The sequence below is a fragment of the Chanos chanos genome, chromosome 2, assembly GCF_902362185.1.
Source record: "Chanos chanos chromosome 2, fChaCha1.1, whole genome shotgun sequence".
Classification (NCBI taxonomy): Eukaryota; Metazoa; Chordata; class Actinopteri; order Gonorynchiformes; family Chanidae; genus Chanos; species Chanos chanos.
The window spans coordinates 15,622,923-15,911,280 of NC_044496.1; the positions used below are offsets into that span (position 1 = coordinate 15,622,923).

The 288,358-nt window shown below is 38.9% G+C and overlaps 12 protein-coding genes across 21 annotated transcripts; 7 read left to right on the top strand and 5 right to left on the bottom strand.

The window, feature by feature from the left end:
• The first annotated feature begins 354 nt into the window (after positions 1-354).
• On the top strand, positions 355-12,818 carry abhd2a (abhydrolase domain containing 2, acylglycerol lipase a). Of its 3 annotated transcripts, none has more exons than XM_030766231.1 (11): positions 355-540; positions 2,177-2,267; positions 2,340-2,693; positions 5,146-5,321; positions 5,753-5,920; positions 6,033-6,216; positions 6,802-6,894; positions 7,129-7,230; positions 7,582-7,651; positions 7,761-7,845; positions 9,565-12,818. In XM_030766231.1, the coding sequence occupies exons 3-11, from the start codon at positions 2,485-2,487 to the stop codon at positions 9,765-9,767; spliced, it is 1,290 nt and encodes a 429-aa protein (XP_030622091.1). In that variant the 5' UTR covers positions 355-540; positions 2,177-2,267; positions 2,340-2,484; the 3' UTR covers positions 9,768-12,818. The 3 variants fall into 3 exon arrangements, with proteins under 3 accessions (XP_030622091.1, XP_030622093.1, XP_030622092.1); XM_030766233.1 differs by having other exon boundaries at positions 2,454-2,693; XM_030766232.1 differs by having other exon boundaries at positions 2,478-2,693.
• A 1,089-nt stretch (positions 12,819-13,907) lies between these two features.
• On the bottom strand, positions 13,908-17,914 carry rlbp1a (retinaldehyde binding protein 1a). The gene is made up of 7 exons (XM_030766786.1): positions 17,906-17,914; positions 17,465-17,593; positions 16,556-16,760; positions 15,439-15,617; positions 14,644-14,802; positions 14,336-14,446; positions 13,908-14,054 (listed from the first exon to the last, which is right to left on the bottom strand). The coding sequence occupies exons 1-7, from the start codon at positions 17,912-17,914 to the stop codon at positions 13,908-13,910; spliced, it is 939 nt and encodes a 312-aa protein (XP_030622646.1).
• A 4,614-nt stretch (positions 17,915-22,528) lies between these two features.
• On the bottom strand, positions 22,529-25,053 carry slc39a1 (solute carrier family 39 member 1). Its single transcript, XM_030766147.1, has 4 exons — positions 24,754-25,053; positions 23,781-23,911; positions 23,358-23,654; positions 22,529-23,005 (listed from the first exon to the last, which is right to left on the bottom strand). Exons 1-4 carry the CDS (start codon positions 24,866-24,868, stop codon positions 22,652-22,654), a joined length of 897 nt encoding a protein of 298 aa, XP_030622007.1. The 5' UTR covers positions 24,869-25,053; the 3' UTR covers positions 22,529-22,651.
• Positions 25,054-27,842: 2,789 nt separating this feature from the next.
• Positions 27,843-40,030, top strand: LOC115804595 (stereocilin). The gene is made up of 28 exons (XM_030765106.1): positions 27,843-27,888; positions 27,999-29,135; positions 29,582-29,606; positions 30,542-31,028; positions 31,131-32,018; positions 32,143-32,205; positions 32,455-32,580; positions 32,677-32,843; positions 32,927-33,113; positions 33,204-33,316; positions 33,405-33,534; positions 33,658-33,840; positions 33,921-33,959; positions 34,904-35,080; positions 35,626-35,775; positions 36,108-36,166; positions 36,566-36,689; positions 36,802-36,884; positions 37,058-37,193; positions 37,509-37,705; positions 37,906-37,996; positions 38,107-38,266; positions 38,419-38,588; positions 38,665-38,820; positions 38,917-39,059; positions 39,157-39,305; positions 39,456-39,553; positions 39,854-40,030. Exons 1-28 carry the CDS (start codon positions 27,843-27,845, stop codon positions 40,028-40,030), a joined length of 5,661 nt encoding a protein of 1,886 aa, XP_030620966.1.
• Positions 40,031-40,435: 405 nt separating this feature from the next.
• On the bottom strand, positions 40,436-43,374 carry LOC115830123 (creatine kinase U-type, mitochondrial-like). Its single transcript, XM_030794170.1, has 9 exons — positions 43,226-43,374; positions 42,891-43,089; positions 42,533-42,628; positions 41,959-42,180; positions 41,768-41,853; positions 41,453-41,576; positions 41,124-41,258; positions 40,661-40,786; positions 40,436-40,549 (listed from the first exon to the last, which is right to left on the bottom strand). Exons 1-9 carry the CDS (start codon positions 43,372-43,374, stop codon positions 40,436-40,438), a joined length of 1,251 nt encoding a protein of 416 aa, XP_030650030.1.
• Positions 43,375-47,715: 4,341 nt separating this feature from the next.
• Positions 47,716-110,477, top strand: furina (furin (paired basic amino acid cleaving enzyme) a). Of its 5 annotated transcripts, XM_030764971.1 has the most exons (17): positions 47,716-47,893; positions 48,325-48,392; positions 51,968-52,289; positions 76,860-76,958; positions 83,200-83,295; positions 84,658-84,786; positions 84,891-84,967; positions 92,195-92,283; positions 94,728-94,900; positions 98,689-98,901; positions 99,811-99,911; positions 100,462-100,565; positions 100,808-100,925; positions 102,028-102,207; positions 102,613-102,737; positions 103,491-103,619; positions 106,176-110,477. In XM_030764971.1, the coding sequence occupies exons 3-17, from the start codon at positions 52,113-52,115 to the stop codon at positions 106,775-106,777; spliced, it is 2,412 nt and encodes an 803-aa protein (XP_030620831.1). In that variant the 5' UTR covers positions 47,716-47,893; positions 48,325-48,392; positions 51,968-52,112; the 3' UTR covers positions 106,778-110,477. The 5 variants fall into 5 exon arrangements, with proteins under 5 accessions (XP_030620831.1, XP_030620832.1, XP_030620830.1 ...); XM_030764972.1 differs by lacking the exon at positions 48,325-48,392; XM_030764970.1 differs by lacking the exons at positions 47,716-47,893; positions 48,325-48,392 and adding an exon at positions 48,510-48,590.
• Positions 110,478-112,008: 1,531 nt separating this feature from the next.
• fes (FES proto-oncogene, tyrosine kinase) lies at positions 112,009-120,633 on the top strand. Its single transcript, XM_030765107.1, has 17 exons — positions 112,009-112,233; positions 112,651-112,824; positions 113,979-114,075; positions 114,439-114,622; positions 114,807-114,944; positions 115,103-115,222; positions 115,787-115,909; positions 116,413-116,596; positions 117,369-117,449; positions 117,605-117,841; positions 117,971-118,093; positions 119,046-119,099; positions 119,340-119,458; positions 119,539-119,633; positions 119,716-119,839; positions 120,050-120,207; positions 120,500-120,633. The coding sequence occupies exons 1-17, from the start codon at positions 112,009-112,011 to the stop codon at positions 120,631-120,633; spliced, it is 2,370 nt and encodes a 789-aa protein (XP_030620967.1).
• An 11,666-nt stretch (positions 120,634-132,299) lies between these two features.
• Positions 132,300-136,754, top strand: rhcga (Rh family, C glycoprotein a). Of its 2 annotated transcripts, none has more exons than XM_030792945.1 (11): positions 132,300-132,525; positions 133,418-133,610; positions 133,855-134,005; positions 134,125-134,272; positions 134,466-134,632; positions 134,749-134,886; positions 134,979-135,115; positions 135,343-135,467; positions 135,679-135,762; positions 136,023-136,089; positions 136,721-136,754. In XM_030792945.1, the coding sequence occupies exons 1-11, from the start codon at positions 132,300-132,302 to the stop codon at positions 136,752-136,754; spliced, it is 1,470 nt and encodes a 489-aa protein (XP_030648805.1). The 2 variants fall into 2 exon arrangements, with proteins under 2 accessions (XP_030648805.1, XP_030648812.1); XM_030792952.1 differs by having other exon boundaries at positions 135,679-135,752; positions 136,016-136,089.
• Positions 136,755-184,054: 47,300 nt separating this feature from the next.
• kif7 (kinesin family member 7) lies at positions 184,055-196,349 on the bottom strand. Its single transcript, XM_030766360.1, has 19 exons — positions 196,293-196,349; positions 194,278-194,684; positions 192,806-193,006; positions 192,336-192,723; positions 191,686-192,226; positions 189,638-189,781; positions 189,350-189,547; positions 188,919-189,076; positions 188,617-188,732; positions 188,290-188,451; positions 187,893-188,095; positions 187,489-187,686; positions 187,255-187,380; positions 186,495-186,671; positions 186,032-186,247; positions 185,400-185,606; positions 185,049-185,247; positions 184,611-184,772; positions 184,055-184,523 (listed from the first exon to the last, which is right to left on the bottom strand). Exons 2-19 carry the CDS (start codon positions 194,603-194,605, stop codon positions 184,132-184,134), a joined length of 4,116 nt encoding a protein of 1,371 aa, XP_030622220.1. The 5' UTR covers positions 194,606-194,684; positions 196,293-196,349; the 3' UTR covers positions 184,055-184,131.
• A 9,025-nt stretch (positions 196,350-205,374) lies between these two features.
• Positions 205,375-208,250, bottom strand: mrps11 (mitochondrial ribosomal protein S11). The gene is made up of 6 exons (XM_030766529.1): positions 208,087-208,250; positions 207,786-207,878; positions 207,434-207,532; positions 207,135-207,264; positions 206,139-206,204; positions 205,375-205,651 (listed from the first exon to the last, which is right to left on the bottom strand). Exons 1-6 carry the CDS (start codon positions 208,173-208,175, stop codon positions 205,544-205,546), a joined length of 585 nt encoding a protein of 194 aa, XP_030622389.1. The 5' UTR covers positions 208,176-208,250; the 3' UTR covers positions 205,375-205,543.
• A 288-nt stretch (positions 208,251-208,538) lies between these two features.
• mrpl46 (mitochondrial ribosomal protein L46) lies at positions 208,539-210,298 on the top strand. Its single transcript, XM_030765109.1, has 4 exons — positions 208,539-208,781; positions 208,980-209,181; positions 209,448-209,618; positions 209,869-210,298. The coding sequence occupies exons 1-4, from the start codon at positions 208,539-208,541 to the stop codon at positions 210,114-210,116; spliced, it is 864 nt and encodes a 287-aa protein (XP_030620969.1). The 3' UTR covers positions 210,117-210,298.
• A 16,205-nt stretch (positions 210,299-226,503) lies between these two features.
• ntrk3b (neurotrophic tyrosine kinase, receptor, type 3b) lies at positions 226,504-278,823 on the top strand. Of its 3 annotated transcripts, XM_030764941.1 has the most exons (17): positions 226,504-226,748; positions 235,487-235,561; positions 236,759-236,830; positions 248,163-248,231; positions 249,088-249,242; positions 249,559-249,701; positions 249,810-249,951; positions 251,352-251,660; positions 251,856-251,870; positions 252,698-252,753; positions 253,288-253,390; positions 265,464-265,652; positions 272,069-272,199; positions 273,043-273,215; positions 275,093-275,336; positions 278,251-278,409; positions 278,638-278,823. In XM_030764941.1, the coding sequence occupies exons 1-17, from the start codon at positions 226,504-226,506 to the stop codon at positions 278,821-278,823; spliced, it is 2,466 nt and encodes an 821-aa protein (XP_030620801.1). The 3 variants fall into 3 exon arrangements, with proteins under 3 accessions (XP_030620801.1, XP_030620802.1, XP_030620803.1); XM_030764942.1 differs by lacking the exon at positions 251,856-251,870 and having other exon boundaries at positions 251,352-251,666; XM_030764943.1 differs by lacking the exon at positions 251,856-251,870.
• The last annotated feature ends 9,535 nt before the right edge of the window (positions 278,824-288,358 follow it).

Sequence of the window (288,358 nt, forward strand, 5' to 3'; positions counted from 1 at the left end):
CTCAGCAAATGCCTGCTGCAGTCTTACGTGCGCTGTGTTTTCGTGTCTGACGTTTCTCATCCATCTTTTGCGAATATCGCGCCACCTCTGTCCTTTTCAGACCAAACACATTGCATCGTGAATCGAAAATACGAAATGTGCGGTAAAAGAAATTATATGTAATCTGAACTACGCGTAATATGTAGCTGCAGAGTTGAGAGTTGCATTCATTGCCAGAATTGGTTGATAAACGGCGCTCAAAGCCGGAAGTAAACAATACGGTTTCCCCTTTCGATTACGTCAGGTTTGAGATAGAGTCCATTGTAACCCAATGAGAAATCATATGCAAATCACCTCTCCTACAGTAGGAAGTGGAGTTCGAATTGTCTAGTGTGCGTCTGTAGTTCTCTGCATGTATCGGGGATGAGAAGGGAAGAAAATACTAGAAAGCGACAGCGGATAATGCATCTATAAACGTTTATTGGATTAGTATATGGAAAGGCTCCGTCAGACAAAAGCAAGAAAAGAGACCGATCTTGATCGCGTTGGGCATCCAGCAAGGTATATTGTTTTTCTTATGTATGATGTTTGTTCTGCTTTGATAACTCGGAATTTTCTTTGCTAGCTCATTGGCTGTGTCTCTGGTTAGCCTATCAACGGGCTGTTGTCATGCCCATGTATAAACTTACTATATGCTGTGTTTTGTATTAACTCTCCCTCTTTGTAAAATGTTAATTTGTAATTTATCTCAAACATGTGCCGAAGATGGCCATTCCAGTGTGTCAAACGATTGACGATGGTGCGCAGCAAGCTGCTTTTTGGGCCTTTTTTATCAGTGACGAGCGGGTTAGTTTTTGTGATGGTAAAATGATTAATTTAATGCTGTGTAGTGAAGTATTCTACGTGACATATATAACGTTAAAACTGTAGGTCTAAGTTAACAGAAATGCTATGTCAGTCTGTTGACAAGAATGTAATTTCACCATAGAAATACTCAGTTTCATATATAAAATAGCGAAATACAGGGGCACTCCATCGTAAGTCCCTCGTTTTCCTTAGGAATAGTCCTATATGTGTAAATTTTTTAAGACTACAAAGTAGATTTGAAGGTAGTGGCACCACCCTTTTTTGTGTGACAGCTACAACTGCCTCAAATGTCCCCTTGCTTAGTGATGGAGAGTCTGTTAAGTCTGCTATGCAGTAGTCAGGACGAGGAAATTAAAATTTCAGTTCCGTTCTCAACAAATGTCTGCTTACGGAGGAAATATGTCCTGTGGTGGTAACTGCCGAATATGCGCTATAACTCCAGGTAAAGATTAACGTCTTTTGTTGAAATGTTTGGCCTCAATACTGATAGGCGACATTTAAATTAAATTCGTTTAAGAGATAACCATTAATGTACGGATTACATATAATTTCTTTTACCGCTAGTACTGTACGCTTTGATTAAATGTGTCTGGATGGATTTATATGATATGTATTTATTAAAAAGAACAGGGACATGTACGGTCAATTTCTAATATTACAGATCCTCTTTTTCAATTGAAGTAACACATTTCTAAACGGATGCTCATAGATCTTTAGTCTTCATATTAAAATAAAATATATAGACATACTGCGAGACTATACTACTTCCATCCTCACCATATTGATCATGTATTCGTAGAGTGCTGTATCTATTTTCTCGTTCTCCGGGCATTTAGTGGCAGTATGCTTGTAAAAACCGATGAAGAAATAGTTTTCTGGTGAAGAACTGTTTGCTCTTGTTTGTCTCTTTTAATCTTTTCGTATTTTGCCCCTCATAATGAAGTTGCTCTGCTTCATCTGATTTTGTCACTAAGTGTTATTGTATTATGCGGGCTAAAATCACAATGAGGATGATGCATGGCAGAACCAATCTCAACTTTGTTGAGAGTTATGTAGTCAGTGTAATGGTTGGGTCATATCCCTTTCATATCCCTATCAACTGTGGACTTCAAACTGTAAATCTTTTCTCCTAAATTCTGTTCAGGAATAGTTACAGGTAATGCAGTGTTTGTCTATGTGCTTAACAGATTAATCACTTAAATCACTGTCAGAATCCCTAGTGTGTTGCATAATGAACTATGGTCATTAACTCTATTAGGCTGCACTTAAAAAAAGAAGACAGATCTAACCAGAAATGTGTGTTTGTGTGTGCGGGTGTGTTCTTTTCTAGAACTGACCAGATCACTGTGACCTGAATGTAACACACATAGCGTAACCTGATCAAGGATCATTTTTTTTCATCGAGAAGACCAATCAACAAAGTAAGTAAATGTCCACATAAAATGACCGGTGATGTTTCCTTTCAATACATTACTTGTTGTGGTTTATTTCAGAGAGACTCAAAAGCTGATGAAACCCGTCACATGTCACGTCTATGAATCCCCCTTTCTGTGAGTTAGTTCCTTTTTGTTGCTGACTTGTTCTTCAGCAGAGGTTATATTGTTCAGCTTCCTGCCTGTTGTATCGATTAGAGCAACTATGAGTTCTCACGACTCGGAGGTGTACACCGTGGCTCCGGAGATGCCGGCCATGTTTGACGGGGTGAAGCTGGCTGCAGTGGCCACTGTCTTATACATTATTGTGAGGTGCCTGAACCTGAAGAGCCCCACCGCTCCCCCAGACCTCATCTACCAGGACACAGCCCTCAACCGCTTCCTGCTTAAGTCCTGCCCTCTCCTGACCAAAGAGTAAGTACAGACCCTCCTCAGCCTTTTCATAAGCGTCACAGGCAGCGTGTGTACCTGAAGAATGTTTTAGCAGGGGGAAAGAGTTCGCTCAGACTACTTTACTGTTTACAAGTGCTCTAAATGTGAAAGACAGCTACATGTGAAGGATTTTGTCTAGCATACATACCGCGAATACCAGCATGTCCTAAACTCAAGTCACTTTATAGTACCAGCTGTATCTCGGCACCGAGTGTTTACATCAGCACATATTATTGAATTTAGTTAAATATTCATTTGCTTTTTTGTGTTCAGCTGAGGACTTTGGGTTGCTTAAGAAGATTTTTTGTGCATTTCATCAGTGGTATCACTCCACTTCTATGTTGTGAGTAATGTGTGCTTTTTGTACTGTAACCGGCTGCAATATTTGCATAGGTTGGGTTTTGGGTGGAGGCTTGGTATGTTTCATCACTGTTTCTGCAACCTAAAGCTTGTCTGTTTGGGTGTCAAATTCCAAAAAAGTGTGTCAAAGATCACATTCGTCACGTTGTGCCTTTTACTCCACCGCTCCTAAGAAGCATTAAGAGCAAATGTCCTCCAGTGGTCTTGATGGTAGGGTGTTTTTGTAATACAAAGTGACACACAATGGATTATGTAACATTGTTTTCCAGCACAATTGCTACACAGGGGACTATGGGATCAATCACCAAAGGGAGCTCAAAGTCGCTGGCACTGCATCAGTCCCGAAGCTTATCTGTTCAGTAGAACGCACATGCCTCTCTTCCGCTGAGTCTGGTGCTCCTACTTGGGAATGTTCTAGAAAATGGTCCTCTTAGAAAATATTGCATTTTATGGAGGTCGACATAGAGAGCAAATCAAGAAACATTTTGTACTATGTCACATTTATCAACAGAGGAGATGAGTACATGATGGTGGGTTTGACCTTCAGACTGTTGAAGCTGTTTGATTCCAGCTCTGGCCTACTGGGCTGTGTTTCCTGTCTACTTATCAGTCACCACACAATGCAGTTCCCCGATAGGGCAGCTAAGGCAAGGCTTGTTTGGATGTTGTAAGTTCCTAAAACAAATCCTGACTGAAAAAAAGCCACCAAAAGAATGTTTTTGTCACCCTGTCTGAGCAGTTATTTAAAGGTTGTCTCAGTATGTTTTTGTTATTGTTGTTGTTTTTCTTGTTGTTCTTGCTGCTGTTGACATTACCTGCAGCAAATTTAGCACTTCTGGTTGTTTCTTAACTGTCAGTGTCTACAACTTGCCTTACAGAAGAGCAGTCTTTAGCTGATCCTTTCGACCTTAAGTTATCCTGTGACAGACCAGATTATAATCTAGTTCTTTCTATCTTGTACGTCAGTTGCTTAAATGATACCAAGAAGTAATTGCAATATTAACCGCCATCCAGATTTCGTTAGTGATAAGATGTTTGTAGTTACTCCCCACTGTTCAGGTTGTGGCTATAGATTGCACTGACATAGAGAAGGACTAGAAGGATGTCATTGTGTAACAGTTGATGATGCTTTGGACTTTGGTACGACTGATATTAGCTCTACTAGACTGCTTATTTACACTCTTGCTGATCTCAGTTGCCCCTGGCTATCTCTACAAACAACGACAGCTGCCCACTTATTTTGCTGCAGTTGACATTCCATGGAAACAAGCACCCATGAATGTCACTTCTGAGTACTGTCAATAGAAAATGAGCCTGTATTGTTTAGTGTACTCAAGGACACATATACTTTTCAAAATATATATTCTAGCACAGTAGTGGCATTAGTTGTCTTGTCATGGCTATGGTTTTACGATGTAAATGCATTTACTACATCAAAAAAAAAGAATTTTATCTTTTTCACGTTTGCGCTCCTAACCGATTCTGACCGACATAAACATTTTTTTTTTAAATGCGAATTATGTAACATATCTCAGTGGCATTTCAGATGAACGAATGTACAAGTAGATGGGACGGTGGGATTGAAAAGCAATTTTTATAAAGCTTAAACCGTTAGAACGAGGGCTCGAAGCAGCTAAAGCTGTGTGACGTGTCCTTTGTGCCGTGGGACGAGCTGTTACATAAGTGTTTACCTGTGCAGTGCTGGATGGTGTCAGCAAGACTGTGATCCTTAGAGAGAAAACACCCACTGCTGGTATCCCAGGAATTTGTTTTGCCTGCTGCAAGCTATTAAATGTGAGTTTGTTCCTCGCCTCTTACTTAGGAAATGCTGCGTTAAGAACAAGAACGGGGAGCTTCTCCGTTGTTATGAAATAGGGACATCGGCATAATGGACTGGTTTTGAATAATTAGTAGCTGAATTTAAAGTGGCTTTGCTAATCATAGCGATGACTAAACTTTTAAATCTGTCTCTTTTAATCAAGTGCTTGTTCAAAAAGATCTGAGAGCGGAAATGAAAGCATAAGTGCACATCGCATTAAAGAGACAATTCTCTCTTTTTTTTTTTTTTTTTTAGGTACATTCCTCCTCTTCTGTGGGGGAAAAGTGGACATTTACAGACGGCCTTGTATGGGAAGATGGGCAGGGTTAGTTCACCACATCCAAATGGCCATCGCAAGTACCTTCCCATGCATGATGGGGCCACAGCCACCTTTGACCTCTTTGAGCCCCTGGCAGACCATCAAACTGGAGGTTAGCCTGCTCAGTTTTTTGTTGTTGTTGTTGTTTTGTTTTGTTTTTGAAATTGTATTGAATTCTTTGAAGTATTTAAATTACATTCACGTCTAAATGAAGTGTGGAGTTCTTATTACCTTAAATTCGCTGACGTTTATGTTATGAATATTCAGTAATGAACATGTGGGATTAGACAGCTCTGTATTCAAAAGAGGCCTCTGATCAGAGGAAACCACAGTGAAGATTTAACAGGCAAAGTGGCTTGACACGTCTGTTTAACTTAGTTCTTGAGAAATATCAGTGACATCACTGTTACAAAGGCCTTGCTGTAAGAGTGGAAGATTTTCATGTTATCTAAAGCAGACTGAACAAGTATGTCTACTATTCCTTTTGTCCAAATGCAAATGTTTTGTGATGCAGCTGTCAAATGTTTTTGCCTCACCCCACAGATGATGTTACCATGGTGATATGCCCAGGAATTGGAAACCACAGTGAGAAGCACTACATCCGCACTTTTGTAGATTATTCTCAGAAACAGGGCTACAGATGTGCTGTGCTCAATCACCTAGGAGCCTTACCAAACATTGAGCTCACATCTCCACGCATGTTCACCTATGGTAAGGCCCACGAATGCTTTGAGAAAAACACAACTTTTTGTTATCATAGCTACAGTATATGTTGTGTTATAAACAGGTTATTTTAAACAGTGCTGTATGCTCTACACTGCAGGCTGCACCTGGGAGTTTGCAGCCATGGTGGGCTACATTAGGAAGGCTTATCCCCAGACCCAGCTTATAGTGGTGGGGTTCAGCCTTGGTGGGAACATTGTCTGCAAGTATCTGGGAGAGAGTCGTGCCAATCAGGAGAGAGTGCTGTGCTGTGTTAGCGTCTGCCAGGGCTACAGCGCACTCAGGTAGGCCTCGTACATCAGTGCTCAATACTGTATATACACACCAAATTAGTATGTACCACAGAACAGTAACCACATTTGAATGTTTCTGGAAAGAGTTAGAGGCAGCTGTGGAACTTGATGAAGCTTTGACATTAGGCCAGGGGTCAGCACCCACTGGGCAGATAGTCATCTGGGCTTTCCCTTACTGTCTGTCTGTGAACATGATCTGCCTGTAGGTTGTGGGCCTAAGTTAAACTGGCCCTCTTTAGAATTTGTTGGATTACAGCGTCTGTGCAGGTCAGAGACTCCTTCAAAAGCTGCCTGTTTAGTGATTCTCTGAAAAACAAGTCATATGTCTAGGTTAGAATTTTTAAGATGTGAAATGAACATTCTCAATAGTTGGTTCCCTTTTAGTTTGCAGTTTGTTTGTTGTTTGTTGTTTAGTTTGCAGTTCCGTCTCTGGCCGACGGTCTGTTGCTAGCACATGAACACTCCGACACAAACACAAACAGCTTGACTAGACAACCTCATTGATGGCTGGATTACCCTGCATTGTGAGGAAAGCTGACCACAGATGTCTGACATGGAGTTATTGTTCTCTTGTAGGGCACAGGAGACATTCCTGCAGTGGGATCAGTTCCGACGCTTCTATAACTTCCTGATGGCAGACAACATGAAGAAGATCATTCTGTCCCACAGGTATTGTCCACTAAACCTCTGATAAGGAGTAGAGGAAGTGGAAAAAGTCAGACTGACCTAGCCAATCAGAATGAGTCTCATCTCTGATATGATTTGTTGAAAGGACTTTGCTAATGTGTTTGTAACGTTTGCAGATTCAAATAGTTTCTCTCTGTGATTTGAGAGAGAGAACTATACTTTGCTCTACTCTGGTGTGTTAGCTGGAATGTTGGATGTGTGTTTCTTGTCTTTTAGGGATATGTTGTTTGGGGCATTTTCCAGTAAAATATCAGATATAGATCTGAGTAAGCTCTACACTGCCACATCCCTTATGCAGATTGATGACAACATCATGAGGTAAGCATTAGCACTCTGACAGAAAGGCCTAGTGTTTACGTAATAAAATTAAGCACATATCGTCACTCCCTATAGTCTGGGGCGGCTTTCTTATGTCTTTGCTTAATCCTTTATACACCTGGTCTTGAGAAATGCCATCTGTGCAAAAATTCCACATTGTCATCTCTTCCTTTGACCATATGTCATGTTAATGTCTCTTAAGGGACACAGGATTTTTTTTTTAAAAGCAACGATGATAACGCATTAAAGCTATGGTAAACATCGAATTCCAGACAAAAAAGTGTCTTAAGTCACTCCATCCACCAATAATTACTAAACTATGTCATTTTTTTTTTTTTTTTACATTTATAGGAAATTCCATGGGCACAATTCCCTAAAGGAGTACTATGAAAAAGAAAGCTGTGTGCACTATATCCACAATGTGAGTATGAAATATTACATACGTGTCATTGTCTCAGCAGGTGAAGAGCACTTCACAGTCAGTTTGTGGGCTAGAAAGACTAAATAAGGCTTTACGTTAATTGTTGTAGGTAAATGTTCCACTGCTGCTGGTGAACTCAGCTGATGATCCCCTCGTGCACGACTCTCTGCTCACCATCCCTCGTACTCTTGCGGGTAGGTGTTACTGCACTTCTTTGAAAGTGTCATCACTTTGTTTTGGATGTGTTGCAATGTATTTCCTCCGTTTCGACCTTCCGGACTCTACGGAAATTTGCCAATGCATTCTCAGTGTGCTCTTAGGCAGTACTGAACGCATAAGTATGTCAAGTTCCGGATTGACCCTAGTCCACCTCAGGACAGGACTATTCATAGCTTGGTAGGTGTGCTGGATATGTCTGGTAGTGGTCATTAACTTGCATACAGATGGTTACCGATGGTCATCTGAGGTCCAAGAACGCTCTTCTTAGGGTCATACTTTTAGCCAACGTATTTAAAAAAGATCTCTTTTTAGCTTCTCAAATTACAGTAGACTGAGCATGCCTACCCTGTGTTTGTCATGTCTGTAGATGGATATAAGTACACTTGTAAAGATTATAAAGAATTATATTTGCTTTATCAGAGCCTGGACTCCTGGCTTCCATAGAAGGAGTATGTCTGATCTGTTGCACAGCCACTCCTGAAGAATTCATGAAATGTTGGCCGGAAAACACTGGGTTATGTAAGCCTTCTCTGAGGCCTAATGGGCAACGATATGAGGCCACTTCCTCCGTTAGACTGTGCTGATTTATTGCTATCTCATCTGGTCTCTGGTCTCCTCATGACACAGGAGAATTTGCTAGAGTATTTGACCTTTGCCCTTGAAAACTCTACAGTTACCATAGCATAGACCTGCAGACACATACGGATCAGTATTAGGGGGGGAATTTATGAATGAACTAATCAAGTCCCCTTTGTCATCTGTATTGTAATTGGAAAAAACATTGAGGAAATGGAACTGAAATCAAATTTAAATAATAAAAAGTCAAAACAAATTCTTAATAATAGTGAATCTAGTTTCAGTATGAGGTTTTGGATGGCCTCGTGTGCACTGTGTTTCTGTACGTTAGCTGGTTGCAGATTCATATTCCAGGAGCCCCAACCTTAACATAAGCATAGGTTTGCTTGTCTTGTCATGTTATTGTAAAAAAAAAAAAAATCACAAGAAAGACAAGTTGGAATTTTAAAAAGCATCAGATAAAGTGTAGGGAGAACAGTTGTAGCTACATAATCAAAAGATATATAACCTTGATTGATCATTTCATATCAAAATGTGAGACCCACTGGCTCCGTACCCCAAATGGTGTGGAGGAAATGTGATTGAAAATAACTCCAAGTCTTGCTCAAGTACACAGCTTCTTTACAACAGTAGTTGTCTGTAGGCTGAATATGCTCATCATGCAAAGTAATTGCCATGTTCCATATCTCACCACTATCTAATGTCATAAAATGGAACAAAAAAACAACCCAAACCATCAAGTATGCAAAGGCTTATAAGGGATGACTCTGTTCCCACAGATTAGATAGAGGAATAGTACACACAGTGAATAAGGACCTGTGACTGCTGACGTTTACCACACTTCTCTTTTTTTGTGTGTGTGTTAGAGAAATAGGGTTTGTTATCTTGCGGGCGTGTTTGCAGATGTGTGACACTTGCTTTAGTTAGTTTGAGGTCACAAGGACACCAGGTTTTGAATGTTTTAATGACGTGCTATTTGAGTTCTGCTAATTACTGATAGGATAGGATAGTGATATAACAATCCAGTTCTGAGCAGCCTAAGTGACTTCTGCTCTCTCTCTCTCTCTCTCTCTCTATCTCTCTCTCTCTCTCTCTCTCTCTCTCTCTGTCCTTTTTAGAAAAGAAAGAGAACGTTATCTTTGCTCTGACACTCCACGGTGGGCACCTGGGCTTTTTCGAGGGTGCCGTGCTATTTCCTCAGCCACTCACCTGGATGGACAAAGTGATAGTGGGTTATGCCAATGCCATCTGCCAGTGGCTGAAACAGAAACCGGCATGCCAAAATGGGCAGTCCAGCGAGAAGCAGTGCCCACAGAGTTAACCTTGACCTCGCCCTTACTTTCTACACTGTGCCACTTTCCCAAATTCACCACATGGACCACCATCATGACCACCACCAAACCTTCCTGACCAATGCCACCTTACATTTTATTGTGTCAGTGCATTCACCCTTACAGAAACAGTTCTATACTGGGGAACAGTGTACAGTTTACACATACACCAAACGATTTAGACATTACTGAGCGAGAGACTTGAATAAGCGACACAATGACCAAAAAAAAAGAGGAGGTAATGTGTTTAAGTTTAGAGGAAGGCCATCTTTGGCGTACTTTTTCTTAAATAAACAACAGGTGAATTAGATCAGTGTATCTATCTTACAGATTAAACTGTTGAAAAAGGGAACTATGCTCAACTTATCACTGCTTAGTAGAGGAGAGTCATCACAACTAGCTATAAATATAGTGCTTTTTGCATTGATCTATGTAATCTCACTCTGTGGAAAGTGACTGTTATGCAGGCACTGTGTGCTTATTGCCATGAAAGCTAAGTTGTTTGAGGCTGTTTTGCTTTAGCGGAAAAGTTCTTTCACAGGTCTGGTCACGTAGTCAGAAGAAACCAAGTCATGTCTCTCTGCCAGGAATACTTAATGATTTAAGGCACTTAAATGATGAATCCTGCAGATAAAGAAATCAGATTACTCTCAACTTGATTCTGCATACCAAATCAGTCATAAGTTGGATCCAAACACATTCCTATGGTTTCCCCAGTGTGATAACTTTTGTTTCCTTGTTTTATTGAAGCACTTTATACTTTTGCCATAATATTTTTTTTTGTAAGATTCTGAGTTTTGAGGGTTTTGACAATGCTAGATAGAGTAAGAGCATTTAGGAGGGAGACGTTGATGACTCTTCAGTTAAATGACTCAGTGATCCCTCCTGTTGACCAAAGTACGTTCATTTTCTTCAGTGGTGCATGTGTAAATGCTCTTTTTTTTTGCATGTACATTCCATTGAAGTCATGTACACCTTTTATTTGGTCCCTAGAGTTAACAGAATAACATCAGGAATTGATTTGTCACTGCTTATACTACACACATTTTTTTTTTCTTTCTGTTTTTACTAGATGGGGACCCAGTGGGAGACACAAGTATCAAAGCTCATGTCTGTGAAAACTGGCTCTTAGCTGCCTTTGGCACTTGTTGTGTTTTTGTGTTAGCTCTGAGCCGTACCGTGCACTGAGTATCTAGGTTTTTACACGTGTCATATTGTAATATAGCCCCGTTGGACTTCGGTCCAGGTTCTCTTGTGTTGTGACAGGAAGCTGTACTAGGACCTTTGGGACATGATGGTTTATCTACAGATGAGTTGAGATGATTTTCTCTGTATGCGTCATGCAGAGTAACTGTTAGAATAGGATGACAGCGGTGGAATACCGACAGCAGTAGCGAGATGACAGCAGGTTCGAAGCGAAGACTTTTGCACGATAAGGTTATACAGCTGTGCTGTGAATATAGTCACCACCCACGTTCTCAATTGTGATATTGACTTTAAAGGCAATTATGTGTACTAATTATCTGTTACTACATGCATATTTTGAGATCTCTCACAAATGAAGATATCCTTTGACAGACTCAGATAGGGGGAGTTTTTTGAAGCAGAAGTAGGAGACTGACATTCAAGATACAGTGTAAAGTTATTCAGAAATGATTTGATGGTTTCACTTCATTATTGTATCAAGTCATGAGCTCGCCACACTCATTTTGTAGTTTTCTGTGGAAACATGTGCCCACAGTCTCGATAGCAGTGATTGTCTTCCAAGTATGGTTGCAGCACAGAGTCTCCTATTGCCTGACTACATACACCATACTTCTGTGATGGTTTGGACATTTTAACGTGTGAGATATTGCCCTCACCCTAACTTAAATTCCTTGGGTAAGCCTTAGTGAACGTGATTTGTAAATTTAAGAGAAGAATCTGAGTGGAGTCGACCATTCTATGATTTGTTGTGTCATCCCAAAACTATCATTTTGGGCACCTGACTCATTTGTATAACGAGGACCCCTACTGGTGACTTGATATGGGAGCAACATTGCTTTGAAGAATAGGACAGTTTTTACGTTTGCTGTTGTGAAGATCAGCTCTGCTGAGCTGCCATAACAACCACACATAGTTGAATTCTATCAGACCATTTGTTGCCGTTGATTCTAAGTGTTGTATCTTAGAAACTGAAGCCAGCACTATGTCATTTTAACATCACGGGCACCCCCTGTTGTCGGACTTTTGACATTACACAGTACCTCTGGACTGGAAATAGGCCTAGGCCTACATGTTTGATCATTTGTGTCTTTGAAATCTAATATTCAAGGACCTGTAACAACACAGGGCATTTGCATGGAATGTGTATTTCAACACTTTATTGCATTGATTGTGACAGGGTAGTGAGGCCGGTCCATGGAGATTATCTGTCTATACCTGATCTATTTGGCCTCAAACACCAGCACAAATCTAGATTCTGATATAACTTGATCAAACAAGTATGCCTTCGTAGTAATAGAGAGAGGTGTTGTGTCAAAATGAGAGTATGGTGAAGGTGCAACTTTTCTGTTTTCTAAAACTGTTTTTGAATTTTTTTTTTTTTTTTTACTTCAAATCCTAATTAGCAACTTTTTTGTCATATTTAGTTTGAAAAGGATGTATTATCTGCATATTTATATGATTTTTCTTTTGCCCTGGATGTAAAGGGCCATGTAATATAGCAGTAAGTATAGTTTGCTTGTGTTAAAGAGAATCTCTGTTGAGCTATGGGTGGACCCTGTCCACACCAACAGAGCTCACGATTCAGTAATGACCTAGAGACACTGGGAGCCCTCACTGAACTCAGCCTAGTAATCAACTCATTTATAACAGGCCGATGTTTTCAATGAGTGAAAAAACCTTCATGAAACTTTTATTTTGGCACTAATAACAGCATAATAACAACATGCCGTAAAACGAAATGACAAGTGTGTTTTTGTTCATGAAAACAAATGTTGTGTGAATAATTTATGAAAATACGGTTATTGTGTTCCAAAAATAAATTATTTTCTCGTAAACCTGTGGTATTTCTGATGTGTTTTTTTTTTTATTATTTGAAATGGTTTGTGGCATTGCAATACTAAGCTGTGATTATGTAGGCATCTGGATAACAACTAAAGGGAAAGTTATACAGTTTTCATAACATCCAATGGAATTTGGACCTGATAAGAATTGCCACACATCTGTTGGCTCTTTCCTGTGCCATATAAGTGCACAATAATAATAATGATAAGAAGAAGAAGAAGAAGAAGAAGAAGAAGAAGAAGAAGACGAAGAAAGCAACACATCAGAGGACTTTTAATGTGAATAACACTGCTTGATATAGATCGAATGCTAAAAATGGAGCTTCCCTTAATACAGAAGTCTGATTGTTTTTCAGCAAGTGCCCTTATTGTTACTCTTGCACAGGCTTCCAGTTAGTGTGACAGGTTATGCAGTTCACAATGATCAGGAGACCATTTATTTTCTCAGATTTTATTGAAAACAATTTTAGGATTTATTGCCTTTTTAAGTGGGGTAGACACCTTCATTAGGCAAAATGAACAGATTCAGAACATATCCCTATGTTTTACTTCTATCAACAATGTCATAGACAATTACTGGCCATTTTCGATGCAAGATTTGAAGAAGACTCCACAACAAACCAAAGCTGATAAGCCTCATGTTTTTGTTATATGAGAGGAGTAATGACGCTTTGATTCTGTTCTTTTTTTCACACCACCAATGGATCGAATTATATTTTGCGCCTGGGAGGTTTATTGAGGGATTAATGACCAGACAGAACCTTGCAATACACACCATCCAGGCTAAATACCACCACACTAGCACACCGTAAGGCGAAGAGCAGGAAAAAAAATGTAGCCAGAGCATTCCTGGCCCTCTCAATTGGTTTTTCTTCATCAAATATCAGTAACTGTATGTACAGAGGAATCTCAAATGCTTTTGCAACATTTGCATGAAAAAACCTATACTGGACTACTCTGAGCTGTCTGGCACAATTCATACCTTTAACTTAAGTACATATTTTGTACTTTCCTTTAATCAGTGTCAAGTATAAATCCTCTAAAGTACATCCCTAGTCTTTCTTACTTGTGTTGTTGAGTAAGTTAAAGGGCCGTGTCTTCTGACCCAAACAGCTTTACCGCTGTTTCTCTGCCATCACAGTTTGGACCCGTCCCATCGAAGTCTGGTGGAAGGATTTCAGGATCGAAGTCCCTGAAGTAGCCATCCAGTTCATCACCATGAACAAAAACCTGTCATCAGGCATGGATTAGGATTACTTCTGTATGCTCACTGCTCAACTTCACAATAGTACACAATAGTGCACAATAGTGCACAATAACATAGATCATTTTACTGGATCCGAGTCAGTCTCGTCAATGAACAGATCCTAAATACAATTTTTGATGGATTTCTCATGCATGAAAGTTTCAACACCTCGGGCTAAAATGTTCTTCACAGTGCGATAAATTCTTCAAGTATTTTTGGAAGAAAACCCATATGGGATTTTGTAAAAGAAAGAATCTATTCTCACCCTCTCCAGCAGTTTACTCTTCATGAAAGGCTTGACTACATTGTAAGTGGTTGTGAAGTACCAGGGTTGATGAGTCACATGCACAGCCTTGAAACGGGCAGGGAAGGAATCCTGCATAGACAAGAAACATATTCATTGTTCAAGGTCAGTTCACTTCCCGGTAGGCTTCAGTTCATATGCTGACAATATTGTTTTAATTCTGATAAGCACACAAAATGGGTGAAAGTCTGACTTGGGGTTGGTGCAGACCTCAGCATATGCATGGCTGTTCTATTAATATCAGGTTTTGGACTCAAGCGTGTGCTTACCTGCAGCATGTCAACCATCTTCTTGAGCTCTGTGTGTTTGATACCAGATGCATGTTGCATAGTGAAACCCTTAAAGTTCTCTATGAGGCAGAAACCATTGATCTGGGTTTCCTCATTTTCTAGCAATTTCTCCAGGATGACACAGTATGCACGCAATGTCTGGAAAAATACAAACACACACACAGAGACATTGTACAGTGAGGAGAAGACAGCCTTGGCTTTGAAGGGTGGTCAGAAGACTGATACACAAGTGATATACTGTTAACATGTAACAGTAACAAACTCTTACCGTTATGTGTTAACAGTATAGGTAACATGTAACAAGCCTTTTAACTGCTGTGCTCCAGGGTGATGAAAAAGTAACACAGCTAGATAAAATGTTACTTTACTATCACTGAATGCTATAGATGATGATATTTCAAGGGAAATGTAACTCATCTTATTCCAGTCTAGGGCGAAGAATGAACCTCTGACTTAGCTCTGTTGTGCTTGTAATTGTATAATATAATTATCACAGTGGACATCATAAGCAGCTAAGTCAGATTACAATAAGCAGTTCAATCAGATTATGAAGCGGTGCGCAAAGCCTTCAATACCCAGATTATTCTAAATCATGGTGCTAAAATTCAATGACTTTGTGATGATGTCTCATTACAGACTAATAAAGGACACATTGCAGGTTTATCCCAATTATCAAAAATTCTTACAGATGCTATAACACCTGCAATGACAGTCTGACAATATTATCTACTTCAAAAGTTTCAAGGCTACTTTTTTCCTGTATAGATAGGCTACCTCATCAAAAGTGACCTCCTCTAAGTCCCAGTTCTCAATGTTGAAAAGCAGCACAACTCGACCAAATTTATCACGGCTTGAGAGGATTCGTGGGTAACCAGCCTCAATAGTACTGCGCACTGCCTCTGGTGTCAGGTTTTCAAACAGCTCAGGGTAGTCTTGTCTGAAACGTACATAACCTGTGGAACAATACCAAAACAAGGTCAATAAATCCAAACTCTAACACTGTACATTGAATAGGCCTGAATGCTGGCAATTACTGTACATGAGAGTACTTTGCAATGCTCTTCACAGAACAAGCAAGGCAAACAAGCACAATCAAAGGCCTGTCGTACTAGCTCTCACTGCTCACTGGTCTGATTGTTGTCATCAGCAATGAGGGACCAATTAACCTTTCAAGCAAGTGTATGTTCACGTGACATTCCAGTCTCACAGCAGAGGCTGTTACCCATGCCGACGCGGTGCAATAATGTGTGTAAGTGTAGTTCCAATGTTTCTCTGGACCCAATATGCATGTAATGTGTACATATATTGTACCTCTATTGACAGGGTGTTTGTGAGTGTGCAAGTGAGCAAGTGTACGAGTGTGCGTGCGTGTGTGCTTGTGTGTGCGTGTATGTGTGTGCTTGTGTGTTTGTGTGTGTGTAAAAAAAAACAAAAAAAAAACAGTCGTCAAAGCACACCCCATAGTCTCCGCATTCTCAGCGGGTCCCCCTCAGTTCCCTGTGAAAATAAACCAGCCCTATTTGCACACAAAAGGCCCCTTTGACCGTATTTAGAGGGCCCAATTAAAGCAGAGGATTTTGTGTCCCAGTGATAAACAGGACTCAAAGATACAAAAAGGAATACAAAGAGGATTTAATCCACCATTACGCAATGTCTTGCACACTGCACTGGCATGGAAACAACAGGGAACACCATTACAGACCCTGATCAGAAAAAAAAGCACACTACCAGCTTTCAGCGTGGAAACTAAGAAAGGAACACGATAACACTGTAAATAATGTTCATAAACAGTTGTTTATGAACATAATTTTTTAAGCTTATTTGTATGGCATGTCTTTTTGTGTGTTCAACAATGCGGCTATCCGTCCACGACTAGTTATCAATTTTTTACCCTTCATGAGCTCATGCGCTCTAGAAACATCAAACTTGCGGGCGCGGATGAACCTCAGCAACAGGGCATCAGGTTTGTCCCCAAATTTCTCTTGCACAGCCTTGGCCAAGTCGTCTTCCTCCGCTGCCTTCTCTTTGATCATAGCTCTCAGCTCCTTCACTGAGGATACACGTCTCTCTTCCGTCTCGTTTAACTCATCCTTTGCCTGACAGGAGTAAAAATGTCACAGTCGCATTATAACATCTGACCATTAGAGCATGGAATCGGTTGCCTGGCAGGCGAGCCTCAAGCAGAGCGCCTTTTGCAATTTACTACAACGACAGAAATGTCTGACAAAATAGTAAAATAATGATCTCACTGATGTAAAAATGGATTAGATGGATGAACCAATATAAACATGCAGTCATAGAAGCTTCATCAGCAGAGACCATGTTAAGGCTAATGGTCTAAGTTTGTCACAGCGTAACATATTATTCTCAGTTTATATATGTAATAAATTCTTTGTCAATGTGTGAATTATATGTGTCTACATTAAAATGATCTCCAGCAAGAATTTACCCCCATCATAACAGCAGAGAATCAATAAATGACAACATCATATGTAAATGAAGAGCAGTTAGTTACTTAAATAAATTCAATTCCAAATGTAAATGAGGATCTGAAGATTTGGCTATAATTGGTAAACATCAGCAAACCCCTGAATTATAGCACTGTAATAAAACTGATCTGGTATTGAACTACTTCTGTTGGCAGTTTCAGACATCTTCTTTCCAGGTTAATGTCTCATCATCAAGTGTTAACTCGTCTGAATGGCTTCATCTCTTAAAATAGATGAGTCCATCTGGTATCACCAAAAACATTATGTCAGTGTTAATGGTGGTGTGGCTTGATCTCTTGATAATAGTCCACCTTTTGTACTGTGTGGTCTGGCAGCTTCTTACATGGCCCATACACAGGCCCGTGGTCCTTTACGGTCAGATGCTCAAGCTTAGCGCGGAGTGCCTGCTCCTCCTCAGACACCATGCGGAACGTTCCAGTCTAATTGAAAACAAAATGCAACAACCCCATTTTACAGTCACTGAAGAATGTATGGCAGCCAAGCAGATTAAAAACAAACTAATCCCCTGTCTTTTCCACATCTCAAATACCCCGAGGACAGATCCCTCCTCCCCCCACTCCCCAATCATGCAGATCAATGAAGTCCTTGTAATCTCTCTCACATGACCCCTCAGACCCCACAAAACAGCCCTAAGAAACAACAGATTAACTCATCCACTCTACTGAATTCAAAAACAGTGGAATTAATATTTGTATCACTCATTACTCAGTTAAAACATGAAAAGAACTCACAGCGGCCATGGTTGTTGAATCTGTCAGCAGACACTGGACAGAAATGAAGAAAACTGTAAGGGGAAAAATAGAGGGGGGTAGGGGATAGAAGTGGGGTGTCAGCTGAGTTACATTAGAATAGAATAGTGTATCTATAGCAACAATCAAGATCAAAGATTTTCTTTTGCTTTTCTATTCACATGAAAACAGAAAAATTGATTCATTGATGTGTTGATGACAACGTGATGAAGAGCATGTAAAAGGCTGACCATAAATATTCTTTCATGGACCTTCACTAATCTTCAAGGACATGTATGTGCTTTCATATTACGAGCCATGATATCAACATCCTACATTAGTGGGCCATTACATTATAAGCAATTTGAAAGATTCTGTATGACAGCTGAATTCTGCAAATTCAACCAAAAAACCAGACACCAATATCCCAGTTTCCCTCCACAGAATATGCTGCAAAGCATTAACACTGCCACCACTAGACAGCAATCACAGTTCCTTGCAAACTCATCTTCTCACAACTGAGACTAATGTGTAAAACTTTGTTTGTGGTTTGTGGTTTGAGTTTAGTCCTGTACACTCACATGTGATTGATCCAAATTTTCATTTCAAAGAATGAAAAAAATGCCCAAAAAATGACCAATGTCTATTTTTTTCCAGCATTTTTGGTGGAAGTGCTGCAAAAATATTTATGAACAACCAAATAACATGGTTACATATTAGAAGACAGTCACAGTCAGTGTATAATATGAACCAAGAGTTAGTGAAACACAATCCCAATTCATTATTCTAAATGGGACTTCATTCTAACACAATGTGTCATGATTCTAACACAGATTTGATGCAGTTTACAGACACAAAGCATTTGAATGGAGAAACAAAGATGAACAGTACTTGATAAAAGCAAATAACCAACTAACAATTTTTTTTTTGCAAAAAAACAAAACAAAAAAAAACTTTGGGTTTGTCTTTAGTGCAGGACCGGTTGCAAACACTGCATCTTACGGCTATGAATCTAACATAGAATTCAATTTGTCACACTGAGAGCTGCAAGAACCTTACCTTAACCACAGAGCAACAGGGAATCGCAGGCTGCGCTTGTGAGAGAGGGACAGCTAAGCAGGAGAGACTGAAAGCAAGGCACTCAGAGGAGAAGAGAGGAACTGTGAGGCAAACAGCAGCTGAGCAGAATGATATGAGTCGTCACTCACTCAGGGATTAACCTGTCGCACTGCATAACTCAGAGCAGATTCAACTAATCTACATATTAAATGGACATGAGGGGAGGGGACGAGGAGGAGGAGCGAGAACTGTTTATTAGATGCTGTGTTTAAAGCTTCAGCGTAGAGAGGAAACTGCAAGCAAGAATGACCACATTAGGCTATTTCAGCAAAAGAAAATCATTATGAATAGAGAAATAAGGAGGAAACAGACTTTGTCATGATTATGCACACAACCATTTAGGTAAAGGGAGCAGATAGAGTTCCGCATGAACAGTTTTTCTATGCTGATTAATTTTTTCTACCTCTTTTTTAGAAGTCCTTGGGGTGATATGACAGCTCTTTGAGCCAGATGTAATATTCACATAAACTTTACATAAGCTGTATTAATATTCTTTGTATGACTGTAAACATGAATAAGATCTTCCATCTGGTACATCTGGATATATATCTGGGTATATAAATGTCTAAAGACTCTACCATTTAGATGGCTGTTATGTCTCAATTGTAGACCCCTTAATGAAAATGCAATCAGCTCCAATGCCTCAACTGGCCCTGACATTGCCCACTCATCAATGCTGGCTTACTGAAGAGTAAAAGATGATCAGATCATTCAGTCAGATTACCTTGAGAATATCATAAAGCTTAATCACAGTTGCTACCTTTGGGAGGGCTGTCAATAACATTACACTGATGAGAGATGCTTCTCAAATCGTTCACTGGCCTGCACTTCCCACAGCACGGCCCATCTGACAAGATGTAGTCAAGATGAGAGGCATGGGAGATAAAGTTGAACTCAGAGCATAAGACCTTTATACCGCCTCCCCCAACTCTGCAGGCTTTGGACCATAATAAGATAAACACTCAAGTTGAAGACTGGATTCTAGTTATACGCCTGAATCTTTGTATTAGTTAAGCAACAGAGAGATATCGCCACCAGCACGCACAATGAAACAATTCTGTTTGGGAACCGTATTAAAATTTATTTATGATTACCTAAATACTTTACAGCTCTCAACCATACCCTGAGAACAGGCAGATTTTCTGCTCTGATAGTTTTCAGCTATGTAATAAGTGACTGCTTTGTCACCCAGAATCCATTTTGTACTGCCATGGGCTTTGAGCTTGATAATCCCTGTTCATCAATCCCTAATACAGTTCTTTTTATAGACACCTGGGTAAGGGGAATGATGCATTGTTCAGTGCACTTTCTTTGATTACCAGCTACAGGGGATTTTTCAAATGCAGTTTTCCACGTTGACATGCAGTAAGCAAATCACTTAAAATAATTGCATACATCATCATATCAGTACTAAAATGGGCATATGTATTTAATTTTCAGATTGTTTTATTGTCCCGATAAACCTCTACATTTCAGCGCGGGGAGGAGGCACTGCTGCTGAAGTGATTAGTATAATATGAATGAAGGCCTAATGAAAACCATTATTTTCTGTTCTGTTTGGAGGGACGCAGAGATGCCTCCCTGTGTGATGAATTCAAAACGCCCGACCAGGAGGCGCATAATGAGCTGTGAGGAATGAGGGCAAAACTCACCCACAGTGTCCTCCTGCTGCTCCACTGCGCTCAGACAAACAGCCTGAATCACGATGGCTGTCTAAAACGCTGGCCCGTTTTCCCCTCGCCACGTCTGGCAACTTCAAACACAAGGCATTGTCCTTCTGTCAAACCTGCTCATTAGCAGTCCTCTTCAGTTGCTCTTTTTTTTTTTGGGTGCATTACAGAGTCTGAGGGGATTGAAGGAACCTATGCACCACAAAGTTTTATTTTCTAACGAGGTCTGGAAAACTTCAGATCGCCTGGAGATACACTAACATAGCTGCGGCGCTGACAAAGATATATATATATATAAAAAAAAAATAGACAAGATTTTAAAGAGCAGAGAGGCTCATGAGAATGAATTGGGAAATGCTTCAGCCAATCAGTGCTCCTGCCTCACTTTTAGAGAAACACTCCCACGTAGTGGCCAAAAAATGTATTAATTCATGATCATGTTAATCAGATCCCAAACTGAGATTTTTTTTTTTTTGTATCATTCATTTACTGTGTGTCGCTGATTATCTGAGGGGTGAGTCTTTTTACCAGCAGAAATGAGCACTTTGTAAATGAGTGTAAAAATCAGCCATCAGAGCTGAGCATGTTTAATCTCGATGACAAAAAAGTACAACATTTGACAAGGATTGGACTGGTAGGAGCGCGATGTTCCAGCGAGTGTTCCGCAGGGGTACATCACATGTTGGACCACAATGAGTTGCTGTTTTGCAATAATAAAAAGAGATGCAATTTTCAAAACGTCGATCATGAATATTTGCAGTACCTCATGTCCCGCTCTGAGTCCACCTCTTCTAAAAGTAAAGGGAGCAACGATAATAAGAATAGACTCCCCCCAAACTCCACGAAATAACCTTCAAAGACACAGTCTTTTGTGAGATTATCTCCCAAATTTATTTTAGTTACCTTACCTTAACCATTGTCATTGGCATGATACCACAAACAACAAAATGCATTCTTGTTAAGGCACAACAGACATGAATCATTGTAACACATTTTTGATCATGCACATCGTTGTCAGTAGATTAGACGATGGAAGTGCATTTAGTGGTACCATACAGACCTTAGTTTTAGAGTAAATACTCACAAGACAGTGTTTGTTTTCCTCCAATTCCACATATTCACTGACTTTATCCCATCACTTCAGCAATCATAATAGTACACAGTTCTTCACTTTATCAAAATGATACCAAGTTAAAACACAGAGGTACAGTTACAGCAGCACATAAAAACCTTTGGCTCTCGACATTTGCAAGTACATAAAAGAAAAAGCATATGAGTGATTATGATATTTAAACCTGCCACCAATTAAAAAAATAGTGTTTAAGATGGGCACATAAGGACAACAGTAAAATATCCTCTGTCCATAAGAAGAATACTTCAAAGTACAAAAGGCAAAAAATGAGGCTGGTTTTTTTACCAATTTGGCATGTTGTCCAACAAAACTTTATGTTCCTGTGTAAATAGGTCACACAATGCAGCAGCTGATATACAAGAGAGATATCTGCTTTAAATTAAAAAATTATCCTAAAATCACAACCTGTAACAGTTGAGCATGTAAGCATTACAATTTCTATTCTCATGATTATTGAAGTTAGTATTTCAATAAAATACGTGTCTAACGGTATCGCTCAGACTCTCTTGAGCTGAAACAAAAAACAAGTTTTAGCCATTTCAAAAAAAAAAAAAATAAAAGCAAAATATTGGTTGCTTTTTTTTTCTATAAAAAGACAAGCCAAATATTTTTAAAATATTTTTGTGACAGTCTTTAAAGATCTTTTTTTTTTTTTTTTTAAAAAACGCACATCATCAGTGTCAGCGAACACGTGATGATTTTAAGCTCTCAGATTTCAGAAAAATTAGGAAATACATCCCTGAGTCTCATGAGGTTAGCAGATAAAAGGAAATGGCGTTGGGGCCCTCTAACGTAATCATGGGTGTACGCTTCACTCTGAACTGTCTCTCAGCCCAGGAAGCTAAGGGCTGCCATAACAGAGAAACCTACCAGAATGAAGAGAACCTTGAGCAGTTGCCTCTCTGGGGAGTTGAGTTCATGTGGCAGTATTTCCAGGAATGTAATGTAGACAAACGTTCCAGCCGCAAGGCCCTCCAGTACTGCCTGTATCAGAACCCCGCTCTCTAGCTGAGCCTCAGTCACTAAGATACCCACAGCAATGCCCAGAGGTGACATTGCTGCAAAAATACAAACGTATCCAACCACCCACAACGGTTTAACTTGACTCTGGACCAGCTTCACCGAGAGGCTGAAAACGATAATACTCTTGTGGATTAGGATGGCGATGCAGATCTCCAGCACCTTAAGAGAAGAACACACATTAAACAGAAGAGCGTTTGCGAGAGATATACCATTACACATATGCGCATATCCGTTTACTCCTTTCTCAACAAGAATACTGAGATAAAAACATGCTGACATGTGTGGTTTATGGTTATGAGATGCCTCATTAAGCTTAAACACACTGTCTATGAACCATAAACACTTACTGTGCTAGTATACAAATGCGCATAAGTTTGGGTTAAAAGCTTTCAAATAGGAAGAACAAAGCAAACCTTTGAACTCTGAATACTCTCCAGATACTATCTCTTTAATCTCAAAGACTTGCCATTTAAGGGAAAAGTTAAGAAAGGGCTCAATAAATTCATCATACCTTTGTATCTGTGGTCTGTAAACCAATGGCCAAGCCCTCAAACACAGAATGGAGTGACAGCGAAAGGAAAAGCATGAAGGAGCGAAAGGAGGAGTGGGCATGGAGGTCTACGTGGACATGGCGTGCGCTGCCCTCCGGATCGTACACTGTGCCATGATCGTGCCCGTGGCCAGGCGACACTAGAAGAGGTGCAGACTCCTCGCTCCTCTGTGCAGAAAAACTGAGAACAGTCTTTTCCAGGATCAGAACAGCAAAGAATCCGCATGCCATTATGAACTCTGGGAGAGGGAAGTTGACCTGTTCAAAAATGATAACAGAAAAAAAGTTTTATTTGTGTAAATGTTTTACATGTAGTCATGCACTAGCCAGCAACAGAAAAATTGACCATCTTAAAAATATTTTATTGCATGTGAAGCTTCTCACATCCAGGCCTTGCGTCCGTAGTTCTTCACTCATATCTGACAGGTAGTCGGGAATGATGTCTAGGAGACAGGCAGCAAGGAAGACTCCTCCCGCAAAACAGCTGATGAGACTCAGCATTATGCGATGCATTTCTGGGGATAACAAGCAATTATCAAATTTGGGTTATTGGAAATAGGAAGGGAAAAGGGTGTCACTGATGTCCTGCACCAAGTAATAATGGTACAGTGTAGACCAATCACGTAATGTCAATGTGCTACATGCTCTGATAGTATCCACAATATAATCTTATAAGAGAAAGCACCAGATGGAAGTTGAGGGATCAGTATTTTCTATGCATTAGGTTGATGAGGAAGAACTGAAAAATGGTTTGCAGTAACCTAACAGCCTCATAATGAGCAGTGACTGGACAATAACTTGGATGACAGAAAAAAAATCACATTCATATTGATGAAGGGATATTTTCCTTGATGACTTATACAGAACTGGTTTAAAGGATGAAGTATAAAACACATTTACAGTCTCAACATTACTTTAAGCGAGTGCTATTTGAGGAATATGGTATGTTCACCAGTTTCAGTTCCACAGTCATGTGCCTTTCTGAACTGCGAGGAATGTATGCTTAACCTATGTTCACAGAAGGGAGCCTTTTCTCTATTCAAATCAGGTGACCCTCTCGCGTGATTATCTTCTACTAAACCAATGAACAAAGGCTCAGTTCAGACAACATAGTTTAAGGAAAGCTTGCGAAAGGCAAATAAGGATTCATTGTTTTCCGACATACAGAGATCCAAACAGAGACATTGGCCATGGAAGACTGAATTATCGGGGTTGAGCTGCAAACAATATGAAATCATTAAAAGATAACAGAGGGAACGAAAACAAAAATGAGTGGTGGGTGAGCAATGTATAGGCATCTGGAAATACGATGACAGTGTACTTTATAAAATCAGGTTTTAAGTATTTAATAACCTACCTGTTCCACTGGTTTCTCTGAACCATTTCAGCCGAGCTGGAATAAATCCACACAACAAAGTGAGGAGTAGTAAACCTACGAGAGCGCCAACCTTCACCTGCAGAAGATACTCCATCTCGACCCCCAAACGAACGTGTGGTAACTCGTAAACAAATATAATCAACGAGAGGGCGGATTCACGAAATACAGACCAGATAAATCCTGCAGTTCAAGAAACCAGGCATCAATACACTGATTAACGTAAACAACATATTTCGAAGATCAAGTGTTTGACATGACAGAGGAATGACCCATCTGCTTTCGGTCCCTAGTAATAACTAAGAAACATAGCAACTCACAAACCGTACACAATGTAGTTAGCGGTAGGATTCTTACGAAACTTCCGGTTAAGAGAGTTACTCTCATTAAAGACAACCTACTTTGCTCACTACAACAACCGGCAAATACCACGTCAAAGTGGAACTCACTGCAAGGTTTATCCAGTCTGCGCTGTGAAAATCGATATATTTTCAACTACAGGAACTGAGATGTTACAAAATTAAAATATTCTCCTTGGTATTAATCTATTTAAGGGTTTCTTTGGTTGAAAGTAAGGCAGTTCGTGATGCGCTGCTACTTTCACTCGGCTTTATACAAAGTGAAAAAAATAATATTTAGACAGCAGATTTTGCAAAACCATTAAGCTGAAATAATACACTAAGATTACATCCACGGGATTTTCACATCAAATGCAGCCTAAATCTATGTAGTACAATACTTAGTACAGAAGTGCGTTTCTTGTTCACGAGAGCGAGAGCTTGACATTGAAAGGCTTTGCCGGAAGTGTGCCAGTGTACCAGTCCTTTCGATAAGTGTCAGTTTATGGTTCTGTATGAGGTATGACTCATTTGTGCGTGACTTAAGTCTTGTGACTAGTAGAAGATGTTCACCTTCATTTCCAACTTTTCTTTCAATGTTATTATTGTTGAGTGCATCCCAGTTTTAATGTGCCACATAATCACCCTGAAACAAACTAGCAAACAAAAAACATTGCAGGTCAAAGTGAATCGATTTCATATATAAATGTAGTGATGAAAACCAAAGATTGACCGAGATTACAAATTCCACAAACTATTAACTAATTTCCAAACCATCTTTTTTATTTTGAATGTACATGTCAAGTCAGGAAAATGTCTGCTTTACATGAACTAAACTCAGCAAGGGGCAATTACCCTTTACAGAGGAATGCCAGAATATAAATGACTATTTGCAGAACTTGTTCAATGTATATGCCCAGAAAGAAAATCTTAAATCCTGCATTTTGTTATACAGGAGACAGCTCTTTTTCACACCTCAATCAGATTATTAATGTAAGTAGATACATCATTCAGTGCCTGTTTGTGGCTTTCAGATCATGAGCAGACAAACAACTTCATTGGACTGTGTGCGACAAGAGTGGAGTTAGACAAAGGTAGAAAGAGTAAAGTTTCACATTTTGTATTCCTGCAGTCAACTGAGCCCCACTTTGTTGAGTGATCGCTGTTCCCTTAGTCATCAATAATATAAGAGGAAGTTATTGTTCCGCCGCAAGCAACAGTTACACAGAATTAAAGGGCTTGGGGGAGGTAGTACAGGTCCTTTCACTTACTCAGCTCAGGTTTCTGGTGCTGCAGACAGAAGCAGAGAGCAAGATGATTCAGTATATTAGTGAAGGGCCTGATTGTGTGGTGTTGGTGACTTAGTGATGCTCTTGTATAATGACAGTTTCAGCAGAGCTGCTGGCTCACTCTGTATGTAAAACAACCGTCAAGGACACTGCCCAAAGTTACGGCATGAAGCATAACTGAATGATGGCTCAGTTGGAATTTAATGAATGGTGTTCATCACTCCAACAAAGGGAAAATAATTTGAAGGTTATGAATTTACATTTCCCTCCATTGGTTTAGTTAAGGAGCACTTAAATATGATTCATGATGTCTTTCGAATGACATGGCAACCTCGATTTTCTATGCCTTTGAGAAAAGAACAGTATGTTCCACATACTTACTGTCGATATACATGTTAGAAAAATGCTATTTCATACCTCCATGTGTTTCTGACAAAAGCAGAGGAAGACCATGTTATAAATGTACATCATTGTACAAAAATGATAATCAGAAGATTTCAGTTTTGACAGTTCACTGCATGCAATATGGTATGACAGTGTCTGCACAAGAATGACCACCGTTATACTGTGAGTACCTTAAAACAGTAGAATATACCTTAAAATACGCACATCCTTCGTGTTTTTCTCCTATTTCATCTTGAAGCCCTTGAGCATCTAATCCTACAAATGGTCAGCTGGCACATGATGAGTTGATGGCAGTGAAACTTGAAGCTTTAGCCTTTTGTGCATTAACTGTATCTCAAAGACTGGGAGGGGGAACCGTTTGAGAAAGTGACAACTGCATTGTGTGTGCGTGTGTGCGTCTGCATGTGTGTTAGAAAGGGGGAGAGAGTGAGAGATACAGAGAGAGAGCAGAGAGAGAGCGGGGGAGAGAGAGAGAGAGAGAGAGGCTTTCTGGAACATGCATCATATTCACATAGCTGTGGAATCATGCACTTACATTTCATGGATATTCATAATATTTGATGGACTAGTTTTCAATGCAATTTAAAGGCTTTTATGTAAGTACTTTAAAAAATCCTTTTCATTTCTACTTTGCTTTTTGTTGCCAGTGTTCTATTTGAAATTCATGTTAAGTAGCTATTGTGTTTAGTGATGGGTATAACAAACTTTACTTAAGAGACTAAAATGATGCTCATAACATTAAAAGAAAACACAAGTGTAAGAATGTAAGAATATAGTTCTGAAATGAAACATGAAATGGTTACTTTTCTCAAATCAATGGTGATATGGTTTTCTTTGTGAAGGCACAGTTGAGTGATAGAGGCCAGTCATTAACATTTCATGCCCACTCTAGATTGTGACACTATACTCCCTGAATGTGTCTCATCTAGCTTCTGAAGGATTTTTCTTGCAGGTACTGCCTTACAAAAGAAGCAATGTGACTTTGCTCATACTGGAATAAGACTAGTTCATATTAACGATGGCCAAGTTTGGAATAATCATGATATTGATTGTGTTACTGGGGCAATTTTCAGTCATTGTTGGAGGTAAGGAAACACTTTATAAGTATTGAATGTAAAGATGTGCTAAAAAAACATTTTTAAATAGTTTATTTTTCAACGTTCTTACTTTTTTATTGGTAAATATTTTATGTTAGGAAGTAAAAAAGATGATCGGCGAGAAGTCACTCTTAAAGAGCTGGTTTCAATATGGCGCAAAGAAGGAGGCTGGTATCCCCTGAGAGAACAACCAGACCCCAAGAGGTCAAAAGAACAACAAATCCACTCAGTGGTGCGGAGTATTGTTGGAGGTCTTAAGTCCCTGGGGCTCCTGTCTCAGAGGAGTGGAAGTCTGTCATCTCTAAAGAAGCCCCTTGAAAGAAATCGACTTTCGACTTTCCTTTATAACATTTCCATGTACCTCCAAGAGATGGGGGCTGAGTTAGATGATCGCCAACCATCCTTCGGGGATGATGACTTTTGGGAGAAATTACTGCAGTCTTTTTTCCAGTCAGAGGCAGGAGTTGCACTCGGACAGTGGCATGAGAGGGTTTCCCCCAGACCCAGTTTCAAGCTCCAGGATTTCTTTCTGTCCTTAAGGGGGAGCCCGCATTGGGATGGACTACTGGGGTTGGTGCAAAGCATTATGAGCCTCTCAGAACGGCAGCCTCAAAGACCCATCCTAAACTTTGTGTCACAAAACTGGAAGACCATCAGTGCTTTGTTTGAAACTGCTCTCCAGGCTTTAGTTAGTGGCACCTATGGCCAAGCCAGTGCAGGACTTCAGGGGTTTATCTGTGTCCTGAAAGGACGAAATGACTGTGCGTTCAACCTGAGTTGGCTGCAGCAACTCCTCAGTTTTTTGGAAACAAGGAACTGGAAACCGGTAGTAAGTTTGCACCCTGCTGTAAGCGGCGACCAGAGGGACGGTGCTCTCTCTACAGGGCGTTTTAAGCCTTTCAGCGTACCCCCTGAGGTCCTTCAAGAGGAACGTCTGTTCCTGAACAGAACACAGTCTGACTTAGAGCTGGGCAGCCTGGCCTCTATGCAAACGCTGCTCTTGCAAGCTCTGTCGCGGTCAGGTACAGGAGAGAGAGCAGTGCAGTTTGCTGAACGTAACCCTGCACTCCTGCAGGGCCTGGATGGCCTGAGACGTGGTCTCATGCACAGAATAGGAAGCGCCGTATACAGTAATCTGAGGAGAAAGGTGTCACATATGACAATGGTGTTGCTGGATGATGTCAGTGGCATGGTGGGTGAGCCGCAGCACAATCACCAAGGGATATGCTCTGTGGGCAAGTACACTGATTGATCTCTTTCAGCTTTAATCTGTGAAATGCCTCTGGTCAGAGGGAACTAAAGTTTGTAAAAGTGTGTGAAGGGCACTGAACTAGACTAATGTTGCCTAGAGTTCAACTGAAAGATTTCAGAGAGAATTTTCACTGTTAAATCTTTCAGTGAAAATTCTGTTTGCAAAATCACAAAGAGCATGTTAGTCATTAGGCAGATCATTGTTGCGCTAAATCCTGAGGCCTGGATAATCTTCTCTCGCCTTTGTTGATATCAGCAACCATATACCCTGGTATTATGAGCGCAGCGATGCTATTACATCAAGGCCAATTGTGTAATGCAAATGTAGCATCTCTTTTTTTTCCACCACTCATCGAGAGCTCCCTGCCATTGTCAGTGATTTACAGCAGTAGGCCATTCATCCATACCAGTCTCTACTCTCTTTTTACAGGTGACCTAAGGCAATTAATTTTGTGGTAAGTGTTAATGCAAATAGCACAGCTCATTTTAGCCTGTTGCTATCAATTCTTTTACAATACTTTAATACCGAAGATGTAAACTGCGCAGTGCAATACTGTGAGACATAAAAACATCTGAAAACATCTGAAAGGTTTTGACTTTCTCAACATATTTGGCTATTTTGATACTTGATCTTCGCTTCGGTGCTATCAACAGATTAAGGTGACACAGTCCAACACAATACATAGCATTTCAACTGGACTGAAATCTGAGCTTTGACTTGCTCATTCCAAAGCACTTTTTTCTGAGCCAGTCTGTGGCTCTGAATCTTTGGCCTGTTGCAAGATCCATATTGTGGAATTTAGGACATTTTGCACTGCAGCCAGAGAAATCCACTCTTAATCCTCTTGTGTATCTACAACACATTGTTCTGAAAGTCTTTAACAAAATTCAGTTATACATGTATATTCTAGATTGAAAACAGAGGCCTTTTCCTGCAAACCGCTCTGATATTGCACAATAACCCTTTTCTGACATATATACATCTTGCTTTTTTTTTTCTACGACCTTGGAAAACTCGACTGATCTTGCCACAATGTGTTACCACACACCTGCATGTTTAATGATTTGCTAATCATTTGTACCTGTTTTGGTGCAACTGATACTAATTGTAATTATGTCAAAAGATGAAATAGCAGGAGGCGTATTTACTTTTTCTGCCATTTAAAATGACATGTCAGCTCACTGTGACTGAATAAGCATTTTCAAAATAATTTTTTCCAGTGTTGTTGGTCACCATAATCTATTATTAGTACTGAACTTAAGATCTGATGTCTAGTACTTTAAAAAGACAGCACTTTCTAAAGGCTGTACTTATAAGTATAGCCTTTAGAAAGTGCTGTCTTACTTATTTTCTTTTAGCTCTGTTTAAGATATTCATTAATCCTCACAGGGGGGTTAGGCATAACCTGACATGGAATGCACAGGCCATGGGTTTCAGTTCCCAGGGTCCACCTAGCAGTCCGCCCTTCATGTCCTGTTCTGCCCCTGAGGATGAAAAAAAGAGCACAAAACCACGTCCATCTCATAGATCTAGACACTTCCGGTCTGACATACCAAAACGAGACCAGGGCGAGGTTGACCTCTCCGTGGAAATCCTGGAGGCTGCATGCAATGACTCCATCCCTGGCCTCACAGGAGTGTCAAACTTCACAGTGTTTTTGTACTGCAATCTCTTTGATGGAAGCGATGGATCATTGATCCCTGGATTCGGCCACGCTCGACCGGATCTGCATGTAACCTGCTCAAATGCAGCTTGGTACCTCTCTGCAGCTGAGGATGATTTCCTGTGGGTGCACGTGTGCAGTGAATTCTTTGCACATGAGTTCAACAATACTGTGTGTGCCAACTCCTCTTTCTGGATTCAGCGTGCCCATCAGGTACATGCTAAAAAGTAACTTGTTTGGTTTGTTTAAAAGTAACACCAGCTTTCTGTAGTTACAAGTATTGAAATGTTATAAACTTTGTCTGACCTCTTTTAGGCTTCTGCCACTCAGGATAATCATTACTTCAATCAGTCCAGCATTGATGACCTTTGTGTGAAGATCACTGCAGAAGTGACTGGAGGAAGTGGAGCTGATGCCAGCAAGGACTGCCTTGAACTGTTAGGCTCTAGATCTCTGAGTGCTCATGATTTCAGGAAATGTTTTCTTCCCAATGACTCTGCCCTGATCTTGTCTTTATGTGGCAATGAGTCTTTTCCTTTTCTGCAGGATGGAAGCTGGGCAGCAGAATATTGTTCTAAAATCTTCTCAAATTCTTCCAGTACTTACTACAGGGAAAAACTGTGTGACTACCAAAACTGGAGAGAACAGCATTTCATAAATTCAACCCTGCTCAAGCTCTGTGAGGATACAGTTGGCCTTAAAGATTATATTTGCAGGAATACATCCTTTTACTTTAAACTAATTCAAGAGAGCCCTTCACTCTTAGGTTATTGCACTGACCTTGAAATGAAGCATCAGAGTAAATGTGTCCTCCAGCAGATTTTTGACATGTTGCCTGCTCCTTATGATTTTGATACATCTCAGCTGTGTGGAAACCCCATACCAGTTTTGTTGGGAGCCCTGCAGAAGCTGAGTTTATGTGAAGGGGCAGCGGATGAGCGCGTAGGTTGGCTGGCCACAGTAAGCTATATGCTTCGTGTGCTGGATTTTGTTGTGGGGTTTTCAGCAGGCCATGAGGAGGGTGAACATGAGGTGCGTCAGGGCCTTGGCCAAGCAATCCTCCTCTCAAGTCTCCTCGATAACGCCTCCTTCTGGGCTGCACTACAGCCCAATGCATCCATAAGTGTTCTGCAGAGTGTTAGCATCTTCCTCAAGCGAGAGCAGAACCCCTCTGTCAAGGAAGATCTTTTGAGCTGCTTTAGTGTACGTCAAATTATGATATTCTTCTTCTTCATTGTACTGATGCATCCAATATTTTTTATGATGAAATATACCTTGTGGTGTGAAACCATTTTTTTTTACCTTGAATTTCCTTATTCCATCACAGCCTGTACTATGGGACCTCATTCAGAAGGAGGAAAACTCCTCTGCACTAAGATTTCTAATACAGGTACAGATCAGCATTTAATAATTTTCTATAGGTTCAGATTAGTCCCCTTGAGACAAGCGGTGAAATATAGCTCGAACTTTAGGCTTGTTTTTATCTTTAGGATGTATGTGTGACTAAATAGCGACAATTCTATGATACAAAAATGTGGGCAACTATGAATGATTTGATCAAGCCCTGTTGCAACACCTGATTTTTTTAACTGGTGACTGGGACATGTTTGCTTTATTGTGATTATTGCCACTTGTTTAGGAGTACCTCCAAATGCCCAAGGAAAGCATTCGTACTCTAGTACTATCAGCAGAAAAGGATGCAGTGAAAAGATTTCTCTCCCATGTGCATCAGAGCTGGGACCAGCTACAAGTGGAGAAAATCCAGGTAACTCCTAAAACCAGTAAAATGGGCATGTTTTGGAATATTACAGATTACAGTCACTTTCGGTAATCTCTCTGTTAACACCACTGTGATCCATAGGTCTCTCAAAAAGAACAGCAGGCGATGGAGACCATGACAGCTGCATTCATCCACAAATTCCCACATGTCACTCCGGAGCTATTTGTTGACCTCTCACAGTTCATCCCTTACATGTCAGTCACTGATATCATGAGCTTCCCAGCATCTCTGATGGTCAATGAGAGTGTGTGAGTGAACCAGCTGCAACTCTAATTATTGGGATTATAGGTGACAAGGGCAAAAGCATGACACATTTTTCACTATTCCTCAGGTTACTGGCTATTCGTGATCACAGCCCAGAGATGAAATCCCTGCAGAAACAAGCATTTGTGAAGCGACTCTTGCAGTCCAGTATGGTGGGAGATGTTCCTTCTTGGCCACCATACTTTCTAAATTCCATTTTGCCTTTGCTGCCGCATCTACCAGTCAGTCACTTTCAGCAGCTAACATCACTGCAGGTCAGCCAGAGAAAGACCGCCAGCGTTTTTCAAGAGTTGAAGGTCTATTTAAAATATAATGCGGCTAATGTTTATTGCCTATGTCCCTAGCTTAGCCCACTGGTGGAATTGCTGGGTAACAGCAGTTTGGATGCTACAAGGGGGCGCCATGTTCTTCGCACACTGTTCAGTAAGAGGAATTTCACAAGTGATAACTTATTGAGGTAAATTTTAGCGTTAAATCAATAAGAAACGCACAGGAAAAACTTAGTGTACAACAAAATGTAATTAGAGTTTTTTTTTAATAAACAGATTGGGAATTCTTATGTGTTATGTGAATCCAGAGGATCTGCATCCATTTATATCATCAGCACTCACGCCAGCTCTGTGGCAGCAGCTGGCTCATTGTGTCACTGAGGGACACGTCAGTGCCAGTGGAAGAGTGAGTAAAAACATTTCATTTTTATTTTATCCCCATAAACAGTTATATCTGTGCAGCCAGATTTGGGGCTCCATTCCAGACATCATAATTCTGCCTCTTAAATTTTGTTGTTTTGAACAACAGCTGTCTCACTGGCTGGGAATTGCTCTTAGACCCTTGAATGCAACTGCCATGTCTTTATCCTCACTGGAATCTATGCGTGGATTATTGCCTCAACTGGGAGTCACATTCATGCAGACAATTTCCACTCGTGAGTTACTGGAGGTATTCACACTGCCAGGTGTGCCAGCTTTACCCCCAGCTCAGGTAAATAGATTGCCATTTGATGTGTAATGCATGGGAACTGTAGTGTTTGGATTTAATGAAATGTTTACTAACCTTTACAGGCATTCCTGATATTGAACAAAATCTCTGAAGAAACAAATGTAAGTTGTGAAGCTAAATATGCATATATGTATACACACACACACACACACGAGATGTGGGTAATTAAATAATGAGACTAATGCTGGAATTCAGTTGTAATGATTGTTTAATGATGGTTTAATAACAGTAATAATGACGGTTTAATCACAGTCCCTTTATCGATCATTTCTGCAATCATTCTGATGCTGAGCCCTTGATCATTTCGAACGATTTGTTCATTGCGAACGCCAGTTCTTGTGCATGGGCGTCCATAACGTTCATCATCTTCGAGATCCAAACACACGTGCACGTGACATGCATTCTTCCCCATAAACTTCAGTTAGCGTACGAAAAGATGTGGAAGCCGTTTCGGTCAATTTTTTGAACTCACATATCAGAAAAGATACGTCTGCTTCAAGCGACGCGTAACACTGAACTGAAGACACGAGCGGACTGAAACTTTCAGGGGTTGTTTATGTCTATTCAGGGGTCAATGTATACCATGTGGTTCGACTTACACAAGCCTAGTCTCGTTATTTAATAGTCAACACCTCTTTTTTTTCTTTTCTTAGAAGTACTTTATTTGCCACACACACACACACACTGTCGAGCAGTGAAATGCAGCCTCTGCATTTAACCAATCCTAACACCAGTGAGCACACACACACTAGAGCAGTGAGCAGCCGCAGCGGGTGCCCAGGGACCAACTCCAGGTCTTTTTGCCAATGCCTTGGTCACACATCCTAGCACACATGTCCACATAGAAAGGACCTGGCAGGGCTGGGATTCAAACCCAGGGCCTTCTTGCTGTGAGGCAATATAGCTGACCACTGAGCCACCATGAAGCTCCAATATGCACACGCACGCACGCACACACACATATAATGTGCTACATTTATTTGACTGGTTATAGTGAGCCTATGAAACATTATCTTATCATCCTCAAATTGTATCTTCTTTCCAGGTCAGCGCAAACACTCTGTGCAGGTTAAAGCCATTATTTCCAGGTCTGGGGCCTTCAGTCTTAAGACGCCTGGTAGTACCTGAGTCCACAGATGCCCTAGAGTGTGAGTGCTGGAGCTCCCTTCTGTCTGAGCTGCAGCCTGCCCATCAAGCCATGATGCACAATGTGCTACTGCTGGTAAACACATGGCTGATTTCTCTCCAGCATCCACTTAGAAAAAGGATTCTCACTTGAAGCTGCTCTGCTGGTGTTGATCTCATTTAATAGGCATAAAGCTATCGGTGTGATCTATGCTGATGTGAAACCAAACACTGTTTTTTTTATTATTCATTCAGATAGAACTAAAACAATTTTTTTCCAGACTAGATGAAGAAACAATTTTCTCCAGGCGGGCAGCTTCCTCTTTAATCAGTGTGTGTTATATTACATATTTGACACTGACTTGCTCATTGCTTGTCAGCCATGAAGCTGTCACGCTATCCTACTTGTGGGAACTGACAACCAGTAAGATTAGATCATAGCCTTACTTAATATTACTGTTAAGAGCAGAGTTTCTTCCAAAATAACAAATATCAAACTCCTCAAGCATAATACATTTAAAACATTTAACGTGGGTTGGTAATAATGACCTTCATTTTCGTAGCATAGCTGCAATTCATCCCACATTCATTTACGGGATGGAGTCTTTTCTATTCTCAGTAATATGCATTGTTTGTTCAAAGGCTCTAAACCGCACATCAGCAAACATAACTCTGCACCTGCGATGTCTCCTGCCCTTTTTCTCCTTGAAGAAATTAATGACGATGCTGGATGGAGAAACAATCCTGCAAGACATTTCCCTCTACAAAGCCCTGCCCTGGTCCCATCATCAGGTACAAAGATTGTGCTAATTGTTCTTAGAAGAAGAAGTGGCCCTGTCCCAAACTTAACACATCACCTTTAGAGTGGCTTGTCAGATGATGAGAACTCGATCTCACATTTATTTGCAGATCACTCGTTATGCCTCAGATGAGCCTTTCAGTAAACTAATACTCTGTGCCTCTCGAGTGCCATCAGGCAAATTGGTTTCATTGTTGTACAATATTCCCTCTGGGGAATATGAATAAGTAATGTTCACATGAGTATTTTATTGTAACCAAGCCAAAGGTATATCACATTTAGTCTTGATAGTCCACCATCTCAAACCCATTTTTTCCCCCTATAGACCCAAGTCCTTTTCAAAAAAGTCCATCAGATCATAAACATCACAAGACAATCTGTGCAGTAAGTACATTCATTGTGTTCGAAAAAGAATAAGTCATAATAATCAAGAATATAATCAAATAATCAGTAATCTGTTGTTACTTCATGTTAAAATGGCATGTTTAATATGAAAAGTTGACTATTTAAACCAGGGGTGACAAACTCCGGTCCTGGAGGGCCGGGGTCCTGCTGATTTTTGTTTTCACCTCTTAGTTACCTGTTGATTTTCACCTTGAAAACAGGTGTGGACACTCTTCAGCCAATCACAGATTCTATTTAGTTGGTCTACAAGAAAAATAGCAGGACCATGGCCCTCCAGGACTGGATTTTGACACCTGTGATTTAAACAGTGTTTGATGGTGGAGCTTAAAGTTGTTCGTATTTCTACTGTAGAACTGTTTTCTGTTTTTCTACTTATAGGGGGTTGGGGCGTATTGCAGGTGGTATGAGCTGTGATTGGTTGAGACAGTGGACAAATGAGTCAGACTTTGGTGAACTCTTACAGTTTGTCAGTGAGTTGCCGGGAGGGCTGAGACCAGCTCTGGTGAGAATGTTGGAAACACTACCCTAAACACATATCTTACATAAACACATCATTCTGTCTTGTGTGTATAGATAATGTAAAAATACACATGTATAAAACTGACTTCCAACAGAGGAAATGCATAGTGGAGGAGCTTAACAGAAGACCCGATGTGGATGTGAATGCCTTTGATGCCTCATTTGTGGTGGGATTACCGTAAGATGGACCTTTTTATCTTCTTATTGACCCAAACTCTCTAAGAATGGGTGTTGGAGCTGGGCTGTGTAAAGACTGAGATGAGCAAGAGAAAGCTGCAGTCCACTGACTTTTTTAGAACTCTGTCTGTCTCTGTTTTCTGTATTTTACATTGTTTTGTCTATTGTTTACAGGGTGAAAATGATTGAGTACCTGTCCAACGATTCTCTCACAGTTGTCCTGAAGTACATTCAACAACACTTCATTGATTTCCTGCATATGCCCCGTCATAAGCAGATGGCTCTGGCAGACAAGGCCATTGATGTGCTAGTAAGAGAAAAAAGCATAAGAAGTTTTGTCTAAAAGCATTTGCACAGAGAACACTCAGGACAAATGCATCACTACCACTGCAGTGTTTTGCAATTCTTTTTAAATTCCCTCTCAAACAAACTGATTGTCTATATTTTAAAATTAATCACTAAACTTCTACCTAGATTACCAACAATTGAATGAATATATTATTGATTATAAAAGAATCTGTCATGTTTTGTTATACGTTTTGGTAGGTTGAACAGTACATTTCTGTGAATTTACATCCACGCACATTATAGTGCTTATAATTGTTATCTTCCTTTTCACTAATAGGGCATCTCAGAGGATAGACTCTCTGGAGCCTCTGTGGACCTGTTGGGCCCTTTTTTGCCTTTCCTGGACAGAGATGTATTTTCCCAAATAGACAGAGAAGCTCTTAAAGTCCGTCTAGAGGAACTGAGGGAGTACTGTCTGCCCTCCGACTCTCGAAGAGAAATAGCCACACTGCTTACCGACAGGAGTGTGCTGGGGTGAGGTTGAGTTTTTGATGTAATTGACCGGAAATTTAGTTAACTCTGTTAACACTTCAGTTTGATCAGCATCATTTCTATGTTACAGTTTCTATAGTAGCTATTCAGAAAATTTGCCATTCTTTCTAAAAACACGGTGTTTTCATTAACTGACTGAGATCTGAATTCTGTGGGTCTGATGAGATGCTTGATGACCGCAGAGAACCATCATCATGGACTGTAGGGGACATAGAGCGCATGGGAAGACTAGTGTTAACTTTGTCATCGAAACAGATCCGATCTCTTCCCCTGGTGAGAAGACCATGGTTTGTCACAATATCCATTCACAACAACAGTGCTACCTCACTCCACGCATTCAGACCATTTTCTGTTTGCAATACAAATGTGTTTTCTTGATCCAGGACAATTTAGGCATGGAAACAGTCGAGCAGGTGTTGCAGGACCTTTGGCACTGGCAGGACAGTGAGTTAGGTCAGGCATGTATGGACCTGAAGGACCAGAGAGAAAAGCTCAACAGTTTTCTCCACAGGATCATCAGAGGACGGAGGAGGAGGAGGAGGGGTGAGACAAGTCTGATATTTTTCAACTGATGGCCCACAAGGGGTTTCCGTGTACTCAGGGATAAACTGGTTTTAAGATATCTGAATGAAAAGAATTGTGCTCTTCTCAAAGAATGGACTTACAGTACTGATTTTTTTTTTTTTTTTTTTCAGAACCGGTACCGAGCTGTGCTGACATTAAAGGCACGTTCCCTTCAGCCTGGCAGCCATCTCAATTGAGTCGAATGGACATGAGGGATCTAAAGGAATGTGTTGAGTTTATGGGCCAAGACAGTTCTTTAAATGCTGATCAGCGCTATGCACTATGGACAGAACTCAGGCAGGTTAGTCCACTTGAACAGCAAGCTGCTTCCCAGTGCTGTCAAAGCAAACTGTATGAAAAGTTTCTTTTTTTCTAAGGTTTACAGACCAGTGAGTTTGCTAAGGCCAGAGCAGGTGCTGGAGCTGGGGTGTATAGTAACAGAGATGAATGAGAGAGAGCTGCAGTCCGCTGACCTCTCCAACCAAGCTATTGTAGCTCATCTGGGCAATTTTAACATGTGGGGCACAAAGAAGGTGAGTTTTTGTTTTATTTTAAGAAAGATTTTCACTGTGCTATAATTTTCCCAAACCAGACATGAAGGCATAGGGTAAACCTCTAGAACATTGCAGATGAGAGCAGCTGTTCTGGGTATTCTGCGCCGACGTGGGAAGAAGCCAGAAGAGCTTGGCATGGAGGACCTGGTCTCCCTTGGACACCTGCTCTGTGGTCTGACCTCTTCACAAATCTTGCAGCTAGATCCCTACAATCTAAGGCAAGTTCAGCTGTAAATGAATTAACCACATTTTAAATATTTTATTTTAAAGTCCTTTAAAAGATATCAAGTAAAAATGTTTCCATCCTCCCGACAGCTTGGCTGCTCTGTTTCTGAGGGAAACGGTTCTGCCATGCTCTGAACAGCAGACAGCGGCTCTGACTTCTCGACTATTTAGTCCTCATGCTTTCGGTCCAGTCAGCAGCTGGGGCGCAGAGGTCTTCACAGAGATTGGGACTTTGGCAGGTACAGCTTAGCATTTACTATCAAAGATTCAACAGACCATGTAAGCATGTGTCCTACTTCAGTGATGAAAAAAGCTTTTATTTTCAACATTAAAATGTCATTGGATGAGATGAAAGACAATCATTAATACAATAAATTTTATCTCCTCAGCTGGGCTGGAGGACATGGTATTGTCTGCCCTAATAAGAGAGCAAATGGAGGGACTGACTCCTGAGGCAATAGCTCTGATACCCCCAAGGAAGATGGCTGTGAGTTACTCAGCACTCAACAAAATAAATGATTATGAAGCTCTGTTTATTCATAAAAGATCTGAGAGAACCTCTCTTTATGTAATTTACACAATTTTAAAGACAACATTTTATTCACGGTATTCTTGGTGACCTTAAATAATAAGTGCCAGAACAACTAAAACAATAAAGCAAGTTTTGAGTTCATTCTTCTTTACTGGCCTTATTGGAGGTCTGCAGTACATTTTTCTGAAATGGCTGAGACAGATTCATGATGTATCTGTGAGCCTGTCTCTCTGTGTCTTACTCCAAACGTAAAAGGTGGTGTTCAGTGCGGCTCAGCTGTCTTGGCTCAGTTCAGAGCAGGCATTTGCAGTGACAGAGGAACAGTGGGCAGAGCTAGACAGTGAGCAGAGACATGCTGTATCCATGGCACAGTATGAGGGCGAGATCATGCTTGGGCATCGCGGTAAGTTGAATGAAAAGCTAAACAGCTAAATGAGTGTATTTGATGATGTCTTATTTTAATACTATTACATTTTGTAATGTTAAAGGCACAGAAGACTGAATTAGTCTATTATTATAAAGCTTGGTTAAAATCAGATCTATATTTATCTTTGTTAAAATCAGGTTTTGTCTCATGTCAACTGTTACTGTAAACTGTCTTCACAGGAAGGAACCTGGCTTCACCATCATGGCTCTCTGACAGCTTCACTGCATTCTCATTGTGTTTATTCTGTTTATTGTGGGATTTATGATAAACAGAAACATAACTAACTGTATTTATGTGCTCTGGTTTACTGCACTACTACATTTTCATTAATAAAATCAACACAAAACCTCTGCATTTTAAATTTACTCAGTACATTTCATGTTGTGACAAAACAAGTCAGAGAAGAAAGTCTATCTGAATGCTGAGATGGGCGAAGGGATACGGATATCCTGACCCCTTTCCAGCCTCTTTTCACATTCAATCAGGTAATTCACACCATCAATCACACTCTGAACCAGCTGAACCTGTAACACACACACAGAAATACACTCATTATAAACATATCTCTGAAGATGTGGTTAATATTATGATTCCATCAACTCTTCAACAACAGACAGTACGACATAAAATCTCACCTCTGATTTGCCTAGGCGATCCAGATTTGATATGTCAAAAGTACTACCCATTGCTGCTGTATCAACACCTCCAGTTCCACGCTTTTGAAGGCGAAGGTTCTCCAGAATCTTATTGAATCGTGGGTCCTATATATAATATAATAACAAGTACAAATTTTAATTCTCACTCTTGCTGTTGCAATATTAGTAGAGCTTATTTGGTCAAGAAATTCAAGCTACAACTTAAAATGTGGTTACGGTTAAGGTGACAAATTGACAATCAAAACAATCAAATAAAGGAAACTTCATATCACACATTTAGTTCACTTTTAATGCTTGAAAACAAGCTGGCAATAGGTGTTACCATTTATGCTCATTAAAACATTCCATTTGGATCGAAAAAATAAAGAAACCTATGTGGTCCATGTAGCTGAACGAGAAGACATAGTTGCACTTTGTTTCTCATGCAAAATCATGGACAAACCTTGCTTAGACGAGGTAAATTAACATGGACCCCTGCTCTCAGCCCAGTGCCAAGGTTTGAAGGGCATGTAAGGATGTAACCTAGTCTTTCATTCCACATAAACTCCCAGCCCTTTTCCTTGATTAGATTCTCCACCTAATAGTGACAGCAAGCTATTATAGTCGATACATAGCCTTCCGAGTTACTATTTTCTAATGTAATGACAGCAATTATCAAATAAGATACTCAGTATTTTGTTAAAAACTTTTCTGTAATTTACATTGGCATATTTAACCTGAAGAAAGAATACATAAATCAAATGCTCAGATAACATTTTCACTTGATTTCACCTCTTTGAGGCCTTTGCAAAAACGCTCAAAGACTCTCTTCATATTTCCTCCTTTCTCCATGGAAATGATTCGTGTGTGGTCTTCTTCATTGATCCACACCAGGAAGTTCTTTTGATTATTGTGCCTTGTGAGACAAAGGCAATTGCTGTTGTTACCAGATTTGCTACAGCAGTTGTCACTTGGTTTATTTATAAAACATTTTACCTAGGAGAAGGGGTGGGGGCATGTCTTTGATGTACAAATCTCTCACAAAGTATTTCCATTAATAATTAATTCGAGATTTTCGATTCTCTGCATTTTTATAAGCTTATTTACCAAATTCCACGTGCATCTGGCCAGTCTCGAGCCATTCCTGCACAAGTCAGAAGAGGTGACACTGGCTTATCAAAAAGGAAATGATCCTACAGGCACAAAAATAAAGATCTTTATTGAGATGCATGTGGTTACAAGAAATGTACACTGCTAATATTTCATCATGTCTGAAAACCAGGACTGAGTTTACTTGCATTAATGAGCTTTTCTTGCTCTTCTTCTGTCATGGTGGTCAAGCTGTAATAGTGGCCTTCCAGCTCACCCTTAAGCCCATTGAGGGCATCAACCACCACCCTCTCCACTTCTCTACGCTCTGCACGTGTGCAGGCAGGGGGTAAGCTCAAACCTCTAATACTCCGACCTGTCCGCACTCGTGAGGACAGCACATACCTCTCATCAAGCTGACCCACTCGGATCTGAGAAGACACACTGATAATGAAATCTTCTACTGCTAAAGGCCTCTTGTCAACTGATTTTAGATAGGGTTTATTTCTATTTAAGATTCAAGAAGATTTATTTAATCTTCTCTTTTTTTCGTAACGGAAGATTGGCAAAGTAAAAATTTCATTGTACAGTTCAACTGGCTGTTTTGCTGTGCATATGGCAATAAAACTCTTGGATCTAATGTTTGTTTCTCCAAACTGTATTTTTCAAAAGTATGTGGTTACATTCTCAGGAAAAACAAAACAAAACACAATGCCTATTTTAGCTGAGAAACATATATTGTAAAAAGTTAAGATGGTTTTGATACTGTTACATTTTCCCTACCTTGCTGGCATCCAAATCAGTAGGATGTATCATGGTCAACGGGTCATATCCATTATGCCTCTCCTTGATGACTGGATTGAAGAGTTCAGCAAAGGCCTAAAAGTGAAACCGGAGTTTGTAAAGATTCCTAAAGTTGAATTAGCACTTGACATAGTGTGGTTGATCTTTTTAAGCACCCTAGGCTATGTTAAACTAAACCTAGTTGTGAATCCTGTCTGACAAAATAAACAAAATAATATATGTATTCATGTGTTTCTGAAAAACCGGTTTAAAAAGCTTTTATTCTTTAAATTTCAGTAACACTGATATGTTTGTCTTTCTGGGTTTTTAAAAACATTATGCCCTTGTGATAGATCACCTGATATGACTCTTCATCCCCTGCTACCATGCCTACTGTCTTAATGAAAGGATGCCCTGGGTTGTCTACACCAGTTTGGATGGCTTGATCAATTGTATAGCCATTGGGTGTTGCTTTTTCTGACAATTTCGCATAGACAGAGGGCGAAAGATGGGTGGCCATGCAGTTGTTGTGCTTGCGTAAGTCTGGATATTCTGCACTGTCACAAGCAGATGATCCCAAAGTGAGCAAGAGTATGTTAACTATGGAAGTAAGTACACATGTACTTTACATTGTTCGGCAGAAATATTTAAATCACACCTACAGGTAAGGCCTGTCTGATGTTAATGATTTACCTGGCTGGGTACATCCTCCTTGTTTGAGATGCTGCACTGACATGTTCCTTATTTAGTAGAAAACCTGTTAGTATTGTTCCAGCCCCAACAGCAGACACAGCACCAATTTTTGCTTGGGGGGACAAAAGCTTGAGAAAGATGCCTGCCATATGGTCAAAGGAAATTAGTCTGTCTTCACTGGTCTCGCTACCTGTCACCGTGGGAAAGTTACCTGAGTTATTCTATCTAATAAATACCCTCCTACATAAAGGAAAAGAAAACACTTGCATTGAGTTGTGAGGTGTTTTTTTTTTTTAAAAAAAATTTACCTCACAGAGGCCAGCAAATGTATTTACAATAAACAAACGAATAAACAAATAAATAAATAAAAAGGTGAATAGAACTACCTGTTTTGCAGACCATGTGTGATCTCATGATACCCTTTTCAAATATTTGGCTCATCAGTTTACTGGCTACCTCAACTAGCTATTGAATTAGCATACAGGGTGCTAGTATCAAATTACTTTCATATAGCTCGTTAAAACACATTAGCAAAACAACCCTGTTATTAAAGTCATGTTATGCCATGAGGTTGCATAAACTTATCATGACGAAGTCTACCAAGAAAACACGGTGTGTACCACAAAATCAGCGTCTCTGCGTAAACGAACGTATTGAAGATCGTATACCAAAGACAATCCTACTCCAGTATAAACTGTCTAAATTAATTTTAATTAGCTTGTATTCAAATTAGTTTCCAAAAGGTCCTATACATTTCTTGACCATTTGTGATCAGTATTTTAGCAGTTATTTAGGCTACATAATTTTGCACTACAAATAGACTGTAGCTTACTTAGCTTACCTGATTTACCTTGTGGTTTTCTGGCCTATCCTACTTGCTAGTATAACGGTAATTTCTTATCATGCAGTTTAAACTATAATCTAGAACGCTTTCGCGCGGACGGATAATAAGCAGTCCTATCAATTGCATGTGTCTTGCTAATACATTTGGAGTTGGAACAGACATTTCACCTTTTAAGCGACACACGGCTGGTGTGTATTCTCGAGTTCTATAGTAGTGTATCAAGTGGATGTAAGTATCGATACAGATTTTTCTAATTACACATTAGTAGATTTTATCATACACTACCCCGAAAAATGGAAAGCGGGTTTGGTGAAAACTCAGTGTTAGTTAACTCAGAGTAGGTAAACCTCCTAGTAGAAGATCCCTCTTGCTTCATTCTCCTCGCAAAACAAAGTTGCAAGGGTCTTCTATTATGAGCTTTACTACTTGCTCTGAGTTAACTAACTCTGAGTTTTCTCTAAACCCGCTTTCTCGAATACCCCACATATCTTGCCGTTATCTATTTAGACTAGAATATGATAGCTAGAAATGATTTGTTAATATCGAATTACAGAAACGAAACAAAGTTTCAAGGAAAGTCATAAACAACTGCAAGCACACATGTACTTACTGCAGATTCCTTATGGCTGCGTTAATAGCGTTTTATGTACAAATCCATACTGTGTTGGGAATGCTAATATCGCCGACAATTACTACTTTATACTTGAATGAATCTTATGAGTTAGAGCATCCAAAGAGTCTTATTACAAAGTGTCTTTATATTTACAGTTTATCACCATGACGACAACAACTGATGTCACACTCACTGAGCTTCTGCGAATACACAAAGTCTTGTGATTATGCGCTGAATAAGTTTGTGATCGATTGTATGGCACTTGGTCGAGATGTTTACTTTACGTTCATGAATTAAATACACTGACCATAAAGATTTGATTAATTCGTTATAAATTCAAACGCAATGCAATTCACCTTCTCCGATCGGATGTTAGTTTTTTTTAAAATTGATGACTGAAAGCTTGATATCACAGCTTTATATCAAACGATCTTTTTGACTTGTGAACTGTTTGGATATACTCGACGAAAAACTGAAGCCCCTATTAAATACTTTTGAGCAGCGACATCTGAAGAACGCTTCAGATGTCGCCGATACTGTGCCCCGGCACAAAGCCCCAAAATATAGAAAGAACAAACATTCATTGTAATTTGCAGTTACAAGAACTCTAAACAAATATTTAAGTGGAACTCACGTAGTTTATTATTTAGTAATCTCAGTAGTAGCGTAGCATTACCAAGAAAAGAAAATATAGTAAGGAGCATAAAGTCACGTGAGCAGTTAACACTACAAGCTCTAACATCCGTGTGATAATGGAGATGAAGAAGAATTTATCGGCTGTAAAATTCAGTACTTTAAAATGCATTGCCGCACGTCACAGTGATTCACACCTGTTAAACAATTACCCTATTGGAATTTCTTTATTTCAGAGAAAGCCACTCCGACAAGAGTAGTGGTCACAGAAATATTTCAAATCACCTTTTTAGATGTACCTTTTGAATAGCCATCAAAAATGTACTAATTGGTTCTGTAAACTGGCAAGGAGCATGCCCCCAGAACAGTGAAAGTACAGATGAGTGTATGTGTTAAGGTCAAAGATGCACACTACAGCCATTAAAGCAAACAATGGTAAGGAGAATAAACATTATTCAAGGTATACAAGAAATGGACACACACTCAGGTGGTGGCAGTGATTATCAATGACTATGTCTTCATATGAAATAAGAGACTGAACATGATCACTTGCTTTTCATTGATCTCAAAATACTTTAGTCTTTGGGTCAGTGTACGAAATAGTGTTTATCTTGTTATATGTGCTTTATGACTATGTGTTTTCAAGGGCTTAAGTGCCAAAAGATGTTGATGCCCTAGTTATATTAATTGTTTTATTTCTTCCACTTGCTTCCTATTCTGCCCTTTATTCCTATGGCAGTCAGTAAACCTGCATGGTCATTTAGGCAGGCTGATAGAGATGCTGAAATGTAGCTCACATAGTCAATTTAGAGTTCATACTTGCACTCCTCTCTTCATCAGCATTTCAAACATTCATGTATTTCTTTATCAATACATTGTGCTAAGCAAATAAATAAGAACTTTACAAAAAGGACAGTGCGCTTTGTAGGTGAGTAAAATATAAAGGCTATAGGAGGCACTGCTTTCAGCATGGAGAGTAAGACAGAACATGGAAAGATGCACATCCTCTGCTTTGGGGGACAGGGAGGAATGTGATCATGCTAGAGTGCTGAACGGTGAAAAATCTTTCCTCGTTGTAAGCACTTCTGTACAGTTTTCAAATCAGCGCCTGGCTAGACTTGGAACAATCTGTAAAGTCTTTACAAGGACCAGCTCCTTTTTGTGCCTGACTCAGCTAGCTCTCAAAGTACATCTAAGTTGCCACCTTACCACCCATTGTTATACAAGGGTAAATTCCTAGGTAATTGACATCCTTGCTTTCTCATGACCTTTATAATGCCTTAACATTATAATAATTGTAAAATGTTTTTGCCGTCTTTTTTATTTTCTTTGTAGATGCTTCTGCAAGACCACCTCACACACTCTGATGAAATCTAGGCTGAAGGTTCATAATAGGTTCTGATTTAATTACACCCTATAATCCCCCCTGTACCCTGTGCTCTCAAGATTCTGGACTATTAATTGTTCCAAGAGTTAAAAAAAAAAGTCCACTGGCAACCGAGCATTTTCCTACTGCTCTCCCTCCCTCTGGAATGGTTTACCAACAGAAATTAAGGAGGCAAACTCTCTCCATATCTTTAAAACTCAACTAAAGACTTATCTATTTTCTCTGACTTATGGATAATATAATTCTGATTTGACTTTGTTATAGACATGTAAAGCCCTTTGAGACTATAAAAAGTGTTATTGGGCTCTAAATAAACTTGCATTCTTTTTATATTATTATTCTAATAGACAGGGACAAGTTAAACTGAGTTAAGATGACAGCTGTGTGGCCAAGTTGAAGGATGTATTGGATCTGATTTGTCTTGTTTATATCTCAAACCTCATAGGCAAAACAGAGAGGTATGATGAACTAGGAGCAATGATGCTCACAGTGCCCAATAATGAGGGTCTCCATATCACTGCCTGGTCAACATTCTTGACATCTGTTGCTATTTTGCACAACATTCTCTTGAAGATTTTGATATGTATGTGGTCAAGTTATTATTGCAACAACAATAATAATAATTATCATCATCATCATCATCATTACTATTATTATTAGTAGTAATAGTAGTAGTAGTAGTAGTAGTGGTATTAACAGCAATTAACAGCAGCAGCAGCAGCACCAGCAACAACAACAACAACAACATCAGTAACGAGAACAACAACAACAACAACAACAACAACAACAATAATGTAACAGTGAACCTTAATGGCTGTTCTAATAAGTTAACGTAATAACAAGTGAAGGTGGACGTAGTAGATCCAGTAGATGGAGCAAGAAAACCCGCTTTTCCTGCACAGCAGGCGTCGGCAGCTGCGAGTCATCCCTCTCCATGTTGTGACGTACTTCCTGGGAAACAGTGAGGACCGCCTCTCCAAGCTGTTCGTTAAGGGGAGGTGTACGTTGTTAATCTCGTTTATCTGTTAAATATCTCAATTTTTTAATCACTATATACTACAGCAATTATGTTGATATCTCGGTCAAAACTGGGTTCGCGACAAATGGATCACTGTGTTATTGTTTCGTCGCATATTGTGAGACGGAGTCACCAAAGCAATCGCAAAGTTTCCCTGTTGTACAGTAGATAAGGTGCGTGCACAGAGTTGTAAACTACTAACATTAACGTTTTGCCAGGTGGAGCCTAGGGCAGGGTGTCTGGACAGTACAGGGAATTAGGCTAATTGGCAGACTTAATGTGTAATGTATCACTGTCGTTTTTAAACCCAAGTGTTAGTGTACGGATATATCTTGAAGAGAATCATAAATGGATTACAGCCGAAATATGACGACGCTGCTATAGAAGATATTCGCCTCTTGTTAGGCAAGTGAGATTTGAGATGCTGTTGACATTTGGGTTTTCTTCGATCTTCCAGACTACCCCAGATTTAGTCAGGTCTCACCGTCAAACAAAAACACTTAAGAGTTGAGGTTAGAAACGTATGACATAGCGCTACGTAGCAAGATACATTGCTGCGGTATGCTGGGAAAATTCTAACCGAGTGTCCTTAAACTCTTTAAAGGAGACGGTTTAAGAATACATCACTTTAATGCCAGTAGTTCCGCTGCATAAGTTCAGCGAGGACTTGTGGTAAGTATGATTGATCATGCTCATCATGCATGTAGTAGGGTAATTTAGCTGCTCTTGGTGTTTGTGTAGTGGGACGGGGTGGGACTTCTTTGGTAGTAAAGTTAAAGGAAACTTCTCCTTTGAACAGCCTGTTTGTCTGTTTACCCAAACCTAAATTGATCGACCAGATATTGTAGACCATTGCTGTTATGTACAGAGGTACGTGTATTTCTCACGTTCGGGTCATTAAATTCACACAAACTAAACGCACTAGTAATATGTTCGGGAAGTCAGTTTGCATGTTTATGTAAAACACTAAATGCACGTCTTGGAGGTTATAGTTTGGTTTACGATGCTTTTACACCTGGGGGATTGAGTAGGTTGTCTGTTTTTAAAGAAGTTAGAGGAGAGTTACTGGGGCTTAACTATCGCATGCTACCATTCTGAAGTGAAAGTTAAATGGTTTATGATAATCTTTTTTATCAGGACAGAACAACATTAACCTCTTGTCAGTTTCATCCAGCTGCTCCTCTACTGGCCACATTTATATCGTGTTTAAGTAAGATTACCTCTTGAACTTTACCTATTCAGCCTAAAGTTGAAGGCAGTCAACTTTAAGCGTGGCTATTGTAGACAGAAAACTACAGTAAATCCCTTTTGTACGTTCACCATAATTGTGCTGATTTCCACCAGGGAAATCCATGTTACACTTAACTTTGTTCTGAATTCTTTGAAATGTTTAAATCTCATCTGTTTTTTCCCAAAACAACTCAACGTTGTTTAGCTTTACCACTCTAGGGCTTTATGGTGTAATCAAAGTGTGACTCTAGTGATGTCATAAGGGTGGATGCGGTTTTAAGTCGATGTCAGCACAGAATTAAAGGTTGACAATCGGGGGTGTTCACTTATTTGTGTCGTACCTCACCGGTACAAACAAGCGCTAAATAAGAACACAAGTGAGTATATATCCCTTTGTTTTTCACACTTATGTCTTCAGGCTTTAATTTTGTACTTTTTAAAGATTACAGCGTGACAACACATGTCTTTAAATATGTGAAATGTCTTTCTGTAACGGTCTCATTACATGTTGATCTGTGACAAAGGAGAGAATTTGTCAAAGTTCTAACACCATTTTAACTTTGATAACTTCATTAAGTCACGTGCCATGTGTTTCGTGGTCGTTGGAACACCTGTAAGTGATTAAAGGCTCACAGATAGGCATGTAGTGGCGTAACTAATTCGACAGAATGTAAATGGCCTTTGCACTGTAGTGACAACGATGGTTTTTTGGTCCAAGTGAATGAGGTGCGTAGTTTTTTGTTGCAAAAGAATAGGGTTGTTTTTTGCAATGTCTTGTGCAACTTTAGTGGTGAAACTGTTTCTGGAAAAGTTTTTGTTATCATAGTTCACCTGTGCATTTTACTTCACTGATGGGTTCATTGCTAATATGTTCCATGCGATATGAGTTTTTCACAAGAGTTAATTGAAGGTTCAGAAAAGGAAAACATTCAAGTATGTCTTCAGAGTAAGTTTCCTTCATGATGGACTATGCTTCCTGCTTTTCACAGAATAAAATATGGCCACATTTCAGTGCAGTTCTGCTTTTTTCATTCTTCTGCTGTTTGCAAAATGTTCCTTCATATTAGTGAAATTGTATACATTAAGACAATACTGTTGCAGCTGGGGGTGGTTTTTTTTCCTCCAAAAAATTTAAATTTTTGTCTTTGTAGAATAGGTTTTGTTTCCTTATTTCAGGTGAGAAAGAAAGCCTAATCCGCCTGGAAGTAAAGCAATCCAGTTGTTTGATAACTGTTTAGTATTAAAAAAAACATTGTAAGCTATTGATTAACTTCGAAGAAACAAATGTTTGAAAACCTTTTGTCATCGATGTCATATTGAGGCAGACTGTAGTTGAGACATAATTCAGTGGTTAATTTATAGTTAAGTGTGAAAATTCCATGCTTTGGGATGTCCTCCATAGATTACTTTTCTCCTGTGGCAATTGATGTCATGATTTGAGTGTAATGTAAGTGTGCCTTGTATGGTTGTACTTGATGCTTTTATTAATGATTTAATGGTCATATTGTGTAACTCTTTGCTTGAAGACTGAAGATAAAAGTAATGTCTTAGACTGGGCAAAAAACCTAAATCAACACCAACCTATTTATTTTACGTATTTAGTGTTGTAGTGTAATTTAGCCTCTATTGGGCTTTAACCTCACAAAATAAGAATATTTTACACTTGTGACAAAAGACACCCTTATCTGATCATATGGAAGATGGGATCCTTCCAAGTTTGGTGCAGATCTTTTAAACCAGCCTGTTTGTTGCTCTCAAATATCAGCAACAGAGCTTGCTCACAGCTGTTTATTTATGAACATTTATTAGAGAACCATTTCATTTCATCCAGTGTCTGTGACACACACACACTAGTGGATGGTGAATTCAGTCACTCTTTTTCTCTACCTTTTATACTAATTGTGTCTGAAATATAATATTGTTGCTGAACAGGTAGAGCTGGCTACCTGTGAAAAGCAGGATGTCAGAGCATTTACTGTAGTGTTAAGACATGTCTGCATGCTTTGAAATTGTCATGGAAAGAGTGACTGCATTTCACAGTAACTGCTGTAACAATGCAGGGAGGTTTTCTGCTATTACTTCTTCAGTATATGACAAGGGTGCCCCGTTTATTCCAAAGTAATGTCCCACCATTGAGTAGTTTGTGTTTAGATGTGGATAACTTTGTATGTTAGTTAAGAGCAATTTTTTCCCTGACAGAAAAATTGTGTAATTGTGTAGTAGAGGTTTTGTAATGTATTGTTCACCTGTCTGAAGATGTTGCCAAAAAGAGGGGGTGGGCATCAAGAATTAGTGTTTCCCTGGTACTGAGTTCAACAACATTTGACAGAGAGAGGTTTCTGAACTAATGCGTCACATTTCTTACAACCAAGATTTGTTTAGGCTACTGTGTTTTAGAGTACTTTTTACGGTCTTCTTAATAGGTTAGTTTGGTCCTGCTTTTTTTTTTTGAGGTTGAAGAATAGAATAGAATAGAATATCAGCTCTATTTGCCTAGTACATTTCCGTACTAGGAATCTGTGGTCTGGCTGAGCCTCAACATGGATTACAGAACCTATCGGACTAGATGTTAAAGCCCATAGCTACATCACACAAAGTCAGTCTCTGAAATTAGTTGTCAGTTGTACTTTTGTTTTGCCCCATTTTGTGTTATTTACTGAGGAAACACAGGAAGTATTGTGCGACAGGGGAAAACACAGTTGTTATATAATGCATGATTAGGGAGTTCCATTCGTTTTCCCTCATTGTTGTTGAGTTTGTCAGGTAGCATACTGGTTCTGACGTTTTAGACCATTAATATTTTAACTTACATGAGTTTGCTTGTTAGTTTTTGAGGCTCACATCCTGTTTATGTTTCTAAATTGTATAGTACACAGTCATGCCCTTGGCTCCTTGTATTTTTAAAATTAGTTTAAGCTTTGCAGTAGAAAAGCACCTTGTTTCGCCTTCGTTTATGTGTCTTGACCATTGCTGATTGCATCATTTTTCGCCACGATTTTCTCTTGTGCTCTTCACAGGTGATTCCTGAGCTGTGCTGATTCCACCCTGCCTCCTTTGCCTCCTTTCATGTGCCCAGGGCAGCACAGAAGTTATAGAAGACATCTGTGCTGAGCAACTTGGTCACATTAGGAACTCCAAGTCTGATAACCTCCACCATCTCTGATGGATCTCAGACTGGTTTCATTGTTACTTGCATCACTACTGATCCTTTCAAACTCTGTGACAAGACTGTCCCAGGGCCAGAAGGTTTACACCAACACATGGGCCGTCCATATCACTGGTGGAGAAGAGGAAGCTAACCGAGTAGCCAGAAAACATGGCTTCATTAACCATGGGAATGTGAGTAGTAATTTAAGTATTATTTGAGCTTTTCAAGGTTGCTGTGGGTTTGTGTGCATATGTCTGCATTTGTATAAGAGAAAAAATTGCCAAATAACCTAGGAAAACATTAAGGTCATTTTTCCAAGCAACGACTCTGTGGGAATCTTACAAGAGAATTATTTATTTAGTTATATGGATTTGCCATGGTTCGTGTTTTTGCGCACAAATAAGGTCTGGTTTCAATCAGGAATCACGGTGTCTTGACACACATTCCAAAATTCTAGATTAAAGGGATACTCCACCTAGAAGTAAAGCTGAATTTATTTTGTACTCAGCTCAACGTCTCTCACACACCATGGATCCATGTCCTCGTTATTGCTTGTCCTCAAAAGGACAAAAAATGTAATTCGGCATCCAAAACAGACAGCTAAAGGACATCAAATATCCATCAAAATCTTTGCCAGATAGCATGAAATGTTTGAGACAGTCCAAGTTGTCTGTGTCTAAATTATAGTGACATGATCTGTATAACAGGTATATGTACAAAGATATTCATTTTCTTTCTAGGAGATACTTCAGTTGCTATCAGTGTGCTCAAAACTTTATGGATTTTACGTTTTTGTGGGTTGCATAACAAAAATGTTCACTGAGCGAGATTTCACCATTATCTCTGTTCCTGGACGACACGTGATACATTGGCATCAATGGCTTCTGAGACCTTGCGTCAGCTCGTTGTACTTGCTAATCAAAATCCACCAAGCGGTAGTGAATTTGTTCCTAAATAAAGCCCTTTGCAGTCATAAAGCAGGTTATCCTTCATTGTTATTCAGAAACATGATTTTTTTGCTTGAGTTACGGCTGACCCACAGATGGAATCTGACCTGTTGTGTTGTGTGTGAGTGACAGATGCAGTCATAAAGTAGACCTAAGAAAATGTGTGTTTCCATCATCTTTTGAGCAATGTTAAGTATACTTTCACTTGGCTTTTAGAGTGGGTTTTTTTTGTTATTTAAACACACCCTTTCTTGTAATGACTCAAGTAAATAATTAGGTGGTAAAATAAAAAATATTTATTTTGCCACATGTTGAAACCAGCAGACTTGTGTTTATTGTGGCCTCAGGCTGAACTTTGGTACCGTGATGCAGAAAATGTCTGTGATGGACACTTTTTTCCCGTAATTTGTAAGTCTGCGCAGTGCCATTGTTTGAACAGTGTATTTGTTGTGCAGATGATTCAAACCTTTGACCAAGTACACAGTAGTATTAAAGAACTTTGCGCTCAGGATTACAGGACATTTTATGTAGGCCAAATTGCAAAAATTTGGAAGTTCTAGCTCTTGTTAGCAGTATTTATGGCGAGTGAGTGGGCTTTGTATTTACTTTGCATCCTTCTTTTCTTTTGTATAGGAACTCAAAGAATAAGTTATTCAATTTGTTTGAGCCATGTGGGTGGTTGATGACATGCATTAAACATTTCCTTGTTGGTTTTTGTGCCCTTGCATTCTATGGTTTTTGCCTCAGGAGCACCTTCACTGCAGCCTGGAGTTGAATGATGTTGTTTACAGTACAGTATCAGTTCTGCATCTTCCACTCATTCATCTTTTATTGTTTCCTGGTTAACATGCATCCTGATTCAGTAAGCCAGGCCTTTATTCTGGGAATGTTTAATTTACATGACTGTGTAAAGGTTAGCTTCTATGACTGTTTTGTTACCACCTAGGCTTCTTTTGTTGTCACGAGAATTATCTGCCTTTGTTCCTCTTCTCTTCCTGTTTTATAATTTTCTTTAATGAATGAATGCAGTTTTCAATATTTATTAAAGGTTTCTTTAGAGAGATGTTCATACTTTTAAGTATTTATTTCTAAAGTGTTTTTCTAGAACATCTGAATACAGGTTCCATGTGTCAGTAAAGTATTGTGTCTAGAGAGCCCAGTACATCAGCACAATAAAACACTGCTCCAGATGCAGTGGTTGGCAGTTTTTTTTTTTGTTGTAGAACTCCACACTACTGATTCATCTTTTTTGTTTTTAAGAACAAACTGGCCTTTGTATATTACGTCCAATGTCCCCGTTCCTTTCACTTGAATAATGTGGCATAATAAGTGCTGATTTTCAGTTATTTCCTCACATATAGCTCTCGTAACCCTCTGTGTGGCAGTAAGTAGAGAACTAGTTTACTGAGTCTGGTTTGTCAGAGTTTTAATTTGTCTTGTAGCTTGTCAGTGCTTGGTCCCATTTCTGTTTTATTGCATTTGTTGGGATAGTGAATTAAATTGTAGTCCACATCATGACTCAAGGTACAGTAATTCATCGGAAGGATAGGCTATGTACTTTCCTATTTTATGAAGAATTAGATTTTTTTTCCACTAAAAGCCTTTATAAGTGATTAAATCTTCCTTTTGTATTTGAGCTTTATATTTAGGACAGCGTTTGATGGCCGTGTCAGCTTCAGTTAAAATTCATTAACTGAATCAATAGTTTAATCTCAATAATATTATTTTAGCAAAGCACTACTTTTCTGCTTTCTGCGGAACCCCTACTTGTCTGCTGAATAGAAATTGCTCCTGGCCAGGATTCAGACCCTCATGGTTTAACTTTAAAGGGATGTGCTGACAACACTTGCTGGCCAAACTCAACAGTATTGTAGTTTTGTGTACAAGTACCTTGCATTTAGCTTGTAAATTTCATTTTAGTTTCCTTTAGTTGAACCAAACTTTTCTTAACTTCTAACATGGAACATAAATGGTCAGTGAAAATGTGTGATGTATAACAAGTGTGTGTACTGCTGGATTGCTGACAGATAAAATGTTTCATGGTCATATGACTGTGTGGACCTGTATAGATTTGACAGAAGCACCATGCATGCAAACCATCTGCGTCTTTGTATGGTCTACATAGCAAAGTGTCTAGAGGATGTGTAAGTGGAAGTAAAAGCTGGATGAGCTCTAGAATGTGTGGCATGTGGTCCATGGAATCTCGTTGAGTAGGATGTTTAAACTGACAGGCCACTTCGTGCCTTCTCTGTTTGTTGGGAGTGTCTGATCTGTCATGACACTGATTAGAATGTATTGTATGTCATATAGTTTCCTGGGTTGTGGCATGGTTGATCTGTTGATTTTGTGTCTTTAATTCATCCATTCCTAAAGCCAGACTTTTGACAAGACACAGAATATTTTGATTCAGACTTAAATGACTTGAATGTGTGTTTTAGAATGTTGAATATGTCATTAGTACAACCTGTAAAGGCCCCGTAGTCGATTAGACAAGTTTGCAGGCTTTATGGGCCATTTAATTTGTGCTATGAATTGGCACAGTATACACTAAAGAGAATGAAGTTGGCCAACAAAGGTTTGCCTCATGGAAAATTAGACATTGCTAAGTGAAGTGATGAACTCCCTGATTTGTCACACTGTCATGGTCAGATTCATGAGTTTGAAATCTTCTGAATAGCTACTCATCCTTCAGTGTGCATTGACAGTTACCTGTCTTAACTGTATTTGAGCTTTAGGTGTGGGTGCTGCTGCGTGGAACATCCCCATATGCTTCTGTGAATGATCAAAGTCATGGTCGTATTCCATGATACTTTTTATTATGTTTTCTTTTTTTCTTTATTCCAGTTGCAATCTAAGACATTTTATATGGGAATGAATGAATTCCAGAAATGGATCTGATCTGGAATTTAACAGCTGTGAAACCAGGCTCTTATATGCAGGTGTTTCGTTCAAACATTGAGAGAACAAGATCGCAGGCTGCAGCTGAGGGTTTTATGACATATTGGTGTCCCTAGAGATTTCCCTCTCACCATTTTGAGACACTGACTGTGGACTATGCCAGAATGTTAAACTGTTCCTTTAAAAACACAGTTGCCATTTTGAAAGAACATAATTGTCTATTTTTTGTGCTAAGGACCTAGATGTGTTGATGTTGATTAAATTGGCTTGTTGAGAGCTTGATCTCTGTGGTAGGTTTCTTAACTGCTACTGTGACTTGGCTCTTGTTCTCCGTACAGTTGATGAATTTCTGCTGACTTTCAGTTTAACTGGATGCTTTGCTTCAAGTTGGTTGTACGTGCAGAATACTGAAGCACATAGAAGGCTCAGCTTCCTGTTTTGCATGAGCATTTCTTGTCATTTACCTGCTTAGTTTGCATGGAGCACTTCACTGGAAAAGACTTCTAACGGATGTTGCATAATTTCTGATTAAATCAAGTGTTTTAACATGAATGTAGTATACAACAAGAACTAATATGCCCCTACCCTTATTTTTCTTTAGTTGCTGAGCCAGGGGTACATGAAACTATTTTCATATTGGATTTGGGCTAATCAGTGTGCCCGCATAATAACTAATGGGATTTTCCCTGACATTGTGTATTGTGATGTAGGCCTAACAAAGTTTTCAGAAATGTTTTGTGGTTTTCAAGTGGTTAGTCCTTACAGTTAGCTTTGGCATAGGTTGTTACAAATTGTGACCTTCTCTACCAGGATTTGGCACCCTGTGCTGGTGTTTAACAAAGGTTTGGACCATCAGTGCTGGTGTTTGCAGTCCAAAGGTTTGCATATACACTGTAGAATTGTCTACAAAATGTGTGGAAACAGAAATAAGATGTATATTTTGTGTACTTAGTTTATACATTTCATATAGTATTATGTTTTGGAAATGTGGTGCAGTTTTTGCAGGGCAACAACTCCTTCCTGTCTTGAATGAGGGAGAACCTTGCTTTGCATGTGCAGACACTCAATTTATGTTCTCAGTGGGGGTTGCAGCTGACCCCAGTCTCCTCTGTTCTCGCTGTTCCTCATGACTGAGATGTTACAAATCACCGTATTTGGCTAGGGCTTCACTTGTATGAAACATTTCCACCAGCTCTTCATTCTTTTCAAAGGACTGCAGAGTTAAGACCTAAATCAGTAGAGCCATATCGCTCTTTCTGCGCACTTTGGTTTGTTCAGAAAAATCGGTCTCTGTATGAGTGACTAAGTTCAGTAGGGCAAGGTCCCTCTTTGTTTTGCTTTGTATGTGCTTAACTTCTTATGCTGATCGAGATCTTTGTTCAGAGGACTGTAACCATATTTGATTGTCAAGAATCTCTGCAATTCCTTTATGAAATCCACTCATTAACATTGAACTTTAAGGAATTGTGTTTTTGGAGTCTCTTTAGAGCAGTAAGTGCTAAGCTTGGGCTGCTCTGTTGGGTGAAAGGGCTGGAGGGGAATGACATGCAACACATCAGGTCTGTCCTTTGTTGGAAATGTGCATCCAGATGCTTTGAACCATAGCTCAACATACCTGCCTAGAGCTATGCTTTGGTTTGTGAGATGTATTTAGCAGAATACTAAGACTGCTTCTCAAGACAACAGTAGCTTTGTCCAGAGAAATTCCTACTTAGTCGTTATATCTCGTTAGTCTGAGAATATTTGCGTATTAACCTGTCTCCAGAATGATGATGAATTTCTTTTTTGCGGATTCCCATGCCGCAGTTTGAACAGACAGTGTCCAGGGCGGTTTAAAAATAATTTCACAAACATGGGAACCATAACTGTGGTTCCAGACTCTTGCTGATTCTCTCAATAGCTGTATCATTGTTGTTCAGAGAGTCATTTATTATTTTTAACTCTTTAACTTTGGTCAGATTTCTTTCATTTCCTCAAACATGCAGCCGTAGTTTGTAATGTGAAACGGAAAACTTCAAGACCAAAAATTGCCACACTGAATGGTCCAAAGGAATCACAGATCATATAATTAGCTGTTCAAACGCTGAAACTACTGCCTTGAAGGCAGTGGGGCAGAAATGGCATGTTGAGCACAATGAGACTGAACACTATCAGGGCTGTTACTGAGTACAGCACAGGTGCTTCCTCCACCACTACATGCACCAGATCCCAATTAAGTTACCTCTTTTTGATCTTTTTATTTTGCTTACCCATAATAATAATGTACAATGTCTAAAATGGCCGTCCTCTTTGATATCGGCAATATGGTTGACAGCCATGTCTGTTACAGAAATGAGGTTCTGCCTTGAACAAATATTGCATCACAGTTTACTGTGTTTTGCAATATGGTACATAGCTGTACTAGCTTTGTTTATCAGTGCTTAAAAGTCAACTGTATTTACCATTCAGGCTCTGGCTTTTTTGTAACCCAGGATCACTAAGCTGTGTTACTGCAGGGTTTTCCTGCTACAGCATTTAACCTACTCATTGTTCAGATGCTGACTGGTGCCTTGATTAACCTGGATCCTGGATGCATTATGACACTACTTGTCAGGGGCTGCCTATCACAGCCTGTAGGTGTGGAGGTGCACCGATACAAATTTTGTAAAGTCGATAGAAGTACCAAGTATTTGGTTTTACTGGCCAATGCTGAGTGGTGATGGTGAATGCTGATAGTTCTTACTTTTAATCAGAGAAAATGTTTATTACCTACTATTTTGCCAGAACAACATTTTTAGCTCTAAGAAAATTAATAAATACTTAAGCCCCTGTAGTTGATTTATCCTGCAGGAAAGCAGAAATGTTTAAGTGCCTTCCCTACAAAACCTTCAGCTTCAAATAGTCTGGGTACCTGGCGATAAACATGGGAAACTTATGTAGCCTGGCTAGATAAATGTGAGGGGAAGGTTTTTCTTGATAAAACTAAACATTTCTGCTCTCTCATATGCAAGTCAGCTTTTGTTAGCAACTTGAGAAGCTATGCCAAAGAGTCTTTCACTCTTGACACTGCTACATGGTGTTGAGAGAAACTTCTGAGCTTTGGAAGACATAGGAGGGGAATCAGATTGAGTTGCTTGTCCAGTAGGTTAGGCCATGATCTGACTTTGTGATATCTGGCTCTTTGTGGTAGGTCTTCATGTATTGCTGTGCTTGTGACCACTGCCTCCATGCCTGGTGACTGCTTCCCTAGAATCTCGTTAAAAACCGCGCAGAGACTGATCCTCTACTTTTCCATGTTAACAAATGTGTCTTTTTTTCATAAAGCTGGCGTTGTACTCCTTTGTATTTGTACCACTCCTTGGAATAGTTGAGTTACAAATATTGCAATTAACTGTTTTACTTTCTTTGTACTGAAGTTTAAAGACATTCTGAAAAGCTGAAATCATCACTCCAAGTTTATGGGTGTTTTGCTATTGCCCCGTTGTTAGTTTTGCAGCAGTTTACAGGCTACGTCATTATACATCAGTGTAAACATGTCGACCCCCTACAAATACCAACGAGTAGTATTGGCACATCTCTACATAGGAATAGCCTAAGTGTTCGATTCAGAATGAAGGATTCCTGGGGACCTAAGGACCCCTTTAATATCAAGTACAACACAGATTTCTGTCTGAAACTTGTATGTATGTCTTGGACGATTGACTTTTTAAATTGGTTATTTCTTTGAAATGCTACTCTAGACCCCTTCAGCAGGCTGTTTTAGTGCTGCTGGCTTCTCTTAATCCCCCCCCCCAAACTGCCCGTCGTCACATCACAAGGCATTTGTGTGTTTTACTGCAAGCTAATGGACTATGGATATTGACTTGTCTTTAGTGCGAGGAGAGTGCAGAAAGGAAGCAGGAAATGGTGTCTGTACAGAGACGCCAAGGACACTGCTGGTGTAGCTGTTCAGCAAACACCGTTCTCTTTTGTAAAACCAACTAAGCATTTGAGATGTTGAAGATTTCAGTATACATTCGCTTTAAAGGACATTTTATTACCAACTGTATGGATCATGTATACTTCTAGAAGGTGAATATGGATCCAGAGAAAAATAAATCTGATTTGTTCTTGATTAGTTTGGAGCATTGTGAACAAGTGTTTGGTCATTTCTTGAATTTCCAAATCAGTTCTAAATTTAGTAGTTGATCAATTGAACGGATTTGACACATTTAAAAATAGAGATTAGTTCAAATTTCCTGTCTCGTCTGAATTTAAACATCAGTCTTGTTATTTTCGTGGGACAGTGCAGAAAAACAAGTAAAATAAGTCGTAATTTTAATAGACTTTTAGATGACAATTTACATCAGTTTCTCAGTATAACTGTCTCTTTTTTTTTTTTTTTTGGCTATATTCAAACAAGAATATACTTTGCCAACTATCTAGGGATGAGAAGAGAGTACAAATATTGACTTACTAACTGTATGGCATCAGTCCTGGAACGTGACACGTTCATAACATGCATGCGACCTAATGTCTATATGGTTTACTGAGTGTTTGTCTTAAGACCGGATCATTGATTACTTAATTCATGTGTGATCATGCTTGTTGCAGTAGAGAACAAGATTTGTATAGTGGCAAAATTTCGGTTCTGTGTTTGTTATAATTAAGCCACTTCTTTCACGTGGGCCCGCTAAAGGGTAAATTTTGACTCGCATCCGTATCCACGTATAACTTTTATCATTCACCAGAGCTCTGATGCATGCTACTCACCACCACGTCCAGGTGAATGTCGGCGTTGTTTATTTTTAGGTTCATTAAACAAACAGAATCGTGGTCAACAGTGACATCACTCTTCCTTTAAAATTATTGCAGTTGTGATCATATTTACATCTTGGGATCATAATAACTTTACGGATGGCGATCAAAAGGCTGTTTGCCTTCAAGCGCCCCACGTGTCCAAAAAGCATCCACCCTGCAGCAGCGTCCCTACTTTCTTACCATTCCAATCCCCACACACGCGCACCAGGGGATCCACCATGAACCAGTCAGCATCCACACCAACCTCCACTCCACAGTTGACACCCACCTCGACATGCACCCAGGCAGCACTATGAACAAAATTGTTTTAACAATATTTGGCTCTTACAATTTGGATGTCTGGATGCTGCAAAATAATGCAACTATTAAACTTGAGTAAGATGAATAATTTTCGCAGTGCTCTCTCAAGCAGTATGTGAAACAAATTCTCTCATTTGACACATGTGTTGAAACTTCAAGCCAAGTAAATATAATATGAGAAAAAACTGGCTGAGAAAAAACTGGCAATTGCTTGTCCCACCAACTCTTTCAGTCCCAATATAAGGTATCAGTTACTGTAGTACTGTGAAGACAGTGTTTGAACCGATCAGTTCAAACCAGCTGAGTCAGTCAACAGAAAATTGAGTCCCTCAAGAAGATAAACACATCTCCAGTTGTAAAACAAACACCTACTCGTGCTGGTGAAGACATGACAAGGAGAACGATGCAAATGTCTGAGGTTTGTTAGTCTTAGCCTCACCCAATGCTTTAAACAAACATTTATCCCATATTAGTGAGGTTTGTCTTTATAGTTATATGTAGTCGGTCAATAAGGAATGTTCCAGACCTAGAGCATGAAGATCCATATCATCAGACTACAGAGGCCACGAAGAAATGTCTTTATTTCAAGCCTCTTTATAAGCAGTTATTCTGGCTTTCTTAAGGAGCTTCTCCATGTGATTGCTTAGTTATCTCAGAGTGAAAGATCAGCTCAGTAATAGAGTCAAATTGTAGACAGGTCAGAGGGGCCTGTAACCAAAGCCAGATGTGTTTATAGTATGAGGTTAATGTCCCTCTTAGACAAGTGTCCCCACCATTTGCCTACCCTTTTATGGATGGCATGAATAAGTCTAAATATACAGAGAGGGAGATTTCATTACATAGTTTTTCATTGTTTCTTAATTCAAACTTCTACTAGTTCTCAAAACTAATGTGTGGTATTGGAAGAAGCATTGGTTTTACAAATGTTTGTCATTTTGTTCACGGGCACATAGTCAATAAACTGTGAAGCCTGAGGATTGACCCCACAGCCATGTGGTTACTAGGCCACTTCCCCACATCATTATTGTCCCAGTAAGGCAGGGCTCCAGACTGACTTTTTTTTTGTTTTTTTTTTTTTTTTAAGAGACGTTCCAGTACTCTGCTGAAACGTTGTGTCCGTTGTCCCAAAATGAAACCTGTCCACCCCAAATATGAAATTGTACATGACTGTTACATTTATTTCTCAGTTGAAATGTTTGTGCTTCCAGGGTGTATTATATTAACTATATTTGATATTTTTAGTTTTTAAGTTCTATCATGTATTGTATTATGCTTAGGCAACAAAATTGCTCAGACATCAATAAGCATGTACTAATATTTGAAAATGTATTGCAATTTTTCATAGTATTCTCAGGGTTTTTGATTTGTTTTTTCTTTGACTCTATGTTAATGTTACATGTACAATGGTTAACAGCAAATTTTTACTGGAAATCAGTTTAGCTTGCACTATTAATCTTTAATGTCTTTGGTAAATGTGCTAAATATTTTATCTATTTACATGCTAACTAGATGAAAAAAACAAAAAATAGTACAAAAACTACAGTATTTTATGTTCCGATGTCAGTAATCAGTTAACTCATCAAACAAAGCCAAATGCAAACTTTAATTTCCGTTCCTCAAAGTAAACACACGTTTGTCAAATTACCCTCTGAAGGGTTGAGTTGACCAAAAATATACCAAGAAAATGCAATCCATGCCGTAATGGCACAGTAAGAGCAAAACTTGGAAGATGAGATTACATTGCTAGCTGCAGTGAAAAGATCTTATTTCACTTGTTAAAAATGGGTGATCCTGTAAACATTATGTTTTGTGAGGAATTCATAACCAGAAGTTGTCTTGGCAAGTTTTTGCTAGTTGTTTCTTGTCTTATGGGTGTAGATAAGAATGTCAGACCATTAAAATATGTTTGAAGTTGCCTAACTTCATGGTTTGATATTGAGTTTCATAATTAAATCATGAAAGCTTGGTAGTTATGCACTGTTTAGCGGCAATAAAGCAGCAAGTGAATGATCTGTTAGTGCTGACTTTTTGTTTATTTTTTCATTTATAGTCCACACTTGTCTCATGGCCAACTGCCAGCCACATAGCCTCTGTGAAGATGGACTCTTCTCAAAGAACTGTTCTCCTACACCCCAAGATCTAAGTCAGCTAATTCCAAGCTGCTTGACTGTTTTTATCGAAAATTTCTAACTATATTTACATCCTGATTATGGAGTATGCACGACTTATGACAGCTACTATAGCTAATGTCTTCCCCTTAAAAGGACTTTATGTGCAAGTATCAACTTGGCCACTGTTCTTTGCGAAGCATCGGCAAACTTAAATCAGCAATTTTCTTAAGCAGTCTTCATCACTGAGCCTACTGTCAGGTGTGCTGGAACAATCACCCTTGTTTGATGTCACCAAGATCTCTTCCATTAGCCATGGTTGGTCAAAATAATGGGCTTAGTTTATATACATGACCCTAAGCACGATCAGATGTTAATCGCTTAATTAATTGAGGAACCACACCTGTGTGGAAACACCGTCTCTCAGTATACTTTATATTCCTTAAGTACTGAAGGATTTCTTTCATTTTGGCAGTTATTGCTCCCTATGCTTGTGACATCAACTTGTTTCAAATGTGACAGATGAACCCCCTTGAAGTGTGTTGGTAACACTCCAAACTCTAAATTTCTGATGCAGTCTACTGTTAAAAAGGAAGTTTTGCAATTTTAGGGGTGCATGCGTGCGTACTTGTGTGTGTGTGTGTGTATGTGTGTGAGTATAAACGACTAAGTTTATCTTAAGGGCATGCTGCTCACAATTAGGCTATACTTGAAGAATCATTGGATACTGCATTGGGAACAGTATTTTGACAGTTATAAACACAATTAGTTTGCAATTGTGTGGTCAGCCATTAGTTTCACAAAACACTTTCTGGAAAAGTCAACGCCCTTATTTTTGTCTGTGCTGTCATTGAAAGAAAAAAAAAAAACAGGAGGAAAGTAATGTCTGAAATTTGCTCAGCGTTTCACATGAAATATAGTCATTATTCCAAAGACTTTTGGAAGACTGCTCCCTAAGACAGTTTGTTCCACTTCTTCCCTAGAGTATTAGGAAGCAGATGGGTTTCATCTCATCCTGTGAATGGGAAGATCGGTAGGTCGACATTATTTGGTTTGCAAATAGTATCACCTATTTGTATATTTTCTGACACATGTAAGGCATGGCAGGTTAAGCTGTCTTTACAGGATATGTGGTTGTAGTGTAATTGGGCAAGTACTGTATCATTTTAATTCGAATCCAGTTTGTACCTGGAACAAAAACTTGTTTTTACAAGCATCAGGATGAACTTTTCTTGGCCTTAAACAACTTTTTTTTTTTTTTAAATCCATGCATGGAAGCAAGTAGATGCCGGCATAGCTTGAAGTCACACACGAGTGTATCTGCTAATCTTGTTTTTGCACAGCCAACACCTAAGACGTCTTGTGTTGCCATGATTGCACTTGGCTGATCTCTGTTCCCTTATCTGAATTTCCCTTCCTGACTTTGTGTGTATGACCACACCTGTTCCCATCTCCCTCTTTGATGCGTCTTCCCATAGCTGTGTTATGCCATCAGTCCTTCCGCTTGTCTTCTCAGGTTTTTTTTTTTTTTTTTTTTTTTTTTGCCGGTATCTTCAAGCTAGTCCAGTGATTTTAAAAAGAGGTTTATTTGTAGCCAACATATTTAAGAAAGTTTAAGAGCAATTGTTGTTGTTTTCATTTCACAAGTCACCTCCAAATAAGCCAGATGCTTTTGATCAGTAACAACCTGATCAGTAACGTAGTGCTTGTCTCAGCCTAACACTCCACAGAGACTGCAGAGACAATTAAGTCAAAGTGATCAAAACCTTAATACGGTGTGAACCTTTTAAAGGAGAGTGACCTCCTGTTACAGAGTAAGATTTTCCACCCTTTTTGTATTCTGAACTAATTGGTGTTGAATGGAGTAAGCACTTACTTTTAGGGGGGATGTGTTGTTTTGTCTGAGCTTTGGTAGGAAATTTGGAGGTTTATGGAACAGTTGTTTTTAATAAAACCTGTCTGACATTGTGGTGTTTAAAAGGTTTTTAGGACGATTTTCTGAAAACAGGAGTTAGCAGTTGGAGCTAGACCCAAAATGAGTTGGAGGTAAAGAAATGTTTGAGTTCTTTTATTTCATTCTATAGCTAGAGGGTGACCTGGCAAAAGCAAGGAGTACCATAGAATCTCAAACAGGAAACTGGGGTGGTGCTTCAGTTGTCAACATTCACCCCGTTAATCTCCTTGTTTCATCGAGAATATGTCCAGCTGTCTAAATTAGGGTTGTCCACTGCAACATTTGGAATACATCACCTTGGATATCTTTTGTCCAGCTTTGCCATCCACTACATACACATACACTTCTTCCCGAATAGTGAGTCTTTCACTCCTCTTGCTCATTTCATTATGTGCAAGTATATCTTCCTGAACCCCCACAAAAGTTCCCATTGCATAAAAATTTGCCAACAAGAAGGGGCACCATTTGTTATCTGATCTTGCATCCAGTGTGTTACAAGACTGCTGTGACAGGCTCACATTCTTGCTTTATCTAAGCCATGGCACAGGCTGATGCAATACTGATTTTTCAATGGAAGCCTCCTAGTTGACACGATCAATAATCAGTATTCAGTATCGGAGCTTATGATGTTGACTGTTGCTTCTCCCTTGAAGACAGTTTCTTTGTTCTTTTTTTTTTTTTTATAAACCAAGATGGTAATTTGGTCTTCATGAGAAATTCATTGGAGTTCCCAACAAAATTTTACATGTAACCAAGTTCTTTGCGATCTTTTTCCTGGTAATCTCTCTTCACCAAGCAGTAGGGTGGCAGTGCTGAACTGTGACCTCCAAGCTGTTACTATGATGACCGACTGACCTCTTCATGCAGCGCCAGGGTCTGGCATAGAGTGGCCTCTTGGGATGGAATGGAATGTTCTTAACTATGGTCAACTGATCCAGTGTAATGGTATAGCTCAATCTTGACCAGAACACTCTGGTCTCAACGACACATCAGATAATTCAAGGCTGAGGGTTTTCTCTGTTGCAGAACGTTCTTAGTGTCATTATTAAAATAACAGAGCAGTGAATTTATTCATAAGCACTCAAAGCAGACTGTAAATGGTGTTGGTGTTATGACTGGGATTTCTTGATTAATTTTGTACCTCAATGTGCACTTGGTTTTGATTCCGTTAACTTTGATACAAGGAAAAGATAGCAAGATATGATTATTCTCTGTGGCAGCCTCATACGCTCCCACGAAATACGCCCGATTTAAATTCTGCGATACTGGCCAGATTATTTTGAAATAGTTTTTGGATGAGTCAATAAAAATGATTTTTTTTTGCCTTTTTACGCTGCCTCTGAGTTTGACTGCTGGGACATGCTCTCACTCTCTCACATTAAACACAAGTAGAACTGTACAACTGTAGAACACAAGTAGAACAACTGTAGTGTTTTTAACCAAGGGCCTTAGGATCTGTGTTTGAATCCTTGACCTGTTTTTAGGTTTTGCAGGAAATTCAGCATTTTCTGTGTCTTCACAGACCATTTCATTTTTTCCACCCATGATCCCTCCCATAGACTTTTCTGTACCAGTTCTGTGCAAAGCTCCTTTTCAGTCATTCTCTCATACCAGTGAAGATTGTGGGAAGAAATAGGCATTGGAATGGTTGTTTTAGAGAACTTTTATATTCAGTAAGGGATATAACATTCAGAAAAAAGAACTGGTTAAAAAGTAGCCAAAAAAAGAGAACTATGTTCCCTTTTCAAATTACAGAATGACTTTTTCCCCAGTGGTGTTCCACATGAACAGCAGTGTCTGTGCTGGATTGTACATCTTGTCCAGCATATACTGTTGGAGGGTCCTTTGTTGCAGTTTGCCTCAGTTTTATGCAGGGAACTGGGTGAATGAAATGGGACTGCAGCAAATCCATGCTATTATACTTATGAATGTGGTCATTAGTGTCCTCTTGATCACTAGTTACGACACGGTGTGTGGTGATGTTAATCACACAGATAATTTTGTGTCCCTCTCGTGTCCTTTTTAAATGTTTATCCTAAGGGGTACTGTCATTCATTTGTCCTAGAGAGAGTTCTGTTTGTGAAACTTTAGAGGATTTAAATGCACAGATGTTTTTGGTGTTCCCTCAAAGGTTTTCCTTTTTTTTCCCCCCATCTGTGAGTGTGTGATGACAGACCTTTTTTCTTCTAATTTAAATTGTTAGGCTATAAGTAGCCACATTTGTGAATATGCCTTGTTGGATTTTTCCAAAAGACTCTTGTTACTACATGTGTTATAGCAGAAGAGTAAATCATTGTACACATTAGAGAATTACTGCATTCAAGATTAGGTTTTATCTTTTCTCTGTTGTTAGCTCTGTGAGATCCTAACACACAAACATATGTACACACTTACCCACACACACACGCAATATATATATATATATATATGTATATAAAACTGAGCCCAAGACTCTCAAACAGTTGTATGCCAGATGTTGTGTTGCAAAGGAACTGAAAGCAGGACCATGTGTTCTACCTTGAGGCCAGATGTGTCTGTGGGTGACTGGGACTGCTTACTTCTCCAAAGGTCAGGAGATTTTTGGACTTATGCTTATTGGTAGTGTCAAAGACTCCACAAAGAACTTCTTGGTGTAGCTGTCTGATTCTGTGCTTGAGCAGCCTGTTTTTAAAGTTTCCAACTTGCCACTGTTCCCCTGGAATGTGCAGTGATTCAGTTGATATGTAGATTACTGTAATTGATGGTTGCAGGAAGTCTTTTGTGTTCCTGGTTTAGATGGCCTAAATGCAGACATGCTCAGCCTTTTCCTTCTTCCTGGAGCATTTACCGTCTTGGACATTTTCTATCACAAATAAGAATACATCAACAGTTTGAAAATTGTGACTAATTAATACTGGCAGTTATGGAACACATTTCCTAGTCAAATGATTTGCCCCAACTACCAACACAATCAGGGTAGTTTGTCTTTTTAGCTACTTGTCTTCTGAAGCACCATTTGACAGATTTTTTGGAAAGTTAAGAAAATGCAAGATAACTACTGGCCTTTGGAGACACTGAAAGACTAAATTTAATCTTAGCCCGATTTTATCACACATTTATCTCCATGGGAACCACAATAACAAACAAGACACTGGGTCTCTGTTGTGATTGTGTAACAATAGGACTAGGTGCTCTGTGTTTTTCTTCTCTTTTTCCTTTTTTCCCCCCCTTGTATTGTCCACAGAGGAATTTCAGGAATGAGTAAGAATCAAGGGAGCATTTATCATTTAATAGATGCTGGTGACTTGAATATGCTTAGGTTTCAAATTTTTGTCACAGGGAATTGTCTCCCACTCACTCTTTTTCCTTCGCAGATATGCACTGTTGTCAGTGGGATTATGTTTAGAATATAGTCAAAGTATTTTAATCAGATTCTTGTAGTAGAGAGGAGAATGTTGCAGCTGTTTCCCTGACCACTTCTTCAGAATAAGCTTGTAGTGTTTCCTGCCTAACTAGTCCTTCGATGCACAGTAATTAGGATTGTCCTAATGGCGCCATACTTCATGCTCCGCTGCACCACAGATTTGAAAATGGAGATATTCATTATAAATGGAAGTAAGAATGGGTCTCATTACCCACAGTCTCTGTGGCTCCTATCACTGAGCCAGTATCATCTCTGCTTATGTTTGTTAGATAGCGGCATGAGCAAAACTCTTTTGGCTAATGACAGTGATAAATGAGTAGCCCCTTTGTGTGTGTGTGTTTTTTTTTTTAAATGTAGATACTAGTACCCCAGGGTAGTTTTCACAACACAACTAACTATGCTGATGTGTGTGTATATATAGCTGTAAGACAGTATCCAAATTAAATTTTCTGTTTCTTGAAAACATGCTAGATTTCCAGTTGGTAGGACGTCTGAATTTAATTACTAAGACCTATATACGGTTTCAAGCTCCTCATTTTGTGCCCTCTGTTCTCTTAATTAGCGAAGTCGAGTTCATAACACCGATCTGCCCAGTGAAGGTGCTGTCACAGTTTTTAAAGACGTGTCTTCCATTCTGCTTTTGGCAGTCGTGTTGGACAGTCTAGGCAAACACCACCGCTCATGTTCCCTTGACCAAGTGTGTGCTCAGTGCTCATGTAGTTCCAGGTTTTGTGATGTGCATAGCGCTCACCTTGTTCCACAATGCTAAACAGCTCATAATGCAAAAATACACTTAATCAGAATTTAGACCTCTGTAAGGAAGTGTTAGCTAGTTTTACTCACACAGTTTAGGAGGCGTCCATGTGAGTGTGACACTTGTGAGACTAATAATGTGTAATGCAGCACTTTAGTAATGTGTTACTCCCAGTTGTGCGGAGGAATAGAGCACATCGGTGTGGGAGCAGCCTCAAACTTAGACCTAACTGCTGTGTAATTTTCCGATTTGATTTCCATGAAAAGGATAGTTTTTTAACATGTTGACATTTTATTGGCACGTCAGAACTTTTCAGGCAGGAGAGCTTGACCGTATTGTCTTCACTCCTCCTTACTGTTTCATCTCATGCTGTGTATAATGGAAGACATTTTACAAGGGAGCAGTTGACTATGTCCTCATGTTACATCTTGTTCCAGGGCGTCAGTCATTTTTATGACATGAGAAGGAAGTGAAAAGCTAGCTCAGAGTTTACTCATCTATTACATGGTTATGCTCTGTGAATAATGATGTTTGTCAGTCTCGTATTCCTGCTTCTTGAGGTGTTTCTCAAGAGAGCAATGCTTTGGCATAGCTTATTGTTACATATGCTACACATGCTAAAGTCTCACCTGCAGGGATTCCTGGAACTTGTGTTTGCCTACATATTTTTCATGTCTGTGCATGTGGTTGTTGGAACTGAGTGATACAAAGATGGTTCAAATGTGTTTGTCATTCACTCTCTTTTTGGGGTGGGGGGTGGAGGGGGGGATCTTCACATCAAATTTGGCATGAGAAGTTCTGTCTGACATGAATATGGATCATCAGTACTGAACTGTGCTGATTTTCGCAAGAGGGTCTGAATGCTACATATAAGATTATTAGGAGGATAAGAAAACAGCACTGGTCTTTCCCAAAATCATTGATGTTGGGAAATGGGGCCTCTTAAACGAGCCCATGCCAGATGTTTGAACAGTAATATGACCGTTCACTTCGTCTGCTGCTGTGCCATGTTCTGAACAGTTTAAACTAAAATTAGCATTTCCCCTTGGAAGCCTGAGGAATCATCTAATGTGCTTTTCCCACATGTACTTGGGAAACCAAGTGCTAATTTGCTTTGCAAATTAATATACTCCTTGATTTGGTCTGTTGCGTCCCATCAGTCCAGTACTTGTCTGTCTAGACCTGTCATGTGCAACAGCAGAGTTTTATACTGACATGGAAACGTTGTGTATTCATTGTTTTAAGTTTTAAATAGTTGTGTATTCATTGTTTTGATTTTTGGGAGAGGGCAGACAAAGCACTAAATTTGACTGCTTCAGAGTACTGTTAACTCTAATGGAAAGCTCTGTAAAATATATATAAAAAAATACACCATGTAAGACTCCCTCTGCATTCTTACTATTTAATGTTCCATGCATTCATATGCTGAAATCTCTCTGGAGGTGCATACTTCAAGCATTATTTTGCCTTCTCAGATTTGTATGCAAATTCTGTGCTTCTGGCAAAATGAGTTCAAAATTAATAAATTGGACTAGCGTGGTTTTCAGATGATGGCCTGATGCTGTGGTGGTGTAGGCCAGTACTACATCAGCAATGCGGCCTTGCCTCTCTCTGGAGAAGTAAGAAGAGAAATACTAGTTCATGGTCCTGAAAAAGAAACAAATAGAACTGGACAGCATACTTTGTGTGTTACTGTGATACAAGGGCTGTCTATAGCTGGGTGGTGCTTGTTGGGGAAGCCAGACCGTGGGTAAGTTTCTTGAGTTGCCCCATTTGGAGGTCAGCAGTGGCAGTTAGGGCGGCTTGTTAACTTGCTGACGCACAGTGCTGGTTAATTGTATGGCTCGAGAAGTGGCCCTGCATCTTCTCCCACTCTCTAAAAAATAATGATTAACTTTCCAATGGTCACAACTGTTCCATTCCTGTTTTTGCCTGATTTGAATGCATGAGTGTTCCTTTCAGTAGCAAAAGAAAAAGTTGCTTTAGTCACACGCGCCACCCCCCCCCCCACCCCCCCAAAAGGGAATTCTGTATTTCTCTGGTTTTCAGCTCTTATTGATGAGTTGATGAAACACATACCATGCTGTCAGACACACTTTTCTATAAAAGCCCAGAGTGGTGGAGTCGTCTCAAAATTCGTATGATCTCTTTCCACTGCTGAGAACATTTTTGTCCTCAATTAATACAACAGTTCTCATCATTTAAATGTTTTATCGAAGAGGAAAGACAGATGTGAAAAACTTTGTCTCTGGGTTCACTTTAGGTCTGGGCTATGAATACCTGATGACCACATGCTCTTTATTATTCATATCTCCTTTATTGTTGACTTTCCTCAGGACATGTCCAAATTACATTTTAAAAAGGAGTAGTTCAGCATTACCCAACCATCTCACAATCAACTGATTTTTTTAACCGTTTCTAATTCCTTTTTTTTTTTTTTTTTTTTGGTGATGGCATGATGCTGTTCTTCGGCTGAGTGACAGTTTTTTGTTTTCCTTTGGGAGCGTCATGAAGGCTACATTGCTTGTGGTTGTATTGAACACACTGAATTCAGGTTATTCAGTCAAAGGAAGGTCCAGCTTCCCCTGGGAATGAAACTTTTATTCATTGTGACTTAAATCCCTCCAATGTCATGTATTTTATTCTGTTTTTCTGTAACTCATAAAAGGCTTTTATTTAAGATGCGGTGTGATGAGTCAATTCATGTATTCGTCAGTCTTTGGTGGTTAACAGGGCCAGTACTGGGTGCTTTTTATTAATTTTGCACAAACCTCTGGCTTCTCTAAATTGTCAGAAGACTTATGGGGACCAACCTTATGTCCAGAGTAATTAAGTGTGATATTGGCCTGTCACGAACATCCTCCATTTTACACTGCAAGTTACTCAATCCTGAACTTTACAATGCACTTCCCTTTGATGGCTGCTGTAGTGAAGATATGAGAGGGTAACTCCTGAGATGATGACACTGCAGTGGATGCAGGATCAGAGTGAAATTTAGTTGATTTTGAACACTTAACTTTTGCATGAAGTAAGGTCATATTGATTTAACCGTTTAGCGTTCCATATTGATTATAACTAATATCTATATCTAATACGTCTAATTTGCCCACCTAAAAATGATGATGATGGTATATGATGGCAAGGACTGATGGACAGGTTGCCTCATTTAAAGGGAATAAGAAAACAAAATTAATGATAGAAATAATAATTTCTTATTTTGAAGACCTCCTCTTGGTGCACCCTGTTCACGACCTCAAACTGAGATTTATCATTTTGAAGTCTAACTCTGCCACATCACTGGACAGGATACCACATTAGAAACAGAGAGGCCATGTAACAGAGAAAGCCCATGGTCTTGGGTGCTGTGTGAAGGCTCTGACTAAACTGGGTATTAGAGATGACAGAATGAAGAAAAATTCCATCTTTGGGAAATAATACACCAAGTACGGATTTTAAATTATTACTGCATTTTCAGAGATGGCCTGTTTATAAGTGGCCATATGTACTTTAGCTCTTCCACAGAGAAAAAAGCACATGTATCTATCACCTTTATGTTGACCCTGTCCATGTCAGAGTGCATTCAGTCTACTTTTTCATAAGTGGAAAATAAATTCTTTAAGTAGGTGAATGAGGTGCTCTCTGAGGCAATGGGCAGTTTTCAGTCGATGTGTGTAGAGTGCCCTTTTATTTACTCATTTAATTTGAAAATTTTGGACAGAAGTCTGTGTCCTGTGCGTTTTCCATCCTCGGGGTCTTACTGACTATGTTTCCAGTCCCTTTTATTTTATTAGTTCACCTAATGGTGAACTGTCACCTTAAACTCTGGTGCAATATATTGTGCCTGCATGGCTAACACTTTATTGACTTCGATTGGCATTTCTGGAGTTCCTCCGCTGAAGGACCTGTAACTTTTTTATGTATTTTTTCACTCCATAAACCTAAGGGGCCCAAACAAGAGGTTGTCCTCTCTTAGTCCTCTGTGTACAGGTTTCGCCTGATTCAGCTGTGCATAATGTGGACAGGCTGCTGTCCTGAGTGCTGCAGGCTGCCACTCTGCTCTGTGTGTTTCTCCTTCATCTATCCCAAGGGAGGGGGGGGGGGGGGGGGGGCACGGCTGACGGCTCTCCTGGGGCCTGTCTTAAATATGAACAAAAGCTTTTGAGGTTTTATCACCACAAAGGATTGTAGTGAAACCTTACTCAAGGCATAACAATTTCATATGAAGTGTACAGAGCAGCTGCAGAGTTGAAAAAAAATATATATATATATATTATGGGCCAAACTTTGTTTATACATACACCTGGACTCGGTCAGAGGGATTACTGGCGAGTTACAGTCTGTGCTAAGTACAGTTAAGTTTGGTAGTTCTGGGGCAGTAAGGCGGAAGGAGGAGTCAGAGATAAGGAAAAAGACTATGGGTGAAAGGAGAAAGACAAAGGAATGATGCAGAAGCTGGGAGTAAGTTGATGGTGCAGGCTTTTCTTTGCTGCTTTCTTAAGCTTTTGGCTGCATACACTGCTCTGGTATTAAGGGAAACTGCTAGTTATCTCTTGTTGCCAGTGCGGGCACTGGCTACCACCTCAGCCCTGGGAGCACAGCTGAGGTGGGGTGTGGTTCCTCAAAAACTTTATATAAACTTGGAAAAGCACTTTATTTTCTAACCAAAATCTGTAAACAGAGGGTGAAATACCATTGTTTGTATTCCTGCTCTGTCTCCATTTCTACGCCTTCAACTGTGTTGTGAAGTCTCACACAATTACCTAAACTTAATGGGGTTTTGTCCCACTGTTTTCAGACACACACACACACTACTTTTCTGATTTAGGGTTTAGTTGATGGTATGTGTAATTTATCTTGTCACTGCTGATGCTGCTTTGTTGACAGCATAGCTAAACAATGACAATATTTTTCATCTTGTCGGCACAGAAAGCTGATGTAAATGCACTGTCATGCAAATGTCAGTTCCGTTGTCAAGACGTTAAGGTGTGGCAGACACTGTTTAAAGGCGTCACCATTACCATTCTTCACTAATACTTCCTTATTCTTTTGAGATAACAAATGGCATCAGTCATTTTCAGAAGCACCTTCGCTTAGTCCACAAGTTAGGCTTGGTAGTCATGTAGGTGCCAGATAATGGATGAACACACAGAGCTGTTTTTAAAACTCGTTCTTTTGTCGTCTCACGGAGGCTGATGGATTACTCTTCCGCGGTTTTGTAATTGCACTTAGTGCTGTTGAAGTTTTAGTTTTGTCTGTGCAGTGAGTTGCTCCTTTTTCAAATCCTTAATTAGTGCCACTTCATGTTAGTTTTATTACACACGGTTTATCACAGTTTTCCAACTTGGTCTTATCTGCTACAGAGCACTTATCTATTAGATCAGTTGTGTTTATGTACTCAATTGGTTAAGCATTAAGTAATTAATTGTACTTGCTTGGCCAGATAAGGCTGCACACAACTGTAACCTTTGGTCATTTGTGGGAGTCACAAGGTTGGGAAAGACTCTTGAGTACAGAAATGGCACTGAGTTAACTGTGATGGTGGGAACAGGTGTGTTTTTTTAAAAATACACTAAGTACGATCTTCCTAATTCTTTTCACATGGCTTCACAGGGGGCCTTAGATGTGCATTGCAAAAGGATTGGCCTGGTTCCTTAAGGCACTGATCTTAAGTGTTGTCCTTAGGACTTTAAATTGATAGATTTAGATTGATAATCAAAGTCTTGTGTTTATGGAAAGGGATGTCTATACACTGATTTTGTGCAATAACAGGGTCTTTCCAGTTAAACATCACTCATGTGTGTCTTTGATCTCCCAAAGGTTTTCCATATTCTTGCTTGTTTTCCACCCTGAGATCAGTGCAGTGTGGTAGTCAGGCCAGGCTCCTCCTCCATTCATGTGGTTGTAAGGGAGGGTCTAGAGACATTTGATGAATGCAGTTCAAATGTCTTCAGTTTTTTTTTTCTTTTTTTCTTTCCTCTCAGTCACGAGTCATTTTTTTTGCGGTGGATATGTGTATTCATAGCCTTATCTAAATAAAAGAAAACAAATCTTTAATCTCTTTTTCCATGCGTCCTTGGTTGAATGTCGGTATGTTCTGGCAGTGGTTTAACTTGATAAAATCTGGTGTTGGTATGTCCACTGGCCTCTTTGCAGCCAGGATCAGTGTTCGACCTTTTAGGAGTGTTATCTCAGCTCACACAATGGACCAGCACATCATGCCATCTTCTCTTTCCCAGGGAGTTGATCTGCTTTTGTACTGAAGCATTACCACTAGCTCCTCTTTTTCTAACTCATCTGTTATCTCATCTCTCACCTCCTCTCTCTGCCCTCATGCACACTTTTTTTTCTTTCTTTTTTTTTTTTTTTCCTCCCTTCGGCCGGGTAGAAGTCTCCGCTTTCACTGAGGCGTTTGGTTGTCTCACTGAGTTAAATGTTGAAGGAGAAAAAAAAAAAAGTCCAAAAGAAAACAGGAGAGAGAGGAGGTTCCTAGGCCTTGATGTCTCTCCCCTCATGAGAAATTTTATAGCCTCATTGCCTTTCAGCGGAAGATTATTATGTCCACATGCAGTAAAAATAAAAAGCTCACGTCACATGTTGTGAAATTGAACTCTGTACATTATGCAGAAAGGGTTACGTAAGATGTTTAGTCTACCTTGTTTCTCTATATCTGACTCTTTTTGTTTTTTTGGTACCCTCTTTAACTAAGGGTTTAAAATTAGGTTTAATTTGAAAATGATACGCTTGGCATGACGAGTGATTTTTAAAATAACGAAATAAACAACACAAACCATCTTTTCTGTATCGCGTCGTTGCGGAACACGAGCGACTCCTGAGTTCCCTTGACAGTAATTTATTTATTTATCTGAAGAGGAGCTAATGAAGTCATAACTTTTCATTCCAAGGCCTTTCTGGTATATTAAATCCCATGCTGTCAGGAGCTCGCTCTGCTTTACATCCTTTGATTCCTGGCAGAGCCCCTCAGTTCCCTGCTCTGCATCAGGAGCTTCACAGAACCAGTCCTGTTTCTGATGTCGAGCCGCTATCAGAGGGGAAGTGAATGCACGTTCTTGCCTGCAGAACTGATTAGGTTGTATTGTCTTTTCACGCGTGCATTTTCGGGGGCTTCCTGTGTATTAACTGTGGTTTGCAGTGAGACAGTAGTGCGTGTATGGTCTCAGACGTGTGGTGAACGTGTGTCACACTGAATGTCTGGATGAGGCAAGTCATAGAACAAGAAACATAGGTGCTTGACTCTGACTCAGTATAGGGCAACGATTTGATCTGTACAGACCACTTGCTTATTTACAATTAGCTGGAAAAAAACGTACCAATTATCCATCACCGCAATGCATATACAGTGGTTTTATACACTCTTAGTTATGTAGGGAGCTGACTGGTATGTTTTATTCGTTCCAAATCAACAAACTACACTCTTATCTCCTGCTCATTCCTTGGTTCAGTATCTTTCTGTGGCTCGATCACTGGTAAGCGTAATCCAGATGAGTCTATTTTCTGCTTTATCTCTTTGTGGGCTAGAGGTGTTGCGTTTCATACATCTGTGTATTAAGTGCAGAACACTGATTTGAATCTCTCTTTTTTTTTTTCTTTGCTTCTACAGATATTTGGGGATTATTATCATTTTCGTCACCGCAGGGTAGTGAAGAGGTCTTTATCAGAACACCGAGGGACGCACCTCCGTCTGCACAGAGAACCCCAGGTAAGCTTTATAAACAACTACCTTTCTTTCTTTGGTTGCTTTACATGCATTACTGTTGATTCCCCCCCCCCCCCCATCTTTTTCAAGCATAGTGGCTACATAATACTCATTTTAGCAACAAATTAAGGCAAGAGATTTGGATGTTTTTCCTTGAACGAAGCCCCGGGTATTTCTTGAGCACACTTGGAACCTTAAAAGTAACTCCTAGTAAATCTGTTGTTTTATATTAACTTAAGAAACTGTCATTTAATATTTGATTTACCCACACAAGCATATCATATCAGAGGGAAGAAGTTCAGCTCAACGTATTTATTTTCTTCTATTTATTTATTTATTTAAAGTTCACCAGTGCTGAACAGTTTAGCTACAGAAATGAAGGGGCTAATTTCCATGATGCTGCTTTCCCACATGATGAAACTACTTTGTCTTCCTCTGTGAGGAGCTCATTACCTTAGATGATGGAAGAAGCTGTAGCCCTAATCCTGATCTATATCTATATTTATATCTTATATCTTACTATACCACAATGCCATTTCACTCTTTTTTTTTTGAATAGTTATTTGCAGCATTTTTACTATGGTTACAGAGGATGTATTGGCTGTACTTTTTTATAAGTTAAACTTTCACCCATCCTAACACATTCCTGTGTTATGATGCAAATTTTACCCTTTGGAAGTGATATGCATTTTTTTTATTCTTGAGTGTTTTTCGGTGATGAATAGCAGCAGTCCTCAACCCCATTCGGCTCTGTATGATTTCGACCTGATGAAAGGCTTTCAGAACTCCTCTGTGTGGCTCTCTGCCTGCTCCAGCCTCCACTGTTTCATGTTTCTTTCAAGAATTTAGAAAAGCTTTGGGTTTTACTGTCATGAATTTGAAATGTGTTTTTTTTTAAGTTGAAGTCCTACAGTGAATTGGCTGACATCTGAAATTGTTCAGAAATCCTTGAGTATTTGTCACTCACTGGTGCTCTAATCCAGATGCAAGATCTGAAGCCATGTGAAACACTAACCCACAGTTTTAATACCAAAGCTACCAGGGTTTGAAGTCTCTAACGAAAACTGCTGGCTATTACTCATCTTCGAGTGGGGGTTGAAACCTGTTTCTTTTAACATACTTACAGTACCACGGTCGACAAGCTCAAATGGCCTGCAAGGGCTGGCTGGTTTCGTCTGAGATGGAAAACCACTCCATTGTCCAGTGAACAAAAACGATGAAGTGTGTTATTAATAATGAGGCCACCTGGAACTGAGCACACTCTCTCTGAGGCTCTGCGCTGCTGTAGGTGGGCTTATTTGCCCATGCGGTGAGAGGGTGTGCCGTGTCTCGCTGTACCCATGTTTCTGGGACTGTGACTGTAAATGATTAGCCCCTGAAGTTCCACATGTCCCATTCAATTTTTAATGTCACTTACCAACCCGAGCTGGCGTAAGACATCTTTCCAGGAGCAGGAGACGGTGCTGTTGGTGCCTGTCAGGGGATGCACCTGTTTCCTAATGATCTTCAGTTGCATTGTTTTTTTTTTTTGTGTGTGTTTTTTTTTTTTTTGTGTTGCTGGCAAGAGGACTGTAATGGTACATTTGTCCACACCAAACTGTGCTCATGTTTGAGTACGTATTGTGAATCAATGATTTTCCATTAGGAAATAGTTAATATATTAAACAATCATCAGTTGTGATGTTTTTTTTTCATGCATACAGTCCAGACTATGGAATATATATGATACATTCCAATCCCCAAATGCCTTGAAAACATGAATATGTTTTTGTGTAAATAGCAAGCTGACAAGTCAAACAGGAAGACTCCCCAGAATCGTCTGTCTTTACCACAGAAAAGACAAACAAATATTTGACCTTTCTTTTTCGCCCTCAGCAAAATCACACCAAACAGAAAGTTCTGTGTATTGTTACACCCCTAATTACCGTATCATATGGTGAATGGAAAGACTTGTATATTCTAAGAGGGTGTAGAAAGATAAGAGGCTTCTAAAGGCAGGTAGATATTCATTATTAAGTGTCCTTTACCGTTTGTGTTGAGTGTTCTTACCCTCACTGGTGGTGGCCCTACCGGGATTTCCTGTTACTTCCCTACTCTGTTTCCTGTTGTTGAATTCCTTTTGCTCCCTTACCACCGTGCAGAAAGGGGTTACGCCCAGTTTGTAAATGTCTAACTTGTCATCAATTTCTATTGTTTTGAATAAGACCCTTGAATCACCTTAGCAATGTTGTTCTTGTGTTTGTGTGTTGGGAAAAGAAAAAGAACAATTTTAGAAAAGGGAGAACTGTTCAAACTGCCAAGTGCCTGAAAGGACTAAAGGAGATTCTACTAGCAGGCTGCAATATCTAAGTCATCTGAAAGCATTGGAGAACAAGTATTCTAGGTTGCCATTTTCTTGACCTTTTAATAATGACAGTTTTACACTGAGGTTCAGAAGTCCACTATCAAGAGCAGTCTTTTTCATCATTTATCAAAAACTTATACAAATGTTTGCTCAGTTGATACTTATTATTCGACAACATGTCATTTAGAAGTGATACAAATGAAAAATTTTTAGAAATGAGAATCATCTGAATATATCTGAATATCTTGATTGAATACCTTTTGCTAAAGTTCTTTTGTTCTGATACCATATATTTCATTCAAATGGTAACACGTATGCTCCTAATGCCCAGTCTGAGTTGTTTTGGACTTTTAACAACTAGTACTGGATATTGACTCAATTAATATGATCTGCTGTGTATTCTCGTCTCTACTGCTAGTGCTTTAACTTTGAAAAAACTTATGTTGAAAAATATTTTCCTTTTTTTTTTTTTTTTAAATGTCAGAGGAGCTTAGTGAAGCAGTTTGAGGCCAAATTGATCTCTTGAGCGCTGAAAAACTAACCCAGCGCCAAATTGCAGCTAAATTGAAATTTTCTAAGGGGCCAGTACAGCGCACGCTCGAGGGTTTTTCACAAACCAAATCATTTTCGTCCAAGGCAAGACCAGTCAGACCTAAAGTGACCACATCATCTGAAGATCAGATTATCAGCTAACATGGTTATGAGACAGCACAGCATCTGCATCCAAGATGCAAATACAGCTGAACAAATAATATTCACACCATTTAGGTAAAGTACAGTCAAAAGATAAGATATTGGTAAGCTGAGGCCTTTGTGAGAGAGTAACAGTTTCCAAACCACTTTTTGTTGATGACGTTAAACCAAATATGAATGTTTAGCAAGGGCCAAACAATCCTGAAATCTCTGTTTTGGAGACTAGAAGAAAGTCTTGTTTACAGTTGCAGTTGAAGAGCTTACATGAGAAGCCAGCTGCATGAGAGGTCAAAACAACAGTGTGTAAAAAACCAACAGTCAGACATGGTGGTGGAAATATTTAGATGTGAGGACATTTCGACTGTTCTTGAATCCGTGACTTGCCCACTGTCAACTGCACGTTGACCAAAGAGAGGTACTATTCTGTTCTGCAGAATTATTCCATCCCGTCAGGCTTAAGGTTGTGTGGAGGAGGAATCATTCTCCAGCAGGACAATGATTCCAAACATGCATCAAAGCTGTGCCAGGCCTATTTTAAGTCCAAGGAAGTGCAGAGTGCTAACTTATGTGGCATTCCCCTGCACAGTCACTAGACCTCAACCCCACTGAACATCATTTAAAAAGGGAAAAGGCAAAAAAAAATGTTGCATCTTCAAAAGACACTCTCTCAGATACTCCAGCAGATTGCTGTTAAAATGTGAATTCTCAAATTCCACTGAAGCTTTTGAATGCAAGCTATTATATAAGGCAAACAGTGGACATATTATATGTTGAGACATTTTGATTTTCAGTAAAAACTAACAGCACTGCTAACAATGCTAACAACAACTAACTTTTTGAGTTGTATTAGTGGAAATGATTTAATTATGTTTAAGAAATATTGTTCGACTGAAAATTTGTATTAGTTTTTAATAAATTATGAAATAACAGTTCTTTGTAGCACACTCAGGCTTTTGAACCCTATTGCATCTTCAAATTGCTTCAAATGACTGGAGCCCTCTCAATATGACACCCCTGGTTAAAAGAAATGTATGTTCTAATATAAAGCATCTAATTTTGTAAATGAAACCGTTTTAGTGTAGAGATGAATGAGCTATATAAATGCAATAATTTTCAATAATGAATTTGAGAATATATTTGCCGTTGTATTTGCCATAAATTGGGACAGTTTTGTGGTGTTCTTGAAAGGTGCATTTGAAATCCTGGACAGTTGATTTTTTTTTTTTTCCATGGTGGAGGTTATGGAATTATTTTCAATGTTTAGATGTTTGTCTCTGTCTGTTTTGACCCGCAGTGGTCTCGCGGTAGGATAAAATTTCTACAAAACGTCAGCCCTGTAGTTTAATCGTCTGGTTATAATAGTCTTTTCACACAGCCATCTTAATTGTTAGCCTTAGTATGAGGGCCAAGGGAGCAATTACACTGTCTTGTTGGGAACTGTGTTAATGCTTTGTTTGGTTGTCTGACACCAGCGTGGCACTGTTTCAGAGAGATGTGGCTTCCTTCCACCACATTTTGCAGCTGGCAAAACAGAATCTGGACTTATATTTATCATGACACCAAGATTGCTCTTCATCCAAGCAGTGAAATCATTCTTTTGCATAACTTCTCTGAAATCTCAAGTATGAATGTTGGTTAAGTGCTCGACCTCATTTCCTCCATCCATCATGACTTTTAAGTGGACAAAGAAGAAATTGTAATTGCTCCAAAACCTCATAATGGAAACCCCTTTCACTTCAGCCTAAATGTTCTAAATTTTTGTAATCTTCACTTGACAGAAAGAAATTCATGGTTCCATTTTAGATATAATACTGACTTTATAATAATATGTCCTTAGTTGGTCCACCATTGGTGTAATACTGGTTTTATGACCAGATGTAATTCATTCCACCACTGGTTTAGCATAAGGTAGGGTCATATCTCAGTTTCCCTAATTAATGCATTTGGACACAGATTACCCATGATATTAGTAATCAGAGCCTGATGTTGTACTAGCAAATATTGACTTCTAAGTTTACGGTAAAATGGGATAGTTTTGTGTAGTCCTTGAAATGCAGATGTAAATAAAAGTGATAGATCTGTCCAGAGATGACCTCTGCCCACCGTTTTTTACTTCAGATCTGACTGGCTAGTGAATCATTAGTCAGCCTCTGTTGTTGAGATTGACTTTCTAGTTGTGTAAAATATGTAATACAAATTTATTCAGGTGCTGTCAGCTCCTCTGTTCTGGGGGGACCTGCTGAGAGAACATCTGTTCCAACTGCAAACTGTATGCATCGTCCAGGCAAGCTGTTTCATCAGGAATTAATGTGAAATGATAAAATACTTGACACATGAAAGTATTCCCAAGGCCTGATTTATACCTTCATGCTTCAGTGTTTTTTACTGACCTTGTGTGTTATTTGTTAGTCGACTGTGCAGAAGCAGTGTTTTCAGAGCAGTAGTGATTCCGGTCGTCCTTCAGGATTGCCCCTGTCCTTGTACTACTGTCAGACATTTTCCTGCCACTACTGTGCTGTCACTTCTCTGTCCATTTCATCCACTTTAGTGAAACAACGTGCCATAAAGTAGGTGCAGTGCAGGGTTGTCAGTGCTGCAATCTGTGTCTCTCTGCGCTTTCTGCCAGCCTTTCCGCTGCTGCAGCAGGAGGGGAACAGTCCCCCCCCTCCTGCTATCGCAGTTTACCGTTATCTTGTCTTTGTACTGAGGCGAAGAGAGAGACAAAGACTGTATGTCTCTCTGAATGTGTTCCTCTGTCTGAGGGAGGTCTGGTTTCTCCTTTTATTGACAGCAACAGTTAAACTAGTGTCCTGTTTTGTGACTTTGAGCCTCATTTTTCAATACTGTGCATGCTTTTCCAAGGCCCTCGTAAATAATGGCTATGGTTGGTACTTTATTTTTTTCTCTTTGAGAAAGAGATTATACTTTTATTTATTTGGAACATTTCCCAGCGGCTGACAGTATTAAACAAATTAGAGAAGTTAATATTTCATTAAGCGTTACACAATGTAACACGAGCTGAAACAAACAAAAATGTGTGTGATTTTCACATTAAAGTCAACATTTGTTTTACTTCCCAATCTCTTCATGCTCAAAGGACACAGACAAGCACACACAGGCGTACATGCAAAGCATACACACACAAGCACACATCCTGCATGTTATGTGCCTGTCAATGATTCTGTGTGTTTGTTTGTTTTTCTCAAGGTAACGTGGCTGGAGCAGCAGGTGGTGAAACCGAGGAAGAAGAGAGATATTTACTCTGAGCCAGCTGACCCAAAGTTTACACAACAGTGGTACCTGGTGAGCAGACTTACTATTCTCCTCTCTTCATGCGTGTGTACGAGAGAGAGAGAGGGAGAGAGAGATCCTAGTATGCAGATGATAACGCTGTGGAACAATTCTGTGTTTGGCTTGAGAACACAGTGCTTTCCTATGAATGAGCTGTTGCATTGTTTTGGTTGGACACACAAGACTCAGTTTAGTCAGTTCAGCCCCATTAAAAAGGGAATTGCGTAAGAGAAGTGCACTCATTCACATCATCACCAGTCGACTTCATTTGGAATCGATCGGCAAAGCTCTGATTTGAAAAAAAGAAAACAAAACAAAGAAACAACAAAAAACCTGGACGCAAACAAGTTAAACCTGGGACATTGTTTCCATCCAGTGTAAACAGAACTTGCCCTTTCTTTGATTTTGCAAAATAGTTGTATAATTGCATAATTGTAACAAAAAATAAAAGACGAAAACGAGAAATGAAAGGATGCGCCCCATTCTGTTCTCATTCAACATTTTTGGTCTCTCATATTGTGAACAGATTTTTTTTTTTTTTAACCGATAAAGTGAAAAATTTGTTCAAACAAACAGCTCAGGGGTGGTAGAAAAATGTCTGTTTAACAGACCAGCACATTTGAGGGGATATGTCCATTTTGGCTGATGTTTATTCGGACGAAGACCTTAGCTATAATGGCGGATGTGGAGTGCATGGCTGGCTTGGCTAACATAGGACACAGGCGGGCTTGGCTAAGGTAGGAATACCTGGCTGCAATTGATCCATCCCCAGGGGATGTTTTTTGATGCTGGCAGCTGGAAGCAGAAGAGCTATGCTGTGAATAAAGTCAATTTTCAGCTCAAAAAAATGCAGCCCCTGCATAAGCTCTAGTATGACTGTACACGCAGTGGGAAAGAGAGAGGTCAACTCCCCACAGTTTTTGAAAGGGTTGGCAGCATTTTTGACCAGCTGAAGGTTGTCACAAGGTCGTTGGCCCTTGACTGTGGATGAGAGTAGTAATGTTTGAACAATCTCAGGTTTTAACTGTACTGATTTGGAAAAGCTGCTTGCTCTAGACTTTCCTCCCTGTCTCCAGGTCAGTAGCCACAGGAAAGGGAGAGTTTAAGACAAACTTAATTCTCTCAGACTTAATGATGTTTGCTTCATTTTTTGCTGTTATTCATTAAATTGAAAATGAGAAATTTCAGCAACTGGGTGTTTTTATTATATCATTGTATTATAGTAATGTTTGTGATACAAGCTAAATTAGTCTGAATGAAAATGGTAATTTTACAGTGATCCTTGGTAAAATTCAACCCCGTAGTTTGAGACAAAATGTTCTTTTTTTCCTGTACTTTTTAACTTAAAAATGACATCTTGTTTTCTCCCCCCAGTTCAATCCCAGTCATCGAGATCTCAATGTGCAAGGTGCATGGAAGCAGGGGATCACTGGAAGGGGTGTGGTCGTCTCCATCTTAGATGATGGAATTGAGAAGAACCATCCTGACCTAGTGCAGAATTATGTGAGTGTCACAGACACAAGACATTCTCTACCCTCCCTCCCTCTGTCTACTCATCTCAAATCTCTCTGTGAACACTTTCTCTCCATGTCTGCGTTTGTTCTCAGGATCCGAATGCAAGTTATGACGTGAATGATGGTGATCCAGACCCTCAGCCTCGATACACACAGCTCAACGATAATAGGTATGGTATCTGCGACTGAGCTCATAAGAGCTCGCTCAGTTTGCTCCTCAGTTGTTGTGATTGCAGTAGCCCTGTGTAGCCCGATTAAAGCCATCTCCTCACAGAAGACGGCCATAAGTAGCCATAATCTGTGAAAAATTCTAATTACTCATTTATGGCTCAGCAGGCGTGAACAGATAGTCCATGAAGAGGATCAAGTACAGCTTGCTCTCCTAACAGAATGTAGGGAGAGTGGTTAAAGAGCATTTAAACCCAGAGTTATTGATGTCCAAGGTGCTGTTTTTGTGCTGTTACAAGATGTGAAGAACATGCTATTTTACAGCCTGCTCATATAAATTTTCTACCAGATTGGGTTTATTGACTTTAAAAGTAGGCAAAACAAAGAAAATGTTAGTGGCAGTGTGCTAGTTTGAAAAGGTAATGGACTATATGTAATGTATGAATGAATGCTGGAAGAAGACAAGTTGCTGACAGGCAGAGGCTGTCTCTTTGCTTTGTGTGGCTGGTTTTACTCAACCATACCAATGTTTACTCATTTGAATTTCGCTTTGCATGAGCCCTGCGCACAAGCCTTGAGCCTTTCTTTTTACCAGCTGTTACTTTGCATTCACTGAACTGAATGTAAAAGTGATGTAACAACAAACCACACTTTCTACTAGCTCATGACAACAGAGATTGATTTTTGTTTTTTAGAGGTAGTCTTCAATAAATTGAGTTGTATGTGTATATAAAAAAAAACCATACAATAGAACTTGGATAATTATAATGGAAGAATGATTATTGACTGGAATGCCGTTTTAATAAGGACAGTTTGCCTGTTTGACAAACTGATAAGTACAACTTCCATGCTTTACTAATTAGTTAATGAGTTTGTCTCAATCCTAACCCTCACCACACTACTGTTTAATTAATTCACTTTAAGCTAGTGTTTTTTACAGTGCCATCAACAGATCTGATTCCATTACTGAAATGAATGACTTGATATTGACACACCCAAAATACGTTCCACTATAGGAGTCCAGCAGTTCATAATTTACAACGTTACTGTGGCAAGTGTTTTCTCTTTGCCTCACTCTGTGGAGAAATGAACTTTTAGCCTCTTCCGCTGTATGCGACTTGTCTGATAAAAGTGGTTGCCTTTTACGATGCAGTGCTTTTAGTTGTGTCCCCTAGCTTGTCTCAGCTTATTTAGCTTTCAAAGCTTTTTTTGCAGCTGTTAAGTAATTTTGTTTCGGATTGAAAGTTAATGCACTTCCCCTTAATCCAAGCAGTTTATTTGTCACATTGACTTAAATCATCCTTATGCAACCTTGGGAGGTTTTGTGGTTTAGTTAAGTGTAGGAAATCTACTGGGATTAATTAGATATAATTCTACAACCAAGATTCATTTCTTTCCGTCACACCATGTGTGTTGGGTTGATCCAGTTAAATTTATTGACAATAACAAAATGAGACACATGTCTTGCTTCAGAGAAATCAGGTTGACACTGTAGATGTTCTTGTTTTTCCTTTTCTCAATTGAAATAAGGGTTATTCCCTCAATCTGCTATTTTGTGGGATAATATCCAGCAAACCATTTTCTCTGGATGCTAACTATTATCAGCAGTGACGGGCAAAGGAGCTTGTAGTTAGGGGCAGATTGAAATCAAAAGTACGTTGCTGAGAGGCATTACTTTGTAATTTGTTGCTGGGTTGCCATTGGGCCATGGCTGCCAAATGAATGTAGACTCAGTGTAAAGATGCATGACAGTGTTAGTTTGACTGCTAAAATAGATAGTTAAGGAAAGAAGCATGCATGCATATATTGCCCGGAAAACACGCACAAGAACCAGGCTGCCTCTGAAAGTTTGTATTTCTCAGATTATCTATCTGCAGCCTTGCTGATCCTTTAAGTTATTGTTAGCTGGCTGCCCAGCTTCCCCTGACCACGGTGGTGAAATGCCCTCTGAGGGGTGGGCTCAGGGCTGTATAGGAGCCTGTTTCTAGTTAAAAAAGCCATCTCTGTTCACTTCCATAAAGCAGTCTTTCTTCCTTCATATTTCAGAGCAGCAGTGAGTGTATTTACACCATGTTTACTTAAGTTAATATCTTATTTGCCTGAATGTCTCTTCTCTGGTTCTCAAGCATCACATCACAACTTCCTTGGAAAGAGAGCACGTGGCACTGATGTGCTCGTTCTGACATCCTGTGTGGTGGAGTGTAATATGAGTAAATAATTAAACATTGATTTTCAGTTCTTCTTAATTGGGCCATGTCATGGTAAACCTTTTTTCTTTTTTTTTTTTTAGTTTTATTTTAAGAAAAATGGAGTGACATTGAGGTTGTCCTCACAGAAGAGAGTTCTCCTGAGAGACAAGTCAAATATTTCAACAGTATGAATGGAAAAAAGCGTGGGTATACCACAGTCTTTACTGATTTAGAGTTTAATTGTATCTTTGCGTAATAGCATGAAAGAACACTCTGTCTGTACTTTGAAGATGGGATTCTTCTAGTCTGGGTTGATGCTGTTCAGTGTTTATGCTGAATTATCTTAATGCATATGTCTCTTACTCCCATTTCATTTTGTACAATTAAATGAAATCTCTTTAAGCTGTCAGAGCTGAAGAGAAATGTTATGGATGAGCTCCCTGTTTTTCTTGAGGCTTTAGATTGTTGTAGACTGCATTGCCTGGTGCCTGAAATGGTCACAGTATGTTCATTTATGTTGCCGTCGGGAAACTGGCATAAAAGTTAACGGAGAAAAATGGAATATTTAACAAGTATTTAAAGGTATTTGTCTGATATGGCTTCAACACATTTTGTACTTTTAGAATTTTAGTCGGAATGTGAAGAGAAAAAGACACAGGATGCTATATAAAGGTGTTTAGTGCCCAGTTATTCAAATATTCCAACTACATTTTCCTCCAAGATCTGGTCTGGGCTGCTGGTGAATTACACCATTTCATCAGTGATTTTCAAAATGACCATTGGTATCAATGTCAGTGAAGAAAATCCCAGTGATGCTCCCATTTAGAGATTTAGAGAGATTGCACAGTTTGGAGGGCTGTGGTTTGGTGGGCTGCATTACATATTGCTTTCAATGTTTTAACGCATGCCTAACTTCAGCAGGATTCATGCAATATTACTGCAGCCACATAAACTGCAGGGTTTCAACGGTGTGTTTGATGGAAAAAAAAAAAGAAATACACGAATTCAGTTGGTTTCAGCTATTTCCCAAGTAGCAGGGCTGCCACATCTAAAGGTTTTTATAGACTTGGTCACATTTAATCTTAACGCAAAGCTAGTTTATATTCTCACAGCCAAGAAAAATACGCAAAGAGCTGTGAATAGAAATCAAGTTGATCCAGTAAATGTACTGTTTATTGGAAACGACGTGATAATAAAATAACACACCATAGGTTGCTTTATTGAGAGTCTAAATTTTAAGTCATCTGTGCTATCAAAATAAGCTCAATAACAGGAAAGGCTTGAAGTCTCAGATTTAAGAATACAAAAAATCTCTTCTCTTGGAACATGACCAGGAGAAAGTAATGCGTCATTGTTTGGATTAAAAGAAAGTCATCTAAGAAAATTTAAGGACCTGAATTAATACGCAGGTTAACCAAGTGGTCATTGAGTTGTTCAGCCAATCATCCAAACTTTTAGATGTAAGGACAACTTAAATGATTAGTTGATGACTCTATGTGAAGCCAACCAAACTCAAGTCAGTATTCAGTCACTTGCCCAGTGCTCTGAAATGTTTGTGTCCTTATGTCTGCTTAGAAGAAACAAAAAGTAACTGGTGATAGAGCTACTAATGTGTGTATACTGCTTTATGCTGAAGTTTGGAAGCAGGTGGGTTGACAGATATTTCTAGCTGAGGATGCAATTCAAAATCCTGGACACCCACCTCTCACCAAACCATTCAGTGTCCTCAAAGCTGCAGCTGAAACACTGGATACAAGTGCTTTTGAGCCATTGCCTGAGGGCTCTGATAAGCCAGCTGGAAAATATCCTAATCCAGTTTAAGATGGACATGAATCCAGCTGTATTGAATGCATTAGATCAAATGCTCAACAGTTTGTATCAAAGGCCCTCTAATTCCATTGGAATATGCTGGGATCTATGTCTCAGTGAGAAATCGTAAATACTGTTTTGCGAAGATGCATAACCTCAAGATACTCTCATTATGTGTGCGCTTTAAAAATCTAATGAATTAACTACTTATTTGAAAATAAAGAGTTTGTGTAGTGTTCTGAAATGAAGCTGATACTGGGATTTTTATATTATGCTGTCCTATACTCACATCCTCTCGTATGAAAATATGGATCTTTTGCTCTCGCTCAGTTAACTTAACATGTCTGCTATGTTTGCTTTAGACTTGCTCAGTCAACCTTTCTTGAAGACTGCAGTTGTGTAAAACTGTGTTCTGTGGATGTAAGCTTTACCTCTGGTCAGATTGAATGCCAGGGTGAATGCCAGACTGCAGAGTAATTTTTCAGTTCACTGCAGGCAGGCTATTGTGACTGCCTGTCCTAGCTACAATTTCGATGGGAAAAATGCAGATAGACCTACCGCAGTTGGTATTGGCAGTGAGCCCACAAGTCTTGTCCATTTTTAGGGGTAGTTAATGTCAGGGACATGCCATGGTGAAATCGCTGTGCCTTTATAAAGTGATATGACTAAAATGGTTCCATCTAGCCTATATTTGAATAAATGCCACTCTTACTGCTTTATTTTTGCCTTGAAAGGCTCAAAGATGTGAAAGGTCTTCACAGATCTTGACTGTCATTTATGTTTTTACTTTTCAATGTCGCGTTTATTTCAAAGCCATTTATACAGTTTAAATTTTTATCTGATCCTGGAATCACCGTAGTTTGCCGAGCTTTGCTTTGTTAATGTTCTGCCATTCTGATGCATGCACTGTCCTTTTGGTAATTATGTAATGGTCCACTGAATGCAGCAATTCAGACAGAATAATGATTGGGAGGTTTTGAACGTATCTGAAGTGGTAAGCAATCAACCAAGACGAGACTGTATACAGAGATCGTTTTTCTCCATCAGCAGAGTAAGGCAGTAGTAAATTAAGTGTGTTTGACACAACAGTGTATTTTATAGTTATATAAAGGCCTTTATTAAGGTGATTATATCTGTTCTTTTTTGTAGTAGTATTCCAGATGGTTATGTTTTTGAAACCTGTTGACTTTCTCCTGTTGGTAGATCGTAATCTCCCATGTTTTACTTTTGGCATAACTGGTAAATGACATGCATGTTGTCTTCACTTTGTAGTTAAGTTTTATACATAATAAATGTGAGATCATAAACATTAAGTAGATGAGACTCTTGCATTTTCTTCTTTCTGTGGGTGGTTTCTTCTTTCCTTGTCCATGTTATCTTTATGTTCAGAGCTTATAAAATTCTGAAACTAATGAAATGTTAATTACCACTATAATGTTTGGGCTTCTGTTAAGCGTCTGAGTTCACTGATACCAAACTAGTTACTGTATGTTGTAGGAAAGTACTGCTGGTATGGAGTGTGATGTGTCTGAGCTACATTTAAGCCTTACAATTTTCAGTTTTCTTGTTCAAATCTTCCTATCAGTGTGAAACAGACCATGCATAAACCTAATATTGAAAACAATCCCTTACATTTCCAGAGTTCTGACACTGTTCCCACACCCAGACTCCAAACACTGCTTGGCTCCTGACTGAGTTTATTGGAAAATAATAATTCTCTTATCAGATTACATGTGTTTGTAGAGACCTATTCAATTCAATAATTGACAGGAAATTAAAAATTCAGTTATTCCAGAATGGCACTTTGTGACCTTATGACGCTAGTTTGGAGTATAAATTGTTTAAGATTAACCATTTAAGATACTCAGTCTTCAAACAGGTTTGCTTTACACATTTTGCCATATTTACCTCCTTCGTCAGGCTTGTTTTTCAGTATTTTTCTACCATGCAGTGAATCACTTTGTTGGTCTTAATATGGTAATGTTTGCTATTGTATTGCATGTGTTTTTGTCATTTCTTACAGGCATAACTGTTATGAAATTGTATGTTAATGTAGGGATTGCTGCATACTATGTATTAGTTCTGTTCTGGAGCTTAATCTTGGTCCCGTGACATTTGTTATAGGCAGTTTTATTTGAATGTAGCTTTGATACTAACCTGTGGTCTTGAGCCTTCTTTGTCTTAATGCCTGGAGGGAATTTATGGATCCCTGTTCTATAGTTATTGACTCTTAGAGCTTAGCTGCTAGTACTCCCTGGGTCATTACATGACCAGTGACCTGATTTGTTTTATTGAGAGAGGCTCTAGTTCTTAGCTGAGAAAAACAGATGTTACAGATGCAGAGCTACGTATTAGCAGTTTTAAGCATAATTACCTGAAACTTTAATTCATACGGAGACTGTTTATGCCTGGTTGTTTATTGTATGTTTGGAATGGGGTGCAGAGAGCTTACACTTAGAATGTGTTATGAATGGGGAATCTACGAGAGTGAGGCCCTGAGAGAGGAGGGTGGGGGAATGGTTGGCTGTCCAGATTTGGCTTGCTTTCAGGCTTCATTAGCAATAACTCAAAAGCCTTTTGATCCTTTTGCCTGCCATTTAAGGGGCAGCATGCATTTCTGAGGCCGTGCAAAGTGCATGTCCGGCCCATGTTGTGTGAGAATGAGTTCGACTGGAATGTGTTGATCTGCCTGTTTCTTGACCCAACGGGAGGCCTATAACTCTCCCCCACAGCGTCTAGTTGGACGCAGTCAGACCCTGTGAGCAGAGGCAAGATGAAAAGCTCTTTGTGAATAAGTAGGCCTAAATCTAATTTAGCAGCTCACCGCTATGACGATAGCATGTCATCTCTTTTTTTTTTTTTTTTCTCCTCTTGGCTTCTATGGCACATGAAAGCCAGAACTCAAGGGCATCACTGGTTTAGGTGTACAATTGTGTTTCACTTGTGAAACGGCTCTCTGTATTCTGTCCAGTTTTGCTTGGTTTAAGCTAAATAGCTGGCTGTATTTTTACTTAAATATACTTACTTTACTTGTTTTTACTATGTTGTGCCATACCACATCATTATAACAGACAAAAGACTGGTTCAAGTTCGTCTTGACTGGTTCATCTGGTTCAAGTGTGTATATGCATGTGTCTATGTGCAGATGGATGCTGGGTGAATGTTACATGGAGCTGACAAATGACAGAGATGAAAACATTTTGAACTAACTGATTCCTTTGTGGTTTTCAGACACGGGACCCGCTGCGCTGGAGAAGTGGCTGCAGTGGCCAACAACGGCATTTGTGGAGTTGGGGTTGCCTACAACGCCAAGATTGGAGGTGAATTTGAACTAAGAATTGACAGTGTGGTTGTTCTTTTTTTTGTACCAAAGACAGTTTGTCATGGACTGCGAGCGATAGTGATTGTGGGTATTAGGGCTTGCTTTCTACTGGCTTATTAAGCATGAGACTTATCATACAGTGCAGCACAGGCTCTCTGAGCCATGGTTTCTCCCATAAGCATGTGTAATCCTTTTAATTGGTGAAGGCGCTGTCATCCTATTCAATGCATACTTATCTCATGACTTGTCTGTGTTCTGCCAGCTGTTGAAGAGGTCTGGGATTTTATAAATCCAACAGTTCTTGAGTCTCAACGAGTCACATCCAATCTGTTGTGTTGTCCTCAGGAGTAAGAGGACAAGGGAAGGGAGCTGTCTACATTTTGTATTCTTGAGATTCTGCTCTGCAGCTTGAGTTAGTGAAATTAAACTGTGAGGTACTTGACACAAACTCAACCACCTAGGTTTGCACTAATGGTAATTTGATTTTTTTTTCGGAACACCCAAATTCTAATTTACTATTGAATCAATCTGTATGAGTAATCATATGAGCTCTTGAATTTCAGCTCCTTCAAAGAACAATCATAGTATAATTTCTTTGGTGAACATTTGATATTTTTTTTAGATTAAAAAATAATGAGTTAATAAATCTTAATTTATTACTTGCCTAGTCTTTTGTGTTGATATTCTGTTCTGATGATTCTGACCTTTTGGAGGAAATTGTGAGACTTCGTACATGTGACATGAAAAGAGGGGGGTTTGTCATCTCTCTGTATCTGCGTGACTATGAAACACATGTTCAGTATTCTCAGTATTTCACTATCCCCTTCAAAGCTTTCTATCATGTGCTTTCTTTTTCTGACTGCTAATGTTTTTTAGTGTTAGCTCTTCACGCCTCTTTTGAGACTTTTGGTAGTCAGTTTTCCCCAAGGTTATTGGATGATTTTTGGGTTATCGTCTTTGAATCTGTTTTTAGGTCATGAAACATTTTCTTTGATGTCCATATGCTCCCCTTTTGCACATTATATACACAGTGCCAGTACAGTGCTCAAGCAGTATGGGAAATGTCCATTCGTTTTTCCATTAACAACACTGACCTCATTTTCCCCATGATGAATCTCTTTTTGAATTAGCTCTTTTAATGAGGGGCAGTGTTTAAGTAGACATCCTCACTACAGATCCACCTTGGTTCTTGAGGGAAATCTTTTTAATAAGCATCGGAGACCTTTGAAGAGGTCCTGAGAAGGAGGATATATAATATGAGAACTGGAACAGAGCAACTGAAGGCTTTAAGAGCTGACCCATAACATTGACTCTGCCTTGAAGCTGTGCGTTCTCTGTAGGGTTGGCAGAGTTGGAGACGACTGTGCTCCATTTTCAAGTGGAAATGCAGAACAGATTTATCGCCACCTCCCAGTCTTATGAAGTATAGTCGTGTACAAGAATTAGAAAAGTTAAATTTACTGTTGGAATTGCTTAGTAAGACGACTTACAAAGTTTTATTGGTGTTTGAAAGATATTTGTATTCTTGATTAGATTATGGATTTATTTAGAGTAAAATATGCTGCAGTCTAAAATACACCACAGTTTCCACAGTGCTTTTGAGTGGAACATTATAATTTTAGTTCTTTTTTCCTTTTTCTTTCAAACGTTGGGCGGTTCTGTCTTTCAGAGGATTTTGAGAATAGTTAGAACGCAAAGATTTTGCATGACAGACCTTTTCTTTGTGACTTGCGTTTCTTTGCTTGAGCTGCTTGTTGCCATGATGGTGGAAATACCATAGGCTAGTTTAGAGGTCATATGAAAACTTGAAAGACCTGCATACTGTTTGTTTTAACTGGTATGTTGGCCGCTTGGCCTCGTGATTAACGTGACCATTCATTCATTGTTGGGACAATCAACACTGCTTTGAAAAAGTTTGACTTTTTCACTGTAAATAGTTCGAATTACAACTCTGTATTAATTATGTTGTGCCAAGCAACAGATTAAGGCAGCCCCACCCCATCCCCAGCCTCCCTGACCTTTTCTGGACCATGTTTGGCATCTTCCCTGAGCTCTCACCACCTTTTAAATCCTATGACTTAGAGGAAGTAGAGAGAGATGAGGAGCTCCTTTGCTTAGATATTCTAAAGCAATGCCAGGACTGGAGGAGTACTTCACCTTTGACTGGACCCAAGATTGTAATATTTTGTTTTTTGCCTTTTATTAATCTTCACTTTACTCTCAGCACAGAATGTCCTGCAGATAGGATTGTCAGTGGTGATTTCATTCTTATTTCCTTTGGAGGTTCAATACAGTTGACTTAATATCCTCAAAGAACTTTTTTTTTTTTAATCTTGGCACTAGATCTGTCTTTGTTTTGTTTTTTTTCTAAGAAAGGGATTCAGCCTTGTCGCCACTACAGGTGCTGATAAGATTTTGGCTGTTGTTGTTGTTGTTTTTTAGGTGTGCGCATGCTGGATGGAGAGGTAACTGATGTGGTGGAGGCACAGTCCCTGAGCCTCAACCCACAGCACATCGACATCTACAGTGCAAGCTGGGGGCCAGAGGACGATGGCAAAACCGTGGATGGTCCTGCCAAGCTGGCCAAGGAAGCCTTTGTGCGGGGAGTCACTGAGGTCCTGTCTTTAATATGTTCTTCTTTGGCAGAGGTTTTAGTTCAGCCAGTGTTGTTCCTTCTAGACATATACAGTACTTCTACCTGAGATGTATAACAGTTCACAACCTTACTTGAATACACATTTACACCGATATGTCAGAGAAAATTATTTGTTTCTTTTGCTTGGATAGGAGAACGTTATTTAACTCCAGGAAGTTGTGTTTGCAAAGTCCTCGAGTTATATTAACAGTTACATAAGGCCAACATTCATTTAATTGAAATGTCAAATTACAAGGTACTTTTAGCTGAGAATCTCTGTGCAGATTTTCCACACTGTGCTTTGTATTGACAGTCGTAATGCCTAATTTCTTCATGGTGTTCTTACTAAACTGCCATAATGAAAAGAGGAGAACGGCATCAATTTCACACCACCCCTCACAGAAGGACGTGTTTCTTGAGGAATGAAATTGGCCATTGTCCAAAAGAGAGACAATGGAGGTGTTACCAGCACTAACCCAATGTGTTATATGCAGATCATGCATTTGGGGATCAGATTTAAAACTGAACTAAAAGCACTTTTGTGAAAGTGGTAATGTCGTACAGGAATACAACAGAATATAATGCATCTTAAAATGTGTCACGTACATGTTTATGGCTATTGGAGCTCTAAACATTCTTGTAAGATGTGATTTAGTATGGCATTAAGATTAACTTAAATGAAGTTGAACAAAGGGATGATTTGCCTATGCTGATTTTTTTTTTGAAGGCAACGAGTATAAAAAGTAATTAAAGTAACTTGATTTGATGCTGCAATGGGGAGTCATCGTGAAACATGTTTAGAACATCTACTGTTTACAGGTCCACTGTACTATGGTTTGACACACAGCTGTTAATTTCCACAGCTTTTCTGAGTTTGAAAGAAACTGCTGCCTAAACAGGCACCTTGCAGAAATATCCTGATGGGTTTCAATGAGGATAGTGATGTATACAGAAACAGAGACTGTCAGAAATGGCAAATGAATGTTGGGAGAGCATACAGCTCATGTGAGCCTGCCCTGACTGTCATGCTCAGAATCAGTCCTCTGTCTTCAAATGGTCACTGAAAGGAAAAGGAAACCCAGGAGACTGAGGAGAGAGAAATCTCACCAATGCTGAGAAAGGGAACCTAGAGTCTATTTGATACTACGCAGTGCTGCATTTTTTGTGGAATCTGATGTGCAATACAGAACACCAGTGAAGGCAGGTAAACACCAGTTGAATTTAATAAGTGCATGACATTTGTTAAGGATCATATTTAGACTTGTTTCTTCTGGTCAAATTATCTGTTTTTTTGTGGCTTTGCACATCACTGTTTACCTTACAGTTGCTTTTATTACAAAAATATTGCAACCTGTGCACATATTTCAGAATGCACATTTCTTCCAGAGAACTATTAAAGTATCTCTCTCTCTATATATATGTATTTCTTCAGTTTGCAGAAGAACAAAACAAAAAGTTGAATAATTGACTAAATCTTGATTTATACCACATTCATTCATTCATTTTCAAATCCACTTATCCTAATTAGGGTCGCAGGGGGATGCTGGAGCCTATCCCAATGTTCATTGGGTGAAAGGCAGGGAAACACTCTGGACAGGTCACCAGTCCATCGTAGGGCAGACACACAGACAAATACGTTCACACACACATTCACACCTAAGGGCAATTTGAGCATCTCCAATTTGCCTGACTAACATGTCTTTGGACTGTGGGAGGAAACTGGAGCTCCCAGAGGAAACCCAGGCTTACATGGGGAGAACGTGGAAACTCCACACAGAAAGGACCCTGGCGGCCCGGTCGGGGATCGGACCCAGGACCTTCTTGCTGTGAAGTGACAGTGCTCGCCATTTATACCACATGGAATCCTAAACTGGCCCAGACAATGTTATTGGTACCTTTGCATGTAGATAGAAATAATTAGATTTCAAGCAGGTGATTCTTCTTTGCATCTCGCCACATGGCAAACTCACCCGTCACTCATTCAACCATTGTTTGAATACAGTAAAGGACAAATTCTCCTTTTCATGTCGGTGCATGTACCGTGATGAACAATGGAGAAAAGACAGAAAACAGGACTGTAGCCAAGCATGGCCCACCATACATAATGTTGTCAAGATGTTCAAGGCCTTTGGCACTGTAGCCAACCTCCCTAGACATGGGCGTAAGAGAAAACTTGATAGAGGATTGCAGCAAAGGTTTGTGCAAATGGTGGGGAAGGCACTTCATCAGCTGCCACACATTCGAGCTAAACTTCAGACACAACAAACATTCAACAGTTCCAGCTATTCACACCAACTCTTGCCAACTCACTGAAAGGAGATATAGTGTAGGAGACCCAGGAGGACCCCACTGCTGCAAGAGAGACATAAGGAGGCTTGACTGTGTTTGCCAAAACACACCTGAACATGCCAAAATACTTTTGGATGACTGTCCTGTTGACAGATGAGATCAAATGAGAGATTTTTGGTTAAGCAGACCATCTTTGTGTCTACAGGAAACAAAATGAAACCTTCAAAGAAAAGAACACCTTCCCTTCAATGAAACATAACTCCAATTTTTTTACAAAAGAAATTTCGTTATTTCCAAAAAGTGCAAGGGTGCCAATGTTGTCTGCCATGACTGCGTGGACCACTACAGGATTTAGAGACTAAACCGATTATTGTTGATTTTTAACGACCCTTTACTAAATTTCGTAATTTGTTAATTCAATGCGTGATGTATTTTCTCTAAACGTCTCTAAGAATGTGCTCTTTGTGCCTTTTGTGTCTGTGAAATTGAAGAGGATTGCACTGAGCTTTTGTACTTCTCTGAGTGGCTCTACCTGTCAGTGATAAAGCACATCTTTATTGTGCTCATTACAATCCTGGCCACAGTACTTTTTTAGTGTTTGCATCATAATCATTGCATGCGGTGACCATCAGATAAGCCCAGTAATAGATATTTGATGCATATAAAAGCTTAGCCCAAATGGGACTGTGTAAACATTAGGTCTGAATGGATGCCTACAGTCCAGCAGCTGTGTGCATCAACAGCGAACTTTCAAAGACTGAGGCCAACTCCAGGCAGCTCTTAAATGCCACAGAGACTCTTTATTCTGTTATTGTTAAATCTGAGGTAGGGAAGAGGGTTGGACAAACAAAGCCTCATCAAAGGTAATGAGCAAACACCATGTGAACTGAATTATTTGTGCCAACCTTTCCTCTGTGACAGCATTGTGAAATGAAAGCTATGTGGATTCTCAGAGCACACCAACAATGCAGAACATGCATTTTTCACAAACTAATTATCGTCACAGACTCGGTTTGCTTTTCCATTACTTGTTCATCAAGAGAGAGCCCACAAAGCCCTGTGGAGTTTTTGCTTTTTATTTTTTTTTCTGAAATAGACCGACATGATTAATGGCATTGGGAGGTTAGTATTGTCCCACAAGGCCTTCTAGAATGACTGGCCATGCAATTTAATCTATAATGCCATTTCAGCAGGCTTGGGTATGTCATTCACTGCTTTGAAAAGCTTTTTTTTTTCATAGAAATGAAACACCATAACGTCGTTTATATCATCCAAAAATACTGTTCAGCTCCTACTCAGGTTTTTTCCTTCATTCCTATTCCCGGTCTTCCATTTGGCAGCGTACCACACACATCTGGTTCTCCACATGTTAATGCTATGAATGTAGCTGTGCAAGGAGGGCTAGGGGGGAAGGCCAGAGTAAAGTGCAATGCAGCTAACTCTTGCTCTCTGTGTCTATGTATACGTTTCTCTTTACAGGGTCGAGGTGGGCTGGGTTCCATATTTGTGTGGGCATCGGGCAACGGTGGGCGGGAAAAGGACAGCTGCAACTGCGACGGCTACACCAACAGCATCTATACTTTGTCCATCAGCAGCAGCACACAGAGTGGCAACGTGCCGTGGTACAGCGAGGCCTGCTCCTCCACCCTGGCGACCACCTACAGCAGCGGCGGCCTCAGCGAAAAACAGATAGTGAGTTACCGTAAAACACACGTTCGTCCATCCAAGAGACTCTGCGCTCTGTGAAATCACTAGATCATAAATTGAATAATCCTGAGTTAGCAATAAAAAAAAAAAAGAAAGTGAGTCGGGCCGTTGTTTTGTGTCTTTGAGGTCTTCAGTCTGTCGTTATCAAATGGTAGTAGGGGAAAAAAAAATGAGAGTACGTGTGATGTGCGGTCAGTGTTGCACAAACACAGCTTCTGTTGCCCTTAGGATCCATCGCTTGTTACGCAATGTTGATTTTATTGCCAGAGTATTTATCCTAAATTACAGGTCTCCACCCTTTTTGGACTTCAAACATCAAAGCAATGAAAGCACAGTTTCAGTAAACAACTTCGATACTAACCTTTCATACTTTCTGTTGTGTACATTGAATCATTCTAAGTCAGGCAAAGTGTTTTATCAAATATTGTTTTGTTTTGTTTTTATTGGCTGCAACGAACGATTTGAATAATTAATAATAAGAATGATTCACAGCTTGGACACTGGAAATTTTGAAGCACATTTTAATGTCAACAGAAGGCTCAGCCTATTGTATCCTGGCAGGCTGAGCAGTGACAGGCAGTCTTCCTTTCACCTAGTCTCTGAAGCCTCATTTAAATCTGGAACAGTGAATCACTGAAGTCTGATCCCCCTCCAACACACTGTCCTCAGTGCTGTCACTCACACACACACACACACTGCCATTCTTAGCACTTAGCCTAGTACAGATCCATGTGTGCATTCCGTGATGCCTCTTTCTTGCCAATCCACTCCTCAGGCTTGTTTTGTCTCTTAAAACAGTTATTACGATATGCTACTGAAACATTTTCCATTTATTGGCTTTTCTCTTCCCCCGTCTGAATGAATCTTTGACCTGAAATGTCCTGTAACTTCCAGATTACCACTGATCTCAGACAGAAGTGCACAGACTCCCACACAGGCACCTCAGCCTCTGCTCCCTTGGCTGCTGGCATTATTGCTCTTGCTCTGGAGGCCAAGTAAGTCCTGTTGTTCAAACATTGTAGAACACAGCTAGGGTTTAGTTTTATAATCTCTTGCCACATAACCTGGTAACAGCCAGTTGTACATGAACACTCCCCATCGTTTTGTTGTCGTTGCAGCAGCACTGTGTGTTATCTGAAAGTTTTAATGATCAACAGAATGAATTTTTGCAGTAGTTTATGTACATTTTTGTTTCATGTGCAAATCTTGTTACTGAGATCTTGAGGTCTGCCCAGTAATACTCATGTTAAATATTAGGACAAGTAACCATCGACTGGTCTCAGTTTAGAGCCCATTAGATTCATCTATAAGCATCAATCTCACGCTTATGAATTCACTGTATCTGTACTCATGCATGTGGCCTTTTTGAAATGGCGAAAGTGATCATCCACCAGAACACTATTTCAATGTACACCATGACTGATTGCTTGTGATTCACTTTCATTGTTTCATGACTTTGAATAACTAAATTTAAGAGTAGTATTTCATTGGACTTAAAGATGACCAAGTCAGCAGTGAATGTTGACCTCTGCCTTGTGTGTGTAGTAAAAACCTGACGTGGAGGGATATGCAGCACTTGGTCGTGAGGACCTCCAATCCTGCTCACCTCAACACCAATGACTGGAAGACTAATGGGGTTGGCCGTAAAGGTACTCACATACTGCCCTGAGTGGTTTATGCCAATTCATCGTTTACCTCCTCCTGATGTCATGAAGTTTGTCTGTCATTGTTCCAGCCACTCAATAATTAATTGATTTACGCCACATGCATTCAATACATCAATCAGAAAAGCAGCAGAACGTGAATTCATATTCCTTGTCCATCAAATTGCGTCACAGGGTTTTTGTGTTCTCAGAGTTTAAACTTTAAACTTCTTCATCTTTATTTACAGTAAGCCACTCTTACGGTTATGGTCTGCTGGATGCCAGCGCTATTGTGACTTTAGCCCGGAATTGGACTAATGTTGGCCCTCAACACAAGTGTGTCCTCTCCATGATGTCAGAGCCCAGGTGAGGCAGTCCATTCCACACAAGGTTACGTGGCAGTATGGATTCTTTGAGATGTCGTCAACAGGCTTTTTACCCTTACATACATTTTGTGAAATTATGTACGGAATAATGATGTATGAAATTACGTGCAGTTCTGCCTCATGGGGATGTAGGATTGCAAGAGTAATGGAAAATGAGAGGTGTGCTAGTCTGTGACGAGACTCGTCAGGCCTCCGTTTAATAGTGCATCCCATTTCCCAATCATCACGCCGTGCTGCGTGGGCCAAATGAAACACTCCACTGGGTTTGATGTTTGGGCAGAGTGATCGTCTTCATTGCCTGCGGAGAATGTTTGAAGGAAATAATTACTCACAGATGAGCCTGTGCATCCCCTGTCACTGCAGGCAGCCAGAGGCACTCCACTCGCCCCCTCAGAGTCTCTCGATCAGAGCATGGCCAGGCCCCTAGACACATGCCTTTCCGCAGGTCTCGCTGACTGTTTTTCTCCTCCTTTAATTCTGCAATGAATTGGAGAGATCAGAGGGCTTTGGAACGAGGCCCGATTTAGCTTGATGTTTACAGTGGTCACCAGGCTGGAGCAGCCCTTGAGCTTAGTGATTATAGCTGACTCGCCAAGCTTCACCCCTCACGTTTTTTGTTTTTTTTTCTGGATAGGGTTTTCTTTCCTTCACTTATCTAACATGAAGTATGGTTGGAGAAATCTTTCCCCTTTCATCTTGAAGATGCCAGAGGCTGCATTTGGCACTGTCTGTACTGCTTTTGCTAAGCACGTAGTACACCTTGTGTTTCATGAATACGTCTGGGGTGCTGTAATCTCCTTATAGGATTTTGTTGGGTTAGAGAGAGCCTGGTACCTCCTAGATGCATTAGTGAAACATATTACCTACACATCGAAAATCTTTTTCAGAGCCATAGTCTCTGTGGTCTTTGAGAAATGTATCATCTTCTATTATCTCATTCCCCTCTATACTGAGAAGAGTGGAACAAATACATTCAGTCTGAGAATGTCCTCAATTACAGGAATTTTCTGTGTGTTTTTTATGATGCGTAGCTGTTGTATCCATTGCTAATGAACTGCCATCTCAACACCCTTTGCTCTCAGGAATATTGAGAGTCACCTGGTAATCAGTAAGAGTGTAGATGCCTGCTTTGGCCAGCCCAACTATGTCAGCTCCCTGGAGCATGTCCAGGCACAGCTCACCTTGTCCTACAACCGTCGAGGAAACCTGGCCATCTACCTAATCAGCCCTCAGGGCACGCGCTCCACCCTGCTCGCTCCCAGGTACATCTTGAACTCTTCCCTGTTTTTGTCTCTCGCTCCATACACACTCAGCTCCGCAAACACCCAGATTCAGACAATGACTTGTCACTTTGAATGCCCTCTGCAATATGAGCAGTAATGATCTATGCAAAAGAAGTGAAATCTGTGAGGTTTGGATTGTGGATATATGCATTGCAAATGAAGTACGGAAACCCAAGGGAACCTCTTTTGTTGCTGACTTTTTGAGAACTAACCCAAATAATTTGGAAGTCTCTGATTTAACCAGACAAAGCCAATTCATTTTGCTGGAACAGAATAATTGATAACCACCACATACATGCACATCCACTCCATTGACATGACTCATTGTAGACATGTGTATTAATGTTTGTTTGATGCCTTGATTTTTCACCTCTTGGTCTATAGACCCAAAGATTACTCTTCTGAGGGTTTCCATGACTGGGCCTTCATGACTACTCACTCATGGGATGAGGACCCTCGTGGAGAGTGGACGCTAGAGATTGAGAACGTTGCTGGAACCAGTGACTATGGTAATAGAGAACAAATGATCTGCTAAGCCAAAAACTACGGTAAAACACTGAGTTTGACCCCGTGCTCCGCATGGTGTTGCTCCCCTTTTTTCACGTCGAGAAAAACGGCGCAGTGGTTACACAAGTCAGGGTTTAACGGGACAAAAAGCAGGAGTGTGCCCTCTGAGCATAGCTCCTTTTTTGTTCCCTTATTTTATATGAACAGTCATGCTTTTGTTCCCTTATTTTATATGAACAGTCATGCTCTAGTCGTTTTTGCCTCCACACCCTGCTGTAAATCTAATTAATTAAATCTGTGTTACTAAATCAAAGGCTGGCATTCCTGAGCCCCTTGTCTCAGAGTCGCCAGCTGGCCCTGCAGCCGTAAATTTACATTGAGCTTTGGTCTTCTGAATTTAGGTTCATTCACAAACTGTTTTCCATCTTTAAGCTGGTTGACTTTATACCTCTTTACCTCGTTAAGACGGAGTCTGTTCCCACTTATGTCAAGAAACCACTTGCAATTTTAATTTAGTTTTAGTGGCGTATTCTTTCCTATCACAGCATGTCGTGTATCTTCACATCAGCAGTCAGCTGTATCGCTGTAAATCTGGAATCGTGGTTTCTAGACAAATAGCTGAATTTTAATTGTTACCATTCTTTAGATGTTATGTTAATCAACTTGTTTCTCTCCATCCTTTGTCTCTTGCTCACTCACACTCTCTCTCTCTCTCTCTCTCTCTCTCTCTTTCTCCCTCCCTCCCTAACTTACAGGTACCCTCACGCAATTCACCTTGGTTCTCTATGGCACTGCCTCAAGCTCAGCCAGCCCGTCTTTATATAACTTCAGTGAAGCCTCTGATGGCAGCTGCAAGACTTATGACCTCAATCAGCTCTGCATAGGTAAGACTTAGTGATGGGAGATGGCTCCCCCTGGAGGTATTTAATGGTAATTTCACAATTTGAACCACTGTTCGTGGCTGTATTTGCTCATATGGTTATAAGGATTGAATTCCCCAACAGTATATCCATAAGATATCCACAGAGGCCCTGGTTTCAACACGATCTACATTCCCTTTTATTTATCTTTGCTTAAATTAGTTTTGTATTGTGGATGCATGAGGTGATGAAGAAGCGAGAGTATGTTAATAGACACACTGGTGTTTGTTGTGATGACAGCCATCCACCACAGCTCTTTGGATCTGTGCCTTTGAGCGATATCTGGCCCTACACTACTGCCTCTGTCAGCAATTTCCCCTCTACCCCACCAGCACTCTTTCAGCAGCTCTCCTCCTCCTGTCATCACCAACTTCCTTCTTTTCTCCTCCTCTCTGCTTCTTCAGTCACTGCTTTCCCTCTGATCTCCCTCTGGCAGCCTCCTCCCCCAAGTTTCTTCCTGCTTCATGTCACTGAGTGACACCTTAATAAAAGGTTTCCCAGTCTATGACTACCTGAGCACTAATGTAGTTTCCACTGCCCTCACCCCTGTCTGTCCCAGACACCCAGCAACTAGCCCTGTCTCAAGGGCAGCATGTATTAAAGCAGGCATCCATTAAGTTTCCACGTGAGTATTCAACAAGTACTTGTGAGGCTTTCAGCAAGGCATTGAACATGAAGTGTACTTGGTAAGGAATAATTAAACATGTCCTTTTTTCCTTTTCTTGGTACCTTGGTGGAGTGTCTTCAGCTTGCCCCACTTCTAGTGTCATTAAACAGGAAAATTCACATAGACAAAGTCTCTCCCAAAATGTTTGATCTCCTGGACTTAAGGGAGGGGTGGAAAACTCCAGAATTCATGCAGCATGTATCTGCTCTTTTTATTCCATCTCACATAAACCAGATTCCCTTTGTGTTCTCACGAGGTCCCTTTTTGTTGATCTCGAACGTGAAGGACCAAGGTGGTGTGGTCGTTAGGAGAGATTCTAAATTCTTGCTTACTGGGTCACTGTCGGTCAAGATGCTAAATGCTGATGGTAAATCCACCCTTAAATGAAGTATTCCACAGGTTTCTCAGCATTCCAAAACATAGCCATTACAGTCAAACAAACCGCCAACACCAGCACCAGCACCACCACCAACAGTAAAAGATTTTGGCTAGAGAATATTTGAAGTCAAACACACTGGAGTGATACATTGAAAATACACAGACAGTGTGAGAAGATGAAGATGGTTATAACGTAAGGACATGCAAATTAAAGTAGGCTAATCAAAAGAGGGATGATTTGTGAGAGAGAGTTTTTAAAATGTCCATTGTTTAGGGTTATAGGCAGGTAAGATAAGTCTGCTGAGATGATGAAAGGCATGATTAGAGTGTGTTGCTTATCTTATTTTTGTCGTGCTGTCTTAGGGATTAAAAAAAGGCTCAGGAATAGACAGTAGAGTTATGCAGTACATGAAAAGAATAAATGAGTGTTTTTAGGTCTTAACATTGCCTAATCAAGAGTTATAATTAAAAGCCATCACAACAATGGAGCACTGTTACTGTAATTGCGATTACACTCATTCGGTAATGATGATATTTTTCTCCCTGAACTCAAATCTTCAAATCTCCATGAAAGTCGTTCTGTCAGCTTGGCATGTCTGAGATATTAAACAGTAGGCATAACACTTTCCCACGTGCCTGTTTGTGTAAAGCTTTGATGGGTAACCATGCTTAGCTGTGGACAGGGCTCTGCTCTGTTCTGTTTGGCTTTCAGCTGAGGTCTGCATGGTTCACTTCTCCACCTCTGCGTAAGGCACTTTTGGTTCACTGTGAGGTATTTGGCCTGGTTTATCAACAGTACCCTATTTTTTGGCTAATGTGATTCCCTCATTCACTCAACAGTGTTCGAAATCCTGCCTTCCCTACTTTCATTGGGTGTTTCCAGGGAGACAGAAGGGCTTTCAGACCTTTTGAAGAGTAGCAGCTGGAATTACAATGAGATGTAGTAGGCTAATTCATGCATAACATAGTGACATTAAAGCCATATTAAAACTCTAGATGATCAAAGGTGAAGAGATCAGCAGTAAAAATGAAACCCACATTACTGGGGTTTTATTTTTAATTGGCAGTGAAACCAAATGTGAAATATGATTGTGCCATGTCCTCAGACAGCATGGGGCAATGTAGCTGCAGTTCTCAAGCAAAATTCCAAATGTCTACTGAAGCATAAGTTGAATGATCTCTTGAGTCGACCTTGAGGCATGGAACGGAAATATTTCTGTTTGTTTGTTTGTTTGTTCAGATTTGTGTTTGCAATATATCTCTTGTTTGTTCTATAAATGGATGAAGACTTACAATGACAGTAAAGAGTAGTGTAACAAATGTCATGCAAAAAGACGGTTAATACATTAATACAAACCACTTCAATATTTCATTGATAATACCATATTGATAATGACACATATTTCAGATCCTATTTCGATCTGACATTTTTTTTTTCTCATGTTGATTTTCTATCTCCGTGTTTCTTTCTACAGAGTGCGACCCTGGATTTTACCTGTTCCAGCACAGCTGTGTGAGAACCTGCCCACATGGCTTCACTCCAGGTCCTCAGCCCCATTTCACTGGAGACAATGAGCTGAATTCTGGCATCCACCAAGCTTGCCTGGCCTGTAACCCTGCATGTCTAACCTGCAGTGGCACCAGCCCTCAAGACTGCCTCTCCTGCCCTCCTCACAGTCACCTGGACCCCCTGTCCGGCACCTGCCTTCACCTGAACCAGATAGAGCGTGAGTCTCCTGACAGCCCCTTCCTGCAAGGTGCTGTTGACCGCATCCTCCAATCGGAGCTGTCCTCTCATGTACCAGCCACCGTGGCAGTGGTCAGTTGTGCCTTTATTGTCGTCATCTTTGTGGCAATCTTTGCACTGCTGCAGTGGCGATCCCCCAAGATGAACAAATTGCTCTTTGCGGAGAGTGGGGCAGGCCTTGGCCTTGGAATTGGCAGGAGTGGAGTGGTGGCCTACAAGGGAATCCCCAGTGTTTGGCAAGAAGATGGAGGGAGCTCTGATTCAGAGAATGAGGAGTTTGATATCCACAATGAAAGGACTGCCTTTATCAAAACACAAAGTGCTATTTAAGCCACCCTCTAGTCCTTTCTCCTGTCACACCTCTCCCACCAGTCTATCCACCTCCACTCCCCATCTCTCTTTGGTTCATATATGTTTTTCTTTTTTTTTTTTTTTTTTTTTTTTTGGTCTTACACCCCCTTAGAGGTGAACTCCCTGAAATCTGGGAATGGCCTGAAAACATCTGTTATTGTGCCCTGTTTCACTCACTTTTCCCTCTCATCTGGTTAGCTTAAACTTGGGTGTTTCTTTACAAAAGTCACCATGGGTAATTGGTTGGAAAAATAACTAAAGTAAGTTGTTGTCCAAAATGGCCAACAGTTTTGCCACAATAAAGAGATTACTGTTACTTATTTTACTCAGCATTTCTAAACCCGGTCTGTTTTTCTTTTTTCAAGTTCAAATTTGAGAGGCTTGCATAATTGCATTTGAGATATTAAAGATGGGCTGACTCAAGTTGGGAAGAAAAGCAGTACAGTTAGGACAAAACGGATTCCTGTTTCTAGTCATAAGTGAATCTACATGGTAGCACTAATCCTTAACTTTATCTTGATTGTAGCTGGGACCTTTCTGAGAATTTCTCTCTATCAGTTTTCTTAAGGTCTGTGTTTTAGTCACAAGGCTGGTTTTACCTCTCTCAAACACTTTGGAACATGGGTGTAATGAACTTGGGAATTTGTGTGATTTTTTTTTTTGTCTTTCTTTTTTAAAATTTTAACACTAACATTACCCCCCCCCCCCCCCAGAAACCCATTTAAAGTATAGTAACGGCTTTCTTGGACTCAATGTGGGGTTGCTCTCATTGCTCCCTGACACATTGTCTGAACAGCAGAGCCCTAAAATGTGGTGTGTGGGGAGTTCATTTTGCACACAAAAGTTAAAAAAAAAAAAAAAAAAAAACACTTGTAAAGATTCTTACCACCAACTGAAAGGAAAGCCCATGGAGTTCTGGACCAAAATAAAACTTGAAATGTTGCATTTGAACATTCTGAATTTTTTTGTGGAGTTTGTAGTGATAATCATTTAGCGTGGTTGGGTGTGTGGCTCAGAATACGTGTTTTTAGCTGGTTTTTTTTGTTTGTTTTTTTTAAACAAGGACTCAAGTGCTCCTTTCTTAGCAGCTACTGAATGAGGCAGGGATAGAAATCAAGCTGGCCGGTCAGCCTAAGGGCTAGTAAAGAATTGAGACAGTCTACCATATCTTTGCTTTCATGGCTTATATCTTATTGTATTCTTTGCATCTCAACTTTCTTAACTCTCAGTGTGAACCTTGCAAAACCTCACACTGTTTTTTTAGTTGCTATGTTACACAATATGTAGAAGTGTTTATATTAACTGTGTTGGCCAAATCGTAATGTGTCCCTCTTATTGTGGCTTAACGCTAAGAAGATAGCAGCTCTGTAAACAAGATTTGTATCACTGCACAGCAGATCAAACCATGTGACATAGCTGCTAAAGTTGACCCCAGTTTACCACCATTTAATGTTTAATGCATAGATTTTTTCAGAAAATCAAAAAAATGTTTATTCTTTATTATGATGTTGGTATGCAGTGGCCTGTCCTGCGAAGCAGAATAATGACGCAGGTTTTTTTTATGGAGTAGCAAATATGAGTCTCTGGCGCCCAGGTTCTAATGTATCTTCATTAAGAGCAACTTTAATATGCTGTGGCTGACATTTTAGTTTTTGGTGTAAAAGGTTTTTTTTTGTTTTTGTTTTGAAGATTGCAGCAACAGTCATTGGTAGAGTTGAATTTTGTAAGGATTGTAGACTCACTGTATGTGAAGTGGGATCATCCTGAAGAAGTCACACATCTCTATATGCATCGTTACATTTAGAGTGGATTTGTTTCGAATATATTTTGCAGTTTACTTCTCATACTTGTCTCTGAGTAGTCTTACTGTTGGAAAAGGCTAAGGGTTTCTATATAGACATCAGTTCAGTATTTCTTATCTTTGAAGTACTATTAAATTAATTTTATTGATTGTGTATGATTTCAGCTGCATTGCCAAGGCTTACAGGCAGTCAAATATCTACGTCCATCACCCATCACTGAATCCACCCCTCGCCTGCGCAAGTTACCAGTTTTCCTATAACTTAGTTCAGTCTCTTGTGATTTCATTCTTTTTTTTTCTTTTAATACATCACATTTCTAAACTGTTGCATGGGTACTGCCATTTACATACAACTTTTATAAATAAGGTTTCCGCAGTGTGCTATTCTTATAGGGTTGTGTACTTCCATCCTAGTTGCCATCTGTAGGCGAAATCATGCCAGAAAATTCCAACTGGTACACTGCTGGATTAAGCCTCTTCCCAAAAGCAAAAGTGCTCTGTTTAACTCTACCACCTAGATGTAACTGTTGTAAGTATATAGCTGCATACCTTTTAAAGTGTTAGTCTGGCTGTTAAATTACTTAGATTTTTGAGATTAAAAATAACTTATTTCAATAAAAACAATGTTACCAATGCACACACCAAGAAAATGAATTTTGAATTAGATGTTTGTTTATTTGAGAAAACCTGTGTTATGGTAAGCCTGTTAATTAACAATGGGATTTCTGTTGTGTAGGGTAAATTCATCAACAGATCAGCATAATAAGTTCAGAAATAATGAGCATTAAAAAAGGATCAGTCCAAAAACCTTTACAACCTCTTTGCAGCATTCTGTTGGCGAAGGCAGTGAAAGAAAAAATTACAGTTGTTAGTCTGGTGCACTCAGAGGACCTTTACTTTGACATGTATTCGGTATCTCATAATTAAAGTGGTAGAAACAATAATAGTAATCATCATCATTGTTATTGTTATTATTATTACTATTATTATTATTATTATTATTAAAGTTGTTGTTATTATTAGTGTCTTTTTTTTTATCTGCAGGGTGAATTATTATTGTCCCTAATCTACACAATGTGACTGTTGATAAGGGAGTTACATCCTCTAACTATGCTTGGGATCACAGATTTGTATGTATGTCATATCAACAATGGTATGCCGTTTTAAAGGCATGACCAAAGATTTGTATTTGGAAATCTTTGTGCCTAAGAGGTCTTCATAGGGGAATTAATATAATGGGGCATGATGCAGACAGCAAAATTACGAATTTCATATTGTTTTCTTAACCTTTCCATCATAACAGCCCCTTTTTCATCATACCAGCCCTTAAAATGTATTCGGTCTTGCCACCTCTGAAGTAAACACGAAGGTAGGAATATCTATGACAATAACCTTCAGTAATGAATAAATCTAGTCAACGAGAGATCGATATTACTACAGTTTGTACGTTATTGGCATGTCAGAAATGTGATATTGCCCACAATCAGCAATGGATTCATTGCACTAACAGGCTGAATGTTTTTCATTTTGTCCCAGAGAGTAAATGGATGTGTTACGGTCCAACAAAGCCATCTACACACAAACCTTTTATAGTTCACTGAACTTGTCCACACCTTACCTGAATCCTGTCAGTGAAAAAGGCTGCATGTTCTACCGTAGTAACTGAGACCTATGATTTTATCATTTAAATGACTACCTGAGACAGGACAAACTTATGTAGGCCAAGGCATATTTTTGTACTATATAAATGGTGCATCATAATTGTAATTTAAATATTGTTTTGCCTTTTTTTTTTTTTAATTTTTTTCTCTTTATTTAATTGATGTCAATATGGGAATTATAGATTCTATGAAAAATAAAGATCTATGCAAACATGTATTTCTGATCTGTCATTTTCCTATGATTTGGTTGTATACACTCAATTAATGCACTCAAACAATGTTGTTTAAAGAGGAAATTTTATCATTTTGAGGGGGAAAAATCCTGTCTCTTTATTTCTTTTTCAGAGAGTGACTGGGTGACTGGTTGGTTACTTGAGATTGTATCAGTGCAGAATTCTGGACAAGGTCAAAGATATACCATGAGAAAAGCTAACAATGACTTGCAAAAAAGAAATGATGCTATACAGCATTTAGAAACTGAAAAGTTAAAAAAAAAAAAAAAAAAAAACCTCTAGTGAGTGGTATCCTGAGTGAAGGATCAGATAAAGGCCCAGATAAAAAGTCAGTATTATCATGGGTAATCAAGTCTTAGGAAATAATAGGATAATTTGCACAAATGCCCCATGCCAGTGTAATATACAAGGTAAGGCTTTGGTTGTAAACACAGGCAGGACGAATAAACGTGGTCTGCATGGTAGTTAAAATAATAGCCGACATGTGATGCACGCTAATCATTACATGGTGTTTTACCTCTTCCACTCGTTTACTGCACTCTTGTCCTTGTACACACCTTGTAGACTTCTTGCAGGTATAATTAACCGACTGCGACGGCCATTTCCACACGTACACTCCCTGTTAGATTGTCTTCCTGGTTTCGGCTACTGTTAGCGTGAAGACGGTTCTGCCCAACGCAGTCATTTCACACTAATCATAGTCGACCCTCCAACTGTAATAAACAGGAGGAGTGTTTGTTCTATTTGTGTTAACGCTAATGTTATTAGCTAAGATTCGTGGATTCTGACTGTACCCTGACGAGAGCTGCTGCACAAAGTACGCGGAGGTGAGGTGAGTCAGTTTTATGCGCAACTGGAGTAGGTTAAAATCACCGGTGTATCTAACGCGAATACATTGAAAACTGTACTGCAGCATGTTAAAGTAATCAGTAAGATGATTACAGCTTATTAAGATGATTAGCTACTGTGCCACAAGTAGAGAGAGCAGAACGTGTAGAACACCTCATTGACTTAAGAGTCCGTTTGTGATGCGTTTTTAAATGGCTGAATTCTCCTCACAGAGGTCCATGGTTTCTTAACATTAACTTGCTGCAAATATCCTGACTATTGGCTTCCGAAACAACACAATAAGTCCGACATTTCTAAGCAATTTAGTGCGCCATTAAATACGTCGAGTGGCTTTTACTTGAACAAAATGGTGTTTGTGTACACATTGGGGCACAACAGGCTGAATAACTCTCAGACGTAACTCATCCAAACGTATTGGATTACATTGTATTTGCTGTGGTTTGAACCATCAGCCATCTAAAGACTGTTTCTTATTAAATGTGAAAATACTTTCCTCAAGTTCAATCAATATATTATTGCATCAAATGACTTTTGCCTCTTTTTCCAAGTCCCTGCCTCAAATAAAAGTTATTAAAAGACAAATGTACAGTAAGCGAACAAAATGTCTTGTGAAGGGTTGAGTACAATCTTAAACTAATGATTTAAGTGCTGTTTACTGCAGTCAAGATGGGATTTGCAGAAGACCTATGGTGTCCACAGGCCCACACAGCTCTGATGCGTCTGCAGGACTCCGAGCTGCGTTTGATGGAGGTCATGAAAAAATGGATGACACAGAGAGCCAAAAGTGACAAAGAGTTCTCTGTGCAACTGCACCAGATGTCTGCTCTGGTGGAGAAATTAGAGGGTTCTCAACCAGGAGGTGGCCTGGACTACATCAGCCAGCTCAATAAGGTAGCAAAGTTTCTTTTTGCTCACTGAGCTCATCCGTAGCCTCACTGTGTGGTTACCATGTCTTATTAAGCATATCTAATTTTAACTACGCAGCATTTTTGAAGTTGTGAAGCTGTGATGATGTTTGACATTTCTAAAAATTGTTGTAATTTATAACTGTCAAATATAATAGAAGAAGAGCCTAAAACATACTCTAGTATTTTAAAAACGGTTTTGGCTTATCCGTGGAGCAGAATAATTGTATGTAATGTATAGATTTTTTATCAAAGTTCCTTTCAAAGATACAGTATAAATTGTAACCGCTGATATTTCATAAAAACCCTCTATGTTTCTCATCACCCTTTGCAATCTTGATTATGATCTCTCAGACAATGGTCACATAGCAGATTGTAAAATCACCCACGATCTCTTCCACAGTCATGGAATGTGATGGTAGGTCAGACGGAATGTCTAAGTCGCATCCTGCGCAAGCACTCAGAGGATATGGTAGTGGGACCCCTCAGCAAACTCACACTTCTCATCCGAGACAAACAACAGTTACGAAAAACTTATGGGGAACAGTGGAACCTCCTGAACCAGGAGCTCTGCAGGGTGAGTGCCACACCCTTACTTTTCATCTGTACTTTGTATTGTGTTTCACCACACACATTGTATTCATCTGAGTACACATCGTATGCTGTGACAGGTTGACTGTGACAGTAAAATTAATGTGTGACAGTAAAATGTTATTGTTGCTCTGTTATCAATTAATTGATTTGTGTAGTACTGCATCAAAATTAAACTACGTAAAAAGTGTTATCACCACATTGTCAAACTGCATTTTGAAATGTGGTTTCACTGGGGAACAGAAAGTTTTTGCTCGTCCCATTGCTGGTTTTGTGAGGTCGCTTTGAAATGAAACTGAACAGTGTGGTCAGAAAACCACATTGTATATTTAGTAAAAAGTCAGCTTTCAAAATGGAACCATAAACAAGTATTGCCTATACTATAATAAGCACTTTGTGCGAATTTTCTACTGTAAGCAAAACATGCTTGTTTAATAGCATTATTTTTATGTTCATATTCAGTCAGAAGTAGTTTGTATGTACTAAAACCTACATTATAAATTCCAATATGAAGTTGGAAACTATGCATTTCAGTATTTTTTCTGATGCCAACAACACTGACATTATTTAATATATATATTAAACGACATAAGGGTTGTCAGTGTCAGTCTGTCATGTTTAATGTCTGCTCTATCATTTTTTCTTTTCTTAAATGATTTGTTCATATTAATTAAGGATGACATGTGCTCTCACACAAACCAAAAGAGAAAATCTAAAGGTCTCCTTTTCATTTCCAGTTCAGGCTCAGGTTACTTTGGTTATTTCAGCAATAGGTAATGAGGCATAGGTTTGTGTGAAACAGGTATTTACCACTATCTCAGATTATCAGTTGATGTCTTAGACCACAGCTGCTTTTTAATCATTTTCTCCTCTAACAATACTGGCTGGCTTTGAAACCTAAATCTCTGAGATCAGAGCTGCAATTGAATATTTTCACCAGTCTTTTTAAGTAGATCTGACCAGACGGAGGTTGGCAATATTGTAATTCACTTGCAATGTTGACCAAATATTTACACCACCACATTTTTAGATATATTCATATCTTTCCAATTATCTAAAAGAGCTGAGTTAAAGGACGCAGAAAATGATTTTGGCTTGGACCTGTGATTCATCTCTCCCCTGCCCACTTTGGAAGGTTAGGTCACCCAGACTGAGCTGGAGAGGCATAAAACCAGTTACAGACAGCTGGTGAGGGATGCAGCCCAGGCTAAGAGGAAGTATCAGGAGGCTAGTAAAGGTAGGGAGTCGTGCTATGTCTCAGTCTCTCAGTTCTTTAAACAGAATGGCCACTATTTCCACCTTGCCAGAGCTCTGTAAGCAGAGTAACTCTCTCAAAAGGATTCATCTTCAGTTCAAACAGAGGTCTTGATTTCAGACGCACAGCCGAGAGATATTATGATAAGACAGTGTCTTTGTCTTTCAACACCTAATGTGGCCTATTTTCTGTCATCATTTTATCTTAAATTGAAAGATTTGAAAAAAAAAAAACCACAGAATGTCGAATCATTTAGAAGTTCTTTCTTTTCAGTTTAGTGACAGAGGCATTGCTGTACGTGTTCATCAGTTGCTATGTGGTTGCCATACTTTTGTGTGTATCTAGACAAGGAGCGTGAAAAGGCAAAGGAACGCTCTATCAAAGCCACACTGAAGCTGCATGAGTTGCACAATGAGTATGTTCTGTCAGTGAAGGCCGCCCAGGTGCATCACCAACACCACTATGGCCAGAGCCAACCAGGCCTGCTGTCGGCACTGCAGACTCTGCAGGAGGAGATGGTGCTCATACTGTGAGTTTGAAGCAAGAGGAAGTATATGGGCTGTTTCAGCAATGAGAAGTTCCACGCTACAACAAAATACCGAACTTCTGCTTTTTAAAACTGTTTTCAGTTTGGAATGTGATACATTGTCACTTAGGTGCGTTCCCCCTAGCAAAATACAGAAGTTATTTTTGATAAATGCACTCTGCTGTAGGAAGGAGATTCTGCAGGAGTACTTTGACATATCCAGCCTGGTTCATGATGAAGTTATGTCAGTTCACATAGAGATGTCAAATGCACTGAAGAGCATAGAGCCACACAGAGAGTATGACAGCTTTATTCAGCAGAACAGGTACAGTACATATTCTGCCTCCTTTCAAACTCTCCTTTGCAAACTCCTGTTACCCGAGTGCTCCTGTTGGCACACTCAGTCAGTCTTTCAGCTTTAGTGACTCCCACCAAAATAGTTCTAAATACCTTTTCTAAAGTCCCTCTCTGGCCCAATCTTAGGTCTGTGGCTGAGGTGCCACCATGTGTGGAGTTTGACTGCAGTCTGTTAGAGGAGGCAGAGCATCTAAAGCCTGAAGAATTGGAGCTTAATGAGCTCACGTTAGAGGGGATCCAACACCGGTATAATTTCACACGTTTCTACAAGTTTTTACTGTTATCTGTCCATCATGCACACTGCTCTATACTTCTGCATGTCTACTCCTCTTCCACCTCTCTTCCTGAAACTACCCTCATCTGTGTCATGAGACCCACATTACAGTCATGAAGTTTCAGTGATTGGTATCATAAACAGTCACACGGTGGCGTCGAGCAGCCTGCGTCAGCTGGCAGAATCTGACAACTTGCAGATTTGATAGAATAGTGTGAATGGACAGATTCTCCCAACCTGGGTGCCTGTCTGGGTACCAATACCTTTTTTACATGCTGTCATATATTAGCATGACACTTTCTAAGTTGTTATGATGCCTGTTACGACAACTTAGCAACACTATGGAATCGCTCTCCAGCACTGTTTTAAAAGATATGATGTTAAACAAGTGGCTGCTCGTTGAATTTTTGACTCCCTCTGCCTGTATCTGAGTTCCCCCTGTCTATCCTGTTTGGTATTTTGCCTGTTTTGGTTTGGCCATTTTGGAAACAACTTGTTACATTCTGTACAGTCCACTGTTTTGCAACTTATTTCAGTTTGACTGCTATAGAAGAGGAACTGCTGACCCTAGCTAGCACACTAGGTTCTCAACAGGCTGCTGTCAATCAGCTGGAGCTGGAGCTTGAGGCAGAGGAGGGCGTGGCTAACCCAGGCCAGAGGTAAGCCTACCGTCAGCCTGCCTCCACTGAGACATTATAGACAGTGATTAAGTCAGGGACTGTTGATGCCACAGGAGAACAGATGCCTTTAAGCCTTAGTAAGTGCGGTGGTCTCATGAATATTGAACATACAGTATAAAGATCAAATAAGCTCTCTTCTCATCTGTCATGGTTTATAAAGCCATCCAGCTTTATTAGAAGTTGTCAGTGATTTATTGGAAGTCACTGCACAGTATGATTAATCAGTGGCTCACAGCAGAGATGGAACTGCTCCTCGGCGTAGCATGAGCTCATTCTGCTTTATTGAAGACCAGGCAGGCATCTCCTTATAGCAAACTACACTTAATAAAACATCCATAAACCAGTCAGCACAGGCAACACCGACAGCACACTCCATGTCAACTGAACATATTCTTTTTTTGTCAAAGTAACAGATGCTCTTTCTTTTCCTGCCTGCTTAGACACCTGTCCCTACATTTGTGTAAGAGTGTGTATTCTTACAGGGTTTACCAGTTCAGTAAGCGCAATGCGCTAGAAGACAGTAGGCAGCAGGTGGTGGTGTCCATGGGTGCACGTGCTCGTTTGGAGGCTCAGCGGCGGCTACTTGCTGATAAACTGCAGTCTCTGGGTTCCAAGGATCCACCATCTGTGATTCTGGATGACGACCGCCTGTCTATTACCTCTGCTGTGAGTCCAGAGTAGTTATCCAAACATACTGAGACAAATGACACTGCGTCTGGTTTTAGAATTTGGTCCCAAAACAGGAGAAAAAGACTGAAAACTAAACTGCCCCCGAAACTGAAATGAGCACAGAAGTATGAGGATTTGTTATAGCTGTATGGTTTTTACAAGTGTACATGAAAATAGCAAGGAAAAGCAAAAGTGCATTCTGTGCTGTAATGTACTCCTCTCAGAGTGTATGAAACTGAATGGAGTAAATGGAGCAAAATTTAACTCAGTCTGCTGTGACTACAAATTCTACACATGTGTGGCAACACTTCACATTGGGTTAAAGCCATTTTTGATTCAGAGTGTCAAGACAAAGTGCTACATTGGACAAAAATATCACTTGGTCTGCTATAACCACAAATTCTGCACACGTGCTACAACATCTCACACAGGCTACAAGTCATTTCTCCATTCAGAGGGGTGAGGACAAAGTGTGGGTCTGTATGAGCCTGAGTTCACAGAGAAATGAGACTGAAGGGGAAATGAGACTTAACCTGATTGACAGAGAGCAGATCTTGTCATGAGTTATGTGAATGTCACTGGGTTTCGGTTTTTCATCTCCTCACCTTGCTTCACTAATGACCAGTTAATAGGCTGATGTCTCTGAAGATGATAAATTGCACAGTTCATCAAAAGGCGTTTACACCGTTAGAGTGTAAAGATTTTGTGTGCTTGCTCATGGAGTGGTATGATCATCTGGCATTACGAGGGGTATCCTCTTGTCTCACAGGATCGGGACAGAGACTTCAAACCTCTCAGCATGGACAATATTATGAGTCATCTCAGCAGTTTATTCAAAGCCAAATACACGGTCAGTAATGTTTGTAACGTTTTAGTTCATAACTCTTGTCTTCTCCTCTATGCTGCTTTCTTCCTCCTTATACACAAACCATTTTGTTGGTGAAATCAAAAGAATTTAGCTAATATAAGGACAAGTTTGCATTATAAGCCTGGTCCTGTCTGTAGGTTAATGTGTTTCGTGGCGGTGCACAGGTGCCTCCTGCTCTGTCCCCAGTGCCTGATGTGGAGAAGCCTCTGAACCAGCAGGGCTGGTACCATGGCGCCATCCCGCGGATGGAGGTGATGGAGCTGCTGAAAAACGATGGGGACTTCCTTGTACGGGAGAGCCAGGGCAAGCAGGAGTATGTCCTGTCAGTGCACTGGGGAGGCCAGTGTAGACATTTCCTCATTCAGAGCTCTGAGGTGAAGGGCTTGTGTGTGTATTTGTAGCAGAGTGGGAGATCTTGTTTTTTTTTGGGTTTTTTTTTTAATACTTTCTTTTATATACAGGTGGGACTGGGTATCACATGAAAACTTTCTGTGTGCTTGTAGGGTGTTTATCGTCTGGATGGAGAGGGCTTCCGGACAGTGCCTCTGCTTGTAAACTATCTCCTCAACTCCAATCGAAACATCACCAAGAAGAGTCAGATTGTCCTCAAGAGACCCATCCTGAAGGTAGCTCCAACCACTTCACTCTGTAGCACTGAACTCAAAGCTTAGGACAGAGCCTACATGCCCATCTGTTTCACCGTTTTTCTTCTTTTCTTGTACCTCATGAAAGCCAGGGAAGTGGCAGGTGTGACGTAAAGGTAAAAGGCGGGTGAAATTGGTCAGACACATCAAGATTAAGAACAGATCAAACAAGGGTCTTTATTTCTTCACAACTTTACCATTGAAAGCTCCTGACAGTAAAGGGCTTTGTTGGGCCTTGAGGCAATGCAAATGTAGTGCGTAGCCTGAATAAGAATACTGGGCTGGGTCGTCCCTCTTTGTGTGGCTCCCTTTTCAAATTAGTGTTTGGGCTAATGAACTACCCCAGCAGTCCATTCATGTGCCTTGTTAGCATATGGAAAAATGGGCAACTCACTCGCTGCTTCGTCACAATCCATTCAGTGTTTATGGAAACATCTGATTGTGATACATGCAAGAACAGGTTGTTTCAGTTGTGCATGGCTGAAAATGCATGCAGCTCAGAGATATACAGTAACTTGGTCAAGAAAAAAAGAGCAAGTGACACACACAGATATATTTCGTATGATTACATCTTGGTGTGAGGTTGTGTTTTTTTCAGCTTCTTTCGAGAACATTTTGACATTGTGGATAGCCTCTAAAAGGAAATTCGCAAATTATGGTCGATTGCAGCCATTACAGTGCATGCCGTTCTTACCCTGGCTAGAGTGCGTGTTTTGTGACAGGACTGTTGTTGCACTCAGTGAGTTGCAAGTATCACTGAATGTTCCAGAGAGAGGGACCACTGTCAGACAGGATCCATCTCTCTTTAATTAGCTCACTGTGACTCCAGCCCTGCAGGATGTTGCAGATTTTATGTCTGACAAATTCTAAATTAGTTTTGAGTGTTTATGTGGGACTGTACATGTTTAATACGACATTCTGTCTTTCCATCAAGGACAAGTGGGTTCTAGAACACGATGACATCATCCTTGGGGAGAGCATAGGACGGGTAAGCACGGAGTCTGTGCCTCTCCTAAGGTGGCATTTCACTGGGCACATACATGTCAGCAGTTACTCTGAGAGGCGCTCTCCCTTAAATTTCAACACTAAGGGCTTATGTAACATGATTGCCTGTAAAGGAGATTTTTCTGTTGACCGTTAGACGGTACTCTGCTTTATGAGGACTTGGGTTTTGATATCTTTGCTGCCATAAACGTGTGTGTGTGTGTGTGTGTGTGTGTGTTTAAAGGGGAATTTTGGAGAGGTGTTCTGTGGCCGTCTCCGTTCAGACAACACCCCGGTGGCAGTGAAAGCTTGCCGTGAAAACCTGCCTCCAGAGCAGAAGAATAAGTTTCTGATGGAGGCTAGGTCTGTACACACTTGTATGCACTTTTATGTAAAAGCACACTCGTATGTACACATTAATTGCATATCTGTGTCTGTTGCAGGATCCTGAAGCAGTATAACCATCCTAACATAGTGAAACTGATTGGAGTCTGCACTCAAAAGCAGCCCATTTACATTGTCATGGAGCTGGTGCAAGGTGAGTCCCTCATCCAGGACAAGTTTTGCTCTAGTGCTATCCAATTAAAATGAAATGATGGTCCTCTTATGTTTGTTCACAGGAGGGGACTTTTTGTCCTTCTTACGTAATGAGGGCCACAATCTAAGATCAAATATGATGATCAAAATGGCAGAGAATGTTGCATCTGGCATGGAGTACCTGGAAAGCAAGAAGTGTATTCATCGGTAAAAAAAAAAAGCAGATATTTGTGTTTAAATGTAGAGAGGGCATAATTGAAAAAGGGAGGTTATTTTAAAAAAATGCAGATAAAGGATAAAACATGGAGTTCACAATTAGTTGGATTAGTCAGTTTGGTGGTTAGCAAATAAACATTTTATGGCATTGTGATTAGAGTTTAGATTTGATTCATGTTTTCTGTTGCTGTCTTTCTCCAGAGATTTAGCAGCACGAAACTGTTTGGTTGCTGAGCATAGTGTGGTAAAGATCAGTGATTTTGGGATGTCCAGAGAACAGGAGGATGGCGTGTATTCTGCCACAGGGGGCATGAAGCAGATTCCGGTTAAATGGACAGCTCCTGAGGCTCTCAACTATGGTATAACTGCCTTTGCTACAGAAGTGCATCATACAGAACACAAAATCCAACCTCCTTGAATATATTAGTTCTGGTTTATGGCGGTGCAGTTTGTTGTTTAAATAATAGTTACAACGAAGTAAATCTGAGGGAGCTTCAGTGGAAAATTTGAACTCAAAGATGTTCAAAAAGATATTAAATGTGTCATTAGTCTTCACGCTTCCTCTTCTTTCACTGACTAGGATGAGTTGTGGCTGGTTTGGGTGCAGTATAATACATCTATGTCAATGCTGCCCTCTGGCTGTTTCCTTAGGGCGCTACACTTCAGAGAGTGACGTGTGGAGCTTTGGAGTGCTGTTATGGGAGATATTCTCCAGGGGAACCACTCCCTATGCCACTATGACTAACCAGCAAACCCGAGATGAGATCGAGCGAGGTGAGGGTTAGACTGTAGCCATGCAGATATACACTGAACCAGTCAGTATTGTTCAATTATCCATGACTCAAACTTAATTTTCTTTAGTAACTTTGATGGTATTACTACAGGATATCGCATGCCACCACCTAATAACTGCCCTGTGGAGATCTATGGCTTGATGAATCAATGTTGGCAGTATGACCCAAGGAATCGTCCATCTTTCCATAGGCTCAGGAAAGAACTAAGTGCTTTATGTCATTGACAAACACACATATACAGTGCCTACTGAAAGTCTACACACATTCATGATGTTCACCTTTGTTGTCCTGTATAATAATAATATTTGGTACTATGACAATTGATAAAAACTTTAATGGGCCTGGCACCCAGTTGCCCCTTGAAAGATTGAACACATCCTTCCAAACCAGTTGACACAGGAAGGAGACTGATTATAGTTTTATTTATTATGTAATCATTTGTTTCACAATAAAACATACTCTTCTTGAAACGTATGTGTTACAGTGTGTAAATGAAAGCCACAAAATCCTCATATACATGAGTGTCTGCTAAACTTTCACAGCAAATGCAAAAAAAAACCCAACAACCCTACTTTCTACGGACATTGTATCAAAACGAAAAACAAACTGTTAGGGTACAAATTCTTCGTTGTGATCACTGTGTGCTCTTTGTACTGCGAATCATCCATGTGTCACATCGCCTCGTCCAATCTGAAAGTTTTGGTAAATGTGTGAGGGCCCTCTAAACTTGTTATAGTTGAGTATGTTACAGTTGAATTTGTTACAAATCACGTTTGCAAGTTATGGTGCGATAATACTGATAAGTGTGCTTTCTTTCTAAGATCAATTAACTCTGTTCAGGTACTATACTTTTTAGGCGGTCTCCTACGTCCTGAAGCTATGTTCGGACTTGACTCTCCTTGGCTGGTGGATGAAATGAAAAGAGCGAATGTTTGAATAAACATAAAAAGGTTAAGATTGCAGCAACTTCCATTATTTTTGGACGTTTCGTTTTTTAGAGCTTGAGGATTGAAAGGTAGCATTAAATAAAGTACGTTGGATAAAGGCCTAAATGTAAAGTTTTGTAGTTCTATCTAACAGTTGCCGATGACATGAGCCTTTGTATTTTCTGGTGTTAAATTATACAGCCCGAACAATATCTCATTATAATTTGTTACGATTAACTTTACGTGCGACATGCGTCCAGTTTATCTAAAGTTATGTGTACAAACGGCATTTGTTGCCGCGCCTACTGACATGCAGTCCAGTAACTAGATTTATAGGGACCATTGCAAACTTCTCTTACTCGTGTAAGCCATGTAATTATGTACCCAGAAGCTTTTTCTTTTACAGATGTAGTCTATTTTTTCTTAGTTCTAGCTAACGAAAAGTTTACCTTTAGTACAACAAACACGACTATGGGTAGGCTAAATGAGAGTTAGCGAGTTAAGCAACAAATAGATTTTTTTATGAAGAGTGAATACATTCAACTAAATATAATGAAGTACAACTAACGAGCAGCCTCTAAATAGCTTTCGAACGTCCACTGCCCATCAATCATATCACAGAGATTCGCAGTTTTAATCTCAACGTTACTACCGTCTGGGTCAAACGCTGCAAAAAAAAAGGGGGGGGGGGCGGTCTACTGGGAACGTTAGCTAGACATGAAAACATCCCAGTGATCCTATTTCAGCTCTTTCACGATAGCAGGCGAAAGCAAGGGGAAACATGAAGCCAAAAAGACTCTTTACGTACCTCCGTGTAGACGTTTGTGTACTGGCAGGTGAAAAGAAGAAGTCTCTTACTGTACATTTATTGGAGAGCGCATGCGCAAGTCCCTCAACTCTCCAAGTAGGTAACTTCAGCCTGCAATACTACACGACACGCCTACTACATGACACGCCCACTATGGTTAAGGGCTGTAGTTAGGGTTACGATGCGTCATCCTCAGGGGGTGCGTCGTGTACTGAAGTGGGCCTGTCATGTAGTAAAGTGGGCGTGTCGTGTAGTCTGCGAGGCAGATAAACCGTTCAACCCCTGCCATTGTGCAAGAGCGGAGATGTGGGATAGCAAAAAGACAATTGGACAGGTAACACTGGAAAAAAGCAGGGCGCGAGGAGCACAATTGAACAATTTAACGATTAAATTTGTTTCCCCCCTTTAGATTAAAGCTTCATTGTATGCCTAGGGGTACATGAATTGCCTTGAAGACAAGAATCTAAGCAGTAGCCTATCATTTTAATTTAAGTGGTTGTAAAAGTAATATTTATTCATTTTTCTAAAACACATTACGAGTCAACACATATTTCCCTTAAAGATAGCAAACGTATTGTCCAACAAACTCAGTACAACAGTAAACTACAACAAAAGCATTCTGCTTAAATTTATGCACGCTTTATTTTCCACACGTTGATTAATCTTTAGACCTAATATGAACATTGGGCCTCATTCACCAATATCTTCCTAAATTTGTTCTTAAGGTCGTAAGAAAAAGTCGATGACAGATGCATGACGTGTTCTTACACCGCAGTGCTGTTAGCACCTTTGTTCTTATAACGATGAATCCTGTTGTCCCCCTAAATTGAAAGCGCTTGCCAGCTGTTCTCAATTAGCATAAGTAAACGCCCCGCCAATCCCCATAAAAGGGCATGAGACTACAGGGCCGTGTGCACACTCAGAACTCCGGGAAGCCCGTTTCCGCCACATTAAAAAAAAAAAAAAAAGTTTGCATAATTGCGACTTTATTTGTCGGAATTCCGACTTGAGACCCAGTGTTCCGAGTAAACTCCTTACTAATCTCCTGATAAACACAAAGCATTATCCAGTTAAAAAATATTTTTCTGAATATTAAGATGTCAAAACAGATGTTTCAAAATCTATCAGTAATGCATGTGTTGCATGTGCAGTCACATGTAATTTGATGGGCAACTTGCAAAGGTAAGTGGGCATTACATGTAATTATTTAGAATGTAACCATTCCGTTATAACAAGGAACAAGAGTGTCCGAATGGAGAGAGTAAGGGGTCCTGCGATGGAATTCCACCCTAACGCCCCTCTGCTCTAGGACAGAGGAGATGTATGACTTAATTTGTATGTTTTAATTAAATCTCTAATGTGTCTGTGTGTGTCTGTCCACTGTTCTGTGTACAGTGGTGCTAAATAGTTTGTGAACCCTTTAGAATATTCTTATTTTCTTCATAAATTTGACATAAAATGTGGCCAGGCCTTCATCTTAGTCATAAAATAAAGAAAACTCAATAAAACAAATCACACATAAAATGTCATACTTTTTCATTAATTTTTTTTATCAGAATGATCCAAGATTAAACATCATTGTCAAAAGAGTATGTAAACCCATGTTTCCATTAACTGGTGTGACCCCCTTTGGCCGCAATGACTTCAACCAACCATTTACAACAACTTTTGATCAGTCCTGCAGATTGACTCGGAGGAATCTTGGCCCACTCCCCCTTACAGAACTGTTTCAACTCAATGATATTGGTGAACTTTCTTGCATGAACTCCCTGCTTGAGTGCCTGACACAATATTAATGTTCGATTATTCCAAAATGACCCGATCATTCCAAAATGCAAATTTTCCTCTGCTTCAGCTGTTGTTTGGTGGACGGACTTGTGTGTTTAGGCTCATTGTCTTCCTGCAAGACCCACCTTACACTGGGCTTCAGTTCACAGACAGATGCTCTAGCATTCTCCTGTAGAATTTGCTAGTACACTCCACCTTTATACTCCTGTCTGGGATGGCAAACCGTCCTGGTCCCATGGCAGCAAAACAGGCTCAAACCATGATACTGCGACCACCATGTTTCACTGTTGGGATGAGGTTATTATGCTGGAAAGCAGTGTTTTGTTTTCACCAAATGTAACATTTCTCATTTAAGCCAAAAAAAAAAAAAAAGTTCTGTTTTTTGACTCATCCATCCACAGAACATCCCTCCATTGGTCTTCTTGCTCATTCAAGTGGTGTTCAGCAAACTTTAAATAAGCAGCAATGTTCTTGCAGAGAAGTGGCTTCCTCTTTGCTCTCCTCCCATGTACATCGTTCTTTTATAGTGTCTGCCTAATGGTGTACTCATGAACACTGACACTGGTCAGCCAACATATGCAGAAATTCAGAAAGTTCTAAAGGGTTCACAAACTTTTTGGCACCAGTCTAAGTTAAATATAGTTTTATGTATAAACTTCTCAATTATCGATCTCCCATAAGTGTTTGACAGTATTGTCTTTGTGATAAGCATACACAGTTTTCTGAGGGCTTAGTGATACCTTTTATCCTGGAGTGTCGTGAGAAGGTGCCAAAATGACAGCAATGAGTCACAGTTTTGATGGAGACAGAGACACTCCCTCAGATCACTCATCACAAAAGGGCAAGTAAAGTTGAACAGTGTAACTTAAGGAGCAGAATGTTCTTGAACTTTTCTAAAGTCTCTTAAAATACATAGTAGCTGGGTTTAAAAATAGAAATCTCACTGGTTAGCGCTTTGTTTGGTGATTCAGTATATCGTCACAAATAGCAAGTTATACAAAATAGCAATTCAAAACATTATAAACTGTCAAGTGTGTCTTGTAATACAGCTCAATCACAGTCTCCAGAGGGTTTTATTTCACAGAGTAGAAGTATGAACCTTAGACGTTGCAGCGGACTAAGTTCTTAATGTTAAAACAGATCTTCTGAGAGAAAAACGTGAAAGCACTATCAGTAAATGTAAGTCAGTAGATGATTTTCAATGCTCAGTCGAAATAGTGGGCTATTGCTCAAAGTTTTAGAGGCCCATTTCTTGTTTATACCTCTTGCACATGTAAAACACTAGTCAGCTAGCAATAAAACTGCCAAACAACTTCTAAAGTCAAACAGTCCCACTGTGAAAAAAACCCCAGCCAGTTTGACAAGATGTCAAAATCACTTTCAGTCATCTGACTCACTCCGGCACTTCAATTGTACGAGTTATTTGTATGTATAACAGAGAAAGACAAACAAAGGAAACTGTCATGAATGGTCTGCCTTTAACAAAAGAAAAGTCTTTTACTTTCTGTCAGTGAAAGAACCTCTATAGTCTCAATTCCGGATATTTAAATGCCATATTGTCCTACTCAGTAATTTTTAGTTTAATTTGATATTTAGAACTCAGGAAACCATGTGGAAGCCTTTCTAATCTTGTTTTTTTTTAACTATAAACAGCATATTTGTGATCATGCCTTTGTGACATATAACTACCATCAATTTAGCCATCTAACTGTCACAGGTTCCTTCGAAAGTTGTCTAGTCACAGCTTTCTGCGCACGACATGTTGTTTGAACTCTCGACCTAGCGAAAGGTCACCGCTGTTTGTTGAGGCAGTTAGCCTTCAAAATCATTTTTAACATGGTTCGCATAGATTGAAGAATTTCTGGGCCATGGTACAACATATCCTTTGCAACCTGATCTGGACTGAATACTCAATTTGATGATGAGGCTTACCTCTGTACTCTTATAAGATCTTCCACGTTTCCAGACAGATAACTTGATCAATTTTTCATGTTTGTACCATTGTCTTTTTTTTTATTTTCCCTTTGACAGCAATGTTTTGCTTTTGATGAACTTCATAGGTAGGTTTTAACATTCTGCATTATCGCAACTTCAGTTGGAAACATTGGAAGTGGGCCTATGAGGCCACACAAGCCTAGCAAGCCTTCCAAGCCAAAATCACCTAACCATTCGTGTCATTGCCAGTTAGATCTTAAAATGACATGCTAAGATGCGCTTATATCACTTCATCATTTTTTGATTAATTATTAACTAACTTATGTACACAAATGCATCACAATAACAATAAACTGCAGTACTAAATCAGAGGTACCTGTAAAAAATGTGCACCTCCATAATAATTTCATAATGAAAGGTGATGTGGTTTTAAAGATAAGTCTTGGTAGTGTTGATAGGGGGAATTTATAGCAAACCAAACGACTAGTTGTGCTTCTGAAGTTATATATTCAACATAGCCATCCTATCTGTTTTATCTCAAACAGTTGAGTAATGACATGACCGGATGGATTTTGGTGGATAGCACTAGCCTAGCTGAAATCAGGCCAGAATGCCTAATAACATATTGTAATTTCAGCTAGATAGTTAAAGGTATCAACCTTCCGTCTGCTAGTACAGTAAAACTTCAATGGTGAAAACAGTGAAAATGAGCAAAGCTCTCCTTCATGTTCTGCTGGGAAGAATGAGTCACAACATGTTAACTCCACTTTTCATGATATATGAAATATTCTTTCACTCATTTGACTGATTTAGTCTGTTTAAATTTAGGGTCAGGAAAGCATATCCACAGAGGAACAGAGTCTTTCCAGATTCTCAGAGAAGTTAACCATCCACTCAAATATTTAAAGTAAGTATTCAGTGCAGTTATGCTCAAGGGTTTATTTAACTGCTCCGCAAAATGTGTAAATTCTTATGTTTATGGTCATTCTGAAATCTCCTCTCAGCCTAGTAAAAGGCATAGGCAAAGAAAATAATAGCTTAACATTTCTAAGAGCAGCTTTGTTGCTCACCTTGTTAGAGAACTCTTTCACATGCCCAAGCATGTGAATATTGCCACATGCATGACATGCAATTGCTTAAATCACTGGATCAGTGCATTTCTTCCGTTGCCTCTTGTCTAGGCAGCAAGACACTGTCGGTGGGGTTCTCTCTGAGAGATAGCAGTCTCACATTCCTCTGCACCATCTCAGCAACCTACATGTTTCTAACATCCTCTTCTCAACTCAGCATTCCAGCCACCCATCTCAAAGACTGGCTTATGGACGAGAAGAACAGGTTTGTTACGATGAATGTCTCGTAAATCATGTAACTACCACTGGATGTTCTGTGATGGGCTTTCAAAGTTATCAGCTTCCCAATCTTTGCAGATTTTCTGATTTCCTTGATAGCTCTTTAAAGGTTCTTCAGCAGTCATTACGATAAGAATGGATCATGGAGTGTGAATATACATATAAAACTCCATTACACTTGTGGATTTTTGAAATCTGGACATAAATGTGCTGGAGATGGTGAAAGACAGAAAATCTGATAACCCATTGCCATGCTGCATGTAAGAAAGACTGGTGAATTACATCACTACACAGTACTGATCATGTATGAATGAAGACATTTTATTCATTTTAGGTACAGTTACAATGTGTTTTGGACAATAATCTTTGTCAAAAAATAGAGCTTTCCAAAGAACTGGGTATGTATGCCAAAATGACAGCCTTAACATTTAAGTCCACAATTAGACCTATAAGCATGTGTGGCTTGAACTTATGTTAACAGGTCAAATGATGGTGAGAGGAATTCTTTACGTAGAAACCTGTCAATTCATTTACATTGTTCACACTTAATCAAAGAGATAGCTTATTAGCACTACTACAGTAACTAGAGTTTTGTTTCAGTTTATGTATAGTTCATTAACATTATTGTGTATAAACCACAAATATATGCATAATTCACTTTATGAAACAATAATATCTATTTTTATTTGATCATCTTCCCTCAGAGTGACAGCACATCATGGTATCTTTTACATCACTAATGGAATGCACCAACCACATGCTTCAAAACACATTCCAAACCATGTGACTATAAGTATTTGTGGAATGCCAAGCAGATAAAGATCTTTGGACCTAGTTTTGTGTCACATGTTTTGTGTCACATGTTTTGTGTCATGTTGTGTCACAGTTGTGCACTGAGGGGCACCTGCCTCTGCTGTGATTTTTAGATGATACTGTGGCATATTACTTCTCACGCACTCAACGGTTCAATCAATAAAAACAATTTAAAACAACCATACTTGGTAATGTTTTAATCTCACACAGCTGTACTGGTTCTTCAAATTGTAAGTGGTCACTTAAAGAGCTGTTTTGAATGCTCAGTAATGAACTAAATCTGTTTTGGTCATAAACTATTTAGTGCAGGACACTGTGTAAACACTGTGCTTCTGAGACAATGTAAAGCCAATTTCCTCCAGTACAGACTGTCACCTGTTTCCTAATCATAATACTGAAAACCATTAATCTTTTAAACTGAAATCCTTCATCCAGTTTTGACCATACTTAACTTTATTTGAAAGTAAGAAGTTCTGTACTGATTTTTTCAGTTCTAGTTAACTAGCAATATGTAAAAACCCTTAATGTCAGTGATATTTCACACTCTTAATGTATAGCTTTGTGAGAATATTTACTGTAGTTGTTTGAATGGCAGATGTTATAAGAAATATGCGATTGCTATGAGGATATTTTGTGATCTTATAACAGGCCGTTAGGTAGATTATTTACAGATTAACAGAAAATTAATCCCTTGCAGTTTAAGTGAAAGGATTACATTTGAGGATTAGACCTTAAGATTTTTATCTGTCTATTTTTTTGTCTTACATAATCCGTTTATTCAGTTTCCGATTCCAACACTATGAGTTAAACAGTGTACTGCTATGCTAATACAGTCGTGAATAAAGAGCAATTCATGATAAAATTACTACTACTATTGCTATTACTAACTTCCAAGTGTGAAAACAGGAGCATGTTACATAATACTGCCAAACATTTTGGGTTCTTCTGAAAGTGATGATAATATCTGGTATGTACGTTCTGAGAACAATGTGGCCAGTCACTGAGACAGATAGATCCTTCAGGCACATGCTTCATGCTATGCAAGGTTCTTCCGCTTGGGATTCAGACAATGCCCCCCCATCAAAAGAGAAAAATACTGAGTTCAGATGATAAGGAAGACAGCTGTAAATTGACCCACAGTTTACTGTAGAAATTGACAGGATTTCAGTCATAAGGTCCTTTTCATCATTCATGTCAATATCTTTTCTCCTATGTTTTGCACCAGCTTTTTATGATGCACCTTTGTATACAAGGACTGATGAATGAACAGCAAATTCAAATCTGGTTTTATGAGTTATTCATCTTTAGAAATTAAAGCTACATAACAGACAACATTATCTCATATCACATGAAATGATAGATTACTGAAATGTTGACAGTAATTTGGGATCTGCCATGCGGTGTGACTGACTTAAAAAGACTGTGGTTATGTTTTTTACTTGTGGATACCACTGAGCTCCACAATCGTTGCAAGTGAGGTTCGGGTAAAGGTCTCTTAACATTCTTTCCAGAATGACATTGATACCAGTGGACATCAGCTTCACATTTCTACGGTTAAATCGATGTATTTCAATGAACACTCTTGTAGAACACCTGAAATCTTACTATAATAACAAGATAAAGATTGGGCACATGCAGTTCAACACACCTGATGATGTCTTTCCACCAACATCACCACAATTCCTGTTTCTTGTGAATTGAGCAATCTCACTTAATCGCCAATCGTACACCAATAATTAGCCCTTCTTTTAACACTCTAAACACTTTCGCTAAGCGTGGTAACGCGGTTGTTTTATGTCTGTTGAATGTCATGACCCAAAGCAAGACGGAATGCTTAAATCAATTCATGAACCATAGAAACATCTGCTTTCAGTGCAAGTTATATCTTTCAGTTACCTGCAATTACCCAGGCAGGTGTATTTAAATATTAATTGCCCCGTACAAATAACATTCTCGTCCTTAAAAACCACTTTTCCAGGTTATTAAGAGTCATATTTCTGCTCACATGCTTACCTATCTTTGCCATTCAAAAATCACACGTCACCAATTACCGTCAACCCCAAATCGTCATTGGTACAAAAGTAGTATCTCGTTTTACGTATCTCTTTTATTAGATTACATAACCAGAGACGCCTAGTTTTCAGTGTTGTAATGAATTAGAGCACAGCTTCGATTTTAACATGACTTCACCAGCACTAACTGCGGTAGATTATGTTTTAAGTGGAGCTGGAGCTTTGATTTTCAGGTCTTAATGAGTCATTTTTATTAGTAGCTGAGTTTACGTTGCTGAGCAATTGTAACACTCGCTGTGAGGACTCTTGCAAGCAGCGGCAGCCAGACGTATCAGCGACGCATGCAAACTGATCAGCATCTAGTTCAGAGGAAATTTTAAGTTTTTCAAGTGCCTTCTAGCCAGTCGTATTAACTGATGATAAAGTTCTCCGGCTGGGTCAGTTTTTACAACGACTGAAAGTGGTTACGATTGGCTTTGCTAATCCTTTTTTTCTCGAGCTACTTGCATACAAACACATTGTTGGTGATCGTATACACGTTTCTTCCTTGTGCTTGACGTTCTGAACATGTAGCACTTGTAGTTCCAGCAGATCAGTGGAGTCAATCGATTATATCACTTTATTAAACGCACAGGAACTGCTGTAATGTTTGAAAATACCAATCGATACCTCTGTTGCAGTCCAAACATATGTTAATTAGTTTTTTCTCAGCAGAGTAGTTCTCTAGCACCTGCCAGCGTTTCGATCCCATTGTCATATCAAAGTGGTGACAATATTTGGCACGTGTGCACAATGCTGTGGTCATAGGGGTTTCAGTTAGGGGTTTGAGCTAGGGGTTTCAATGTTTGTATGTTTTTGGAGGAGCGGTGGGCGGGTTTAATTGTATCGAGGAGTAATCTCCATGGGGATTTGTATTCATGGAGCCATATCTTTCAGTTCAGAATAAACAATTTGTGCAGTGGTTTCATGTAAACTCGGTAACACTCAAGTTAGGCAATTCATAATCACTCTGCAAGATGAATATGAAATTGGCTCTTCGAAGGAGTAAAATACCGTTTAAATCCTTTTACATGGCTGCAGTAGACGTATACATTTTGAAGTCAGAATTAGTCAGAGCGAGGACCATAAAACAATATGGTCTAGAAGTGATTTGTGTATGGATCTTGCAGCATAACCCATACATTTACAAATTATGGTACGAGAGGGAGAAAATACATTCGTGCGTAAAGGTTCACCGAAACATTCATTCCTTTATTTACTCTTTATTGTAAATGTATAATTGGCACAATTTATCAATATTTGCTTAATTTATGTTACTACCTCGTAATGTATTTTAACTTCTTACTAGAACAGTAAATGTACAGTGTGTGTACGTGAACACATTATCTTTAACTGGAAAAAATAACGTAATTATCCAGAAAGATATCGGGTTTAAATTAATTTTCACCAGTTTTACACATTTACACGATCCCTCTCATGCAACCCAGCAATTTTTGAACATTTCAGATCACTTTTTCGCTAACTGAGTTGCAAAGGAACTCGATATTGCTAGAATTGTAAACTGTTAAATTACACACTGATTGTATTACAAAAGCTGACTAGGTATGTAACAACTTAACAGCCCTACTTGTCCATCCTGATTTTTTTTTTTTTTGAATGGCAATCTCTTCTAACTTCTTTTTTCAGTCAACAATACAATCCCCTGAAAAATATTACAGAACAACAGCATTTATCGATATGTGTATTTTTTTTTCAGTATGTGTATTTGTTTTATTTTCTTTCAGTGTAACATCAGTATGGGCAATCTGACTGCTGAGACAGTTTTAGATAATCATCAAAAGGCATGTGAGATGTGTCTTGCAGAAAATTGTCATGTGCAGAGGGTGTGACACCAAAGGACAAACAGGTAGGCTAAACTGAGATGACACACCCCTAAAATAACATATAAATGGCAGTGTGGTTGACTGCTGAATTACGAAGGTCCTGAGAGAGTGAGATACCACTTTGGACATCACACACACCAAAGATGGGGAACTGTGCCCAGGGATGTAAGAATTATTTCTGCCGACCAAAGAACACCAATGTCCGGTTCAGCCTTCCTGCCGTCTGCTTCGTCTGGCAGATAGCAATGATCATCCTGTTTGGAGTCTTCATTCGTTACGATGAAGAGTCAGATGCTCACTACGTTGAATTCAGGAGGGAGAATAATATTTCAAGCGACATAGAGAATGACTTCTACTACAGATATCCCAGTGAGTAGACACATCAATCAATGCACCTGCACATATGCACATATGTATTTGGATTGAGGTTCTGTTATATTTCATATGAGTAAATGCTAATGTATTACATACTGTAATAAATAATCATCCAGGTTTTCATTCACAGACACTTTTCTGGAAGCTTTCAATTTTGCATAGGAAAACAAAAAAAACATGCACACACACAATATAACATTTGCTATACAGTTAACAAAATGACAGGGAGTTGCACTGCAGTCCAAACATATCTAGACATATCTGTCTAAACATATCTAGGTGACTAATAATATTTGCATGTTCTATGCTGCATTCCACAACATTATTTCACACATTTTCTGCAACCTTGCTCATTGTCTACATGTTAGAACTTGAAAGTGGAAACCATTCATGTTACAGTGACATTAACCAATTGTAAACTGAAGTAGTGATGCATTTCTTAGAACATTTAGAGATATTTTGCAACAGTCACTATAATATTTATCTGTTCTGTTCCTATCCACAAAATATCTGTGATTTACAATCACGCTATAAATTTATCCTAGAATGCGTTGTGATGTTGCGTGTACAGGATATGACAGGCCGAGAAATGGTCTTAATCACATTTGAATTTAGTCTCAGGGCAAGTTTGAAAAGTAACCATGAGCTGGTCATGAACTGGTCTTAATCACAAAACGGTGCTGTTTCAATCGAGCAGTTTTGGGGCCATTTGTCTAATATTTAAACCTCCAAAGTGATGAGTTTTCTCAGCTCATGGTTGCTTTTCAAACTTGACCTGAGACAAAATGAACATGAAAACCTTTGATTATTCTATGGATTCTCTCTCAACTCTCTCTTCCACCTCTTCCCGCACTCCCTACTGCACCCCACCCTTTTTATCTGGCAGGTTTCCAGGATGTGCATGTGATGATCTTTGTGGGTTTCGGCTTTCTCATGACTTTCCTGAAGCGCTACAGCTTCAGTGGTGTGGGCTTCAACTTTCTCATTGCAGCCTTTGGAATTCAGTGGGCACTGCTGATGCAGGGCTGGTTCCACTCTCTGGACCCCACTGACGGAAAAATTAGAATTGGAGTTGAGAGGTATTGATTTAGCTCCAAATTACCTAATACTGTAGGTGTTTCATTTCTGGATGTTTAGAATTTTAGTATTTATTTATTGCTTCCCAGTGTATCACAACCTAAATCAAATATTACGATGAGTTTCTATAACTTATTCAGATTTTAATCTCGTTCATAAACATGACTTATTGTGTAAACTTGCTGGACAAGTTTTTCCTCCAGTTTTTAATGACGCATATCATAAACCTGGTTTCTGTTTTAATAGTCTCATCAATGCTGACTTCTGCGTTGCTGGCTCCCTGATTGCATATGGAGCTCTTCTTGGGAAGGTCAGCCCAGTTCAACTGATGGTGGTCACGTTATTTGGGGTTACCTTGTTTGCTGTTGAAGAGTACATCATTCTCGACCTCATTCACGTAAGTATCATGATCACCTCTAGTCAAGAGAAAGATGTAGTCACACACATGCTTACATCATGGGTAAATTAACATTGCTAGTGTTCTCATACTTCTCAAATTGTTCTATTCACATCCAGGCAAGGGATGCTGGTGGTTCCATGGTCATCCACGAATTTGGTGGATACTACGGACTGGCCATATCTTGGGTTCTCTATCGACCCAATTTAGACCAGAGCAAACGTCTTCAGGGGTCTGTCTACCACTCTGATGTCTTTGCAATGATTGGTGAGTAGTTGGACAAATTTCACATGAGATCTTCAAAAAAGATTTTTTATTGAACCTTCTATTTTGTTTTTATGAACTATGCTGGGCTACATTTGAGATGTATGAAATATTGTAGTGATTTACAGTATCAGGGAATAAAAATGTCAGGTGACAATCATCAGCACCAGGAGGCTAAAGGTTCCTCTCTTCACAGGAACACTATTCCTCTGGATGTTCTGGCCTAGTTTCAACTCAGCTATCACAGATCATGGAGATGGCCAGCATAGAGCAGCTATCAACACCTACCTTGGTTTGGCTGCTTCTGTCCTCACCACAGTTGCCATTTCCAGTCTCTCACAAAAGAGAGGCAAAGTGGACATGGTAATTACCTTTACCTTGCTGAGCTTGTAACATTAATATGTCAGTCTGTGATTGATAGTGCTTCAGATGGTAATGTGAAAAGGAATGTGACACAAGTGTCTGCTTTGATGGCTCAGGTGCATATTCAGAATGCCACCTTGGCTGGCGGGGTTGCCATGGGGACAGCCGCCGAGTTTATGATCACACCCTACGGTTCCTTGATTGTTGGCTTCTGCGTTGGTATTCTCTCCACATTTGGATATCTGGTGCTCACTGTGAGTACAGTAAAGAGATTCTTTTCACTCTATCCAACATTAATGTCAAGCTTAATCTAATGACTATCATGCACAATTTTGTTTTCTTATAGCCTTTCATGGAGAAGACACTGAAGATTCAGGACACTTGTGGAGTGCACAACCTACATGCTATGCCAGGACTCCTCGGTGGTGTCATCGGTGCCATTACAGCGGCAGCTGCCTCTGAATCCGTCTATGGACATGAAGGGTAAGCTTACTCAAAATAGGTGCTCAAGACACAAAATCCTGGTTCAACAAGTTTTTCAGTAAACATAGAGTTTAAGAATTTGTTTTATTGTTGACGAAGTGTTATGTAAACTTTTGAGGTTATTTCCGAGAATAAAGCAGGATGTAAAAATAATTTCACTAAATAAACACAACAGAAAGCTTGTACTTAATGACATTTTCAATATTTTTTTTCCCCTTTCTCCCCAGATTGATAAACACTTTTGATTTTGAGGGGCGATTTGCAAACAGGACAGTTGGCACTCAAGGTGGGCATCAGGCTGCTGGAATCTGTGTGGCCCTTGTCTTTGGGCTTGGAGGTGGAGCAATAGTGGGTGAGTGTGACCAGTGCCTTCAGTGAGGCTTGCTGTTCTTCATTGGCTTTATGAGGGAAAAAAATACAGGAGTTAGGTTTGTTGGGTGTTTTTACAGCACCAGTAACTTCAGATAAATAAGGGGGAGGAGTTTGTTTTACATCACATTAAAAAAAAAACTTCTGTGAGCAGTTATATCTAATGTATGTTCATTAAATACTGTTTTGTCCAGGTTGTATCTTGAGGCTGCCCATCTGGGGAGATCCAGAAGATGACAACTGCTTTGATGATGAGGTGTACTGGGAGGTAAATGAAAGTTGTGATTTGATAGTGAAGTGACACTCTTGTATTTTAGCCACACATTTAATACAAAATACTTCACCAAACGTATTATTTGTGCACAGCAGAAATGCTAATTAAAATCAGAGAACCTCTTTTTACATTTTCCTTTCTTATTCAATAATCCATATAGGTTTGATCTAAAAGAGAGGGGGGTTTTAAGTAATACCAACCGTATGATTTCTCAGTCAGTAATGCTGTTTTGGTTTTTTTTAATGTTTTCTGCACAGGTGCCAGAGGATGAGGAGAGCATCCCTCCCATTCTGGAGTATAACAACCATATGACCCAGAAGCATACAGAAATGTAAGTTCTGCATATTGTTGGCGGTTTAAGAAGAAATCACATTTAAGAACAATGGCAGACGTAACACTTATTGATTTCTAAAGTAGTGATTCAGATAGTACAAACAAAATGCTGACTGAAGCAAGTGTTTGAGAGTTTCTTAAACTGCTCTCCCGGCAATGACATATCCTTATTTATTTTATATGTGATTGTAGTGCTCTTGGTCACCACTAGGTGTCATCAAACAACCACACCAAAAGGCACGCACATACATACATAATGTCTCTGGGCATACATGTATAATTTAACTTTAAATACTCAAAATATTGAGATGGATGTTCCTGTATTTTCTCCAATACAGGGGTCTTATTCTGCTTTTACTTCACAATCAGAAAAACCTCATTATATGCAAAAATGCTTTGTGCACCCTACTTGCTTATGTCAAGCATAAAATGTTATTTTGCATTTTCATATTTAAAAAATGCTTCATGTCAGACAGAAACCAAGAGAAACTCAGATTCTAAGACTATTATACTTTTAGGTTTATTTCAATGTATGGCTACATAGAGTAGTAGGTTTGACTGCATATGTCTGAGAGTGATTGCTGAATTTGCATTGTGACCTCACATTTTATGCTATGTCTTGCCCACAGTTCGGAGTCCAACTTCACTGTTGAGCAGAGCTAGTCCATTGCGTGGAGGGCAAACTTGACAGACTTAACCTTGTGAGACTCAATTTACATGAAAAACACCCCTCTGGATATCCTCAAATGTTTTGTGGTGTATTAAACCCAGTCAGTAATTCATGTACTGACAAAGTTTGAAATGCAATACCAGCACTTACTTCATTTTCATTATGTATGTATGTATGTAAAAATGTACCCACTGGTTTTGTAGAGGAACTGTGATGCCTCAACTTGGCTGTGTTACATATTGTAATTTCCAGTGAAGGACGGAGTAGATGATTTGAATTTTTATTTAATTGCCTGAGTATACATGAATATTACAACTCAATACTTATTCTCTGTCACGGCTTCATCACTGTATTTTTGTTTTTATCTTGCTTTAGTTTTTAGTTTAGTTTTTTTTTTTTATTATTTTTGGTCAGGATTGAACACTGAGATATTTATCTGAGGGGCATGAGTGAATGTAATGGGACATGTGTAATTTTCTTGAAAATTCTTTGTTCAGTAACATTATGAAAATACTGTTACAAGTAAATGTAACATTATTGTCATAATATGTAGGGCAACATGACAGTTATACTTGTGTGAAAATAAGAGGTGAATATATGATTTTAGCAAAGAAATGTTTTAATTTTCAGTATTTGGCACCTCAGTCCTAAAAGCTGCTTCCTTGTATCATTAGGCACAATCACCTCTCAACAGTAAGACTGGTGTGTGGAATACTCAGTAACCGAAACCTGTTTGTAACGTTGTGTTTCATTATATGATCATTTTGACTTCATGTTTACGTGAATTCTTTCTTGTGTTACTATATGCTGACGTTTAGTAAACATTTTAATGACCTACAGTGTTTCGTCTCTTGCTTTGTCTGTCTTTGTAAAATTGGAAGGTGTTGTTTAGAGTTTGTGGTGCAGCTCAGATCAACTGCTACACTAGAAGTTCCAGCAGAACAATATATATAAGACAAGTGTTTCATAACTTGCATACCATTCAGCACTGTGGACATCAGTGTTTTCTTTTCTTTTTATATAGTTTTTCGAAGCTTGTTTGAATAAGAACAACACAAATTTTCTATGGAGAGTATATGCTTACATGTGCCAACAATTTTATAATATAATGAGGTATTATACAAAAACATTATATTATTTTTAATATGACATGAAATTTAACTTGTTTGATTTCCAGGGCTGGTTTTAACAGTGTGTAGGATTAACTGTGATATTTAAAGAATACACAGAGAATCCGATCTTAACACTATTGATGGCTTTACATTTATTCTATTTAAGTGATTTTGATTTCAATCCTTTGACTGATTTTGATTTTTTGAGCCTCTGTAGATTCTGATTCTTTAAAACAGAATAATTTCATTTAAATGAAAAAGGTCATATTGAATTGGTTCTGTAACAGTATTTCTTTCATACTCTTAAAAAAATGACAAAAATCTACCCTTGGGAGATCCTTTTCACCCTGCTCCTATATTGTCTGCCCAGTCTGGCAAGATCTATATAGGGTAAGAGCACAAATGTTAATGGGTCTTGACTAAGCCTCTAACTAGCTGGTCCCTCCTCAGCCACCTGCATGAAATCTCCCTTATTTTTATTTAGCTGTTCAACCCTCAGTTTGCAGTCAAACAGAATAAACAGTCTGTTTTTATATGGGATAGAAACAATATGCACACAGATAAAACATTTGCTCAGAATTATGTGGGCTACATTTTCAGGGATAAACAAGTTTTATTTAATTGTTTGCACATCTGATAGACAATACTTTTATCAGCGTTATGTATGAATTTATACATATTTACCCAGAGGAATAGTGCAATACAGGGTGATAAGTAAAAGAAACTGGAAATCTTATTTTCGATACAAACACAGAGTTTTGGTAATGAAATGCTTCATTTTAGATGTAAATGACTTCTTTAACGTGTGAATACTGGAGGATCTTGCTGTTCAGGAGCAGACTGAGTGGCACTCCAGCTTATTTCTAAGTGGCTGAAATGACGTTACAACCAACTCTGGTATCAGCTGATCCTGTTCTCCCCTTTTAACTGATTCATTTTAACAAAACACTCCTCCACCTACAAAAAAAAAGGCCCATGACTATTTGAAGGGGTTTATGCATTATATTATCCAGACTTACTTTGCTATCACAACATCTAATCCTTGTAAAGCATCTCCTCCATGGTCTATGGAGCTTCACTGAATCACTGATCATACTCAAAGTTTGTCACAGTTTATATCCCCAGCCCAACAGTTCTTTGTGTAGCTGGCAGGTTTGTGTGGGATAATGTCCTGTAGTTGACAGTGGACATTAGCACTGTGTGTTTGTAGATTTAGCCAGATACCAAGGAATTATTGTGTGCTGTAGCCTTACTTCAAATTGAATTTACATTATGAAGTGAAGGGGTGGAGGGGTATTTCAACCAATTTTCAATCAGAAAGCAACTGCATTGTTTTTTTTAGCCAAGTGCTTTCTTGAGCATACCAACTGTTTAATGGAGATTAGCAATGCACTAATGCTCTCGGAATCTTACACATGCAGTTTGTTCTACTCGTTGTTTAAAAGCAAAACATCTGACTCCAGGCCCTTGGACAGCTCTGTGACTCCAGGGTGATTCCCAAAATGTTTAGTCTATTGAAAAGGCATGATGGAAGTCAGAGGCCAGATTGATGAATGCCATAGTAGTGGTCCTTTTAAAAGTTCCCTGACCTCTGTGAGCAGTTCTCTGCTTCTTACTGTCAATTTACAGCTTTGTGGCCGCAGCTCCTTCACGTCATTTGATGACGTCCTTTAGTATTATTCTATTACAAACCTACTTGTCTTTTTTATAGTATGTTAAATTTGTCCTTGTGTGTCTTTGAAGAGGATAAAATGTAGGGATTTTTATTGCTTATACAAGATAAAACATAAATTCCATTCTGGTGTGTTTCAGCGTGTTTCATAATGTCAACCTTGCCGGTCTTTATATGGGACTACAGTCAAAGGAGAAATTGAGGTGCCTGTGGTGTGTTATAGATTTGAATTGGTTTTATGTACTCCACAGCTCTTGACAGCACTGGTGTTTGGACATAGTAATGGTCAGGATGCCCTGATGCACTGACCCGTCAGATAGCACCAGCCCAACCATTCTCATGGAAATGGTTTCCAAACAGAGAGGTCAAGCAGGGTCAACTGGGTCATTTCCTGATCAATAACCATGACATTTAATGAACTTTAAATACACACTGGAGAGACTTCTTTTCTGTGAGTGTTTGACACACATGCTGTCCTTTGATTTTACCCGGTGGATTTTTGTGAGACAGAGAATGCTGCAGTTTTTACTCATTTATAATCATGTTTTATTTAAGCTCATTAAATTAAATTTTATCAACAGGATATTTCAACAGATGAAGATTTCAAATATTCTAACAGCTCACAAGTGTATATACTAAAAAACTGATACATAGATTTTGGTCAAATTGGTGAAAGAACCTGACAGCATTAATTAACTGCAGACATGCAATATTTATTAGTATCATTTATGATCATTGTGCAAACCTTTGTTACACTTCATGGCTAGAGGTGTTTTTAATCTGTTTGTTCATTTTTCAATAAACTATCCAAAACCGAAGCAAGGAGACGGCCAGCGTGAAGTGTAGAGCATGTCTTTCAGTAAAACCAAAAATCGATTTAAAAAAAAAAGAAACTAAAGGGTTTTTGCCAGACATAATACAACAGGGAAGGCCTTGAAAGTTTTCCTGTCTATGAGTAATTTAAATATGCCATTTTAGCCATGGCCATTCTAGCAATTTCTCTCCATTTAAGTGTTTAACTGGAATGGTTTTATTGTGCATATCTGTTAGCTTAGTCTCTGTGTCCTGCAGTTGCTAGTTGAGAAATTCTGTACTTCAAAGCTTTGAGGAAAAGTCAAGCAAGAAAAACCTGACAAGAAGCAGCTAACTCAGGTTTTGCGGATTACAAGGTACAAATGAGATGGACAGCAGGGGAGGTGGGAGTGGGTGGGGCAGTATTTCCACAGTTTTTAGATGGCTTTCCCATGGGGAGGGGGTGGTTGCGACGAGGGAGAGAGTGAAGCTTCAAACTGGGAGAGGGAGAGTGAAGGAGAGCGAGGGTCAAATCTCTTCTTCTTGCTAATCAAACAAGTCTGCAGGGGTTGGGGGCGGGTTGCAGGAGATGGAGGGAGCCGGCCCTGTGACAGAGATGTCCTCGTTAATCCCCTATGTGAGAGGAGTGGGCAGGCAGGCCGGCAGGCAGGTGGGCAGATCCAACTATAGTTAAACCTGAAAAGGACTGCCAGCGGAGGAAAGCGCACAGAGTTCCACACTTGGATCACATAGCTCAGAGACTGTGTGTGAAACCACTTGGCCTGCCATTGTCCCACAAGACTGGCCTTGTCTGAAAAGCTGTAGAAAGCCTGTAATCAGATTAAAGATTGCCAGGATGAAGGGGGCTACTTTTTTTTGGAATAGGGAGGGAGATTGCAGCTCTTCTAATCAGTACCTGCCATTGAAGTGCAGGAGAGGAGCTAAATAACTCAGCAGGGAGTGTGGGCACAAGGGCCTCAGGGACAAATTGGCCTGTTGTTGGTGGGGTATAATGGTGAACTAGGAGTGGGGGTGGAAGAAAGGTGGTGTCTTTTATTTACAATTCTTCTTCCCTCCTGACCTGATAATTATATCACTTTTTGGAACTGATTGGCATAGGTTCATTACTTTAAGTATGAAATATGGGCCATTAGATACTATAAAATATACTGTCAGCTGGACAAAAATACCAACCTCAGTGATCAATCACTACACTGTGGAGCAGGGCTGTTTAGACACAAAGTAATATTTAATGAACGTAATACTTGATTCCCATAAGTGGATTGCATTAATTTTTTTCATTTTCCATATTTTGTCATCTTGGTTCAGTAGTCTCCCTCACAAGAGAATATGAAGGAAACTTCCCTGGCTTTCACCCTGAATGCTGGGCTTTGTGCTAATCTAATTCCTTGATTTACAATATATCAGTGTTTTATGTCATGTCGCTGGTACAGGCCAATTACAGTACACCAATTCTCGCAGGGGCTCTCTTGACTAAAAGGGAGTGCAGAACTAGACTGAATGTGAGAACCCAGCAGGTTTTCTCTGAACCTGTCTTGCCTTGTCATGCTAATACTCCTGTCTAGGTCCTCTTCTCAGAATACCTTCCTTCTTCTTTCCATCTCAAACTACTCACGGCTACTCTCTCCTTATGTTTATTCATCATCCACTCAAACTTTAAATGCTACCCCTTGTTAAAACTCAATCAGGCTTTTTTCCCCATATGACATGAATCCATTTGTAAAGGTCAGGATCTGGCCCAAGGAACTATGACCCCTAACACAATAATGAGAGTGCCCCCCCATGTAGGGGAAACAGTATAGAGAAATCATCAATTCATAGCCTTATGGCTCTTTGATTTGGACACAACAGCAAAAGCATGAAGTCTAGAATGGGAAAGATGGTGGCAGGACAATTAAACTGAAAGTCGCATCTAATTAGAGGATTCACCTGCATCAGGCCTCCAGCTAAAAGGAGTGAATGAACTGAGAAAAGCAGCTCAATAATGGTGGCAAATTCTTACGCTTTTTTTTTCCTTTCTTTCTTTTTTTTTGAATACCTGTGATTGATTGGCAGGCTAAAGACAGAGAACATGGAAAACAAGTTTGAACCATGACCATGTTATGCAACAGTGCAGACAGAGCTATGTTAATTAAAAAACTATTTGAAAATACAAGTAAAGAAAATAACAAGCTCATCCAGCCCAGTCGTATTCCAAAGAAATGATTAACTCTTAAAGGGTTTTGGGGTCCTGAAAATGGAACTTGTTTTTTTTTTTTTTTTCTCATTAGCACTTTCATTGACTCTATTAGTATCTCTTGTCATTTTCCTCATCCGAGCGGCTGCAGAGGGAGACCTGAAGTTACAATGCAACCCGTGAATGAAAGCATCTGACTCATATGAAGAGAAGGTAGCTCTCCTCGTGCTAGGGGACACATTCCCACCCCTCTATGGGTAGGCCATCTGAATGGGGACTTTAAGCCATGTCAGGACTAGAATTACAGCTAATGATGAGGTGGGACCTCTGATTATGGCCGGCTCCTTAAAGCTAAGGCACAGTGTAAATGGAAACAAATTGATTGGAATAAAGTGATTGGCAGTTTCTTTTAATCAATTCCTCAGTTAACTGACATGGACTGGCACAATTATCTTCCTTCACTGGATGGAGAAAAAGGTTTTCTTTTTTTTTTTTTAACCTGACAGAAGGATGTGTGTGTGTGTGTGTGTGTGTGTGTGTGTGTGTGTGTGTGTGTGTGAGTGTGTGTCTGTGTGTGTTTGTGTAAAATAGGGGATAAACTCTAAGTAGGGAGTTTTGAACAAAAGGAACAACACAAGTAAATGACGCCTCTCCCTCTGGTCCACCATCTGGCTGTGTTTAGGACTCATTGTAAGACAACATGTTAGGGAGGAACAACTTCATGTCAGTCATTTGGACCGACCTCTCACACACACCTTTACTTTCACAGTGTGTAATATGTAACTACCTTCTCAGAGCTGCCTTGGTTTAAAGAAGTGAAATATTTTTATTGATATTGTAATATTTTTATGCGATACTATGATATTTTTATTTGTTTCGTCTTATATTATTGTTTCATCGATTATTTACATCAAGATACTGGTCAAGGCATAGTCACCCAATGTAAATATTAAGGAGCCTTTCTGCCTGTCATACACTTCACAAATTATGAGCAGGAACATTGAGTATGACCTGTATATACCCTCTCTCCTACTTTTCATCAACAGCTTCTTCTTCTTGTGAGACTATGCATTCAGTATTATGTATCTATGATACGTGTAAAGTGTTGAGAGGTGAGAAGTGCGAAGAAATGTTTTTGGATAATGTGATAGAATTGTTCCAGAAATGTTTTTGGATAATGTGATAGAATTGCTCTGGAAATGTTTTTGCATAATGTGATAGAATTGTTTCAGAAATGTTTTTTTGGAACTAATCAGTATAGAAACCTTGGAAATAAACTACTATAACGTTAAAAAACTATTTATAAAAAAATACACAAAGTATTTTTTAACAATATTTACCTTGTCGCAATCACAGAATGTGTTTTCATCACCACCCCCATCACAAAACATTAATCTTGACTCTTTCTCAGGTAGCAAATATTCACACGTGTTTTAAATATATATGGTAATTTATATTCAATATATTAACTGAAATGCAGGAACCACACCAAGCCTTACTGCAGACATTTCTCCAGTACTTTTTGGCAGTTTTTCCAGTGCATTTCTCCAGTGCATTCACAGTGCATTTCTGCTGGGACTAAAATATATTTGCTGTGCAGTATATAAAGGACATACAAATGTTTCTCATTTTTGCTACTGTGTTTTGCTTTAAGATTAATTTAATACCATGGTTTAATAAAAAGATTTTCTTCATTCTTAAAAATAACAGTTAACATTATTAAATTACGCCCGCTCCATAAATTACCTTGAGAGTTCACAAATGAATCTTAAAATATAAGAGGAACAGAATATCTGGAAGTTGCTGTTTTCTCTTGGTATCAGACTGAAACTTTTTTTTTTTAATGAGTAGTCCTCCCCACATTTCTTCAGCTTTGTATAAAGAACTTGCAACCGCTCAACACTCCTCCCCACCCACCTAACCCGCCAAAAAAGGAGAGGACCCAGCAGTCATCTGTATTCACTGCGGTGAGCAGCTCTGTGAAGTTGTTTTAGAGCCTCTGTTGGATCTCTGCAGCAAAGAACAACAGATTAGTCATGATCTTATCCACCAAGTATCTGCCTCTTTCTTTCTCCATTTGACAAGTGTCTGAGTGAGGGAGGGCCCTCTTTTCAGAGCCATCAGATGAACTTCACACCAGAAAAAAAAAAGGAGGTGGGGGGAGCTTTTCACTTTCTCCGAGAGACCCTGCTTTTGCAGTTGCAAGGCCTTGTTGCTAAGATGCAAGGCCTCTCCATCTCACTGTTCTTGTTGCTAGGGATGAAGCCTCTCTATCACTAGACAGTAGTTGCTAGGCAGGACATAGAGTGGAAGAGTGCATGCACCCCAGAGTCTGGCAGTATTGTTGTCCTGAGCGAGACATCTCTTTCTCATGATGGATGGTGATTGACAGGTCTGTGTGTACCATGCACCTCACAGTAGACTGTGTTCCCTGCAGGGGGGTAGGGGAACAGACTGGAGCTGCTGGGTGGCGCACAGTGAAACCCCTTTGAACGCGGCGGGTTGAATGTGGGCAGGGCCAGCTAGCCCTGTCTTTCCTCTATCTCAAAGGCATGCCAGGCATTCCTGTATAGTCAGGAGAAGGACACCAAGTTTCTTTCACAGCGACTACAGCTGTCTGTTATGGGTGCACATATTCCACCCATTATTTCTTCAAAAGACGTTTTCGATGGAGCAAACCATGATAGTCTTAGTCCATGACCCAGCATGTATGTTACACGATGCCACTGTAGACATTCACGATAGACAGCATCACTGTCCGGTTTTTATTTTTTTTTAACCCACCCAAGTAGACCTCTGACGTCGTGGGCAACACAGTTCTGAGACATTCTCATGCATGTAAATCAGGAGGCTGAGGCCGGTCATTGAGACTGCCACATACTTGCTGCCAAGAGCATAAAGCAGGGGCACTGGAGACTATTGTGTTCCAGGCATGGATCACGCTCAGGTCTGAGTCTGGCCCCATTTATCACCACATGCATATTTATACCACCACATGCAGGTCTGTGAAGAGGGAGAGAGGCCTCTGGACCCCTGGGAGCAGTGCTGGGGCTCCCAGAGAGTGACTTCAGCATGAGCACACTCCAGAGCAGACTGAGGAAGGAATTCCCTCAGGATGACTACTCCGAGTACATCCTGCCCAACCCCTGTCTGGCACACACTCTGCCACACTCCAGTCAGAGGTTGGGAAAGCCTAGATGGATGGGAAAATCACATTGTTCTCTTTGCCTATCCATTATAGACATTGTCTGCTTTGGATTCGTTCTCATGTCGAGATCAATCATATCTTATATACCTCCTATGACTTCTGGAATATCCAGTCTTACTATATGTAGACATCAAGGTCAAGAGCAAAAGGCACAAGCACTGTTGCCATGTAAACGGCACCTCTGATGTCATGAGCTTTATATTAATTCATTATTTCTATGTACAATTGGTCCTCGTGTAAACATTTAAATTTTAGACGTGCTTGCGAGGAAATCACTGGATCTCTAAATGTTCATATCTGCATTTACGTTCTATAATCAATGGCAAAATGAAATTCAAATGTAGAATGACAGCAATGTTTCACGACATACTTTCCCTTATGACGTGTGGCTTGTCAGAGAACTAACAACACTAAGTGCCCCTCATGCTGTTGAAAAACATGCTCATTTTTCATGACAGCTTGTGTTTGCACGATGTTTTCATTACTAGGAGTCCATACATAAGAGTCTTAGACCCCAGGCAAGACAAATACCTATTTTAAAGATGCATTTTTTTTACTGTTAAAAATTATGTAACACGGTCAGAGACGGTGTGTATCTGTGTAAACATGACAAATAAAGAAAAGACATAAATGTACATGTGGGCAGTTAGGGACAAAGAGTTGCATAGATATCATTCCAAAAAGCCAAACCATTAAACTAATGACATGTTACATATAGCACCAATAGATTCAAATAAGGTATATATAATCAACGTACTTCACTCAAAAATCAACACTTTACAACATCCAGTTCTAAGTCTGTTTTCACCGTCATTTTGGCTTTAAACTTCCCCTTCAAATGAATTCACTGTGTTAATTTAGATGCATTGATTACTACAGAGACAATTGGTCCTTCATAGGTAAAGCTATTGTTCAAGTGGTTTTCCATTTTCCAGCCTCACCTCTCAATTCATTAAACTAAATGATGTAGTTAAGCATACCCTCTATACTATAAAGATAGCAAGTTTAAAGTATGTCCAAACTACTGTCTAACGAAATGTTGTGTATGAGAGTTCAATATGTGTCAAATAATTAAACGCACTTTGTATCTCCTGAGTCAGCTATACTAAAACTGCTTCTTAAAACAACTCTTTTAGCTCACTTGACAGCAACATAACACCTTACACAGCACTAACATATCTTGGTAAATTCAAATAGCTTCTGCAAGGCCAAGGTAAAAGTGTGCTCTCCATTGTGGATTAAAATTCAACCCACTAAACCAGTGTTCTAAACAGAGGATGACTGAGCCAAAAGAGAATGGCTTACGTCTGTTTGCTTTGTTTATCTGATTAAATCTCCTTATTTTTGTTAAATTACTGAAACAATTTAACCTAACCTAATTTAACCTTGTCTAATTCTTAACCCTTTACTGTTTTTTTCCAGTCACATCGGATTCAACAGCAAATGTTGAACATCCCTGCCCCGCTCAGTGACAAAGCTTCTGAAAGGGTGTTATTATGGTCATTGACATATTGCTGGAGAAGGAAGTGCCATTATCTAGTTCCTTATAGATGATTATATGAATCCCTGTTGCAGAAAACTGGATGTGTTATTAGCCAGAGCAGCTAATGGAAGTTAGAGATGTTTCTTTTTTATGGCAGTCTGTTCTCACCGCGGGCCCTCAGGTGAAGTGAGAGCTGATTGCCAGCCCCTACATTCACACTACAGCTTGACTGACATGTTCAATTGCTCCTATTTCTGTTCATGAAATAGCTTTGTGTTTTACAGAAACAGCTGACTGAAAGCAGGAAAATGTGTATTTAAAAGCATGAGAAGATTCTATCGGGTGAAAACTGAAACACACTGTCTTTTTTTTTTACGTGTATGCACTATTCCCTTTGTAACTTACAGTGATCCTTACTGCCATTTTTTTTCTTATCATCGAAGATTTATATTTATTTTTATATATCTTTTTGCTTTTGACTTACATGATCTACTAAGATATGCCTTGTTTGGGAAATCAGGTGAGCAAAGTCACCGTGTGTGAAAGTCGGTGGTGCTACAGCAGAAGGCAAAGCGAGGGCAGCTGACACACGGTGAAGGTTTGTGTGCAGAGAGAGTGACAGTCCAGGGTGGGGAGGGGTTGAGGGTGTGTTTGGGTGAAAGGCGACAGCACATGTATTGTTCCATCCCCTGACTCGCCACCCTCGAGAGCCTCAGGGTTCCCACGGTCCACACACAGCAAACAAACCCACCTCGCCTTTCTTTCCCTCGCTTCGCACTGATGTCATTAATTACCATCAAAATGTGTACGACAGTGAGTGAATGTGCCATGGCTAGCAAGTGTGTGTGTGTGTGTGTGTGTGTGTGTGTGTGTGTGTGCGTGTGTGCGTGTGTGCGTGTGTGCGAGTGTGCGTGTGCGTGCGTGTGTGCGTGCATGCGTGTGTGTGTGTGTGTGTGTGTCTGTGAGAGAGAGAGAGAGAGAGAGTGAGGGAGCTACAAAGAAAGAAACCATTGTCTGTGCTGAAATAAAGAAATCTCCACTGAACCATTGTAAATGGGTAAGGCAGGAAAATAGAGCAAAATACAGGATTTGTGAGTTATAGTTGTGCTGTCACATCATGTCAAGAGCTCACAAAAAGTGATGCACAAATGTAGCCTGCTCCGGCCTCACATAGACACTGAGCCCTTGTGATTTTGTGTATCCTTGATGCCATAACTCTGGTTTGCACTCATACTTCAAAAGAGGGAGAATGTGATCTTTGTTGTACAAACTCCATTGGTGTGCATGCGTGTCTGGGTAAGTCTGTGTCTGCGTGTGTGTGTGTGTGTGTGTGTGTCTGTGCGTGGGTGTGTGTGTCTGTGTGTGTATGTGTGTGTTTGTGTGCATATGTGTCTATATGTAGGTGTACAGAACATTACTTATCCCTCAATTAACTTTTAATTCTGCTACATAATCTGAGCTGTTACATACAGAATGAGAGATACTTACTAAGCTTGCTTGGCTGTGTCTTCTTTTAAGAGTGGGAAACTTCTGATGGGCATTAGTGGTACCCAGGCAGCATTTTGGACTGGAATGTGTGTGAAATGACCCAGACCTCTGAGTGAGCTCTCATTATTGCTGCGTTATTCAGAGTACAGAGCCACACGAAACACTGTTCCATTTCATTGTGTTCTTCACAGAACCTCTGTGATTGTTTTTAAATGTGCAGTCAGTTGAATTGATGAGAGTACACATCATCAAAGTAGCAGTAGATTATTGCAACCATTTGATATCTCCAAGGACATTCAGTGTTAATTGGGAGCTACAAATGGGAAAGCAGGCAAAATGAGGAGAATGTTTCTGCTTTGTTTTTCTCCACAAAGCTTCAAGTAAACTTTGTCCAGTTTATGAGATACTCTCAAGTCCCAGTTCCTGACTGGTCACTTGTTCTCTTGCAAAACAGTCTTTGTGTTAGGATAAAACAATGAGCTCTATTGAACGTGAATACCAGGTCAAAAGAAAGAATTTCTGTCTGATCACTAATGTTGAGATCATAAGAACTTTGAACAGACCTGTTCTTAGTGAACCCATTGCACCCCAAGCATATAATAATTGGATTTGTCTGTGTATCTGTGGCTGTGTGTGTGGCTATGTGTGTGTGCACTTGCATGTGTGCGTGTGTGTGTAGACATGCATACTTTCAAAGGCCATGTAGAGTAAACTAATAGCATAATCCGAGGTAGAGACAGACAAGTATGAATAGATGTATTGAACCATATTGAAAATGGCAGGATTGGTCATGCCAGATTGTCTCTGCTTGTATAAGAGACAAAATAACCACAAGATGGTGCCAGTATGTAAACCAGGGCACATATCGGGCACCGCGTCACTGTCATATGGAGACTGGCCTGCACTCGTGGTCTGTGCTCTTTTGATATTCCTTTCCTCTGAATTCAGTCCTCTATTCAGCACACACATAAAGCTAATGAGAAAGTTCTGTGGAAATGTTTTGTTACTGCTCTGTATAAGGCTGAATTGGGCACCATATGAAAGAAACGAAGGCCAGGAAATAATATGGTCTTGATTACCTTGTGAAGTTGTGCAGGTAAGTGTGTGAAAGTTACAGTTTGGGTGCGGTGTAAGCACACCATTTTTGTGTGTTTATGATTATAAACTTTGTTAAATATAGCATAAATCTTTGCAAGCCTCGGGTGTATGCATTCCTGGAAGCTATTTTCACTTTTATAACATATTTACAGAATGCAACACATGCCTGGCTCTCCTGCTTGTTCAGCGTCAAAAAATTAACTTACACAGTGGCTCAAGGGTAGAGAAGTTTGCAATTGGCGTGATTTTTTTTTTTTTATTATTCCAGAGCACATGCGGGGAAAGCGACATTTGTTATCATTCCCCCAATCCCAGTTGCCATTGTGACCCTGTTCAAGACCCTTAACCCCAGAATCACTTTACAGTTGCAGCCCGGTGACCCTGTGCTTTCATTCTCCGTAAAAATGCATGTGCGTAGGGATATATCCTCAAAGGAGAAACATTTGACATTTGATATTTGACCATTTTCATCTCATAGTATGTAGAGTAACTCCACTATCAAACACCACAAACCTGTGCCACACTCACATAAATTATTTTATTGCAAAGCATGAAAGCTAAAAAACAAACAGATCTTCAAACTGACTTACTTCTTTTACAGTTCTAAACCCCCTCCTCCCCCCAGTATCTCTGACAACCTAACCCCTAAGTCAAGAAAGAAAGAAATGGTATTTAAAATCTGTTTCAGATCTACATGTACAAACACATGACACAGCTAAAACTTCAGCATCATTTCAGTGGCTGTTGGTAAAACCAGTTTATTTATTGGCTAGTGTTTTGTTGTTGTTGTTGTTTTCTCTACCAAATTTGGAAGTTCTCTGTACAGAAGTGAACAATTAGGGTGAATGCATGGTCCGTGATTAGAATTGCTCTAATACAGACTCAAAATATAAGGTCCCAGGACAATGTCTCTCTTTGTTATACCTGGGAGACTCAACATTGATTTTTAAACCAAAATCTAATTCCAAAGAAATACAATTTCCAGCATTGGTTCCATTATTTGTTCACATTCACACATTTTAAAGAGAATCTACCTAATTAAAGAAATTAAAAGTATTAAAGGAAGTAAGGAGGGGAATGTAGTAAATTAATTTCAGCTTTTGCTTGCATACCATGCAGTGCACATAAAATAAAGTATAATAACTGTATTTTAAATTAAAAAGAAATATTAGAAGTTTTCTGTTTTGTTCTGTTTCTGCTAACTGAAGTTTGTCTCAGCTCCTACCAGTCTGTCTTTTAATTCTACAGTTTACACAAAACCCTTAACTATTTTCAAGTAGCATATATGCGGGAACAACAATAGATTAAACCTCAAAGCCAATTAAGCATTTAAAATTTAAGAATTCGACTGTAGTGATTTTAGGAAATCTATGCTATTAATCACTGTGCTCCGATGTTTTTATTCATCTTTATAATTTCATAAATGGCTAAACTATGACCTCTAATTGCCATCTGCTTAAGCACTAACAATTTTGTGTACTTACTCCATTCACAAAATATGACAACATTTGATTTGATGTGCACTCTTGGTTATGAACTTTTAGAAATGACCAGTGAAGTAATTTGATGATCATAAAAAGTCAGGAACAGGAGGAAAAAATGACCAATCAGTGAGTGGATGTGGAAACCTGGGGTGTTATGAGGGACAGAGACAGGGAAGAGGGGAAGGGTATATAGAAAAAGTTCAGACAAAACAGGGGAAATAAACAGTGCGACAAAGATGAGAGATTGTTTTACTGTTTTTCCTTATATGCTTTTGAAATCAAACAGAAGAAACTTTGCTCACTAAATTTCACATTACAATTAAAAGAAAATCATATACAACACACACACACATACACACACACACACACATACACACACACACACACACACACACACACATAATGGAGAAAAAGCTGAGTCTCAATGCTGTTGTCTCGACTCTGCTTGATGAAGAGTACAATAGTCTAGAGAGACATGGTATGTTAACGATATACTCACATAGGTTTTAAAAGGTTATTTTATGCATGTACAACTTCAGATTATGTCTTGCATGTTTTGCAGGCATCAGCTGCAATGTGATCAAGGAAGGCTAAATGTTGGAGTTGTGGAGTATTGTTCTTTCACAACAACGCAAAAAATGCTTAAACGCATATCTCGCCGGGCTTATTGGTGGCACCAAACAACGTTTCTTTGCTTGTTCCTACCTTAAAGAGGCAAGAGTATTGTTTTCTCACGGAGATTCAAGCTCAAAACCTTTCACCATTTCCCTCTTTCATTACCCTTGCTCAGTACAACACAGGAAGAGAAAAAAGAAGCAGTCAACAAATCACACACCCTGTGTGAAGTGAAAGAGACCTTTACAGTTTTGGCAGCCCCTCACAACAGGCAAGTCACATTAACATTCTGTGTCAGTGCAGAGCTAGGTACTTGGTCCTGAATGGCTGTGCTGAGATTCTCTATGACTGTGACAGACAGCAAGACAATGATTCCACTGTCTGACTTCCTCTTTTAGTTCCTCCAGCTATAATGAAAAGTCCCCCGCTGCCCACACAAAACCAAACTTTTTAAACAAATAAGCATATAAGTTTGCCCTGAAGATACAGAGCACCAGTTTCATGGAGATAGGGTGTTTTTCAGTTTGACACTAAAGAAGAAACAGATGAAAGAATTCAAGTCTGCAAAATTACTAAGCAGGGTCTTAATCAATTTATTACATTATTGTGTGATTGGTACTGCTAGATTTGATCATATGCTTATGAACACTCAGTATTCATTAACACTTGGACTTTGACTCAAATGTATAAAGACAGTAATTTTAAGTCATTTCGTTGTTTTTAAATGTGCTGTTTGTCTCGATATTGGCGCTAGATGCCGCACTAACGAGTCTTAAAAGCATGTGTTGTCTTTACAGGCATTGGCTACGGATGGCTGTGCTGGGGATTTTGAATTATTTTTTGTCTCGAAGACATTCTTTGGGGGGGGGGGGGGGGGGAGGAGTGGGTCTGTGCGCCTCTACACAGTTGCTTGCAATGTTTCCTTTGGAATTTCAATCGAAGAAAATTTCAGGCAAAAGACGACAAAGTAAAACGTCAGAACAATGAAAGTAAACATGAGTGAAGTATTCATACAGCTTGGAGTAAAAAAACAAACAAAACAAAAACAAAAACAAACATAGCCTACAGAGAAACCGCACATTATATAATGGAGCAAAGGTTTCAGCTAAACACTTAAAACAAAAAGCACTAGACAACGTGTTAGGCTCCGAGTTCAAATAAGGAAGAGGTCTTTTTTTACTCTGACAGATGCAGCTTATCTGTGGATTCACAGATTTGAGATAGGCCAGTTTGAAGTTATTTTGTAATGCTAAAAAACGGCAGAATTCCTAAATCATATGGGGCTAATTATCTCCTAGATGATCACCACTCTATGTAAATATTATATGGATTACAAAGAAACGCGTGAAATATATCGAATGGAATTCACTTTTGTCTGTCATTTCAGTCATTTTTTATTAGCTAAAATTTTTTTTACAAATTATGCTTCGCTGTGGAATCCAATTATTTCAGTTAAATTATGGTGTAGCCTAATCGATGCATTTGGCTACTTTTAGCTGTTTACTGCTTGAAAAAAGAGAGAAACATGCACATGGTGTTAATTGCTGTTAATGTTGGCGGGAATGAACATACGCTTCTTTTGGGTTTTGTTCAGATTTTCACTTGTAAAGTGATATCTTTAACACCATCTTTAGAGGGACTGTGGATCCATAGGCGCGATTTAAATTGTCTTGTGAAATCTTGCATTGTGATCATGTATGCACAGTTATCGTGAATCTGTACTTTTAGTGCAATTTGGATGGCTTGTGAATTTTTGTGATCTGCCTTTTTGGGTTTTTTTCCAGACTTTCAGGTCACACTGGGTTCACATAAAATCACCACTCATTGTGCTTCTGTTGCTAAAGCTATGAGGAACTAATCATTGACCTTCATTCGCATACAGACTACAGTAACCTAGAATATAGACCTATAGAATTACCTGAAATGGCTTCAGAGCAGAAAAATAATTTCACCTCTCTAGTAGGCGATGCCGAAATAGAGGTAATATATGACTGTTACATCATATTTTTTAACTACATTGAATACTGCCTTCACGTCACCTAAATCGTTTCAAGTTTGGAAGTATTTTATAACATTTTTGTACATTTAGCACACTTCATTTTAATCAGTTCCGCATTTTACTTGCAAAACACGAAAAGGTAAATTACGTTTTTAGATTTCTGGTTACTCTCTCTGATATTTCACAAATGTAGATTTTAATTATATTCAAAATATTGGCGTTTCTTCAGTGAGTGAAAAACAAAAGCATTTAAACTGTAATAATCATGATGACTGCCTTGCGCAGTAATACAGTAACTTGTGAGGAGTAGCAAATAATCAACTGGAAATTTTTTATGGTGTCAGAATGACAGCTTGTCGAATAAAGTTATGTTATGAATAAAACTTCCAAGAAATTATACTTTCATTTTGTCCTTTGTATGTTGTGTATTATGAAAGGTGGACTGGACTTTAATACCTCATTCCTGTATTCTTAACACGTTTTGTAGGCAACACTCAGTTTGGTGTGAAATTCTCTAACTGGCAATGATGATAAAATTATTTTGTTTAGGGATCACGGAGAACAGCAGAGGCATTAACCGCACAGTCCTAAAGGAGTTGAACGGGGACGACCTCTTTTTACATATTGGTACAGTATTTCATATCTTGCTCTTGTGCTGGCAACATGACAGATGCATTGTATGGAAATGCACTGTCCCTGAACTGGGAGTAGGTTCATTAACACCTGAGTGAACAGTCAGCATTTCTGATCTCTGGAACGTTGATGAACCTCCTAACATGTCGAAAGTCAAAATAGTCTTGTTTGCTGCTAAAAAGAGTGGTTGCATGAGGAAGTTTGGCGGCGGTAGCGAGAATTAATTACATAATACGAGAACTGTATAATGTCATTTAGCAGTAAAAATTGCTAGAATTCGCTGAGAAACCCGATCAGCTTCTTGGCGCTGTTCTTTCAGCACCTTATTCTTCTGAGCTGCAGGACCTCTCATCACGCAGGCACAACGGTCATCTCGAATGCATGCTGTCATCAAAATGTTTCAGGAATTGGAAAAAATCCTTCTGTCGAATACTTTTTAGCTTAAAACTTTGTCAGTTATTTCTTAGTGATATATTTAATCTATATCAGCACATCCTTGCTAATACTTTCCAAATGAGAAATAAATGAATGATTCCGAGCTTCAACGTATTGTGCACGTGTGTGTGTGTGTGTGTGTGTGTGTGTGTTTGTGTGTGTGTTCGTGCAGGTAAGAGTGTCTGCAAGTTACGGAATTGTTTCTTGTTGTTTTGTTTTTTTAGACGTATTCTTTTGATCTTCGCGTCACAACATAGGGATATCATAGCTTGGCAAAGTGAATATGCTCAAACTGGTAGGACATGCATTTGAACCGAGCAGCGCTGCATATTAAAGTATGCACAGATAAATGCAGAGAAAATCCTCTTATTTATCTGTATTTACCGTGCACTCTGGTCATTTATTTTATTACTATCGATCTATCAACGTCATGATTTTTTTTTTCTTTTGAGAAAACAGAAGAGCTCGAAACGTGCCTCGTTCGGCTGTTACTATAACTTGAATTATCTTTTAAATTTCTGCCTAAAGATGTCGCCTTTTCCTTCTTTGGCTGCAATTACCTACACTAACCGTACATTACCAAAGAGCGAAACTGAGATGGAGATATGTTGTGAACGTTTTTTTCATGTAATGTTGTGCTGCAATCACCTGGTCATCAATGAAATTCAGAGCCTCTTCGACCTATATTGCACATTTCCAATTTGTTATTCAAAAAGTTGTATATGCTGAGAGCGATGTCCCAGGTTTGCCAGGTACTGAATTTAGCTAATCTGTGTGTGTGTGTGTGTGTGTGTGTGTGTGTGTGTGTGTGCGCGCGTGCGTGCGTGCGTGCGTGCGTGCGCGGGCGCGCGTGTATGTGTGTGTAAATTATTACCTGGGATTAGATCCTCCTCAACACTATCGCTCTGCAAGTGTCCAACTCTTGTTATAGTTTTGCCTATTTCAAAAGACTGAATAGTTGGGAAACCTACTCTAATAAGATGGAAGCATGGCTTATTTAGGTGATGAAAGGGATTTTGTCGTTCCATACCATCTCCTTAAATTTGCCAAATGAGAAGCTCTAATGATGGGGTGAGAAGACGTGAAAGCCTAAGACAAACTATAGAGGGCCAGGACTAAAGCTGCCAGGGGCTTAAGATATATTAAATTACCATGATTAGGAATTTAGGCATGGTTAAAGCCTGTTGCAGAGGCTGGGGAGTCTGAAAGTGGTGCTATTCATTTCTGGGAAAAGGGGTCAGGAGGTCGGGGAAGTTCACAGGACCTGTTTCTATTCTTATGCTAACATGTAATACAGGCTCCAATGCTTACTGGCTTGGAAGATATAAATGATTCGACAACAATCCCTAGCTCGCTGCTGCTAGACGAGCTGCTCTGTTGCTAATTGCACGTCGCCTGCCTCTCATTCTGCGACCCGCCACTGACACTGAGAAAAGACTCTGAAATTTAAAAAAGCTATTCCTTGCTCAGAAACACATGTGTTATGTGTTAGTGGCCTAAATGAGACGATCATTTGCAGATCTCATCGCCGCAAATTGTTTTGCAGTGTTTTAGGTGAGATGGCCACACTGCTTCATGTAGAAACCATGATTATCAGTTTTTCGATATTGGAATCTCATTTTCTGTCAGTGAAGAACAGGGAAAAAGTAGTCATGACAAGTATTTCGTTTATTTACATATCATAGAAAACATAATGGATCGTTTCGTTCCCCCTGCAGCAAGCTAGAGGATTAATTTTCAGTGTTTTTAGGACGATGGGATCTCATTGCTTCTATATACAATAGCTACCATTTATCTTTATATGACAAGCAGAAAATCTGACCATAATAAATGAATGCATATGAACGATCATGCGGCGTCACGTGACAGATCACCTGCAGTCAGGCATTCTCGGGTTGTGGGCGACTGGCCTGGCTCTCCTCGTAGCAATATCAACTAATAACACATATTTTACATAATATTCAATGAGTGCTATTCATGCAATACTGCTGCTTTATTCTGATGGGACAAATCTCACAGTTTAATTAAAGCATTGTAAAATTAATGAAACTGTAAGATTAGTAAAATCAGACACGGCCTAATAAGAGAACAATAACTCCTACAAAAAGGAATGAAAAAAAAAGTAATGAAACTGATTCGAAATTAAATGACTATAAATTAATTGTAGGCTGCGTTATGATACTCTTTAAAAATAGAATTGTGTCATGAATTTTATTTTGATTTATTTTAGTAAGGACAGTAAAAATGTCACTTGATCTGTGGCTCACGATTCTGTTTATATCACTATTGTCTATGTGTGGAATGAATTTTGTCACTGTCCAGTCAATGAATAAGTAAGACATCAAACAGTCTGACAAGGAGAGGAAATCATGTTAACGTCTTTCAATTTTGTTCGTCCAATTGGTCGTCTGGGAATAGCTGGACAACCCACTTTAACCCCGCTCTTCACCCTTGACCTCGTGGCATCGGTAGCAGGCCCTTAGGAGACGGGTTTGAAGACCTCAGTGACACGAATAATTTACTCCACTTCCACAGCGCAAATTCCAATCCAAGCATCAACAGTTTCCTACTATTCTACAAACAAACTACAGAACGCTTCGCAGTGAATTTGTTTAGGACAAATCACAGCATGAATTCTTACATGTTAAGTCAAACACAAAGATATTTTTGTACTCGATTCAACACTTGTTACATATTTATTGTACAGTCTTGTGATAATGAATGGACGATGGAGAAATAAAACATTAGCCTAAATCTATTATTAAATTTGCTGTTCAAAATGCGATTTTTCTAAAAGCAACTCAACAACATTAATCAACCCTGTATTCATGGGGGGGGAGGGTGGGGGGGGTTAATATAGCCCATCTAAGCACGTGCCTGGTCATTTCTCACAAGAAGATAATTGGCGACTTTGCCCTTCCAAGGACACGTCGCGACCTTTTAGGTGTTTGGAAATCGGTGGGGTCAACAAGTCAAGATGTCTCCATGGTGCTCCAGCCGCAGAGCTTGGACTGGGTCGGTGTGTCATTATTGTGGATTCACGTTTTTCTCATTTATGCCAAGTCATGTGCTATGTGAAATGGGGTCAGAAAGGAAAGTTTATCTAACTTTTCTCTCTTTGTTTTTTCCCCCTACAGTGGAATTAGCACCTCTCTCCTCAAATAGCAGACAGATTTCTGCTTTCTGCTTGTAAAAATCTGTAAATCTAACCAGTTCTGATTTTTGTCACCAAACCGATTTTGCAGTTCTACAGATTACATTTCTTAATAAAGTAAAATAGAGCAATCGTTAAAATCGATGAAGTGAATTCCGAAACAATGCTACTAAACAGTATCTTGACGAAATATTGATAAAAAATAATTAATAAGTCTTGCTGAAATTAATGATCATGAAGTAACCATAGTATCAGACAGGACTGTGAACACAAGAAAATTCTATCCCCAGTGGCAAATGGTAACTGCCTGCATTAGACATTAAACGGAGAAAATGTTGCGGCGCTGAAATAGTTAATTAAATCGTAATTGCTTGCCTGTTACGTTACCAGTATCCCAGTATCTTAATCACATCTTATTGGTAGATAGGTTACAAAGATGGCTTTGTGACGCAAGCAATCTCGTGTTGGGGGGGGGGGGGCATTATTAAAAATGATCTTTTTTGTTCCTATAGATTGAACCTGTTGATGAGAAGCAGCCATATTTCAGGAGTTAGATGACAGGTTGTGCGCAATGAAATAAAAGGAACAAGTATTAGCGAGAGTATTTTTGCTAATATGAGGAAAAATAGCTGTACTGGAATATTCGCTTGTGTATTTCAGTCGGGGGGAAAGACATGCAAAACCCTACATATATGCTACATGTCCTCTGAAAAAGATTTGCATCTACCTCAGTCACGTTTGAACTGATCTGTTTTCTAAACAGTGATTTTCTTCAGTGTTATTTAGGTACCACCTAAGCACAGCGGTGCATTATGTTCTTTGCTGTGACCGCATTGAAGCAAATTTTTTTTTACCATGTTTTGAAGTGCATGTGATAATATGATAATATAATAAATTGACGTACAATGTGGAAGGAGTCACTTAATTTAATGTCATCTCTCTCTGGGTTCACAGACAAGAGTGTTTTAAGATGGTTTCCGTTTGCACTCGCGGGTCATGTTGACGCTTTCGAATTAGACTATTTAAAATTTTTTTTTTTTTTTTTGCGAAGCTTGAAATGTATCTTATTTGAAATTTTAAACCAATCAAAGTGGATTTATCTAAAAGTTTGCCCAATAAAAAGCATGTTTTTGCTTTAGGGTTTTGTAAATGTATACCAATGTGTATGTATGTTTGTGTGTGTGGTGGTGGTGGTGGCGGGCGTGGGGGGTCCCCATTTCCAAACGTTACTTACTTTTTCTTTTACTCTGGACTTCAACGACGCACTCACGTTCATCCAGCACTCTGCCACTGATTAGCTATCGTTTCAAAGAATACAGGCCAAACGTATTCGGTAGGTGTTAGCTTGTGCTACCTGGTTTATTCGCCATTCCATTGCACTATTCGACACTCTGAGCCATTCATATAATTGCTTATTCACTGGTGGCAGTAAACAAACTACAGTCCCACTCACAGGCCTACTGCACAATAGCACGGATATGAACTGCTTCAGAAGACGCTAATGTTGTCGATAGTCGACAGAGGTCAGAGAATTCCACTGTGCTGAATGGTCAGAGAGAAGATAGTATTTCAGTTTTTGGATCACATCAGTTTAGTCCGGATATGTTTCTAGACTTTCAAGTCCTTTGTCAGTAGGCTATACCCCGGGACTATTCAGTACCATTTGTGAGGCTAATTGTATCACCGATATATTACTGTTTTTCTTGTAAATTTGAATCTCCCATGAATAAAGATTGCATGAACGGGTCAAATAATGCAATATACACTTCGAACAAGGAATTTCCTCGCTCAGATCAAATGTCTATATCTATTAAAATAAAATAGCTTATTAAATAGGCTATCGGATCAAACAGTTCACAACGAATCAGTGGCGCTTTGTTTGACTTTGTCAGTCTATGTGCTGTCCAGGGTGCTGAGAGAGTATTCACTTTAAATCCTGCTCTTGTGAGACGCCATATGGATGTTTGGAGCTTCGTACAACTAGGCTATTACAAATAATATTCGTAATCTCACAATAGCCATTTGACAATTAATTTCAGAAACACAATTTTTTGACCACATAACAAAACGTTTATTGTTAGTTCTGCAAAACGTAAGACATCAAATAGAAGCTGATCCCACTGAAAAATAAAAATAAATAGATAAAAGGCGCAGACATGACAATATAACGAGAGCAGGGATTAAGTTTGCAGTGTGGAAAAATAAGTGCTTGGTTTCACACATGTCACAAGAAGCATTTGCTTGCCCCTCTCAGCACTACCGAGGTGACTGGCGTGTAAAGGGAATACAGTCGCAACGATCGCACTAAATCGGACATTCCAATGAGGCAGGAAAGCGAGAAAAAGCACACAATTTTCACTTTGAAATACTACTTGTAGGCTATATGTCTTTGTCACACATACACACACAGACACAGACACACACACACACACACACACGCATACAAACACACACACACACACACACACTCTCAAACTTGAACAATTCATCCATTGTAAACAGTTCACACATTAAGGCACATTCTGCCATCAGGTCATACAGTTACATTATATCTGAAATATTCAGATAACAGTCACTCTCTGGCATTAAGTCCCATTCCTTGATTTTCAAATATACAGTATGAGCATCCAAAAAGCAACAGATCATCGTCCTCTTCTTCAGAAATGACAGTGTAATACATATGGTACTCTGAATAGATGTGGTTTCCACTTTAAACTGTTGAGAGAACTGTAAATCCATGGCTGCAGGAGATCAGGATGGACTCTGGACAGGAGCCTTGCAATAAAAAGAGAGAAAAGAAAATAAGTTGTTGATTAAAAATGGCAAAGTCAGTTGTAATGTCATGTTCAGGTGACCTTACACACCATACCAGAAAGATACCCATAATAAGACACAGCCTCAAAACTTCAAAACAAAATGACGAAACTTCAGTAATCAAATTGCCATCATCTTTTCTCCTTGAACCCTTGTATCTTAATAATGTCCTGTATTTAATTAACTGTAGTTGAACCTAACTACATGCAGTGTTTTGTTGCCCCTGAGCCATTGGTTGGTAAGTGTTACGTACACAGTGCGCCGCACGGAATAGTAAGTAAAAAGCCTGTGGTTCACTCTCTAACTTTTCCCTAACATTTCCATAGCTAAGGAGAAAACCCTGTATCGGTGTGTTAACGCAGCCCATGTCTTAAAATGTGTGACATCCTAACTATCTGCTCATCACCACCCTTGACCAGACCAGTGAACTTCCCGGGGTGCAGTGTTGATCTGCTCTATGAACTGAATGAAGAGATCCCACACAGTGTATCTCATGGCTACGTTCCAATTCAACGTGAAAATAAAGCCAATCACTGCTGTTAGCATTGTTCAGAGTAGAACCTACATCCTTAGATATAACTGCTGTTTCTAAATGCAGGGAAAAGGTACCTTTGCGCTTAGTTCTGGTATCTGTATAAACAATATTTCATGTTCAGTACAAACATTCAGTTTGTCCAAAACATATTTCAGCCAATAAATAATGCAAGACTTTCTGTGCTATTCTCAGAATTGGATGACCCCTGTAAAATCTTCAGGTATCTACTGGTTTATTTCATTCCTTTTAAAAAATCTTATGTTTGTTTTCAGTGTTGTTGCTCCTTTTACTATCTTTATAAGTTGTAAAAAAAAAAAATCACTCTGTGCTTCATTGTCCTTCGAAATCATGTACAAGTGGCTTGTACCAGCACCATTACCAATTTTACCAAATTATATGTAGAGAGGTTTCTGGACAATTTAATCCCTCCGGGAGACTTGGCAAGAACCATTCTCTGTCAATTTTCACCCTCTCGCTTATTCAAGCCCCTTCTCTCTTTCTCTGCCACCACAATGTGGGGTTTCTTTCTTTCTTTTTATGTTCCCTCATATCTTTTTTTTTCTTTACAGCTCCCACCCCCAAGTCCTGAGAAAGCATGCAGCTTATGCAAATCATTGGCCTTTTATTCTCAATACTCGTCCTCAGACTTGAATGAGACCTCAAGAAAACACACACACACACACACACACACACACTCACACACACGCACATGCGCACGCATACATACATAGCACTAACGAGTATTCTCAGTCAAAAAATTTGAGTGGCTATCAACTGACTATAAATTAAGAGACTGTGCATTTATGGATCTATCACATATAATCTATAAAGTATGAAAAGTACCAAACACAGAGGCCTTAATGTAATTACATATATGAGCAGATTTCCTTTAAATCATCAACAGAAAACTATAATCCGTTGGCCACTTTCAAGACTGTGCTAACAACACATGTATTATTGACTACTCAGCCTGTTAAAGTTAATGAGGAGAAACACTTGGATGTGAAAAAGTATTTTAGGTTATTTAGGCTTTGGGGTACAGGGAAACTCAGAGACACACGGGTCTCCCGTGATTCTAAGCAAGACCAAGCAGACGCATTGTTCTTGCACTAGAGTCAACTAGCAGAGAGAGAGAGAGACAGTTAATGTTGAGTGGATGAAGGTAGACTAGACATGCACAGAATGGGTGGAGGGACCTGTTTACCAAAGTCACTGAGTAGGGGGGGAGACTGATGAATATAAAGTGTTGGGTGGAAGCTAACATTCCCAGGCTCTGAGACACACACACACTGTGTGCTTGTGCTCAGCTGCTGGGGGGACCAGCCTGACTTCCCTCAGACACTTTGACAGGCCGGCCTTTTCACCAGCACATTGCTGAGCCAGCCAGCCCCTCTCCCTTAGCAACAGCACAGAGTGGAGAGCCCCTCCAGCTAGCTATGAAGACCACAAGGGGAAAGGGGGATGGGGTAAAGGTTGTCTGTGGAGTATACAGCAGTGGTGGTTGAAAAAGTGGCATGTCTGGGTTGACTTGACCTGACGTCTTCCATTGCAATGAACTTGAACTTGACTGTGATCCCCCTCAATTCAGAATTACTGATGCTTCGTAAAAATAAATAAATTAATTAAAGATGACATATATAACAGCCAAAGACCAGAGCCATGAGGAAATCCACAGACAGATCTTTTTTTTTTTTAATTCGATGTTTAGAATCATCTTAAAATCTTAAATCACTTATCAGTTATCGTGACATGTGGCTTGGACCAAAGAGTAAACTGATTTTTAATTTTCCCTTTTTTTATTTATTAGGTTAAAAAATAATATATTTTTTTATAATAAATGGTGAATGTAACAAGGTCATAGTAAATGAAGGAAATTCAGGTCAATGTCTCAAGCTTTTTTTTTTAATGATGGTCGGGGCCAAGTTCTGGGTTTAACTGTTCCCTGGTTTCCTCTCTCATTGTGAACTGTTCATGGCTCTCCCTGCTCTGATATCTACATTTAATACAGTGATAGATGTTCAATTTATTCTCTGCTTTTAGGATTTACAGAAATGTCAGAGGTCCTCTCTAATTTCTATTGCTTTATCACAAAGTAACACAGAAGAATTTCTGAGTCAGGCTCAAGCCAGATGACTTAAATGCCTGTCTAATAGCCCTCATTAACAAGACACAGAGAAAAGAAAACAAATTTATCTTCAAAGGTCCAAAAAGAGCTTTTTTAAAGGACAGATTAGGAAAGAAAGATTTTGGTAATCTACCAATTTCGGTATGACTGTCTCTGATACAGTATTACATTATTCCACATTTAAAGATTAAAACTTCCCAAAGGAAAGGTACAGCACAAAACTTCCACTTTTTTGCCAACCTCAGTCAGATCGAATAAACCTCCATTCTACATAAATGTTCACATAAATCAGCTATGCACTTCTGATATATAGCATAAAGATTCAAGATGTCATATAAATATGGAACAAATAAACACCATTTCCTGACTTCAGATTTTAAATGAATTATTTAGAGTAGCATTTTCATAAACTCAATTATGTTTTAACTGAAATATATTTTTATATATATTTCTGAAGCCATTTAGTGTTATTTCTGCAGTGCCAGATGTGTCGGCCCAAGAAGCAAAGCAGTGAGCAGACCAGCAGAAGACAGGGCTATGCTTGTAGAGACTGTACCAGAGAATCCCCAGCCCATGATTTTCTCTACAACACAGCCAGGAAAGAAAAAAAAAAAAAGATTTCAAACCTCCCCTATAGCTGTTACAAAGCTGACAACAAGTCTTCCTGGGATAATGACATTTATCCCAAGATTAAAAAGGGATCTGTAACTGAGGAATCCACAATGGGCAATGGAGAAAGGAACAGCACCATACAACGATGCAGTCAGTTTTAAACAAATTACTGATGGTTTCTGGTGATTTCAAGGTGTCATCATGGTTTTAATAACCATTTTATCTTATAGAAATACCTCACTGTGTATGGCGGTGCCTGTTGACACAAAAATGAAGAAAGATTTTGAAAGTAGAGACTTCCAGCCTTAACTCTTGACCCACTGCTCTTGAAGGCAGTTTACAGTGGCTGAATCAGAAGACCCAATTTATCCTCAGACCATAACAGTGAAACATAATGAAACAACTGTTTCATTCAATACACTCTGAAAGGTGGAGACCAGCCCAGTCCAATAAATAGCGCCTTGCATGATAGAAAGCAGTCTATATGGATAATGTGCTGTGTATTGGGGAGAAAACCCCATAATATCACATAGTACTAAACATGAAGAACACTGAGAATGAAAAGCCTAAGCATGCCAGACAAATACTCTAGGTTGCCACAGGCCTTTGCCATTAGCATGCCAGCTGCAGCATCTGTTACATGGGAACATTGACAGACTCAGACAGTAAGACCCTCCCCCCATGCACACACCACCCAACATTCACAACATACGCATTCTCTCAATTTTTTGGGGGGTGTCTGATGTTGATAAACCTGTTCATCTTTAATATTCAGAAGAGTATTAAAGAATATATGTAAATCTTAAAGTTTAATTCAAGTTTAAGGGTGAATGGTTTGGAGTTCAGTTATGGACAGACTGGCTTTTCTGTTGTGTTAGCTCTTTCATTTGCTGCATCTCCCTTTTAGCTTCCTTGGTCTTTTGCATACATTATTTCCGTTGCTCTTGATTCTTTTGTTTTGCTGTGAATTAATGTCTGTGCCCTATGTGTAAACTCAGGTGTAAATCTTCCTTTCTTGTAAATCTCCCTCTTTTCTCTGGTTTTCTGTACCAGAGATTAAGTGCTGCCTCCTATTTGGATAATATATTAAAATGGTGCTTTAATTAATTGCTCGCCCAACTGCTGTGCCCTGGGAACACAGAAAGACTGCCTGCTCATCTACTGCTCTAGACCTACACTGCAACCAAAAATCTAATGTCGCTTCTGACCTGGATTATGACATCACATTATGTATAGACATTATATAAGAATTAACTAACACATAATTTGCTAGGAACCAGTTGTGAATCAAGCACTGTATGTACTGTCTGAAGCAAATGTCTACGTGAGCATGATAACATCAAACAAAGTTGGCACAACGTAGCTTAAAAGGAGTCAATAGATGATAATTCACTTCAATTAATGCACTACCCTTTTCAAAGGTAATTTGAAGCATCTTTAGCTACTGAAAACAAGGATGGCCAAATATGTAAGAAATGATTTGTGAGCCTCCAATGGGTTAATACTGTACACATTCAGTCTCTTTGTAATTAAATAAAAATGTTTTTTGGGGAGGAAAAACAATATTTTGAACAAAGGGAAAATTTTAGTACAGTCCTAACAAATATGTAATACAATATTTCACACACACGTTCATAGATACACATCCACCCATACACACACACACACACACACACACACACAAACAAAAACAAAGAGACTTTTTTTCCCCCTAAGGATACTCTCTTGGGGTTATGGCACTAATTTAGGCATCTGGCTCTGTCTGGACTAGAGCATCTTTCCCAACCCATTACCTCCTCTGTCTCTTTCATAGCATCAGCGCAGACAATGGTGGGAAAGTGGGGATTGTGGACCCTCGTCAAGTGCCTTCATGCACAATGCAGCCATTGTAGAAGGGGGAGTGGGGAGCTGAATAATAATGTGAGCACCACCAAGTGTTTACTAACACTGAGACTACAGCTGCTGTTTTTTTTTTTTCTCCTCTAAAACATATCTCTCATGGCCTTAAACGTCTGCAAAAGACACAACACAGCATTCACTCAAAGCAGGAACATATTGTAAGTATATCTGCAATGTAAACATGTATAAGTGTGCTGTGTTTGTATGAGTGAAAGTTCTGTGAGGTGAATTTAAGGTAAAGTTTGGGCCGAGTGCACTTATTGTCATGAAATGATCCAGTAATAATGCTAGAAAATACCTGAGGACTGGAAACTATCTATAGCATGGTCGTTATTGCAGCATGCACACACACACACACACACACACACACAGACACACACACACATGATCCTATATTCATATGTTTTCATAACACGTTGCATATCTGTAACTGTTCACAAACTAATTTTAAGTTTTCTCATGAGTGCTACAGATATTCATCCCAGATTTATTTACTTTTATTTGATATTTGAGTTTAAGCCTCCCAGATTCACGAGATCCATGGACTATTCAAGATATATGGCTAGAATCATTAATGAGCTAAAAAAGAACAAGGTGCAGGATTTGCATAAAAGTGTTTTTTGCTTGGTCAGTTGAACACCAGATTTTTCAATAATATTTGAAAAGAATCTACCAGTAACAAATACAGTTAATTAAAACCTTATATATCCTATTGCAATAAAGATGTTGATCAGCAAAATGAGACAGCAATACCACGAAACCATAAAAAAAACAAAGCCCAAGACCTTCATGTCATTCAGAATTTCCTGTTTGAAGTGAAATTTTATGGAGAAAATGTATGTGAGTAGTGAACTCTGAATTCAAACAGCTAACACGGAAACACTGAATAAAAAAAACAGAACACGTAATAAAATGTGTGCTGTAGCCATTAATAGTAAACCACAAGAAAAGGCTTCCATTTGAACAAAGATTTGCATATTGAAAACTGGAAAAATCTGGTATATTATTGGCAACGAGCCAAGCAGCATAATTAACACTTTTCATCCAGTGCTCTGCAGCAGCCACATTATGCTCTGACAAGCATCTACTCCCCATGCCTGTGTGCTGACTGACACACACACACACACACACACACACACACAAACACACACACACACACAAACACACACACACACACACACACACACACATTTATATTTGCTCCTTCATACTCATCTGGACAAATTCACCTTTTGAGGTGGATGGTTTATGCAAAATATCATTCGTTTTTTTCCCATGCTATGGTCTCACTATTGATATTTATGCAGCAAAGACCTCCTTCATTAAACCTTGAGAAATGCAGAGCCAAAATCAGGCCACTCCCCCACATGGCTCGGGCTGCTATCTAATTAGAAAATGACGATTAAAGGCACAGCTCACATCATAGAGATATTTGTCTTTAGACAAAGCCAGCAACACTTTAATTCAGTTTTACACACATAACGACGACGTTATGATGCAAAAACTACGATTTTGTCAGTAGACGACTGTTGATTTTCCCCGATGTTCTCAACTGTTAATGAAAATAAAGCAAGCTATACATCATAAGTTATGTACAATATCAGTTTGGATCACGAACAATCGATCCATTCAAGGCCTTAAAGTAGGAATAATTTTTGTTAATATATATATATATATATATATATATATACATATGTGGGAAAAATATCCTACATATACAATGCCTGTTGTGACATTTGCCGTAATAATGCATTTGATGGGTACGTTACCTTATGTCTATCACAAATATTACACAAAAATTAGATAAGGTTCGTTTGGCACAGTAGGCTACCTAAATTTGTACCTCCCTATAAATGTAATACGAAAAAGGGGCTTCCAAAGAGCTCTGCACGTGCTCTGATGTCCATTTAATACTATATCTGTTACTTCCGTGTAATTTTAATTTTACTCTACGCTTCAAACAGCTCTAAAACGAAAAACCCGTCACCATCGTCTCCGCTAAAACGATGCTGCGCCTTTAACAGGGGGTTCGGCACACTCTCGTCGTTCCTATGCAATTATGTTAATATGCGGGTTTTGTGTGGTCTGTTTCATTAACAGCTGCGGTGGCATCATTGTTTCCCTTATTTGTAATCTCTGTTATACCTGCCTTTACCGTGCCTTTATTTTGTACATTCTACAGGGCGACTGTGATAAACCAGCCATGTTTTTGACGATGTTAAGATTTTTATTGGTATACTTTTGCTAGCATGTATAGCCAAATGATTGTTAATTGTCCGTTTAGTAGGCATTTTTTGTTGTTTTGTTCTTTGTTTGTTTTTGTATTTGTTTTTGCGTGGGTTACTTTTGGGACATCGAGGTCTAATTAGACAGAAAAGGTTCTACGGTCAGTAAGTATGTGATTTGTTTTTAAATCATCCATGTAGATTGATATGGTACATCTCCATATCAAATTTTTGAATATTCAATGGACAGTTACATTGGCACTAAATCTGATAAATGATACTGACACAGTGCACTCTTTTTAATATAAAGTAAAACCAGTTCTGCAGTCATCAGTGTTCCAATGAATTTATTATTGTTTTTATCTGTGAGTAGTGTTGGCTGTGTGACAATAAAAAGTAAACACACTCATAAAATAATTTGTATAGCTACAGAAAATGATGTGGGGGGAGCAGGCCCCCAAAGCTGGAAATGTGTAGTACATCATATTGTTTTCAGTCTCTCTCACTGACAATATTCAGGCCTATACAATTGAAAAGCCTTAATGATATTCCTTTCTCAGCGAAGGGAATCCCTCCAGTGTTAGAAATATTTCAGTGCTGTGCATTTTTAATGGTTTTTAAAATTTTTTTAAAGTTCTCATACAAGGCTTTAAAGTATCATGGACTTTGTTACTCAGAGGGTGCAAAGCACCATTTTAATGCAGATCTAGAATACAGAAAACATGGCTGTAAGTTGAAGAAGTTACTACCAAAAAATAAGTCCTGATCACTCTCTCTCTCTCTCTCTCTCTCTCTCTCTCTGTCTCTCTCTCTCTCTCTCTCTCTATGTGGGTTTCTTAGTGTCTGAAGGGAGCTTGTGCTTTTTTCTGTGAATAGTAAACCAATAGAATGGGGTGTGAATATTTTTTGAGCACCAGTTGTAGGAACCAGGTGGTGCAAAATACATTACGATAAGATAGACAATGGATGTTCATATGCAGATTAAAATAAAGAGTCTAGCATTCAGCAGAAAGATAACACAAGGGGCTTTTACTCTGGAATTTGTCCAGTTCACTTTTTTTACCATTCCCAATAACCTGCTACGGTAACTGGAAAAATCAGATAGGGTGTTGAGATGAAAGGGACTTAAAAGCAGTGTTTTAAAAAATGACTAACGAGATAATACATGTCTTTCAGAGGCAATGATGCAACCTACCTCTTGCCACCACAGCCATTTTAGGAGCAGGAGCCAGATTTTCCATCAAGATGGCTTCCTTAGCACACACACATTCAGTCATAGTCTTCCAGCATCTGGCAGAGTAGTCTGAGGCAACTGGCAGCCTCTTTGTCCTTGCTGGCAGTGGGTTTTCTCGTCTGCAGCTCTCTGGGGGCACAGATGGCACTAAAGGCTTCCGTTGATTGCAGGCTGGGGGAAGGAGGATGAGGGTTGACCATAATTTTTCTTTTCTTGCTTTCTTTTTGACGACTGTGATAGTTTTTTTTTTTTTTTTCCCTTGCTCCATTAAGATACAGTATGAATAGCTGGTAGTCGCTGTAGGGAAACAAGAAAATAAAGCACAAAAAGTCCCCTTTTATCACTGCCAAGTGGATGTCATGGCAACTACCTTATAATCTTTCTTTAGAAAAATAAAGGAACAAAATATCTGTAGTTCCTTTGTGTTCCTACAAAGTAACTTCACCAGGAAGGCCTAGTCCCACTATTGCTCTTTGAATAAGGCTTTTGGTAGAAATGTAAACATATTTAAAGATAATAGCAGTAGCAATCTAAATATGCCAGCAACACACAGTTGTGTATTTTTTTCTTCGTAGCTACATATGTGTTGAGGTCCAGTGAAACAGTCCAACATTCAATAGCTCCATAATCTCAGTGCATAATCCTTATTTAACTGCGCTTGAAAACTGACTTGAATGACAACACTGAACATTAAGGAAAATCTATTAACTCACATCATTTTTACAGAAATGTGATATGTAATATAGTACTCTGTAGATTTCTAAGCATTAGAAAGGCACATCATTTCCTTCCCCTTATCCTATCAGATCCCATACCTCAATGTCAGTAAACTACATCGACAAAACTTTATAGCACAGCTAAAATGGCACTCCAGATTCATAGGATACATTTATTGTTGCTGACAGTTAAGTGATCATTTTGTTTATTTAATTTCACATTCATTTCATTTTTGCAATGGAAGCTTTTGTTTCATGCTAACATGGAGGGCATCCCTTCTGATTAATTATGATTTTTAAAATGACTTTTCCTCAGAAATATATATATTATAATAAGATTAGGTAAACTGTGATATACTCTTGTACTATTCTCAGGATATAGTTGTTCAGTTTTCAAAACTGGAGTAAAGGATCCTGTTAATGGATAAGATGGAAAAGGAAAGATAGCTACTACAACACCACAGGCATCGTCAATGGACCTATGAAGATTGCAGGCAGATAGTGCGTGTAAGGGTAAGAGGGTACTGAAATGAAATAGTATTAGTCTCTCTGTAAACAAAATTAATTTTAGGAATCCAAAGCACTGGGGCAGGTGCTGAAGTTTAAGCTTCGTTCCCACCTCTGCTGCTCTTTTTTGTCACCAGGCATAAAGCTGAGGGCAGCATCTGCCTGTTACAGAGAGGCACTCAACCCCGATCTGGGTCATGCTGCCACTGGCAGAAATCATTCAAGAGCTTTCCCACATCTTTTGTTTTTAGTGTACACATACTATAGAGACTGGTAGCATGAAGTAGATGGGTACTTAAGTGTCCATACTGAATAATGAACAGTACAAATTCTGACTGTTTGGATTGCAAGTGTATTTTAGTTCATTTACATTTCTGTATGTATATCAAATTTTATCTTTGTAGCTACTAGTAAGTTAATATACAGTCAAATTTACCATAAAACTGCAACTTGTAATATTACATATTTGTAGTGATTATCTTACCATGAAGCAGGTGCAACTAGATCAATTGAGAATGGCTAAGATGATCAGGATCAGGCCTAAGAAATGACAAAAATGTCTGTGATTAAACAAAATCAAATGAACACTGAACAATGTCATCTAAAACGCGTGTGTGTGTGTGTGCGCGCGTGTGCGTGTGTGTGTCTGCGTGTGTGCATGCATTTTTTACCTCGTATTTTTCATATGAAAATGACAAACACACTGAAAAAGATGGAGTGCTGTCATATACATTGTCACTTCTGTTTTTATTATGAATATATAAATTTCTCTGTATTTTCCAATTTCTATAAGGATGCTAGCCCACACACTATAACCCATTTGCCATATTCAAATGAAATCACAATTGCAACTCTGGCCTTGGATCAAGCTTGGAAACCACAATGTTGAACCTAAAACACTGTGTCCTTTTCTATTGTCCTATTGTGAGGCATTCTTCCTGATCAGCCATGTGAGGTGCAGTTTACATGACTAAAGTGATAAGTGCATATCTGAGGGGATTCTTTCCCAGCGACACTCAAGGAGTAGATGACTTCCAATTCTTACAGATATATCAAGACATCAGAAGGTCATGTTCGATATTTATTTTAAATCTAAAACTGTACATGACTATACATGTTCAAACATAGCACTTACCATATATATAATATAATATAATATTATATTATATTTTTGTGTATATTGTGAAAAATTTGTGACCTACAAATATCTTTTAAATATACAGAATAGGCGTATGATCTTCTACTATAATCATACCAATCACCTTCCTTCAGTGCAATCATCCCTTTTCTAAAATGATCTTCCATTTTGAGCATTTCAAATAACTGATGTTTGATAGAAGATCAGTTTAATTGTTGTTTCATGGGCAGCTTGAGGAGATGTGAAAAAGCATGCAGATTTGGTTTTAGTGGGCCGGGCTGGACAGCCATTAACTTCTCTTATTAACCTCTGCTTTTCTACTATGACAAAAAAGTGATGCAGTAATCATAAGTCTAAAATTAAAATGTAGCATCAAGGAGAATTAATATTTGGAATATTTTGCTTTATTTCATCAGGAGCATAAGAACTCATTCAGTGATATTAAAGTTACAGACAACTGCTTATTTACAACTCCATTCGACTTGAAAGCAGCTGAACAACCAGTTGTGGGATAAGCATGAGACTCAAAGCTGAGTCCTTACGTATAGATTTTAATTTTGTTCAGAGTGTATTCCCAGGAAAGGCAAGATAGAGCTTGAGGGGAGAGGGCAAAAGACTGTTAATACTGGCATGGTTTATAAAGTGCTGCAGTGGTTTAAATATCACCAGTCTGACCGATGAGAAACAGGCTAGGACACTATATGGGAATCCTTCTCATCGTGGGAAAAACTTGTTCAGACTTTTCACAAGTCCAGCATAACCCTTTGAATCAAACCAATTAGCCAGAGGCCTGCTCAAATTATTGAGGACCAAGCCATCCTTTGAGTACCACTGTGGGTCACAATGCTGCAAGTAGTTTATTGGCTGAATGGAAGTGGCTCTCTGGATTTGGTACTCAATGCATAGACATAGCAGTTGCCTTTTGAGTTTCAGCTATAGGAGAGGATGAAGTGCCATGCAGAAGTACAGGCTGTTGTGCTTGACTCATTTGCACTAATTTATGAAGAGGGCACACAATGTATTAAGATAAAAGGAGGGAAGATCATTCTGAGATTATTTTGAATAAATTAAACACTACTGACATCTGAAGGATTTTTCTTTCTTCACTGAAAAATATTTAAGAGTGTGTGATAGACGATTTTTTAATTACTTAAATTCTGAGCGCAATATAAAGTAGAAAGACACACATCAAAGACACAAGTCCTGTGGATGATTTTACATGCAAATGATAGAAACACATGATGTGTGTAGGCCTGAATTGTGCAGTGTTAAATCAGCAGAGGGACACCGTTATTTAACATTCAGAATTTACTTCCTGAGGAATAGAGTGGGTATAGGTAGTGTGTGTGAGTGTGTGTGTGTGTGTGTGTGTGAGAATGAGAGATAGAGAGGGTGAGGGTGAGAGAGAGAGAGAGAGAGAGAGAGAGAGAGTAATGTTTGTAAGGTGACATGTTGAAAATTGCTGTAAGGACAGAAGTACCCAGCTGTGCCAAATGTCGTGGTAACGTTCCCTGTTTTAAATGTTCACTTACATTAATGTAGAACTTGCGTATAAAATATAGTGGGGTAATACATGTGGGTTACAGCAGTATACGAAAAGCTTAGGGTTTTAATTTAGCAGTATGCAATTTTATGACTGCTAAATGGACGTTATGGTACTACTTACTGAGGTAATTTAATGATGGAAATTCTGTGGCCGAGAAATCATGGAAAATCCATACTGGAAAATTCGGGCCACTCGGGACAGTACTGCGGGACAGCTAAAGAATTATTATTATTATTATTATTATTATTATTATTATTACTATTATTATTAAATTTTGAATTCTGGTTCGTTTTGAATTTAATGCCCATACTGGGTTCGGGCACACTTTCTGAAAAACATTGCTCTGCAGCAGCATTCAAGCATAAGCTATTATCAGGTCCACAAAAAACGTGGAGGTAACGTTTGTCACATACAAACACAAGTCTACAAATAACTTAAATTCGATCGATTTCTGATTTCTCTCTCCAAACTTACTTTTTCTAAAAATAAATAAATAAATAAATAAAGACGGAGGAGGAAGAAGAAGAAGAAGAAGAAGAAGAAGAACAAGAAGAACAAGAAGAAGTCTAGAATCAGCACAGACAGGCATGGCTTTCAGAGGACGTAGGAGATACAGGATAGTGACTAGTTCGGCAATAGGACTACAAAGTCTGGAAAAGTATTTCCGAGTAAATTTCATAAAGTAGACTACGCTTACGTTCATTAGACAGTCTACTTGATCCCTGACATGAACTATTGTAAGGACGATAAGTTTATTCCAGGCTCATAACCTTCACGTGCTCATTGGCAAAAACAAACAATTCCAATCAATAGCTTTCTCCCTTTCTGTGTAAACTGCTCTTAAAACACGATCATTTATAGATTAAACCCTATGAGCACAAAGCGGAGCTTTTTAAGAGCTGGTTAAGTTGCTAATTCTTCGTACAGGGTCTGTAATACGTTAACCAGGTCTATCTTTATTAAGATTTGGATTTAATGATATCGACTGCTTTACATTATGTCCTGTGTAACTTCAAAAGTTACTCCACGAAAGTTACCATCATGAACGTAAACATCTGGTATAGAGTATTACTGAAATTAATGAGCAATCTATCAGGGTCACAGCATGTCGAATTCATATTTTGACAGCAAAAACATGGCAAGGTGTTACAACTTACCTTAGCAATGCCACTTGATCTTTTGTTCTCTTTTGGATATCTATCACCAACTATGTTCTCTTCTGCGTGGTTTAGGAGGCCATTTCTACTTTCGGTTATCTAGCTTTATGATGGTAAAATAACACTCATACAGCTAGATAACCAAAGATAGCAACCGACTCCTTTTATAGTACATTTTAAGTGCAGGGTTGTGTGAGTTCAACCTGACAAACAAAAATAACATGCAATAAACATCGTGAACAGATTGAAAATTTAAGGCTAGGTCTACATTTCGCCTGAAATGATATATTGCCATACGTTCATTTATTTACGCTGATTTTTGATTTTTTATTTTATTTTGATTTTTGGACACGTTTAATTTCATTTCTACGCAGACTACATGGTGTTTTCCGGCTCAGCTCCGGCTCACTTCACCCTCCAGCATCTCAGGAAAAAAAGGAAGGAAAAAAGGCCAAGTGTTGTGCTAGAAATGTCCAATCGGGGCAGAATTCAAATTCGCTCCTCTTCTGTTGGGGTTTGTTCAGTCACTCTGAGACACTTTAATTTGTCGTACTGTATGACCATGTATAGATTTTGTGGACAGTAGCCATGACACTATTACCTGTGAATTATAACATTCCCAATGGTCCAGGTACAGTTGCTGTATTCCATTGCTTTCCAGCAGGCCTTCTCCCACCCCTCTTCGCCCCGTGCCTGCCTGCGCCTTCTCCTTCTGCTAGCCAACTCACATTGTTTTCATCACTTCATCCTCACTGCTCCCACTAATTATTACCATTTCAAAAGCTGAAATCAGAAATAGTCTATTATAATACAAAAACCCTTCCACTGACCAGCGTGCTGACTGATACAATAACAAAGAGTTATCTTGGAGTAGTTATGTTCCTAAAGCTTGAAGTGCCGTTCATCTAGAATAGGCAAGTGTGTTATTGCACATCAGTGCAGAAGCAATGTATGTAAATTAAATCACATGCTGCTAATCCTATGCCATAAATTAATAATGTTCAATATGTTGCTCTGGATTCGTCTGGGATTAGGCGTAAGGATATAAAGAATTGTAGGCTTTTATTGTTATATTTATAATAATGAATGTATCAGACAACAAGTGTAGTGATAATTATCAGTCAAAACCGCTACAACAACCAATAGGAATGAAGTCGCAGGAAAATTACAAAATACCTTTAAACAGTTTAGTGCTATATTTTTAGACACCCGATATCCTTTATTTATCTTAAAAATCAACACCTGCATGCATTCACGTGTTAAAAGAGCTGATATTATACTATCGAAAAGACCTCATAGGTCATTAATTTGGCCTAACCTAATTATTCTATATTTTGTTTCACATGATCGTCTGACGTCATACAGTGGAATTATTGGGAATTACTGAGATAGCACACCTGTTGTAACTCAGCAACTCCTTTCGAATGAAAACAGAGTAGGCCTTTAGACCTATTAGTACTTGCATTGCAAAGAAATACTGTCGTTGAGGTTATTATCCGGTAGCACATGTGCAGCGACACGCAGTCTCATATGGGCCTATACCAAAACTGATATGGCACAGTGTTACGTTCACGACTCAGTAATTGGTTCATTACTGTTTGGTAGTTTGGCTTTGTGGCTGTGGCTATTTTGGACGCAACCGAAAGTAGGCTATATTGTTATGTATTCATTCCATATTATAATTTGTCTGTGTATGTGTAATTATGTTCTTTATGTGTAAGAATTATGTGAATGGAACAGGAGACCTGGGAAATATGTGCGTATCCAGACATAACAGTGGGACACTTTCAGCATCAGCCCAGACATAAAACGGAATCGGTGTTTTTGTTTGTTTTGTTTGTATTTAGATGCACATTTTATAAAATGAGTGTAGAGAACTCGTTTTGACATTAAAACTCAGAAGACTGAGCACACTGCAAGCCATACCAGACAATTTACGAATGTAAATTCCATAAGTACGCTATTTAAGAGCTATTTCAGTTGACTGCATTTTCCATGTTCTCAGAGAAAGACGTTGACGGGATATGACATAGTGAGCTTCATTTATTCCACTAGATATGTCTGAGCAAGTGACATAGGTTACATTATTGTTCTGTCGAGATGGGCGTACAGTGAGTGAAACTGGAGCCCAGAAGAACGTGGAGTGGAAAGGCTTCCACTCACTTTGCCCTTGACCGCTATAGGGCTGTGAAATACAAAATAATCAGGCAAAAAAATATATATTTGCTGTACTGTTAATCTACTGGGTTAGCTTCGACTGCAGTTAGCTATCTGGACACGTCCAGAATAGGCTATCTTGCAACCCAAAACGTGTGCCGGGCGATTTAATAAGCACAAGTAAATTACAAGGGAACTAAGAGAAATCATGCTTTGTAATGATTAAAACTGCACGTCTTACTTTTTCCTGTTGTTATTTGCGTAATCCTCTTTGTCATGCACAGGATTCAAGGTAAAAGTGCTCATGTGATGAGCACCAAGAATGGTTCCGGAAAGCCATGGGTGATGTAGTAAAACACATCGTTGAGATGGGTCAACGGCATGTTTTGTTTCCTACAGTCAGTAGTTGCTAGTTGAAAATGGTCCATGCCACTTAGCCACAGCTTGTTTACAACATTTTTGTAAAACATTCCCTTAAAAACAGCAGTCCATATTCACATGTCGACTATTTCTTCTGAACGATCCACTGAGTATAACTGGTAGTTTATTTCCAAAACAGGCATTTTTCCCCTTGAAAGCTGGTAACTGCAAGTTCGGGGGAAAAAAAGATCAGATGTGAAATTTAACAAATCAAACCTCTCGAACGCATCCTTTCTGATTCGCATTCCGTTCCTTGGGGTCGGAGAATGCATCCATTGTGGTGTTCCTCTGTGCATGCTTCGCCTTCTCCAGCATCACCGTCTTCAGTATCTGATTAAAAGCATCGTACTCTGTCACTTCTCTCCTGCAGTGACGTCACTCAAGCAGCAGGCTACTGAGTGACCAATCACAGACACACTGGACCTCTCACTCGCTCTCTCTTTCTCTCTCTCTCTCTCTCTCTCTCTCTCTCTCTCCCTCACTCACGTCGCTAAAAATCCTGGAGAATGTTTGTAAAGCATGTGTGTTTTAAGCGAATTAAAAGATTATTGAAATGGGCCGTTGAAAGCATTTGGCATTTGGTATCCTCATTCACTAGGCCTAAACTTAACTTATCAAAGAACTCTTCTCGGCTTGTGAAAGTGTTTTCAGTTATCCGAAAGTGATTATTTTCAACAAAGATTATTTTTCTGTTATGGGGTATCCTACATGAATTTCAGCATTCCCCCTTTTCAAATAAGGCCAGACTATCAACTCGCTCGCTAACCACATAGCCTGATTTTGATATTAATACCAAAGGCCCGTCACCTGGCCTATCGCTGATGGAAAATAAATAAATGTTTTGCTTTAAACTTGTGTTTTGCTGTCGATTTCCAGTTTGTTGTAACAAAGACAAAGAATTTAATTTGACTATCTTGTTGTAGAATCGTGTAATGTGACGTGCGCCATTAGTGATTGCAAGGAGGAGGTGAGCCGTTTACTGCATAAATGAAAACTTTTAACTTAAGTCTAAATAGACTCAAACTTTGAGACAGTCTCCTGCTTTGTGGTTCGACGACCAGGTATTTGTCATTTCCTTTTTTTTTTTAATCCATTCATGGTCACAACTATTCATACATACATATTTAGATGTCTTATGGTGAAATGTGGAGATGCCCACCTTAGTCTAAATTCAGAAAACATGCATATTAATTCATTTTGAAACTACACTCTAAGTCGGATGCCTTCTTATTACAAATATTTCAATCCTTTTTGTGATACATTGCTTTTAAGCTCTCGAACGTTGTTATTACGTCTGAAATGACAAACTTTGCTAAATAGAAAGGTAGGCTACGTTAGATGCATTGAAGAGCACGGGAGAGGCAGGCGTATTCTCATTATTGATTTTGTAGTTGTATCTGTGTATTGCGTTCATGTTATCACATTTAATCAATCTAGAAGGTAGGCTATTAATGTTTTTTCCCTTGGAATGTGCTCCTCTGCCTCTCGTGTTTATTTATAAGGAAAAGCTTCGTCAAAGACACTTTGTTGAGCATGTAAAATTCAAAGTAAGAGTGAGGGGCAACCGCAAATTAAAATTCCCATGGCTGATACTACAGGTGAGTTCTTGACCTTTGCCTTTCTACATATTTTGACTCCTCTTAGAGTCCGCTTTTGGCCATATTGGTTAACTTGTTCAAAGCTGATAAAACTGCGCTGTTGCTTCATGGAGCCGTTGTTATGAAATGTGTTTAAGCATATGGTGCATATCAAATAAAATCTTGACATTCTCCTAGTACACCCAGTGACTGATCTAACAGAGAATGAGATAAACGTATTTGAATATCGTTGATGTCTATGTGTGGATTTTTGTTTGTGTGTAAGTTTATGGCTTTTTGCTGATTTACATAAGAATTGTACAGCAAAACATATGGAAGTATTTGATATTTTAGCCTGCTTCATTCAATGACATTGAATGAAGTAGGCTAAAATACTCAAGTAGTTCTAATAGCCTTTAGGCTGTTAGAACCCTCTTAAATAGGTTACCTAGTGTAATTAGACTGAACATTTGTGACACGGAATGCTAGATTAAATAATCATTACTTCATTAATGTTATTTAGTTTACCTGTAGAGGAGTTTTCCCCTTTTATTCGATTAACTCAGCTGAGAAAGAAAGAAAGAAAGAAAGAAAGAAAGAAAGAAAGAAAGAAAGAAAGAAAGAAAGAAAGAAAGAAAAAAGGGATTTCCTAAAGGGTTTCATAAGTATTTAACATTGAGAACACTGACCTCTAGCGTCGAAAATTTTCCTTTTTTACAGATTTGCTGGCAGAACATTTCAAACTGGTCGGTCGGTTGGCCTTTTCAATCTCTAAATGTTTGGTAATCTGGTCAGTTGAAGCCTTCTTGAGAAAAAGGCTCGCTAGCATCAGTTTCATGTTTTTATTTGCAGATGAAATTATAGATCATTCCTGTATAATTCTTTATCATCATTTCTGTGCAAATATTTATGGTTCAAGCTATATTTTTGATCAAAACGTTTGTTTCAACACAACGTTAACCCATATTTAACAGCATGAAGAGAGACCTGTCAGCTGCTCCGTAAAGAAAAAGATAAGACTACCAACTGAAATTGATAGGTCCTCTCCTGGTCCATATTCTAAACTGATATCAGAGAGAATAATTCATGCACAGAACTATTTTGTTTGTAATGAGTCGTGGTGGTGCATCTTCACTAAAGTTTTTACATTTGATGGCATTTTTTCATGACAACCATGGCACCAAAATGCATCTCTGACAAGTTTGTTGTGTTAGGTTTGAGTGATAGGTGAAGGCATATTGTGGGTTTCTGTTATTACCTAATTACCACCATTAAGATAGCCTATTTAACCTCTTTTTAAATATACTTTTTTTTTTTTGTCTGCTTTGACCTACAAATTCGCGCGCTTGTGCGTATGTATAGGCTCTCGCGTACACAACATTTGTTTATTTGTTACTAGACCAGTACAGTGGATTACGATTTTTTCGTCACACGTTATCTCAGCAGAGATATTAGTAAATAGCTTTTTGAAACCTACCTGTCCAAAGAATAAACACGGCTCCACCAGGCCTAATTTCTCTCATTTTAGTTACAAATATCCGAAGAAGAAGAATAAGAAAGAAAGAAAGAAAGAAAGAAAGAAAGAAAGAAAGAAAGAAAGAAAGAAAGAAAGGATGAACTTGGCAGGAGATTGGGCAAATATTTGTTCAACTGATAGATTGTTCACCTCTCCTGGAATTAAAACTTTTATCTTTGTAATCTTCCTTTTGTTTTTAAGGTAATATGCTTGAAATAGCCTATTATTCATCATCCACGAAAACAGGCGTTTAAGCATGAATTCTTTGCCTTGACTTTTCTAAGACGAGAACTTGTTCTCTACCCCGTTTGAACACGATTCGTTCGCATTGTGCAGAAACGTCTTTTTGCCAAAATTCATGAAGAACAAATATATTTTTTAAAACAATTAATAATATGCTGTATTTCATTTACATTAATAAATATTACATCACATAGAAGACAAAGCATATGTAGACTATGTGAGAATGATCTAACTGGTTTAATCTCCATCTTCCATTTACCGGCAGATAATTCAAACCCATATCTTTATGTAGCGTAATCACGATTTGTATCGCAGGTTATCTCTGTATGTTCTAACATTTTTAAACAGCCAGAAAGAACGACCTAAAATAGAGGACGGAGCCGCAAGTCGTAGGGGCATAAAAATCGGTTGTACATAGCAGACCAAAGAAAACGTAGATGTACTTTTAGCGCCATCTAATGGTCTATGTGGATGAGTAAAAAGTTACACAAACACTTTTCGATTTCCCTGTGTACCTCCTAAACGTCTAAAATGCCTAAATTCAGCTACCTCTCACTTCACAGCTCAACCTTAAATGTATATTATCTGGAACATAGAAAGTTTTGCTGTTCCTGTGCTCTCTTTCAATCAGCAGACGATTTGTAGGGGGATGAGGGGGGATCCCCCATGTTAGTAAAATGAACAAAATGCATCCTGTTATAGAGCAGTGTCAGTGACCATTGCCCGCACCCCCGCACCCCCCAAATAAGAAATAACAAATCACCTACTGCTTACAATGGTTTACGGTCAACATAGTTGGCCACCGAGTATTAGCCAAAAGTACATAGTGGGGCCTATTTGGCGTGACCAAAGCACTTAAAATGGTTTATCTTCCTTCAGAATTTTCGGTTGGGTAGAAATGTAGGCAACAGCATTTGATAAAACAAGCATACAAACAACACGACCCTTGTATTTATCATCTCGGGCGGACTGGATGCATGGTCGATAACAGCGTTCACATATTCTTTACACTAAAATGCACTGGATAACAGAATGGACTAATAGTTGTGGCCTCAAGAATACAACTTCTTCTTCTTCTTCTTCTTCTTCTTCTAGCATAGAGTCAGACTCATATTCAATATCATTTTGCGTAGCGGACGATTTTGTTATGAGAATTGACTTAGTGAGAGAATGTTCTAAAGTTCAAACTTCAGCATATCAGTATCTGCAGCTCATAATGCCGAAATACCGACCACTGCTCAGACTAGCTGGTGTGACTCAAGGTTGCGTGTGAATAAATTCCACTCTCCTCTTATTTACCATTAAAAACTATCTCATTAAAAACTATCTTACCATTAACTACAATTCTCTCCAATCTATCTCCCTTCCCTCCCCTTTGTATCTACCGTACGTTCATCCCTCTTTGCCTCCGTTCGCACTATTACACTTTACACATTAAAGCGCTCTGCACTGTAAATGAACTGCGCTAGATTCCCACTTCAGTTCACTATTTAAATTAATAATAGCCAACAAAACACTCAGTCATTCCCTCTTCTTCATACTCATCCATCCATTCTTTTCGGTCCATTATTATAACCGTTTCTATGATTATGCTTTTGATGCACGACTACAATTAGAACGGGACTCGGTTACATTTTTTTCCACATGGTTCCACGTAGGCTATACTTCCATCGATCCACCCTATCGGCGTCTATCTCGTCCCTCCATCTATCTGTCCAAACTGTTATATTCTTTAGACTGATAAAGACCGTTCATACGACTGTCAACAAGTTTTCTATCACTTACACAACGTTAACTATACTCATAAATATGATGCCCCAATATTAAACTGCCAAGTTTTGCTTGTGTTTGGCATATACACATCCATTAAAATTCTATATAATTTGGCAACTTTTTGCATCTCCCAAAGTTGTAATGATCATTGAAACTACGCGGCCTTTCCCCCGTAGTTTTACAAAAGAATTAGTAAATATTCGACATGAAAATTTTACAGCTAGGTTTTATTTTATTTCCCCCCCCCACATAAATCTATGTGTATTGTGTTCAGTGACATATCTTGTTAACTGTCATTGAACGTGAATGATAAATCTAAACAATTTATATATCACAAGTCCTCTCTCTCTTCTAGATTCGCCCGCTGCAGTTCAAAGTGGTTCGGTCCAATTGAACCCCTCATCGCGTTAGAGTACAGTGGCTGGGAGTTCCAGAGTGACAAACGAGCAGCAAGGCGGAAAGAAAGGCAGCCCAATGAACAGTGACACCATGAATTCTTATCACTGTCAAAGTGCTGTTGTGACTTCAGTAAACTAAATAAATTCACAGTTCTGATTACGCTTCAGTAAGAGTGGTATTTAAAAAAAAGAAAGAACGTTTTTCTTTTGTTAGGAGGAATATACTAAGTTAGAAGCTTAACTAAACAATGCGATATAACCACAGAATCAGCATATCTGATACGCACGTGTTTATAGATGTTTATATGCAGACTGCGAATTATACAGTGACATGGGGGGGGGGGGGGGGTGGTCCACTCTTTCTGCAGGGCTATATAGCATAGAATATATATATATATATATATATATATATATATATGTTTCGACCCACCGAATAGCTGTTTTTACCTCTTTTGGGGGGGTCCAAGTCTTAATTAGGGGGGTCAGACCACCCCAATCACCCCCGTAATTCAAACCCTGTTCATATGCTTCGTAGGAACTTAGAGACCCATACAAATTCCACTTTCCCAGCATAGCCGAGTTGTTTCTGCCACTCCAACACACTAGACATCAAACAATATCATTTAAGATTCCAACGGTTAACATAGTCAAGTCCTCCTCCAAGGTATGCAAACAAATCATCTAGCTATGTCTTAGTTATTTTGCACTGAGTGCAAGGCTATTTAGAGATGTTCAATGGTGGTAACATAGTGATATCTTTGATGTATTTACAAATGTGTAGCCTTCAGTACTTTGGCACAGCAAATGTTGCAGGTCTACACTCCAGCACCTTTTTGGTCACTGTCACTATACCTGGAATATTTCACATTTCCAGGAGAGCTGAAGACCAACAAGAAGCAACCTAGACATCACCGACAATGCACTTGAACAGGAAAATATTAGGTTTTTTAGGATTGCCAACATAACAAAACTAAACACCGAAACAGAAAAGGATGTGAACTTTTATCAAAATCACGACTGACAAAAAGACAATCTCATCTGAAACATCACTATAAAATACACTGAGAAAACCTTCATTGGTTGATCATTTATGAAATGCCATAATATGTTTACAAAGACAACATGATGGTTCAAAGTCGGACTAAAGAAATTTATAGTCTGATGAAAAGATCTGACAAATTACATAAATATTATAGAGATGGGATAAATCCAAAGTGCTTTATAAGGTTACATGACAAATGAGTATTCAAAATGTTGAAGGCACACACTGTAAATACAAAAATAATTACAATAATACAAAATCCAATAAAAAGTTTTAGTTACTATAGAGCATTTCTGTGTGAATACAGAAAAATGTTGAGGCAGATTAATGAATGCACAATTAAACATCTTATGGTCCCATCTATTGTTATACTGGATTTTTTCGTACATCAATAATTGCTGAACTGGACAACTGAGGGCCTGTGTTCAAGCTTGACCTGCGAAAATCCCTCCGTGGTTTGGCTAAAGAAAGAGAAGCTATGCCAGTCCAGTGTGCTGGGTTCATGCTGGGCTGAATTATTCTGTTCACAGGGAGTTCACACGAGGCCCTCTGGCGTAGCTCCTCCATTCCGTAATGGTCCTCGGTGGGAAGGGAAGAGCGCCTCCAAGTGGGAGGGAGGGGAGCATGCACAAGCTCTCGCATTTCCTCTCTGGTCTTATACACTCTTTCCAGCTCCACCGCGCATTTAGGACTGTCCTCCCCTCCTCTGCTCTGCAATCTCTCCGCTCCGGTGCCGACCCGTCCGTCAGAGCTCAGCCCTGTCAAACAGTAAGACAACTGAGTGAGCTGAAAAGACAACTGTGGGACGTTTAGTTTAATTGTATCAACGGGTCAGCTTGCCTCACCTTTGCCTTGTTCTCCGGGCTGGCTGGTTTGTCCACACATTTCTCTTAGCTTGTTGCTTAGCTCCTGATTCACTGCTTTGTAGTGGCTCAGCTCTTTGGTAAGACTGTGGATCAAGCCTTCATACTGTCGCTGTCTTCCAGCCAGTCCTTCGTCCATTTGTTCTGTTCAAATAAACAGATATTTTAGAGGTTACCGTCGAGATTATACACAACCTATATCCAACCAAAGCGCTTCATGTGTATCTACGTCCCAAGACCTATCAACAAAATACGACCAAAGTTCTAATGGTCTGTGCTGAACTGAAGTAAACTAATCAGTCATCATTGCCAAACAGAAAGTATGGATAAATTAAGAAATAACCATCAACACAAGAAGACAATTAGTCATTGAAACTATGTGATTTAAAACTACAGCGGGTCATTTGCTCAGGGGCCTACCTCGGCACTGCTGTAGCAGAAGCTGGACACTTCTCTCGTGCTCTTTCTGCTGCTGAGTGAGCCGACGGTCAGTGTTGTGCTGCTGTCGCTCCAGCGCTGCCTCCAGCCACGCAATCAACTGCTGCTGCTCTTCCCCTCGCATCTCTAACTCAGCAAGAGCCATCTGCAACCGGCGCTCTTCCTCCCGTAATGAAACCACCTTAACACGCACACACAAGCAGATGGTAAACAGGCAATCAGCGGTGCAAAACTGTCTGAGTCTAAACGCAATCATCGTTTTGGTAATTCTATGTAGAGAATGACAACACTACTATTAAATGAACAGGGCAAAACCGCTACGTAGACACAAACCTTATCAAAGTATTTGCAGAGCAGTGCGCGGGTCTCAGAGGCAGAGAGGTAGGTGAGCTTGGCCATCAGGTTCATCTCCCACTGAGTTAACATGCTGCCCGAGGCCCTGAGCTGCCTCTGTCTCTGTGTGATGGCCTCGTTCTTATACTCGATGGCAGCATCCAGGGCTTCAATGGCTTCATCTAGCTGGAACAATGTGCGTTCTTCCTGTGGGAACAGTGAGGTCAAAGCTGCTTTAGGGATGGGTTCTACACAATTCAGTCAGTGTAACAGTGACACAAAAGAAAGATTATCAGGCAGGGTCAAAACTGCAGCACACAAAATGATTTTGCCTGATCTCTGCTGTTCCTGTGGAGGAAATTCTATCACGATAGCCGATAGTTCTCTGAGCCTAATCATCTGGAGACATCTAAATGTCCTTTTATCCAGGAAATGCAACACATCAGAAGAAGACAAATGCTGCATGAGTAATCAAAAAATACATGATATATTCCTGGATGATTAACACTGCAGAATGAAAGAATTACGCTAAAAGTATTTTTAGCCTCTACAGACATAAAACCTATGGGAAAAAAAAACAAAACATATATGAAATGACATGGCAGTCCAGTTAAAAGAAGTTCTGGTCTTACTTCAGGAGACAGCAGGTTGCCCTGTCGTAGTTTGTCATCCAGCTCCACTCTCTGTTTCAGGAGCTGGTCTTTTTCCTGACGCAGGTTGGAGATCTCCTGGCGGATGTGCTGGGAGTCCTGGGCGCTGCTGCTGCGTAGCTGCCCATTCCGCTCACTCAGCTCTCGCTCCAGAGATTCAATACGACCTGTCAGAGTCACCAGGTCCTTACTCAGGGCCTGCAGGAACAAAGCACATAGGGGTGTTCACACCAAGTCAACATAATCAAACATAGCGCGATATTAAGTCAACAATCCTGACTGATAGGCTTTTAATGTCTGTGTGACCACTTAAGTCTATTTTGGAACAACTGGGCGACAGCTGAGGGATTTTAAGCTTGTCCAAATGGAGAAATGGTAAAACAATTCTAAATGAACATTCACAGTCTTTTCGAAAGCGACTGATTCTACCAATGCAAAGACACACCTGACTGGAGCGAAGCCTCTTGGTCTCCAAGTCGCTGCGCTCTAGTAGCAAGGCTTCCTTCTTAGCCAGGATCTCCTCTCGTTTGGTCAGTTCTCCTTCAAGATCCTCCAGACCTCGCCGCTGTTCCAGAACCTTCTCCATCTCCTCGTCTAGCCAGCGTTTCTGCTCCTCAATCTTCTGCTCGGCGAGGCGTTCAAAACAAAAACACATTAAGCAATCTTTACACGTGGCACTCAGTGTCGTTCACGGTTCAAATGTGGAAAAGGCTCTTGCTGTATCACTGATGCTAAATTAAAAGTTGGTGGTGAGCAATCAGATATAAAATATTTAAGATGATAATTACATTTTTTTTTTTCACTTTGACAGCAGCTAACTCACAATGTGCCAAAAGCACTGACCTTTCAAGAGATATGTAACTTATGTGCATTTTAATGTTGCCTCTACAGAGCCGGTCTATTGTGCTCAATTGTTGATCTTTGCGACATTAAAACATGTCTACTTCACCAAGGAAAATACGACTTCTGCAAAAACAAATGTAGCCTGGGAAAAACTACTGCGGGACTTTCTGAAACATGCGACTTTAAGTCAATGCTTTACTGCCAGCCTCAGTTACCATAAAGCAAAAGCAACAATAAAACACATTTTTCTCTGAATACTCCACGATACACTTTATTTGTTGAAGTGACATAGTTATAAGGACGTTCTCAGGCTTAATGCTGATTTTTCAATCCTGTTGTAAGCGCAATGCACAATTCCATACCTGCTGCTCCTCCAGAGAAATAACAGAGCCATTGCTCCCGCTGCGCCTCTGCCTCTGGAACGCAGCAATCTCCTCCGTCTTGATCTTCAGAATCTTCTGCTGCTGCTCATTCTTGATCTCCAGTTCCTACACACAGACATCAGTAAGTCAAAACTGTCTACATTCAGAGTGGTTTTTCCCATCTTCTTTTTTAAAGTCCAGCTGGCTTTGAGTGAAGGTGCTGTGTGTGTTTACCTTGACGCGGTGTTTGCCTCGTTGCATCTCATTCTCCAGTCGTCTTTTCTGTTGGCTCTCCTCTCGCAAGCGCCTTTGCAGGAAGTCTTGCTGCTGTCGCATACTCTGAACATTTCTCTCCAATTCCTGCACACGCTTTTCACTTTGTGCAGACAGCGACGCAAGTTGTGCTGTATCCCGCTGTCTCTGTTTCAGGACCTGACCACATCAAACACACACACACACACACACACACACACACAATCAGGGACACACACAATAAGGGGCTGTGACATTATAAAAACTGCAGAATGTTTAAAAAAAAAAAAAAAAAAAAAAGAAGAGAGGTGATCCTTCAGGGGCTGAAATCCTTAGGGGTTTTCTCCCCTTTCCCATTATGCTGTGCGTGACAACATGAATCACACCTGTACTTTGCTCTGAGCTGCCGCTATCTTCCTGCGGCACTCCTGAGCTTTGGAGCGGTCGGCAGCGTTGCGGCTTCCCTGCACCTCCAAGTCCTGAAGCTGCTTTTGGGCCTCGTTTAGCTCAGTCCGGGCCTGTTCAGCCTCGGCCTCCAGTTCTGAGATCTTTCGACTGTACTGCCTGTTCATGGCCTGTGCATCTTTCCCTAAACACGAACCACAACAGGTGATACAACATGGTATAATACAACAGATATATCACATTCAATCCACATAAAAACAGTTACAAAAGACTTCTAGAAAAAAAACCCACAACCACTGATTAATATAGTAAAATGATCAAAGACTATCAATTTAAAAAGGACATGAATATCGACAATGTTACCGTGCAAAATCTTACCCGTTTTCACCAATTCTTTAATGAGGTCCTCTTTCATGCGGATGGTGATAGACAGTTCCCGGATCTTCTGCTGAGCTAAGAGAAGCCCCCGATCAGTGCTCGGCTCCCACCCAACACTCCTCATGCTGTCCCACACTGAGCTCTCTCCTGTACTGCTATTGGCTGAAGGCAGAGATAGAGGGTCTGAGACAAAGAACTCATTGTGGCTGTGATGTGATAAAGAAAAAAAATCATAAGCTTTCACAGTATTCATTTTGAGACCTGAACTATAAAGTGAGCGCTGAGACGACAACGCCCTTTAATTAATGGTAAAGGTGTCAGACTCACATGTGCGACGGCTGCACTGTAAAACAGGGCGATTTCCAGGCACCAGCACCTGAGACAGAGGCGCTCTACCTCCCCCATATGGTGCTTCCCTTCTTGTCCATGATAAGTTCATAGATCTGCAAGACAAATGATACATAACACGAAACTTGGACGTGTGTAAGTGCTATGCAACACCATGCACTGCCAATGTAAAACTGACCAGGATTAACCAGGATGGAATCCCATAAAACAGACAGATATAAACGTGGTCACAACTGAACTACTGTTACAGCTCTCACTCTCCGTATAAGGAACGAGCATACCTTCGTTTGTCCCTGCACTTAATAAGACTGTCGACTCCCTCTCTGTTTTCTCCTCCTCTTGTTGGAGCATCATTGTCAGCGTCTTCCTGTCCACATTCCAGCTCTGCTTGTTCTGGACAGAGACCAGTCTCTGCCAATCTACCAAGGTCAGCTGCAATCTTAAACACATGCCATTCATATGATTATCCATTGATCAATGAAATCTAAGTGAGCACTTACAACCCAAAGACAATGAATTCTGTTGAATCCTTCATACAAAAACATTGCACATGTTTGTCATGACTGTCGGGGCAGTACAGTTTATTTACTTGAGAAATGGGAAACAAGTGTGTCCACTCATCAGCCGATCAGAGATAATAGGGCTGCTGGTTTTGGAAAATCAGAACCAACGCTCCAGGAGCTGATCTGAGATACTGTGACAAAGTGCCTACCTGTCTTGAATGACTTCTTCCAGTATCTCCGTTGTAGAAGGCGGTTAAATGTCCAGCAGTGTGCGCTGTCTGTTGTGTTGGGTTGATGGGGGCTGTATGTGGTCTCTGTTTCAGGAGAAGTAGCCCCATTCCTCCAGGCTGAGCCAGGAGGCTGTGAAGCTCCACTATAAGATCCTGCTGTTCCTGTAACTTATCACTCTGACAACAACGTACCAAACAGATTATCAACTCAACAGTATAAACACATCACTGGGTCATATCGATGAGATCTCAACCGAACAACGTTACCTGCTGTTTGTACTGCTCCATGGCATCCTCCAGCGCAGAGAGAAAATCTGTGTTCTCCTGCTCTAACTGTTGAATCTGTGCCTGCAGCTGTGCAATGTACTCGTCCTGTTCTCTGCGATATTCCTCTCTCACATGATCTGAGTCCTGGGACACAGACAGCTCGTAAAGAAACCAGGATGCTCACAGCACCTCATCACATGCAGCCAGGAACATTGTCACAGAGGGACAACTCAGCAGGTGAGACATAAACAGACGGATCCAGGGCTTAAAAATCAACATTAATTTTGCTGACAAATGCCACCTGACAATCAGGATTTGGTAACTGAGCTACCAACAAGGCTAAGCAATCGAATTGCCACCAAATTTTGATGTGGCCACAAAATGAAATTTTAAGTGTGTTTTGTGAGAATTTGACGGATGCAGTACGTGTCCTCTCTCGCTCTACCATCCTGACAGAAATATTTGAGAGAAATGGTGAAGACTTCCAGCACAAAGAATTTCTGTTTAAAAAACACATGTTTAGTCCAACCTTTACCGCTGGATAAAGACATCATGAAGGCTATACATGTTTTATCAATTAAATGTTGTTTGTATTATCAGATCACACAGTAATACTAACTGTTTGAAAATCTAACCAAGAAAGTTAAGCTTATGAATATTTTGGACTCAGTGGTATTGATAATGACTTTGAGGAGGTAGAAGAGTGCTTGCTTGTAAATGTAGTGTGATACAGGGCAAAGTGCACACTGCCTCGTTTCAAAAAACAAATACAGTAGCATTGTTAAGATGTCCATTGAGTGTAAAATAAATCAAGGTAAAACACTGACACCATCATCTCACTGGAGTTCACATTCTATTCAAACCAGAGCATGTAAGTATGCTTTTGACATATATTTTGCAGTAACGAATAAATATTGATTTTCTCACATGTATGAAACCAAGATTTGAAAAGTTGGTAATGTATCAGTAAACATTTAACTTCAATTTGTAATTGTATGTGTAGAGGTCAAGTCTGTCCCAAAAATTAAACACTGCAACCGTACATTAACAGTGTTTTTAACATGAAGAAGTCACCCATGCAATTTGAACTATGAAGGAATAAGTTTGACTGATTGTGAAGATGTCTATACTATTACCTGAATTCAAATTTCAGACAACCCAAATTTCAGACAGCCCCCCCACAAACAATCATTTTAACGCATGTGGTCTTCACAGAAGAATTAGGATGGTGCCCTAACGAGTGTTGGGGGTTACACAATACAAAGCAATGGGACACTGTAATGTAATTACTTTCTCTGTAATGAGGCAGAGTAACACATTGCAGTTTAAATTCCTCTAATCACATTACAGTTCCCGGCTAATAAGACTTTTGTTACTTGTGTTACACATATGTGTGTGAGCCAATGATTCATATATTTTTATAAATTGTATATTAATTATACATTAAAACATTCTATTCATTATCAATAGGATAAATAAGTATAATTAAATTAATTACGATCCAATTAATTGATATTAATTATGCATTCAAAACATGTACATTCATAAGATGGCATACACTCAAAACATATATTTTATCCATATTATAATTCCTGTGTCTGACTGACCTTTTTGTGACAGTATTTTGTGTGTTGTTGAACTACTTGTCCACTGTATAGCCATTCTTTTTATTTATGGAAATTACATACTTGAAGGTAATTCTTTACCTGAACTAAAGGCCTTTACTTGCTGGTCCAAACGTTTTGAAAGTAAGTGCATTATGTAGTACATGCATAATTTGCGACTTAATTTATTGTTGAACTTCTAACAGTGTCCTGGTTGTACTGCTGGGTGTGGACCTTGAATTGTCCAGGTTAGGGTTTAGGTTAGGTTTTAGAGAGTAACTTAGGAGTAAAGTAATGAGTAATTAGTTACTTTTCCAGATATTAAGTAGTAAAGTAATTCAAATACAGCTTGAGACAAGTAATTGGTAATTTGTAATGGATTACTGTCTTTGAGTAACTACTTCAACATTGGGCATAATAAATGTTACTCTGAATATTTCGTACCTGATTTTTCAGAGCTGCTCTGCATTTTTTCAGTGCTGTGCTATCCTCTGTCGAGCTGCTCTCAATGCCGCTGTCCAGTCCAGACGCTGTGGTCAGGCCGCTGCGCTCCTCCTCGACGGCACAAAGCCACTCTTTGACCCGCAGTACCTGCCCTGCATTTAGAGTGCCCTCCCCCTGCAGTTCCATCAGCAGCCTGTATGCAGAGTCTGTGCATGTCCTGTAGTGGGTGCTCTCAGCTTGCAGTTTACTCAGGTCACTGTCTGGAGGCCTGGCTCTCCTCTCCAGGTCCGAGCGAGCGATGATGCGCGTCTCTGAACGCTGACGATTCTCAAGCGCTCGTCTCAAAGCTTTAATCTGGAGCTCGAGGCCCTCGATCCGGTCCGGTTCTCCACGGCAGTTCACTGTGGCCTTGTTCTGGATGTTGCGGGCACGTTTAGCGTAATTTAGTGTGTTCAGGCTCTCGTCAAAGTCTGAGGAAGAGGGGCTGATGCAGGCGATCATGAGGGTTTTGGCATTTCCTCCTAAAGAGTCTTTTAATATTCTGAGGAGACACATAATACAAAGATTGATTTATGTTCACGACAACCTAAATTTTTACCTCTGGCTTTGAAGTTTCAAAATAAACAAAAAGATGAACAACTAATATGCACCTGGTAATTTTGGAGTCCCTATAAGGAATATGAGTGCCTTTCCTTTTGGGGTCCCCCAGCGCTCCAATCACATTTCCTAGGGCAAGGAGGCCACTGTTGATCTGAATGCTTTCTTTGAGACGTTCCCCGCTGTTGCCTGTTTTAACAATGCGTTCAGAGCCAGCCAGATCAACAAAGTGAAACTTTGAGGAAAGGATCTGCAAATTGCCGTTGGCTGCTCTGGAGCTACCACGTCTTTGCTCCATGATTGTGGTGAAGATGGTGTGTGAGCGACTAGAGCGGGGATTCATCTGGGTGGCACCTGTGTGTCTGGCTGCGTTTCCTGATTCCAGGAGACTCAGCACCTCATCCAGTCCTTCCACCTGACATTCCTTTACACCACACAACACTGTGAATAGACAAAATCATACATTAATGTAACAAAAAAAAAGCACTAAAACTCAAAGTTACAAATTCCACAAGATCCGCACCTGTATTGCCCTTGTCATCCTCCCTGATGTGGATGTCCTTGCTTGCCGTCTCAATCTCTAGCAGATCTCTGAAGTCCTCCTTGTAAACCTCCAGGTAAGATACTCTGACGGAGAAGTCAGTCAAGTCATTCTCATCCAGCAGCTTGAACATCTCTGCCACGGCCCTGGGAATGATGCCTTGCTCATCGTCCCTGAAGGAGGCTGCAGATTTAGAGTGAAAACAGTTAATGATCAAGAAAAAAACTAACATCTAAGTTTCAGACGACAGTTTAACTGGTCAGGGCATGTTTTCATGACCATAATCATGTGACATTACCCCAGAACTAGGGTTGCAGCGGTATACTGGTTTCACGGTACACCATGGTATGAAAATTGATGGTTATCATACCATGTACATTTGCTTTTTTCTGGTACTGGAAAAAGTGCAACCGAATGGAGAATCTCACCTGCGCGCGTGCATGTCCTTTCCTCCTCGACTGCCTGTTAGACTCGGCAACTGGCGTCACACACACACACATACAGCGGAAAAAATGGCAGAGAGAAGCGAGACTGATATTACCAATCTCCAACCCCCGAAAAAAGAAATTAAAATCAGCAGCGTGGGATTACTTTAGATATCCCAGAAACGAACGTGGGGTTGTCTTCGAGAACGGATGTCCAGTTTGCAAAAAATGTGGATTGAAAGTGGCTGCCAAAGGAGGAAACACATCAACCATGTTCGCCCATCTTCGAGAACACCATCCCTCCGTGCGGATCAAAGTTTGTACCCCATTTATAACTTTAGTCCCTAATGAAATAACGTGTGAACGTTTAAACGTGGATCATAAAATGCGCTACCGAAATAATTTTCCACATTCCGGCTCCTGCCTACATCTGCATTGTCTCTCTGTTCAGTAACCTCTGACTTACAAACAGACACACACTGACCCTGATCTAACCCAATAAAGAAACACACACACACACTTTCCTGGCTTGGGGGGCTGACGTAAGTGAGTGTGTGTGTGAGTTAAAGGTACAGACAGGATCAGTCCAAAGATCAGTTTAAAAACCCTGCTCCTTTTTTCCTCCTAATTTATTTTGTTCAAATTGGAGATGTACAGCTTTCTTATTTATTTTAGTTATTTTCAAAAGGGAGACTTTTTACACATACTTCCATTAAAACCAATTCTTTCAAGTTTCAACTATAATAAAGCGTTTGTTCAACAAAAAAAAAACTCTTCTGTTTTCATTCCTTTAAGGGTCATTATAACTGATAATAATAATAATAATAATAATAATAGTGAAACGCCATATACCATGATACCGTGAAACTGTGATATTTTCTGAGACGGTTATCACACTGTGAAAATCCCATACCGTTGCAACCCTACCCAAGACTAGACAAAGTTTCTCCTCCTCTCCAAAAATGATCAAAACACCAGGTTAATTTATGCCCCAACCACAGGTACACATATGAATTGTAAAATACTCACAGATATTGGCCTCTCCAATTGTGTATGTTTTACCAGAGCCTGTCTGCCCATAGGCGAAGACCGTGGCATTGAAACCCTGGAAAAAGGCTTCAATAAGAGGCTGAACACAGTCAGTATACACTTCCTCCTGGGTGCTGCTTTCCTCAAAGACAAAGTCACAGTGGAAATGACGGTCATGACCGAGGGTGACCCTCTTCTGCTCTGGGTCGGCAGTGATGCAGCTCTCATGATTGTGAAGGACCTCTTTGGGAAGCAATGGGCGAACTCGGACAGCCACCTGTACAGCAGTGTCCTCAGCCTTGCTGTGAGCTGGCACTTTTGGAGACATACGTAGTCCAATCAGCAGTCCTTGACACCAGTGTGTCTTTGTTGAATACTAGGTCATGAATTAGGTCATTGCAAGGACTCTACATTAGAAAAAAGAAAGAAAATCTGATTATTAACAATGAATCATTTTTTATTTAAAACACACACACACACACACATTTTGTGTTAATTCTGTTTCTATCACTATTACTAACTCTGATGAGATTACTGATAATAATGACCTCTATATTTCAATGTCCAAACACTGCAGGATGGAGAGCAACAGTGGGAACTCTTCCCATTAGATTATTCCATAAACTTCTGTGATCTTGGATATTGGTATGTAGAGGTCACTGTCAAAATAAACATCACCAAAAAGTGTATAAATCAGGTGTTGGGCAAGCAGAACAGCTTAAATACATAATTACATGGAGGAAATCTCTCTGTGCAGGACATAAATATTTTATTACTGTATCAGGGAGAACAGCTTTTTATTTACTGACATGTGGTTTGTCTTCTGTGTGATTTGGTGAACTTAAACTGTTCCAGGAAAAGAAATATCACACCAGAACCACCAAAACCCACGTAGCTTGTTTCTGTCTTGCATTTTAAGCTGTGACAACAAATCTACTGACTACTACCGCTACATTCCCTGCTAAATTCTCAAAAGGACAGCTCTAATAAAACTGTCTGTGTATGCCAAGATTAATATTTGCATTGAACCAATTCAGGGTTGCTCATATATTTGGGCTTGTATCTCGAACCAATGCATGAACATAACCGAGAAAGAGTATCTCGGCAATCAGAACTGTATAAAATTGCCTGCTTTCAATACGTTGTATCGTTCATTTGCATTAACTTGAGTTTGGTAGCTGTTGCAAATACAACCCTATACCTATATGTACTACTCATCCGACACAAGTGATAAAGAAAATAAAATACTTAGTATTTGATTAACAAGTTCAACGTGGTATAACACAAAAGTGTTAGAACAGAGATGAGCCGTCAGTCAATTACCTTGGATAATAATGAATAAAACGCCTTTGGTTTTCAGCATAAAATGTCATGTTGCCTGGAGGCAATTTGGCGAAGAATGGAAACAATAGTAATATTCTGTACCAAATTGTGATTCGTTCTCAAATCGACCACTCCTTGTAATTAATGACAACAGAACGTAATCACTCTGAATTACAATAAATACTGCGAACTACTTGATTGTCGCACCCAACAAAGATAAAAAGTCGAATCGCGGTTGGAATTTGTTCCTTGGTTAGCTAACCAAGACCCGTTAGCTTGCCAGTTTGGGAAGTTGGCTAACTGCGCACCTTATCAAACATTTTTTACTCAAAGAAGTAACTTACTGATATAGCATAGGAAAGATTAGTGTAGTATGTTTTCAAATGCAAATGCACGGGTAAAATGCGGTGAGCATACTGTAACGGCCCAGGCTTCACAAACTTTCTTCGAGACAGTGTTTTAGTTAGCCAAACTAGCTGCAAACGTTAGCTTATTAGCCAACTGGCAAACATACTTAAATAAAAAAGTTTTACAAGTTCAGTTTAATTTGGCTAATTCCGTATCCGAGCACGACTCACTAGAGCCAACTAGGTCTGTATTTAGTATACCTACATGAAAAATGTTTATGTGCTCACAACTTGTATAATGCCAAAAAGTTGTTTTCACTAACGTTAACTTCCCAAATTACTCACTGTTGTTTCGGAGTCCATCAATCTCAAGGCACATCCCATTCACAGGCTTGATTCCCAAAATTCAGACCGTCCAAACTACTCACTGATGTCATTCAGTAGTCCCAAAAGATGCCTGCATGTAAAACTATTTGAGCGCCGGCCTTGGTATGATTTTTATGTTGGTTCACCAAAACTAAAAAGACCGCTGTACAGTCACTGTTATAATTAGAACAACTAAATTAGGATTTATAAACTGTGAGAATAATGCAATTACATCTGATTACATCTATAAACCAAAATTATTTCTAGGGTGACTGACAATATTGATCTGAAATAGAGACAACATACGGTATTCTCTCTTTGACACGAGATTCTTCGATTTAAATGCATGTCCATTCGATGTATTTCTGCCGATGTTTCCAAAAGAATCTAAGAAAGTCTGCCTTCTGGGCCACACGACCCTCTCCACTCTTGTATTCAGTTTTTAGTCCATTGCGCTCTAAGGAATACCAAAAGAAGGATTTTACAGAATATGAGTTTTAAATTACTATTACAAAATATAAGACATTTACTCGTCTCCACTGCATTTGTTTGTCTAACTAAGTGAGTTGGGTGAAAACAGGTGAAAGTTACTTTACAAATATTCATTAGTATATTTATTTAAATTAAACTCAGTGCAATAAAGGACAAGTTTTGGTTGTCGTGTGCATAAGTCATCATCTGAAATGATCTTTCAATTGCCTTATTCTCATAAAATGATTTAGGCTTTATTAAATCTTTGTTTTTAGTTTGCTATTTAAAAAAACAAAACAAAACAAACATGGTTTCTACTAATGTATATAAAAACACTTATGAAAATGTTAACAGTGAACAAAAAGCTGTGGTCCTCTTGGTAGCAATATGAACTTTCTTTTCTTTTCTTTTCTTTTCTTTTCTTTTCTTTCCTTTTCTTTCTGTCTTTTTTCTTCCTTTTTTTAGCTTTTTTTTTTAATTATTTTTTCAAATTAGACCGTGGTAGACAATGCAAAATACAATAAATGCTTCATTTGTCAAAACAGGAGTAAGGACAAATCAAGATTCCAAGATCCTTGACTTCAGACATCTTCAGATCTTCATACCTAATACATCTTTTAAGCATAACTTAAAGAAAATAAATAAATAAAAGTTCAGATTAATGACCATAGAGCCATGATGTCAGATCATCTCACAAGCAAGCAGTCATAACGACACAGTTTGTTCGCTGAGTTTGTCTTGTTCATTGCGGTAGACTGTGACTTGTTGTCAGCGTTTCCACATTTCAACAACAAAATCACAAGTCTTCCACAGTGTCCAAAACCTAAAGGAACATCACAAGGAATAACCTAAAAAGAAAATCACTGCTGTTATTAAGCAAAACAAATAAACAAAACAAACAAACAAGCAAACAAACAAAAAATGCATGATACATCATCCTATGAAATTAGTTTTTTATTTAAAATTAATGTTTTGCATCAACAGTTTGTTTGAAATTCTGATATGGTAAAACATACATTGCTCATGAATCAATAACATAAATGATTTTCGAATTGCCATTGTTAAACATATCAAGGGAGAATTCAGTCAAGTGTAAGAATCTCTCTATTTTTATGCAAAACAGTAAACAAAGTATCTTTTTTTTTCTGTGGTGGTAAATTGTCTTTCTCATGCACTCTTATTAGTTTCATTTCATCCAAAATATCGGGAAAACAGACAACATTGATACATTCCTTAGATTAGATAGATTCCTTAATGACTGCTACATGCAATCAAACAATCAATCAAATCAACTTTCAGCACTGATAGTCTCCTTACACACTCTTTAAATTGTCCTTTTTTTTCTTTTTTTTTGTGGAAAAAATGGTTCTTTCTCAAATGTACACAGTGGTATGTTTCCTGTTCCTCTGTGCTGCTGCACACAGACAGCAGAGATCAGCTAGTGGGTGAGTCATGTGGAGGAGTGATAGGTCAGCGAGAAGAGAGGAGAGCACTACTGTCTTACCCAGGGTTTTGCCTCTAAAGGAAGGATGAGAGCAGATCAGCTGGGGTGCCATGATGAAACACTCTCAGATTAAAGGGTCTTGCTGGGCACAGTGATAAAGGTGATTCTGCCAAGCATTTAATCTCAACTTCCTGCCATCTCTGCAGTAACTTATTTCTGCACTGTTATTTTGAACTTATTACACAGAACTTCCTACTAATCTTTTCAATCTTTACTCTTCTGCTTTTAGACAAAAAGTTTTACCATACTATAAAATTAAGACTACAAACTAAGAATTTACAACACTTTATTCCATCTTCAGGATATATACTTATACATATATGCTTAAGTGTATACATGCAATATACACTTATACAACATATATGCTTATTCCTCATGGTAAAGGTTCAACCTAAATACAGTGTTCAGCCTAAATCACTATGATCAAGGCCATTACATTAACAGTAAGGAATGTATATACAATGGCAACATTCAGAGTCTTCTAACGTTACACTGAGGGAAAGGTTCCTCCTATTTTCTTTTGAGTTCTTTTATGACTTTCTTTTTATGCTATAGGTAGTTGAGTGTCTTCAGTATGATGTATTTTCTTGAGAATACGTCAATAACATCAGTAAACAATTTATTATGTTCAGATTTAAGTAATGACATGAAAATAATTATGAGCACTAATGTAAGGTTGAACTGCCTCCAATCAAGACAATAGCGTGCTACTGATATCTGTACCATCGCATCAAAAATTCTGGGTTCTGCACTCTGTCAGGAGTAAGAGTGCTCCCTCTTATTTTAGCTGTTATATTGATTGAATAACGTAACCTTTGCAGCACCTTACCTGTCAATGTGCGTTTTTAAGCATAGTATGGAGTTTATGCACTGCAATCCTATTACAGCATTTTGTCCATAGCACACTGTGAAATTCTCAGCAGCTTTTCCTCGAGACTACCGGCTCACTTGCTATATGGATAATAACAGTCACATGATGAAGGGCTGCCTGTCTGCTTTGCATTGCCTCTCAAACCTGTACATGGACATCATGCTTTCAGCAACATCTGATATTAATTGATGAGGTCACATCAGTAGATGATGTGACATACTTGCAAGTTCAAGTTCAGCTGTGCATATATATACACACACACACACACACACACACACACACACATATATATATATATATATATATATGAATTTGACCTGGTGAAACTTTCACCTCTCTCTCTCTCTCACACGCACACACACATACACATACACACACACACACACATGCACGCACGCACGCAGTCACGCGCGCACGCGCTCACGCGCCGTGGGCGCGTGACTAACATTTGACAACAGAATTATGAAACTGCAATGTTGATGCTTCTGTACCTCTTGGTCGGCAAGATGTCAGTCAATCTGCTCTGATTTCTCAGCTGAAGTTCATATGTTGAGAAAACTAACAGAGTACACTTCTCTTTAGTCCGTCCGCCTGGAAATCACAGCATCCTTCTAATTAGTCTGTACATCTCTGGCGTCGCTATGTTCACATATTTTGTTTAGAAAGCGGCTTCATCTAATACGATCCCTGCACTAACCCTGTACGTTCGCGCTGACGGCACTGCATTTAACACCATATGCTGAGGACACATCTCAAAATTGATCGAGGAAACGCCCCTTAACGACGAAGTTTGGCCGACAGGTGGCCCCCAGTTTCATGTAGGTCGATGACGCCATTCTAATTGGTATGGGCAAAAACACACTTTCATAACAAGAGTCCCCTGCACATACACTTCAAGTGGAGTGGAGAAATGCCCCAGAGATAATTTGTATGTTAAAGTTAGAATATAATTAATAAAAACCTTGGCACAACTGAGTTTTAAATCAAATGCTGGCGACGTCTGATTGATATGTGTTTGCATTCTAGATCATATAAGGACTGATAAATAGAACTTATGAAAATCTGCGCAGGAGACAGACAATATACCTGGTGACATCTTTACACAGAAGAAAGACTCACTGGCATTTTAAGAAACAATTAGAGCTGATTATGTACCAAACAATACATATAAGAGTAAATAAATGTAACTGTAGTCAAATATCAGCATGCTATTGCCAGTTCAGAGTATCTCTTCTTCTCTCCCCTGAATGATTGCAGAAGTTATTTGATTTAAAATTACTTTCTAATGGTAACGTTTGCCGCAGTATTAGCGACACAGCCGTTTTGTATTTATAGCAGTCGATCACGCCTGTGACAGAGTGCGTGAAGTTGGTCACAGAAATAAATTAGAATTCTCTCTATGCTCCAATGGGGCATTCTGTGAATTCATTAAGAGAAGGGGTGGAGGATATGACATCACGCCTCTTGTTGCTGACTACCTCTGAGCTGTCTCATGTAAGTTTAAAAAGTTATTTTGAGCATGCAATAAGTACACTCGGATTCTTTCAGTGCAAGATCTTGTTATTAATTAATAACCAAGTCATAAAGGGTCTTGATAGCCTGCTGCAGCTCCTGAGAACGTGAAAAGATGCTGAGCCTGAAAGATGCCCTCGGAAATTACCGCTATTTACCAACCACAAGCAGTGGAAAAGAAACTACAGGTCTATCACAGTGTATTAAAATATGGACATGCTCTGATCTTTTTAAGGAAATATTTATATATTTTTTCAGCAGTTTTGCTTGATATTGTAACTTAAATGCATCATGTGTTTTTCTTGATACAGTCTCACAGTTCAAGTGGTAACCTTCTGTGTTTTGTCTGAATGTTTTTATGTAGATTCAAGACTGGAAGTTTTTACTTAATTTTTTAATCATTGTGTTTCTCTTCTATTAAGGTTTTCGTCTTTTTTAATTAAATTACCCTTACACCCCTTTTAAGCCATTTTGAGCCACTGCTTTTTGTGCTAAACTGGCAGTTTAATGCTTTGTCAAGACCAATAGTTGTGTCCTTATCTGCTTTCTGTGCAATGGTTTCAAATGACCATGTATGTATTTCATATGAACCCAAATATTAGAAAGCAGAAACTTTAAAAACTTTAAAAATGTAATAATTTTCTATATGTGCAAGGCGGTCATACTGCTTAGTGTATCAGTTTGTGTTAGGCAAATGACCCACCGTACATGACTTGGGCCCGAGGGTGTTATTGTACCCATTTTATTCATTATAATACTATAAGAAGTTTATGTGAATATATTCTAAGTACTTACTGGCTTTGTGTTAAGAGTGCTTGTCCTTCGGAAGATGTATTTAAGGCACTGTTGCCTGGATTCAGCGGCATTTTGAAAGTTATTAACAAAAATTAAATTAAATAATTTAATAGATGACTCAAGCATTAACTTTATCATAGTAAAGAAACAAAATACCTAAAAAACTCTAAATACACCCATCACAATTTCAGTGTGTTCAGCACATCGTTTTCTCCATGGCTACTACAGAAAATTAAAACCTATAAATCTACATTCTCTGAGAAAAAAGTAACTGAATCGAGAGCCATTATCCTGTATTGTAACAAGAGGTACACTCATATTTCTTGCTTGCAATACTTTCTCTCCCAATCCATATCTAACTTCTTTTTTTAAGGACCTTTAAAGCTACATAAAGACTCACAGAGTTTCCATTTTGTCCCTCATAAAGCACTGAGCTCTTTTGTATGAAGGTTGTTTTTTACTATCCTGTCATGCTAGTAGACTCTCACAAAGGTCTTGGAAATGTCACCCACCTGACCAAAATTGGGAATAATGATAAGAGACTTTAAGGCTAATACACCAGAGAACTGGGTCTCTATCTGAGTCCAGATTGAGTTATTTCTGTCCTGTGTCCCTGTTATCGCAAAGGTAGTAATATAAAGAATGAAAAAAGAATGTTAAAAAGAACATTAATTTAAATGTAATTTTTATGAGAACAGTGACAAACATGTATATTGTAGTGTAGTGTAATGTGGTGTAGTAACAGTAAAATGAATACAGTCTTTGTACATCCTTTAATATGTAATGTCTATGTGATATTTAACAATTATACTTCCTTTACTGTGCTCAGGAATGAAACAAAAACCCCTATGTGTTAAAAGTCTTTAAAATGAGTGTGGAAAAAAAGGAACAAAAGTGTACTGTCTGGCAGCATTCACATTCAGGAGAGAGATTAAAAATGCTGTCATTCTGAGGTTGTTTAGAGCAAAGCAAGAGAGACAAAAATATTCAGGCAGAATAGTCATGTTTCTAAGCAACTGAAATCTGTCATATTGAAAGCCAATTATCCCAGCAATGCCTAGACATTTTCCCTCTGAACACATGGAGTAGAGGCTTATTTCTCAGTGCCAATGTCCTTGCTGATATCTGTAACATTTTGCGTTCTACACACATTCGCATGGGCACTCCAGACTTTTCTGTCATCTTGTTGAATGAGGTGTTGCTTAGTTGAAGCTGAGAGTATTGAAATCAAGTCTACATGGAGCATTTACTTTTATTACTACACGTCAGTCTCATGAGTTCTCAGTCAAACCTACAATCTGTAAAGTGTTCTTTTAAGTGGTCTTAAATGCAGATATAAAATTTGATTATTCGATAAATGCGGTGCAGTAGACATGCTTAATGAAGAGAGTCTCTATGGAAATATTTTCAACCCCAAACTGCAAAGTAATGTTAATTAACAGAACTCCTTAAAGTAACCAAAAAAATTAGATGGAAAACATAAAGTAACACTTTTTAAATGAACTTTCCATTTAATATCTTTTTTTTTTTAAATGTCATGAGCATAATTTCAGATTCTTATTTTAGATTTGGACTGTACACCAAGTCATCAATGTGAAGTCATATGACTACCTGTGTTCTTTGCATTGAAAGTTATACCACGACATCTTTTATGAACTCTGGCCCCTTGTATGGATGTACTGATATTGAAGATTTGACTTTTGTATGTTGGCTATGTCTGCTGTGAACCTGAAGCGCTTAGGTGCCACTAGTTAATAGTGTTTTATCAGAACAAAGATGTTCTTTACTGGAAATGGGCAGGTAAGAGGTGAGGGAAATATTTTGTCTTTTTTGACGAAATAGCCACTGAAAAATGTCATTCTCATTGACAGATGCTTAAAGCCTGTGCAAGGAGAAATACTATGAGCAATGACAAACATTTGCTTGGAGGTCTTCCTCCCTAAGGTACATTTCTTTTCTTTTCCCTCTCTCTTTTTTTTCTACTGAGGTACAGACATTATGCCTAAAAAAATTCTGACAGAGACAGAGCACAGAAATCTCAAAAATAACAAAGTACATCAGATGACAACTCAAATGTCCACCTTGAATCATTTACATACCTTTCTACTATTACAGAAAATTGCAAGTTACCAATCCACATAGGTATTCTTTGAACAGAGATAACTGGTTTGTGCATGGCCAAACGTGTAGTCATTCCTGCTTTTAATGCTTTCTATGTCAATCCCTATCGTCTGTTACTGCCTTTTGGTTTTATAACACATCTCTGTGGTAAAGACCACACAATGCAGCTCTCTCTGATGACATTGTCTTTTCATTTATTTATTTATTGGCTTGTTTTTTTTCCTTAAGACATCAGAAATGTTTGTGAGAGAAGCACCAGTCATTTTTTTTTTATCTTTAACTTTGAACCAAAAAACATGAGATGTGATGTTCAAACTGGAGGAGACCACACAATAGCTGTGTCTATAAGGGAACTTACATATTGACTTTTTTTTTACATGGCAGTTTGCACATAACACTACAAGTGTACTTTGTAAATTAAAGTATATAAAAGGATCAAACATTGAACACCAAGGATCTGGATTTTGCGTACAGTGCAGGCACTGTGTTTCAATCTTAGCAGTGAAACTTAGGGACACAGTGCTTGGATAACCAGAAACCCGGCAAAAGGAAAGGCATGTCAAGTTTTACCTCGTTAAAATTTTATATGTCATTGCATGAGGTGGTTCATGGGTAGAGCTCCTATTATTGCACTTGCCTTTAACTGAGTGCCAGCTCACTCAAACAAGAACCCCAACAGAAGTAAAAAATTTACTGCAGTCAATTTATTTTTTCATAAAAGTTAACAGAAAACTGCCTGGTGCTTCAATTCCAGATCAGAAACTAATTACATTTTAAATGTTTTGTCTGAGAGCTGTTTTTGTTCAGAAGAATAACGTTGCAAGTGTGTGTGTTTTTTTTAATCATAATACATAAGATTAACTTATCACGTGTCAAAACATGAGATTATCCACTGAATTGCTACCTCTGAAGCAGTAAACTGTTTCTCCTAGCAACGTTTTTCTTTTGAAATCTGAAATAATTTGGAATATTGAATCCCACCCGCAAACTGTAAATGCGTTACCTTTCAAAACAGCCACTGATGTGCATACCAATAATTCTGTGCTTATTGGCCTCAGTGAAATAGTGCTGCTCCACAAAGGCAATGAAAGGATCCCAGGTCCTGTTCCTATGACTTGATCTGATTGAAAACGCAATTAAGGCCATTTAATGACTTCAGTACCCTGGGAATAATCAAGCCAAGAAGAAGCTATGGCTAAAAATATGGTGTCATTCAAATTTCTATACAACCACTGAAAAGCTCTTGAAGTGTTAGTGTAACACTATAGAAGACTCTGTATAGAGGAGCTGCAGGGCTAAACTGCATCACCATGTATTCCGGCATTTTAAACTGTCAGAGACAGCATCCAGAATTATAGCACTACCACTCTACTCAGCATGCACTGAAACATGGCAAGTGTGAGAAAACAGATGTGTGTTGCAGGCCTGACCTTGGTTGCTATGGGTACAAAGAACAGAGTTATATTCACAGCCAGCCTGAGCCCCTGTTAATTGCTGTTGTCATGGCAACTAAGCACCTGATGTAATACTAGGAAAGGGCAGTAATCTTACAAGAGTATTTATTTACAATGAATTTTTCCTAACCTGGCCCATCAATAAGGACTTATATTGAGGAAAAAAAATACCTCTAAGATTTGACTATCATTTCCAAACTAGTAGATGTAACCCCTCAAGGATTCTACATTCACACTGACCACTGACATTTGCTTGTTCAGTTATAAAAGTACGAAGATGCGATGGGATGCAGGGTGTCAGTGCTGGTACAAAAAAGGTCAAATAAAACGCCATTTAAACATAGCCAATTTAATACAATTATGATAAAAATAACACAATGAGAATGGACAGTCATTTCCATAAAACTCCACTGAAATGGAACAAGAGTTGCATAAGTAAATGTAACGCTTTAAACATGATAAATTCTATACAGTCAGTTGTATTAACTGAGTTGCAAATTTTTCACATTCTTCGGGCTTTTCGAGGGCGACAGCCATTGTGTGGCACAGGTGTGTTGTCTGTGATGGAAACGACATCAAGTCCTCCCATAATCAAGCCCTTTATAGCAGACTACACACAAGGAAAACACACACACATGATAAACAAAACAGATAATATAAAAAGATTAGAAAAAATTAAACCATGCTATGTGGTAAAAAAAAATGTAGTGTTACTTTCCCCTTCAAGAATTCCATATTATTGTGCTTTCACATTTTTAATAATCTTTATTTTTCTAAAAAAGTGAGGGGATTGCGTTATAAACAGTAAAATGATTTCAGAAACAATTCCTTGAAGATGTGTGGCCAGAGTAGTTCTTTGCCTCTCACAAGCAAACATATTTTCCATAATTTTGAGAATTAACTACAATTTGAAATTATCCAAATCACTATAATACAATCTTATATATTCTAACATTGCTGTGCAAGAAATTTTTAAATTTTAAAACCTATTAACAACAGACGTGCATATCAAATTAAAACGTGAATGGGTCAGTTTAGTGAGATGGATTGTTGCTCTGTAATGATGACGCTGTTCAGAGGAAGTGAAGGATACTCACGAGGCGTCCTGGTCCCAGTCCCTTAACCAACACACGGATGTTGGTCACCCCCTTGGCCTTTGCCTTCTGTTCAGAGCAAACAGACTCAGTGTAAAGTGTTTGTCTGATGAAAGCTAGCAAGTCTCAGAAGTATGACAGCTTACACTGTGCTGTAATGTCAGGGGATTGTAAGGAACACTGATTTAGATCATAATGCAGAAAATGCAAAAACATGGGTTTGAATCATAAAAAACCCCCCCGCAGAGGAGTCTCATTAAGTTAACCGCGGAAGCTGGTTGTAGAAACATAAAACTGGCTGACACAAGGACACAAGTAACACTAACTGAAAATTCTTTTCTGTCCCTTGGGCCCCACCATTGATTAATATCCAAATACTTCTGACTCAAGGGAGTCTAACCACAAGACATATAATTCATAAGAGTATCAAGCAGAAAAGTAAAGTGAATGTGAGGGACGTAACAATTCCGGGCAGATAACCAATAGTTTCAGACATAATAAAAAATAAATGTAACAGCAGGTTAGTTTTTAACTTATGAAAAAATTATTCATGTGAAATGTTTAGTTAATCTTAATGGTCATAAATCTGTTTCATCTAAATTCTCAAAATGTTGCAGCTCCAACTGCCTTGGACAAAAGATTCAGCAGCTCCATCTGCTTTGAAGAAACCACTGAGGTATAGCTACAAATATAGCGCAGCGACAGAACAAAGTGACATTATGTTGCCACCTAGTGGAGACCAAAGTACAAATACAGAAGAATACATGAGGGTGATGAGATAAATGACATTAACTACATAAAAAACATTTTTAAAAAATTGGTTTGAATGATACTTTATGCAATCCTCTGCAGGTTGTTACATTTCATGTTTTTTTTGTGCATTTTAAGGGAGGCAGTTTTCCAGAGCATATCTGACAATGCATCCAGAACACACTGAACAATTGTTGTGCCTAATCTACATTGACTTATTTTGCTAAATATTTATTCTGGGTGTCTTACTGCAGCAGCTGAGATTCCTGCAGTTTGTGCTGCGATAGGCGTGGCTTTCTTAACATTTCGGAAACCCTCTGTTCCACATGAAGTTCTGACCATGCTTTGTCCTTCACAGTCAGTGACCTGGATATGGGTACTATGGAGAGGATAGAGAGAAACAGATCAGAGGAATCAGCTTTACTCTGTCACTTCTGATGAGCATTTCTGCACACATTTGATACAATCCATTTTTCTCACACATGACACCATATGTTCAGGGAGTCAAATCACACAACAGCACGTTTGCAGCTAACAGAATGACTTACTTGTTGTAGGTTGCTTTAATATGTGCAACTGGTAATTCTTCAAATCTTTTTCCAGCCCATCTCAAGGCACTGTCCTGGCCAGGGAAGGGTGGACAGAGACTGCAGCAGTGAGAGGGGAAAAAAAGAGACATTACATCTGACCCATCAGATAGGCTGTTCTTATTACAGAAGATTTATTGGTCTGAAAATACATTTTCCATCTGTTTGCCTCATTTTACTTTTTCACATTAGTATAGCAGGAACTTTACCTTGTTTGTTGATCTAATCCTTTGAGTACCTCTACAGACACGTCATCTTATTCTCTTACACTAAGCCTCTGCACAACTTTTTTAGTTCAAAATTCGTTACTTACCTGAATTCTTTTGTATTTTTTTCGGGCGAAACAGGGTTCTCGCTCTGCAGCTTAACGGCGCTGGTGAAAACTGATCGGTGTACCAAACTTTGACTGTATCACAGGAAGCAATGACGTTATGCAGTATTTTGCTTTGACGGGGTTTTTTTTAGACATTATCGTCACAGTTTCTGATGGATACAAATGGCAGTGGCAATGCTATATAAGCAAACTATTTTCTGGTTATTATGAGGCATCTTAGTGTTTCTGGTACCTGGCATATGTAGCTAGATCAACCCTGTATTTTCAACAAAAAACTTACGTTAATAATCCACTCGGCTTCAGCTCACCATTTGCCTGTTGACAAGAACCCCTCAGAAGGGTTGACAATCTAGAACAAATTTTCAACATTTCTGTACTGCTTGTTTCACACCATGCAATGTTAGCATATTCGCTACCGCTAATTACCCAACAACTAAATTTCTGTGACATTGAAGATCATGTGCTTCCGGAAAAATACATTTTCAATGATTATGGGGATTTTTTTGGTGTAGAACGTATAAATATTTTGGATTAATTTTACCATAACTCTCGGATGTACAATAAAAATGCATGTTGAAATTGTATAGATCGAAAAGAGGGCATGGCTGTTTTGTTAATATTTTAACTTAACTACTGTTAAATATTTCTAGTTGCACTTTCGCTCCCAAAACCCTCTTGGTCTTGTCCATTCTCTCGACAATACTGAATTGTGGGTACAACTGTAAGGCAAAGATGGCGGCGCCCTATCTCCGATGCGTGAATGGCCCGTTGTGGAAATTTTTTAGGTCAGGTGTTATTTTTACGCCAATTCGCAACATTTCCTTGAACCAGTTTTGCCGTAGCGCACATAAGCTAAAAAATGAAACTGTTTCTTCCCCATGGAGGCTTTATGCGGCTGTATGTTTGCAAAGGCTACCGATAGTTTCTCAGGAGAGAAGCCCGATTGAGGAACAGTTTCTAGACCTAATGCACCAGGTAAAGAGCTCTTGTTAGGGATGTATGTATAATGACAAAAGAGCGACCAACATTGTTAACATTATGATTTAAAAATAGGAACTAAGTAACGGGGCATGCATCACCTGGGAAAAGTGAAACTGTTTAATGTTTCAGTAGTTACTTAATCGCAAGCTTTGTTCTGTGAAAACGGAGACTGACTGAGGTTTTGTGTTGCAGATGGAATTGGAAAGAAGCCTACTGGCAGACCACGAACTACGGCTTTTGGAGGATGCTGAGCGAATGAGCCGCAAACAGGAGGAAGACTATGATTCCGATGAAGAGGAGGACTACGCCGGCCAAGACATCGTTACTGCTCAGGACCTGGAGGACACATGGGAACAAAAACTGAAACAGTTTCAACCAGCTTCAAGAGAAAAATGTATGTTGTCAAATGTTGCTTTAAAGTCTCACCAAAAGCAGGGTTTTCCAGTTCACTCTTTATGGCAGCCACTCTGCCAGTTTTTGATTTAGGAGTGAATCATTCGTATATGCTTTAGTTGTTCTGCAGATTGCCAAGCATTTTCATTAGTTGTGCTAGTACAGCATAGGGAGCCTTTTGGATTGGGCTGAGAAACTATATTACAAAATGTTCAACTACATGTAATTAATGATCTGAAGTACATCTTTAATACAACTAAATTACAGCTGCTGACAAGACTGAACTAAGTTCCTCAAACCGCTGCCTGGGAGACAATTTGGTGTTACTAGTGAAACAAAGTGTTGGTGGTGAGAAGATTTGGTTGCTGCCGCAGCTTCAGTGGGAGACTGGAGAAACACTCAAACAAACAGCAGAACGTGCCCTTGCCAGACTGCCAGGTACGTTTTTTTTTTTCTCTTCACTGTACTGTACAAGTTTTCAGGTTAAGGTTATGTGATTATGGTAGTCATTATTAAAAATGATGGGTTTAATCATAACTGGGGCAATAAAGGTAGTGATATGATACAGACACATCAGGAGTTTGAATTGCATTCATTCAGTTCAATTGAACCTTTATAGGAGCCCATGCATGTGCACATTGATTTGCATTGTAGTTATTTGCCTAATAACTGAAATGATCCTTTGCAGGTGCAGATTTGAAGGCTACATTCTTAGGCAATGCGCCCTGTGGATTTTATAAATACAAATTTCCAAAAGACATTCAAACAGAGAGCTGTGTGGGAGCGAAGGTGTTTTTCTTCAAAGCATTGCTCTCAGTCAGTAGCCACTCACCACTGGAAAAGGATTCTTTCATTTGGGTGAAAAAGAGTGAACTCCCAGAATATCTTAAGCCAGAGTATCTAAAACAAGTTAATCGTTTTATCATTAGCTTGTGATAGAAGAGGAGTTCTGGCAAACCTTTCTAAACAACATGGTAATCTTTACTGGCACTCATTTAGTCATATAATTTAATATCCCTCATTTTCTAGACATTGTCAAGAAATGTCTCTGAATCTATGTGGAACCCTTTTATTGTATGTGTGTCCAGCCTTTTCAGTTCTAAGAAAGAAATTATATTAAGAGGCTTTGCTGTAATGTCTTTCTCTTCACTCCCTGTCAATTGAATATGTACTATGTGACATTAAATATTTTCCCTTTGCCATTCTGCTATATCACTTTTTTTTGTTTGTCACGCTTAATTTTAGATAAACAAGGCATGGGATGGGGATGAAATGGGTACATTACTAAACAAGTTGCATAGTGCACCACTTGATGGCAGTAGTTAGATTTAGTGCTGTGGAAATTGTATTTGTTGGGGGGTGGGCGGGGGGGTGGTCATGATCAATTTTATTTTATTATCTCTGCTGCCATTCTCTGTGGTCATCAATTTTAAAAGCTGTGGAATATTGCACCTTTTAATGTCTCTCCCTCAGTCCCCTCTTAAACTATTCAAGAGTTTTATGTTTGTAGGAGCAGAAATTAAAACGATTAATTAAACTGACATGTATATACATGGATCTGGCAGGTTTAGATGAAATGTACACAGAGTAACTGTGTATATGTATTTGTAACTTTTGTAAGAGTGTGTTAAACTTGAAGCTGTGAAAGCATTCATTTGATTTTCATTTGTGACACAGCTAGAGTGGTGCAAGGCAGGGATCTTATCCAGAGATGAGATTTCCACAAGACGTTGTCAAGGTACATCACTCACTAGGGCTCACTCAAGTAACCTGAGATTGAAATAATGCAGACTGTGTTGCTCATCCCTTTTAATGTGTTGCACAACCAATGAAATTACTGCTCGCAAATTTATTTATTTACTCCTCCGCCTCCTCAGTCACTGAGTTGTTATCACCGCGAGAGTGTGTACTCTCTTATTGCTGAGTAAACATTTCCACTTAAATCCTGCTTCCATTTAGGTTTACATGATCACTGTGGCTCATATATCTCAGACGCCCTCGGAACTTCATTTTCTTCATTTTAAATGCGGATTAAGCTGGGAGCTCACCTCTTAAGGAGCATTTAAACTGAAACTAGAAGACAATGCATGGTTTTGGAATGGTGCTGTAACTCTCTAAAGACCATTAGTACAAAGCTCAGCAATAAGATATCAGATGATGAGACGCTATGCCAATTTGCTGACCAGAAACTTTTGTTTTCCCTGTCCAGTTTCCTGTTTTAATGAACCTTATATTCGTCTGAGAAGGATAAAGTTCTTTTCTCTGAAGAACTACAAACGATCGTTTAGTTTAGAAATGAAAAGGTTATAAAAAGTGTCACTTTCAGAAGAAAAGCATTCTTTATTTAATGTTTTAAAACATTAAATAAGGGCTAGATCAGTGAGTTTTTTTCCTGCAGATTTGTTGATTTGACCTCAACGGATTTGTCTGAGTTAGGGCTTATGGCACTAATGTCATTCACTTATTTATTGGAAAAACACTTTTTATTTTATACTTTGGGGTTGCCTTAAATTTGACCTTTTTTAACGGATTCAGTAGAGGCTGTTAACAGATGGACAATATGTCATTTTAATGAGTTAGCTCGCTTATAGATAATACAGTGCAATCAAAATTTAGCTTATGTTGATTAAATGCGTTTATGTAATAAGTGAAGGTCATCATTATCATTCTGTACCTACCCAGGTACAATTTTAAGCTAAAGTTTATATTTCAAACAATGCAGGAATCTCTAGTTACAGTGTGCCAGCTCGAAGTCATGTTCCTGTCAGCCAGTTACCTCAAACATCTCAAGAATGCTTGAGGTTGAGCTATTTAAATCCTACACAAATTAAATGGAATACATTTTTGGTTGATGGTGCATTAATGGAACAAAGATGTGACTGAGAGCTGTTCAAACTCAGCATAGTATTCGGATCACCGATGGTGCGGCATCAGCATTATCAGGATAGACAAATTTCCAGTGTTTGAAAATTAAAGAGGAATCTAACCACGATCTCTGTTAGTGTCAATTTATTAACCTTCATTTTGTTTGGTCACAGTCTATACAACCTCCATCAAGTGACATTTTCAGTGGTTTCACCTTGTCAAAGAAGAAGAATGTTTTGTATCATTCTCAGTAGAGGGTGTCATTAATATAGCCCTCCGGGGTTGTTTCACACTTGCGAATTTGTTAGATGGTATTTGTGTAGTGAACAATAGGGGGTCTCTGTGATGTTAGTAGATTTATCACTGACACATGAGAGGATGTGAGTACTTCTGAGCGAGCGGACAAGCAGACATGCCTTCTAAAAAACAAATGGTAGTGGGAATTGGCTCCTTGAGCACAATGCAGGATATGTCACCGGTGCCATTACCTGTTATAATGGTCTGTGATTTGTCGCTTTCTGACTCTGCCTCCACAGGTTCTCATTCAGCGCTGTGCTGTTGATGCACTTTTGTGAGTGTGCTCCATTAAAAAGTCATTAGGGGTGTGAGGAGGCAGGATGGGTCTGACCCTCTTGGCAAAACGAGCTGCTTGAAATTGCCCCATCCATCATAATTACACCTATTGGACCGAGCTATGAGAGGCTAGGGAGTGAGCCCCTTGGCTGACCTGGCACAGGCGCTGTGAATAGGGGAACTGGAATTGAACTTAAACCCCAGGGGAGATAAAGGCAACAGGGACTAGGAATGTTTGAGTGAGTCAAGCTCAGAGAGATCTATTGCCATTACGGTCTGATCTAAGCATTGCAATGACCCCAGGATGCTCTCTTAATCTGAACACCCCTTGGTGTCTGCTTTTTTCGGGACACTTGGCAGTCAGCCTATGTGTCACGCGTCATTTGGGATCAATACTATTTTAAGTAATCATCTACATCTCCAAAAGGTTTATTTAAACATAGTGGTTTTCCTGAATCTGTAAATGTGTTTTGGCATACAAGAAAAACATTTTAGTAGCTGTCATACACTTTGATGAAATAGGAGTGACAAAAGACCAACGAAACCACAACAAAAGCACGCAAAAATTGCTTTCTTTAGAAAATATCTTTTTATTGTACAAGAGACAACACAATAAATCATAATTCATATTTTTCATGTTTGTAGAATGCTTCAATAAAAACCTCACACCATTTCTTACCATGCCAGCAACTTGAAATGTTCTATTAGAATTGATTAGATGGAAGCAGAGGTGAGAGTTCTAAGTGATATATTTGTGTCTTTTGTGCTATTAATTCCTCCACTTCTCCTTCTGACACCTGCAGAGCCTTTCCGTGCACCCACCAGCACAGTACGGGGTCTCTGCTGACTGATGGGTAGTGAGGAGACATAGAGATGGTTATTATTAATGATGACCGCCACAATACATTGTACTGAAAATACAGATTAAATAGTGTGTGAAATGCACACCTGTTTATGACTTGCTCTGTGCAGCAAAGCAGCTCGACGGTGGGGTTGAATGCTGTTCCAGGGTCAGATTTTATTGGATAACACCAGCAGATGTGAATCTGCTCATCAGTCATTACAGTGACAGCTGGAAAGCACAACTCAGCATGTGATTGATGCGAATGGAAGTTTTAGAGATTTAGAGGCCCGTATGGCAGTTTTCTGCATTAAAACTGGATCGACACACTCATATAAACTTCTGCTTGAATACCCACTGGCACCAATCATAAGTGTTTTCTCCGGCTGATTCACAGCTTGGTGTCGTGCTTGATTATTGTTTGTAAAAACAGTTTTACGTGAATCGTCATTTGATGTTTTCTTCAGCATAGATAGAGTTATTCGATCACTTCACTTGCAAAACAGTGTCACAATCAGGTAGACATTGCTGTGGTAGTTTATATTGGGTTGGTCCCATTATATTTTTGAAATATTGCAACTGATCTTATTTGCGAATAATGAAAGATTCTATTTCCTTGTACGGCCAGAAGAACAATTTTGTAAAATAAAAAACAAGGTCTACAGAATCTTTGTAAGTTATCTGCATAGTAATATGCTTTGACAAATAGTGTGCTGCAGCCATTATACATTTTGAAAGACTTGCTATAATAAATAATCTCTGATTATTACTAAATGTGTCAGGAACTACCAGTTTCCTCTTTGAGGTCACTAACAAACAGAAGAGTTTTTAACAGAAAAGGTGTTCTGGTTTAACCTGCATCTTCTGAAAAGAATGATCAGGAAATAAATTGTTAAATATTAATGAAAACAATATTTCTTTATGTGTTCAATATTTAATATATGTGAGAAAATTCATTTTAATGATTTAAGATGGGGAAGTGTATGGAATGATAACTGAATTCAACAGTGCTTAGCCTCTGAGAATTCGAGACTGAAGTATTACATTATTTATCCCTTATATCCTTCATTTCGAATGCTCACAGGAAACATTTCCACATAGCCAAAAGCTTTATCATCTTTAAAATTTCATTTAAGGATTGTGATGCCTTAAATTGACGTGCTTTTTTTTTCTTCCCTACTGTTTTGCTCTGCCTAAATAGAAACACCACAATCCTTTAACTGAACCACTCCCAAATAAATCTAGTGTCTTGATCTCTCTTAATTCAATTCATGACAACTGGAACACGCAGCCAAAAAGCTGTGTGCATTTTAACACATTTTTCTTTCCCCTTGCTGCTTTTCAAATGGTCCATTTTCTTTGGTAATGTTGTTTTCCTTTATTCCCCCCTCCTGCATCGATTAGACAGGCTTTGTGGATCAATAGATTGCTGTAGATCTGAATGATTGTTCCATGGCTGTGTGGTATACAAGTCTCCTTGGACCACTCCACCATCAAGCTCCCTCATACGCTGTTCAAGGTTATGCACAAAGAATAAATGACACAACACTGAGGCTGAAATAAGGAACAAATGTTTCATCTAAGAATGGTCCGAATACACTCAGCACAATCTATCTGTGTGCTTCACATGGTCGACAATGCATATTATTTAATGTGATACCAGTCGTTGCTCTACTGTGTGATTATTGCTGAATTGTATTAATCTCATTGCTCACCTCAGATATGATTTTGTAATAAAGGCCACAGCAACTGTAGTGCTACAGTTAGTGCTGCACTTGTTAAACATTTATTGGACAGATAGTAAAGGTAAGCACTGTACTGTCTTTTCTTCATATGAGCCTACAAACACAGATCATATTTAATGGTTTATTCATTCATATTTGCAATAAAATGTAGTATGTGATTTTGATAAAACAGTGTTCAACATTTGCTCATGTGAATTTAATAGTTTTTATGTCATACTGTCCTATTTTGGATGACTGAGCTGAGACTAGATGGAACATAATGCAAACTGAATTGTGTCATTGAGTGTCATCACTGATTTTCTCAGATATAATCATGTCAAAGAATAGGAAGAGGAAATTTTTAAAATGAACTGAATTATTCATAATTCAAACCTAAGACGAACAGTGGAAAATCTTGTACTTCAATAGCAAATCAGGCGAAATAATTCACCCTATGTCTCGACGGCATTCAAATTTATAAGGCTTTTGACAGTATGAATGGGGAAAGTCGTTGGAAAATCTTTACAGTGTGTGGCACCACTCACAGTATCATAGAAGTTCTAGAATGCTCTTGTAAAGGTTTTGAATATGCTGGCCTGATGAACAACAGTGCCATAGTCTGCTCCCCCATCACATCAAATGCTCATCAAGTACGCATTCTATGGCCATTGATTATTGGTCCTGGCTTTGGTCGTCTTTTAACTCCCTGCTGTTCTTGACCTTATTAAGGCCTGCTTATTACGTGAGGATCTGGATTTCATAGATGATATCACCTTGCTCTCTTTGCAACAGAACCACATTCAAGAGGAAACAACGTGGTTGAAACAGTTTTCGGAATAACTGATACCGCAGATTAATGTGCATGAGGCTCAGAAGAGGCATCAAGACAAAACAGGAAGTACCAGGAGAAACCACTGGAGCAGGTGGAGGAAATCGTTTACGTCTGGGCTGTAATTAGCAACGAAAACACCACCAAGACAAACTCTCTTCCAACGCAAACATTTGGAAGTCAGGACAGTATAGACTAAAAAACAAAAATGTGCACCTCTACGTGTAAAATCAGTTCAGACCAAACAAGATCTCAAACAAAGACCTCTACGTCACGGCCAATTTAATGTGCTTTACACCGGACATTGATGTAATAAGACATTGGCGGCTGGGCACGGTCTTTACAATGGAAGACTCGAGAGTGGAAGTCCTGTGGTAAACATCTCAAAAGGACTGTCTATAGAGCAGACCAAGGACCACCTGGTGTTGCACTATGGAGGGACAACTTAACACCCTTGGGCTATCTTTGGTTGAAGCTGAAAAAGTGGCTTTGGACCGTCTGGCTTGGAGAAAGCATTTCCACAGCTTTATGCTCCACAGGGAGCCAAGGGGAGTAATAGTACCAATAGTAACTGGAAATGATTAGTGAATATGTATATATATAAATATATCTTAACAACACTATTCACTCCTTGCAAATGACCACAAATTCTTGTCATAGCACAAAATATATTTGTAATTCATTTAATATGTCTTCTAAAAACAACAGTCAGCACTTCAAACAGCATTAAATGAATCATCCTACATTAGAGGAGGGTAAATGATCTAACCACAATGCATTTCACATGGTAACCTGATAAACTTACAAACTTACTGGCCTGCTGACTGAAGCTAAAGTGATTTGATAACCCATGCAAAACAACACTTAATGGACATGATAAGGCAAAAAGTGCTGATATGCAGTTCTAGATTGTAGAAAACCATTAGCGGTTTGTTATTGGTCTACAGAAAGTTATTTGTGAAGAAAATACATTTGTCAGATTCCTCTTGTAATCAAATGAAAGCAGATGTCCTCGATTACCACAAGTGTTAGATATTTTTGCAGGATTGCATGGCAGGGAGCTTACGGTAGGTCTCCTGATCTGCCTGCTGGCTCTCTGCTGGACAGATTTAGTGCACTGCCTGTGTTTTTCATCCTCTCACGTGGTGAGTAGTTCCCCTGGAGTCTTATTCTGACAAAGAAAATTCAGCAATAATTACGCCTTGCACCCCTACTCTTTCCTTGTTTTGTTTTCAGAAGACAAAGTCCTTACTTGCACATCTATGTTACGCAGAACACACTACTCAATACACTACTCAACTCAGTTCAGGGGCATGATCATTATTCTATTTCACCATTTTATTCAGATTTGTATTTATATTTCATTTAAGGTGAAATTACACATTCAGAGGTTTGAAACCGCCGTCGACAGTGTTACTACTGATGCATCACTGTGGATTTTTTATCCCCAGACTGTAAATAAACTGACAGACTAATGAATACACAAACATCATTCAGGTGATCGCAGGCCCATCATATTGCTTTTACATCACAATGACTTGAGAGAATATCAGTGCTGTCATTTAAGATTCCTTACATAAGATACAAACACCAGGGTCTGAGCAGATGGAATACTTACTGCCAACTTGAAGTGTTAACCCTGACCAAAAAGTATAAGCACTGATCTAAAATAAATAAATAAATAAATAGATGAAAATTAACAAGATTACAAATGAGCGTCTGTACCAGGTTTTTCCTTTACAAACAAGTCTTGAACATGTTCATTGTTACTGTGAGTAGTTTGTATGCAATAGTTTTTGTTTTTGTGTGTGTGTGTGTGTGTGTGTGTGTGTGCGTTTGCATATGTCTGTGTGGCATTAACTTTAAGTTAGTTAGCTCATTATTGATGTATCTACATCAACATCATTTTTTTTGTTTGTTTTGCTTAATCCATTCATTTTAAAAACAGTTCAAATCACTGAAATGAAATTGTGGCTGTTGTCTTTTAATCCATTAAAAGGTTGTCCTTAGCATTTCACCCACAAATGTGCAGCATTTTCTTACTCTTTTTTTCCGTACAATTTGCCTGCTGTTATCCGATCTTTAAGGAGTGAGTCTTTGAATGATAGTAACACACTGAGAAGGCCTCTGCAGATTTACTGTTGTGGTAGCTGTAAGACATTTTTGTGCTTTTGCTTTCCTGAGCAAGTGATACTGAGACTGTATGAAGTCTTTGACCATGAACCAAGAAGTTCTTTAACCGCTCTTGTAAACACTGATATCACTGAATAACAAGTGATTAATGGGCACTATGTCCTGATACACTTGAAAAATAACATTTGTTGTTGGTTTACCTTCTAGACAAAGGCCAAGGCTTCAAAAGAATGTAGCACTTTCCTTGTTTCATCCCAAAGTGAGGCACTGGGTCTTGATAATGTTTTAGTCATGAGTGGTGGGATGTGTCTGTAGTGGTGACTGTGATGATATTCTTGCTGTTGTGCTGAAAAAACAAACAAACACACAACATATATATGATTAAGCCTTATATAAATATATATGGTTAAGACTGTATGTGTTGTTTGAGCTGGTTTTCATCTTCATGTGTATCATTCTAATATTTCCATATGTCTCATGGTGTGTCATCATAGTTACACTTCATCAGTCAATGTTTTTTTTTTTCCTAGTTACAGTGCAGCAGTGTTATCTCATGATGTCAAGTGAAACTTTTGTTGGTGATTCCATTACAGTCAATTAGTAATTTATGTTCAACAGATATCTTGTTGCTTTGTCAGCCAATGAAGATTATCCTTAATTTTAACAGGACTAGGGGAGTGTGGAGGTAGTTTAACTGGTGGTGACAGCCGATGACAGATTATCAGACTTGACTGCCTTCTTGACAGTAATGCTCATCTACTAAACAGCTAGTTAGTAGTAGTAGTTATATAAAAGGCTCATCCCAGCTGGTGTGTGTCAATGCCAAGCTCAATATCTTTATCCGGTCAAATCTAAAATATGCAGTGTAACGGTTATCTCCTTTCACTTTGAAAAATCATCTGAACTGTTTATTTTATTTGAATGTAAGTACAGTCAAAACAAGTTTATACATTAACAAACTCGTCTTTTGTTTTCTAGGGACAGTTAAAGAGCAGGTAGATAATATATTACTGATATGTTTTAACGGACTCAGAGTTTGCTGACTCATAGGCCACATTGAAAAAATACTTTAAGTTAGCTCCTTCCAGAGATGACTGTCTGTCCAATAATTGTCAGCAAAACCTTTTATTGGTGGATATTTAATTGTATTAATCTCTAAGATTACTGTCCCTAGTGTTTGAAAATGTAAGTGTGACACAGTAAAATTCAGGGTCACTTAAGTACAGCGCAACACTCAGCAAAGAAATATGATAATCATTTCTTGGTGCCATTTCAGCATTTGGGTGATGTATTTGAGGTTTGCCGCTCTCTGACACCAAAAATAACAGTTTTACTTTTAATTTTGTCTACTCAGCACACCTGGACCATGATTTAGTCCTGGTCTTTGACACTGATTAACTACAGTTTGCAGTGTGGCACTCATCGCACAAAGATATGAACTCTCTTGCATCTAATCTCACATCTCTGTTTTCAAGAAAGGTTTTTAACTGAACTCTGTGTAGCTTACACTCTGTCTGGATAATACCAACATTTCAAAGAGAGGGAGCAAACAATATGTCTATTTTTCATAGCCTCTCAATTTACAAATTACTGCGTTGTTGTGTCTTTCTTTAGTCTTTCTAAGTTGCACTTGTGAATTAAAATGTAGACTTCTAAACTTTTTTAATATTTGGAGGAAAAGAAATGTTTAAATTGTGATCATAAGCCAAGGTGAAAATTTATTCACTGACGCATATTCTCAGATCGTGAGAACCGGAGGCTGTGGCCTTGTAGCTATTTCTGCTGAAAGGTATGAGCAAATACGGAAAGACAGTCTGGCGTGTGTTGTTGTGCACCTGCTGTATGTCTGTGGAGAACCTGCAATGTCAGGCAGACATAAAGAGAGACATCAGACTCACTAAGCAATGGGATGCAGTCTTGGGTTTCTGACTCATACACTTATGCAACATGGACCACTCCATCTCTTACTGAGAAAGAGAGGATGTTACTCCCACTGAAACATGCTGGCCTTGACTGTATTTGAATTGAACGAACAAGTAAAGAGTCCCGACAGCTTCATCATTATGGTGTTAACTAAAGCTGACTACAATCAGCAGCTGTCTCATTATTCATTTTTCTGTTTCCTGATCTCCCTCACACATCCTGCTTTAAACTGAATGCTAAACACGAACGTAGATGTTCAACGTCCTAATAATGAGATACTGAGAAAATAGTCATTAGCATTATAGCTGGGGTCAAATCTACATGAAAGTGTACCCTGTACAGTCACTTACATTTTGGATTTTATAGTGATATTATAATTAAAGACTGTGCAGGGCACACAAACTATTACATGTAAATGCAAAACTATTTTCATGCCAGACATAGTACCGGATTAAAGACTCTTACCTTACATGTCCTTAAAACTCTGGGTGTCTGGGTGTATAAAGAAGGCATTTCACAATTCAGAGTTTGATATTTCCTGACACATCTTGAATTGTGCATAACTGATTACATGAATTGTCATGTAATCTGAATTTAAATACCTTGAGAACAAAACAAAACCACATCAATACAAAACAAAACACCATTTATTGAACCTTTCCGACACATTCAAGAATTTAGCTGAAGCTCTTATGAAGAGCAGCTTAGAGCTTCTCTGTGACACTGGTTGTCCATCTGTCTTGTTCAGGGGAATTCAATTCACAACCCTCTTGTGCCTGTGCCACTACTACTACTTCTGCAAAAACTGCAACAATCCGGCACAATGGTTCTAAAGCTACTCTGAAAAACAACGCAGATTAACAACAGTTGTCACACATTTCTGCCACTGCTTCACATAACATTTCTCTCATATCGTGGCCTGTTTCCTTGTTTAGGGTCCATTATGAATGCAAAGTGCAGCTCAACTGTGGCAACACAGAGGTGTCCTCCTGCTCTTACCCTGGATACGTGAATCTTTGTGGGGAATATTTCAAAACTTTTTTTTTCACCCTACCACCTATTTTTTTTGGCCTGCGTGTGCAGAAAAGGTGATGGAAACATCATTCACACTTTGCCTCCCTTTAGACATAGATTTCTTGACCTCTCTCACCTATCTCTCTCTTTTTTTCATCCCCCTTGATAAGTTTCATCAAATGTGACTCCATCTTGACAGGCCATCTCCCACTGGTACATTACACGCTGAAGCCGAGAACACTTTTATACCTCATATTAATGTCTGTTGTAATCATTTCTGTACCTCATATTTACGTCTATTGTGAATATTTCTACACTTCATATTAATGTCTGTTGTGAACACCTCTGTACTTAATATTAATGTCTACTGTGAACACTTTTGTACCCAGGGGTGTTTCTAGCTATTGAAAAGATCAGGGGCTAAGTCCGGGGCTAAGAAAACTAGAGCTTTTCATCTGGGTGTGCGCATCTTCCAAATCTGCGTGCGCCGTGTAGCGCTCAATTAGTCCCCCCTCCTTTGGACACTGCCTGTCAAAATCCGCTGTGTTACACAGTCTGTCTGTTGTTTTGCTATAAACACCTCTCTTTCAGGGCGAAAATATTCGGGGCTAGGCTTAAAATATTCGGGTGAACACTTCTATACCTCATACTTATGTCTACTGTGAACATTTTCCTCTAAGCTACCTAATTTTATCACAGTTTCATCTGTGCTGATGTGAAATCGACAGAAAAAAAACCTAAATTGTTATTTGTGCCTGAGTGCATGACACAACACAAACTTGACTTATATGCCCAATATTATAATTCTGTTTCTATTGCAACACTGTACTATTATAATCACACTGTAATAACATGCCAAGTTTCAAGTTCAAATGATTACTCCTTCTCTGATACAAAAATTCTTCTAAGAAAGTAGACTTGTTGTATCAGTGCTGTACAGTGATCTAATTTTATTAAACTGTTATTTGCCAATTGGAACTCCATTTTTTATGTCAATGAAAATGATAAAATTTTGTCTACACAAATACAAATGAAGATTACAGCTCACAATTAAATTGTGGCATATTAAATTGCTGCGGGTTTATTATCTTGTAGTTCTCTGAATAGACAGTCAAGTTGCAGATAGAATGGAATGGAATCAAATCAAATTCTAGTGGTATGTAACACTAAAATGTGTGTTGGGGTTGGGGTGCTCGGGTCGGGTCGGTGAGGCTTCATTACATATTATAGTCTTTTATTGTTTACATGTGATTCTGAACATACTCAAAGGCTTTTGCAATGGAAAGCAGCATATGTCTACTCCAGGACATATTTCAGTAGGTACAGACTTAAATTGTAACATGCCATCAGCATGATTTAAGTAGTAACAAGTAACCTATCAGTGGGGCCATTTTGTAACCACAAGTTACAGCAGTTTTAACTGAACACGTAGCCTAGCCTATAATTTAAAGTCCACCTTACCGCTTCAGTCTGCTCCTTGAACATAGCATTGCTGGCCACTTGAGGATGCTGATGCCCAAACAGTATGTTGAGTTTTTTTTTTTTTTTTTTTTTTACATTTAAGGGGGCCTGTGCCTTTTCCTTTGTTCTCTAATGTTTTCAGCCCCTTCTTTACTTTTTGTCATTTTCTTGTCCATAGCTTTCTTTGGCCATCTCACTGCTGCACGCCACTTATGCCTAGAATATCTAGAATGTTAACGCGCATAAACTAACTTGGTTGTGATTGGCCAGTGAGCCCAGTCTGGGAATGCACACGTGGCACGCTCTCATGCGCACCCCGAAAGATGGGCACACAGAGACGACTGGTAAAGAGACAGACAGGGCCAGTAAAAACGTAATGGATTTTTTTGACGATCCACGGGCCCACCGATGCAGCGGCCCACCAGGTTTTGTCCTGGTATGTCCGATGGTCAGTACACCACTGCAAGTAGTTATAACATTAATACAATACATAATCATTCTGTAGCAGAAGAAGAAGAAGAAGAAGAGGAAAAAGGTGAAGGAGGTGCTTCAGGTGAAATAACAGCAGGCAACACATTCATTAAAAAAAAATCTATTTAGTAAATGGCCTTGTCCTGGTACATACATCATATCCAATACACTTATGCTGTAGGCTCTTAATTTTAACTTTCAACTCAGGAACAAACAAACAAACAAATCCTGAACCTTTTTGTTTGCAAATGTGCTGGTACAACAATCACAAAAACTGATTTCAATGCCGAATTAAATGTGTCCACTGCTTTGTCCATGCTTTGAGCCTAATTAATCCATTTGAATTAAAGATGACATAGTAAAGATCTTGATGTCGCACTCACAGAGAGTAGGGAAAAGGAGCAACTTTGATCTTTACAGTAAAATGGAAGTATCAGTAACAGGGGAGGAAAAAGTCAGCCAAAAAGATCAGCAAAGACTTGACTGAAATTTAATTAAAAATGTCCTGACAATAACGAATGATTTAATAAGACTGCCTTTCACATTACAGCCACCTCAGTCCAGATGAATGAAGCTATTCTTGAATTTTCTCAGAACTTTTCTATGGCAAAGTAATATAGAGCATTTTTCAAAAACAAAAATCGAGTCATGAGCTCCTGCTGCACCGAGTAACTTGCTGTGAAAATAATCAAAGATCTCATCAGGATCTGTGTTGCATAGTTCAGTCAAAACATTGTTCAAACATTTTGAATCCTTAATTATTTAATCTTGCTCCTTCTTCTTCTTCTTCTTCTTCTTCTTCTCTCTTCACAGAAGCCAACTGAGAGGTAGCTTGTTTGGAAGCTCAGTGAAAATTTCTTGAAACAAAGTTCAAAGTTTTTTGAATTTCCCCCAGATATTAAAAGGCAACAAAATCCACTGAGATTTATGTGTGTTAATTTGAACCCAGTGATGTCTCAGACAAGCTTATCTCACTTGCTCAGGATATGTCTAGTTTTATGGCCCTACTTTTTCATTGTGCTTTCATTCACATTTTTTAAAAAGATTTTGAGATAAATCTCTCAAGGCCTGATTAGTTCTATGCCATTTGGCTCACATCTTTGTATTCACTTAATTCAATGTAATATCAAAGTCAGTAGGCTTCAATTTTAACTTCATTCAGCTGAATGAATTATCTAAGCTAGGTAAGAGTGAATGACAGCCTTAACTCACAAAAGGGAAGGACAGGATTGAGACAGACGAAGAGGCAGACTGCCCTCCTGAGTAATCATCCAAAACAGATGCAACATCTTGCCACTGTCTCACTCCCCAGTGCCCACAGGTAACTGTTGCGATGCCAGGGACAGGTGGCCTGAGACTGATAGAAAAGAATAAAGGAATATTCTCAAAATCATTAATTCATCCACTTCAAAGAGACTAAGATTAGACTGGTCATGTATAAATATACATACATATATATATGTGTGTGTGTGTGTGTGTGTATGTATGTACATACACACACACACACACACACACACACACACACACACACACACACACACACACACACACACATATATATATATATATGTATTTATTTAATTTGACCCTCATTTAAAATGGAGGAGCTTGATTTGGCTGACACAATCTTTCTGGTCTCAAAGTTTTTAAATGGAAAAATTCTGATGTATTAGATATCATGTACCATCAAACAGCATCATGAGACAGGATTGCTTTCTGAGGAAGCAGTGCTGTCTCAGTGCACTTTGGACAGTTCCTTAAAGATATACTTTGTCATAAGGAGCACTGATATGAGATTAGTGGCTTATAAAACAATTTCCCTCCAAACATCCTGACGTCAAGGACAGTACTGTAGGACATATATTAGTTTAGGGTATCTGTGATAGGAAACACATCTCTAATACAGCATGGAGTGTAATTTCCCAAGGCAAAATGCACACCAAATGCATTGCTCATGCTACAAGAGCAAGTAGGCAGCTGAATTTCATGCTGATATAAAGTAGCTGCTGTAGCTATTCTTGATTTTCTGGTGAGAGTGACATCACTTGCTGAAGCCAACTCATAAATGCCTCATTCTATACCAACCATGGGCACACAAAACAGATGTATGACTCCAACACAGGAAATATTTCATTCTCTGTGGCTATAGGAAATTTAACATGAAAGACTGCAAGATTACAAATGTACATTGGTTGCCTTTGGGTCTGAGACAGAGATGTGTATTTTTGTTTAACACTAGTAGGACACTGTATTGACAGGATTTATGTCAGAGTTTGGAGTGGTTCCTGCAAATAGATTCTTGTAATTATCCTTTGCCTCCCTTTTGCCTCAGGTATAGCGAAAAACTAATGTACAAACAGGATAACCTACCTTGCTCATCCTCCGGGTGACACAGAAATCCCAGAGGACTAACAGACCACAGCCACAAGGAGAATGTATCCGCAGTTTGTTTTCCAAAATCTTGATGAAGCAATCATTAGAGAGTACTTACAGCTCAGAAGCACTAATCTAATCAAAATCTTCCATCAGGCAGCTTATAATGAACACTTTTCTGTTTCCTCTATCCTAAATCTCCATTCATGGGTGCTGATTCACAAAGAACACAAAAATGGTTAGTTTATCTCTGGGTTATGGGAGCGTGTAGGATTAGTGCTCTTTCTGGAATTCCACGTTTATTTTATCCATAGTTCTCCTCTCTGCTCAATTATTTGATCAGGGATCAAACCATATTTTAAGTAGATTTACCCTGCGTTTTATGCCCTGCCTAGAAAATAAATGGCCAGATTAAGAAGAGACAGGCTATTTATTCACTCTGCCAGTGACACAGCTAGGCTCTTTTTTTTTTCTTTTTTCTTTTTTAAATAAAAGGCCTTGGCGTTCAAAAATTATCAAATGTCAAAACTGATCATTAACAGTCTGGAGATAATTAAAGTGGAAATTATGTACTGATCAGTAAAAAATAATAAATATTAAATAAGTATTTTTAAGCAAAAACACTTACTGCAAGAAACATAGCTTTTTAAAATGGTAGCAAATAGACTTTCAGCCTTTTTTACCTCGGAAATGTTGGTGACTCACGCACCCATAATGTACTCTCCATCCGCCTCTCGCAGGTGTCAGTCTTAATTCTGCCCGGTAGGTGGGACTTCATGTTCAAACCGCAAACTTCTCGTTTCAACACGCACAGTGTATAACTCATTCGGTCTCTCAGTTTAGTCAGAAGAGCCACTGTTCCAAGGGGCACTCTGGGCTTCATTCTATCATGGACTGTGAAGTGAAAACCAAAGTGGAGTTCTGGAATTATCAATACTTGTTTTTATAACGCAATACTCTCCTACAATTTTAAGGGGGGTTATTTCAATATTGAACGATTACACCCCCACATAGGCGCATACTGTCTTATGTAGCCACACGCATTCAGATACATAGGGCTCACTCTCCGTTGATCATTAACACACGGATACATCGATCCATTTTGGACCGAAAGTCATGGATGTATGGTCTCATTCATTTCGACCTTGCTGGTGGAGGATTTTGTTTGTTTCAAGCATCTTCCAAGGCTATTTCAGCTCAATGCTTGATTGTCCGCCGACCTGCAGCTGCTCACCTACCGAGATCTATTGCAATAAGTCTGACAGTGGGAATTTCTTCCCTTTGCTCGCACTGCAAGATACAGGGAGCAATGGCAATAGCAGCAACGACATTGAAGATCTATTTAGGAACATCACGTCCATGTAAGTAAATGCATTCTTTTTCTCAGCTGTGGAAAGGAGTATACAAGCTTTGCTTTTAATGGTTGCCGCTAAACTGTGATTTATGAATTCGCTTCGCGTCTTGAGGTTAGCAACCGGTGACATAGGCTGTATTCAGGAGGATGAAAAAAAAAAAAAAAAATCAGGTCCATGGGATTTTAACTGGATTTTGTTGTATGAAGGGTCAGCCAAAGACATCTAATTACTAGCACAAATCAGGCCGAAATTCTCCCCAAATCCTTTCTTTAGGCATAGAGTCTTTACACAGACAGTAGGCTACACAATAGGAAAATATACTTAACCATCGTTTAAAGGCATCAGCAGGCATCACTATTCTTCCGGTGAATTCTTAGTGAAATATACTTTGAAAAATGCATGTTTTCTTTGCGTTTACTATTTCATTGTGAGAGTGAGTTCACTGCGGATTTCTCATGACATATTAGTACGTACCTGCTTTTTTTTTTATTCTGATCAATGAATTATATGTTGGAAGCAGTCTCTTGTGTTCGTCGTTAACGGAGTACTGGAGACCGCTTATATTCTCATTCACTGTGACGGAACATCCGCGGACTTGATAGACTCTCGCATGTGCGAGTGGTCTCTTTACGTAATTACGATTGATAAAATGGATCACTTGTCAGGTTCCCTACGGGTTCGGTTTGCTAATAATAAGACAAAAAATAGCACACTGTTCGTGTCTTTGGTCAGCACATTGGACAGCTCCCCATGAGACAGAGCTGTGACAATTAGCTGTGTGCTTAGGTGAATCTGTCTATCTATCTATCTATCTATCTATCTATCTATCTATCTATCTATCTACTTGTTTGCCCGTGAGATGACAAATACTAGAATATATGTTTAAGAAGAGGCAGGAAAATCGCTTTACAAGTTGTAAATGTAGTGTTCTGAGAACCTGATGCTGTGAGGCCATGATGCCTTGAAGTGTTATTTCATATGGATGGCTGAGTGGCATATCCTGTGGACCTATATAATGCCTGTGAAGTGCCATGTAGTCATAGCAATATTCAAGTGTTTTTATCTCTAACATTTCACAGGTCACAGGAAACTCAGTGAATCTGTGTTGTGTCATACAGCACCAACTGCTACATTATAAAGATCAGTACATACGCCCAAGAGAATCCCTCTCTCAGAGTTTGGTTCTTTTTATTTAATTCCCAGAACACAGTTCACATGAGTGCAGAGTATGTGTCTCGGTGCCATATGATTTAACAAGTATATGGTTGAAATAGGAGATTTTCCTTTTTCATATCTCTCAGTGGTATGTGCATCTTAGTGCATTAAACCAACACCAAATATACTAAGTATCTATAGTCTCACTGGACCTCTATATGTCACTCCACTCCATATAGATCTATTATTATTTTTATTATTATTATTATTATTATTATTACTATAATTATTATTATTATTACTTAATATAAGTGGATCATCAAGTTTGTATGAAGCAGCCTTTGTGTTAAGTAGGTCACGGCTGCCATCTGAGAATTCGGAGGAGAGCATTTGGATCTTTAGCATGCGGAGCTGCAGTGAAAAGACTGCCCATGTGACTGACCCCGCTTCTCCCACGCACCCTCACATCTGCAGAGCTCCACTTTACACAGGAATATAAATGAAGCACCTTCTTATTCAACAGTCAAAAGATGCATTGAAATCCTGTCTGAGAAAGACAGCTCGTGGGCAAGAGGTTAACATTTAGTCTAAATGTTAGACAGCCAGCTACTCAGTGACTTTTGAAGTGTGTATCCAAAGAGATTGCATTTTAATTAGCTTATCTTGACAATTTACGTTAAAAATCAGGGTCTTGACAATTCCACAGTAAATTTGTAATTTACAACTCAAAAATGGCCTCTATGCTGCACCTGTTTATTTGAACAGTGTAAAAGCATCTAGCTCATGTCTGATGACATGATGAACTCAGCAGTAAGGATGAGAATGTATGAGGTTGCCTGCTTTAATGACACAGAGAACATTATTTGGTCAGGCTGGGGTCTTTTCAGCAACACAGCTCAGTGAGTTTCAACATGTCTAAATGGTTGTAAGGGCTTTTACGACTGAACACATATTGTGACAAAATTATTGCAAAATGTCTTGCTCTGAGGAATAGCATTGGAATCATAATTCCGTTTGCTGGGATTTAAAATCATATCAACCACCTTTTAATGTTGTAATGTTGTAATTTGACCGATTCTGCCTAGAACATAATTGTAATAACAAAAGTTATGCAGAGGCGACGAAGTCTCTCTAGACAATGTCAAACAAATGATCCTTTGAAATGATCGCCCCTTGAATCCTCCAGTTGGGCTGTGCTTTTGTTGCCACTTGCATCACCAAAAAGTTGCACCACAATACAAGAGGAACAGAGTATGGATGTTGCCATATAGATGTAAAAATCTGTTATGTTATTACGTGAACAAACTCTAAAACATTATAAGTAACATCAGGATGGAAATTTGAACAGCTTATTACCCAGTAGATTTTGTGAGGTGTTATTGCAACTTTTGCTTTCAAGATTACTTTATTCCACTATGAAATATTGAACACTTCCAATCCAAGTACAAAATTCCTTTGATCTTTCTTTTCTAGGTCATGCAAAAGCCTCCGTGCCCTTACCCCAGCACATTTATAATTAGGTACAGTTTATTTCATATTGGCCTAATCTGTGCTGATAATTAATGTTCTTTTATGTTGATAACTGAAAATAAAGACCGGCTAGATAATTTATGTATATGTTCATGAATTTGCCTGAATAGGCAGTAGTTTCAACCCACACATAGCGTTATGTAAAAAAAAGGAATCACACATTGTCAAGTTTTTGATATACAAAGTTAAGCCATTGAGAAGCTTTGTCTATCAGTATTAGATAGACAAGAGCTGTAGCTCAGACTATAGGTTAACAAATGTGTTACAAGCAGTGCCATCAGTTATGCTTGTGAGTGTTTCCCACTACACCCCTTAAAGCAAAGCAGAATTACCACATGGTGTTTAATGTGGAAGGTGCTCCACTGAAATGCTACAGTTTATCCTTCTTATTTCTCTTACCATTTGAATATGATAATATGATCATTCATCACTGAGTGCACATCAGACAAAGAACTCAGGTGCTCTACGTCTAAACAGAGAATTCATCCTGACCTTTCATTTAATTCCCTCAAAGGCTCTCTTTGCTGTCCAACTGAAAATATTTTCCAGTCACTGACTATTTTTTTTTTGTCACTATTGGTACAAAGCTAATCTGCTACAGGACAACATGATTTTTCTTAGGTCAAGAGAGAGTTCTGGGTAGCATAAATGGCACATAGTGTGCTTGTGGTTAGGATTTGGGTTTTGCATGCTGAGCCGTTCCTGGAGCATCAGTCTAAACGACATAAGAGTATTAACAAGTCTCAAAATTGCTATGTATGTGGAAAAAGTATTTTCTTTCAAACAAAGTCTAAAGAGTACTAAATGTTTCTGTATTACATTCTCTTGAATTGGCTTTAAACATTGTTTTTAACAAACTGCAATCAGCAGAGATAAAACTTTTTATGTTTTCAAGACAGTGTTCTCACAGATGGACTGTAAAAATCGATTATTACTACCTCATGTGAACTCAAATTTTCTGACATGAATTTGGTGATTTGCCATAAGCTGAGAGCACATCCCATTCAAAATCAAATACAGTGGAAAATGAATGATGAACATGAGAAAACCTTAGTCAGGGTTGTCAAATTATGTTTTACAGAATTCACTTATTTGCAGAAGTTCTAGTGAACCTAAACATGATCTGACTGAAGTTTCAGGTAATTACCTGTCATTTGCAGCAGACTGTACAACACAGTTCAGCCACTTAAGCGTTGTACACTGCCTTCATGACTTCAAATCTCAATTTGTTTGAATATGTATTGTAGTGTATCTTTAATCCAGTTACATATTTGCAAGGTATTTCACAAAGTGGAATTACCGAGTTCTCTGGAGAACTCAAAACAATCATAGTATAGTCAAGTTATTGTTGTTTCACACACATGCGGATTATGCACTCTCAGGATTGCTAATCTTGTTATAGTCAAATGGAACAGCAAATCAGTATTCGTAAAATAACACAAATTTTGCATTATACAACTAACTCAGTAGTCCTGAATTGTGAAATACATTCCATGTTTTATGTGGATATTTTTGTCAAACCCAGCAAGCTTTACAAAGCTGTATACACACAGGGTACATATTAGTACAGTAGTGGCAAATTATGACCAAATGCATGTTTGTTAGAGGCTTTCAGATGGGAATTGTTTTAAACACTCTTTATTCCCTTAGCCAAAGGTTTCACAGACTGACATGCTGAATGGCTTTGTTGGCTGCCTGCCAGTGCAATATAATCATATATTTAATTAAAACTTCCAACTGAATGGGAAGCTGATTTTGAAGCAGATTTAACACGAAATGCTGACAGCAAGAGGTCCATGTTATGATGGTGTGTTATTGTTCATCGCGTACAAAAGTGTTATCCTTAAACCTTCCATGTACATTGAATCAGAGCTCTCATTGTTAGAGTGAAAGTGTGTTTGGGGTCTGCATTGACAAAAGACAGCATTGACTGTCTGGATTGGCTCTAGTTTTCTGAGAGATTCAAGATTAAGTTCAATCTTTTTAAACATGTTTTCAGTGTGAGTAATCATTGATATTCTCATACTCAGCTCATCTTATGAATACTGACAATTTAAGAAACTTTTCTAATAAAAACTGTAGGTGTCTTAATACACAATTCTATACAAATAAAAAACAAATTTGTTAAAAGCTAATATTCCATAAATAATAGTGTTAATGAGAATTTAAATGCAAAAATTATTTATGAGTTGTTTATTATTTTGCGACCACTGAATTAGCCTAAGCTATGCAGCTGGGTGATGCTTATGAACATGCTGGTCACAGTGTGGTTTTGGTTTGATGTAGAGGGTTTGAAATACAAAACCACCTGAAAACAAGAAACCCATTTTGATCTACTGTGCTTCTCACCACTGGACCTTTTACATTATTAAAAATTTGAAGCTTTATTCATTTGGGAATTTCAGAAAAAGACTAGCAAGGGAATGACATTTTGATTACTTTTTTAATCATGCAAAACATGTTGTTCTAAATGATGTCTCAGAACATGAGAGCATTTCTCAGCAGTGTATTATCCATGAAACTCTGCATTTAAAAACAATGCATATTTAGGATGATGAAGAGTATGCTACAAAGCTCATCTCAAACAGAAGGAGCGACAGCACTACAGACCTTAAATAATGCATTAATAGTTTTTGGCACCTGCAAATTGAGTTTTATATCTGTACCACACAAAATAGAAAATTATTACTCAGAAAATTTTCCAAACCTGAACTAAACTCTGTGGCATAAACATTTTAGACATCTTATAGAGACTGTGTTCCTGTCATGTGTTTAGGGTTGCAAATCGATTAGAAAAGCGCAGGGTTGGAGATGCACAATTGTGTGAAGTACTGGCTACGTATGGTTCTGCTACTCCCTTGCTAACGGTCTCTGGCTCATGGGGCCTAATTATACTTATTTTCATTTTGGACAGGATGTGGGCACGGACGTGGGGTGGAGATGTGCTGAATGTAGATACACTTGAGAGCGGGCACTGCTGAAACTATATTTACTCTGACAAATTCTACCCTTGGCTAGTGGAGTGGATATGCTTAGGAGCTGTAGGTCGTTGCTTACACACATCCAAACTGTAGACTGATACCATGCTAACGGTTGTAACAACGCTCAAACCTGACAAGCTATGTGTTTGGAAAAAAGAACACTCTGTTCATGTACAGACTATAATCTTTTTTATTAACAAACAGCATTCTTACTGTTCAGACATGTTACTGTTTTACAGTGGACAGCTGGGTTCATCTGCAGCGGCACAAGCTGTGGCTCGGATGACCTGTTGTTACCAAGAAATTATATAGTCAACTGGTCAATCAATTAGGAGGTCAATCTGTATGCCAATCAGTCCTTATAAGCTATCTGAAATAACTTCATAAATCATTATAGATTTCCCTCACCGTCACTTTTACAGTTCTCTGGTTATTGATCTACTGTCTCCTGTGGTCACATATACAGTGTATTTTAGTCTTGCCTTTGTAACCACAGTTTTGATGAATTTGTCATTGGTCAGTATCATTTTACTGTTCAGCAAAGAACATAACTATGTGATTCCTTTCTTTTGTTGAAGTAGAACAAATATTGGGAATACTCAGAAGAACAACATCATGCTTCAGCTCTCCCTGCCTGATTAATATGATTGAACTGAAATTCCTGTGCCACTATGTTTATTCAAAGAAAATTTGACTCCAGGATGATTCCTTAATTCCATCAGCAGATGGGGACTAGCTAAAATTCCATTGACTCATACAACTGAATGTATGCACATTATATATATGTGTGTGTGTGTGTGTGTGTGTGTGTGTGTGTGTGTGCGGCGTGCGTGTGTGTGTGTCTGTACTTGGGGACTTGAAATATCGAAAATTACTTTTGATTTGTAGAACAACTTTAAGTTGCTGCACAGTAACCACAGATGATTCAAAGCAATTACAGAGACATCTGTTTCAAATTTTAAGAGCTGAATGTTGGTTACAATCACTACAGCTTTCTTCGAAGTGTCTGCCGTTAAAGGGGCAGTAATGGATGTGGAAGTGGAATGGATGTAGAGTGGAATGAATGACAGGAATAGGTGGCCTGAACACTTCAGTAATGTGTTCGTCGATGAGTCATATGCAGACCAACAGTATGTTTAGAGCGCTGTTATACTGACAGAAGTTAATTTACCCTAATACCGCCCCCCCCCCCCCCCCCAAAAATAAAGCAAGATACTGTGTTAGAGCTCTGAAAATGAGACTGGTGTATGAAAAATATGAAATATCTGCATAGGCAAGTATATAGATATAGATATAAGCTAGTGTCTCGTAAGTAAGTAAGTAGGTAAGTGAGTGAGTAAGTGTCAGGGCCTTACAAAGGATTTACTATAGTACCTGATTTGTAGATATTCATCACATTAATTTATGTCAGATGATAAAATTTAAACACTCTCAAAGTCAATTTCACACTGTTGATTTTTTTGTGTAGTCACTATCATGTTGCTGACTAGCACCAGTTAAGTCAATCAGTCACAAGTTTGGTAGTTTTTTTAACGGTAAAGTCCAACAATGTAGCCATTCTTATCTGTGGAATTTATGTACTCATTTCCAATGTTGTGTCTCCAAAGTCCTGCCCCCCCCCCATGTGGGATGTTTGGCTTTGAGACAATGTTGGAGAGATCAATTCCGTTAAGTTCAGTGTACTTGTATGGTAGATCATTTAAACAGAGCTGTTAATCATGTGCAGGCACCGGAACTAAAAACAATAGCGGGCATTGAGAATAGATTGTGAAAACAACTCAAAGCCATAGAGACTGGGAAGGTCTGTCTTCCACAAGATGAACTAAACTTAGAGACAAGGCCTAACTTGAGAACTGCATTTTTATCAGGTCTGTTTTTCACGCATAAAAGGCCAGCATATTATTCCATTGTGTCAGTTTTGTACATAATGTTTTTCAGCCACCATGGTCATTCTCTCTGACATTAGGTCTAGAGATGGTTCTAGAGAAGGTCTGTAAATTATATGTAATTTGGTTAAGGGTGAATATCTATGCTGATTCTGATCTTTTGTAAGAGGGCTCACTACTATGCTCTTTAGGGAAACTTGAATTACAGATCATAATGGCAGTGAGTGGCATTGAAGTGCCCTGCATTCTCCGGTATTACATAAACTGCAGTACAATTTTTTAAAGCTTTCTCTGTGTTTGTATTAAATTTGAGTACATTTTTCCACTAATGTGCAGTGTCTGGGCTGCACGTGCATGTATGGTTACCCACAAACGTAAAAAAAATCATAATAGAAACAATAGCAGATATTACTCATATCACACTCTGCAATATATTCAACCAAAGCTGAAGATGCCTAAAGACAAGTAAATTAAACAGTGACAAATAAACATGTATCAAATAACTGAAGATTAACAGTGACATGATAGAGATTCCCTCAGTAAAGTCAGGACCATGAGCATACAAGAACCTCAAAAATCTGTGACTTAAAACAGAAAAGAAATTAGTCCGTGCAACAATTAATTATTCTTACTGATATCACAGTTGGTTATTTCATAAAAAGAGATGAATTCATAAAAAGAATAAATGTGACAGTTGGCTACTTTTCATTGAAACATAGTTCTGCAGGCAAAGGAGATGCGATAAGGAAAGGGAGCAGTTAGGGGTTCAAAACTCTTGGCAAGGACTGCTTTTTTTTTTTTAATTTGCTTGTGTTTGCGAGCCAATTTGAAGATCTATTTGTGGAAGCAAGAGGCGGAGTGGATAAAGGGAATCAGGGGTAAGCGTCACTGCTGTGATTGGATGTGTTGGTTTGCTGAATTGACAGAGGGGTAGGCCTAGATGGTTGCTGAAAACTATGGCAAGCAGGACAGAACCCTAGCAGAGTGAGATGATAGTCACTTCTCATGTTCAACTCACCAATTTATACATTGTATCCTCTTCTGGAAATTTTCAAAATTATTCAAAATCCCAGGATTCTTCCATGAGACCGTCGAAATAGTGATGGAGATCGCTTGAATAAAAATGTGTTCATTGATTAGAGAGAAAAATTAAGTATGATATTTGATACTGTTTTTTTTTTTTGTCTTTCAGACACATAGAGAATTGGACTGGCCTGCAGATTCTAAAGGATGTTGACATGGAGCTTTACACTGGTTTGCAGAAGCTGTGAGTACTCACGAAATAAATTGCTCAAAAATAGAATTTTGCATTAAGAACATATTATACTGAGCAACATTACTACATGTTTTGAGACAACATTCTATACAAGCAGATTTAAGAGAAAAATGTATCACCTTCTCCAGTCAGGCGCTAAGGGAGGTGATTTATTTTGATTAAATGGAAGACATTGTCTTTGTGGTTAAGGAATCTGGACTCTACTTCTACCTGGGCCCATTTAGAGTTTTATCATCCCTCCATCCTTCACACCTACCCTCTCACTCCTCTTCCAATATCTTCCTTCTTCCCCTGCCTCCTTAAGACAGAGCTAGCCTCTCTGCTCCCCTTGATCTCTCATCAGGGAGGCCACATGCTCTCCACATTAGCATTTTCTCATTAACATCACTTTCCCCAGCTGGAGTAGACTCCCTTGATGCCTCCCACACCATGGAATGACTCTGACACCAGGGACCCCATGCCACAGACTGAGCCCACCGTAGGTCAACTGCACCTGCTAGGAAGAATGCTTCACTGCAACCCTATTTAGATAGAAACCAACCACACCCCAGATGACTCTGACATGGGTGTGTTTACTGAACGCTTATGACTACACAGTGGCATTTTGATGAGAACTGTTCACCTTTAGTCTGCTTGGAACAAAGTCCAGCAGACCGCTTCATAACTGAGGATGTGGTTATGAACAGTGGAGCCACTAGTAGGCTACGACGTTAAACCCTCAAAGATTGTTGTTTATTCAGTAAGGAGAAATTTGAGTGTAATTACCTTTGGACTGTCATAAAAATACAAATATTAAGGTTATGACACAGAGTTGTAATTACTGAATGTAATCAGTATTTCAAGGAAACAACTGATCGCTGCTTCTCTAGGAAAACACCAAGGTGAGATTAGGATTCTAATGATTCCGTTATACTTAACTGATTTAATCTAAAGAGATAAGCAAGATGGGGCACTGCAGTTCTCTCAGGAATCTGTCATCATCTTCACTGAATAGGTTCTCAGGTCTACCTACCCAGGAGTATTCTCAGATTTGAATGACTCTCCTTTTGGGGTTGAATGTGCATGTGTGTGCTCTCATGCAGTGCCTGTGATTTTGTTAAAGACACTTGATGAATAGCTTTAAAGTGTAATTGAGTTGGTGCTGCTGTAAAATTCTCCATTTTCATGTCAATTATCTTTTCCCTGTAGAACAATCACGAACTGCAATTTACGTATGATCCAACCACGAGCGTTTGCACAGAACCCTCATCTCCACTACATGTAAGTAAAACTTATGCTCGTTGCCGTAATTTGGAATGGATTTTCTCTCTGTCTCCCAAGTGTTTTTATAACTTTTCTTTTCATTTGTTCTTTTATGTTACCCAATACATGTAGATAATGTATTCTTCCAGGGCATGACAAACTGTGCTCTTGTGTTTCAGTCAGAAGTTTTATGCTTTTGGTCTTTGCTCTCTATAATTAAAGCTTGCATAACCAAATTTCTTTTAACCAGTGAGCCCTTAAAGGTGTCCTTAGTTAAACAGTCAGGTAGTAAATGTCTTGTAAAGTCAGCAGTCTGCCTCGGAAAACTACTGCTGTGTTTTGTGTATATAATATCTACAGTGTTACATGAAAAAGAGAGGAGTGTGTCTGCCATGGACTGACAGACCAGAATGGTAATTTCAGGCAAAGAGATAATCATTATTTTGTTTCCCTTGTTTTCCCATCATCAGACTAACATTAGTTTACCTGAATGTCCCTGCTCGCTACATCAGCTGTCCTTCATGGTTTGACTGCCCCCTTTTATTTCGCTGTGTATGATTCCTGTCTCTTCGTGTGGGCTATTTGAATGGGCAGCGTTGTTCTCTATCAAAGACAAGTGTACTGGCTGAGCTGGAGTAGCTCATCAATATTTAATGAATGGGATAAATGTCATTAAGGGGTTGCTTTGACTTGAGTCACAAATGGGGCAGATGGACATGCTAATTGTGGAGTCATTAAAAATGGGAATGAGAGCTCAATGATGAGCCTAATAATTGCTTGTGTCTTAGACTACATTTCAAAGAATGGAAATGGTTTGATTATGGAATTGTGTTTGAACAGTTTGTCAGATTCATAGTTTGGTGTATACTTTGGTTTTTGAGTTGTGATTCGTACCCCGGGTTTCCTTCTGCCTTGCTTTTGTTTTGTTTGCTTTTATGGTCTCTCCTGAATAGTGATACTAAACATAACATTTTTGGCCTAAATTGACATTACACAAAAAAATGAAACCATTTTACTCTTAAAAGACAATGAGAAACACGTAAGAATTATTTTAAACTACTATTGATATAAAATAATTACCTGTTATAAATGTTACATTTGTACTGTTTATTGTGCACTGTAACTTACCACATGCATTTAAACAGTGTGCACTTTTTCCACTGAGTTCAGTACAGTGAGAGGTCTGCATCCATCCAATAGTTCAGCAGCTCCTGAGCCAAGCAGTTGAAGTTAATCAAATGTCCTTTTAGTCTCACGGTCCATGAATTGACCAACAGTCAGTATGGTCCATACCAGTCCTTAAGTCTGCTTTCAATAGTCCCACCAGAGTCCATAAACAAAAGCAGTCTGGATGTAGCTAGTTGCGGTCTGGTCATGTGAGAAGCAGCCATAGGGGAATCAGTCCTTGTGCAGTGAGATAGAGCAAATTGTGGAGTACCAGTCAGTGTTTGCTTGTTCTACACTGTAGCAGGCAGCAATTCTAAGCTAATTGTACATGAAGACCTTGGTTGCATGTCTCTCTCTCCTGGGTACAATTCAGTAATTGCAAAGTCTTCCTGGGACTCCTCCTCTGGGCATTAGAATCCTGATGAGCACTTGATCATCAAGCTCTAGCAAAGAAATCCTCACTTTGATATGATAGTGCTTTTACTCCACTCTAATGATTACAGAGCACCGTCTCTTATAAAGTTCTTCTATTATACATTTCTCCACAGTCTTGCTGATTTCAGGCACGTTTCTTAGAGGCACAGCCTATAAGCATGTCAATGGGTAGTCTTCATTATCTTCTGTATAACAGAGGTAATGAAGAGAATCCAGTGACTTTATGGTGTGTATAATTGTAGGCATACATCAGCTTGTATATTTGTTTCTCCCAATTTCACTTTGGTCTGTCTATGAGTTTTCCTGGGATTTTTCAGCATTTTACTATTAAATTCCTCCACTTGCTTTCGCCCATGTGATGTGGTACATTAAGCAAGCGATGTTGCAGCACTTACTCAGGTCTGAGTTGATTCTCAAACTGGTCAACTGGTCCAAAAACAGTAGATGTACCAAACGCAGACATGGCTCACAACTATTTTACCCAGTTTAGATGTGGAAGTGTTCACTTGGCCAAAATATATGAACTGGCCTATGCTTACAAATGTATATGCTCAAACCATTGCTTTAGTTGCTTCACTGATGGTTTAAACCTTGACAATGTGCACTCCAGTCACTTTGCATTTGCATATTTTTTGGAAAGATGGGTACACATAAAGGACCAGTAACAACAGCTTGTCATGTAGCTCAGGTTGACACTTCTGCTGCAGCTATGGCAATATAAAGAGCACCTTTCTGTTCCTCTCTGCTGACAGTTAAATCACCTTCGTGTATAAGCATGGGCAGCGCTTGGGAAGGTTTGGTGTTGGGCATCATGGGAAACCCTTTCACCTGTCATGGGTTTCAAGCTGCCCTGTGCTCAGATCATGTGACATGCATGTGTTCTTGCAGAGGTTTTCAGTCAGGTTTTCTTCCAAAGAATGGCACAGACACATGATTGTTTCTCTAATGTGGGCTTTTTTCAGGACTGCTAAGGGTATTTCTTTTTTCTTTCTTTTTTTCTTTCTTTCTTTCTTTCTTTCTTTCTTTCTTTCTTTCTTTCTTTCTTTCTTCCCTTGAATGTTCTTAACTTAATCCTCATTTAGAATTCCAGATGCATAACCAGAGCAACCAGTTAGTTCATGCATCACTCAGGTATATCTCAAGCAATCTCTTTCTTCTGATGTCATACGTAAATATAGCATAATTTGATGTACTTAAAGTAAAGTGGTAGTTTACCATTGTTTCCAAAGCAATTTAAGTTTTCCAATCTCTCGACAGTTAGTGAACATGTTGTGTCTATGTTATGCTTATCTGTAGATCCTTGCGGAAGAATGCCAAAAAAAAAAAAAAAAACACCCTTGGACTTCAGTTTCCAAAATAAAGTGCTTGGCATTGAATGCATTGCCTGGGCTTGTTTTGACACTGTGGATCCAACTATGCTTTCAATAATGTCTGTCCTGAGTGTCCTACTATGTGGCAATTGAAAGGATATAGCCTGGTTGGCGAGACACTGTGTCTCTTTACCTCATGGACAGTGAGAGACCCAATAAATCTGGAGGAACCATTGTCAGAAGGGAGGAGGAAAGGTCACTCCCTCGGGGGAGGTCTGAGAGTCTCCCTCATTAAATCTCACAGGACATGTGATGCTATTTTTCAAAATGTCACTTTCACACTAACTCCATTAAATGATATCTCATTCAGTTACAAAGAATAATTCAGTGTTTCTTTTTCACTGGATCACTTCTTGCACCATGACAATGTAAAAGCCCAAAACCCTGTTATGGCTGATTTTGTGGTTGTTCTACGGACGCTATTTCCTGTATGCTGCTCACTAGGCGAAGGACCGGGTATAATTCTTTGAAGTGCTTTACGTTCAGTTTACTTTTATGTTTATTATGACAAAACCATTTGGTGTAACAGCTTTTTCCCATGGAGCTGGTTTGTCTAATGTGTGCATTGTTAGAACTCTGTATGCAGTTCAACTAACATAAGAATATTAAAGTGATTTGTTTTCACAAGTCCAATCCCATTCCATAAATCTGATCAAACCACTTTTATTCTGCTAGCGTTTAAAAGCTGTTGTGGAGTATCATGACATTGAGCCGTATAAGTGAGAACTGCACAGTAAATCATAGGAAGTTCACCAGTGTTAAATTTACTTACCGGCAGTTAAATTAAATCTTAGTCATTTTACATAGACCCACTCTGGTGAGAGTTAGACTAAAAAAGCTGTCTCAAAGTCCATTCAACAGTGGTACTCAGGTCCATTTAACGCTGATGCTGTGTACATAGCATTTGTTGCCTGTGTGAAAGTAGGTTCTGTCCGTAACTGCTACCAAGTTTTTGTGCTGTAAATGTGCGCACACTGCTGTTGTGCTTCTGAGGGGCTGATTTTTTTTTTCTTTCTGTCATCTGTTATTCTGTTATATAAGACGTTGTCAGTATTTGGCTTAGACACAAAGACTGACAGAAAGAGTAGGAGGAAGGATATGCAGACTTGCTAGCAATTTGTTATGACATACAGTCTATTTAAACAGTGCAGAGCGATAGGCTAATGGATCCAACCACTCAGCAGGACCCAGTTTAGAAGCTTCTCTCCCAGAGGAAGCTGTACCATCCAGTATGACACTATATTTGGATCAATAGTATCTCTTATGAGAGATTATATGTAAATCCTTCTCACTGAACCTTTTACAAAGCTCGGGGGACTGTCATGTTCTACTTTTTATTGATGTACCATGATTTGTTCTGTGAAGAAATGAACACTGGTATAAATTGCAGCTGTGGTCCATTGCATAACACAGTCAGGTCCACCTTTTCTGCTATATCGGTCCAGAAAGGTGTATAAAGATTGCTTCCCTTTTTTATGATGGTATTGGTACACAGCGTGTGGTTTCTGGCAGGCAAGCCTCATTGGGATGCATTTCATTTTCTGTATCTTTTGCTGATGTTTAAGGAGAGTGAGTGCAAGGCAGTGTATTTCTGCATGTGATGGACTCAGAGGAACCTTAAAACCACCCAAGGTGAACAGTATATATGATGTGTGTGTGTGTGTGTGTGTTTGTGTGTATGTGTGTGTGTGTGTGCATGTGCTTATGTATGCATGTGTACGATGAACCCTTTCAGTTAGAAAACATGACTTAAAGTGGTGAGAAGTAGCCACATACATGACATGGAAGTAAAGCGCTTTATTGTGCTTGCATTCAGTGTGATAACACTGTTTCTTTTAACGATATACATCATATGAACAGATTCTGTTCACAGACAGCTCACCTAACCTGCTCTGGCAGCACCTTGGTTTTGGCCAGTGGTGGCACAGTTAACACCTAATATGTATGTGATTGGAGAGCATGCTCACAATGTGCTGTCACTCATCCGCTTCTCTCCTAATGGGGTTGAAAAGAAGAGCTCACTGCAGTATGCCCACACTCCTGAGATTGGAGACAGTCATTTTCCATTCACACTTTGTCTGATCACATCTGGGGTGGCCTTGTTCCGACCTGCTTTTTGACACCTCCTGATATTTGATTTTGCTGCAGAAAAGAAGAAAGACGGGCTTTCTGTTTTTTTTTTTTTTTTTACATGTGTTTTTGAACAATAGGTGTCTTTGTAACACAGTTAAGCTTTTAGATAAGGTGTTTTAAGTTTAGATGTTTTGTTGGTTTCAACTTCATGAGTTTTAAATCCCTGCCTTTTCTGAAAGTCCACAGTTATTTTACTCTGTAGAGACAATTTTGGTTATACAAAGTACATTTTGCTCACTAAAAATGTCAGTTACTGGTATTGTATGAGAGGAGATGCAAGACAGGGCTTAGTTAGGGCTTTCCTCGAAGTCTCTGAATTAACCTAAACCTTTGAAATTACGGTCCTCTGATGAAAATTTGATGATCGACCAAATTTGACAGGTGCACTTTTAAGGCTAGCTGTACCACTCATGCTTTAATTAAGATTGTTCTGGTAATGATCTAATAATAAGCTGTGAAGTTCAAAAGAGCCATGACTCTTTGATCAGACAATATGAGAAGAGCAAGCAGGTTAAATTAAGGCTTTGAGATATTCATGGCCTCTCCGAAAGGCTAAAGCAGAACTTTTTGCCCATGTTTTTACAGAGGCAGATTTACTTACACTTCTCTGTTTGAATTTGATATTTTTCTTTATTTAGCTGTGTAGTTTGTATTAGTAACATGGCAAAAATCATTTTTAATCTACTTTTGTTTCTTTCTCATGACTCCAGTGTGTCAGCACTGCTATAACATTGTGTTTTCTCTCAGTATTCCCTGACATTAGCGCTTATGTTCTACTTTACACATGTCTGATCCATATTGGTAAGCCTGTGTATGCTAGGGGTATTGGTGTTCAGTACTTTAAGTGATAGCCTCTGATTTATGTGCTGTCTCTCTAGTCAGAAGAATCCAGGCTCTGTATGTATTTTCTGATGAACCAGCGTATGACTCATTTGCTTGTGATTCACAGGCGTTGGAGAGTCTATTCTTTGCTAGTTTCCCTTCTTGCTTTTTGGACTTCCACTGGTTGCTATGGTCGTTGTTGCTAACAGCATGGGAGCATATCAAGCCAATGATATTTGCCAGGTCAAGGCAGCTAACTGTTTAAATTTTTGAAGAGGCACTTGGCCTCTTTCCAAAGCCAAAACTCTTGCCAGATTATGTTGCAATCTGCCCTCTTCTTGCAGCTCATCTGAACAGCTCAAGATGACTGCCCAAGGTGCCAGGGCATGGCAGCTCTGTGGATGACAGCTTAGAGGCACTGTGAGGTGGTGGCACTCTGCCCCGCATGGGCATGAGGATAGCTCTGTGTACATTACATTTCAGTGTTCAGGAAGACCACCAGTCATTGCTTGAGAAGCCACAGACTATATATATTATTAGAGATCAAAGATGAAAAAATCTTCCTCATACAGTAGTATCTCATTGCAGAGTCTGCGGAAAATGGCCTAGTGCCTCATGGCAAATGATTTTGTCATTGGTGCAGGAGCACTGTGTGGTTAAAGGATAAATGGATCTGTGGTCATAATTTGGGAGATATTGAATGGAGCAGCTGTGAGTCTCTCACCTGCTGAGAGAGGTTAGTTGGAAAAGCAGGAGCAGAGGCTACTCTTTATTTGCACAGACTGGGGGATGACAGATTTTTCATGTCTGGAATATTTTTATCCTCATTCTTACCTTTAGTATTGTTCCTCCACCATTCTCCACTATCACATCTACCCGGTGTTTTAAAGCATAATGTCCAAACTCCGAAATTCATTTCCTGTATTAACTTTGCAGTCATTATAGTCAGCTCATCAGAGCATGGCAATTGATCTACCATTTATGAAAAGCAATCTCTGAAGTGTGTGTAAATGACAAAGTGTGTCTTTTTCTGTGGTATTCAAGATGTTCCTGAAGCAGAAGTCACTCTCTCTGTATAAACGATCATATCTGTCATAATTTAAAAAAAAAAAAATCTGTTATGGCTCTGATTACTCAGCTGCAATAACTGCAAGAGCTGTGTCTTCAATATCAAATCAAACCACACATTTTCAGTAGTAAAATGATGTCTTTTTCATTTAGATTCTCTGCTGCAGTGGAATAGAAAGAACTTATACAAACATATTATTGTGCTTTTATTGGTTATTTAAGTGATCAATGTGAACCCGTCTGCTCTAAATGGCATGTTTAGTAAACAGCATTCTAAGTGAGAAAGCATTCTACTTCGTAGTTTGCACAGTTTGCATAGCTTTAATACTGCAGTTTAATCACAAATTAACAGGCAATCCTGGACAGACTTAATGTGGATGATTTCATGCTAATTATAGGATCTGCTAAATAGGTTCTGTAGTCATCTACAACAAGATAATATCATTTAACCTTTCTAAGGAAACCAAATGATATCTTACTTGAAACAGGGACCTGGAAAATCACAGACCTTAAAACTGAACCTAATTTTGTACAATGATGTCATTTCTTTAGATGATGTCTGACCTTAATTGCCCATGGTATACATTATATTTTACTGTATGTACATATGAGCAAGCCAGTACCTAACAAATGCCACAGACATAGGAAGACAAATATGCTCCTCTTTACATTCAAAAAGGAGGGTTTACCCACTACAAACAGGTGCCAGTTAAAGTAACATAAAGTATAGACTGAAAATATAAAGCAACATGCTGTCTCTTACTTCCAGATCAAAGTCACCACAAAACAATACATTCCAAAGTTAAATGCTCACCATGTAACTGAGTAATTGTTCATGAAAATTTCTTTTATTAGCTGCCTGCTGACTTACAGACTGAACTGTCTTATCCCAGTTATGGACAACTGTAGGGCTCTTTAATTCTGTTTGTTACCTTATAAAAGCTATCTTTGGTTGATGCATTATACTACCAACTCTGGTGATGTTTCCTCTGTCTCTCAGGGCAGCAGGGTGAGTTGTTCAGCTGTCTATTATTTATAGACAGCTGTTTTAAACCCAAAACAAAACTACAAGTCCTTAAAGATTGTCCATGCCCCCAAAAGCAATATTTAATCTATGGTTTATTGTGATCTGGAGGGCTGCTTTGGTAGGATTTTTTTATTTCAGTCTTTTGAAAACATAGATCAGAATTACTTGTTTATTGGTTTTGTTAATGTTTAATAATGCAGATCAAATGAACAAATATTACAAACTGAATATCAGGTGGCTCATTTTCACCAGACTGAAAAGAAGTATGTGTAATTTAAGACTTTTGTATTCTTGTAGGTGGAATAAAAACAACAGCATATTTGTTATTTTAAGTCATCAAACGGGCACAAGTGCAGATTTTAATATATAGCAGTTTATTCACCACACACAAAAATGAGCCACTTGCAACTCCTGAGACACAACTACAGTTTTGTGTTGTGGAATTAAGGTGGTCGAGGGATTTTCTAAAAATGTCACATTGTTTATTTTGATGTGTATTTTCCTCAGAGCGTGTAAAACAGATATGAGTATGACCCCACAGATGCTCCCAAAGACTAATTGTGTCAGTGCTCATTACTGAACTTTTGTTCAATCTGTCTCTTTTGATCATTTTATTATTAGATTTACCCTTGTAACTGTAATAATTGTCAGTTTATGAGTGGTCAGTTTGCTCTTGAATAAAATTATGAACTGTTTCGATGAGGCACAAGTCACCGAGCAAACCATGCTTACGATGTAGTGGCTGAGTGTTCCTTTGTCATATCTTTAAAATCACAGTGTGCATGCATTATAGTTACATGCATTTTTTAACTGATCTCTTTATTTATACCATCAGTATGCCATGGGTTCTGCCATTGCTGGTTTTTTTTTGCTAAGAATGTATGCCAAGCTTTCATGTTTCTTTGTCAGGAGACGGGCACAATACATTACAGTGAGACTGAAAGTCTTGCTGTGCATAATCATTGCATTAATAATGTATTATTGTTTACAGTGTGAAAATGCTGTCGTTCAGTTGTAAGAAAATGCAATCCTTTTTATTTTTTTATTTAGATTTTTTATTTTGATTCACATTATGCCTTGGGTAGCTAACAGATTCTTGTTTTCAAATGGTTCGTTTTGGGAGAGTCTAAATTGGGTCCCTTGTGTAAGGAGCTTTCTTATACATATCCAGTCCAGCTTTATGCTAAAACCATTTGATATCATTTTTTTTTTGTTGGGAATTATATTTTTTTTCCTTTAGTTTGATTATACTTTCTGACTGCAGAAGTGGACCTGTTTATTCTCGTCTTGGTTTTGTTGTTAGGTTTTGTTTGTATTTTTACAGGCAGTGTTGTTTACTACTCAGTTGAGATTCATTGACATTGAAATAAACCATTAAAAATGAACTGTACAACAAAAATTCTTTCAGACACTCTTTCAAACTTTCTCAATTGCAATAAACTGTCCCTGTTCAGAAATATATTATGAGAAAGTTATGATAATGATGTATTGCTTTTTGCTGTATGATTTCATATACTGATTTTTTTTGACAAAACTAGATACGGTGCAATGTTGTCATACAGGTTAATATGAAAAATCTGTGTGAGTTTGATGACAGGGTGCTGTCCTTTTAGCCCCTACTAATTCGTAACTCACCACTTAACAATCACAATCATTTATTTACTGATATCTGGAGTTTTGTTTTTTTTTTTGGATGCTGAGATGTCCTTTGATAAATGTATGTGTCACATATACAACCAGAATTGTTCACATGATTCATCAATATCACTGTGTTTATTCCCTAAATACACCAAGTTTTGCTTGCACTGAGATTTATTTTCAACATCCTTGCAACATCCTTGCAAATGCTGTAAAGCAATTCTATGGCCATAAGTGAGTGGCATCTCTGTTAGTGAGAACTCTTTGAGCTCATGTTGAATAGACAGATAAAACAAATGACTATCTGCCTGATCACACAGCATTTTCAGTGACTCGCCTTGAAATATGGAAAGCAGTGGTTCAATGAACCAAGTACTCTGCCTGGGCGGGAAAATAAATGAAAATATTCCCAAGATTTTTGTGAGAGGCAGTGATAATATAAAGCCTTAAGCTGAATTTATCAGGAATCCTTTCTCTTAGAAATAGACATTTATATCCTGGGATTTACATATTTGAAATTATAATTATACAGAATTAATAATTAAATTGAGATACAGAGTCCTCAGTGGTTGCTATGGTCAAAGCCTAAGCACCGTTTAGCATTTTATTTCTAAATCCTACTCTAATCAGTACTGCCCTGCTCCATTCATTCTTAGAATGCCACTGAAGATATCCCTTGGTTTATTACATGGAGGCATTTACGTAATGTTGTATCAAAAATGGTCTCATCAGAGTGACTGACTATGAATAATAAATGACTAAGATGCAGACTTTATAAGGAGAATGTGAGTGTGGGTGATGACACTTGAGACCACACAGAGCCAACACAACTCCTCCTTCTGCATCAGAGCATCAGAAAACCTGTTGCCATGGCAATGGGCCTGAGCAGCTAGCAGTGCTTGTTATAAAACTCATAAGATTTCTTAATGACCCTGAGAACGAGCTAGCCAAGTGGTCAAAATAGTTTCTGCAGTATATGTCTTTTCATCACATACTATACTTGACTCAACACAATAAATAGCCATAAATAAACTTTTTGTTTAGTATTTTATTTCATTTTACCAAGCATTGTTGCCAATGTAGTCATGAAGTACAGGATGCACAAAAATATTTCAGTGGAATTCAACCCCCAGTTTTCTTAACATGGTTGTATTATGATTTTAAACTCTCAGATTGGTGTGAATGGATTGCTGTTTGCGAAAAAAATTAATTTGACCGTTCTTATATTTTACTACCATGAAATTTTGCTTAAACGGTAGCTTTTTCACTGTATATTTTATGAGGACACTTCCTATTGCCTATATTTTGTTTTATGTTTTTTTGTTTCATGTTTTATGTTACAGATGATCATAAATAGAACTTTCCTTTTGAAAAATGGATTTGATGTCCTTTACACAGAACATGACCTCTCTGTGCAGATTAGTATACGTTTATGACTCCCAGACCACCTCTTTGTATTGAATTTGTTGGCCTTTAAAACCCAAGCTTTTCATTGCCTCTATTGAATTTGTTGACTCTAGAATGGTCAGGTTCTCCTTATTGAGTTGGCTAAGCGGCTGAGTCCTTTGCAGCTGCTCCTTTTGTCGTAGCTTTGGCAGTGATGGAGGCTCTCTTTCTCTCATGTCCTGATTTCCTGTTGCACGGAGCCTGCCTCAAAACACATTAACCCTTTCTCTGTCTCACCCCTTAGAAACCTCTCCAAGAACCCACTGACTACACTCTCATGGCAGCTCTTCCAGAACCTCCAACTCACTGAGTTGTAAGTCCATTTCTGCTGTTGTGAAACAGGGTCAGAAAACGAGGCCATTTTTTGAAATTGTCTGATTATAAAACAAGGGCCAATGGCAGAAAAGCTTGAATTTATTTATGTACAATATTTGTTTATGTGCATGTATGTGAACGTATGTGTGTATGTTTGTTTTATATGTTGACAGAAATGGATGACTTTCAGTCACAATTTGTATTATTATTATTATTATTAGTAGTAGTAGTAGTAGTAGTAGTAATATTATCATTATTATTATTATTATTATTATTATTATTATTATTACTATTATTATTATCATTATTCCTTCTGTTGCATGGATATGTATAACTGGTGGGATTAATTTGATCTTGCACTACACAAAAAGTTTTTGTTTGAGCATGTATTTTGTTGCACAGAACTTAATCCAACTTGAAGAATATGAATCGCATTGTGGTGAGGGGTTTAAACTTGGTAGTCATGGTTGTTGTAAAGGTGAAATCATAACAGATTATTTTGAAAGACAACTTGGTGTATTACTTTTGCTTTTTGGTCACTCCATGTGTCAGATTCCCTCAGCCAGTTGATATTTTGTTCTTTAGCAGCTGCACTCATCTGCAAAAAGATGAATGCTAAATGCATTATTGAAGTATTGAAGATTACACATTAAATGAAATGATGTACTGGAAATGAGATTAATGTCTGATATGGTCTCCTTCAAAAGAAAATGCAACAAAGAAAACGCTCAAAATGACTCTCGCGACCTTCTGTATACCAACATTTTACCTAAATTAAACAATACCAGACCAACTGATACGACTGATATGTCAAGAAATTTATGTCATATGTATGAATGATGGTGGCTCTGCAGGAGGCTGGAGGGCATTGTGTTTGACTGTGGCTGTGACATTCGTTGGATTCAGCTGTGGCAGCAGAGAGGAGAGGCAGGTCTGCACACTCAGCAGCTTTATTGTAAAAACGGAGCCTACAAAATCCGTCTCCACGCCATGAGCATCGCCCACTGTGGTACAGTATACGCCTTGCCTCTCAGATTGGGACCTTTCCGTAACACTTACCGCTGCTACTGCGTCACACCCTAACAAACCATACTTAAGCATCTAGAATAATGTGGTCATCCAGAGTAATGTGGTAATCATTGCAGCCTGTTAAAAAGGGCTTCCATAATACAGATAAAGTGTTTAGATAAAGATCTGTGAGTGCTCATAGAGCTTAAATTGTCATTTTAGACTAAAGTGCACACAAAGCACCATAATCTTACAGGACAGAGAAGATCAGCTCCAGAAGTTAGCTGCATTGATTCTGCTTGTCTTGCCTTGTCTAGACCTGCCAAATATCAGTGTGACTCATGGTAACCTGACAGTGATGGAAGGAGACAATGTCACTGTCAGCTGTAATGGGTCAGGGTCTCCACTGCCTGAGGTGGACTGGCTAGTTAATGGGCTTCATTCCATCAACACTCATCAAGTGAGTACAAATGACAAGGGAGAAGATTGCTTAGATGCTAAAGCTTCTCATGTCATTATGTTTTTGTCTTCAAACTAAATGTGTTTTTTGTCTCTTTCCCACTTACAGTCAAATGTGTATTGGCCTAATATCCACTCTATCAACCTCACACTGGTCAACGTGAGCCGGGATGACAACGGCTTTGTGCTGACCTGCATTTCAGAGAATGTGGTTGGAATGACCAATGCATCCCTTCAGCTGGCCGTGCAATGTATGTTCACATTTAACTTCTTTTCTAAAGCACAGTCTTTCTTAAAAGAAAAAGTTGTTCTGAAAATGTCAAAAACTTCAATGTTTCAAAGCGATTTGATCTTGTGTCTTAATTTCTAGAAAATGTAAAATAGGTAGGATCATACAGCATAAATAGAACGAGTTAAACTTAATAGATCCAATTAACAAGACTACACCTCCAAGCTTATGTGAGAGAACATGCCCACTGTTAGAGCAGAGGTGAAAAAACCAAGCTATATTTAATTACTTGAATACACGTGCTTGCCTCAAGTCAGCTGTGTGTTGAATTTTAATCGGCTTCCGTCACCACAGACAATCAGGAATCATTAGGTTATTTAAAGAGCACATGAATCTAAGACAGTAGGCTAAGGGAGCATTTTAATTTAATCCCTGTAGTTATTAATGATAATGGCAGTAAAATAAAATGCCAATTATACTCAAAAGTGTCATTAAACAGAGAACTTTAACATCTAAACTGACTCTGAGTACTGTGTGACAGACCACTGTTTTTGTGGTGAACATTTATTCTCAGTGTACCGGGACTGATGACATACGAGACGGCATTTAATAATTCAGCCCACTCTACTTCGCTCTCTCTATTTTCGAAGTATCCTTCTTATGCTCTTTTTCTAAACACTTTCCTCCGCCACCTACCTTTGCTTATTTTCTTTTGCTGTATTTCTTTAGCATTTTCAATTTCCCCTCATCTCTCTCTCTCTCTCTCTCTCTCTCTGGCTGGGAATGACTACGGAACTCAGTAAATGACAGGACTCATGTAGACATGGGAGCAGGCAGGGCAGAGGAGGGGTGTTGCAGCATGCTGATTTCAAATACATCTCACCTATTTAGTTGGCTGAGCACAGTCTTCTCTGTGTGAAGCAGGCCTCAGGCCTCATCAGTCAACAAGACACAAATGGCTTGTGGGAAAGACCAACTGACAGTTATCACCAGGCTCATCTGGATTACAAACAAATGCCCAGTATCTCGCTGTGAGCTCACAAATTGTTTGACTGAAGTAATGTTAAGGTTTAAATTAATCAAGTGGCAGTAACATTTATTGTTGTATACTGGAGATAGGCAGATTGAAGGCTGAGCAATATGTATGAGGTGAATTGATGAATCACCAGTTTGAATGACCAGGTTGAATGAGTCATCAGTTTAAATGACACTGGTATTTTCTGCAACTCACATCAGCTATCTGATAATGTTTTTGATTTTATTTTCTGCAAAGCAACATTTGAGTTAATTACAGAGGTTAACAATATGTAGCTTTGGCTGGCCTGGTTTAATGATTGGTCCGGTAACTGAAGACTGTTTATCACATCTACCATGGTAAAAACCAGTTTGATTCACTAAACATCTGATGTGTCCTCACTGCAGTTCCACCTGTCATCCTGAGGCTGGAGGAACCAGAGCGTCGTCATCACACCTGCATAGAGTTCACAGTGAGAGGTTTCCCTCATCCTATCTTACGCTGGTTCCATGAAGACCGTGAGATCCTTCAGAGTGAATACATTCGCACTGAGATGGAGTTCTACCAGGATTATCTGGAGGGCTGTCTTACCTTTGAGAACCCTACTCACTATGACAATGGAAACTACACGCTGGTGGCCAGTAACTCTCTTGGGACCACCACTAAAACTGTATATGGCCATTTCCTTGAGGCCCCACCCTTTATTGAGGAAGAAGGTAATAGTTTTTTTACATAAAAATAATAACTGAATATTATTAAAAATGAACAAATGGCATTACTATTCACAATGCAGTAAGAATTTGTTGTTAAATAGATAGTAATAATAATTTATGCATTTATACTAACAGTTCATTTTGCTGATAAATGTATGTTTCATTGTACTAACAAAATTTATGTCACTACTTTTTTAGGGCTTGTGGACTATGGTAAGAATCACTGTTTATGTGTTTTAAGTAAAACTTGGTTACACAAGTGTAATTTTTCTTTACCTTAAGATCTTAGGTCAGATTGTCTTTCTTTGATAAATAGAAATCTTTCTTGCCCAGCTGACTGTATATATTGGCATTAATCTTAAATCCTCCAGCTGTTTTACCTTAATTTGCCTTAATTTGGATACTGTTAAGATATGATAAAGCCATGTAAATGGTGTTTCTTGAAAGATAGACCTTTTTATCTGACTGAGTATTGTCAGGACAGACTTAGAAAAGTTTTTTCTCAATCACAGAGGACAATGATGCACCTCAAGTCCTTCGTTGGGTCAGAAGAAAGTAAAAATGGCAGAAGTGCAAAAAAAAAAAAGAATCTGAAAATGAGCCTTAAAGTCAAGCATGATAGAGAACAGACTGTGTTATGAGCTCTTTTAGGAGTGCACTGAGAGTTCACTGGAAGTAGCAGAGTAATTGTAATTGTTATTGAACCTAGAGAAGGGTGGGCTGTGCAGAAGGTGTTTGCTGTTTGCTATATCTCTTTTGCCTATAGCAGTTAGTTCACTATTGGCTCCACTTCTGCGCTCTGCTGCCTTGTCTTCACACTTCATCCTTCACATTAGCCGGAACACGGCTGTGGAGTTGGTCAAAGATTTTTTTTTTTAATGTTTTCTTTCTTTTTTTTTTTTAAACATAACCCAAGATTATTATTTTTCTTGCATACTTTGGTGCCTCTAGTGAATAATTGTAATCTGGTTCCAAATTGTAAGAAACATTAAATACATTTTCTAAGCCCCCTACCCTCAAATCTCCTCTCTGATTTGCAGTGGTCCCTACTCAATATGACAATGAACCAAATGGACCAGATGAAGACACATTTGGGGTAAGTGTGCTGTTTAAACTGAACAGTCTGTACCGCCAGTGTGTCCCTTGTTTATTACTGGTACTTTGCCCTGTGTATCTTTGCCTGTACATTTTCGCTCCAGATCTTGTCATTTATTTATGTGATGGTTATGTTCAGTAAATGTATATTGGATGCTGTACACATTTTAACCACTTGCAACATTCTAACAATTACCACGATGATTGCTGTGCATTATGGGTAAAATGTGAATATTCAGCTTCACATTTAAATCTATACATATTGTATGTCCCTGACAACTTACAGCTCGGTCTTTTAATCTTTTACGTATCAAAGTCTGAGAAAGTCTGGGTGAAAAGCATTCACATAAAATGTAATTTCTTTGAAAAGTAATTATCCCTTAACAATATTTAATAACTGCTATTAAACAAGAGATGTTTCTGAATTGTTGATATTCCAAACATTTAGGCACCTCTCAATGAGTTAGGGATGATCTCTGTGGTGTACTAATACTGTTGCATACCCCTGCTTTCCCTCTTATCTCCTTTTCTGTAGATGTCAATTGCAGTGGGATTGGCTGGTTTTGCTTGTGTCATACTCATTGTGGTGTTTGTTCTCATCAACAAGTATGGCAGACGTACCAAGTTTGGTATGAAAGGTAAGAGCAGGTTTTTCTGGGGGGTTGTATTTTTAGATTACAATTCTCTTTTGCATATCTAGACGTATTCTTGAATATAGCATGTTACTTAATCAAATTAAAGCCATCAGTGAGGTGTAAGAAACCTACCCGATCTCATGGAAAGTACGTACCTCTGACCACGTTTTTGCAGAGCGACAAACACGTTCCGTCGGGTACATTTTGCCACAGTTTTGAGAAACAAATGTCCACCAGGGTTGCTAAAGAGAAGCTAAACCTAACCTTAACCCTAACCCCAGTCAAACCCTAAATCTAACCTTAATTGATAGTAAACCTGTGCCTGATAGTGACAGTGCAAACGGTGCCTGACAGGCATGCATGAATAATTTTGGATTAAAAATAAATACAAAATGGATTCAAAACGGCAGCGTTCTGAGCAGAGGGCAGCAGCTTATGTCCCTGAGCCGCCTCAGTGCACTGGCCTCCTGTAGAAAAGGCTAGTTTCGTAGACTAATCTGGTGGAGGTTTTCAACATGAAAACCTCTCGGGCCTTCAGGAGGACCGTGTGCTGTGGTGGCTGAGCGATATAAGCTATCACCCCCTGCTCAGAACGTTACACGTTTGAATCCTTTTTGTTTTTTTTGCCCAAATTAAGGTTCTTAGCACCCCCAGTGGACATTTATTTCCCAAAACTGTGGCAAAACATATCTGACGCTATGTATTTGTGGCTCTGCAAAAACATGGTCAGAGACACGTATATCCCATGAGATCAGGTTAAAGAAACTGATCTAAGAAACCAATTAACATGAAATCTTTTTTTTTTTTTTTTTGGATCATCAGCTTTGATTTTTGATCATGCTCAGAGCCTGTGCATTTAAGTACATTGACCTATCACTGAGCCAGACTGGCTTGTACTGTACACATTGGATTTGTATGAATGTTAGCATTTCAAAGTATCTGATTCAATGCCTTTCTTCCCTTTCAGCTGTCTTAGAGCTAGTGATTACAGTCGAGTTCTATAGCTATTGTGTTCCAAAGCGCAGAGCATAAAAATGCAGGGTTTCAGGGGAGGAAAACAGGAGAATGCAGGAAGGAAGGGCTCAAGCCTGAAGTCAGTTGAAGTTAAAGGATTGTTTCTTTTTTTTTTTTCTTAAACGTTTCCATGTTCTATTTTCATTCTCCTAATTTCCATATTCACCTCTTACAAAATGATCATTGTAGATGCTTACTGTTTCAGCCTGTAGTCAAGAGCTTCTGGATTTGCAAAGATGCTAATCAAAGCACTGAATAAAAAGGAGGAAACCCAATACATTTATCAAGACATTTATTTCCGTGGTTCATCTTTTATAACCCTCAGAGTGAAGCATACTCGTATGATTTCCAATTTGTTGTCTTTGAAAGCAGACCGTACCGTGGCAAGGAATTTCTGTGAATAACCCGTCATGTTCTTATGCACATAAGAATGGAAACGTCCATGTGGTAGGTTTTGGACATGGAGATGATGAAGTCAGTCATAATAGCTTGGTGAGGTTGAAGAGGCATAAAAGAATTGACATTCAGAGAACGACGTCAGTGCGGGCTCCCTCCGCCCTCCATGCTCGCACAATAGACCACCACTTGTCCTGTTTTTCTCTTTAAATCAGCTGGAGGTCTCAGGCAGCTATTACCTCAGACAAGGAATATTGGATTTTCACCTTACTCAATCACAGCAGAGCTTTTTTCAGTTGTAGTTTGATCACAGACTATTCTTAGGCATCCAATAAAACCATGATGTTTTTTCTGTTTGGGTCCTTGGGTTCTGATTAAGTGTGTGGACCAAAGCACGTCTTACTGTGTCTAATGGATTTGCCTATCTTTCAGACCAGGGTGTCATTCAGTTGTTTCTACCGCTGATAAAGGTTTTCTGTGAGAGTTTGATATGTTTTTTTCTTTTATGAGTTTTGGCTGTTTTGATAGGCTTTGGTGAATGGTTTAGACTGGAGATGAGAGGAATGATAGATACAGGTGGATGTCTTACAGTATAATGTTTTATAGCCAACATTCATTTGGGATCGGAGTGTCTTTATGGACATGTCATGAACCTAGACAATATCATGAGATCATAAGAGCTTCCTGAGTAGCTAATACAGAGGATCCTTGCGGCAATTTCAGGAAGATGTATTTCAAAACAAATTGAAACTGGCTAATTAACTTAGAGGATATCTCTTACTGCACTGCACAGCATATTGCATGTATTTCCTCTGAAAATGGATGTTTGGAAAAGTGACTTTTTTCTAATCCATTCAGTTGTTATTGGATTGGATTATTATTATTTTTTCATAAGAGCCCCAGGCTGCGTCTTCCTTAAACCACTGGTGTTATGTCATCATCCCTATTAAGTTAGTGTCCGATGTTTCTGTCCCTGTACTCTTTAATTTCATTTCATTGTTTGATCGCTGCAAGATTTATTACAAGTGTCCTCAAATGTACATTACTACTTCTATTTGAAAAGCAGAATCTTAGAGTCATTTTTCAAACTTTGAACTTTTAGATAAAGAGCAGTGCATAAACAAATGATCCAGGCCAAATAAGAGAAATTTCAAAAGTTAGGCTTTGGTTAAAATCAATCTTTATCATATAGGTAATAGAAATCCTCTAAGCCGTGCTGTGTATCTCTATATGTCACTCTTGCCTGCTCCTCTCCTTGTGACTCAGCCTATTATGACACAGTCTAGCTCGTTAATCCTGAACGCTACTGGCATAGACATTTAACCTGCTCTTTGCCAGTTTACCAAAGTCAGTTAGTGTTCAGCATGTATCAGGGAACCACAGCATTTCATGCCTGACTTGTTTAGCGTTGGCAGATGATTAGCTATGTGCTATGCCGTGTAGAAGTCACTCATGTGAGGACTGTGTGCTTATTAAATTATTTTTATGGTGTTCATTCATTTGCATTTGCAGTAATCTGACAGTGGGACAGGAAAAAATTTCCCATTTTTATTTATGTCAGAAGTTTAACTGAAAGGGGAACCAATCACTGTCTGATTTTCAGTTCTGCACAACATATTTGTATTTCTTTGTTCAGTTTGCATTGACTAAAATTCAAATTTCTGTTGCTTAAGATTTTTGAATAATGATTGTGGTTTTTGGGGATCATAAAGCCCCATATCGTCTTAATGTAGCATTTTCTACCCATGTATTAATGCTCTTTTCACAGAAGGGGTGGGAGTCCTGTCATCTAAATAAATGTTCTTATAATGATATAATGAAGAATGGACTGGCAATGAATACCATCACAGTTATGGTTCACTATATGAATCCACTAACCATTAGGGTGTTGAACTGTATGGGTCAGTCTGTGATATTTGATGTGATGACACTGTTTTGAGTTCCAGCATCCAAGGCTTATTAGTCATGCAGTTAATGAAAAATATCTCTCCACTCGAATAAATGTGTACTATATTTTGACAAAGCGTTCAGAAAGTCCTTCAATGCATATCATCTGGAAGATGTTGAACAGTTTGTCCCAGTTAGTAGGGAATCTCATTTCCAGAGGACATTAGAGAAATTGCCTTTCCAAATATGTCAAGACCATCCTATCCCTCTTAAGTGTGTGTGAAATGGAGATGAAGCTGTGTGTCAAACTGAGATGAAGAGTTCTTATCGGCTGTTTAAAGGCAGCAGGGCTAAATCAATTTCATGGCTGTGAAGCTGTTCAGTCTCTCTTGCTATGCTGCCATTAGTATGATCTAAGATACTGTAATCTGCTCATGCTTTAGTAATGATTGGGGTACTCATATTCACAAACAGACATTTCAGCGATATGCAATTTTATGTAAAATTTTATATACATTTTTTCCATGATATCTAACCATCTTTTTTTTTAAGTTAAGCATATTTTTAGTATAATTTTTTTTTTCAGTTGATTTTGCACCATGAGTGGAAATTGCATTCACCTGTTGTTTGCACTTACATTTTCTTTTTTTATGAAAGTACTGAGCTGTAATTTAATAACACACATTTCTAAAAAAAAAGTTGAATGAACCCTAATATCATTTTAGGTCATAGCAATGAAGAAATAATTTTGGTTTTCGCAAATATTTTGTGACCTCATGAAAGGTAATGAAAAGAGCAAAAAAAAAAAAATTCTCTCAGATACAGATAAACATTGTTTCAAAATAGTCTTTTTATCAGTCATTCAGATGTGCCATAATTAATATTCTAACGGCAGAAGTGTCGCAGTGTTATGCAAGGGAAATGCATTTTGCTTTATGTTCTGTTTGCATTTGTACTGTTTAAATCACCAGGGAGATCTGCTCTCCTTTGCTCAAAGCTAGCCCAGGGGAAGACACTTGATGAGAGGAGAGTAAACATGCCAACAGACAGCACTAGAGACATCTGTTGAGCTCAGACTGATCTAGTTTTCTTATTTAGCCACAGAGACACTGGGCCAGAGAGGCAATAGAAACAGTTTTCTCTCGTGTTGTATCTGATTGTTCCTGCTTGCACTTGGGCAAACTGACTCATTGTTCATTTCCTCCTTCACCTTTCTCCCTCTGTGTAAGGTTTTGTGGTCTCCACTGTTAGAATTTTAAATGAAATTTAGTGAGAAAACATTTCAGAGCTTCCTCAGAGTCCCTGCCTACCAGTTTCCCTTGTAATACGTAAGCAGTGTTTACCTCATAACTGATGTCAATCGTTTTAAGCAATGTCAGTCATTTCCTCTACTCTTTCACTCTCCTCCTACTACCAGTACCACATATGTGATATTAGTGGTGATACTCACCCAAATCCAACTGGTCTCAGAGCACCTCCACCATCCTTCAAGCCAAAGATGTCATGAGCACAAACACATGCACTGATGTATTCTAAAAGAGAGGGTTAAAACATGTTCAAACAACAAGAGATCTGTTGTAGATCAGTGGTATGTGCTTGTGTGTGTGTGTGTGTGTGTGTGTGTGTGTGTGAGAGAGAGAGAGAAAGAGAGAGAGAGGGAGAGCACATACCCTCTAAAGCATGTGTCGCCTAACCTGTGCAAAACAATTTGAAAAGAGGGACATTTTGTATGTTAGCTTTAGTGGAACTGTCATCCATAATAGGTAATTTCTGTGATCGTCATGGTGAGTTGTTGCGGTTGTCATGGGAGATAGTGATGAGCCGTTTGAGAGTGCCAGAGGGAGCAGAGAGATTCTTTTATTTCCACGGCGCGTCAGGGCTCTATGTTATTTGTGGTTTGTACTCACTGACTGGACGTGTCATTCGATTGCACAGTTTTTCCCTTATCAATCAAGGATACCCAATATAGATAAGTACTTGAAGCTTTACATTTTGAAAATCTTATTATTATAATCATATTGTACTGATACATGTGTATATACTTTGGGTATTCAATTATAATTCACAAATAGGACCATGAGAATGTTGCCAGTGTGGATTTCAGATTTTAGGGCTGTATGGTTTTGAATTTCAGGTTTTAAGGCACTATTAATAGTACATCAAATTGAGCATGACACAGCGTGTTTCACAACTAGAAGCCTAGGTTTGCTGAAATGGGAGAAATTAAGGGAGTTTACTGCATATCATTCTGACCCAAGCTATCATACGAATAATCATACTGTGATATTATTGTCAGGATTACACCATCCTTTCTTCTCTACTTCTGTTTTTTTTTTTAAGTTTAAATAACCATAACCTATACCCATATCTACTTTTTAATGCAATTGGTTTTGCATTTAATGTGCCTTTCTAGTGTATACATTTTGAATATTCATTTGGTGTGGAAATACATGTATATATTTCTTAACAACATTGTGTCAGTGCCAACAGTCCTCAGAGACAAACTAATGGTCACATTTAAATTAAAATGTACATTTACACCAAAACATTAGTGTTTGCTGAGGTGTGTGGCAATAGCTGTGCGTAAGACTTGCTGATACAGTGCTAATGAAGATGTTTTATGATCATTTTTGGTAACTGATGTAGAGGAGATAGTTCTCAAAGTGATATTTTCTCAAAGCTTCAACTTTGAGTAAGTGTTAGTTTTGCCTCTTTCATGTCTCTGTTTGGTTCTCTCGCGGATCAAACAAAAGAAATGCCCCAACTGTCTGGTAGTCGTTTTGCCCCCTACTCTTCAGTTATATCTGAGTAAACAGTCTGGGAGAGACCCGGATTGCACACTGTTCATGTTTAGAAGCTCTCCTTTGATTCTTTTTGATATGGGTTTCAAGACAATAGTGAAAAAACACAGTTGCCAAAACTCGGCGTTAGAGACTCCAAAAGTAATTGTGGATCATCATCATCTGTGAATTTTTGCACAGACTGATAGAGTTTATTCAGCAGTCCCTGTACATAAAGATTAGACCGACTAGTTCAAAGAGTAATCTGCCTCAAACAACCAAGTAAAGAATGCTTAGATGCTCCTTAGTCAGGGTTGTTTTGGTTACACCTTGGTGCAGGCAAGCAATCATTTAATAGCAGACAAGAGAAGTCAGATAAATCCAGTTACTTGATATATGTGGTGAGGACAGTGTAATGTAGCTTCACCTTAGCTTCTTTTTCTACTCTGCTGGGTTCAAAGAGGATATGATGGGATTGCTGTTCCACTGCATTGATTTTGAAGGAAGGTCTTCTGAGGTGATCTCAGGCAAAACATCTGAGCATTGAACATTATCCTTAATGTAATACAATGGGTCCCTACACAGTGTAAACCTGCTTGATTTCAGTGTGCAGAAAGAATAAAAAGAAGTGCTATGAGAATACATTGATGAGTTTCTCAACACCCCAGGCAGCTATTACTGCAACGACATGTTTTACACACCCAGAATACCACTCACAGTCTCTGAAAGAGAATAGCAAGAGACAACACTCACAACACTTTTAAAAAAGAATTCTAACAATTAATACTTAGTGGACTGGCTTCTCTGACAAGAATTAAGCCAAGTCATAAACACAACATTTTTCATGGAAATTATTTATGCAGAATCCCAATTAGTTGAGAACTAGTCTTAATCTTTGCCTTTGTTTTCCACTGGCTTGCCGGATTTCTGTTTCAGTGGAAAGAAATACTTGTCAATAATTTACGTGAAAAGCCATTTAAGGGCTCTTGTTCACTACTGTTTTAGCTCTGTCTGAAAAATTTGTAAGACACATATGAAAGAAAATAGTCTTTTCAGGCCAACTTTGAATTAATTCAGTCGGTAAAGCCAAGCGGCTTCATGAACCCTTACTACAGGAGTGTCTTGACACATATGAGCAGAATTTTTATCTGGGTGTAGGATGACATCCCTTGTCAGAGAAGCAGAGGATTGCTCTCATGTCTTGCCTGAAATTATCTCTGAATTTTGATCTAACAAAATGAGTTTCTGTAATATGTAGGGATGGGAGTTGATAAGATTTCTTTGATACCAGTGCCATTATCGATTCTGCTTATCGGTCCGATACTTTATCAATTCCATTATTGATTCTTGATCAATTTTCTGTGTGGAAAAAAGTAGGCCTACACCGGTTTTCAGCATCAGTGCAATTGTTTTATTAAATTTGAGTATGAACACAGCGTGGAAAGTCTGCTAAGCCTACCTGCTTGGAGCCAAAGTTATTATAACATAGGATATTTACCCTCGGTAATGGACGTGCTGCTTGGTTGGGAAGCAGTGGTGCTTGTGCACAGAGTGTCAATTACGTGGCATTCCTGGAATTTTAGCCCATGTTGCATTGAAAGATGTTTCAACATATTGCTGGTGTTTTCACCCTTGAAATGATTTACAGACATTGCAAGTAGCACTGTTGTCATCTTTCTTCACGAAATGAGGCCACACTTTGGACCGCTTCTTCCTCTCTGCCATGACTCCTCCTAGTTGCAAATTTCTAGCAGTGTAGACAAAGAGTTTGACGTCATGACGAATGAGTTCTTGCAATGCGCAACCGTCAGCAAAACATGCATCGAAGAAAGGAATTGATAACCTCAGAGGCATACAGTTCCAATGGATCGGACAATTTAGAACCAGTTCTCAACAGGAACTGGTTCTTGATCCCCATCCCTAGTAATGTGGATAATTTGAATTTGATTTAATAGTCATTAAGAGGAAAACTCATTGACTGTCAAGTTTTCAAGAGGGCTCTATCTAAGCCTACATAAACAGTTTCTTTTAAACTTTGCTTTTTGCTCTTGGAAGAAACTTATGTTTATGTAAGTGCCTGGAGACTCTGTCTTAACTGTCTTTGAGCTGTTTTTGTTCCTCTGTGAAGTAGAAGGGAGAAGAGTTAATGTCTCTGTAATGGCTTAGAAGTTAGGTCAAACCAAACTGAAATACTTTACTGTATGAGGCTGATATGTTTCTATATCTATTTGACACAAGAATGTGGACGGTTTTATGTACCCCACAGCTGTGTATTTTGTCATATGACTTGGGAACACTCCCTATTCAAACAACCTTTCATTTTCTTACTCCTTCCAGGGATGTATAGAGTTTAGTTTTACAAAACATTGACCTGTCTATGCTACTCGTAGATTTTAAAATATTTTAGCTGTTGGAAAAGTGGAAGAGATCCTGAACAGATATATTAGCACATGTAGAATAAGAAAGTGAAGAATCTGTCAGTGAACTCATGAGAGACTGGATGCATGTGCAAATCTTGGGTGATTTTATTAAGCAGAGAGATACAGGGTTCAGGAAGAGATAAACACAAAGATCAGGCAGGAAAACAAGACTCAGGCAAAATGTGATTACAAAGCACAGGTACAGACTCAGACCTGGAATAAACCTATAGGTTTGAAACGCTCTGAAACGCTCACAGATAGAGTAAGGGCCGAGTGTTATGCAAAGGCCTCAAAAGAACTGAACAAACCACTAAGTATTTATACACTATAACCTAGAAGTAAATGAACAGATACCAGGTGCGACAGATTATTGAATAATTCAAATTAAACAATTAAATGATTATTTAAAAAGTAAAAGAATTGAAAATTGCACCTCTCTCTCTCTCTCTCTCTCTCTCTACATACTACCGAATCAGGTTCCGAACACAAATACTGAACACGAACCAGGCTTACTACCTATAAGTTTTTTAATCACCATTAAAAGGTGGGAAATGCATTGAATGTGTTTTCCAGGGGAATAAAAGAACAGTTTCAGTGGGTTATGTGAGAAAATGTATATTTGTATGAAAATTCATATTTTTGTGCACGTTTTCTTTTTCATAATATCTCAGTGTCTGTCATTTCCTGTGTGATTGGTTCTGCTGCAGTGTAGAGATTATGGCCTGTAATCATCCTCTTTTTTTTTTTGGCAGTGCTTTGGCATTGGCAGTATTTGTGGAAATTTCCCAGCCATACAAGGCAACACTTTTGTGAGGGGGTGTAACGAGGCTTCCTTGGATGCATACATTGCTTTGTTTCCCCTCTTGAATGCCCCACAGTCATGGTGGTTCACAAGATTCTGAGACTTTTATGTGGCCTGATTTGGATCATGATGTGGAATTGAGTCTCCCTGAACATATGCTCAGAGATATTGGTTGTGCCTCCACTGCCTAAATGAAGAATGTCTCATAGAGAAAGCACCTTTTAATAGCATATCTGTCTTTGTTCAATAATTCTCAGGCATCTAAAATCCAATACAAAAACAGTTGGAACATGAAACTACACAATCCATACAAGCTCGAGTGTGAATAATTCCTATTTGATTTTACTGACAATGAGGGAGTGGGGTAATACCAGGACAACTATAATACATGCTTATTTAAATTTGTCACGTCAGCTGCCAGCTAGTCCCAACAATCACATCATACTCATCGCCATTACATTGTTAATCAAAACAGCTGGGGATTCATTTCCACTGGGATACCAGGAAGTGTGAGTGTGTTAGGGCAAGAAAGGTCAGGTCACTCTGATTTGGTGACTGTTTAGGTGTGAAATTTATGTTCACAGTCATTTCCTACATAGACACACCATAATTTTCCTCTGAAGGTAGCACAGCTTTGCACAATGATTTGTGTCCATGATTCTATATAATTGAGCAGTACTTTAATAGCACAAGCATTACTGAAATGATGGTAGGAAGGAATTATAACGCATTTTCAACAATATTACAAAAATGTTAAAAAAAGGTTTTGCTGTAGCCATATTTGTGTCTTTAATGAAATATTTCTTGCTTATATGGGAAACGAGTGTCGTATCCAATAGATTCAAATAGCTTGGGTTCCTTTGGATCAATATGTGTTTATCTTTCTCTGCCAGCTGCGATATTAACTTCTTAAGTTACTCTAGTCCTCATTGTGTGAGCTGAATGAAGTGGAATGCTGTTTTACATTGTGCAAGGACTGGCTGCTGGCAGTGATAAATAAGGTGCAGTGAGGGGGGTGCTTACTAAGGCCTCAGTGGGAGTGAGGCAGTGGCAGGGTATCACCCCAGTCTGATTGGTCACTTTCCTGCAATAGATATTTGAATGATCTAAATTCTGCTTGCCTTCTGAGGCTGGCAGTAAAGGTAAATACCTAACACCCGGTTCAATTGTGGTGCAACTGCACTGAATGATTCTCAGCCTATGTAACTGCACTGAGAGCAAACTCCTTTTTGTGTTGCCTTTAGTCACCAGTTGCTTCTGTACAAGAAAATCTCATGAGTTAGCATGAGAGAGAGGGAGATCAAGCAGACGTCTGGGGTTTATGTACTTATGCGATGAGTACTTGGTCTTTACGCCTTTCCTTATTTGCTCTCAGGCGTGACCGAACGCCACATCCCCATATCAGAGCCTATTGTGATGTAAGTTCTTTTCTTTGATGATGTATGATTTCAGGTCAGTGTATCACAGCTGCACAGCACTTCCCTCATTTCCCTAAGATCACATGCGGGTGTTTCATGCAAATATGCCATTTCCGTTGAAATCTTGCTGTTTTGTGAAGGAACATAATTTTCTATTATCTTGTGGATATGAGATGCCTTCTGAGATTCCCTTGCTATGTTGGATAAATGTATTTTTTACTGTTGTGGAAACAGGAAGATTTGTCTGGTCTACGATCTGTATGAGATCAGTTCACTCCCTCGTTTCCTGTGAATTCAGTATGTGATGAAGATGACCAGTATAGCCATTACACTATAAGAGAGGTTTTCTCTGGGGAAATACAATGACTTGTAGTCTTTAACTCTGCAGGATTTGCATCTTCAGTGTAGTGAGTCCATAACCTCAAATTACCTTTGCATGAGTTTTGCATTCTGAAATGGAATTCTCTCAGTAGGTGTCTGTGGTTGCCTCATGAAATATAAAGTTTTTAAATAGACTTTGACAGTGCCTCATTACAGTTAAGAATTGATTTTTCAAAGACAGTGTCATGAAGAGATCATAGATCGCAAAACTGAGTAGTTAGTTTCATATGTGCATAATACTCCAGTTTTCTCTCTCTGCTGCCAATATTTTTTATACCGTCATAAAGGAAGTGCTCAGTGGACTTAGTGGAGTCGTCATAAATTTTCTACGGCCTGCTTGGTGATAGACTATATATATTGATGACCAATTTCCTCAGTTACAACAAGTCTCCTCTAACTGAGTATATACCATATTGAGTGTAACCAGAAACAGGTGTTTCACATACAAGCCTGAGATTTACTCTTTTTACTGCCTTGGCATGGCAAGACATACCCCAGTGCCCAGGCCAAGATCACTGTCACTGTCAGTAACTACAACCACTGTGACTGGGTTTTTGTTGTTGTTGTTGTTTTGCTGTAACAGAATGTGTGAGTAATCTTCATGCAAACATAGATGTAGTTAATGGTCTTCACTCAGTTCCCAAAGAAATACACAGTACTTGCTAGTACTCTGGGGTACTCTGGGTTCTTACTAGATAAATCATGATCAGAAATGCTCCATCAGCTATGAAAGTGATATGACAGATCTCATATAACAAAAGTTTTCGCATTGCACGTTGCCTTGAAAGCTGAAGAATATGACGTTAATCCGCCCTGTCTAGCTATCTAGTCTAAGGTAAACTTATAGAGATTCCGGCTGGATGACATAAAACAGCACTCAGATTGCAGAGAAGCAAAGCTGTCTTTTTTACATCTAATTTTTATGTTGAATATGTTCTCATTGTAATTTTATATGATATTTGTGTTGTCTTTTCACAGGCCCAGTGGCAGTAATCAGTGGAGAGGAAGACTCTGCTAGTCCTCTTCATCATGTTAATCATGGCATCATCACTCCTTGCACACTAGATGCTGGACCCGATGCTGTTGTCATAGGAATGAGCCGTATTCCGGTCATAGAGAACCCGCAATATTTCAGACATGGACACAACTGCAACAAGTCTGCTACCTGTAAGTCTGCAGTTAGTCCATTGGGGCTAGTCATCACAACAAGTGATAAGCAAGGTACAGATGTAATAGGTACAGTTTTCCAGCTGGCTTGGACACTGTTTTGTGCACACATTTCAATATGTTCCCACTGAAGGCAGTTTATTATTGTAGGCAACAGTACACCTGTGCTCTCCTACATTCAGCAAAAAATCAAGAAATGGTGTGATAGCCAGGGTACATTAATTCTGAATCAAACGCCGAAATTATTTCTCTCTTGGAGGCTCTAGTTCTGCCATCTGGCATTGGCAACATTGGCTGCTCCTAACTACAGTTTTCTCAGTAAATGGCATATATTTGCTCAAGAATCTTTACACAAATTGAGACACGGAAGCTAATATACACTTACTTCTTTTATAATTTTGGTCTAGAGTCAACCCAAAAAATTATAACATTGAGTGACGTTATATTCTGAAACAGAAAGTTGAAATTAAAAAAAAGTGATTTTCGTATTGTAAATGTCATGAGAAGATGCGCCCATCTGACAGTCACTCATTACCCAATATTTGGCAGACAAACAAAATCTAAATGCTCTACAGCCTTGCATGTGTTCTTATGATGACAAAAATAAACGGCCTCAAAAATGATAAGTCGGGTGTTCATGAGAGGCAGTACTGATCTCTACGCCACAAAATTACAATCACATAGCATGGAGCCAAGTTCCTTAGCATCCTTAACAAAACTGGTCTCATTTGACTGTATGAATTTAAATCGCTTCTCTTTAGATGTGTTTAGTCATCCATGAACAGTAAGCCTAATGTCCATGCATTTGAAGTTCAGTGTCTCACAGTCTTTCTTTTGCAATGACTGTAGGAATATTTGACAATATTTCATCCAAAATCAGCTGCTGATATCATCTAAAATTGGCAATAGAATTTTATATGGCCATCATTATTATTTAGTGTTTAGTTGTTTGTTTTGACAGATCATTCCCTTAGCTTATTTTTTTTTTAAAGAATCTGAAATCTAAAGGTAACCTTACCTTCTAATCACACTCTGTTTAAAAGTGAACAGGAATGCAGTCATTTTGCTGGCCAGGAGGTTGTTCCAGTTGTATTCTTTTTTGAGTAGACCTAATGACACACAAGAAGAAAATCAATACTGGAATTATAGTTTTAACATTTAACAGCCTCCTGTCATCTCTTCTTCCCCACTGCCTCTCTGACCATGGTAGCGTACATGTGTTCATTACAAACAATCAATACTGTCCCATTTTCACTGGGTTTAAGTCAAACATTAGTCACTAATTTACAGGAGCTCCAATCTAAATGTAATTTTTTGCTCACAGCTTAAGGTCACAGCTTAGGGGGTAATGTTCAGGTAATAGGCAAATGTTTCATTATTTCATAGCCTGTAGATATGTATTTCTGTTGTAATCTGATGCATCACTGTAGTAGAGTAGAAACTTAGCATTTAGTGGCAATTATCTACCACTACATGTTTTGCTTATTATAACAAAAATCATCTCTGTCAGTGGAAAAAATCATCACTCAGTCACTGAAGTGGAATTCTTCTGGATTTGATTGAAACTCAGGGTTCAGATTTGGTCAATATCACATTGGGTGTGATGAGTATCTTCCCTCCTGTGACAAGAAAGAGATCTTTTGTTTCTTCAAGATATCAAACTGGAGTTCAAATCAAACTGGAGTTATGTGGCAATTGGAAATTAATGAATTTGAATATTACGTAACAGGAACATAAAAATTTACAGAGATAAGCTGAGGATCCTTGGAGTTGAGAGACATGGCTCTTTCTCCAATCGATATCCCCAGCGCTGTGAAGAGAGCAGTCACTGAGAGGGAGGGAAATCACATTCAGCACTGATGCATAAATGATCACCTTTGTTCATTATAAATTACCTAAAATCTTAACAGCCACAGAATTATAGCTATCATGTCTGTAGTATGACCTGATGAGGATATCATGAACAGATTAAAGCTGCGTTAAATGTATGTGATTTTCTTGGCACAACCAAAAGCCTCACTTTGACACACTGCGGGTGTTAGTTCTAGTAATCTCTCATGATAGAGCAAGTATACTGTGTTTAAGCATTAGAGATAGACACTTAATGTAATGCATCATTTATAGTCAGTGTAGCTGAGAGCATGCAGCAGAGAGTCTGTCTATTGCTGTCAGCTGAAGCAATTTAAGGAATTGCACATACTATTGGATATTTCTTTTCATTAAGAAGCTTAATATATTCTGTTCATGAGATGTAATTAAACTAGTTTGAGCAAAAAATTAATTTAGAGTTTCTGTCAATCAGCTATAAGCTCTGATGATCCAGAATCACAATAATGCAGCTAGATTAGGCTTTCCTGCTCCTTGTATCTTACAAACATTTTGAAACAGTGAAGTATTTCCTCTGCATGAATTTATTTAAAGGATGCATCAGGTTCTCACATATGCCCTACGTTCTCAATGCTTTCACAAAGACTGCATGAAAAAGCTATCAAGGGTGGACTATTTTGCAGGTGTGCAGTGAAGACACAGTCGGTTCTATTTCTGTACGAAAGCTCACTTCTCTGCTTGTCCCTCAGGATTGACCCCAGAGGCTCTAATTCCCCTTGAAGTGCCTGTCCTTTAGCTTTGGATAAGAAACATGCACCCTTTTTGCTGGCTTGATTGTGAAATATGGGTTAATTATTGATGTTTGGCAATGGATCCATAATTTATTCATTCATTTACTTGAAAGCTTCTTATCCATGAAATATTTGCTGCCAGTGGTTTGTGCTGAATACTGAGCACAGTCTCTGCTCTTCTTATGTGGACATTAGAGCGGTCCGTCACAGTTTAGCTCACCAGCAGTCTGCTGCATTACAAATGACACTCAAAAAAGACACCCAGGAGACCAGTTAAGTCCCTACAAAAAAAAAAAAAGAAAAAAAAGTTGTAGTAAAATTAATGATGGAAAAAAAGGTTGAAATCAGTGTTGCAGTTTTGTTCGTTTAGCAATAGTCTCAGCAATTTACAATGACATTGTTTATTTACTGTAAAATAAAATGCAGTGGAATATGGGTAATTTATGTGTTTTGAGTGATCCTGTGAAAAACCCAGTAGTTGTTATACAGGAGAGTCATCTTAGATAATATGATTGTAGCTGTTGTGCTGTGTGTGAGAGCAGTAACCATGCACTGACTTCATATAAATGTAGAATATACTTGGAGCATACCTCTTGTCTGTACTCTAGGTTTTGATTACAATTAGTGAAGTTTCTAGTGATGTGTAAACAGGCTTCCCCATTTAAAGTGATTTGTTTGTAGGTTGCTATTATCCAATAGAAACACATCAAGGAGTCAGTTTAGTAAGACAGAAAAGAACAATAAAAATTATTATCCACTTTAATGATAAATAGATATCTTGCTAATTCCTTACTCCTCAGGAAAGCCCAGTGGTTTTTCTGTTCACATGGCATGCTGCTAGAGTGAGCAGATGCAAACAGACCAAATGTGGGACGAGTAGTCAGTTTGTGTTTGACAATGTTGGACATGTTACCAACATCGAGAGCTAACCTAAAACTTTGATGTAACCTAAAACTTTGATATGTCTATCTAACTGAATAAGAAACATTTGTTTTCTGCCTTTTGGCTCATAAACACCTATACTTTGTCATCTATTTGATTCCACAGCACACCAGTTAGGCCATAAAAGATACAGGCTAGAGCTTTTGCTATATGAGAGTTATAATGAGCACTGTGTAATACATGCTAGTTACTTCAGCAGGCTATCTTCTAAGGGATTCCGTAGAAACGAATCCATGGATTTGGATGTTTCTTTTTGTAGTGCCCTATTCTTGTGAGGCTCACATGTGTTGTGTTGCTTCACATCGAGGCTGCAGAGCACTCTTTGGGAATCCCTGTTCACCGGCCTCACCCAGGAGAATGTCACAGTCCATTCTTTACTAAACGAACATTTTCTTTTCTTTGTGGCCATGATGTTTCCTGGTAGCTTTTACCTTCATATCAGCAAATCTTGTGTAAGTTTAGTTTTTGTGACGTACCAGAGAAGTTCACCAGCCCCATGTCTATGTCTAACCGGCTCATGCGCCCGGCAGGTAAAGGAACGCATCCATGGGTTCTTATTTCTGACAACTGAAAATGTGGGACATTATCTCAGTCTTTGGGATGCAGGACAAAGGGTCAAAATGCTGTGCAGTACAACACCAAGCGGGACGCCTGGTCACCCTATATGCTGCTGTTATTTCATACTTTTCCAGACCTGCAAAGCTCGTAGACAACACATTTTCAATATGGAAAACTGTGTTCCTTATTTAACATCTACGAGAAAAGAACACAGTTCAAACATACAAATGAACCCCAGGAGACTTTTCATATTCACAGACTTTCCAGAGAGTACATGACCACCTCTGTATAAAGGTCTTAATGTAGAAGTTCTTATTGGCAGTGAATATAACTGGACGGTCTTAAATACCCCTGTAGAGTTGCACAACGTATCTGGCACAAAAGCCAAAATAGGCAAGTTCTTGCTGACAATTCAAATCTATGGAAGAAAGTGGACATGAACTGCTGAAAATCTAATCTCACAGAGATTCAAGGAGTTTAAAATGATAAGGTCTCAAAATCAATAGTTTTGTTCTAGGGTAATGTTTGATAGTGTTATACAGACACTGTTTACAATCAAAACTGTGAAACAGAGAACTATCTTTCTCTCATCTGTCTTCGTCTTCTCCTCAGGGCATGGTTAGCCATGACATCCAGCTGCTATTGATGAGAGTCCCCCCACCCCACCCCTCTCTCTCTCTCTCTCTCCCTCTCTCTCACACACACACACACACACACACACACACACACACACACACACACACATAAACACAGATATGTAACCCTACATTATCCCTACAACACGAAGCCAGCATGCCAGTAAAGGACTTGGTTTGAGCCAGAGTGAATGAATGAGTGTGGGCCTTGGGATATTGCCTTTTAATCCTGTGGCTTTCCACAACAGGATCTGGGTAAATAGGTTTCAGGAAGCAGACTGTCAGACTGGAAAGAAAAGCTGAAGGTTAAGGCAACCCATCCAACATTCTGACAGCAGGTGCATGTGTAATGGTTCGCTCAGAGGACAGGACAAACCAGCAGACCACTTAATGATGGAATAAGTGAATATAAATTAGGTATTTCAAGTGGAAGTGTAGCTGTGAGTCTCATCTTGATCTGCCTCTGCTTTTCCTTGCCTAACCCCACTGCTATCTCAGAGCTGAATGATGATAACAGTGACAGTGGATATTTAATGTTATTCACTGCAGGGATTTCTGCTTCATTCTTCAAGACTGTGTTTGAAAATCTGCAATACGGCCAAACCTTATACTAAACACAGTCTGTCATCCTCTGAAGTCAAATGTTTATGTAGTACTGCACTGCAGGATTTGTTGGCATTTGCAGAAACTAGAGGCTCAAGTTACCTATAGTTCCACCCTAACAACACAGAATTCACAAATCAGAGTATTTATATAGAGTATAAATATTTATAACTCTAACAGTTATTTAACAAAAATATAATGAAAGTGCAGAATAGAATGTATTATGACAAAATTGTTAATATTGCACACAGACCAGGCAGTGATCGCTGGGTTAATAACTGATGGAGGAGGATGGTCATAATCACCATTGAGGACCAGCAGACACACAGATTCTTCCAACTTTTTTCAATTTTCCATCAAATTGTCCATTCATACTTATTGTTCTTTTATTTCTATTTGGTTGCTTAAACACACTAAAAAATATATAATTCCCAGTAGAGTCCATTTCCAATCCTTTCCAAATATGCCCTCACAAAAAAAGGAATACTGAGAAGAAAGTGATTTCAGCCCCAAGTGAGTCCCTCACAGACTGCAAAGCAGGTCCCTTCATATTTGACTCTCATTACTGTTATTTGTTTTAAAGGAAGTTCAGTGAAAATGCAGAGGAAGGGCATTTAGCCACAGCTTTTTGAACAACGACTCAAGAGAGCCCTCTGAAACCTTCGCTATAACATTTGACTCAGTTAGAATACTTCACTACTTTTCCTCCAGTGGGGGCTGTAGAAGCTCATTTACACTCACATCTCCTCTTCCTTTTCAGGTGCATTCCTTTTTTTGATATTCTGTCCATAATGCTTCAAAGTACTTTATGCAAGCATGACTATGTATAATGCATCTTTAGTACAGAAGCAGATCTGTGCCAAGTGTCTTCAATGAAGAGAAAGCCAACTGTAAAGATTTAATTACTTCATATTGAGAAACATGAATGACTTTTTTCGTCAAATTTTCTGTTATCTTTTCATACAACAAATGTGCAGAAACAAGTTTATCACAAACAGACTTTACACACCTGTTAGCTCAATATTATCTCTCTCGCTTTTTCTCCCTCCATCTCACTTAGATGTGCAACATGTAAAGCGGAGGGACATTATCCTGAAAAGGGAGCTGGGGGAGGGGGCTTTTGGGAAGGTTTTCCTGGCTGAATGCTATAACCTCAGTCCTACCAAGGATAAGATGCTAGTAGCTGTCAAGGTAAGAGATGATTTCTCATTTACAGGCATCTCCTGCTGTCTTTACTCAGGAGACTCTGACATATCAGACATCGTGTGGACACCTCTTTGAATAGAAAAAGCTATCCAACATGCACCACTTCCCAAAATGTACTGTCTTTCTGTCTGCTTTAGAATAGGTGTCTCATTCCCAGGTGAGCAGGGAGCCTTTATTAGGTCCCTGTGATTAGAAATTGCTTAAGTGTGAAAATTAATTGGTTAATGTCCCTTTTTCTATTGTAATGACATTGTGATTAGGCAAATAGATATCCAGATAAGGATGGATGTCGTCTGTGCGTTGAAGCTACCATCTATCAAAATATCCCCCACCTATTGTCATACGACTGGAAAAGAATTACAATTAAAATTAAATGACTCTTTCAGCTGATAATGCTTAGTTATAATAGAGTAAATGCTATTACTTCTCACAAAGAGGAAACTGTGCTCTTTGCATACGACTGCACTGATACAATTGACAAAGCGCAAGGGAAACCTGACTAAATTAAAAATCATCTTTATTATAGATTAATACATTATTTGTTCTTGAAATGTTCTTGCTGTCTTTTGTCTGAATTCTGCAAATATAATTATTAGATGAAGAAGTAACTAAGAAATGTAGTCTAATGTGTTTTTCTGTCAAAATTTCACTTAATTCATATTTAGTGGGATCACAAATATTGAAATATTTTGTTTTGGTCCAAGCTTAAATAATGCACATGCACACCACAGTGACACATCTCATCGCAGCACGACTTGGTGTCTGTTGCAATGTTAATCTAGTTTATGTACTTTCAGACAGGTTCAGACAAGTCTCTTGCTTTTTCAGACTCTGAAAGATCCAACCCCTGCTGCAAGAAAGGATTTCCAGAGGGAAGCAGAGTTGCTTACCAACCTCCAGCATGAGCATATTGTCAAATTTTACGGAGTATGTGTGGATGGTGATCCCCTCATCATGGTTTTTGAATACATGAAGCATGGCGATCTCAATAAGTTTCTAAGGTATCCTCAAAACCAGGAACTGACTTTCCTACAGCATCTGTGAAAGAGCAGATGATTTCTCCCTTACTCATAATTCTGTTTGCCCCAGTATAATCTAAAGAATAAGACTGAGCTTGTGTGAATGGAATTTTCCACTGACCAAATCTATTAAGATTTTAATCCTGACATACCTCTGGAGAGGACTTAATAGTATCATGGATGAATACATTTTGTTTAGTTCTTACTTTGAATTAGCATTCTAAACAAACGGTCAGATATTTTCTAGTGTTTTGAAGTGTTGCAATTGCATATGGCACATGCAAATTGCAATTGCACACCTATTGCAAACAGCACGTGGCTGTTTGTGATGGATGCCCATTAATCCCTATGCAGATTATATGTGTGTTGAATTGAGTATGTTTAAACAGAGCTCTCCCTCCTCAAAAAACAGTAGTGAGAGTGTGCTTTAAATACAAATAGGTCTTTTTTTTCTTGTAAAACTGCTTGATTGTTAGTGCTTCAATACTACAGTGAAGAAGCTGTACCCCATCATGGTTATCAGATGTGCAGACACGATTCTCAAGCACCTAGTCGGCAGCCACCTAATGCAAATATGCCCACATTCAGAGAGTGCATTATCACTGAAAAATAATGTTATGGAAAAATCTACGTAGCTCCTCCATAGCAGATGACTTGAATTTGCTATGCACGTGTTCATTTAGGCAAAGCATGAAGGGAACGCTAACACAGAGAGAATAAACAGGACAATGGACCAGCCATCATCCATCAGACTTGCTTAATTTCACCTTTGTATAGATCTACAACTGTCTCAGTATGACACCATTCAAGAGATTCTATTGTTAGACGGTTTGTAGAACATGGTGGAAAATTGTTTCGCATGCATCACTGCAAATTCTCCCAAAAGTGACCAACTAACAGAAGATCTGGTGAAGGAAACGGCTGTTCCATGTGGTTTACATCATTTTCACGTCCATCTAACTGGTCCTTAAAAGCACTATTTCATGTGGATATGGGCACTGTCGCTCTGGAAGGGACCACACCTGTCAGGACAGATAGGCTTCACTAAAGGATGAAAGTGATAAGAATGGCTTTTTATATTCTCATATTTACTTCGCCCTCTAAGAAACTGAGGGAGCCTAAACCATGCCATGAAAATGCACAATACACTGTAATAGGGCTGCCAGAACTCTACGTCTTGGGAAACAAATTGTCATGCGTGTAGGTACATGTGGGCAGCACATATGTACTCACCTGATTATTGAGAACAGGGTGATAGATGAGTCATTTGACCACATGACTTTTTTCAAATGCTCAAATGCAGTCACGGCTGATCTTAGCCGATGACGTCTTTTCCTTGGACCTCCATGTCAGTAACACTTTACCCACAAGCAAACATGAGTAACTTGAATAGTCTTTATAACTGAGGCTTCTGCTAAGTGTGCCCCAATAACAGCCCTTTTTTTAGTTACTAATACCTCTTCCATAGACATGATGGCCAGAAAATGGATGACTGGATCATTTTCATGCATGACGTTAAACACGATGATATATGAACTGTTAATTAACTTGGGATCAAAATCTATGTTGGTACATCTGCTTTCTGATTGTGTTCCTTGGCAGTTCATCAACTTAATTTATTTCTTGTTCCTAATTTACTTCTTTTCCCGTATATTTGCAGTTTCCTGTTTGTAAGGAATCTGGGCATTTGCCCATACTTTTAGGATTCATGAATTAGGCAGCCAACTGTTTCCAGCAACTGTCAGTCATCTTTGGAAACATTATTTGCAGGAAAGCCATATTCTGTGTGTTTACTAGTATAGCAGATATCGCCAACACTATTATCCTCTGGCTAAGTTTGTAATCTTGTTACACTCTAGAGCCCATGGTCCAGATGCCATAATTCTGGTGGATGGCCAGCCTCTCCAGAGCAATGGGGAACTGGGTTTGTCACAGATGTTACACATCGCCTCCCAGATAGCCTCTGGGATGGTGTACCTGTCTTCTCAACACTTTGTGCATCGTGACCTTGCCACTCGCAACTGCCTTGTCGGTAATGGCCTACTGGTAAAGATAGGAGACTTTGGGATGTCACGGGACATTTATAGCACAGACTACTACCGGGTAAGCTGTCTTTTCTCAATACTTGTTTGTTTGTGCAGCTACTGTACAATACATTTTTCACATATACAGGTGATACTGATCTCCAGGAAACATGCCTTGATATTTATGTATACAGATTTTTTCAGTACAAGGCTATGAATGAGGTGATGTAGTAGATACAAGTATCTTCTTCACTGAGGAAACAAATGGAAGTGAAAGGAAGTGATAACTGTGCCAGAACCACTCCGCCAGTCTAAACAGGAGCTTCAGGGATGGTTTTGTATGGGCTGATTAACATCTCTGCCACTACAAAATTTTAAACTTTACAAATGAAAGAGTTAAGGAGATAATAAATGTGGGGGATTCATTCAGTGTGTCAAATGAGCGTGAGCTAATAGCCTGTCAAGAATCATAAGGATGAGATCTTTGGCTAACACTGTTCTGTTAGCATGTGTTCCTACAACATCACTGCTGAAACATCTATGCCTGAGAAGATGAGTATATTATCTTACTTTAAGTAAATATCCATCTGTCATAATGGTTTTGCTTATAATATGCCAAATGACAAGATGCCATTTATTGTTTGTGGTTTAAACATTGTTTTTTTTTTGCATGTTTTGTGAATGATTCCTCACACAATTCGTTAAATGCGCAAGACTCTGTCTTCTGCAGTTTTCTCTTTTTGAGCAGTGTATGCTCTTGGATATTCCGAAAATTGTTTTGGGCAGTAATATTCAGCAGTCTGTTATCAGCCTGCAATGTGTCTAATCTGCTTCCCCTGTGCCAAGGATAACAGCATAAATGCCCAGTTAGTTACCCTTGTGGGCCTGTAATCCATTCCCTAGCATGCTGCAGTGCTCGCCACGCCGCTAATCCAATCTTCCTCTGCCATGGAGGCACTGGTGGGCCCCTAATCCAGTTTATACTCCACTGAAAGAGAGGCTCAGACCTCCTCTTAAATCGCAGCAGGAGGACATTCAATTGAAATGTGTGGATAATTGCTACAGAAGGTATTATTATTTTTTACGTGCTTATTAATTTTCCACTCTGCTGTCTAATTGCACTGGCCTTGCCACAAAGCCCAAGGTGATAGTGGTATCATTTGTTGGACGACATAGCCATTTTTAATTCACCTCTTTAAGGAGGATTTGGATAATTTGCTTCCGTCAGAGGAGAGAGCACCTCACAAGGCTGTTCCAACAAACTATGAGACAATTAATTTGTTAAATCTGTCTGAGCATTCACACCTGGAAGTGCTCAAAAACATGTTCCTCATCTCCAGACATACAAACACATTCAGTTTAGAGAGCATTTAATGATCTCAGTACCAGTTTACTTTTGGTTCTTTCCAAACAACATCCAAAGCTGGCAAATGCAGCTTTCCTGAACGTAAATAGGGATTGGGAACATTTATGAAATAATGTATGGGCAGATTTTTTTCCAGCACTGTCATTACATCATTACTCTCAAAATTTACGGGATTAACTGAATCTGTGTTATGAGATTCATATTGCTTGCTAGAATTAGTCACTTTTAGTTGTGCATGTAAACAAACTCTCATACAAATGGGATATTTAAGTGACTGCTCAAAAAGAGAAAATTGCAGAAGACAGAGTCTGATGCATGTAACGAATTGGTTAGTGAGTTAAAAGATTGACTTTCCTGAAAGTAAATAAGGATTGGGAACATTTCTGGAATGATGTATGGGAGAATTTTTTCCAGCACTGTCATTACATCATTATTCTCAACATTTACTGGATTAACTGAATCTGTTATGAGATTCATATTGCTTGCTAGAATTAGTCACTTTTAATTGTGCATGTAAACAAACTCTCATACAAATGGGATACTTAACTGACTGAATAGACCACATTTGATACTACATAGGGAAATGTGATATTTACATTTAAATGCTTATTAGATGTTAATGAGAAAGCTAATAATGGGGATTGTAATGGGAGTTGTGTTCGGGGCTGCTCAAAGAAATAACCATAGTACCTCTTCAGACCAAAACATTCTCTGAAACTGCACTTGACCAAGTGAGTGGACAAAACAAAGTCACGTGCTTAGTGTCTTGATAATATTGTGTGATGGGAATATGTAATTTTCACTATATTTACAAAATAATAATGAGGTGCCACATATCATTGTCACCATAGCAGAACAGGAATTAGGCCTTAAAGTAGTATTTTTCATTTTAACTCGAACCGTAGCCCTAACCCTCACCCAATTTATTATTGGAGTGTGGTATGGGTGGTATGGGAACATGTGAGTATGGGTTTGTGTCTGTGTGAACATATGAATATGTGTTTGTTTGTGTATCTGTGCTTCGCTCTCTTTCTCTCTTTGTCTGTCTTTTTCTTTTTTTCAGTCTTACCTATAGCTCCAAATCAAGAGAGTGAGAGAGAGAGAGAGACAGACAGACAGAAAGACAGACAGACAGAGAGAAGATGTGTACAAGATGTACCAAAATTCGATACTGACTGTGTATATGTGATCAAGATGGAAAATTATAAAACGGGACTATTCACAAGGCTAATAAAGAAACTTTCAGCCCATTAAACTTTAATGTCCATGTTTGATTAAAATATAATACTTATTAAAAATTATACTGATCAAGATCTATATTAATCAAGGCTGATCTAGAGAGAAAATTCATGAAATGAAGATTTCTGAGACTTTTTATCTATATGTCTCAGTTGCAAAAATCTCCCAGTCTGAAATCACTAGTCTGGAATTCGATCCCTAATATTTTCTAGTCAAACCTATTTCATAACATACACTGCTGTGGTCAAAATGTGTAACCTGTATAAATGACTTGGGGTGCCTTGGGATTATCTGTCAACAGCGTGAGACAATGGGATGTAAGGAATTTTTTTGTTCCTGTTTGGTCACAAAAATTGTCTAGTTCTGACATTCCTTTTCTTTCTTCCAGGTGGGTGGACACACAATGCTGCCCATTCGCTGGATGCCCCCAGAGAGTATCATGTACAGGAAGTTCAGTACTGAGAGTGATGTATGGAGCTTTGGTGTCATAATGTGGGAGATCTTCACTTATGGAAAACAACCATGGTTTCAGCTCTCTAATAATGAGGTAGACCATGAGAATGAGATTTTTACTGCATGTCATACCCAGCAAAGTAACACTAGGGGTTTGAGTACTTGTAATTGCTTAAAACGGTAATGAATAGGAGCACCAGTTTCTTAGGTGTAACAGTCTTGTGGGTTCCTTTTTTAATTGCTATTCCTCCTTGAAGTGTTAATCTAATTGACCGAAATGAACTCTTCACTCTTCTTTTCCTTTTATCCCTTTCTTCCGAAGGTCATTGAGTGCATTACACAAGGGCGGGTCCTTGATAGGCCACGCCTTTGTCCAAAGGAAGTGTATGACATCATGCTAGGCTGCTGGCAAAGGGAGCCGCAGCAACGGCTTCATATCAAAGACATTCAAAAAGCTCTTTATGCCCTGGGCAAAGCTACACCTGTCTACTTGGACATCCTTGGCTAGTATCTGATTGATTAACAGTGTTTCACCAGAAACAAACACAACCCAGGAATAAATAAACAACCTGTACCTTACTGTTTCACTGTAAAAACATTAATATGTGGAGGATGGACTTAAGTGCCTGCAACACTTTTCGATACACTGGATAAAAAATATTTAAAACAAGTACTTTTAGATTTTGTTTATTCATACGGCATACTGTGTACAGAATTATTCTATGAGGATAAGTGTTTTCCTAAAAGCTGACTTGAAAAAAAAAAAGTAATTTACAGACATGTTGCCTTTTATATAGCAACAGTGGCTCTGATGAAATAGCTTTAGAGTGTTTCCTTTTTAAATATAAGTATATAAAATGTTCATATATATTTTTATTTTTTTTTCTTTCTTGAAGCTGCCATGCTTAGCACTTCAGATGGAATCCCCTTTGAGCCAACTGCTTTTTTTGTCAGTTATAGCTGGTACTAAAGAAGATTGCCTTACTGCACTGTATGGATTTATTTCAGATGCTGTAGATAACTGTTTTGCCCGTCTGTGAGTTTGTTTGTTTGTTGATTTTGATGTTTTGCTTTTTGAATATTTTAATGAACAGTCCTTAAATGGGAAACATCAGTCCTTTACAATGTGTATGTGAATGTACATACTGTAAATTTCTATATGTATCAAACTAAGTTATTTTCTTTCTTTCTTTCTTTTTTCCTTTTTAATGATGAGTTATCACAGGCGCACCAGAGACTTCACAGTAAGGGTCAAGTAGTATGATTTTTGGTTTAACTTGAATTTTTTGAGGAGACAAGTGCAGGCTTTGCCACAAACAGTTGAGATGATGAGAGATATCTAAGTGTTTTGGGGTGGCTACATACACTGTGGCCTATCTGTGAGAGATAGTGATGATTGGAATCTTAAACGAACTATTGGCAAATTAGACAAAAGACAATTTTCATACTTCTGGGTGCATATCAGTGGGTTTTGCACCAGTGGTTAACAATAAAATTATGATTTCACCTGTAGCTAAATAATATGTTGTTTTCAAATTGTCTCAGAAGTGAAGGTTGTAAATGTTGATAAACCAAATCTTTCATAAGGACAAGATTCTGGCATCATCAAAATTCTTGGCTTTTTGCCATATCCAAAACCTTTGCAAAATCACTGAAATGTATGTTTAGATGATGTATTAAATAAATATTGAAAGTTGGTCAGAAGTGAAGTCTTTAATTTATTGCTTACTATTTCTTTTTGTTTTAAATATGCTGCATTTAAAGTATTACTAGGTGGTATTGGGTGTTATCCAAATATGTTCTGTATCTGTGTTATCCGTATGTAAAACAGGGTTGATTCGAATTATTCAAAACAATTATAACATTTTACAGCTCTTAATGACCACACCCTGAATTTATCCTGTAAGAAAACAATGTAAATAAATGTCAGTGTGTCACATTAATCAGTATAACCTCAATAAATAAATAAAACACATACTATTCCTACACACACTAATACTATGATGACTACTACTGATAGTACTACTACTACTACTGCTTGAAGACACTCTCATTGAGTGAAACTAACAAGGCCAAAAAGAAGTTACATTGTGCACAAACATCGTATTAAAAAATGGTATGTAACAATAAAACGAAGCTAAGAAAGGAATTTAATGGCATGGTGACAGCCGTATCTTTCTTGTCTGCATTAACATGTTTTACGTAAATGAGACTGCATGTCCATGATCAGCCTAAGTAAATGGGGGGAAAATGCAAGAGATAATGAGCTGGAGGGAAAAAGGGGACCGTAACTGAATACTGTATCTTTCTGTACAGTCTCTATATCACCCTTGAGAAATATTCAATTCCGACAGCAGGTGTTGACATCAATGTTAACCTTGCTACCGTGATTCCTCTGTTAAGGACTCATTAGAATGCACTGGGAATCCATGCTCTAGTCAAGGACTATGACCCTCCTGTGCTCTGCCTGCCGTGTTTTCAGACAGCTCAGCTCAGGTCTGAGGCATGTCTGCTCTCTAAGTAGGAATGAGGGAAAACAGAGACGACACCACTGAACACAAAACGACATTGTTCCACCTTTCGCCCTGCTCACTCAAAACTTCCAATGCTGCAGGCAGGAGCTCTGTGAACATTGCTATTAGTCATTTTCGATACTGCAGGCTGGAATATGGATTAGGTTTCTCAGCACCCTTGAAGAAATGATTTAGATATACATATTTTCTTACATACAGTTGTTATTCTACTCAGTATCTCTCTCATACTTGGCTTTGATTTGGTCATAAAATGATTAGCTGTCAACTGAATGCATGATGCCCTTGAAACATAATTCTAGAAATAATAAAGCTAAGATCAGTACTGTGGCCACTTGGATAAGTGAATAAGTGTAGTATCTTTCCATTTTATCTGTGTTTTAGCACAATGCTATGTTTTATTGGTGAGCAGCAGTACTCCCTCACTAATACTGTTTGTGTCAAACAGTTTATAATAGATGTTATAACCTGTCAGAGATGGCCATTAGGGTTTATGGCAGAGTGCAAGACAGTATAATGGCAGTACAATGACCGAGGGATATACTGATATCAGACAGCTTTACCAGAATACCTTGTTAATGTCTATTTAAGTTTTCTCAAAACAGAATAAAGGAGTTCTCGGTTATGTCAGAGATAGGGAATTTCAATTAGATTCAGTGAACTTAATTCAACATTATGGGGTCGTCTGCTCTTAGTGTGTATCACTCTCACTCTGTAAACTTTCCAAAAAGGAATCTGAAAACTGGCAAAACTGACAAAGCATCAGGAACGTAACCAAATAACCAATACCTGGTTTTTCCTCCAAAATGAAATGATCGGTGTTTTTCACACTTTAATAAGCTACGGAGAATCGTGTAAAATGGTAAGATATCTAAATATGTTCAATGTCAAATTTCTCTGGAGAGGGAGCAATATTTTAAAATTTCTCAAAGAGTTTAAATCCAGAACTTTTTCTTGACATTTGAGATGCATCTCAATGCTGCAAAGCATCTACTCTCTGGCCACCAGGCCATGGTAAGAAACTATGACCTCTTTTGTCAGAGGGTAAACAACATGACATCCCTTACTGTCCCATTTGCTCTTACCAAAACATTTATGGTACTGTCACAACCTGCACCGCCATTTTGGACTTTTAGTTTGCTATGTCTTTGTGCTCTTGCTGTGTCTGTCTCCGCCCCTCACCTGTTCCTGTTTGTCTAATTATTAACCTTGTTAATTTCCACCAATCCTGTGTTGCCCTGTTTAGTTCTCCCTCTATTTAAGTCCTAGTGTTTGCCTTGTCCATGGTCTATCGTTGTTTGTGTTAGTTTGCACAACAGTCATGCTGCACCTTTTGTTATTGGTTTTTGTTCCTATTCCACACCTGTATTTTGATTTTCAGTTTACTAGTAAAGTCCTCCTTTTTTCACCGTCATCATTGTGTCTCTGCACTTGGGTCCTGAACCACACCACCAGCGTGACAGGTACACACACTCCAGTCTGGAAAGCATCATGATCCGACACAACCTTAAATGTTTTGTCTCTCCCCCTTTTTGCCTCAGTATGCTGAAAATGTTGACAAGTTTTCTTCAGGTGAAGGAAACAATATGCATAGAGTACTTAAAATTGCTAAGACAGATACACAGAAGACTGATCAATGTGCTTGTCACATCAGCAGCCTCCATGGAATCCTGTTTCATAATCTAATTAGACTGGCTAGGCTTTATGTTGACTGTCAGTCACAAGATGCTATGTGAAGGTCAAACACTCCTTCAGAGGTTCAGGCAGTAGACTGTCAGGCTCAGATATTACTGGCAACACATCTGCTCACCCTTGCTTAAAATTTGTGCTCTAGTCATAGGTATAGGGTTTGTGTGGTAAACTTGGAAACAGAAACAATGTCACTGAATTATTAAATGATAATGATAAAGTCCTCCATCACATTCAAACAGAGCAATGGCTTTTTGTAGAATGGGCTAATGTGGGATATTCCATATGTAATAAACAACAGTAAGTGTGACATTTTACTGCAGCAGATACAATGTTATTAATTATACTATCCATTGATACTGGCCTGAAATGACTTACGTAATCAAAAATAAACGCAATGGGACGGGTAAAGATGTTGCTATCTAATAACGTAAAGACAGCTCATCTCAAATTACTTCTGTGTTTGCAATGCTGAAATATGGTATAGATGCGGCTGCTTTTAAATAGTTTGAAGCATTAAGTGAATTCTGTCAGTACTGACTCGGTATAATACGTCTAAAGCATTGTATCAGTGACAAGCAGAGCCGTGGCTGTTGTTGTGTCATGGTGACTGTCAGAATCCAACAGTAAGCAGCTTCCCGATGGGCTGCTCAGTGGTTCCCCGCTACACTCCTCAGATTAAGTGTGATTCTCAAAACGAATGGTTCCGCTGGCCAGAGAGCTCTCACGTTGAGGCTGCAGGATCAATGTTCAGGACTGTTGTTAGGGAATCACTGCTTGGCTGCTTCTTTTTCCATCTCCTTGGACTTGTCCAGCTCACATGCTGACCACAACGTGAAAGAACTTTTTTATGACGCTGGCTGCAGCGTGAATCTGTGCCTACATATGGTCTGAATCAATGCTTTCAGCTAAAGTACTTTTTCTTGTACACATACTGACAGATGTCTAAATAAATTATACTGACACAAATATGTTCCTGTTATTAGAAATCATACGTATTAAAAAAAAAGATGTTGCAAATGCATTGCGATGTGCTAGGTGAGTTGACTCAAACTTTCTTACTTTGTGGGTTATTAAAAGCATATTCAAGTTTCAAAACTTTTTTTTTAATTATGTATTTATTTTAAAAGCACTATCCAAAATTCTGCTTAAATTCTTTAAATATTGATAATCTACTGAAATTTCATGCCATTCTTGGATTGAGATGGATTACAAAAAATCCTTCATATTAATTAGAATATCAGTGTGTGATTGTCTTTCTGTTGACCAGTATGCTCAGACTCTCTGCATTTACACGATCTTTTTGAACAGTTAAGTTTTTCAGGCAGGTAACACTTCTGATCTGGTAAGGAGGTGACAGCGGTTAGGTCTTGGCCATAGTGTGTACAAGTATATATTGAAGTCCTTAGTCGTGCACACATTCCTGGGTTTCTTAATAATCATTTTTCCCAGCCTTTTTGTCAAAGCTTTGAGGACCAACATGATTTTCTCAGTTTGCCTCTGTAGTCATCAAAATCTCTATCTCCACCAATGCTAGGCTTTTTTTTTTCTTTTTTTCTTTTTTGTTGACCTGCTAAAGGATTCTCAGATAATTACCTCTTCACACTAATTTCCCCCTTCGAGGACCACATGAATAATTACAATATTTTTTTCTTTGCACAGTTTACAGAATGACATTGCTATTATTTAGCTCAGTGTGTCTCAGCACCATCAGAGGTTATCCAAAATTGTGTCAATGATTCTGCAAAGGCAGCCACAAAGGAATTACTCTTCCATGCACCTTTAAGAAAAAAAGTGATTTCTCATACTTGTTACCATTTTATTAATGCACATACTTTGCAGTGGCTTTCCAAACCTGACCTTATAAATCAAAGATAAAACAATTCTGCTAACAAGAGAACTTGTCTTTGGCAAAAAGTCTAACTGAACAAAGCAGTATATCATTTTAGAGGTTTTTAGGTTTAGGACAACATGAGGTGCTAATGAGCTGGATAACAACATGTGGTGTGTAGTGTCAGCCCTAGCATCTCAAATATTTAGCAAATTCCAGAAACAAAAGCTTGATGTTCTTGTATATATTGTTAGTCATATAGTGAAAACTGAATATCCAGAATTTCAGTATTTTTGTTTGATCTTGCTCTGATTAATGCCTCTTCAGCTTCAAAGATGTCTCTGAATATTCTCTACGGTCAAAGTAAATTATTAAGATAAAAAAACTTTGCCGTTTGTTACCGCAATTTCTATCAAAACAAACAAAACAAAACAAACTTACTCTAGCCATAGGCATTAAGTATTTTAATGAATGTAACATAACACTGTGTTAGTTTTCAACATATAGTGATAGTACATGTGCTGACATATAACAGATAACAGGTATTTATAATAACAATAAAGACATATAAGGTATATAATAGTGATCATTATGGTAAACACAGAACACTATGGCTAAGGTGTTCTATATCCAATATGAATCTAAATGGTGAAGAGCATTGAATCTGCTCATAGAGAAAAAGCACTTCACTCAACGTGTGTGCTGAAGTCATTGTCTCTGCTGCATCTGATAGGTTGAGTATGTCTGAACAGAAAGGTATGCAGAAATAGCTCACATTGTACACTGCTAATGGGACTTTAGGTTTTATGTCTTCAATAAGTTATGCCAAAGTGGTTGCTATTCAGAGTAATGGAAACATCTTGTGAGCTGAAATGTATAATTTAATCCAGAATGACTTGCCTGTCCTCTGAGAGTGCTGTTCTTTTCCACAAATTTTTGTTTAAAGTGGGCTGCATCTTGGCCTAAAAATGTCATCATCAAATAAACAGATATATAGCACAATGATAGATACATAGTCCAGTGTATAACTTCTAAGTGATGATGACTAAAAACATTCATGTAACAGATTGCTACATGTATAAGCTTCAAATGATTAAAATTGTATAAAATGTAAAGGCCTTCTGAGCTGACTTCACATCTATATGCAGATGACTGACAGAGTATTAAACCTAACAATGTCAGTAGCAGTGGACATAGTGGGTTTATGTAATTCATATAAATGTGCCCCTCTCACTCTTATTACGGGATCTGAAAACAATCCTGTTTGTGGCACTGTGAGTGATACCCTTTAATCTCTTCTGAAAGATTCACAACATATTCTGAACAGACTGTGTTTTCACATCACATTAACTTCCACAGAGAAGTCCCTGTGTGTCTCATTAGCACCTCTGTCCACCTGGAGACATTAATAACGCAATGAGAGTTATCTTTGTATGGGAATACTGCATAGGAGCACCAAAAAGGTGATTTTTCTCATAGAAAGACTGCTAATCTTTTCTCTTGAATCCATGTCATGTCACCTACTATCTCTGTGAGAGATTTGCTTCAAAAAATTGTAATTTGTCTTAATACTTCTCAAAATTACTCAACTAAGAATAAAATATTTTCAACAGAAAAAGGTAACAAATCTCATGAATAGGCTTGTTTCCTCTTCGTAATTGGGGAGGCATGGAAAGATGTGATAATTTTTTGCTGTGAGCAGTGCTGTAAATGTGCTATACATTAACATGTGGAACATTCCTGGGTTGGTTTGTTTGTCTGCTTACAGTGGTGCTGATGTTTTGTGCCTCAATAAGTGCTGGTCCATGCTAAAGACATGCAAGAACAGAGTAAAGAAATTGCTAATATTCTGATACAGTGAGTCTTTCCCTTCAAGGCTGCAGTCAAACTCTGAAACATATTTCCAAGTGCTGTTTCCCTGTGTACTTATCTGCACTCTAAAATTCAAAAGCTGGCATTTGAAATCAATACTCAAACTCAAAAACAAAAAAAATGCTAATATGTTAAGTCTGAATTAAGTTAACATTTTAGCAACCTTAAAGTAACATTTTCTTGATTCAGTCAAGACAATTGGATTGCATGTTGTTTTCTGGTAAATTTAACTGACCAGATCTTACAGCGTGGAGCTGTAAATAGATCATTCCAGACTTATTTGATGATTTTGAGTGCATCAAAGAATTATTTTAATTGTTATAACACATTTGGGATCAGAACAATCCACACTCATTAGAGCAAACAGCATTGACTCTAATGAGTGTGGATTGTACTGAACCAAAACGACTTTAAACAATTCAAAAATTTCTTTGATATTAATTTAAAACAGATGAATTCACTCCAATTAGATGTAAAACATTATTTTTAATCAGCACAGGTTTGTACCTTTTCCAGTAACTTAACTTGTTGTCAGTAATATGCTGAAAATCACATTTAAGTTTATAATATGAATTTTAGTGAGGAACAAAAGTATAATACAATTATATAGGAGGATTTTTTTCTTTTTATATAGTGTATAAGATGCAACATAACAGAATTACTGTTATAAATAAAATAAATTGTGTCTAAATGGGACATGCTGAAAAAGATTAATGTTCCAGAGCCTGAGAATACATGCCTGAGGTGTTTATGGCTTTGATGCTGAATAAGATAAGTGCTTGATGAGGTGCTTGTGTTTGAGCAAAACAATCTTTTATGCACTTGGAGATCTGCCCTTCAGCAGAATCACTTTCCTGACTGGATTACCAGCACACTGGACTCATTTCATTTTTTCTTTGGCGGCTGGTGCAAGTGGTAGCAATGTGTGTGGCCCCTAGACAGAGGATTGAAAAGAGCTATCTGCATTGCCCTGGGTAGTGTGGTTGTATATTATCCTCTGTATACACAAGGCAAACACTGCATGTGTGCCTTAAGGGAACTGGAACTTGGAGAGCTGAAAACTCCATGAGTATTATAACTGAATGAGTAGACCTGTGCTCTTATTACCCTTTCCAGTAAACCTATTAACATTACATGGTACAAAGTCACTGGCCAGCTTATATAGCAATTCTTAGTGAATATAAAATTCTATAAAATTTCCAGTAGTCTCCAATAGTTTCCAATAATCTGAATGTTTTAATAGTTTCTGCTGATATAGTAATTAACAGCAGAAAAAATAATTCCTTCATGAATATAATTGGATGAAAATATGATAATGGCTTGCTAAATGGCACTTATGAATACACAAATCTTTCCATCTGATTAATAAATTAATGGGTGACATTTGTGCCATCTTTATTTGATAACGGTAATGTGTCAACCTCCCTTGGTGAGTGGTATAGATATGATTGTCATTTTACTCAGCTGTGTTTCACTTTAAAGTTAGATGCTTAGCCTTAATGTCAAGGATAAATGATTTGTTGCAAATGAGACCGATCCACACTAAGCCCCAAGCACTAAGTTATGAGACTGAATGGGCATCATAATTATTAAGATGCTGTTGCTTGAATGCAAGAAATGCCAATCAGTTCTTAGGTTGGTTTAGCAAGCAGTTATTTTGCTACAATCATTGGGCTATATTGTGATTGTTGTGTGATTATTCAGAAAAATTTGTGATGAGTCAGAATAACTCTTTTGTTTGCTGATTCAGTGATTGATGCCACGGTGCAGAATGGACTGATGAAGGCTCAAAGAAGGGTGCGCTTTATAAAAACCTGTCAGTGCTCAGTCACACAGCTTAATGCCATTCAGCTGCCATCTCTTTGGTGCGATCCATCAAAATAAAAAGACGCCACCTCTTTTTGACATCTAAAAATGAAGGTAATGTTCTGTCTGTACCTCCGTTGGAAACGCTCTCCAGCATATTATAGGTGATCTGTCATTGCTGGCAGGTGTTTTATGCAGCACTCAGTGGACCCTTAGTGCATCATGTTCTTTGACACATGCTCAGCTTCACAGCTCTCAAGTCTTTTTTTCCATGTTCTTCTACAAAAGCACCTTCAGGCCTTATTTGACTACAT

Coding starts and splice junctions, on each gene's coding strand:
- fes (XM_030765107.1), top strand. CDS start 112,009: ATGGGATTTGCAGAAGACCTATGGTGTCCACAGGCCCACACAGCTCTG. Junction 112,234..112,650: donor ACATCAGCCAGCTCAATAAG/GTAGCAAAGTTT, acceptor TCTCTTCCACAG/TCATGGAATGTGATGGTAGG. Junction 119,459..119,538: donor AAGTTTCTGATGGAGGCTAG/GTCTGTACACAC, acceptor TGTCTGTTGCAG/GATCCTGAAGCAGTATAACC.
- rhcga (XM_030792945.1), top strand. CDS start 132,300: ATGGGGAACTGTGCCCAGGGATGTAAGAATTATTTCTGCCGACCAAAG. Junction 134,633..134,748: donor AGAGAGGCAAAGTGGACATG/GTAATTACCTTT, acceptor TTGATGGCTCAG/GTGCATATTCAGAATGCCAC. Junction 135,763..136,022: donor GTACTGGGAGGTAAATGAAA/GTTGTGATTTGA, acceptor CACAGGTGCCAG/AGGATGAGGAGAGCATCCCT.
- mrpl46 (XM_030765109.1), top strand. CDS start 208,539: ATGGCGGCGCCCTATCTCCGATGCGTGAATGGCCCGTTGTGGAAATTT. Junction 208,782..208,979: donor TTCTAGACCTAATGCACCAG/GTAAAGAGCTCT, acceptor TTTGTGTTGCAG/ATGGAATTGGAAAGAAGCCT. Junction 209,619..209,868: donor TGCCCTTGCCAGACTGCCAG/GTACGTTTTTTT, acceptor GATCCTTTGCAG/GTGCAGATTTGAAGGCTACA.
- abhd2a (XM_030766231.1), top strand. CDS start 2,485: ATGAGTTCTCACGACTCGGAGGTGTACACCGTGGCTCCGGAGATGCCG. Junction 2,694..5,145: donor TGCCCTCTCCTGACCAAAGA/GTAAGTACAGAC, acceptor TTTTTTTTTTAG/GTACATTCCTCCTCTTCTGT. Junction 7,231..7,581: donor ATTGATGACAACATCATGAG/GTAAGCATTAGC, acceptor TTACATTTATAG/GAAATTCCATGGGCACAATT.
- LOC115830123 (XM_030794170.1), bottom strand. CDS start 43,374: ATGGCAGGCATCTTTCTCAAGCTTTTGTCCCCCCAAGCAAAAATTGGT. Junction 43,090..43,225: donor AGGAGGATGTACCCAGCCAG/GTAAATCATTAA, acceptor TGCTTGTGACAG/TGCAGAATATCCAGACTTAC. Junction 41,259..41,452: donor TTTGCAAAGGCCTCAAAGAG/GTGAAATCAAGT, acceptor TGTCACTATTAG/GTGGAGAATCTAATCAAGGA.
- kif7 (XM_030766360.1), bottom strand. CDS start 194,605: ATGTCTCCAAAAGTGCCAGCTCACAGCAAGGCTGAGGACACTGCTGTA. Junction 188,733..188,918: donor AAGTGCAGGGACAAACGAAG/GTATGCTCGTTC, acceptor TTTGTCTTGCAG/ATCTATGAACTTATCATGGA. Junction 187,381..187,488: donor GAGGCAAACACCGCGTCAAG/GTAAACACACAC, acceptor GTCTGTGTGTAG/GAACTGGAGATCAAGAATGA.
- slc39a1 (XM_030766147.1), bottom strand. CDS start 24,868: ATGGAGTATCTTCTGCAGGTGAAGGTTGGCGCTCTCGTAGGTTTACTA. Junction 23,912..24,753: donor CAGAGAAACCAGTGGAACAG/GTAGGTTATTAA, acceptor TGTTATCCCCAG/AAATGCATCGCATAATGCTG. Junction 23,655..23,780: donor TACGGACGCAAGGCCTGGAT/GTGAGAAGCTTC, acceptor ATTTTTGAACAG/GTCAACTTCCCTCTCCCAGA.
- furina (XM_030764971.1), top strand. CDS start 52,113: ATGGATCTCAGACTGGTTTCATTGTTACTTGCATCACTACTGATCCTT. Junction 52,290..76,859: donor GCTTCATTAACCATGGGAAT/GTGAGTAGTAAT, acceptor TTGCTTCTACAG/ATATTTGGGGATTATTATCA. Junction 84,968..92,194: donor ACACAGCTCAACGATAATAG/GTATGGTATCTG, acceptor TGTGGTTTTCAG/ACACGGGACCCGCTGCGCTG.
- ntrk3b (XM_030764941.1), top strand. CDS start 226,504: ATGGATGTATGGTCTCATTCATTTCGACCTTGCTGGTGGAGGATTTTG. Junction 235,562..236,758: donor TACACTGGTTTGCAGAAGCT/GTGAGTACTCAC, acceptor TTTTCCCTGTAG/AACAATCACGAACTGCAATT. Junction 273,216..275,092: donor GATCTCAATAAGTTTCTAAG/GTATCCTCAAAA, acceptor GTTACACTCTAG/AGCCCATGGTCCAGATGCCA.
- mrps11 (XM_030766529.1), bottom strand. CDS start 208,175: ATGTTGAAAATTTGTTCTAGATTGTCAACCCTTCTGAGGGGTTCTTGT. Junction 207,879..208,086: donor AAGCCGAGTGGATTATTAAC/GTAAGTTTTTTG, acceptor CCTGTGATACAG/TCAAAGTTTGGTACACCGAT. Junction 205,652..206,138: donor GACTGGGACCAGGACGCCTC/GTGAGTATCCTT, acceptor CCTTGTGTGTAG/TCTGCTATAAAGGGCTTGAT.
- LOC115804595 (XM_030765106.1), top strand. CDS start 27,843: ATGATATTGATTGTGTTACTGGGGCAATTTTCAGTCATTGTTGGAG. Junction 37,706..37,905: donor ACCGACAGGAGTGTGCTGGG/GTGAGGTTGAGT, acceptor TGATGACCGCAG/AGAACCATCATCATGGACTG. Junction 39,306..39,455: donor AGAGATTGGGACTTTGGCAG/GTACAGCTTAGC, acceptor TTATCTCCTCAG/CTGGGCTGGAGGACATGGTA.
- rlbp1a (XM_030766786.1), bottom strand. Junction 16,761..17,464: donor CAGACCACACAGTACAAAAG/GTGGACTATTAT, acceptor TACTCCTGTCAG/GCAAAGGATGAGTTAAACGA. Junction 15,618..16,555: donor AGCGCATGAGCTCATGAAGG/GTAAAAAATTGA, acceptor ATTGTTCCACAG/GTTATGTACGTTTCAGACAA.